A 238386-nucleotide genomic window follows, 5' to 3' on the forward strand; every position below is an offset into this window, starting at 1 on the left:
TAGTAAGGAGTCCACTCCAGCCCCAGGGGCCCCTCCTCTGGAGATGGGAAACCTTGGAAACTGCAGCCTCACTTGCCCCAGTTTAGGGCCAACACCAAGCGGGAATCACTGAAGCTTCAGGAAGAATGAGGCAGGACTTCAAACAAGCTGAAAAAGAGGAATTCGGTGCTGAGAGGCCCAGGACGGAGTCTCCCAACCCCACTGCCCAAGGCTGTCCTCCCCCTGTGCTGGCAGATGAACCTGGACCCTGTGCATGTCTTCCTGTCTATGGAACATCCCTTTCCAGAAGCCCCAGGGATGTTTGCTGCAGCAACTGGTTTTCCTGGACAAGGAACAAGGTGGGAGGGGTGGGGTGCGGGGGGCTGGAAGAGCCCACGGATGGCAGCTCCCTACCCTGCCCCCTCCCAAGTTGGACGGTTCAGGCTGCGGGGTGGCTGGCATAGCCATTCAGGGCCCTCACCCTGGCCCGGAAGTAGGTGTACACAGCCAGCAGGCCCATGAAGGACACGGAGGAGAGCCCCACACAGAGGCTGATGTCCAGGTGGGAGAAGTTCCCTTCCAGCACCTGCAGCCACTGGCTCCGGCCCTGCCTGGCCCTGGCCTCTGGCTCCCCGTCAGGGACACTGGCCAGCTGCTTGGAGCTGCGGCCCACTCGCCTCAGCTCTGAAGGGCCTCTGGGGAGGTTCTACCCAGCCAGGAATTCAGCCAACAACACGGCTCCTGTGCCTCGCCTGCTCAAGCGTTGCCGCCCTTTTGGCTGCTCCAACTTATCCCTCTGAAGCTCCGCTATGTGCTCAGGAGCTTCCTGGTCTGGCTCATCTCTGGCCATGCTGAGGCCAGCCTGCATCTCCTGGGGGTGACTTGCCCCAGGTCCCTCTGCTGGAACATCTGCGATGGTGGTTCCAGGGGACATTGTCCCTGGGCCCATCATGATCTTAGCCTTCTCAGGGCCCAGAGTAAAACTTCCAGTCGCCAGCTCCAGCTCCACCTACACTGGGGGGACAGCCATCCTCTATTCACTCCTCCGCGGGCCCGGGCCAGCTGAAGGAAGGTCTAGGATGATGTTGCTCGGAGAGAAGTGGGTCTTCAAGAAGTTGAGGGTGTTGCCCAGGTCCCACACCGGCGCACCCTGGAGTTCAGTGTGGCAGGCGGAACAGAGCTCACGGGGTGGCCACTGTACCTTGGGGAACTTGGGGTCCTCGCTGGGGGCACCTGGGGAGGGAAGCACACACAGGCTGCCAGTGACACACTGGCCACCCAGAAACCCAGACCGCATTCTTCCATTCAGAAGGCCAGCTCCCTCATCTGCAAAAAGGGGGCACTGCTGCCCTGGGAAAGGATGGGCATAAGAGAGGGCAGATGAAAGACCTAGCACAGGGCCTGGCCCACCGCAGAGCCCAACACTGGTGCCTCTCTGGGAGAGGACGTTCCTACCCTCCCCTGCCCCCAGAACTCCACAGCTTCCCTTCCAGTCACTTCCCCGTGTTAACCCACTGTCTCTGTCAACTTCACTGCTGGTTTGTACCCCTGGACCAGACACGAGAAAGGGCAAGAAGACTCAGAACGATCTGTCTTGCAGACTTTGGATGGTCCACTAGTACGTATCTTCTTTGCATTTTTCTAAAATTTCCCAGGTTTTATGCAAGTGAAGATACATTCTTTTTGTAATCAAAGGGAAAATGTTTTTAAAGCAAGAGTTCAAGGCACATGGTAGTTACGAGGCATGCTCCTTTACCCCCTGCGGCCCTCTGGGGTAGGTAGGAGTTAGTGGAATTTCTTCCTCACGTGGGCCCCAAGGGGTGGGGTGTGGGGAGGCCTGGGGGCCTGGATGGGGAAAAGGACACTCAGGAGAGAGTCAAGAAGTTGCCCTTCCCACCAGGCTCCTGGGACCCCAAGAAGGGCTGGCACTGTGGGCAGAGCCCCAGGCTGAGCCCCAGAGGGCCTGCCACCGGCCCCTCTTCCAGTGTCACCTGGGGAATGGCAATCAGCCCATCTCTCTTGGAGGAGGCACCTCCCCTAAAGGGTTTAACAGGAAAAAAAAGTTGCTGGCCAGAATGAAGCAGCAGCAGCAGTAAGTGATGTAAAAATCCGAATGATTATTTTGGGGAGGGAGCAGCATGTAGATTCCAAGGGTCCAGTGAGAAGTAATAGTGATCAGGCCTTGCAAAAGTGAGCACTCCATTTGCACCTGCTCATTATCGTTACTAGTTGATCTGAAAGGACCCCTCTAGAGAGAGTAGGACACTGCCTTCCTTTCGGCCTTCCCTTCAGGGAGAGGCATGGGCTCCTGGCCCTCCAGCAGCAGCTGGGCCCCCAGAGAAGCCAGGAGCCTGCAGGTCCTGAGGCTGGAGGGTCAGATGAGCATCTGGTGGCAGGGGCGGGACAGGGGCAGGGAGAGAAGGGGTGGGAGGAGAGACAGCACGTGTCTTCTTTTGAAGTCCACCAGGAGGCCCCAAGAGATGCAGACCAAGTGCAGCCACCTGCACAGCCACCTGCTCCAAGGGCTTCTTTGACCTTGGCCCTGCCCCAGGCCTCATCCCACACCTCCCGCCCCTGGGAGGTCTGTCCCAGCCAAACACACTTCCTCTCTCCCCACAGACAAGCCCAGGCTCCGTCCACAGGTGGCTCCCTCCCCACCCACCAGCTTCTGGTCACCCCTGGAGTTTAATGCTTTTGCCTGTTGGACCCATCTGACTCCTGTGCACGGGGAATAGAAAACACTGTAAATGAGGTATATTCAGAAGACAAGGCCTCCCCCGTGAGAATCGGTCCCTGGTTTGTCTAGGAAGGACCAGGATTTTCTCTTTCAAGTACATTTTATCATTATACCCCTCCCAGGGCGGGGAGAGGCCCAGCTCTCTCCTCTCTGTTGGTTTGAGTAAGGGGCCAACAGCCAGAAAGCAGGACATGCGAGGCAGGAAAGGGACCCCAACAGGCCAGAGGGAGGGGCCCTGCTGTGGGCGAGAGAGTGAGCAATGGCATCGGAAGACCAGGGTCTCACGGTGCCAAAGCCCGAGCTTCCTCATCTAGAAAATAGGTCTAATGATACTGACATACATCAGCAGGGCTGGTAGAGCACGTGAAAGGGCTCTGGGTGCTGAGAAGCACCGTGAAACATGGGGTGTAACCTAGAGGACAAAGAAGGTCCTGACTCCTGCCTCTGGTCCCAGACTCCAAAGCTCCCCCGCCTCATCCTCCCTCTGCAGGTGACTCCAGCCTTGGAGGCAGGCCCTTCCTTACCTGCGAGGCGAGCGTTGACCTTGTTGTGGCTAGACCAGAACCAGAGGATGGAGCTGGTCAGATTCCCCACCTTGTGCGCGGAGTCAGTGGCCATCTGCTCAAAGTGGCCAGCGCAGGCTCGGCAGCCAAAGAAGAAGCGAACGTAGCCCCGGATGGCCTGGAAGACCTCCTGGGCCTTGGCTACAGGGGAGAGGAGACTCCAGTCACAGGGGCCCTTCCTGCTGCCTGCCCCTGCTGGCTCCACCACCGTTCCCATCACAGGCCCACCGTGGTCGCCTCTGCACGGGGAACACACACCCCAGCCCACCTGGTGAGGGGCCCAGGTCTCCCTGTCTACTTCACCTCCCAGGGGTCATGTTCGAGTTGACCCCATCTCCTCCCAAACTCGTAAACCTCAGTTTCCCTTGTCTGCCTCTTATCCAGGCCCTCACCACTTACGGACACTCGGGATAAAGTCCAAACGCATTGTCAGGACACTCAGGCTCTTAGAGACGTGGCTGGAGAGGAAGGCAGGGGCCAGAGTGCCCATCACCCATCCCGTGGGCCCCTACTCTACCCCTCCTGCTTTAGGCTTCCTGTTCCAACGCGCTCCCCATCCTGCCGTGCTGCATCCAGAGCCCATCCCCATCTGTCCCCGAACGCTCCCTCATTTCTCTCCATTTCTCCCCGGCCCCCTCACTTCCTCCCACTGGGCTCTCTGGCCTGGCAACAGCACAGGCTCTGAATACCCCCCCTCTTCTTGCTCTGACACAGGCTCCTCCCTGAAGATACCACGGCTCCCCCAAACCCGCCCCCCTTAAACCCCTCTGTCTTCCACACTCAGGGCTGGAGGTGGCGGAAGTACCCTCCCTGCTGTCGGTTGCTTCCAAACTCTCTCTCCTTCCTGCTGCAAACCCCCCAGCCCTTTAAAGGCTCCATCTCCGAGTCTGACCCCTCCACCCACTGGGACTTCAGCAAGCTGCTCTCTGTCCCACTCACCACCACTGCCCGTGCCCTCGGTTCTGGCGACGTCAGTGCCCACGCCAAGCTGTGCCTTGCCTCTCCCCTCCTCAGCCCCCTCAGCTCCTGCTTCCGCCCCCGCCACCCACTCACCACCTGCCCTGCAGCTATCCTCGCCTCCTCCACCCAGCTCACGCTCTGGACCTCACCCCTCTCGTCCCTTCCAAGATTTCACTCCTGCAAATATTTTCTTGTGTTATGGCATCATCAATGTCTCCCTTGTATGGGCTCCTTCCGACAAGGAAAAATAACTACAACAAAGAAACCCCTTCTCTGACCCCAGTCACACCCCAATCACTCCCCCATTGCCTCCAATTTCTTCCCGGCTCCTCTCCAGCCCAACCCAACCAGGCCTTTCTCTCCACCAGTCCACTGAAGCGGCTCTCGCCAGCGAGGTCCTCGCCTCACGCCGCCTCCCCACTCGGCTGACTATGTCCTCGCTCTTGAAACTCTTTATGTTGGGGGACCTCTTGAAATTGCAATGGCCACTCCTTCTTAGTCACCTTTGTTGGCCCCTGCTCCCCTAGCAGAGGTCTGGATGCTGAATGCGCCAGAGCTCAGGCCTCAGCACTCTTCTCTGCCCACCCACTAATGGGCTCCTCCAGTCCCGAGGCCTTAACTACCGTCTATAGGCTAATGACCACAAGATTTGTATCTCTATCCTGGACCTCCCCCCAGAACTGCAGACTCAACTGCCTACATGTCCATTGAGATCCAATAGGCACAGACCACCAAGTGTACCCTCCCCCATCTACTCCCTCCCCGCCCTGAGCCTTCCCATTCCCCGGCTCATAGGACCATCAACTACCTGAGTTCAGGCCCAACAAGTCCAAGGTCCGACCAGAGTCCCTGATCCTGCATAGTCTTTATCCAATCCGTCACTGAGTCCTATCAGCTCTACCTTTAAAATATTCCCAAACCTGCCCACTTCTTCCACGTGCACACCTACACCTCTAGTCCAGGCCACCACCACCGCTCCTGGACAAGTTCCACAACTTCCTAATTGGCTGCTCTGCCTTCCCCTTGCCCTGCTGTCGCCCACCCTCCACCCAGTAATCACTCTAAAGCACCGATCGTGTGCATCACTCCCCTGCTTAAGGTCACTAGTAGATTCTCATAATACAGAGACTGAAATCTCCCTCCCTCCCTCCCTAGGACCTCCAAGCCCACCTCCTCTCCTGCTTCCCGCACTCCCAGGCTCTGCCACACTGGCCGCCTTTTGGTGCTGCACACACACACTTGTTCCCTGCACTTACTAGTCCTTGACCTGTGTTACGGGCTGACCTGTGTCCTCTGAAATTCTTAGGTTGAAGTCCTAGCCCTGAGTCCTTCAGAATGTGACTGTATGTGGACACAGCGTCTTTAAAGAGGTGATTAAGTGAGAATGACGTCACTGGGGTACATCCTAATCCAATATGACTGGTGTCCTCGTAAGAAGAGGAAATTGGACGCATCCAGGAACACCCCCACTGAGGACCATGGGAAGACCCAGGGAGACGATGGCCATCTACAAAACCAAGGAGAGGCCTCAGCAGAACCAACCCTGCCAACGTCTTCATCATGGGCTTCCAACCTCCAGAACTGTAAGAAGACACGTTTCTGTTGTTTAAGCCACCCAGTGTGTAGCACCTTGTTATGGCAGCCTGAGCAGACAGCCCGGGAGGCTCTCATCCCAGATGTCCCACTGCTGCTTCCCTCTCACCAATCAGGTCTCAGCACAGGGGCGCCTCCTCCGAGAAGCCTCCCCCAGCCAGACACCCTGTCTAAACACAGCATCCCCTCCCCAGGCCCCCTCCCCCACCGCTTGGCTCCGTCTTCTTCACCGACTCACCATCACACCTGAAATGATCTGTGTGTTTACTGTCTGTCTCCTGCCACTGGACTATTGTCCCCTTGAGGCAGGGACGTCTCGCTGCATGCACTGCTGTACCCCACCCCTAGAGCAGGGGCCCAGTTCTTTGGAGACGCTCCGTAAATCCGGGCTGACAGACTGCCTGGCTGTCCGCACACCCGGCAGCTCCCCCTGTTCCCTCTGCTTCTGTGTAGGCCGTCTCCTCTGTCAGGGACTCCTGTCCATCATTCCCCCTCACTTACCTCCTCCCGCCCTTCCCGATGGCGTGGGGCGTTCCCTCTCTTCCACCCGCACATCCTGCTTCCCCCTGGGTCCTGGCAGGCTGCATGGCGGCCCCGTGCCCACCTGTCTCACAGTCCACTGGGAGCATGGACTGCCTCTTCCTCCTTTGTGTCCTCCAGGCTGGGCCAGGGCCTGGCGTCAGCCTGGTCCCTCCGTGAGCTAGATGCCCACCCGTTCAGTCGCTGTGTGCGGCTGTGGGGCAGTGTGGGTCGTGGAGGGCAGCTGCATGGTTTGGGGATGAAACCGGGCAAAGGGGGAAAAGTACTTCCCCAGGTTCCCCTAGAAAATGATTTTTCAGTGGGAAGTGCAGTAAAATTGTTCAGAGTCTACGGTATCAGCCGCATACATTGTGAAATAGACATAGTTCTTTTCTTTATGGGAGTATAAAAAATAGAACCAGAACTCTCTTGTGAAGACTAAAAATAAATCAGGCTTATGGCTACAAGAAAGCCAGGGAGCAGCCTCACGCCCGTTTGTGGGGCACCACCTCGGGGCATAGGGCAGGACCGAGTGGCTACTCCAGGCCCTCCCCACTCTGGTTCCCCGCTGCTTGTATGTGGCCAGCTGCAAAGGCGGACTCCCCTAAATTCAGGCCTGCAGCAGGGAGCCAGCGAAGGGTAGGACGGGGCCAGCTGAGGCACAAGGGGTGCACAGGCCCAGACTCACCTGTGTCTCGTGAGTGGTCTACATTTTGCCGAGCTGCCTCCACGGTCAGGAGGTGGAAGACGACCCACAGGGAGCAGGGAAAGCCGCGGAAATGCGGCTGACTCCCTTGGCAGCCTACCCAGTTCACCTTGTCGGCAATCACAGCGCCCTAAGGGACACATACGAGAATGAATGCATATGTGGAGAAGAAAAAGGAGCTGGCGTGGGAAGTGGGGAGGGCAACTTGCAGAAGACTCCAGGTCAGCACAGAGCCCCAGAACAAATGGTCCCTTTCTCAGTTTATCACCTTGAAGGTGGCATTTCCCTTCCACTGGCGACACCCGTCAAAGGAGCAGAAGGTCTGAGAACCTGTGACACAGACCGGGTCACATTGTTACTCTAGCCTCAGCCTCCCCTCTGTAGAACGAGGGGGGTCATCTCTAAGGTCCCGTCAAGCTTTGACACCCCGCACGTCTGTGAGGTTCTGCACCTCTCCTGGCTGACGTGCCCACCTTTGCAAACAGTGGTGACAGCAGGAGCCCAGAAAGCTGCCCCTGGACAGAAGCGCTGCTGAGGAGCACAGCATGCCGGGGAGCAACAGAGGGCTGGAATTAAACGCTCTCTCACCACCGGGGTCTCACAACTGGTTCTAACTCCCAGCCCAACCACTTACTGGCTGTATGATCTTAGACAACTTACTTGACCTCTGTTTCTTCATCTGCTAAATGGGGATACTAACTGCCTTCCACTCATGCTGCGGGGATTAAATGAGGTCTGTACAAAGAGAGCTCAATAAACAGCAGTTTACTCGCTCCTAATGGGAGGACCCGACCACGATCACTGCCTCCCTCCTGAGTGCAGGTCGGTGACAGAGGTCAGAGGTGACAGGGTGAAGCCCTTCCACTCCCATAGATATCTGAGCATGAGGTGGAGATCCGCCTTAGCCCTCCCACACTCACCTCCTTCCTGCTGCCCAGGGCAGTTTTAAAGAAACCGTAGGGAATTTTCTTTCTCTGCTGCTTCTTGAGCCAGTCATTCATGGAATGCAGGAAGCCCTGGACCGAGGGCTGGCCAGGGAAGTACTATGGGAGCGATAAGGGGAGAGTGAGAAATAATTCCCCGAGAGTTCCGCAGTCCTGGGGAAGGCCAGGGGCCAGGCTGAAGTGGGCCGGGCAGTGTTTTAGAATGTTCCAAGACCACCGGGAAAACATCCTGCCTAACACCCACATGTGGGTTCCTCACTACCTTTGCTCTGGGGCACCTGCGAAGGCGAGGGGGAGGGGTGGGCAGAGGCGCTCAGTGGGACCAGGCCCTCAAGGCCGTCCCCTCTCCAGGCCGCAGGCTCCGGTTCTGACCCGACCACACGCTCACTGGGAGGAAGGCTGAGCACCTTCCCGTGTTGCCGCCCAGGGCTGCTGGGACCCCTGGGCCACACGGGCCTCTGTTCAGCTCATCTTCTGATAGAGCAGCTGACTCGCTAACTGACCAGCTGGGCGAGGCTGGCAAATGGCCTTTCATTTGTATTCCACGGGCTGCCAGTGGGGACAAGGCAGTGCAGGGGCTTGAGCCGAGATCCAAATCTTGATGGGAACTCCCAACAGTCTCTGAGGAGCATGAAAAGCCACTCTGACAATAAGTCAACTCAAATCGGATTAGTATCAGCACTTTAAAACCACAAGGACTCCAGGGACGAGGATGGATGCCTGTGTGCGGGCACGCACAAACACACCCAGGGTCGGGGGAGGAGGGAGAGAGAGGGCTGCAGTAGCAGAGCAGGTCAGATAAACCACGAAGAGGCAGGTCGAGAGGGCAACACAGGAGGAAAAACAGCAAAGAAAAACATTTGTGAGAAGAAGGGTGCTGGAGACAGGAATGATCCCTAAACAGAAAAACCTGCCAAGGGACCCAGTCCTCTGAGAAAGTCATGGCGTATTCTTATCTCCAAGCTGGACACTGTCCCCCATCAGGAGAAGTGGCCAGAAAGAATCCTGTGCTTTGACACGCTCCCTCTCGGTCAGCTCACACGGGCCTCTGGGCTCTCAACACAAATTTACAGCTTCAAGTCAGCGTTTCTCACTGACCTTCACCCATCACCCTGATTTGGAAGAATGACGCCCTCTAAGGCCACGGCGTCAGGAGGAAGGATGAATTAAGGGGCTCTGGACTACAGGGAGTCACCCTGCGCCGGGAGCAGGGAAACCCTGGTGACCACACGCCACCCAGTGGCCGGTCCTGCCAGCCGCTTCCGTGAGGAAGCAGGGAGATCCCAGGCTGGGCCGCAGGGCAGTGCCTCCCGACTGGCCATACTCACAGTTGACAGGTCCCTAAGGCTGAGCAGGCAGAGTGAGCTCTACTCACTCAGCCTTTCAGTGCTCCACGCACGTAGTGCATAAGGGTGTGGGTTAGATGAGACGTAGGCGCAAATCTCAGCTCAGCCACTCACTGGCTGGAGGACCTTGGACAAGGTGCTTTACCCCTCTGGGGCTCCATTCCTCTCTCTGTGATGGGATAATGCTAGTACCCACCCCGTGGAGTCTGTTCTGAGAAATGCAGATAAGCTAAAACACAAAGGAGTACCTTGCAGAGTCTGACACCTTGTCAGAGCTCAAGAAACGGTAGCTGCTACTATTTTTTTTTTTTTTTTTTTTTTTTTGCGGTACGCGGGCCTCTCACTGTTGCGGCCTCTCCCGTTGTGGAGCACAGGCTCCGGACGCGCAGGCTCAGCGGCCATGGCTCACGGGCCCAGCCGCTCCACGGCACGTGGGATCTTCCCGGACCGGGGCACAAACCCACGTCCCCTGCATCGGCAGGCGGACTCTCAACCACTGCGCCACCAGGGAAGCCCACTGCTACTATTATTGCTACTCAGGATAAAGCTACCCAGGCAAGGGTGGTAGGGCCAGAATACTCCGCAGTCTCCAGGGGCTATGCTGCACAGCAGATGCCCCTGAGCCCGTGTCCCCCAGCCCTCCACTTTCCTCTCTGAGGGCCCTGGCTTCTGGCAGGGAGGACTCCTTCACCCCAAACTCAGTTGCAGCATTGCTGAGGGCAGAAGCTCGGCGGGCACCACTGAGAGGGTGCTGCTTAAGCCTCTGCCCCGCTCAGGCATTTCCTGGGTCTCATTCTTTTCCCTCACACTGGCTGCAACAGTCCCACTGGGAGCCAAACCCAAACCAGCTTTGAGTCCAGCTGAGAGATGCAAGCAGCACACAATAAACAATTCCCCTGGGATGAGTTCTTCAGAGTGGATTGGACTGGGGCGGTAAGGGGACCCCCTCTCTGCTTCCTGGGGCCCCGCCTCATGTGTCAGGTAGGAAGACAGCACACAGAACCACTCGAGGACTTTTCCCCTCTGATCCTCTGGGTCAGCCACCCTGGGCCTCAGCAACTTGAGGACCAAGCGGCTCACAAGGCCTCTGAGGAAAGGCTCTATTATCAGACTGGGCTGAAGTCTGCGTGGAACATCTGAGAGGGCCTGAAAGCTGTCTTGCCTTAGACTGGAACAGCACTGTGACAAGCACTTGCCACCTCACAGGGTCCTCAGTGTAACCACAGATGTCCGTCACTAAGCCAAGTGGACCAGAAGGCCAGGACTGGTGAGGAGGGAAGAGGGACTAGGCTGGCGGCAGTTCCCGAGGGAGAGGCGCAGACCACCCCCAGAGGTAGTCCCAGCTGCCCGCAGACCTGCGCCAGAAAGAGGGGCTCAGACCTGGCTCCCCGGGGGCCAAGGTGGCTGAGTCAGCAGCCAGCCTCTGAGGGGGACCAGAGCCCGCATCTGACTCAGCAAGTCCTCGGCAGCCAGAGCCTCGGGATTTAAGTAGGGCAGCACTGGCAGTGGACCTGCAGCCGCAGAGAAGGATGCAGGGAGGGAGGTGGCCGCAGGTGCAGAGGGAAGAGGCAGCCCACATCTCACCTTGAGAGACGAGCAAGGAGCGTGGCAGAGAAGGGGCACAGGCTCTAAAGCTGGGACCCCAGTTCAAATCCTGGCCACGACACCACCAAACAGGAGGCCTAAGGCACATCACTTGAGCGACCTGTACTTCTTAAATGGGGGTAGCACTTGCCACCCTGCGGCGAGATTAAGAGGATTAAATGCCTGACACACATCAGGTCCTCAGTAAGGAGAAGCTACACTTGGAGGAGTAGCCATGCCAGCAGGAAACTACGAAGGAATAAGGAAGGCACGGCTAAGGCCAGGGAGCTGCGTCAGACTTTGGCCAGAGTCTGGGAGGAAAAAGAGGAGATTCAGAAAAGCCTTCTTTCCTTCACTGGGGTCCACGGGTCCTGCTTTCCCAGTGACCACGGCAGGGAGTGAGAGGCCACACTCCAGGCTCGGCCTGAGGTGGAGGACTCAGGCAGGCAGAGCCAGCTGGGAATATCCCCAGGGCCATGAGGCCCTGGGTCCCACCCACCCCCCTGCACAGTGCGGGGTCGGGGAAGGGGGTTGTCCCTGGTGGTACGGGGCTGACGGGAGGAGGGCGCAGACCACAGGGTAGCAGCCCATGGTAGACTGGGACAGCCGCGGGTCCAGGTGTCCAGCCCGACCACGAGCTCCCGAGGGAGGGGCTGGCCCAGCGCCTGCTTCAGGGATGCGCACTGATCCCGTGTGGTGTGGAGCTGCCGGACAAGGGAGGGCAGGGCCCTGCTCACCTGGGTCAGCACCGCCATGAACTTTTTCAGAGCCGCCAGGCGCTGCCCCTCCAGGACAGAGAACTTGGCCACTTCTACCCAGAAGATGTAGTGCAGTGCAGATTCCAGGTCAGCCATGTAGATCTTGGAGCTGAGGACCCAGAGGGAGCCAGAGAGAGAAAAGGGTATTAACCATGGGGCAGGGGCTGGGGAGGAGCACCCAGGGCCAAAGGGAGAGAAGAGGAGGCTCTACTGATGGTCACAGAGTCCTGTGAGTTAGCATTCGGGGTTGGGGAGGGAAGGATTGGGAGTTTGGGGTTAAAAGATGCAAACTATTATACATAGGATGGATAAACAACAAGAGAGAGAACTATATTCAACATCCTGTGATAGACCATAATGCAAAAGAATGTCTGTCTGTGTATAACTGAGTCACTCTGCTGTACAGCAGAGATCGGCACAGCACTGTAAATCAACTATACTTCAGTAAAAATAAAATAAAATAAAATAAATAAGTTAGCATTTGGCTCTGCCAGTAACTACCTGTGTGATCTTGGGCAAATTACTTAACTTCTCTGAGCCTCAATTCCTTATCTGTAAGATGGGGATAGTAATAACTTGCTCACAGGTAGGTTGCTGAGAGGATTAAACAAAAGCACAAATGTAAAACTCTCAGCAGCTCCTGGCACACAGCAGGGTTCCCCCTCTGCAGGTCCAGGGCCAGCCTCTCCCATCACTCACTAAAGGTGTTTTTATCAGGCCACTAGTAGAAGGTTGAGCTTCATTCTCTGTTCTGAACAAAGATCCCTAGGGACAGACAAGTAGACCAACAGGGGCGCACCCACACAACATGGCTCGAGAAGCTGGGTGCTCTTTGAAAGACCAAGGGTTTGGCTGCCCGCCAAGGCTGAGAATGGGGTTGGGGAGAAGGGGAAGTGGGGTTTACATTTATTTTGGCTGACGTCCTTGCAGCTGCCAGATCCTGGGCATCAGGGCTTCACCTTGCACCTCTCGGGCTGACCCCAGCCCTGGGGGAAGGGTTGCAGGCTCCAAGCTGGCTGCTCCACCCCGTGCCCATCATGCTCTTGTGGGATCTGGGCTCAGGGTCCTGAGGGAAGGGCTGCTTCTCTACCCCTGCCTCCTGACCCCTAGATGCTTGCCTCCTTCTATGGTGACCTAGCTCTGGGAGCTTGGGCAACTCAACCCGCCTCTCCGGCCTCAGTGATCTCACCTGTAAAATGGACTCCTGCCCCGCCTGCCTCCTGAGGTGGTGGGAAGCCAACAAGGTCAGCTGACAGGGTGAGCACTGTGGCCACCTGCGCTTTACCCTCGTGCCAAAGTCCCCTCCCTCTGCTCCACTTCCGTGTCCTGGGGCCTCAGTTTACCTCTCCGTTCCTGTGTTCTGCCTCAAGGAGTGGCCCCCTGACTAAAGGAGATAATGGACGGAAGTGCCCAGCAGAGCCTGGCACATAAGACTATAAGTGTCAGCCATAATAGCAATTTGAATGATCTGAATAATCATAATTGAATGATTATAATGAGCATGCCCACCTCTTACTTTCTCTTTCCTTCCCACCTGATTTACTACAAACCTCTCCACTAGCACTTTCCACCCTTAGAGTCTCTCATGTTGGGATGCAAAATCCTTCCCGAAATCCAGTGACCCTGCCCCCAGTTCTCTCGTGCAGCCCCCTTGTGGAAGCCGCCCTCTGGACTCAGCTCTGAGCTTCCTGGTCAGCCATTTCCATGTGGTACCATGCTGGGGGCCAGAGCAAGAGGTCTACGGCCCCATCTCCCTGCCCAACAAGCAGAAATTCTACCACCAGGCAGAGCCAAGGAGCCTCAGAGAGAACAGTTACCTTGTGCTTACAACTGTGCACGATGACACTGGCTATCTTGAAAAGTAGTGAGCTCCCTGACACCAGAGGCATTCAAGTGAGGTCGGGTGCCTTCCTAGAAGGGATGCTGCGAAGGGACTGTAAACTCTGGGCAGGGCTTGCATCTGCCCTGCACAGTCGGTATTTATGGTGCCTAGCACATAGCAGGTACTCAAAAATCTGTGCTGAAGAAATAACTGCTTGGGTGGGAAGTTGTTTTGGAGGCTGCAGATTATCCTTCCAAGCTGATTCTACTTGGTCTTGAATAGAATTAAGCTTAAGGAACGTGGGCGTCGGAAAGTATGCGTTCCATCATGAAGGATACAGTCAGCGGACGCTGCCGCCTCCGCACATTTAAGACTCTCCTGTGTGTGGCCAGCGGCCAGGGGCCTCCATAGGCCAAGGCCAGCCCTTGGGGGGTCTGGGTTCAGGATGACACGTGCCAAGCTTGTGACAAGGAACAGAGTGTGGAAGGAAAGGGGGGTGTCTGTGATTAGAAGAGAGGGTGGGGAAGGGAAGGGATGAGGAGGACCGGGCGTGGCCTTACGGATCTGCAACTTTCCACATGGTAGGGGCTGTGGTGCTAGAGGTGTTGGGCGCAGGCACCATGGTGTGGACAGTCTCGCTGGTGTCCCTGGAGAACCTCTGCAGGTACATGGTGTAGAAGAACCTGGATTCCATAAGCCTGTGAGGGAAGGGAACCGTGGGGGAGAGGCAGTGAGCGCGGAGGAACAAAACCCCAGAGCTAACTCGCGCCAGGAGAGGAGGCGGGTGGCTCACCTGACAGGAATGTTTATTCAGACATATTTGAACCTCGTTCGGTCTTATCCTCAGTGAGGTAAAAATGGGGGCAGCCCTGCCTCACGTTAGCCTTTCTATTCACTGCTCATGCTGTGGAAAGCCTCTCTGACACCAGTCTGAAGTCAAAATCCCACCTGGAAAAGCGGCTGGGCCCATGAATTCCTGCCTCGGAGAGGTGGGGAGACAGGGCACCTTCGTGGGCAGGAGGGCCCTCTGGGGACAGCGCTCCTTCTGGCCACGGACCGGATGGTGGGTTTGACGACCCTCCCCAGAGACCAAAGCTACAAAGTGGCACGTGGCCTCAAGGAAGCTCACAAGCTTGCTCCAAGGTACCAGAGGTGACATGACTCCCCAGGGAGGTCAAGGGAGTTTGATACATGATTTTTAAAAAATAGCAGCCACGACTCCAAACCACGAAAATTCTGACAATCCTTTTGATTTCTCTCTCTCGTCTCATAAAGAGGAGTCCTCGAGGGCAGGCGGCGCCTCCTGGTCAAGGGCCCTGGAGGGAGGGATGTGAAGACCAGCAGCGTGACGGGACGCCCCAGGGGACCTGGCACCGGGGAGCACTGCTTTCCACTCCACTGTCCCGGCCCAATGTTTACGGACGAGCAGGTGGCTCAGAAGCAGCGTCATCACAAACAATTTTCCCCTCCGCCAGCTCCAAAGGAGGAAACAATGCCTCCGCGCCCCACCAGGACTGGCACTTCCTGCCCCTCCCTGTCCCCGCGGCCATCGTGCTGCCGCCCCCGCCCCCCGCCAGCGCTCTCTGACGAGGCCTGGCCCAGTGCTGCCAGGTGACAGGGGCCGGGTGAGGGCGAGTGGCCGCGCTGCCCAGCCCTGGTGCGGGAGGGCACTAATGGCCCTGAGGAGTGGCTCACTGGACATCTCAGGCCAGCCTTGGTCTCCCTGGCCCTCGCACTCCTGCCTGCAGGGCTGGGTGGACATCAATCATCTGCCCAGGGAGGGCACTGAGGCACCATCTGGCGCCATTCAGCAGCCGGAGCCTGACAGAGGGGCTACGGCTGGCCTGATTGTTCTCTCTTGGCATTTCGGAACTGGCTATTGTCTGGCTCCTAATGAACTTTTCTGCAATTAGAAAACCAAAGGGAGGGAGGGTCAGGCGTATCTGAGTGCTTGCCAGGCACTTGCAGCCTGCCAGCGAGTCTGTCTGTGAAGAGAGGAGGATGGGGAATAGGGCCAGGGCCTATTCCCAGGGCGAAGCGCCAACGCTCGGTGCTGAGTGCGCCGGGGACCTGAGGCTGAACTACTGAGCTGGGGGCAGCGTTCTGGGCCCGGACTCCTGGCTGTAGCATGGCCACCATCCCACCCACCATAGGCAGATATCTGCTTCTCCTGCAGAGGGTGCCCATGGACTCCTCGGAAGACTCACAGGAGAAAGAACCCGTCAGCCCCTGCGAAAGGCTGGCGGCCTCTCGAGGCAGGAAGAAAGGAGGAGCGCAAGGAGAGGGGAGGGAGGGGGCAGAGAGACACGCACACGGGGATCCGGATGTCAGAGCCATTCCGAAACAGCAGGTAGCAAGATGGGAAGTTGGTGACACCAAACTCGTTCACCACGTCATGCTGTGTGTTCAGGACCCTGCGCACCACTATGCCCCGGCGCTGGGACAGGTCCAGAGTCACCTGCAGAGACAATGAGACACTTGCAGGGGTAGGCCAAGCCACTGGACAGAGGGAAGGCCTGGGCAAGTGCCTGGGTGGCAGCTGTGCTCTAGCCAGACTTGAAACCTTTCCAAGAGTAGACTATCGTGACGAGTGAGAGTCTCCTGCCGCCAACCACACCTGCCCCGCTGTAAGGAGTGCAAACGCTGCCTGCTCAGAATGGTGCGGACCACACATCTTGAATCCTTGAGGACAGTCCCAATTTGATGTAATTTTCTTTCCAATGAGAACAATTTGTAAAAGGCATAAAAAGATGTGGTTTCCAAAATTCAAAAACACACATGCACCCCAATGTTCACTGCGGCACTATTTACAATAGCCAGGTCATGGAAGCAACCTAAATGCCCATCGACAGAGGAATGGATAAAGAAGATGTGGTACATATACACAATGGAATATTACTCAGCCAGAAAAAGGAACGAAATTGGGTTATTTGTAGAGACGTGGATGGACCTAGAGACTGTCATACAGAGTGAAGTAAGTCAGAAAGAGAAAAACAAATATCGTATATTAACGCATATATGTGGAATCTAGAAAAATGGTGCAGATGAACCTGTTTGCAGGGCAGGAATAGAGACACAGATGTAGAGAATAAACATATGGACACCAAGGGGGAAAAGGGGAGGGTGGGCTGGACTGGGAGATTGGGATTGACATGTAGACACTACTATGTATAACACATAACTAATGAGAACCTGCTGTATAGCCAGGGAACTCTACTCAATGCTCTGTGGTGACCTAAATGGGAAGGAAATCCCAAAAAGAGGGGATATATGTATACATATAGCTGATTCACTTCGCTGTACAGCGGAAACTAACACAACATTGTAAAGCAACTATACCCCAATAAAGAAAATAATTTTTAAAAATGTATGTATCTGATATTTGGAAGGAAAAAAAAGTGGTTTCAGTTTTGTTCTGATATTTGTAAGACTTTCTGTCTATATTCCAAATTGGAAAAATATACTTAGACGTGACAATCTTATTTTTAGAAAGAATTAAGAAGGAGAAATATACTGTTAGGTAATATTTATTGAATAGGTATTATGTTCTGTATATAGATTGCTTCATTTAATCTTCAAAATAATACTCACTATGAAAGAGGAACAATTACTAGGAGACCAAGCCAGGTGGTGCAGTATACCATGGCTGCGTGGGTTTAAATCCTGCCCCCCCAGACTAAACCTCTCCCAGACTCAACTTCCTTACTTGCAAAATTGTAATAACAATACCCACCTCCAAGGGCTGTTAAGAAGACTGAATGGGTTAATTTTATAAAAGTGCTTCTAACATCGATTAGTAAATAGTTATGTATGTAAGTATTTCTTTAAAAAATGAAACTCCTATCATATAGTAGACGCAAAAACCGAAGCTCAGCAGTGAAATCATGTGATCAGGTCACACATGTAGCAAGCACCTGAGCTGGGCTGTGAATCCCAGGTCGATCTGCCTCCAGAGCTGGGGCTCTTGGCCACTGTGCCCTCCTGCCTCTCAAACTAACCATCCCTGGGCACCTCTGCATGGACAGGGGACCAGTGCCCTTGGTTACTAGGGGAATGGGGGAGCGTAGGAGGAAGAGCTGATTCCAATGAACATTTATCGATCACCTGTACAGGCTTGACCCCAGGCCTGGAATGGGACCAGAAGGATCAGGCACACCTTCAGCAAAGCTCCCTGCCCATCCCACCTCCATGCTTCCCCTCTCAGGGCTGAGAGGTCTGGAGACAGCTCGGAGCGCTCAACTGTGCTTTGGGAGTTTCAGGAGGAAAACCATTCAGAGTCAACAGTCATGTTTAATTTCATCCCCTCTCTCTCTATCTCCTTGCACTGCCTTGGAACTTCTCCCAGGCACCGACCCATCCCACCTCTGCATCTGGGAAAAGCCCAGTGGCCCGCGAAGTCCATGGGGCAGCGGTGGAACGGCAGACTCTCTGCATCAGGCCGGGGATGGATCTTTATAAAGTACGTACTCTGTGCCAGTTACTCATCCAGGCTTTTCCTCTAAACCGCCTCACTTGATGTTCCCAAACATACTCTGAAAAAAGGTAACTGTCACCACTTCAAAGGCAGGGAAACGAAGCTCAAGAAAGTTGAGTAACAGTGATCACAGACACAGCACATAAGTGATGGAGTGGAGATTCCAACCCGCCTGATTCTGTTACCTGCTTCACCTGGGAAGGGACCCCATTTCCTCAAGAGGGATTAGAGGCTCTCTGATGTTCCCTCCCCCCCAGATTTTTTACTCCAATTCTTTGCGAGCGGGGTAGTGTGGAAATAACACAAGCTTTGGAGGCAGACAGACCTGGTTTGAAGTTCTGCTCTACCAGTTCACTGGCTGTGTGATTTTCGACCTGTTACTTGACCATCTTCGTTAATTAGAAAGATGAGCAACTACGTGTGTCAGCAATCTAGTGCAATGCTCAATCAACAGCAGGTGTTATCATTCTCAGTTTCCACGAGGAAGATCCAAGCAGACATAAAGGCTTTAAACAGAAAGGTCCAGCTCCTACACTTCCCGTTTCCCCCAGCAGGGGTCAGGCCAGTGCTGGGCTAAGAAGTGTACAGGACCAGCCCTGCTCTTGGCTCTCTCCCAGCGGCTATGCAGTAGCAGTGGGACCCTGCAGGCAGCTCACCTCTCTACCCAGGTAGGAGCCTTCCCTTTCAAAGATCAGGGCCAGGTAATCTTCATCATTGCTTGCAAAGAATCCAGTAATCTCCTCCAGCCTGCAAGAGACAACGCTGGCAGTCACTCTCTCTGTGGTGGGAAGAAAGCAAAACTGCCGGCGACAGCAGACGTGTCTGACCCAGTACCGTTGAGTGCGGCCACACACACCTCCTCCTCTGTTTGCACACAAGACTTTGAGGAAGTCTCTCCATGCCAGCCCTCCAGTGGGAGTAAAATAACCCTGAGTCTCAAAAGACGCTCTCTGCCTATTACAGAAACCTGGTTCTTCACTTCACCCACCTATTTGGGTTGTTTTTTCAGAGTCAGGAGTGCGTAGGGCAGTCTGAGGAGGAGACCGGGGGAGGCACGCTTTGAGACCAGGTGTTTCTATGCTCTGGGTAAGGCCCAGGCTTAGAGGGCAGTTTTTATTGGTCCCCTAAGAAGCTGGTGTTTACTACCCATCAGACACAAGCCTTGATCTGTGCTAAGTCACTACCAACTGGGAGACGTGCTTTTTCCCCTCCTGGAGCAGGCATACAAAAGAAACTAAAGAATGAGAAAGTCCTGGGTACAGGAGATCTCAGAAGCTGTCTAATCTTATTTGAAGATTTTAACCTCCTTATTTTAAGATGAGGAAACTAGGGCCCCAGGATGAAGGTGGAAATTAATAAGAAGGCAAATCTTATTATTCCCCCCAAATCAAAGAATTAAGATACAAGCTGTTTTAAAAATGCAGAGTTTCAATAGAAAACAATTGCATGATACAAAAATGATTTGTTCCCTTATTTCAATTAAAAGCAGAACATCATCAAACATGTAACAGGAGACAACAGCGTCTACTTTTGTCCCCAACCTGATGACCTATTTCCCTCCTCCGGATCCAATGATGTGGCAGTGGTTACCTCCAAACAGAAGATGCAACATGGGGCCAGTGGAGCCCAGCCCAGCAACAGTACAAACGCCATGCCAGAGAGGTGGGGGCCAGAGTGTACCCCAGGGGGTGGATGGTCACTGACAGCCCCTGGGGTGGTAGCAGGTGGCCTCTCAGGCAACTTCCCCAGACCTCCCCAAGGCTGGCAGAAGAGCCCACAGGCAGCTGACCATGTAACTTGCCCCCATCCCGTCCATTCTCACTCACACTTCTGGACGAGGCAGCCCACCTTCCACCACAGGTCCCCGCCTCCTCCCTAAAGCTCTCTAGAAGGATCACTTTGAGAGAGGCTGGCAGGTTTACCTGGCTGGTTGCTTTTGAGATCTTCTGGGCTGAAAAGGCACCATGAGGGAGTGTGGGTGTAAGAAAGAGACAGAGGCAGAGACGTGATCATTGAGAAATGGAAGAAGGAGCGAGGTGTTTCCTGGAGAGAGGGGGTCTGGCTGTGGAACCCCAAACCAAGACCATATACTCAGTCCAGGGGCTCCATGAGGCCCTCTGGGAGGATGGAGAATTGGGAAAGATGATAAAAGAATCATTGTGAGTTGGATTCAACACCAGTTGACACTTGGAAACACAGTCCCTCAGCAGGGCCTCAGCTTTCCAGACACCAGCGGACTTAGGGTGGGCGCTGAAGCCCCAGTGTTTGCCTCCTGAGGCTTTCTCAGCATCCGGAACCTTCACGGTGTTCTGTGGCTGGGCTCCCTCTAGCAGCCCCAGCTGGTACTTGGATTTGCTCCTTCTTGGCCCCGTAAGGTGGGCTTTCTCCTATCCGGGGTTCTCGTCCAGAAGGGCAGGACCTCGTGTTTTCCATCTACCTGTCTCCCTCTGTGGGAGAGTTAGAGTGAGACACCGTGCACCTCATTATGCTGATTTCCTAGAATAGAGGCGCTCCTGGAAGGCTGCCTGGCAGGTAGATATAGGACACCAGCCACCTGACACTCTGCAGCCCAGGGAGCAGAGTCACCTCCCCATCCCCCGGTCACAGCTATGGCTCAGGAAATGAGCACCTTCATTTTACAGGGCTTTGTGCTTCTCAGTCCCCCATCCCCTTTCGTCTAAACGGCATCTGGTCTCCCTTTTTCTTCCCCACGCCCACCCTCTCAGGGACCCTCCCTGGGTTAGATCATGTGAAATCCAGCTGCATCCCTCCGATATTCCAGGTTCTGAGAAGCAGCAGCAGGTATTACCCAGAGAACCCCGCCCGTCTTTTCCTTCCCGTCGGGTGGGATGGGCCCTTGCATCCCCGTCAGCCCCAGGAGGTCAGGGCTCCTAGGGTAGGACCTCCAGCAATGGGAAGCCCTCCACCAGCTTCTCCAGGCAGCTCTGGGCTCCGGTCTACTGGAGTGTCCACCGCTCAGGCAACAGGAAGAACCAGCCCGGTCCCCGGCCCTGCTGCCCCCACGGTCCTCTCACTGCCAGGCCTGCCATCCTGCCACACTGCCATGGGCCTGCCCCAGCCCCAAATACCTGGCAGGCTTCAGTGGGGGACAGGCGGAGGGCCACGTGTCACTATGGGACTCCAGGGCGTCAATGAGACTCTCCCGCAGCATCTGCACGTCAGCACCAGCCACTGTAAATGAAGATGGACATAGGCAAGGGGCGTGAAGAGAGGAGAATGAATCCCAGTGCCCTTGTCAGCCTGCCTCATGGAAGCAAGGGGCCCAGGGCATGAGCTGAGCAAAACAGAGCACATCTCAGTCCTCCTCTGTACGAGGGACGGGGGGCATCCCACCCCTGTGGTCCTAAGCATGGCAGGGGGACCCATCCCCCAGGGCAGGACAGAGTCCCTCACACCTGGGCCCTGAGGGCCCTCCCCACGCTATCTGGCTGCCCCTCTGGATGTCAACCCCACTTTGACACGAAGGGCTATTCTGGGAACATGTGACCTTCCCCACTTCCCAGATGGGCCCAAACGGAAGGGCTTCTTCAGCCTTGTTTTCCCAAAGGCATCTTCCAGGCTGGCTGGGAATGACATTTCCAGGAAAACAAATTCGGCTTTCACTGGGGACCTCCTCACCCTGCAGACCTTGCTGGGCTCTCTTCACCCCAGCAGAAGCCCAGGCGAAAGAGGGGGAGAAAGATGCTGACGGCGCCAATGAGACCCCACGAGCTGGGACACCCACCTGACAGTGTATCTCCTGAGCCGGTCTTGGAAGAGGCCTTAAAGAACTGGAAGCAAACACACAGAAAAGAGTCAGTGGAGCTAAGAGCACAACACCCACGCCAGTTGGGTCTGTGTTTTTGTTTTTTGGGGTTTTTTTTTGTTTTTTTTTGTTTGTTTTTTTTCAGTACGCGGGCCTCTCACTGTTGTGGCCTCTCCCATTGCGGAGCACAGGCTCCGGACGCGCAGGATCAGCGGCCATGGCTCACGGGCCCAGCCGCTCCGCGGCATGTGGGATCTTCCCGGACCGGGTCACGAACCTGCGTCCCCTGCAACGGCAGGTGGACTCTCAACCACTGCGCCACCAGGGAAGCCCTGGGTCTGTGTTTGAGACCCAGCTGCTTACTAAATGGGGTGACTTCGGGGAAATGACTTAACTTTTGTGAGCCTCAGTTTCTTCATCTGTAAAATGAGAGCAAGAGGTCTCTGCTCGTGGAGCGGGACCCTGGTTCCTCTCCCTGGTGTCCTGCACCTGATCCCCACCCTCACAGCTCTGGAGCACCCCGGGAAGCTGCGGCTCGGACACTTGGCTGAGGGGTGTCTGTTTCTATGAAGCGCCGGGACCCGGCACATAGGGACTAGAAAATAGTTGCTCTATAAATAAGTGATGCAGACCCATCCGATAAAATAAAGTGAAGTCACTTCATACCCCCCACGCACACCCTGGACAATGTTAGCTGCTCTCTGAGGCGATCTGTCCTGGTTCCTTATCTTGGAAAAGGGGCAGCGAGGCTCATGTCTCTGGCCACGGAGGACTCCCAGCCTGGCTCCACCGAGGACTCCCAGCCTGGCTCCACCGAGGACTCCCAGCCTGGCTCAGCAGACACTCCAGAAGGGAGGGGTGTCCAGTTTGGTTCTACTGAGGGGTGGGCTTGAGCCCCTGAAGAAACAAGCCTTATTACAGATGGGCCAGTTTAACTCTCTCCCCATGTACATGACACCCAGGCCCAGTCTGTTGCCTCCTTGGGAGAGAGGACAGAGAGAACAGAGGGCAACTCCTTAGAATGAGCTCCTGTCTTAAGCGGTGGGAGAGCTGCCAGAACTCCGGCTTGTGCTCTCCTGGGATCAGGAGGTAACAGAGTTCAGTTGTCCTGACAGATGGCCACTTAACTGCCTGGGGAAGAGCCTGCAATCTGGGAAGAGGCCTCCTCTTGAGGTCCCTAACCTTGAGGCTACTTGTAGCCACCTTGGGCCTCTGCCGAGTAGCACGGCTGCTCGGCCTTATCCCAAGCTGGTGGCTGAATGCAGGCCCTCAGGTCTACCAGACCTGGGTTCAAGGCCTGGCTCTGCTATGCTCTTGCTGTGTGACCTTGGGCACTCTATTAACCTCTCTGAACCTTCTCATCTTTAAGATGAGGACGACACCATCTACCTTGGAGAACTGCTGCGAGGATTCAATGACAATACATCCGAAGTGCTTAGCACTGTACCTGGTGCACACAGTAAGAAATCAACAAATGTTAACATTATCACTATTATATCATCATCAGCCCCTTCCCTTGTTCCGTTGAAACACCAGGAAACACTGATCAGCTAGATCTGTCGGTTCTAGCCATTTGTAGGCAGAAAACTGAAATGTGGAGGCCACCTGCCTCCCTCTCCCACATGAACAACAAAGATGCAGAGAAGCCGCCCATCTCTCCCCACCTGCAACCTTCTCCTGCTACTGCTGACCTCACCTGGACCCTGTTTTATTCTCTCCTACTTAGAGCATTAATATAAACTTTTATTCTGGGTGAAAACCAGCCACTGACACATGCCACATATATTCATAATAGTGTTCTTTGCAGTCACTGAATACATTTTGAATTAATAAAAGTATATGCTATCCTTACGCTTGTAAAAACGAGCACAGTTTTCTAGGGCTGTGTCATGAAATCAAGTAGATAAAGCATGTTAAGGCATTTATGGGCTGACACTGTTTCTCAGGAACAAAATAAAAGACACACCTATTTGGGGTTTGGTTTGCTCACAGAGGATGACCTTTACAGCTGCAGTTATTCACAGTGACGGTGCCTTTGTACAGACAGAATAGACTTCAACTTGCTTCCATAGGCATAAAAACATGACTAACATCTTGACGCCTTAAGCCATGTGGCTCTTCATGGCTACAGTTGTTACTGTCAGCTACTGTAAAGTAGTGTGGTTGACTTTTCTTCAACCATCAGGTCTCCAAGATCTGAGCAGGTGCCTTATGAAAAGGGGCTGACATTACTTCCATCAGAGGGCGGCCTCCCCAGACCCCAGCTGAGCCTTCTGAAGGCCCCAGCCATGGGCAGTGGGGAGTCAGACAGGAGCCTGCAATAGGGGAGTGCAGGAATTCCAAGAGCTCCCCTTCTGCATGAGGTGCAGGGCTACAGGGAAGGCCCCCTCCTCTCTCCAGTTACTTCAGTCACGCAGCCTTCCCTTCTGTCCCCAGAAGCTTCCCAGCCACCTTCCAGAACAATGTCACCACGTGAGGGCTGGTTCCCATACCTCACACTCTAGAGGAACTTTTTCCTATGAACTAATCTCTCCTTCATCTTTCCCCTTGTCTACCAGCTCCTTCCCTATGCCTGCAAACAGGTTCAGATCCTCCGAATCTAAAGTTAAAAAAAAAAAAAAAAAAAAGGACACGAAGGGATGGAGGATGGGAACAGAGGCTTCTCCAGTTGCTGCACGTCCCATTTCCCGGTGCCACCAAATGTCTCAAAACAGTGTCTGCCCTCAGTCCTCTTCCTTCCCGCGAAGCTGGCTGCGGCTCATGCCCCCACCACTCAGCTGGGACCACTCCAGGAAAGCTCGGCTGACCTTCTCTTTGGCTGGTCCAATGACCTTCCAGCCCTTCCTGCTCTCTCTGCAGTATCTGTTGCTATCACTGCCCGTTTCTCCCCCCTCGGCCAGGGTTTTTTTTTGTGCCACATCTTCCCGCCACTCTCCTTCTTTGCCTTCATGTCACCACCCTCCCTTGGTTGTCCTGACACTGCCCAGGCCTTCATGGCCACCTTCACAGCCTTCCCCTCGCTCTTGTCCCAGCCTTGCTCTGGACTCCTCTCCTGTGCCATCTCCTGCCCCCAGTTTCTCCTCCAGCCACACATCGGATCACGGCACTCTTCTGTTTAAAAAGCCCTGGGAGGCACTGTCACAAACGAGGGGCTCAAGCTATGCTTTTGAATGAATGAGTGAATAAACAGGTGAATGGACAAACCAACCCGTTGTTTGTCTCCCTTGCTGATGTCATCTACCTTGTCCAAAAGGTTTGTGACCTGAACCCTGTCTCAGGTCCTCACCTGTCTTAACTTGTTTCTTCCAGGTGTCAGGGTAGCCCTCCCCCAATACACACACACTGTCCAAGACTGAGTCACCCCTCCCACAACCTGTTTCTCCACCCATGTTCCTTCTCTCACCCAGTGATTGTCCTCCTCCCCATCACCCAGACCAGCATCTCCCTCTCCCACAACGCCTGTGGTCTGTGAACTTGACCTTTGTGATATCTATTCTACAGTCCTTGAGACCAGTTGCCTTTTCTAGACCAGGGCCTACCACCTACTTCCTGGCCCACTACAACTGTCTCTACCTGTCCCCGCCTCACACCCTCAGAAATGGTCACATGCTCCATCTTTTCAAATGATGGAGCCACCACCCTCACTGTCACTTTGTTTGGGTTTCTAAGGGACAATTCTGGTCTGATCATGTCCCTCCTCCTCAAAGCCCTTCCATGACTCCCTACTGCCGAGGAATAGTGTCCAAACTCAGAGCGTTTGAGGCCTTCCAGGATCTGCCTCCACCCACACTTATCTCCCACTGCCCCGCCCCCATTCCCTACATTTCAGCTACGATGGACTTGAACCCGAACTTCCCACCCATCCATCCACCTCCCACCTGGGAGGGCAGGACTATAGCTTATTCACCTCTGCAAGCCCCACAGTGCCTGGCACAGTGTCTAGGACATGGAAACACTCAAAGGACACCTGTTCAGTTGAACAGAGAATCTCTACCCTTTGATCAGCTTGGAAGCTCATGCAAAAATCACATTAAAATCGAGTCAGGGCACGCTTCTGCCCTCTTATTAATCTGCATCCTTATTAAGTCAGCTGTTGGAGGCGTGTGCCCTACCCAAGGGAAAGGGCCGCCACTCCCTGGAAACAGGCAATTAAGACTCCAGCAGGGAGTTTCCTTTCCTCCAGGAGCGGTCAGCACCCAGTCCCTTTCCTCTCAACACTTGACCCAGGAGCTTCTGCCCTCCCCAACCGTGGAGCCCCTGGAATCCTCCCTGTCTCCCCAAAGGCAGGTGACCAGATGGCACTGGGCAGGTCTTTACCAACCTATCCAGGAGCAACTGCCTTCCTGGGGGCCAAATAAGGCTAAACAAAAAGCATGCTTTGCAGTGGCAACCATCAATGGCACTGAATCCAAGCTTTCTAAACAAGTTTTAAGGAAGGTGACCTCCAAATACCTTACAGTGAGCCTGCGAGGATGCACAAGCTTAACCGTTCCTACCCTGTGGACCGTCAGTGGAGGCGAGACCTGGCAGAGGGCAGGTGACTGCTGAGAGGGGGGCCTATCTCCTTTTTCCAGAGAGAGGCAGGAGATGTCTTTCTGAGTCCTGTCCCCGCTCCCTGACAACTCACAAGAGCCACAAAAAGTAACAGCCCAGACGGTACTCCCCAGTCCCAGCCTTGAATTCAAGGACTTGTCATCCCTGGGCTCCCTCCTTCCGGGGTCCTGCCTCCGCCCCGCACAAGAGCCTCAGCTCCAGCCAGACCAGCCTTCTCAACTCCCCACACGGTTCCACCCACATCCTCTGCTCTCACATCCTGCCCGCCATACCTCCTCTCTCCCAGCCAAACTCCACCCACTTGGATGTCCCCCTCCTCCGGGAACTCCTCCTCCCCAGGAAATCCTCTCTGATGTGGGAAGGAAAGAACTCAGTGACCCCAGGCAAACTCCCCCAGCGTTCACCATGTACACCTCACTCCCGGCCTGTCAACTAGCTGGGAGCTCTGAGTGCCCTTGTGCGCAGCGCCTTCCTGTCTGGCCGGCCTCGCTTATGTTTCTGGCCATGGCCTACAGGTCTGGCTTCTCCATGATGATGAGCACAGTGCTGTGCCCCGAGCAAACATTCACTCAACAGCTGTTGATGGATGGACTGCCTCAAATGGGGTATCACAGAGGGGCTACCACGAGCCCATAGGGCAACAGGAAGGAAGACAACTAACATTTATGGAACTTTGGCTAATACCACAGTGTCCTGGCACTCTCACACGTAAGACCTCATTTCATAGTTGGCAACAATCCTATTAGGTAGATATTATCATCCCATTTTTCAGACAAAGAAACTGAGGCCAGTGGCTAGGGCATTAAGTGACTCCCCGAGTCACAGTAAGCAGGGGAGCCAGGATTTGAACTCGTGTCAATTATCTCCTCAGAATCTTGCAAAGGGAAGACTTCTGTCCTCTCCCACCCAATGCTGCTGCCTCCTGTAATCTTGATCCCAGCCAGGCCTTTGGCTACAAAGGGTCCTACTCCATTACCCACTGAGGGGCACTCCTGCAGCCCACTGGCAAAGCCTCTACCCCTGAAGTTCCAGCCTCTAGGTCCTCAAGCTCCAGCCAAAACCAGCTTTAAGCTACCTTTCCCTCCCTCCCCTCTGTTCTCTTCCAGATGGGCACCGGCTCCAGTTTGATAGGGCCCTGACACAGCTGGCTTGCCTTGCAGGGCCGGTTGTTTGCTAAACAGGCTGGGCTGGCAGAAGCTCACTGTTTGCTCACGGTGACAAGGTGCAGGAGGCAGAGGAAAGGGACAATGACACATGTTACTGGGAGTGGCCATACTCTTGTACGGGCCTGTCCCTGTCATACCAGCGACACTCTCTCCCCCTGTTCAACACATGTCCTCATCTTAGAGCTCTCAGCCTTGATGGGTGGGAGCGAGGACCGGCTCCAGTCCCCACGGGATGGCAGACAGAGGTACAGGGCCATCTCTCTGGCCTGCTGGCAGCCAGGCCCACCTCTAGGGTGTACTGCTTCCCAGGGAGTCCAGCCACGCAGCCCACACGCACACCGGGCTCTCAATGGGCCAGAATCTCTGGAGATCTGGAATCTGAGTCGTGTTTTCCAAACACTAGAAATAATCTAGTGGTAAGTTGTAAAATCAAGTTAGTGAATCACAGCCAGTACTTTTTAAAAAATACACAGAACAGAAAATAGCGTCTACTGCACTTACGAAGAATAGTGTTTTATGAAACAATTGTTTTAGGGATAACAGATACAAACCAACTTCTGGATCTCACTGTAAATGTTGTAGGTCACAGTAACAATGTTTGAAAGCCACTGCTTAGGGCCTTAGAACAGAGACCGATCAGAAGCTAGAACCACTTGCACCCTGGACCAGAGCCCTAAGGACTGGGCACCGAGCCCCTCTCCCTGCTGAAACTGAACTGCAGGCTCCTCAGGAGAGGTTGGGAGGGCTTGGCCGAGGGAGGTCACAACACTGGTCTCTGGAGCTCGTAAGAAATGCACAGGTCACTACTAGCCCAGCTCAGCCCAGCCCAGCCAGATGCCGCCAGTGTGAAGGCAGTCAAGGAGCCCAGCTCAGGGTCCTGCCAGCACCCCTCCCACAGCAGGATAGGCGGTTGAGGAGATGATTAGTCACTTGGGGCACTCAGGCTGTGTGTGCTGCATGACTCAGACAGGTGCTGAGAAGCTTCTGGATCTCCCGACATACCTGGGCCATCTCCTTCCAATCCCCCGAGCCCCAGCCTCTTCCAGACAGAAACAGAATGCCCCAGGCACCAGCCCCCACCGAACCCCCACAGGATGTCCCGACCTGGCCACGGGACCAATGCCAACCCCCTTCCCCTGTGCAGGGACTCCTGCTGCCACACTCATCTTCCCCCAGCTTCCCACGCGGGGCTGCTTGCCCTGCCTCAGCAGAAGGAACAGAAGGCTCCGTCCTCCCCTTGGAGAGTAATTTTGAATATTTTAAGTTACACATCTTGGGGCCAAGGATAGGACAATGGCCCTGTCATGGAAGCCTTTTACTTAAAAGAGACAGTTGACAAACAATGGCTCCGCTGCCACCTCTAAATGATACGGCAGTAGCCGTTGGCTCAGGACACTTCCCCAGGCCAGCTGAATGGGGGCTTGGGCCCTGACCCTAAGTGGTAACAGGAGCATGGGAGGGAGCTCTCCGGGGCTGTGGAAACCCTGAACCCAGCAGGAGTTCACTGGCCGTGAGAACAGAAAGGTCACATGGAGTTAGAACTGGATGTTGCTGGAGGAGCCTGGGGCCTTGCTCTCCAGATGAATTCTCCTGGCGTCATCAGTCTCAGATATGGTTCATGGTTCTGCCTGGCAACTGAAGTCCCTGAACTCAGAGATATCTTGTTCCAGGGACAATGTTTGGCTTTTCAGTCTTCAAAGGCATTTCCTGATTCTTCTTCTTTTTTTTTTTTTTTTTAAAAAAGACACATTTATTCAGCATCATGATCAGACTATTACATTTAGCAATCAACAGCATGGGTGCAAAAAAAAAAATCTATATTAAAACCCTTTGTTGGAATGCTTTACACTTTCCACAGAACAGAAACTAAAATAACCTGTTATACAATTAGTCACAAATACAGTCCTCGAGTTTTTTTGCCCATACACATGAGTATTGTCTAAAATATGTCTTCTTTGTAGCAGCTAGGCCCTGCCACCACTGTGCTTGGCCGAGTTCACAAATCTGTTGTAACCTGTAGCTTCCCTGTCACTTCTCTGGCTCTCCTCTCCTGCGAAGCTTTGTTTCCTGGCAGTAATCAAAACCTTCTGCCACTGCCATAGCTACTGCTGCTGCTGGAACCACCATAGCCACCTTGGTTTCAGGGCTTGGCAAAGTACTGGCCTCCAACACCATAGGGGCCAGAACTTCTGCCTCCAAAGTTTCCTCCTTTCATGGGTCCAAAATTTGAAGATTGATTGTTGTAACTGCCAAAATCATTGTAGCTTCCACCACCTCCATAATTGCTTTCATCATTACCAAATCCATTATAGCCGTCCCCACTGCCACCACAGCCACCACCACCGCGGATGCCACCAAAGCCAGCTCGACCACTGAAGTTTCCTCCACGACCAAAGCTGTCATTCCCACCAAAACCCCCTCCAAGACCACCATCAAAGTTTCCAGAACCATTTCAACCTCTTTGGCTGGATGAGGCACTAGCCATCTCTTGCCGAGATAGGGCTTTCCTTACTTCACAGTTGTGGCCATTCACAGTGTGGTATTTCTGAATGACAATCTTGTCTACAGAGTCATGGTCATCACAGGTTACGAAAGCAAAGCCTCTCTTTTTTGCCACTGCCTCTACCAGTCATGATTTCAATCACTTCAGTTTTCCCATACTGTTGGAAATAATCTCTTAGGTGATGTTCTTCAGTGTCTTCTTTAATGCCACCAACAAAAATCTTTTTCACCTGGTTAAGTGGGCGCCAGGTCTTTGAGAATCTTCTCTTGAGACGGCCCTCTTTGGTTCCCCAACTCTTCCATCCACCTCGTGTGGCCTTGCCTTCATGGCCGCATCCACCTCCTCCACAGTGGCATACGTGACAACCCCAAAGCCTCTGGAGCGCCTGGTGCTTGGATCCCTCGTTACCACACAGTCTGTGAGCGCTCCCCGCTGCTCACAATGGCTCCTCAGACTGTCATCGGTTGTTTCAAAGCTCAAACCTCCGATGAAGAGCTTCTGCAGCTGTTCGGGCTCTTTGGGTGACTCTGACTTAGACACGACAGCAGTGGAGGCGGGGGAGATGCTTACTCAACGATGTTTACTCGGCGGTGTCCACGGGCAGAAAGGAGTAATCTACCAAACGTATCTCCTGATTATTCTTAGTGGCCACAGAGGAAATTGCTTTTCTAGATGCCATACTGGTGGGAGCAGGCTAATTATTTATAGGTGGAGAGAGAGATTTTGATTTGGATTCTTTAATTTGGAAGAGAACTAACTGGATTACAGCCGGGCCTGAGCTCTGGGGAGGGTGCTAAGTATAATGGCACAGCCTTGCTGCTCTGGGCTTCCCAGGGCCTCTGATGTGAGAGCCTTGGAAGTTGTCCAGGTGTTAATTAAGTGGTTGATGCCCCGCGGTGGGCAGGCTGGCAGGCAAAGCCTCCTCAGAGAGCTCGTGCTACTTGCAGCCACAGCCGGGGTGACAGGGCCCTCGTGTGTTTGGTATGATGTCTCCCGTGATGGAGATCCCTGCTGCCTGAGGCATTGGGCTAAGGCTCTCCTGCCAGGTCACTTCTGAGCCTCTTGGGTTCAAGGCACTTGCCTGATGAGGATGAGGTTGGCCAGTTGTCTCAAGGGACCTTTTCTGGGGGACCATGAGACCCCCTGAGTCTGATCCTGCCTACAGGTGGGTCAGAGCCTAAACTCTGGTTTTACAGGGTTTAGATCAGCCCTCCAAGGCTGGGAGGTCAGGCAGGAGAGGAATTGATTGAAAAGAGGCCCCTGGGAGCTGGGAGTTCTCACCAGCTCAGGTGATGCTCACTTCTCACAGCTACAATCTGCCCATCCCAACGCCACCACACACAGCCCCTTTTCCTTATAAAGGGGAGAATGTGCCAGACGAAGTGAGCCTCTTTCTTTTCTGCCTCCCAGTTCACATCCCTTTCTGCCTCTAAAATAGGCACATGCTCCAGGGGCTGTGATTTAAGCAGGTCAAGCCCAGAAGCCTGGGAGGACACCACAGAGCCCAGCAGTCAGGCAGACACCAGGGAAGCATGGAGCAGCTGGCAACGTGCTCCGACAGCACTGCCCCCGAGCCCGCTCACCCCTCCTGGTCACACACCCTCACAGTCGGGAAGCCAGAGATGTTGAAGTCTCTGCACACTGCGGTGTTGGTCTCCTGAGCACAGTCCAGGGCGGCGAGATTCAGGGCCGGCCTCCAAGCTGAAAGGACAAAAAATAAAAAAAAAAAGAAACAAAAAAAACCTGAGGTAAGTAAGAGGGGCTGGCACCTCTGCCTGCTGACCTCGCCCATGCAACACCCCACCGCCACCAGTGCCCACGGCACCTGCCTCCGAAGCTCTTAGGAGAAAGGTCACTCCTTCCTCAAAACATGGCCTCTGAGATAGTTGGGTTATTCTGCATTTAGCCTGTGCTTAGGACACAGTTAAATAGCACCGGTAACCCACTCGGAACAGCAAGCTGTGTCCCCCGTTGTTCTGCAGTGAGGGAGGGGCACAGGGGCTGGAGGAGCTGAAGAGAGATATGAGATGAGCCTGGCCCTCTTGGGGAAAAGCCCCTGGGATACTGCCTCTGTCTCTGCTGCCCTCTAGAGAGGATCAGTTCCAGAAGGGTGAAAAGCATGCCTCAGGAGTGCTGAGTTCCCCCATGGACCCTCGGTGAAGGCCTCTGAGGCCAGAGGTAGTGGCCATCAGCCCAGCTTGGGTGGGTGGGACACAGGGTGGTAGGGACCAGCCCCCCGGCCAGAGGTGGAGGCAGAAGTCCAGGGGAGGAAGGCGAAGACACCTGGGATCTAGAAGCCACAGGGAAAGAAGCCCTGAGGCCAGACTCTGGAAGATAACAGCTCCCCAGGCCGGCTGCCTGGGCACCCTGCTCCTTCATCAGGCCCCGGGCCACAAGGCCTCCCTCCGCTGGAACTTACGGGCAGAGAGAACAATGGCTCCGTTCTGGGCCACGGCCCCGGATCCGGGAACCGGAAAACAAACTCATCTACCAGGCGGGCCTCCTGAGCCTGCTCCCGGGAGAAACAGGCACGCCTCCCTTGACCGTCTCGACCCCCTCAGGAGAGCCACTCACGGGACACACCACCGCGGCGGGGACCCGAGGATCACGCTGGGAAAAGGGAACGACACCACCGCTCGGCCTCGGGCACCTGAGGGACGACCCGGAGCGCTCCAGGGGCACCACAGAGGACCAAGCAAGGCACGCTCACGCGCCGGCAGGGGCGCGCAGCGCAGCGGCGGGACGGCCCCCCACCAACGCGGGGAGGACCGCTCGCGAGGCACACGCCAAGGAGGCGAAGCAAGAGTGTCTGCTGCGTCCGAGGACCACGGCCCCGCCCACGCCGTGAGGCAGCGGGCGGGAGACCGAGGGTCAGGGCCGGAGACCACCACCCCCGCCTTCCACACACCCCTCGACAGGTCGGGAGGCCGTGACAAGAGAGGCGAGGGGCACGCGGACAGAACGAGAAGAGCGGTCCCGTTCGCCAAGAACGTCCGTCCCTCGTCTGGCGCGACTTAGGCCCGGCCCAGGAGAGCGCGACATCACTACATCGATCAGTCAGGTGCCCTGGGAGCAGGGTCAGGTGCCCCGGGAGCACCTACCAAAGTGCCACACTACAGTGAGGCTGCTCCCGCCGGGATGGAGGATGTGCACGTGAAGCTGCACAGACAGTGAGCTGGTGATGCACTGGTGCCACGCCGTACGGCACGGGGCTCTGAAGGAACGTGGCCGCAGGGGAGACCAGCCCTGGGCACCAAGCAGGGGCCTGGCAGGAAAGGCGAGAACCGAGTGGAGCCTTGACCATCAGACCAGGTGACAGGCAACCGGGGCACGGGGTGAGCAGACGAGGAGGGGAGAGTGGACAGGGCAGGCTGTGCGGGCTGCAGAGGCAATGCCGCGGGAAGGCAGGCAGGGGCCAGCGTGGGCGCGCCGGCCTGGGGCTCAGGGTTGGCTCCCCAGCACCCTCCCCAACGCGGGCATCTCCAGGCCGATGAAGGAAGGAGCGAGCCTGCCTGAGGAGTGGGGGAGGGCACACATGCTCCCCACAGGGCCCTACCCCTCCCACCTGGAGCACAGGATGGGGTGGGGGGACTCACACAGGCAGCCCACGCAGAACTCGCTAATGACAGAAGACTAATATCCAAATAACATCCCTGAGACCTGTGGCTTTGCCGGGACCTCTTACCTCGCCCCAGAACCTGTCCCTTACAACATCTGAAAAACCACTATTTCCAAAGGCATCAGAGCTCCCAGAACCTTTTATGCCCAGGGGAGGAGTGTCACCCTCACTTCCACGACAGATGTATGGAAGAGCCAGGATGCCTCCCAGACACCCCTGATCCATCCCTCAAAGGAAAGGCTCCGAAGGTTCAGAGCAACTAAGCTGGTCCTTCTTGGGGTGACACGAGGCAGGGGGTCTGGCACTGTGAGGCAGGCCAGAGGCAACGCCCGCTCCCTCCCCAGCCCCCTCCCCCTTCTCCTTTCTTGCTGGCAACCTACTCTTGGCACTGAATCCTGGCGGGAGGGAGGGAGTGGGGGTGGGGGAGTGGGGTGTGCATTTAAGTGTTCAGCAGAGACAGGTGAGCCACACCATAAGATGCCATTTCCCCAACATCCCCCGTTACCCCATCTCACCAGACCCCTTCTGGGGAGCTCTCGGCTCCCCTAGCACAGGAGGGCAACAGTTTGAGCTGCAAATACACGCCAACCCGAATGGCCTGCATCCTTCAGCTTTACATCTAGCTGGAAGGGCAGCCTGCTGTGGTCAGGGACCGGGGTCTGCTCCACGCTGGGCTTGGCACAGCATCCCTCCCACCCTCCCTGACACTCTGCTCTCCCCTGACCCCCCCACCACTGTCGGCACCACGTAGGAGGGACAGAGTCAGGCAGTCCAGCCACGCGGAACCAATAATCCCAACCAGCTTCCCGTCCTGTCCACCCTCCCTCCCGAGTCTCTTCCTGCCCTCCCCCGTGTCTCCTCTCCCCACCCCCGGGTTCTTTACCTCTCACGTCACCTCTAACCCACCCTCCTAGTGAGCTAGTGCAGGGTTTCTTGTCCAGATGAAATGTCTCATTTCCCTCCTGGCCAAGGTTCTAGTATGCTCCATCACCAGCCTACCCAGCCACCAGTGTTCTTTTCTATCTGCAGATCTATGTCACTCTCTACTCAATATTCTTTGGTGGCTCCCACTGCCTCTAGAAGAAAACTCAACAGGCATCAGGCCATTCTTAATCTGGTCCCTCCCCACCCAGTTTCCTCTTACCATTTCCCCAAATTATGCTCCAGGAATGCTGAAAGTTTTCTCCTTCCTTGAAAGCACAATGCTCATCTAGGCTATTCCCACAGCCACCTCTACCCTCCCAACCAACTCCCAGTTGTCAGGTACAACTCAGTTTGAACGGGACTTTTCCCCCCAGGAAGAGCTGCCTTCCAAGCCCAAGGCTCAGGACCCTGTTCTCGTTTCCAGCACGCAGTTACAAGCCTGTCCATCCCTAAATGTCTCTTCATCCTTGCATCCTCCTTGCCTAGCTTCCCCATTATCCTGCACACAATAGGTGCTCAGTGACTATCGACTGAATTACACAGCTGACCCAGTCCCGGGGGCCGCTACAGGGCTGGAACATCTTCTCTCAGCCTTACTCTATCCTCAGGTCCAGGCAGGGGGTGAGGTGAACGCCCATCACCTGTGAATGCAAGAGAAGCGAGCTGCCCAGGGATGGGGTTCTACCCTGGATCACAGGCAGAGCACCCCAGGCCTCCTTTCTATGGCTCCTCTCCTGCCCAAGGGAGGCCCAGCAGAGGGTGGGAAGCACAGGTCACCCTGTAGGGTCATCTGGCACATTTCAGGCTTGGCTCCGGCTCTGCAGCTAGGGCTTTTTTCAGGGAGACCCTCAGGAGAGGCCCGGCTGTTCTCAAAAAGAATCAGCAAGTCAATTAGACCTAAGGGCGGAAGAGTGGCACTTTTGTGTCCTTCCACCAGTGAGGGCCCCTGGCAGGGGGTCTCACAAGGCCACTTGGCAGGGACCAAGGACAGCAGGCCTCAACCGCTCCACTCCTCTCCTCTCCAAGAGTGCAGGCCGCCATCCCTCGGGCCAGAGTTGTTGCTTGTTGCCCGCAGGGGCATGAGGCTCTGCAGGCACAGGGAGAGGACAGGACAGAAGGCTAGTGTTCAGCGAGCGTCCACAGCACGCTCCAGATCTTCCCACCCCACTACCGCCACTGGAGGCGGGCACCATTTTACCCGCTTTACAAATGAGGACAGAGACCAAGAGACCTCCAAGTGCTCCAAGGGCTACCAGACCCCAAACCCCACTTTTGTCCCTCTGCCTCACCAGGGTCAGGAGGCTACCTTTATACTTCTGCTGGCTGCTCCAGTCACAACCTTCCCCATGAGAGAGAAAATGGTTAAAACAGTTTCGTCTTCTAGCTACATACCATTCTCTGTAACGCCCAAGAGTTGGTCAATATCATAGACTCAGCCTTTACTTAGAGGATAGAGATATCAGGCTTATAGAGAGTTTATCATGTACCCAATGTATGTAGTTTAAGGTGTGCAGCTACACTATGAAGAAAGTAAGGAGGTATTTATTCATCTCTAGACCTGCTTTCCTAGACTGTAAAATAGAGATCGGATAACTGTGCCCGAGGCACACAACTAATCGGTGGTCAATGTGGGATCTGAACCCAGGATCTGAGCCTCGCCGGTGGTCTCAGGAGGGCCCAGGACACAACAGAGAGCTTCTCTGTTCCCAGCCAGGAAACTCAGAGGGAACAGGGTGGGGTGGGTGTTAGTAATGGGGGTGGAGGCGGGAGGTGATGCCTGAGAGTTCTCAGCTCCCAGCTCCTGGAAGGTCTGTGACTCCTTCTCTTTACGCCTTGATTCCCTGTACCTCCACCGGTGCCTCTTCTTACCAGCCCCAGCCCGAGGGGGAGGAGGAGGGGGAGCCTGGGGCCAGTCAGGTGCTGGCAGAGTCCGGGCTGAGAAATGTTTCCCAGGAATATCAACGTCAATACCTTAATGAGCCATAATGACCTATAAAGCTCTGTTTTGGCCCTAATCACTGCGGGCCTGACTATTCGTCATTCTAGTAACAGTACCAGGAATAGAGAGGACCCTTATCTGGATGCTCCCCTGGTAAAGCAAAGCTGCATTTACAGGAAGTGCACTGCTGTCAAAGAGGTACAGAGCTGGGTGAGAGAGGCTTTTTAAAGTATCAGGTGACTTAATACCACAACCTGCAGGCCTAACACCAAAAGGATTAGCAGTCTCAGTCCAGCCCTACTCTTAGGGAGAAAAAAAAACTTTCCTGGTGCAATTACTGCCTTGGCAAAGTAATCTCCCCACTGACAGAGTAAATGAGCAAATGGAGCGGACGGGAGGGGAGGTAAGTGTAGGCAGCACAGCTGTGGACCCTGGGTGGCGGGCGAGTGGATGGTTTCTGGTGAGGGGGATGGGCTCCTTCTGGAGTCACAGGCGGCATACCCACCCCACTCACAAGGCCAGGAAGGGGCAGTGGACTCAGAGTCACAGGGGTTGCAGACAGCTGCAACTGGTCGAAGCACCATGAGCTCCACACGTCTCCTCTCTGGGTCTCTGTTTCCTCACTGGTCACACGAGGGCCAAGATGAAGGTGTCTCAAGTCCTTTCCAGCTCTGACAACCACGTGGGTGCTGGATGGTAAAACACTCTCGCCAAGAAGCATGGCCGTGAGGCCTCTGAGTGCTAAGCGGTCTGGGTCTCTATTAAGGCAGGGGCCAGACCCACCCAAACAACAAGAGCCAGTCAGGTCAAAAGGTCAGAACGAGACCCCCGCCTGAGTCTCTGGGCGTCCTCCTGACACAGGGAGTTGGCCAAGCCTATGCCATCACCACGACATCCCTTCCTCCTTGTTGCCGGCTTCTGGGCAGTGAGGTCATGATATGGACAAAACGCCTTCCACGCCCCTCACACCTGGATGATACCCCAGGTCTGAGTCAAGAGGAGCCACGGCAGCCCCAGAAGGCCTGGTCACTCACAGCCTCATCTGGAATCCCGTGAGGCTTGTGCCATCGGTCTGCATGAGTGTTCAGGGAGCTGTTACCCTGCGCCAGGCTCTGCACTAGTAGCGCAGAGGTACAAGCAGGAGAGGACGGCCATGCCCTGGGGGAGAAAGGGAGGAAACCAACACTGCCTGCTGTCACTCAACACCCACGCCTTACAAATCTCATCTCCACACTCTGCACAGGTCGTTTTCCCACCTGGAGTACACTTCCTCCTTCTCCCCCCTCTCCACCTGCCCAGGCTCTGGAGAGTCAGGAAGAGCTGGGTTCAAGAACCTCCTCCAGGGACTTCCCTGGTGGCGCAGTGGTTAAGAATCCACCTGCCAATGCAGGGGATACAGGTTCAAGCCTTGGTCCGGGAAGATCCCACATGCCGCGGAGCAACTGAGCCCGTGAGCCACAACCACTGAGCCCACGAGCCACAGCTACTGAGCCAGTGCACCACAACTACTGAAGCCCGCGTGCCTAGAGCCCATGCTCTGCAACAAGAGAAGCCACTGCAAAGAGAAGCCTGCACACCACAACCAAGAGTAGCCCCCACTCGCTGCAACAAGAGAAAGCTTGCACACAGCAACAAAGACCCAACGCAGCCAAAAATAAATAGATAAATAAATAAATTTATTAAAAAAAAAAAAAAGAACCTCCTTCAGGGACTTCCCTGGTGGTGCAGTGGTTAAGACACTGTGCTTCCACTGCAGGGGGTGTGGGTTTGATCCCTGGTCTGGGAACTGAGATCCCACATGCTGCATGGCAGGGCCAAAAGTAGAAAAAAAATAAAATAAAAATAAAAAAAGAACCCCCTCCAGCATCTGTGTAATCTTGGGCAAGTTACTTATCAGTTAAAAAAAAAAAAAAAAGGCTATCTGTTGCTCAGATATTTTCTCATAAAGATTATATACAACAGTGGCCTATAAAGGCCCTTAGCACAGTGCCTGGCATAAGGCAAGTGTATAATAAATAACTGCTTAGATAAAGGACTTTGGTGACCAGGCCTCTGTGACTTTCCCCTTCCCTGAATTCCCAAAACAAGAAATGGCTGAGTAACGCTCTTTCGACCCTTTTCAAATACAGCTTCTTACTGGTGCCAATTTCCCTGCTGTGTGATTTACCCAATAGCAATGTAAACAGTGCTTTGCACACAGAGGTCACTCAACAAGTATTTGCTGATTGATTAGCCAGTGATGAGGACTGAAGGTCTAAAATGAACACAATCAATTTCCCAAACACATGGTGAGGCAGTAAGAGCTGCTCTGGAATAGAAAGAGGTGAGCCAGATCCTTAGAAACAAGTGGTCTGCCCCAGGGTAACAACTGCCCCAGAGAACCTAGCCTACAATTTACTGAAGAAATGAGCCCTGGCCAGTCAGATTAAATGCCTGAGGCCAGGTGGGCAGGGTTGCAAAATTCTTCTCTCCCCTCATGACCTTTCACAGTCTCACTGCTCCTACCCAAGGAATTCATACCAGTGGCAGAGGGCAGGGGCCACAGGCCCATGGGCCCAGGGTGGTGCGGGAGCAACCCTCTGCCGGCCCACAACCAAACTTTCTCAAGGAACCTCAGAATACAGAGATGTTAAAGGGCCTCACCAGGAAACACCTCCTTGGATTGGAGTGGAAGCATTCTTTATCATTGCAGGCCAACACCAGGTTCGGCCAATGCTCCCCCCGACATGATCTTGCTTAGGGGGCTGACACCTCCATGGTTCATGGGAGACTTCCAGTTCTCACCTGAATCTCCCATCTCCCATGGACTGTGGTTCATCTCTACAGACACCATTTTCCTTCCTGAGGTTAAGTTTTGATTTGCTTTTTTTAGGGAAACTCTCACTCCATGCACTGGGGAGAAGACCCCTTTGGGAAGTGGCAACCCTCATCCAGGAGCAGGCTGGGTCAGTATCTGGATGTGCAATTCATTGGAAAACTCTGGGTTGCCAGAGGCCAAACCCATGAGTCAGCTGGAAGCTAATCTTTCTGTCCAGCACTCTCAAGATGTAAGAATCTTCTAGATTGAGTCCACCTGCGGCCATTAAGGAACTTTTATGGCCTCAAAGTGTAAACTGATGTAGGAATTTTTATGATGTTCAGGCCCACAGTGTCCCCGGAACACCTAGTGCCCCTCAGGTGTTCCAGCTCCACGTTCAACACTCTTCCTGCCTCCTGCCCTGACCAGATGTGCTGACATCACTGAAATGATGCAGTGTGAAGAGCTGCTGAGAAATGGCACATTCAAGTGATGGGACCAGAGAGGCATGCAGACAAGTGTCTGCATGTAAATTGGAGGGAAAACGGTTTATCGGTTTTGTTTTAAAATAACTTTCCGGGCTTCCCTGGTGGCGCAGTGGTTGAGAGTCTGCCTGCCGATGCAGGCGACACGGGTTCGTGCCCCGGTCTGGGAAGATCCCACATGCCGCGGAGCGGCTGGGCCCATGAGCCATGGCCGCTGAGCCTGCGCGTCCGGAGCCTGTGCTCCGCAACGGGAGAGGCCACAACAGTGAGAGGCCCGCGTACCGCAAAAAAAAAAAAAAAAAAAAAAAAAAAACTTTCCAAGACCATATGGCTAACAGATGATACATCTTTCCAACTAACCACTTCAGGAACCACCGTGCAAGCTGCTCAAGGGAAGAGGTGGCCTGAGTTTGAAAACCAACATCTACAAATGCACTACTCTACCGCAAAGAGTTTATCAAGAAAACGGCACAGAAGGTGAAGAACAGTTCCAGTTCTTCCCTCTCCAGGAAGACGCCTACGCCCTAAGACGCCCATAGTCCTCATTCAGTGACCACTGAAGGTCAGCAGCCCTGCTAGGACCCTAGCACCACCTAGTTATCAGGAAATAACTCCATTCAGAGGCAGCAAATCAGAAGCAAACCACTACCATCATGCCACGCCAGCCCCCCAAATACCCACTACCTGGTCTAGGCAGATGGATGACACCACAGGGATCTTTACCTGTGCAAAGGAAACTCTGAGATAATACACATCAAGTACTCACTCAGGAAGGTGTCTGACATACAATACAATGAGCACTCAATAAATATTCATTGCTATTGTTGCCATATTTACTCAGCTCCAATCTTAAGTTTTTAAAAACATTAACCTTTCTGTAATGGAGTACACCTTTAAATCTCTATACATCTATTAGCTGTCGTCTTATCCCTCTACCCCTCAGGCTGTTAGTAAATGAATGGTGGGTCTCACAATTGACAGTCTCTTAGGATGAAGGAAATATGGTATTAGTGGTCAGGCCAATGAAGGGGAAAATGGAGCAAGGGCCAAACCCACACCAAGAGGCTGCCCTCAGTCGGGTCTCTGGGCTCACAGGTTGAAGCAGAAGGAGAAGGTGCAGAAGGAGGGGAAGAGAGAAGGATGTGGCCCAGAAGCTAAGGAGCTGGAGGCAGCAGGTCAGGAGCGGCCGGGAAACAGGTAACAGGGAAACTCTGCCTCAAAGATACAGCTTAGAAAGGAAGTCTACGTACCAGCAGGGTCTACTAGCCAAGGGGTGGGGAAAGGAAGGAGGTAGTGGGAATAGGGGTGGCGGCAGAATGAATATCAGTTCTTTTTCTCCCCAACACTGATCCCACCGCAGCTGGGGAACTTGGTAGGAAGGGGTCTGCCACAAGGCTGAACTACAGGAACCCTTAAGGTGTCAGGGAGGAGGAACAAAGGAGACCGCGTCGCAGGTATGGGGGCCATAAGCCGGCAGAAGACTGACAAGGAAAGCAGAGCAGGTCTGGGGACCCAGACCGCGGGGAGGGGGAGAAAACTCGGGACACCGGCCCAGGGGAAAAAGAAAGGGAGGGGCGGGAGCTAAAGATGGAGCTGAGGGCTGAGAAACTGGGGGGAACTGGGAGGGGCAGAGAGGAAGATGAGCGGAGGTGACAGGCAGGAGGAAGGGGGCAGCGTTGAAGGGCCTCCGTGAGGCAGGTGGCGGGGATCTGCCCGGGTGGGGCGAGGGGAGCGAGCCTCCCCCCGCACCCAGTTTCTCACCTTTGACGTCTTTGGCCAGCGCCTTCCACGTCGGGGCGAAGGCGATGCAGTGGCCGCACCAGGAGGCGAAGAACTCCACCGCCCAGGCGCTGTGGGAGCCCAGCACGGAGTCGCGCAGGGTGCCAGCCTGCAGCAGCGTCAGCGGGTCGGAGGGCGAGTAGAGCGTCGAGCGCGGGGCTGCGCCAGCGCCGGGCACCACCAGCAGCAGCGACAGCAGCAGCGACAGCGACAGCAGCAGCAGCAGCAGCAGCGACGGCTGCGGCCCGGAGCCGCGTCCACAGCACTCCATCCTCTGCAGCTGCGCGGAGTCCACCACTGCGCACAAGTTTCGGACGACTTGGTGCTGGGCGCCTCCGCCTCACCTCTTGTCTCCGTCGCGGGGAGGAGCCACGTGACCCCGCCCACCGTGGCCTGGTCCCGCCCCTTTCCCCGCCCCGTCCGCCGGCCAGTGGGCAGGAAAGCCGACGAGGGACGAAAACCGGAACCGGGAGTTGGAGTCCGGGCCCGGCTGCGAGCGCCCTCTTCGCAGTCCGCCGAGGCCTCAGAGCTTGTCGGGTTCCCGCCTCGGCCCCAGGAGGCGGGGAGCGCAGCCCAGGCCCCGGAGCCCCCGCCACCCCCGCCAAATGATAGGTGTGGGATATCCGCGGGGCAGAGTCCCGGGCCCGCGTTCGTGTCGCTTTTGGGGACTCCGGGAAGTCATTTGGCTTCTCACAGGCCCTGTATCCAACGGGAAAAGAGTCCGTTGGAATAGATTGGACCGATTTATGCTGTTCCCAGAAAGTTCTGGGGATCCCACCAAGCGATAAGAAGTTGTGAATTAGAAGCACGTGGGAGAGAAGGACGGGTGGTAGGACAGTCTCTGAGTCTGTGACCACCATGACGCCACGAGGATCAGATGTGCCCACACCCCACACTCCCCAAGGCCTGTGACCATCTAAGGAAAATATTATTTGACGGCTTCCTAATTATGAATTAGAGGCCCCCTTCCATTTTAGGCTGGGCTGGATTGGCGTGGTCCATTGGGTGGAATCAGAGTTTCCTCAGCACGCAGGTCTGGCCACCTAAGGTTGTTAGGACGATTCCTCCAACTGGGGCTCCCAGCAGCCCAGGTACCCCACATCTAACTCTCCAGCCTACACACAGATCTCCATATTCACTTACATATCCCTCTCACTAGTAACCTGATAACTCATCTTGTGTTCATGTGTACTAAAGTGTTGATGATTAACTTTCTGTGGTCTACCTTTTGTAGCTCCAGTACTGAGTTATCTTATCAGGAGCAGGCGTGCCTCAGAGTGTTGTCACGTGATCTTTTCCCTTTGGGTCTGCTGGGTTAGGCCACCTCACCTGTAAGCCATCTGAGACTAGATTTGTTATTCATTCAACATTTACTGAGTGGTTTCTTTGTGCCAGGCACTGCTCTAGGTACTAAGGCTGAGTCAGTAAATAAAACCAAGACTCTACCGTCATGGAACTTACATTCTAGTGTGGATAGGGATAGAGAGATGTAAATGTAGATCCTATGTTGACAAAGGCTATGAAGACATGTACAATAGGGTAAGAATAAAGTGACAGAGGAAGTGGTATTTTATTTTAGACAGGGAGGTCAGTGATGGGCCCATCCCTGATATTTGCAGGGCCAGGGTAAATAGTGCAAATGGAGGCACACATATCATATGTCTACATAATTTAAAATTATAAACCAATTTAAACTGTTATGTAAAATTCCTGTCCTTTCATGTTGACAAGTATACCTTCATAATAATCTGGAAGGCCAAACTTAAGTTTAGAAATCTCAGACTTCCCCCAAGATGTGCACTGGAATGGGGCTGCTTAGGTGGTAACTGGCCCTGGCCCTAGCCCTCAACCTTCCTCCTACTCTTTGCACCCCAGCTCTATCCCATACTTCAAGGGAACTTGTGCCCACACCTATAGCATCCCTGTCTGCACATCTGAGCTCCATCCATACCTCTATCAAATAGCTGCTCTTTGGTTCCTTAAGAGAACAGACCTTGAGAAAAGGCTGATGCAGTCCTAGAAGCTGGCCTGGTGCTACTGGGGTGGGGAGTTCTAGGGTCTCATGTACTCGCAGTATGATCTAAGAAGGGGTGAGGCACAGGAACTTTGGGTGGACTCATCCCCTTGGCCCATTGTCTTCTAGCTCTGTGGAAAGAGGCGTGGCTGGAAGGGGGCCAGAGAGCTCAGAAGACAAGGTAGGGGCTCCTCTTGCCCCAGTCTTAAGGCAGTTCTAACAAGGTAACATTTGAGACAAAGACCCAAATGAAGAATGGGAAGGAAACTTGTGGCAGTGTGGGATAAGAGCACTCCAGGCAGAGATCTGGAGGTTGGAGCTTTTGCTCCCTTCATGAATTCGTATTCTCTGTGCCTGAACAGAGAATAGACTTTGAACATATTCTCAAGTTCAAAGTCTTGAACTGCATAGATAGTCCCCTAGCAACCTTGGATTCCAAGGGGTGGACGTACTCCAGTGGCTAAATCAGGGGCCAGGAAAAGTCAAGTGCCTTCACATGTCTCCATTGTTAAAAAATGTTATAGCTATCTTCCCCAGGGAATTCCCTGGGAATTAAGGGGACAGTTTTGGCTAAACAGGAAGAGCACCTGGGAAGCACAGCTCTCATAAGTACACAAAGATTTGCTTGTTCACATGTCTATTTCAGAACATCAGAAATGGAAAAGAATACAAATGATTTGAATGGAATAGATAAAGTTTCTTGGCAATGGGGCCAAAGAAATTAGCATTGAGAGTTGTAAAATCTGGGGCTTCAATATCTCAGAACAGCAATACAGGGATTTTCAACTTTAAGTCTTGGAAGTCTGTTCAAACAGAATCTTAAAAGGAGTCTCCAATAAAAGCAAGCTGCCCATAAACAGAGGGATGGATAAAGAAGATGTTGTACAGAGATACGTTCGGTAGATTACTCCTTTCTGCCCGTGGACACCGCCGAGTAAACATAGTTGAGTAAGCATCTCCCCCGCCTCCACTGCCGTCGTGTCTAAGTCGGAGTCACCCAAAGAGCCCGAACAGCTGCGGAAGCTCTTCATCGGAGGTTTGAGCTTTGAAACAACCGATGACAGTCTGAGGAGCCATTGTGAGCAGTGGGGAGCGCTCACAGACTGTGTGATAACAAGGGATCCAAGCATCAGACGCTCCAGAGGCTTCGAGGTGGTCACATATGCCACTGTGGAGGAGGTGAATGCGGCCATGAAGGCAAGGCCACACGAGGTGGATGGAAGAGTTGGGAAACCAAAGAGGGCTGTCTCAAGAGAAGATTCTCAAAGACCTGGTGCCCATTTAACTGTGAAAAAGATTTTTGTTGGTGGCATTAAAGGAGACACTGAAGAACATCATCTAAGAGATTATTTCCAACAGTATGGGAAAACTGAAGTGACTGAAATCATGACTGATCGAGGCAGTGGCAAAAAAGAGAGGCTTTGCTTTTGTAACCTGTGATGACCATGACTCTGTAGACAAGATTGTCATTCAGAAATACCACACTGTGAATGGCCACAACTGTGAAGTAAGGAAAGCCCTATCTCGGCAAGAGATGGCTAGTGCCTCATCCAGCCAAAGAGGTTGAAGTGGTTCTGGAAACTTTGGTGATGGTCTTGGAGGTGGGTTTTGGTGGGAATGACAGCTTTGGTCATGGAGGAAACTTCAGTGGTCGAGCTGGCTTTGGTGGCAGCCACGGTGGTGGTGGATGTGGTGGCAGTGGGGACGGCTATAATGGATTTGGTAATGATGAAAGCAATTATGGAGGTGGTGGAAGCTACAATGATTTTGGCAGTTACAACAATCAATCTTCAAATTTTGGACCCATGAAAGGAGGAAACTTTGGAGGCAGAAGTTCTGGCCCCTATGGTTGTGGAGGCCAGTACTTTGCCAAACCCTGAAACCAAGGTGGCTATGGTGGTTCCAGCAGCAGCAGTAGCTATGGCAGTGGCAGAAGGTTTTGATTACTGCCAGGATACAAAGCTTCGCAGGAGAGGAGAGCCAGAGAAGTGACAGGGAAGCTACAGGTTACAAGAGATTTGTGAACTCAGCCAAGCACAGTGGTGGCAGGGCCTAGCTGCTACAAAGAAGACATGTTTTAGACAATACTCATGTGTATGGGCAAAAAAACTCGAGGACTGTATTTGTGACTAATTGTATAACAGGTTATTTTAGTTTCTGTTCTGTGGAAAGTGTAAAGCATTCCAACAAAGGGTTTTAATATAGATTTTTTTTGCGCCCATGCTGTTGATTGCTAAATGTAATAGTCTGATCATGACGCTGAATAAATGTGTCTTCAAAAAAAAAAAAAAAAGAAGATGTGGTACATATATACAGTGGATATTACTCAGCAATTAAAAAGAACAAAATATGCCATTTGCAGCAACATGGATGAACCTAGAGATTGTCATACTGAGTGAAGTAAGTCAGCCATAGAAAGACAAATATCATATGATATCACTTATATGTGGAATCTAAAAACAAGGGAGTACAAATGAACTTACTTACAAAACAGAAGTAAAGTCAAAGATGTAGAAAACAAACTTATGGTTACCAGGGAATAAGCTGGGGGGAGGGAAAATTGGGAGATTGGGACTGACATATACACAGTACTATATATAAAATAGATTACTAATAATAACCTGCTGTATAGCACAGGGAACTCTACTCAATACTCTGGAATGGCCTACATGGGAAAAGAACCTTAAAAAACAAAGAGTGGATATATGTATATGTATAACTGATTCACTTTCCTGTATACCTGAAACTAACACAACATTGTAAATCAACTATACTCCAAAAAGAGTTTTTTTAATAAAAAATAAAATTTAAAAAAAGCAAGATGAACGTTGTGACCTACGGCAATAACCACTTTCTGTGGTCCATGGGGCTTCTTGGGAACCCCAGGTCTCCACAGGCCACCATTGGAAAACCACTGGTCTAGAATTGAAAGCAGAAAACATAAGTATCACAACTTCCCTGCTTGCCCTTCCAGGAGCTTCCTATGATGAAAGGGTGGCAGAGAAGGAAATCTACTCAGGAATGGGGTGTGGAGGGGAAACGTGTGCTGAGGAAAACATTGAAAGCTAGCCAACTTCCCTGTTCCCCTTCCTGCATAGAGGCTATAGGAAAGTGAGGCAAGATAAATCAGATGAGAGGATAATAACAGTATTGGCTAATAGTTTACATCTGCTCTTCTGAGCACTTACAGATGTTACTCATTTAATCCTCATGCCAACCCTATGAGGGTGAGAGTATTATTATCCCATTTTTACAGATGAGAAGACTGAGGTCGAAGGAGCCCTGCTGACTTGCCCACTTGTGAATCATTCATGTGTTATGCATAAATAAAAGAGAAGGAAATTGGGAGTCTGTCCACCAAAAATGAGATAGATGGTAAGAGGAAAGCAGTTTATACACCAATGCAGATAATGATGGTGAGCAACAGAATAGGGTTAGGTAAAATATGTCATCTGATAGCAGAGCATTAGATGACTTTCCACTTACTCATTAGCACTAAGGATCAGAGACGGTGTGAGCAGCTGGAAGGCAGGTGCCCAGAATCTTTGCTTTGTCTCTTCAGAACTTGCCTCTTGGGCTTCCCTGGTGGCGCAGTTGTTGAGAGTTCACCTGCCGATGCAGGGGACACGGGTTCATGCCCTGGTCCGGGAGGATCCCACATGCCACGGAGCTGCTGGGCCCGTGAGCCATGGCCGCTGAGCCTGCGCGTCCGGAGCCTGTGCTCCGCAACGGGAGAGGCCGCAACAGTGAGGGGCCCACATACCACAAAAAAAAAAACAAAAACTTGCCTCTTGGTCTTCCAGATGAACCTTTCCATAGCTGGGGTTGGTTAGAATACCAGTTGTGAGAGCCAAAAGAGAGGTAGTCAGAGTCTGTATCACTTAGATACGGCAGAAAAAAGAAGGCACATTCAAAAGTTTTGCTGAGTGGGGTGTTAATGGATGGACTGGTTCCGGGGGTGCGTGTGGGTAGAGGGAACCGACAAGAGATGTGAGGCCCTTGGCGGCTGACAACAGGATGAAGTCCTCTGAGCACTCCTCCATGGGAGGAGACAAGGGGAGGGAACCCTGTGAGGAAGACCAGTGGGTGCTGGAGTCCAAGAAGAGAGGCCACCCAACAGGAGTGGTGACCCCAAAATGCCGCCACCTCCAGGGACACGGAACCAGGAGGAGAGCAGGGAGGCATCGGGAAAGTCTCGCTTCCCCTCTTTCTCCCCCGGTCCTCTGCTGTCTCGCCATTGCCTCCCACTGGCCAAAGAGAGTCAAAGCCAGAGGTGAGGATGCCCTGATTACAGCCCATAGCGGTGGGCTCCCAGGACAAAAGGCAGGTTACAGGAGGGTGGAGAATGCAGAATACTGTACCTAAACTTGGGCTCTTCGAGAAATGAGAATGGAAAACACAAAACTCCCTGACCATCCTTCTGTGAGTCTCCTGGGTGTGAGCGGGGAACTGGAGATCTACCCATCCACCAGACAGAGAGCCAGCACACGAGGGCAGCTGAGCAATTCCTTCCCAGCTCCTCGTTCTTTCCTGTTCACACTTAGTCCAACGGTCTTATTCTTTATCTGTCAAGGAGACTGAGGCCCAGAAAGGTGAAGGCACTTGCTCAAGGCCACATAGCAAGGTAATGGAAGAGTCCATTCTTGTCAGGCTTTCCAACATAGCTATCAAAGTATTGAGATGGGGACCGCTGTGAAAGGGATATTTGGGGCAGAATCCCATGTTCAGGTAAAGCTTCCCTGGTCCTAAGTCACTTGTTGGCAATTCAAAGGGAATAGGCAGCCCACATACACACATTTATAGCCCCCCTGCATGCTCCTACCCATCCCCCACCCCTCGCCCTCTGCCTCCAAGGACAAGCTGATTATTTAAAGTGGAATGAAGATATAAGGCTGTACACTTGAGGCCTTGTTGTTCGGGCTCTCTGGCCAATATCAGGCGTGAAGCCTTTAAGGAACCTGCAAGTCATCAAATAAGGCCTGAAGTCAAAAGCAAGAAGGCCACATTGCTGAGTCACTGGGTTAGAGGGTGCTCAGTCTTCCCCATAGGAGGCTTCTGGGGACCTTGCCAAATTTGTGATACTTGTGAGACTGATTCGAGGGAAATTTAGGCTTCCAGAATAGATGTCCAAGCACTTATTGAGCGCTTACTAGGGGCCGAGCACTGTGCTAAGTAAAGGGGCTTGGGGTGGGAGTATGGGGGGCGGTGTCAGTGAATAATACCCCTGTGTCCCCTCTCAAGTAAGAAACAAGCACAAGACACAGATGGAAACTAAAACTCCTCCACTTTCTTACAGACAAAGCTGATTGGAGAATGTGGCTCAGATGCGCTTCCACAAAGTGCTCCTCATTAAACATGACCCCCAACTCCAGGCCTTCTCTGCAGGGGCTGAGCCTGTCCGATAAGCTGGCTGAATGGAGGAGAAGACATGAGATGGCACCTGCCCACACATAGGCTGCCAGGTTCCAGAGAAGGAGACTCTGGAGGGACTGAGCCACACGGTGGAGTTCCTTTCTCCAAACTTAGCAGTTAAGTCACCCGTCTTCACTCTCGGTGAGGCAAGGGAGGACCAGAAAAAAGGTGGATGCTTCCTCCTATAGTTTTCTCTCTTCCGGGGTTGGGGTATAGTGGAAATTTCACTTACCAACCCTGAACATTTTGCATGTTTTATCTCACTTAATCCTCAGACTTATCCTATAATATTGTGATCTCCGTCTTAACAGACATGGCCACGGAGGCATAGAGAGCTAAATAACTTGCCCAAGGTCACACAGCTATACGAGGGAGGAGTTGCATTTCAACATCAGATCTCTGCATCTAAAAATCAATTTTGGTTTGCTACATTTTAATTTTTAAATTTAACTAATTTTTTAAACAATGCTGTCTATGTGGAGCCAGACGCATAGCTAGGAAGCAAGGAATCCAGGCTGAACTGCTAAAACCTTTTGCCACATCTTCAGGATTAGAATGAAGCAATTTCAAGATAGCTCAGGCAGTAATATAGGTCTGCAAGCCCTGAAGTAAGCTTGTGGAAGACTTCCGTAATCTGTAATAAATGTCTGTACCTTTATTACCTCATATTATTTGTTTGCTTGCTGTCAGCCCTCAGAATTTTAGTCAAGTCTTTGAAAATTCCAGCCTATCTTTGCAGTGCTGAGATAAAATTTTTTAAATTAATTAATTAATTTACATTTATTTTTGGCTGTGTTGGGTCTTCGTTGCTGAACGCAGGCTTTTCTCTAGTTGTGGTGAGCTGGGGCCACTCTTCGTCGCGGTGCTGGGGCTTCTCATTGCGGTGGCTTCTCGTGTTGCAGAGCATGGGTTCTAGGTGCATGGGCTTCAGTAGTTGTGGCACGCGGGCTTAGTTGCTCCGCAGCATGTGAGATCTTCTCAGACCAGGGCTCGAACCCGTGTGCCCTGCATTGGCAGGCGAATTCTCAATCACTGCATCACCAGGGAATCCCTAAGATAAATATTTAGTCTCGAATTATGAGCTGGAACCAGTGTACTGTGGGTAGCTACAGAGGAAACAAGATAACTTCAAAGGGATGTCGAAACTCAGAGGAACAGTATCTGAGCCTCCTGGTCAGCTGAAGGGGCTGCCTGAGATTCTCAGATTTGTCTGAATAAGTGAGCACCTTAGGAGGACTCTTGGTTGTACTTAAGAAAACCTTAACTGAATCAGCTGAAGCAGGGAAGGGGAATCGATTGCCTCAAAGAACCAAATCAAGGGTAGGGCAAAGCCATACCTGGTCTCAGAGACACCATGACACCATCTTGCTCTGCATTTCTAGTCTCTGTACATTGGCTTTATTCTCTTAGCCGGGCTGCTCCTGAAAGTCCAGAATTCTGGCCTTAGCTTTCAATTTGAGATCAGAGGGAAAAAAAGTCAGAACTTCTCTCCTGACCCTAGTTTGAAAAATACTGGGGAAAACTCTGGACAGGCTTGGATTATTTGTTTATTTCTAGGTTAGTCACTATGATCAGGGAGGTCATATCACCACGGGGGTGAGCACCATAATTGGCAGCCCCGACCATAATTACATGTTTGGAGTAAAAAAGGATCAACTTTCAAAGAAAAAGGAGCACCGTTATCAGGGGAAGAGGGTGAATGAGGCAGCGCAGACCAGAGCAGATGAAGTCCGGCACCAGCCGAGGTGTAAGAATCAAATGGGAGAATGTGAAAGTGGGGGAAGGGTAAGCTGGGACGGGTCGAGAGAGTGGCATGGACATGTATACACTACCAAATGCAGAATAGATAGCTAGTGGGGAGCAGCCGCATAGCACAGGGAGATCAGCTCGGTGCTTTGTGACTGACTGGAGGGGTGGGATAGGGAGGGTGGGAGGGAGGGAGATGCAAGAGGGAAGAGATATGGGAACATATGTATATGTATAACTGATTCACTTTGTTGTAGGGCAGAAACTGACACACCATTGTGAAGCAATTATACTCCAATAATGATGTAAAAAAAAAAAGTTTTGGTTATAGATGGTGGTGATGGTTACACTACACTGTGACTGTATTTAATGCCACTGAACTGCATATTTATAAATGGTTAAAATAAATATGATTTATCTATATTTTACCACAATAAAAAAAAGAGGAATAACTGAAAAAAAAAAAAAAGAGTCTAGCACACTGTCCAGGACAGCAGGGCTCAACTAATACTTGTTTTTTTAAATAGTAGGAAAGGCTAAGGTCTGAGTACACCTGGAGGTCACAATACCTATGTCCAGATGTGTCACGAATGCACCAGAGATTTTCAGGTGTCCGGATAAACTTGACTCAAGCCATTTTAGTTGCAAAAGGGGGGAGAAGCCTATATAGAGAAGAAAGGGTATCTTGCAACAATTTGCCTAGCCCACAGTAGGTACTCAATTAATGCTTTTTGCATGAACCGCCCAAATGAAATACTGAGTGTTTTCATGTTCCCAGATGACTACATCAGCATCCAGATGTTGCATTCTTATTTTATGACGGCCTTGCATATCAGCAGACACCCTGAAGGACTTCACAAGCCTCCACCTCTCCTTCCTTATGGAACCCACTCACTCCAAGGTCCGTGGTTCAGCCACACCCCTTCAGCCCTGGTTTTCACTTTTCTGCCCAGCCCCTGGAGGGGATGCTTCTGTTGGACAGATGGCCTTTCTAGATTTGCTGTGCCCAGACATTGCCATCATATCTCCCGAGGTGCCAAGCTCTGCTGTTTGGTGGTTGGCCCTGCCTCATCTGCAGCTACGCACTGTACCCTCCGGTCCAGAAGGGGAGTTGGGATACAGTGTCTGCTACTGTACTTTCATAAAAACATGAAATGCCCTGACAGCCATTTGGTGAGCCTCAATTTTCCTGTTGACCTTCATGGTCTCCTCTTCCCAACGTTGCCTTACCATCTAAAATAAAAGTTCCCTATCTTCCTGTCCTTTCTGGAAACTTGTTTATGTTATGAATCGTCTTGAAAGTAATCACACGTGTGATGGTCTCCCTTACCCATTCACTGACTGTGGGATGTGAGATCTCTCTTCTTTTGTCTTTGCACGTCCTGGTCGATGCTCAGATGTTGGTAAGAAAAAAGATAATCATTATCCTTATGGCAGCTATGAATCGTTGCTGTTGTTGTTTTTCTGAAAGAGTACCAGCACTTTCTACCGTATATCCCTCTGTGAATATAAAATTTAAAAGTATTATCAGCACATTCCTCTCTTCCTATTTATTTACTAAAATTCTAACATAAAACTTTATGCCAGAGAAAAGTGCTGAGGTCAACATTCTGTTCCTCCCAGCTCCTTTTGGGAACCTTGGCCTTGAGCAGTGTAACAAGTCCATAGAACTGCCACATAACTGGCTTATGTCATCTAGAAATATAGCAAGTGAATAAACAACAGAAATGGAGATTTTTTGGTAATACATATTGGAGGGGTTCTCTCCTTATTTCTCTTTATAACCCTTGTCCAGTTATTATATATCTTTCTCCTCCACCGTTTGAATGTTAGTGAGATTTGAAGACATTCTATTCCATCGTCATTCTCCTGATAATTTCCTTTTGTCTCCTTGCTTTCCATTTTGGAGAAAAAAATGGAATCCTTTTCATGGCAATAGGGGACTGGGAGGAGGAGTAGAGAGGTGCTTGCAGAAGAGATCGTGGTGCCCTGGTGTTACTTCCCTGGTCCTCTTCCTTCAGTGACCAGGACCAAATGTTGAGCGCAGCCTGGCTTCCACGGCAGAGCATGCCCGCCTCCTACAGATCTCGGATCGCCAGCACTTAATCACAAAACAGCCTCTGTCCCTGTTATACTGATGGCTCTCAGCCTCCCAGGGGTGCACCTTCTCCCCTCTCCTCCTGCAAAGAGAGCCAGAACAGAAGCATGACCCCTAGCATGCAAGCACTCTGTAAATGCTGGTGCCTTCCCTCCCCTTCCCTCTCCTGGAAAGCAGGCAAGTTTGTTGGATCCCAGAAGGCAGTGTTACATGGTGGGGGAAAAGAAACATGAGCTTGAAGTCAAAAAGACCTGATTTGGACCCTCAGGTCCTCAGCTGAACTGTGTCTGACCCTGGCTGGTCAAGGTCCTCTTGCTTTTCGGATTCCAGTGTTCCACTGGGAGAACCCTCCCTTTCTTTGGTCACAGTGAGGTTTATTTATCTCATTTTTGTAAGGTAGCCCTTTTCCAAACAACCTACACAACACAGCCTAATCCACCAGACAGCTTTTGCAGGGAACCTGAGTTGGAAACCTTACTGCCCTTCTGGTGCCCCCGCTGCCCCCCACCCTGGGAAGCAGACATTCAGCAAGGGGCAGGGCAGGACCAGCCAGGTGACGGCTGCAGACAGTATGGCTGGAGAAACGCCCCAAGGAGAGGGACCCCGACACAGATTTTTACTCCCTTTGCTCCAGGTACCAGGAAGGCAAACTCAAGCTGGAGTTTCTCAAGCCTCCTGGGACTGGGGTGGAGGTGGAAGGAATATGGCTCATCTACAGAAGGGAGTGATCTCAGGATGCAGAGGCTGCTGCTAAATGGACACCCTCCCGGACACTCATCTCCAGCCTTGGGGGGATCTCCCTGTTCCGGGGCCAGGAATCATAAGATGGACCTCAGGCTTCCCTGCTGGCGCAGTGGTTGAGAGTCCGCCTACCGATGCAGGGGACACGGGTTCGTGCCCCGGTCCGGGAAGATCCCACATGCCGCGGAGCAACTGGGCCCGTGAGCCATGGCCGCTGAGCCTGCGCGTCCGGAGCCTGTGCTCCGCAACGGGAGAGGCCGCAACAGTGAGAGGCCCGCGTACCGCAAAAAAAATAAATAAATAAATAAGATGGACCTCGCCCATCATGAAAGAGCACATCTCACACTCAGACAGGGCTGGACAGTCCGCGAAGCACTTTGCCACGTATAGTCTCCTTTACTGGAAATAGGTGGGGCAAGCCTGACGACAATGATGACGCAGAACTGAGGCCCAGGCAGGCAAAGAAAGTTGCTCCGGGACATCTGTCTAGGACGTAACATACTGGGGAGCCCAGCCTTGACCCGACAGACCACTCACAGCCCCAGGGCCAGGGGGAGAAGAAAGAGATAGCAAAGGCCACTTCCTCCCTGAAGCAATGCTACTTCACTTCCATAATCAGGTGGCTTCCTGTGTTCCAAGATAAACCATTTTCTTTTTGCCTCTCCTCAAACCTCCAATACGCCTCTCTCCCCGTACCCTCACGTGAGACCTCATTTCGGTCATTTAGGTGACAAAACAGAAGCCATCAGACAGGAACTCCGTTTCCTCCCACAATCAGATGCAACCCCCTTACACCTGTGCTCATTCTCTTAGTCTCCCTTCCAGCTCCTTCGTCCCATCAATGCCAACCCCTTCACTTGTGCTCCGGGTCAGCCCCACGCGTGGCTCAATAACTTTGCTCTTGAACCCCTCCACCCACCCCTGCAAACCTAACTTTCTCGGTACTAGATCAATTCCGTCAGCAAACAAGCATGCTCTCCGCCTCTCACTAAAACCAACAAAACAAAACTCTTGGATGAACATACACCCTCCCCCAGATACGGTCCCATTTCCTTCCTTCTCTTCACAACCAAACTTTACAACAGAATTGTCTGTGTTCACTGCTTCCACTTCCTCACCCCGCCCATTACTCCTCAACCCATTCTGGTCTGGTTTCCGGCCTCACCACGTGGCTGAAACTACCCATCAGGGTTAACTGCAAGCTCCGCATCACCTGGTCCAGGGCTTGCACCTCTTTTGACACAGCAGTTGACCCCCTCTTTCTTCTTTTTGCTTTTAGTTTAAACCACATGAATCCCTTTTCTATTGCTGCAGTTACAAATTATCACAAACTTAGTGGTTTAAAACAATGCCAACTGGTCATCTTACAGTTCCGTAGGTCAGAAGTCCAACACTGGTCTCACTGGCTAACATCAAGGTGCTGGCACCGCTGTGTTCCCTCCTGGAGGCTCTAAGGGAGAGTCTGTTTTCTTGCTCATTCAGGTTGTTGGCAGAATTCATTCCTTGCAGTTGTAGGACTGAGGTCCTATGTCTTTGCTGTCAGCTGAGGGCTATTCCCAGCTTCTGGAAGCCACCACGTCCTTTGGCTTCTCCATCTTAAAAGCCTGCAACGGTGGGACAAGTCCCTCTCGTGTTTCAAATCTCTTCTGCCTCTTCCATCATCATACCTCTTGGACCTCCCTTTCTTCCTTCCGTTTTCATTTGTAAAGACTCCAGTGGTAAGATTGGACCCACCCAGAAAATCCAAGATAAGCTCTCCATCTCAGGGTCTTTACCCTTAATTGCATCTGCAAAGTCCCTTTTGCCACGTCAGGTAATGTATTCACAGGTTCCATGGATTAGGTGTGCACATCTTTGGGGTCCACTCTTAGGTTGTCCTTGTTCTCCTCTTACCTCACCAGTGCCAGAGACCCACAGCCTCAGCCCTCAGCTTTCCTCCTTATCTCCTACACTTTTTCCACAGGCAAGCCCATTACTCGTGTGCCTTTAAAACATCATCTGCAAAGCAATGCTCCTAAATTTTTATTTTCAGCCTTAAGCTCACTCTTAAGTTCACGATTCAGTTATCTGACTCACATTTCCACTTGAATATGTGACTGTCATCCCTAACCTAGCATATCCAAACTGAAACTCTGGGTTTTCTTTACAAACTCTGTTTCCCCCTTAGCCTTGGCCACGTCACTAAAGGCGTCATCACCCCAGCTTCTTGCTCAGGGCCCAACCATGCTCAGGCATGCTTCATGTCTGTTTTTAACTCACCCTCTTCATCCGATCAGTTAGCCAGGCTCGGTGACTTGCTCTCCACCCACTCCCTCAGTACCCACAAGGCCTCCACCACTTTTCACCTGGACCCCTGCAGTCCCCTCCCAGCTGGTACCCAGCCTTCTCTCTTACCCCTAATCCGTTCTCCACACTGCAACCAGAGCGAGGTTTACAAACACAGCCAGACCGAGTCACGTTGCTACTTAAGATCGTTTGAAGTCTTCTGAATATAGTTGAAGTGAAATCTGTTGCTGAGAGCCTTGTTGCTCAAAGAGTGGTCCACTGGCCAGTGGCACTGGCCTAACCTGGGAGCGTATCAGGACTGCAGAATCTCAGGCCGTACCTCGGACCTTCTGAATCTGAATCTGAACTTTGACAAGATCACCAGATGGTGTGTAGGCATATTACATTTTGAGAAGGGCATGATCCGGTCCCTCTTTACCTTTCTGACTTCTGTCTCCTATCACTTTTCCTTTTGCAAACTACTTTTAAGCCACATAGGTCTTCTCTCTGTTTCTTATATTGTGTCAAGCACATTACAACCTCAGGGCCCTTGCACTAGCCAGGTTCCTTCTCTTGGAACACCCTTTCCTGACTGTTTACATGGCCAGTCCCTCCTCATTGTGCAGGTCTCTGTTTAACCTCGCCTCCTCAGAGAGGCCTTCTATAAGCACCCTTTAGAGAGTAGTTCTCCCCGTCCCCTCACTCCCCCCACCCAGTCATTCACTCTCTATTCACCCTATTTGATTGCTTTCACTCCCCTTATCTCTACTGGTGATGGTCATGTTTATTTCTTTGCTTTCTTGTTACATAGCTTCCTTGTCTCCCTCTCCCCTGCCTCAAGAAGGTAAGACTAATGAAGGCACAGACCCTTGTCTGTCTTGTGCACTCTGGTTACCTGGGGCCTGGAAAGTGCCCGCCTAAGACATACTTTTTGAATGAACTAGCAGCCAGTGCTCCCCCCTTCGCTCTATGCCACTTCCTTCTGTTCCTGCCTTTCCAAACTTTCTGCTCTATTGTATGCTCTGGCCTGAGGGCAGACCAGGCTTCCGGAGTACCTAGCTCTTAGAATTCTGCCGGTCTCCAGAAGTGCCCTGGCCCATCACCAGTCAAGAAATGAGTTTTTTGGGCAGCACTCAACCTGTTAACAACTTCGAGGATGCCTAAGTCCAAACAATAATTACACTTAACTGATGGCACTTACATAACCCTTGCTATTTGCCAAGCACTGTTTTAAGCACTTTACCCATATACTGAATAAGCTCATTTCTTCCTGTTATTCCTTATTGCAATGATCTTCTTTTTTACAAATGTGAGAAACAAGGAACAGAGAGATTAATTAATGTGCTCAGAGTTTCTCAATGAGGAAGTGGCAACAACAACCGCCTTAGACCCAAGCTGAGGTGCCTCCGTCCTGGGCCTCATGGGTTAGAAGGCCCTGCTCTGGAGGTGTCCCTCCCCTCAGGGCAGAGAGTCCACGGAGCCAAGGGGAAAGCCCCACCCACCTTCTAAAGCACACTTGGGCAACTGAGACTGTGGAATTCCCAACACAAATGACCATGAGTCTGCTTTCCAGGGCCTCTCCCCTGGGTTCCTCTTCCTGAGGGTGGACAGTGCTCTTGAGTGGGCCCAAATAGTGGCCAAGTGGCAGCTTTTTGCAAAAGCCACGGGCAGAGCTTGAATATGCAGGCCCAGTGTTCACACATGTAAGGGAAGGTCCCTCAAGAGGTAGGACAGAGCGGGCCCGAGAAGAGGAAGGGCGGGCTTCAGGCTGGGGCCCACTTTCCCCACACCTGCTAAGTCAGACGCAGAGCTCTGCCAAGTCCAAGAATTCTATATCCAAACCTGGCCTCCCAGGTCATTGTGGAGGCTTATGTGTCAAAGTAGGAGGAGAGAACATGTTTTACTTAACAGCTTGCTTGATAACTTTAAAATATTTCAAATATGTAGAGATGTGGTCTGTGGCCTCCATCGGTCCTCCTGCCCCAGGGTGGGTCTAACTGGACCCAGGCCGCCTGGCTTGGGGCGGACTTCCCTGCTGTAACGAGGTCATGCTCTGGCCATGTCTTTGTGGTCTGGGTCGTGTACCTGCCCAGGGCCAGGGCCCCCTGCTCCTGGGGAGGCTCTGCACAGTGGCTATCTAGTCCTGTCCTCCAGCTGTTCCTCCCCTGGTCAAACAGTGGTCATTTCCACTGTACCCAGCTGACCCTGTGATGCTCTGTTGCTGGTGCCCCACGAGGCTGAGGGCTTGGGGAGGCCTGCTCTGGCTTATGTCCTGACGCCACATGTGCCTTGGGTTCAAACCCCAGCTCCACCACTCGGGCAAATTACATCAGCTCTGTGTTCTGTCTTCAAGGATTACGTGGGAGAATCTACGTCACTCAGTGATGTTGCTCCAAGGCCCAGGGACAATACAGCTTGGTTCAGCTGCCTCTCAAGGTAGCTGCCCAAGGCTGACCTCATAGCCCAGAGGCTGCGGGAACCAAAGTAAAGAGCGGTGTGACCCCTCATGGCAAGTCCTGGGGCCAGGGCTCAGCTGAGCGGGGTGGGATTTGCCCCTGCGGTGCTCCCAGCGGGACTCTCTGGGCTGTCGGGAGTCATGCAGTCCTGGAACAGGGCCAATCTGGCCTCTGCCTTCAGAATTCCCTACTTCCCTTTAAGATTCTTCCACCTGTGAACTGTGCCGGTCTGCGGCTTCCCCTTTGCTGAGAACGATTGCAGCACACACTCAGACCCACACACAGACGCAGCCATGTACGTTGTCTCACGTTAGGTAATTTTTAGTGGCTAAACATAGACCTACATTTGACGAGAGTTTAATGCTCTTATTGAGAAATAAAGGCTGCCTTTCACCTCACTATGAAGCCCAGCTCAAGCAAGATGTTCCTGAGGGTGGGGATGAGGAGAGCACCAGGGATTTCTAAAGAACAGGAGGCTGGAGCTGACATTCCTTCGTCTTGTTTGTGCAGATGTGGGGTCTGAGTGCACAGATAGGAATTGAATCTCTGTGGTCCTAACCCGGGACCTAAAGGGCCTGGTCAAAGTGCTGGCTATGGACCCAAATGGTTTTCTGTCTTCTCTGCATGACCATGGAAGTCAGGCTTCGGTAGCCTCCTTTCAGAAGAAAACAAGCATCCACATTCAGGACCTGAGCCCTAACACTAGAAGGCGTCTGTGGACAGATGCAATATATGGTTTTTATTCGGATTCAAATCCAGCTCCACCACTTGCTAGCTGCTATGCTAGCTGAATGATATCGGGCAAGTTAATTACCTTCCAATGCCCCAACCATCTTATCTATTAAATGGGTCTGCTAATAGTACCCGTTTCATAGGGCAATTTGCAGATTAAGTGGACTCGTGTACATTAATACATGTAAAAACTTAGATGCAAAACACTTAGAAGGGCTCCTGAATACTTCATTGTGTTGCTTATCATTATTACTAACCATTCAAGGGGACCAGGCAGAGGCTTGGGAAATTGTGCCACTGCATTGCATTTTTGATAACTCCCCAGGGATCCTGAGGCTGACCTGAGGGTAGGTATGTGATGAGGTCATGAGCCCATGCTGAGGGGTTTCTACTCTTTGGGGGCTTTGCAGCCTATGCTGAGGGGGTTGTTTCTATTCTGAACAAATAGAAAGGTATTTAAAGATTTCAACTCTGCTGTGGACCATTCTTGAGGTCTTATCTAGGATGTGGTGACCTGGAGCCTGAGGTTGCCCTCCCAGAGTTACATGAGAGAAGATGGAACCCATTCTGAGTCCTGAGAGAGATGTTCCAATAGAAGGGACAAGGACCAAAAGTACACATAGGATAAAGGCTTGGCTTTGGGAGCCAGACAGACCCAGGTGAGTCCAGGTTACGTCACTCACAGGTTCTGGGCCAAAGGCCCTCTTTCCATTAACACCCCATTCAGTCAGCAGCAGTCCAGAGCCTCTCCTTAGGAAGGCACTCCCTCTCTCTCCCAATCTCCCTTTACAGCTCACTCTCCAGTCCACAGCACGGTCATCTCCTGCAACAGCTTCTTCATTCATTGTTGAGCTTCACCATTTGCCCTGTTAAAATTAAGGAAAAAAAATGTCATGAAGAACCTAGGGGTAAAATAGGAATAAAGACACAGACCTACTAGAGAATGGACTTGAGGATATGGGGAGGGGGAAGGGTAAGCTGTGACAAAGCGAGAGAGAGGCATGGACATATATACACTACCAAACGTAAGGTAGATAGCTAGTGGGAAGCAGCCGCATAGCACAGGGAGATCAGCTCGGTGCTTTGTGACCACCTAGAGGGGTGGGATAGGGAGGGTGGGAGGGAGGGAGACGCAAGAGGGAAGAGATATGGGAACAGATGTATATGTATAACTGATTCACTTTGTTATAAAGCAGAAACTAATACACCATTGTGAAGCAATTATACTCCAATAAAGTTGTAAAAAAAAAAAATCCATTCTGCACCCAGCAGCCAGAGGGAGCTTTTTTTTTTTTTTTTTAACGTTAACAGCTTTTAAAAGTACAGACTTGATTGTGTCACTCCCCTGGTTACAACTCTCCCAGGTGACATACTGTACCTGAATAAATCCCAACCCCACACCGTGGCCTGCGAGGCCTCTGCTCAGCGTCTACCACACTCCCTTTCTCACGGGGCTGCAGCCACACTGTCTATTCTCTATCCCTCATTCCCACCTGAGAGCCTTTGTGCTGGCTGTTCCCTCTTCCCAGAATGCTCTTCCCTCAGACCTTCTCACAAGTGGCTCCTTTTCATCATCCAGGCCTCAGCTCAAATGTTAGCTTCTCAGAAGGGCCTTCCCTGACCTTCCTGTATAAAGGAGCTCATGTGCCCACGCTCTGTCTTACTTCACCTGTTCTTCAGTCTTCACAGATCTGACCACTCCCCTCATTATGCATGGCTTGTTCTATTGTCTCTCTCCTCCTGCTAGAACGTAAGCAATTAGAACAGAGACCTCAGTTTCTTGTTTTCTGTTGGGATCCACAGTGCATAGAACAGTGCCAGAAAATAGTGGACACATGGAATGAATGAATGGACGGATGAATGTATCCCTGGATGGCTGTTACCTAATGGTTTCCTTTACTTATTAACACGTGTATGTTTTGTCTCTACACCCTGATCATAAATCATGTAAGGGAAATTTGGACACCTTCTGGCTAATGAGTCAAGAATAATGGCTTTGGGGCTTCCCTGGTGGCTCAGTGGTTAAGAATCTGCCTGCCAATGCAAGGGACACGGGTTTGAGCCCTGGTCCTGCAAGATCCCACATGCCTCAGAGCAACTAAGCCTGTGTGCCACAACTACTGAGCCTGCACTCTAGAGCCCGCGAGCCACAACTACTGAGACCGCCTGCCACAACTATTGAAGCCTGCGTGCCTAGAGCCCATGCTCCACAACAAGAGAAGCCACCACAATGAGAAGCCCACGCACCACAACAAAGAGTAGCCCCCGCTCGCTGCAACTAGAGAAAGCCCGCACACAGCAACGAAGACCCAACGCAGCCAAAAAAAAAAAAAAAGAATAATGGCTTCTTCTCTAGTTCATTTAAAGCTGGGGAAGTTGCTCCGTTTTGGGGCTGTTTGGCATGTGGTTGTACCCAGGGCTGAAGGGATGGAGAAGATGAGTTCTGAAGGCCCTTCTGGTCATAATAGAGCACACGGAAGGGTGTTGGCGTGATGACACAACAGGTCAGTAAGTGCTACTCAGTTACACCTTTATTTAGTCACAAACTCATAACTTTGCCAAGAAAGTCAGAAACTTGGGATATATACATTCACAGACACTGCTGGTTGTGAAATAAACAGTCATATCCCCATTCTTCTTCCTTACCTGTGGGACTTCCCCTCAGAAACTGAAAATTCTGGATACTTGCTTTCTGAGTCTCACTTACTCAGGAGGACATTGTGGCCAGTGACACATAATGGGAATTTTGCTGGGACTTATTGGAATAATTGAAAATATTTTTTAAGTTAAAATTTTTTTTTTTTTTTTTTTTTTTGCAGTACACAGGCCTCTCACTGTTGTGGCCTCTCCCGTTGCGGAGCACAGGCTCCGGACGCGCAGGCTCAGCGGCCATGGCTCACGGGCCCAGCCGCTCCGCGGCATGTGGGATCTTCCCAGACCGGGGCACGAACCCGCGTCCCCTGCATCGGCAGGTGGACTCTCAACCACTGCGCCACCAGGGAAGCCCCTATAAAATGTATTTTTTTTTTTTTTTTTTTTTTGGTGGTACGCGGGCCTCTCACTGCTGTGGCCTCTCCCGTTGCGGAGCACAGGCTCCGGACACGCAGGCTCAGCAGCCATGGCTCACGGGCCCAGCCACTCCGCGGCATATGGGATCCTCCCAGACCGGGGCACGAACCCGTATCCCCTGCATCGGCAGGCGGACTTCTCAACCACTGCGCCACCAGGGAGGCCCTATAAAATGTATTTTTAAATGATATTCTTGTTTAAAACAAAAGCACAGGGCTTCCCTGGTGGCGCAGTGGTTGAGAGTCCACCTGCCGATGCAGGGGACACGGGTTCGTGCCCCGGTCCGGGAAGATCCCACATGCCGCGGAGCGGCTGGGCCCGTGAGCCATGGCCATTGGGCCTGCGCGTCCGGAGCCTGTGCTCCGCAACGGGAGAGGCCACAACAGTGAGAGGCCCACATACCGCAAAAAATAAAATAAAATAAAATAAAACAGAAGCACAAAAAATTTGATATCTACTTGCAGAAGATGCCCGTATCATGAAAACAAAATAAATTTTAAGAGGTAATAGTGTTATAGAGCCAAGGGAAACTTTGGCCTCCTGAGTGGAGTTCTATGCAAGTTGACACATTGAGGCTACTAGTTAATGACACAACAAGACAATTCATTTCCCTACAATTGAATGCACATCTTTCATCTTTTGTTAATATGCAAAAGTACTAAAATATTTTTAATTGTGTTAAATGCACCATTTAAATTACACATCAACAGTTTTAATTACCTTGAGTCTAATTCTTAGTTGAAATGAAAAAATATTTAAGTTGAAAAACTGTGACCTAAATTTAACTTCTGCAGAAAATAGCACTGGAATAGTGTTGAAGTTATAAGAGGAAAGGGAGTATAATTCTATCTAAATGCGCTCTGTGCACATTTAGAGAAATAAATGAAGAGAGGCTGAATATGCCCTTTTTCGTGTTGCTTTATTTTTTGGCAGGGGGAATATTAATTTTTATTATCAAGGTGATACTTGTGCATAGCAAAAAAAGACTTTTAATTAAACACACACACACACACACACACACACACACACACACAGAGGTGTCTTCAGTCTCATTCCTCTCCTCCCCATCATCCAGAGGTACCCACTGTTCATCATTTCATTTCAGATCTTTGCTCCGGTCTTTACCTTAGTGTTCTTATACTTTAGCTACTGAATTCCTATATTCCTCAGGGTTCTCCAGAGAAACAGAACCAATGGAATGTGTGTGGAAAGAGAGAGACAGACAGACAGACAGAGATTAATGAATTGGCTTGTGTGATTGTAGGGGTTGGCAAGTATTAATACAACATCTGCAAAGCAGGACAGCAGGCTGGAGACCCAGGGAAGAGCTGATGTTGCAGCTGGAGTCCAAAAGCAATCTGGGGGCAGAATTCACTCTTCCTTGTGGGACTGCAATCTTTTTTTCCCTCTTAAGTCCTTCACGTGATTGGATGAGGCCCACCACATTATGAAGGATAGTCAGCTTTATTCAAAACCTACTGATTTCATTGTTAATCTTATCTAAAAAATACCTTCATAGAGACATATAGATTGGCATTTGATCAAATATCAGAGGACTGTGGCCTAGCCGAGATGACACATAAAATTAACCCTCAGACTTGCTAATATGGTAGGTGTATATTTAGCTCTCTGATACCACCCTTCCCCTCCCCCATCCTCTCAATATAGTGATATCACAATATTCAATATTTACATTATTGTAACTATAAATATTGTTCATAGTGAGCCAAGAAGCGTATCGTGATTGTTCTCTATTTGTACAAAACTGTTTTTGTTTTTTCATTACTCATTCTTCTTTGAACCTATTACTAAGTCTTTTCTCACCTCCCAGCAGCCTACCAATTAAAAGTTTCACATCAGTAAAACATCAGGTTATTTACTCCTCTCTTTTCTGCCCTCCCTCCCACCTGGAGAACTTCCTTCTCGAGTTCTCTGTCCCCCTGCTTTAATCTGGACTGACAGCTCTCTAGGTGTGCAAGACAGCAGTCATCTTGGGAACTTCCCTCACAGTCTTCCTGGAATAGATCCCTTGTTTCTGGATCCCAAGTCTTTACCTGTCATGGTTTATGAGAAAGAATGCTTGAGAAGTAAGGACTTAGCATTTCTGAAAGTGTCCATATTCTGCCTTAACACTTGATTCGTTGTTTGGCCGAGTGTAGACTTTTTGATGAAAATAATCTCCATTCAGTTTTTGAAAATTCTGCTGTATTTTCTTAAGGCCTCCAATGTTTCTGTTCAGGAGAGTGATGACATTTTTATTCCTAATCCTTTGTATGCAATATTTTATTTTTCTCTGCAGAAACTTTTAGAATAGTTTCTTTACACACAGAGTTCTGATAGTTCACAATGACGTGTGTCACTGGGGTTTATTTATTGTGCTGGGCACCCATTGGACCATTTCCAACTGGAAACTCATGTATTTAAGCTCCAGAACTTTTTCTGGTATAATTTCCTCTTGTTTTCTCTGTTCTTGTTAGGTGTCCAATTAATTAGGAGTTGGATTTCCTGGATTAGTTCTCTGATTTTCTCTGTTTCTCTCCTATTTTTATCAACCTTTTTGTTTTACTTTCTAGGAAGACTTCCTCAACTTTATCTTCTAATTTTCTATTAAGTTTAAAATTATGGCTACTCTACTTTTAATTTTCAAGAGATGTTATCTTGTTGTCTGACTCTTTACTCTTTTACACCATGTCATTCCTATTTTATGGAGGCAGTATTGCTTCTGGTATCTTAGAACTTAAATTTTAATTACAGTTTTTGTTCCTTGGAATGTTTTCTTCAGTGCCATGCACTGTTGTCTCACCAGAATTTCTTTTTGTTTTGTTTTCTTTTTGGTTTGGTCTGTTTCACATAGGAGGTTTCCCTCAAATCTGGGGATGGGTGGCGATTTGTTCACACATGGGCGATGTGCTAAAGATGTGATGAGTAACTCAGTATGCATGGGTGGGGCTTTCGACTAGTCAGCTTTACTGGAAGGAGATCAGGTGGCAATCCAACTTTTTCTCTGGAGGAATCTCCAAATGTCAGTAACTACAGGTCTTTCCTCCAAGGCTGTTCTGTTTTTCCAGAGGAGGGTCCTCCAGTCTTCTTCCTGGGACAGGGAGTTCTGAATAAGCTTGACTGGATCTCTCCATTCAGTCCACAGACTTTAACTTAATCCTTATTTTTGGCCTGTTGCCTCATTTTTGTGCTCTGTTGTACCTGGTGTCCTTGAATTCAGGGCCTCTCTGGTTCAATTTCTCCAGACAATAAATTATCTCCTGAGGGCGTTGGAGAGGGGATCATCAGTGACCTGGATCCTCTAGGTGGGGATGGGTGCCAGGGGAGTCTACTTGATCCCTTCAGACTTCAATCAACTTCTCTGTTTTCATCCCCGTTGGGAAACACAGTCACACACAGCTTCTCCCCTCCTGCATGGTCACCTAAGAATGGGCCTGGGCCTGGACCACTTCCTTACCAAGAGACAGAGTCCTCACAGCCTGTGCCAGGCTCATCACCTTTCCCTGCTTCAGACTCAACATGTACTCCTTGCTCTGCTTCAGCACAGGTGTCAGTGGCCCTCTGGCATGGTCCCAGCTTTCTGTATTTCAGACCCCATAGGAGGGGTTGGGGTCCTTCCACTGCAGCACCAAGTAGGGTGCATACCGGCTTCAGAGTGGACCCACTGGCCATGGGGGGCCAGTGCATTGCAAGGGACTGGATCTTGTGCACTTTCTCTCCTCCTCCTCTCTTGCTATAAGGAAACGCAGTACCACGTGAGCCTGGGTTGCTGTTGTCTGTTCTCAGCAACCTCCTTGATTTCTTCCCTGGGTGACATCATCATCAAATGAAAATTGCAGACAATAGCTTGTGACTGAAAAAAAAACAAACAAAAAACCTACTCATCACTCATACTAATGCTTATAACAAAGAACCAATGGGAAAAAAAACACACACAAATGGAACTCATGAGCTAAACTAACACACACTTAGCAAATCACCATGACTGCCCATTGGGCCCATCACAGAATGGAACATAAATGTCCACCTCAGATATAAAAATGGACCAACTCACAATGACTTGCCCCCAAAAATGAAAGCCAAAGATAGAACAGTCATGTGACTCCTGTCAGCGAGGGCAGGCCGTGTGACATGGCAAACTGGGCCACATGAAGCAGGCTTAGGCCCAACACAAATGTGGCAAATTGACCACATCAAACCACAAGTCCCCAGTCATGGATCCCAGTGACTCACGCCTGGACACATATTTGTGTGCCATGTAGACTCAGAGACCACTGTTGTAACTTAAAGAAACAACTTTGCCACATGTTCAGATGTCCAAAGAAATTCCCATCTGGTCCAGACACCACATTCACAGCCCCCAAAACACAGTGCTACTGTGTCATCACTAGAGCTTTCATGCTCCCCATCCCCCCAGACAGATGGGCCCAAAAAACACTGGAGTGGCTCAAACATCTACAACAAAGCCATCAAAACCCCAACTTAATGGTACCCCCGCTTAGGAAGTCATATGAACATTAAGCACTACACTCCAACACACAGTGGGTGACACTGAACTTGGAGTGGGTGGAGGACCAGGCAGTTGTCTGATTAGTCTTCACCAGCCAAATCCCAATCCTGGGACACCCAACTGTTCTTTTTCTCCTGCTGGAACACACTTCCTGAGGGTGACTTGTGACACCACAGTGGTGTCACACCAGTAGGGGCTCTCAGTTCAAATGTGGAGGCAATGCTACAGTCAGGTGCCTCCCTCCTGGGGGACCCTATGGGAACACAGAAGGGATGCAGAACATGGGGCACTAGGATTCCCCTGGTTGTGCTGGAACCTCTGACCCAAGTGGGTGATGTTATAGAGTATGTCGAGTTCGTTCAGGGTGTGAATTCCCTCCCCCGGTTGGATGATTGGGCTGAAAGTTTTGTCAAGCAACAAGGGATCCCACAGTAGTAGGTGAGAACATCTTCAGCTTCGGGAGTTTCCTGGAGTGGGAGCGAGGTAGGAACTTTAACTTGTCTTCTTCTCACTTCTAAGAAGCCTCTGTGGTGCTTGTACGACACTCTGGTAAGAATCAGCACAGCCAGAGGGAAAGGAGGCAAACTCAAACAATGCTGGGCTTCTCATCCTAGAACATGGCCCCTCTTGTTCCACACTCCCGTTCTAATGGCTTGGCCAGTACACAGTGACTTGGACTTTCCTCTAGATCAACAAGAATCACGACACGATAGCCAAGGTAGTGATGGACACCTGAATGGCCCTCAATTACCTGCTGGCAGAATGGGGTGGTGTTTGTGTGATTGCCAACGCCTCTTGCTGTGGGTATATCATGAGGAAGCAGAATCGCCTTGCTCAGGCTGGATGGTTATCATCTGTGCACACGCAGTCCCTACTCAGACCTCTTCAGTTGGCTTAGTCCAGGCACTGGTTGTTTCTGGTTGAGGATCATCCTCCAGGGAGGCCTGATCATCATCCTGGGTCTGGTTTTCCTAGTGACTCTGGTAAAGTGCTGTCTCAAAGTGACAGGGAGTCCCTGTAAGCAAGCTGTATTCATGTGGGCGTTTCAAGGGCCCATCGACCCAGCTCCGCCTACAGACTTGGGGCAAATGATGGTCCTACCGGATTTGGTATGCCTTTATCTGCTCTGTCAGTGGCTGGGCAGGGTGGACTGTTGGGAAAGGCAGTCATGTGCAACTTCTCCCCTCCTGCACGGTCACCTAAGAATGGGCCTGGGCCTGGAACGCTTCCAGGCCTCGATGGACCCGCTGGCCATGGGGGACCGAAGCGTTGCAAGGGACTGGATGTTGTGTGCTTTCTCTCTCTTTCTGTAAGTAAACTCAGTACCTTGAGCTTGGGGTGCTGCTGTTGGTTCTCAGTGACCTCGGATTTATGCACTGATCTCTCCCCTGGGTAGCATTTACCTGCCTTTTAATCTTGGCTCCACAGCCTGGCCACCCAATGAAACAATGCCACATTTCACAGCTTTCTCTGTGGTAGTCGCTGCCTCCAATTTCTGAGCTTTTCTGGGATTTTATAGAGCACTGGCTTGCTTCTCCAGCACTCACCTCTGTAAGTCTCACCAGAGTTGGTCTCACCATTCCTGGCTCTGCTGTGTCAACCACCATCCTCCCATCTATCAATACTATTTTCATATATTTTGATTCAAGGAAACAGGTACTTGTTTTTTTTCCAAGGTTCAAGCTGCCATTACTATTGTGACTTACCAACAAACAGTATCTGGCACATTGTGGGCAAATATCTGTTTTATAAGAGTCAGAAGAACTTGGAACTTGCTGCAATATGGGATCTTTTCCTGAGAATTTCTTTAATGTACATGGTTGTGTAGGAGTTAAAGCTGTAAGAGGGACAGCCATCAGGAGGCTACCAGAGGGATTCAGGTGAGATGATGGTGGTTACGTCTAACTTGCTGGACCAGAGATGATTCATAATCCTGAATGGCAACCGTTTCCACCTTGGCAATTCTTTTATTCTTTTCTACCTTCCAGCTCTAATCTTCTCCAAGCTTGTATTTCCAGAAATAAATTATAGCCACACCTTCTTATCAGATGGGTGTTCTTCCTTGTCACCCGCTTAATTGTGTGACATTTCCACGTGTTAGTTTGTAAGCGTGATCAGAATTCAAGTCATTTCGGAGAAAAGACATTTGCCTTGAATTACAGGGGAGAAGTCCATCCATATAGAACACAAAGTTATAATTCATCAGGCAACTCTCCTCTGACTCACTTCCCTACTCTTGTTGGGTCCTTGTATTAAATATATATTCTCAAACCAGCATATGCTTCCTTTGCAGGACTTGCTGCAATTTTGCATATTGTTTTTGAAGTTATTTTTTGATGACTCTCTTTCATTAGACTTTAAGCTCCCCAAGGTCAGGGATCATGTCTGTCGTCTGCTCTCTCCACTGCACTGGGCACAGTGCTCAGAACACGCAGGTGGCCGCAACGACTGTTGAAGGAGTGAGTTATGAATGTCAAAGCCCAGGCTGCTCAGACGGACGTGGGGATGGCATTTATGTAAACAGGTCCTGCGCGCAGCTCGTCTTTACTCTTTTGCTCGATCACAAGTGCTCTGCCACCGAATAACAGATCAGAAGTGAATTTTATGGAGACTAGCTTTCTAAACTTGGCTCAAAAGGTGAAAAAATGAACACCTGACATAAAATTAATTTACAAATCAGTTTATTTACACATTTTATCTTTTCTTAAAGTACATTTCAGTTAACAAATCTATTTACACAGGTGTACATGGGAACTCATCCCAGTTATTTTACAGATCATACTTACAAACCACACCCTAAGTCTTCTGTGCAAAGTTGCACTGGATGTGACTATTGACTGAAAAAGGCCTGATGGCCAGGCTATTTACACATACACAGTAAACGGGTTTGTTTTTCATGTCTGCACAATACAGTACACACAGGGAGGCGGGGCCTCCCAGGGAATGCTTTGCAATGTGTTTACCGAGAAGGCTTTGCAAAGTTCTGAAGGAAAAGCTATTAAATATAGGTTAATTAAAATGACAGTACCTCCTTTACATCAGTTTACATTTTTTCTTCACATTTTTATAATACAAAGATAGTTTATTGAATTGCTGCACAACCAGTTTAAGATGATTTGTAAACATGTAAATTTCTACAATTTGCATTAAACATCATTGTAGTTTCTATCATTTGCTCTTTGAATTAATGTTTTATTCACTAGTATTCTTAAGGTAGTAAAAGAAGATGTAAGTTTGAACTTCTTGCAGAAAAGTTATGAGTCTCTAACGCTGTGCGAGTACACACTTTATTCAAGTATTGCAAAAAGCTAAGGCCACTTTTTTTCAAGACAAGAAAGTGAACAAAATTGTTTCTATCAATAGGCCACAACACTCTTATGAGCGATGAAATCTCTTTTGAAAGGTAATTTCTCAGAGACCTGTAGTCACAGAAGGAATTTTCCTTTCTTTTACATAAAAGAAAAACAAATTACCTTCCTTATTAACTACTTTTGAGTTCTTCCCACTTTTCCCTAGAGTAAAAATTCCTGTTTAGACCTGAAGAGGGAATCTATACCCTGTACTTATTTAACCCAGAGTGAAGTACCCTGGATAGCACAAATTATTTTGGACTCAGAAATAAATCTGAAGCCTATATGTTGGTTTACTGCTAAATTCTGATAGTGCTATTATTCTAAAAGATATTACTGCTGATGCAAAGATCTTTTTCTTAGAGGAATTATGAAGAAAGAGTAAAAGAGGATGGGAATGTGGGGAGAAGGAACAAAGATTACAAAGAAGGAATATTTAGATTCTTGGTTAAGAGGCAGAGCTTGATTAAAAAGATCCCAATATGGAACGAGTGGCTGGGTATCCATGTTTATCATTCCTAATGTTAACAATTAACCCCTTTTCAATTATACCCAAATAGTTAAAGCAATAAGAAATCTGCTAATTATAGATTCCTTTGTTTTCTGCTACCAAACTATGGATAATCATTTCTAGCAAAGAGTAAGACTGATCCATTCCTGCCTCTTTTATCTGGAACCCAGGATTCTCAAGATAGTAAAGACAGCTGGAGTATGTTAGGACTGCTACTGCCACATTCTTGGCAGCATTCTTACCAGGGAACTTTAAGTCCAGGTTGCTGATTCCATGGACTTATATCATTTTTTTCCTTTTCTGGAATCACAATGTCATAAAGAGTAAAGATAAACATTATTAAAAATTTATTTAGGTCCAAATAATGAGTATGTAGAAAAACAACCTATATTCCTATTATATTATTTTCATATTCATTTATAAAAAATTTACAGCAGCTGTAAAGTTTCAGTATCATAAGGACTATGTAATCCTACAAACAGCCAAAGGATGTAGACAAGATGTTCTTCCGTCTTCCAAATAACACAAACTGAAAAGAAAAGGCTTCGCTTTTCCTTGGCCACATGAAAATAATATCTCCACACTACTGGTTAATAACCCCAAGAAACCCTAGCTTCTCTTAGTCAATTTGCTCATTATGGCTACAAGACTAGAGCTCAACATCAAAAGCCTAGAAGAAATGATGGCAACATCAATCTGAGCATTTCCCGAGACCCAATCACAACATTTCAGTGCTTTCCTTATTTGTCAAGAGCTATCATACCAGTCATTGTGCAAAATGCAAGTATTCCAATGATTATTTCAATAAGTTTCTCATAATGACAAGATGGAACCGAAGAGGAATGGAAGTGTGCATAGTGAAACACTGGAGACGCAAAGGCAAGTTTGGAGGAAAGATGCAGAAATGAATGAACATGCACACTTAAAGATTATACCATCTTTGGGGTTTTCCTAACATATTTTGAAGTTATAACATTCCAGGATATTTGTAAGTATGAATCCAGTGGATGTCTTATATCATGCTTCTAATCAGGACCTTCAATATTAAGGCATTTACATTCACGCCTAAGATTATCCACATTCTTCTAGCTTACTTGAAGAAGGATAGGACTGATTCAGAGAAACCAGTCAAGAAGGCAGGGTACTGAGGTCCCAGGAGAGCATCACACATGCTCTAACATAGCAGCTGGAGTCTATATATTTTTTTCAGATACAGGTAATAGTTGTGAGAAGCAATGCTGCAAGAGAGGCAGAATTAAATTTTACAGTGTCTTTAAATTATTTTACCCCATTCCTGCTACTGCAGGTGATCTTAGAAGAGCTCATCTTCTTTTTACTGAATTAAACTGCCTTCTTCAATATGTGTATGGGTTTGTTAAAACCGTAAGTTTCCTGTGCAAAGACTATGAACCATAGAAGCTTCAAGACAGAAGTTTAACTATTACAAGAAGAATCTTTCACTTCTGAATAGGGACATACATTTTCAACTTAATAATTTATCTTAAAATAAATTAAAAAAATGTTCTATAGCGTAAAACAAGCACACAAACAATAGACAATATCTTTTTGTCTTTGGTGCACACACTCTTTTCCTAAATCATTCAAGTAACAGCGTCTCTGACTTCTTGGGGAGATATGGGAGCTTAAAGTTTGAAGGCCAAAATGAATTATTTCCACTTCTGCCATGCCTCGATGCCTGAGATGGTCCTGAGGATCTGTGATTCTGGGAGCAGCTGGCAGAGGTTCAGAAGAAGTAAGAAAAGTGCAGGGGTAGACAAGGGGTGGAAGAACCAGCCCTGCACCAGTCCTGTGAGCCCAGTCTTCAGTTGGGGCACTTCTTTGTTTTCATGCTCACAGAGAAAAAACTAAGAATAATGCAAAAGTTTAAAATTCTTTAGATGGTGCTCAGGAAGCAAGGCTACCACTGATGTCTGTTAACTTGAGAGTCCACTTGGTGCTGCTCAATTGCAATAATGGAAGAAAATGGTCTTCAAAACTAAATGAAATGAACTCCACAATGGGAAATAGGCACACATTACTAAACTTGCCTATCTGAAAGTAGTTCAGGGTTTAATACTGTTTAGAGACTATAATGTCCATTTATGACTTTCATGGTACAAACCAAGATTACATTTCAAAAATGGTATGATGCACATCTATATACCTCTCTTGCTTGACTTCAGACTCAAGGAAGTGATACCCTAGTCTAAGCTAAGAGGTAAGTCTGGTGTTTTCAGCCCTCATCTGAGGCCCAGTAGGGATGCTAACAAGAGGTGTAGGATTATACTGTGTGTCAACATCAGACCCTGCCCACCGAAAACAACCAATTATTCCAGTGGACAGTCTCTAAAGGCAAAGGCTGTAATACCAGATATACCTCATTGTCCCATGAACTCCAAACCAGTAGTCTTTAAGAACAGGTACAAGGTCCAGAAGCACTCTTGCTATGACGGAGATGGGGTGTGTATCAGGATGCAGAAAGGCCCAGGACTCATATTAGCACTCAGTGTTCGATTTATTTGCAAGATGTCACACAAGTAGCATTCTCCCCTGTTTTTCACTGATCTGATTCAGAACATCAACAGTATCTCTGATCAAGGTCTCAAAGATCCCATCAGCTAGCTGCATCTTCACACACAACTCATCCTCATCATAGTTTACCCACTGTGCCTCCTCCTCGTGGAGCTCCTGTACCTAGAATTTAGAAAACAGAAAGGTTAGAATAATCACTGTCACACAAAAGCTAGGAATCAATGATATTCACTAACTTTGCAACCCCATGCGTCGGACTACAACCCAAGAAAATAAGTCAGAGAAAAAAAGTTAATTTATATGATGATATCAATGCCCTTTTAAAGCTGCAAGAAGTTTGAAAAAACTCAACTGTCGAATAAAAACTGGCTTCAAATCTGTCAACCTTGACAATATTCCAGTATTTTATAGATATTAAGGATTACAAGTATGTTGTCTCTGTCAACATAGAAGAATGCGTAGAAGAATGCAAATGTTCAGACATATGGATTTACAATTATAAAATGCATACATCCAAAGACAATAGTAGATATGATTCTGGGGTATGTATATAAATGAGTAAAATTTCATATTCGTTGGAGTTTTTAGTTTTTTTGGCCACACTGCGCAGCTTGTGGGATCTTAGTTCCTTGGGCAGGGACTGAACCCAGGCCTCAGCAGTGAAAGTGCCAAATCCTAACCACTGGACTGCCAGGGAATTCCCCCCCACCCCCCATTTTTTTTGGCATTGGAGTATTCTTTAAATGTACTATTGCTTAAGTTTATTTTAAAAGTCACTGTTATATTACATTTTATATAAAATGCTCTTTTTGCATTTTCAGATTTGGGGATTCTTAAGGTAAACCAAAGGAATCAAATTAGAATGAACTGCCCAAGATGTTTTGCTTGTTTACAATAAATTAAAAACTACTTATAAGAGAAACATGTTAGACTTATTGTATGTAATGATATTGTGAGTGAGATGGGAGACCAGGTGGAGATAGTAGATTGTAAACCCTGCTTTAGTCACAAATTCAGCAAAGTTAATTGCTGTGTCAAGGGTCTCTAACCAAAAGTCTAACTTGGCAAAAAGCCATGTGACAACAAGCTCCTAACTTGCACTTATCACAAGTTCCTCTTGAAAAAGGCAGCGGAAGTGAAGAGGGGAACCTGTGCTCTGATTTCTGGCACGAGGAAACGAGAAGACTCTTGGATGAGAGGCCACACCATTCTGGAGTGTGGGAGAGCAGTGCTGCCAGACATGCACCCTTGGTTAGGGTTGACAGGTATGTGGCAAGGCGGCTGCCACATTCTTTCTCCTTGGTGAGGCTGCTTGAAGCCTATATAAAATATCCCTTTCTTTGTTCCCTAATGCGTGCTCCCTGGACAGAAATACCACCAAAAAGGGTGATATGGTCAAATAAGTTTTAGAAATCTCCCTCTGGGAGTTTCACAATGTATATCAGTCTATTCTAAACAGAAGTCCACCAGTAGAGGAACTTGATTAATTCAGAGCTTCCTGTATGTATCTGGTCAAAGAATCAAATTGTGTGGCTATATAAGAAATATTATTAAGATACAAAGGAACTGGTGTTCTTCTCTTATGAACAATACCATAGGCAACAGCCTAATGCAACACTTCTCAACCTGGTGCTGAGGGAGAATCACATTCTGGAAAAGCTAATAATAAGTGTGTCCCCTATAAAAGATCTCTTATCTCCCATGAATTTGTTTATCTGTTCAAATAAAGTTGCACAGCTTTCCTTTTTCTAAGTTCTCTCAGCCTTATTATTAAATTTGTTCCTTGAACAATTTCCTACGCAATAATAAAATTTAGGAAACACTGTCCTAATGTAATCATTTTTGCCCTTACAGCAGGAACATATGCTCAGGACATTATCCATTATATCTCTCAGTGAAGCCGTGATGAGTCCGCACTGTGCCTCATCAGTATAGCAAAAGCTTTGCTCCTCTGTAAGAACAGGAATTATTTCCCTCCCAGCCAGTAAGAACATCGTGTTTTCCTTTTTTCTTTGGCCATCAGAAAGCACAAAGCCCAGTTTGCAACCTCAACTGTGGCAACTGAGAGATCTCACAACCTGCAAATATGCCTCCATTTTCTTCTGGTTTTGGGAATCTATTCTATTCAATCACACACTTCCCTTGCTGCTGCTCCTTAATATGTATGTGTGTATGTATGTAAATTAATATGTATTATATATAAATAATTAAATTAAAAAGTCAGTCTAACTTTTTTTTTTTTTTGGACAGGGTATTAGGCTGGTAGAAAAGAGAAAAGTGGTAAATAGAATGTGGCCAGATTTCAGCAAGCATATGTCCTTTCACCATACCCCTGTGAACAAGATGGTGAAGTAGAGACAGGTCAGTTAGGTGGATGTGCACTTTTTTGGACTGAAGGACAAGACAACTATCAACCTGGAAGGAAGTTTCTGCCTGGAAGACTCAAGAGCTTTTTCCTCTGTGCTCCCAATCTATCTTGTTCATATTCCATCGTAGTAATTATCCTACAGAATTTTGTATTCTGTGCATCTGTTCTCCCGCTAGGCTGTGGGATTTCTTTTTATTTATAATTTCCCAGTGGCCAGGACAGTGCAAATAGAAGGTGTTAAATAAATATCTGGCATATCGTTTTTTAGTGAGTGTTTTATGGCTGTCTTTGGCTCTGCTGAGTTCATCATTTTTAGCAATGACCTAGATGAAGGCAGGTACCTCAATTTTAGAGCTGACGTGAAAGCTGGGAAACACAATAGCTATGTTAAAAGAAAGAACCTAAAAATGTGTTGTCCTGCGCGTCCGGAGCCTGTGCTCCGCAACGGGAGAGGCCACAGCAGTGAGAAGCCCGCGTACCGCAAAAAAAAAAAAAAAATGTGTTGATAAGCTTGGAATGATGGGCCAAATTTAACAAAAAGAAGGAATAAAATAAGGTCCTGTACTTGGATCAAAAAAATAACCACAAAAGCACAGGTTGAGATTTGGGTCTTAGAATTTTTCCAAGCTTTTGTGAGTCCCATGAGAATGGTATAGCTAAAAATAAAACGAACGTGATTATAAACTGCATTCATCAAAGGATAGTATCTAGAAAAAAGAAGGTTATGTGACTGTACTAATTAAGCAATAACACAAGATATTACAGGCATACCTCAGAGATATTGTGGGTTCACTTCCAGACCAGTGCAATAAAGCAAATATCGCAATATAGCTAGTCACACAAATTTTTTGGTTTCTCAGTGCACGTGAAAGTTACGTTTACACAATACTGTAGCCTATTAAGTGTGCAACAGCATTATGTGTAAAAATCAATGTACATACCTTAATTAAAAAACACTTTATTGTTAAAAAATCTAACCGTTATCTGACAATGCAGGATTGCTACAAACCTTCAATTTGTTAAAACAAACAAAAAAAACCCTGCAGTAGCTAGGAAGCACAATAAAGCAAAGTGCAATAAAATGAGGTATGCCTGTATATTGTCAATTCTGAGCAGTGTATTTAAGGAGGGACACTGACAAAGAGCTAAAGCTGATGAGGTTGAAAGGGGCTCAAAAAAATGCTATCAGACAACAGGAGAGAATATCAATGTTTAATAGGGAGAAAAAGACTGATGAAACATTACAGCCGCTTCAAAGGCATGTAGGAAGAATTAAAATTGTTATGTAAAGCCTTAAAGCCGTAAAAGCAAATTATAATTCATTACGTGAAAACCAATTTAGGCTTAATATGAGAAAGAACTTATCAACAGTAAGTAAAAACTCAGGAGCTGTTGAGTACCTTATCAGATCTTAATCTGTAAAGGAGATTCAATCATTAGCTAGGTAGTTTCACTGCAGGATTTGTCATTTTAAATGCAATTCTACCTACAGTAGGGAGATTTCCCAAGGCTACTGTATACAAAGGATATACAAAGATTGGTCTAATTACTTCTACTCATTCCACATCATATATACTTTGAGAATACATCGCTAAAAATAGCCCATATTCTTAGCCAACTTAACATGTAAATTAACCAATATCTTTGTGAAGTGGTAAGGGGATAGTAAAGGAGAACTAGAGCCAAAAGAAGATTTCTCTTCTTTTTTGGCCAACAGAGGCCTTTAACACCTAAAAAACACATTCTTTGTATTTTACTCACCTCAAATAATGCCTAAAGACACACAGACTGATTAGGGACTTTCCTAGTCCAAGCAACAACAGCTAAATTATACATTTCTTAATCTGGAAAAAGCAACTGTTTATTATGAAATATTAAATATAATAGGTTATCATGTTAGAATTGTTTTAGAAGGGCAATTGATATTCAGTTTGAGGCCAACCCCTCCACTTGCATGGATTCCATCTGTGTCTATTCAGGAACACTGCTCCAGCAGTTCTCCTTTCTTCTCTGTATCATCACAATTTTTTCCTATCGGCGTATCTCTTTCAAGCTAAAAGAGCCCTTCTCTTGTTACCATTTCCCTCCATTTTTCTCTTCACAAAAAAACTCGTTTTAAGTGTCCAATTTTGCTCTCCTTAATTTGTCTTTCATTCTCTCTTGAAACCTACTCAAATCAAGCTTTTACCTTATCCATGCCACAAAAACTACCTGTATTGATGTTAAGATCAACAAAGACCTCCACATTGCTAAATCCAATGGTAAATTCTCAGTCGTTATCTTACTTGACCAATGAGCAGCACTTGACACAGGTAATTCATTTTTCCTCCTTGAAACACTTTCACCTGGCTTCCAGGACCTCACACTCTCCTGGTTCTACCCCATCGGCTGCTCCTTAGTCTCTGTTGGTTCCTCCTCACCTTCTTAACTCTCGAAACATTGGAATTTGTCAAGAAGCAGTCCTTGGACCTCCTCTCTATTGGTCTACACTCTCCTTCATGGCTTTGACTACCATCTATATGTTCACCACTCCTGAATTCACATCTCCAGCCTACCTCTCTTGCCTGAGCTCCAGGCTCATATATCTAATAGCCTACTCAGTATCTCCATTTGGATGTTTATTAGACATTTCAAATTTAATACATTCAAAACAGAACTCTTGATGTTCCTTCCAAACCTGCTTCTCTCAGTCTTCCTCAAATCAGCAAAAGGCAATTCCCTTCCTCAGCGACTCACACCAACCCGATGGGGTTATTCTTAATACCTCTCTCTCTTATATTCCACATTCGATTTATCAGCAGTTCTGTTGTTCTATTTTGAAAACTGTTCTCACCATCTCCAATACCACCAAACTGGTCTTAGCCACTACTATCACTTGCCTGGATTATGACAATATACTCCTGGCCTCCTTACTCCCACCTTTGCTTCAGTCTATCCTCAACGCAGCAGCCAGAGGGGTCCTGTTAAAATGTAAGTCAAATCACCCCAGTATTCCCTTATTCCCTCTCTCTGTATCTACTTTTCTTACTTATCTGTCTCCTTAACTAGAGCAAAAGCTCCTTGAGTTTTGTCTGTTTTGTTACATAATTCTACAATGACTGCTATATTTCCACAAAAAATAAAATGGAATAAATTTATTAAAAAATGATATAAAATAAAGGAACATTTAAAAACAAGGAAAAACATCCACGTTTAATTAAGCAAAAACAATCAGAATACAAAAGAGACTATGATCCCAAATGATTAAAAAAAAATTCTCAGTATAAAAAGAAACTCTAAGTCTATATATCAAAATAATTAAGAGTTATCTAGGTGGTAAGGTTGTCATGATTATTTTCTTTTGACTAATCAGTATTTTAAATTTTCTAAAATGAGAATGATTATTTTAAAATAAATGATTTTTAAAACGCATTTGAAATTTCTATTTTTGAGACCCTTTTCTTTTGTATTAGTGGCAAAATTTTTGTTTTATGTGTCATGAAAATTGTTGTTTTAAATCTCAATCTCTCTAAAATGTACAAGCATTAGAATATCCAAATGCCAGAGGTGGCTAAATCTAATAGTAGGAAGGGTGACCAGTTTATTTAGCATTTCTTGTTAATAATTAACTCAAGTTGCTAACAGTATCATTTCACTAAACATTAAGAAGAGTGAACTCATGAAAAAAGTTACATAGGCCCAGGTATTTCAACTCACTCTCCAGCCACAATGACATTTCATTTCCATGCTCCTTCCCATTTCAGGTCTTCGCACGTGTAGTCTCCTCTCCCTGAATTGCTCTTCTCTCTATCACGGAACTCAGTTAATGCTTATTCATCTTTAAGATCTCAGCTCAGCTGTCACTTCCTCAGGGAAGCCTTTCCTGACCATCCTCATCAGATCAGTTTCCTCCATATGCTTTTACAACAGCTCCCTATTCTTCTATTTTTATCATTTAATTTATCATTACACACTTGTATAAATTATATATTAATGGCTAGCTTCTGCCAGCAAACTGTAAATCCATGAAGGCAGGGTCTATGTCTATTTTGCTTACTATTGTAACATCAGTCCTTAATTAGCACAATTCTTGACTAAATGCATGCACAGAGATGATTTATAGGGATTATGATCAATTCAACTGATAGTAGGGTAAATGAATGTCTCTTGATGTGCTTTTTTCTTTAATTCCTTAAAAAGTGGAAGAAGTAACATCTTGGTAATTAATAATAACTCAAACTCTAAGCTATTGTAGAAATATGAGAGCAAGTCCACCTTGAGAGGCCAAGATCTATGAAGAACTAATTGGTTAAAGTCCTGGCTCTTACTTGCTGGGCAAGTCACTTAATATCTTTGAATCTAAACTTCCTCATTTGTAAAACAGTAACATTAGTCCATCCTACCTCATACAATTATTGTGAGGATCAAATAAGACATGAGAAAGAATGTTTAACAAATGTTTATCTAGTAAAGTTATTACTGAGTAAATGAAGCACTAGAAAGGTACATACTTGGGGAAAACTGATAAATTTAAGCATTGCAGTTTTTTTCATGATATGAATATAAATATAGGTAAGATATAAAGTCCAGAGAGAAAATATCTGGAAATAAACCTGAATCAATTAACATCTGAGTTTCCTAAGGTCTGCTACTACTTAACATCTTAACATTCTTTTAGGGAAGAAAGAATAAAAGACCTTTTTTCCCCCTTCCTTTTTTCTTTTTTTTGGTGTTGTTGTTTGATAGGCATTTTTCTAATGCTAGAAAATATATTGCAAATTAGAATAAATCCTATTCAGATAAAGTTCTGGATAATAATGATGATGAAATAACAGCTAATATGCAGGGCACTATTCTATACACATATATAAATACTCATTTAATTCTCTTAATAATTTTATCAGGTAGGTACTATTTTTTTTTTTTTTTTGCGGTACACGGGCCTCTCACTGTTGTGGCCTCTCCCAGTTGCGGAGAACAGGCTCCGGACATGCAGGCTCAGCGGCCACGGCTCACGGGCCTAGCCGCTTCGCAGCACGTGGGATCTTCCCGGACCGGGGCACGAACCCGTGTCCCCTGCATCGGCAGGCGGACTCTCAACCACTGCGCCACCAGGGAAGCCCCAGGTAGGTACTATTATATCATCTTCATTTTGCAGATAGGAAAATGCGGCACAAAGAGGTTAATCTGTCCAAGATTACACACCAAGTAAAGTGCCAGAACAGGGATTTAAACTCAGGTAGTCTGGCCCTAGTCTACACTGGTCTCTTCAATTCAGAACCTTAAGTTTGCTTCCACTCAACTTTTTATTTCTCAAGTTCTCCACACCCACAAAAATACTGTTAAGTTAAATATTCATCTACTGAATTTAAAAGAAAGCAATTTCCAAAACTAAGGGGCAGAAAGAAATGCAGCAAACAAGGGCTTTAAGAATTTACTGTCATAGACTTAAGATCAATTATATTCCCTTTCCTTTAAAAATCTAACTACATTCTGATTTTGGAAAAGATGGTCAAAATAAAAATAGTTCAGTTTTATACACTGACCAGGATATGATCCACTCGGTCTCTTTTCTTTCTTCCAAATTTTATCATTTTCTGCCAATCTGTTTTGTGGTTTGGCTCCTTTTTAAGACTGAACAGCTTGAGTACTTCGGTTGCTATGAAGTTCTGTGAAAATAAGTGAAATGAATGAAACACAAACAACAAAGTTCTTGAGATTTAGTGCTTATAATGCAGTAAACAGATTTTTGTTAAGAATACAATATTTATAAAAAAATCATACAAACTTCTTCCACTTACAATTCCACTTAGCAATTTGAAGAGAAAAGTGTTCCCAAATGCTCAGACTTTATTCACTTAAAGAATTTTTGTTTCTACACAACATAAAAAAAAAAAAGTAAAACCCATTGATGAATCTGCAAAGAAAAATCACTTTAGAATACCCTCTACCCAAAAACCACCATTAGCTAACTTCAAGCTGGCAAAACTACAAAAGAAAGTATAAAAGAAATCTCTGAACCTGAAACATGAGCAAAGTACAAGGCTTGGGCTGGGATAGCTTATTTTGAAGCACCAAGTTTCGAATATGTTATATTAAAAAATTATTAATCAACACTTCAGTATGAGAAGCATGGTAATTTCACTGCTAACAATATTTGAACTATCGCCCCTAAAAGAAACTTTACAAAATGCTATAGCAATATTAAAATTGGAAGGCAGCATCATTGTGTGTTATAATGATGTATGCATTCTGATGAATGCTGGTATATATTATGTACCTTGTCTTATTTCAGTGTATTTGTTCTTTGTTATTAATAAAATAATGGGTTATTACTTTTTATGGTTCTTCTATTAAAAAAAGTCTTAATAGGGGAAACAACACATTTATGAATTAGAATCATTTGAGAGATTCTCAAACTACCAATGTCCTCCAAACCACACCACTCCCCACCTACACACACACACACACACACACACACACACACACACACACGCATTCAAGGATGTATGAACTGCTGAGGGCTGAAAGGAATGAAGTGCACCAGTGTTTTGAAAAAGCTCCTTAGGTGGTTCTGATGCTCCATTCCTCAAAGTTGAAAATCATTTTAAAAGTTGTTTTTTTAAAATTTATCAAGTCAATCTTTGAAAACTTTTTTTTTCCTGCTGACTTTACTCTAAGCAAGGGTCAGCAAACTTTTTCTGTGAAGGACCACACTGTAACTATTTCAGGCTTTGTGGGCCATATGGTCTCTGTTGCAACTACTCAACTCTGTTGGTGTAGTAGGAAAGTAGCCATGGACAATATATAAGTAACTAGGTGTGGCTATGGTCCAATACAACTTTATTTTTAAAAACATGTGGTGGGCTGGATTTGGCCTGTGGGCTCTAGTTTGCCTACCCTCGATGTAAGCATACATTATATCTCATAAATGTCTGCTGGCATTCTGTCAGTACAAAATACTTCTAAAAGCTTTCTATAGTTAAGACTGTATTATATATTTCAAAGTTGCTAACAGAGGAGATCTTAAAAGCTCCCACCACAAGAAAAAAAAACAACTGTAACTATCGTATGTGTGGTGATGGATGTTAACCAGATTTACTGTGATGCTCTTTTCACAATATATACAAAGATCGAATCCTGAAACTAATGTTACATGTCAATTATATCTCAAGAAAAAAAAGATTAAATTGCTTAGACAATGCCTCCCCTCACATTATATACCAGAATAATGTATATGTTCCTTTAATGTATTTTGAAAGTCCACATATACTACTGGATGATGTAAGAAAATATATCAGTAAGATAAGTAATTGGAGGTATATTCTCTGGGGGGAAAAAAAGCTTCTTATGATCAAATGAGTTTGAGAATCATAACTCTAGAGTCTTGCTACTCAAAATGATCCTAGGATCAGCAACATCAGCATCACTTGGAAGCTTGTTAGAAATGCAGAATTTTCAGTCCTACTCCAGATCTACTCAGTAAGGAATCTGCATTTTACCAAAATCCCCAGATGACTCAGATGCACATTAAAGTTTGAGAGGCACTGCAATGAAAATATAACCTTTGCTATATTTTAAAAATAGCTGAGGGCCTCCCTGGTGGCGCAGTGGTTGAGAGTCCGCCTGCCGATGCAGGGGATACGGGTTCGTGCCCCGGTCTGGGAGGATCCCATATGCCGCGGAGCGGCTGGGCCCGTGAGCCATGGCTGCTGAGCCTGCGCGTCCGGAGCCTGTGCTCCGCAACGGGAGAGGCCACAACAGTGAGAGGCCCGCATACCACAAAAAAAAAAAAAAAAAAAAAAAAATAGCTGAATAGGCAGAGAGATTTCCACCAATGTGACTTTTTTTTTTTTACATCTTTACTGGAGTATAATTGCTTTACAATGGTGTGTTAGTTTCTGCGTTACAACAAAGTGAATCAGTTATACACATACATATGTTCCAATATCTCTTCCCTCTTGCGTCTCCCTCCCACCCTCCCTATCCCACCCCTCTAGGTGGTCACAAAGCACCGAGCTGATCTCCCTGTGCTATGCGGCTGCTTCCCACTAGCTATCTATTTTATGTTTGGTAGTGTATATATGTCCATGCCACTCTCTCACTTTGTCACAGTTTACCCTTGCCCCTCCCCATATCCTCAAGTCCATTCTCTAGTACGTCTGTGTCTTTATTCCTGTCTTACCCCTAGGTTCTTCATGACATTTTTTTGTTCTTAAATTCCACATATATGTGTTAGCATATGGTATTTGTCTTTCTCTTTCTGACTTACTTCACTCTGTATGACAGACCTAGGTCCATCCACCTCATTACAAATAGCTCAATTTTGTTTCTTTTTATGGCTGAGTAATATTCCATTGTATATATGTGTCACATCTTCTTTATCCATTCATCCGATGATGGACACTTAGGTTGTTTCCATCTCCTGGCTATTGTAAATAGAGCTGCAATGAACATTTTGGTACATGACTCTTTTTGAATTATGGTCTTCTCAGGGTATATGCCCAGTAGTGGGATTGCTGGGTCATATGGTAGTTCTATTTGTAGTTTTTTTAAGGAACCTCCATACTGTTCTCCATAGTGGCTGTACCAATTCACATTCCCACCAGCAGTGCAACAGTGTTCCCTTTTCTCCACACCCTCTCCAGCATTTATTGTTTCTAGATTTTTTGATGATGGCCAATCTGACTGGTGTGAGATGATATCTCATTGTAGTTTTGATTTGCATTTCTCTAATGATTAATGATGTTGAGCATTCTTTCATGTGTTTGTTGGCAGTCTGTATATCTTCTTTGGAGAAATGTCTATTTAGGTCTTCTGCCCATTTTTGGATTGGGTTGTTTGTTTTTTTGTTATTGAGCTGCATGAGCTGCTTGTAAATTTTGGAGATTAATCCTTTGTCAGTTGCTTCATTTGCAAATATTTTCTCCCATTCTGAGGGTTGTCTTTTGGTCTTGTTTATGGTTTCCTTTGCTGTGCAAAAGCTTTGAAGTTTCATTAGGTCCCATTTGTTTATTTTTGTTTTGTATTTCCATTTCTCTAGGAGGTGGGTCAAAAAGGATCTTGCTGTGATTTATGTCATAGAGTGTTCAGCCTATGTTTTCCTCTAAGAGTTTGATAGTTTCTGGCCTTACATTTAGGTCTTTAATCCATTTTGAGCTTATTTTTGTGTATGGTGTTAGGGAGTGATCTAATCTCATACTTTTACATGTACCTGTCCCGTTTTCCCAGCACCACTTACTGAAGAGGCTGTCTTTTCTCCATTGTATACTCTTGCCTCCTTTATCAAAGATAAAGTGACCATATGTGCTTGTATTTATCTCTGGGCTTTCTATCCTGTTCCATTGATCTATATTTCTGTTTTTGTGCCAGTACCATACTGTCTTGATTACTGTAGCTTTGTAGTATAGTCTGAAGTCAGGGAGCCCGATTCCTTCAGCTCAGTTTTTTGTTCTCAAGATTGTTTTGGCTATTCGGGGTCTTTTGTGTTTCCATACAAATTGTGAAATTTTTGTTCTAGTTCTGTGAAAAATGCCAGTGGTAGTTTGATAGGGATTGCATTCAATCTGTAGATTGCTTTGGGTCGTAGAGTCAGTTTCACAATGTTGATTCTTCCAATCCAAGAATATGGTATATCTCTCCATCTATTTGTATCATCCTTAATTTCTTTCATCAGTTTCTTATAATTTTCTGCATACAGGTCTTTTGTCTCCTTAGGTAGGTTTATTCCTAGCTATTTTATTCTTTTTGTTGCAGTGGTAAATGGGAGTGTTTTCCTGATTTCACTTTCAGATTTTTCATCATTAGTTATAGGAATGCCAGAGATTTCTGTGCACTAATTTTGTATCCTGCTACTTTACCAAATTCATTGATTAGCTCTAGTAGTTTTCTGGTAGCATCTTTAGGATTCTCTATGTATAGTATCATGTCATCTGCAAACAGTGACAGCTTTACTTCTTTTCCGATTTGGATTCCTTTTATTTCCTTTTCTTCTCTGATTGCTGTGGCTAAAACTTCCAAAACTATGTTGAATAAGAGAGGTGAGAGTGGGCAACCTTGTCTTGTTCCTGATCTTAGTGGAAATGCTTTCAGTTTTTCACCATTGAGGATGATGTTGGCTGTGGGTTTGTCATATATGGCCTTTATTATGTTGAGGAAAGTTCCCTCTATGCCTACTTTCTGGAGGGTTTTTATCATAAATCGGTGTTGAATTTTGTCGAAAGCTTTCTCTGCATCTACTGAGATGACCATATGGTTTTTTTCCTTCAATTTGTTAATATGGTGTATCACATTGATTGATTTGCGTATATTGAAGAATCCTTGCGTTCTTGGAATAAACCCCACTTGATCATAGTGTATGATCCTTTTAATGTGCTGTTGGATTCTGTTTGCTAGTATTTTGTTGAGGATTTTTGCATCTATGTTCATCAGTGATATTGGCCTGTAGTTTTCTTTCTTTGTGACATCCTTGTCTGGTTTTGGTATCAGGGTGATGGTGGCCTCATAGAATGGGTTTGGGAGTGTTCCTCCCTCTGTTATATTTTGGAAGAGTTTGAGAAGGGTAGGTGTTAGCTCTAAATGTTTGATAGAATTCGCCTGTGAAGCCATCTGGTCCTGGGCTTTTGTTTGTTAGAAGATTTTTAATCACAGTTTCAGTTTCAGTGCTTGTGAAGGGTCTGTTTGTATTTTCTATTTCTTCCTGATTCAGTCTTGGCAGGTTGTGCATTTCTAAGAATTTGTCCATTTCTTCCAGGTTGTCCATTTTATTGGCATAGAGTTGCCTGTAGTAATCTCTCAAGATCTTTTGTATTTCTGCAGTGTCAGTTGTTACTTCTCCTTTTTCATTTCTAATTCTATTGATTTGAGTCTTCTCCCTTTTTTTCTTGATGGGTCTGGCTAATGGTTTATCAATTTTGTTTATCTTCTCAAAGAACCAGCTTTTAGTTTTATTGATCTTTGCTATCATTTCCTTCATTTCTTTTTCATTTATTTCTGATCTGATCTTTATGATTTCTTTCCTTCTGCTAAATTTGGGGGTTTTTTGTTCTTCTTCCTCTAATTGCTTTAGGTGCAACGTTAGGTTGTTTATTCGAGATGTTTCCTGTTCCTTTTTTTTTTTTTTTGTGGTACACAGGCCTCTCACTGCTGTGGCCTCTCCTGTTGCGGAGCACAGGCTCCAGACACGCAGGCTCAGCGGCCATGGCTCACAGGCCCAGCCACTCCGCAGCATGTGTGATCCTCCCGGATCGGGGCACAAACCCGTGTCCCCTGCATCAGCAGGCAGACTCTCAACCACTGCGCCACCAGGGAAGCCCTCCTGTTAAGGTGGGATTGTATTGCTATAAACTTCCCTCTTAGAACTGCTTTTGCTGCATCCCATAGGTTTTGGGTCGTCGTGTCTCCATTATCATTTGTTTCTAGGTATTTTTTGATTTCCTCTTTGATTTCTTCAGTGATCACTTCGTTGTTAAGTAGTGTATTGTTTAGCCTCCATGTGTTTGTATTTTTTACAGATCTTTTCCTGTAATTGATATCTAGTCTCATAGCACTGTGGTTGGAAAAGATACTTGATACAATTTCAATTTTCTTAAATTTACCAAGGCTTGATTTGTGACCCAAGATATGATCTATCCTGGACAATGTTCCAGGAGCACTTGAGAAAAATGTATATTCTGTTGTTTTTGGATGGAATGTCCTATAAATATCAAGTAAGTCCATCTTGTTTAATGTATCATTTAAAGCTTGTGTTTCCTTATTTATTTTCATTTTGGATGATCTGTCCATTGGTGAAAGTGGGGTGTTAAAGTCCCCTACTATGAATGTGTTACTGTGGATTTCCCCTTTTATGGCTGTTAGTATTTGCCTTATGTATTGAGGTGCTCCTATGTTGGGTGCATAAATATTTACAACTGTTATATTCTTTTCTTGGATTGATCCCTTGATCATTATTTAGTGTCCTTCTTTGTCTCCTGTAATACTCTTTATTTTAAAGTCTATTTTGTCTGATATGAGAATTGCTACTCCAGCTTTCTTTTGGTTTCCATTTGCATGGAATATCTTTTTCCATCCCCTCACTTTCAGTCTGTATGTGTCCCTAGGTCTGAAGTGGGTCTCTTGTAGACAGCATATATATGGGTCTTGTTTTTGTATCCATTCAGCCAGTCTGTGTCTTTTGGTGGGAGCATTTAATCCATTTACATTTAAGGTAATTATCGATATGTATGTTCCTATTCCCATTTTCTTAATTGTTTTGGGTTTTTTATTATAGGCCTTTTCCTTCTCTTGTGTTTCTTGCCTAGAGAAGATCCTTTAGCATTTGTTGTAGAGCCGGTTTCGTGGTGCTGAACTCTCTCAGCTTTTGCTTGTCTGTAAACGTTTTAATTTCTCCATCAAATCTGAATGAGATCCTTGCTGGGTAATCTTGGTTGTAGGTTTTTCTCCTTCATCACTTTAAATATGTCCTGCCAGTCCCTTCTGGCTTGCAGGGTTTCTGCTGAAAGATCAGCTGTTAACCTTATGGGGATTCCCTTGTGTGTTATTTGTTGTTTTTCCCTTGCTGCTTTTAATATGTTTTCTTTGTATTTAATTTTTGACAGTTTGATTAATATGTGTCTTGGTGTGTTTCTCCTTGGATTTATCCTGTATGGGACTCTCTGTGCCTCCTGGACTTGATTAACTATTTCCTTTCCCATATTAGGGAAGTTTTCAACTATAATCTCTTCAAATATTTTCTCAGTCCCTTTCTTTTTCTCTTCTTCTTCTGGAACCCCTATAATTCGAATGTTGGTGCGTTTAATGTTGTCCCAGAGATCTCTGAGACTGTCCTCAGTTCTTTTCATTCTTTTTTCTTTATTCTGCTCTGCAGTAGTTATTTCCACTATTTTATCTTGCAGGTCACTTATCTGTTCTTCTGCCTCAGTTATTCTGCTATTGAGCCCATCTAGAGTATTTTTAATTTCATTTATTGTGTTGTTCCATCGTTGCTTGTTTCATCTTTAGTTCTTCTAGGTCCTTGTTAAATGTTTCTTGCATTTTCTCTATTCTATTTCCAAGATTTTGGATCATCTTTACTATCATTATTCTGAATTCTTTTTCAGGTAGACTGCCTATTACCTCTTCATTTGTTAGGTCTGATGGGTTTTTATCTTGCTCCTTCATCTGCTGTGTGTTTTTCTGTCTTCTCATTTTGCTTATCTTACTGTGTTTGGGGTCTCCTTTTTGCAGGCTGCAGGTTCATAGTTCCCGTTGTTTTTGTTGTCTGTCCCCAGTGGCTAAGGTTGGTTCAGGGGGTTGTGTAGGCTTCCTGGTGGAGGGGACTAGTGCCTGTGTTCTGGTGGATGAGGCTGGATCTTGTCTTTCTGGTGGGCAGGTCCACGTCTGGTGGTGTGCTTTGGGGTGTCTGTGGCCTTATTATGATTTTAGGCAGTTGCTCTGCTAATGGGTGGGGTTGTGTTCCTGTCTTGCTAGTTGTTTGGCATAGGGTGTCCAGCACTGTAGTTTGCTGGTCATTGAGTGAAGCTGGGTGTTGGTGTTGAGATGGAGATCTCTGGGAGATTTTCGCCATTTGATATTATGTGGAGCTGGGAGGTCTCTTGTGGACCAGTGTCCTGAAGTTGGCTCTCCCACCTCAGAGGCACAGCACTGACTCCTGGCTGCAGCACGAAGAGCGCTTCATCCACACGGCTCAGAATAAAAGGGAGAAAAAGAGAAAAGAAAGAAAGAAAGGAAGGAAGGAAAGAAAGAAAGGAAGAAAGAGAGAAAGAGAAAAAGACAGAAGAGAGAGAGAGTGAGAGAGGGAGAAAGAGAGAAAGAGAAAGAGAGAAGGAGAGAAGGAGAGAAAGGGAGAAAGGGAGGAAGGGAGGATAAAAGAAAATAAAGTAAGGTAAAATAAAGTTATTAAAATAAAAAAATAATTATTAAGAAAAAAAAAATTTTTTTAAAGGGGAAAAAAAAAGGACGGATAGAAGCCTAGGACAAATGGTGAAAGCAAAGCTATACAGACAAAATCTCACACAGAAGCATACACACACACTCACAAAAAGAGGAAAAGGGGAAAAAATAATAAATCTTGCTCTCAAAGTCCACCTCCTTAATTTGGGATGATTCGTTGTCTATTCAGGTATTCCACAGATGCAGGGTACATCAAGTTGATTGTGGAGATTTAATCCGCTGCTCCAGAGGCTGCTAGGAGAGATTTCCCTTTCTCTTCTTTGTTCGCACAGCTCCCGGGGTTCAGCTTTGGATTTGGCCCCGCCTCTGCGTGTAGGTCGCTGGAGGGCATCTGTTCTTCGCTCAGACAGGACGGGGTTAAAGGAGCCGCTGATTCGGGGGCTCTGGCTCACTCAGCCCGGGGGGAGGGAGGGGTATGGAGTGCGGGGCGAGCCTGCGGCGGCAGAGGCCAACGTGATGTTGCACCAGCCTGAGGCACGCTGTGCCTTCTCCCGGGGAAGTTGTCCCTGGATCCCGGGGCCCTGGCAGTGGCAGGCTGCACAGGCTCCCCAGAAGGGAGGTATGGAGAGTGACCTGTGCTCGCACACAGGCTTCTTGGTGGCAGCAGCAGCAGCCTTAGCGTCTCATGCCCGTCTCTGGGGTCTGCGCTGTTAGCCACGGCTCACGCCCATCTCTGGAGCTCCTTTAAGCAGCGCTCTTAATCCCCTCTCCTCGCGCATCAGGAAACAAAGAGGGAAGAAAAAGTCTCTTGCCTCTTCAGCAGGTCCAGACTTTTTCACGGACTCCCTCCTGGCTAGCCGTGGTGCACTAACCCCTTCAGGCTGTGTTCACACTGCCAGTCCTCTCCCTGCGCTCTGACCAAAGCCCAAGCCTCAGCTCCCAGCCCCGCCCGCCCCGGTGGGTGAGCAGACAAGCCTCTCAGGCTGGTTAGTGCTGGTTGGCACTGATCCTCTGTGTGGGAATCTCTCCGCTTTGTCCTCCGCATCCCTGTGGCTGCACTCTCCTCCGCGGTTCCGAAGCTTCCCCCCTCCGCCACCTGCAGTCTCCGCCCACGAAGGGGCTTCTAGTGTGTGGAAACCTTTCCTCCTTCACAGCTCCCTCCCACTGGTGCAGGTCCCATCCCTACTCTTTTGTCTCTGTTTATTCTTTTTTCTTTTGCCCTACCCAGGTACGTGGGAGTTTCTTGCCTTTTGGGAGGTCTGAGGTCTTCTGCCAGCGTTCAGTAGGTGTTCTGTAGGAGTTGTTCCACGTGTAGATGTATTTCTGATGTATCTGTGGGGAGGAAGGTGATCTCCGCGTCTTACTCTTCCACCATCTTCCCCCTCTCTCCACCAATGTGATTTTAAAGTTGGTTTGTTGAGAGTCCTTGTAGCTTCAGGGCACTTAATCTTTTCAGGGGCTTCTTAGACAACAAGCAATACTTTTTGTATATCACATTACTCTCCCACATATTTCAAAACTACATAACCAATTTGAAACCTCCAAAATCAAAGATGGAAAGTTAGCATCTACGTGTCTAGGGTTGGCATGTTTGATATATGACATGTTTTCATGTACTTTTAGAATATTATATCTATCTCTAAGTCATTAAAAACTCACCTAAAACTCATATGAATTGCAATAATTTATCTCCCTGAATATCTGATTTTTTTTCTTAAATATTATAATATATATATATATTTGTTCTGCAAAAAATTGAGGATTTGGGATTCCCTCTCACCCTCATCCCTCTACTGCTCATGGACTGAACGAATCAACAAATATTTACTGAATACCTACTATGGGACAGGCCTTGAGGACAGAATGGTGAATAATATAGAAGATAATAATAATAATACTTGCTTTTATGACATTTACAGATCTGTACAAATGAACAGCAAATCAAAAAAGGAGATACTCTACAGTTTGCAGTTTACCTTGATTTCATCAAGGTTATTTGGATTTTTCACTCGTCGGAAATAACTAGAGTTGATTCTACATGGCTTCATCCAGACAGGTTGATTCAAGTTGGGATCCTCGGCAAATATTTCCTCAAAAATCTCTTTTGTTAAATCAAAAACGGCCTTGATAGAGAAAAATAAACAAATTAAAATGGTTTTCAGACAACAGAGAGAAGTTTAAAAATTAGAATTATCCTTCCATGTTACATACCTGTTTGTACACCCTTTTACTAGTGCTTTCTATATCTAGACCCTTACTGGCACAGCCAAGCAGTTTTGTAGGAATACTGATGCTGTGAAGATCATGACCTAATTCTTTCCAGTTCCAAAGTTCTTCTGCTGCATTATGTACAAGAATTTCTACTTCCTCTGCAGTATGTGGGACTGCCAATAATGTTTCACATGGCTTTTGTGGAGCTCCCTTAGGTTCTGCCATTAGAGGTACAATTGTTTCTTCTGCCTTATTCTTTTGTATCTTGTGAGAAGAGCTCAAACCGAAGTCTTCATCAAACCAGTCTTGATCATCTCCTAACACACTCAGGAACTCCCGGCTAATCTCAAGTTCAGCAAGTCTCTTAGCAAGCTCTTCCTGCCCACTGGCACCAAATACTGGACTCTCCTACAGAAATGGAACCATTCAAACAGAGCACCATTTAGTAACCTCAGATCACTTAACAAGTTTGGGTTTTTTTTTTTAAAGACAAAGCAAATATATTATTTGTATATTTACTATTTCTCTATAAGCAAGACAGAAACAATATGGTGGCTACTAATGAACAATTTAAGAAAAAACTATCCTGTTTCCTGTAATTCTGCTCACATAAGCCTTACAACTGATTTTAATAAAATGTTTATTGATCAGTTTTTCCTTTCTGTTTCATCATTATTCTGTTTCTGAAGAACTGTTCTGCTTCTGAGATATGGAAATGAGATATAAAATTCTCACCTTTGGTGATTATCTAGCTCAAGTTACTCAAAATCATTACTGCTGTTCAATTGTCCATGGGCAACCTAAATAAGTTGATGGTCTGAGTATATGTCATAATGGATACATTTCAGTTTTACCAGAATCAACATCACAACTGGTAATTTCTGCAAGGCAACTATGACTGAGTAGATACGTGAACAAATAATTTCATAGCCAAAAAAGAACTGGGTTGAGAACCAATGGAGATCTCCACGGAATAAATTTATTCAGTGAATCCAGAAGGGAATCTAATCTGTGGACAGTATACAGGGGTTTCAACCCAGCATAAACCTGCCAGTGTTTGTGACAACTCTACAGTGACCACTCATAACATAATAGAGGACAATTATACTTCAGACAGAAAAACAGCTACATGGCCTTTACAAACTAGTGAAGTAATCTTTATTTAACAAACAACACATCACCAAAAAACCTATCAGGAGCTACAGAATTAAAATGTACTATAAAGGCAAGGTTAATTGACATTTTTTCTAGACAAAATACTTACAGGTCTAGGACACATATCTGGTGAGGAAATCTCTTCTTTCTCATCTTCCAATTCAGACCTTAAGAAGCAACCTGGAACACTTGGTGACTGTTCCTCAAGATTCTGGGATAGGCCTTGGGGTGGTACTTTCTTTTGATCATCAACAAGAAGCTCTTGATTGCTAAGCTGGATTTTCTCATTCCTAGCTTTTTTGATTTGTTGTAGTTGATTGACTGTGTCCTTCACAAAGACTTTTAGTAAACGGTCTGTCAGTAAGCTGACTGTTTCTAGTTGTTCCTTTGACTTTTTTTCCTCACTTGGTGATGACCTCAGCTGGGCTTCCAATTGGTTCTTTTCTCTTGCTAAAAGGTCCAGAAGTGGGGTAGAAAGCTTTTCTGAAACTTCGGGATATAGGTTCTCTTCCTTTTCGGTAAACTGCTGTTGCTCCCTTAATTCTTCAGAAAAGGTATTATCTAAAGTATCATCTTCTACAGCAGTGGAAACCTTTTCTGTGGCACCAGAAACAAGGTCTTTGTTTTCCTTTGAAGAAATCAGTGAATCCACTGAATTCTGCTGGTGAATATGGGCTTCAAGTACTCCAGAAATGTCCTGTATATTGTCTGTTTCTATTTTAAGGCTTCTATCAACTGAGGCTTCTGTGTCATGCATACTAGGTTGAGATTCCTTATAAAAACACTCAATTGCTTCCTTTTCTCTGTCAAACTTGGGACCCTCTGTATCTTTTTGTTCTTGATTATAGTATTGATATTGTTCATCTGAATAAGAGTCTTCATCTTCATTTATGTCTACATAGTCATCAAAGTTTTCTGAAATGTGAGATATTTTTTGAGGAGGAGCAAAAATCCCATGCTTCTCTTTGCACACAAAGTATACAATGCCATCATATGTTCCACTGTTATTTCCTTCAGGTTTATCCAACTCCACTCCAGCCCAAAATCCTTTAGCAAAACTAGTCACACCTTTGAATCGAAGAGTTCCTGGCTGAACATTGCCAATCAACACCCTATCACCGATGTGGAAATCAAGTAACTCATCTGCAAGAGAAGCTGAAGCTAAGGAAGGGGATTCAGTAAGTATCTGTTCATGCTCTACATCACTGCGCTCCTTACTTTTCATAAGCTCAGTGGGGGACTTGAGTTCTAACAGCTTTTCAGAATGGACATTACTATGAATAGAAAGGCTTTTCTCACTGAGGCACTCACTGATTTCATCATCACTACCAAAGCTAGTGGCTCTACTTCTAGAGATCCTTGTTGCCTGCGACTTCTCTCTGCAAGACTGAGAGTCTTTCCTGAGTGACAACAAAGATGTCACCTCAAAGTCATCTTTGTACAATTCAGCTGAAATGTCTTTCTTGAAAGAAGATACCTCAAAATCTTCAGAGTATGATATCTCTTTATGTGCCAAAAGATGTTCTGACCAAGATGAGTCTCTGCCCTTTATATTCTTTTGTATGTGAGTGTCTTTTTCTGATTGGATGTTTGCACTATGACCCATATCTTGATCTGACTGTCTCTCTTTTGACTCTTTTTTATGAAGATTTTCAATGGCTAACCTAACTAAGTCTTTCTGAACATTTATGGAATCTAAAGAAAGATCTTTCCTTGAAAGAATTTCAGATGAATCTCCCTGTTCCAGGTCTAGTTTCAGGAAGACATCAGGCTTCCTAGATTGTTTAGAATAGGTATCTTCAATTGCACTCTCCTCCAATTTTGCATATTCTACTTTGTGTATTTCTGATTTTTGACTAGATTCTTCTTCAACCTTGCCATCTGACACATCAAGAATTCTATTAGAGGCAGTTAATTCTTTGAGAAGAGGTAATGAAGGGACATTTTCTAGAGAATCTCCAGATTCTGCTCTGGTTCTCCTTGATGATCTGAGAATTGGAGAAGAAGTCTGAAAGTGCTCTTCTGTTCGACTGTCCAATTCAATCATTCTCTTTCCATATGCAGATAAAGACCTTTCTGACACTGATCTCTCAGAACCTGCCAATGCAGCATCTTAAAGGGGAAAAAAAGATCACATCAAAATTATCTAATCACAAATTTCAATTTCTGGAACCAAAGTTTAAATAAAAGCTAAATATTGGTGAGAAGAAGCTCTGGTCAATAAATAGGACCTGTTTTACAGGTTACTGTATAAGGTAAGTTTTTCCTTTAAGAGAATATACTGTACCAACAATAAACAGAACATTTAAAAAATGACTGAAAATTTAAAGTTTGGTATAATTTTTTAAGTGTTGTCAACTTACAAAGTAAAGAAAAATGGATCAAAGTTTATGGAAATGTTAATCCTCAAATCATGCAAAAACAGAATTGTATGGTGGATATTACATATATTCTTCGAAAACGAAAGCAATGAAGGAAGCACAAATGCAGGGACTTCAACTAACCTCTTGAATGTAAAAAAAAGGAAAAAAAATCAATTGTTTCTGCAAATATAGCACTTTACGAGCTAAAACTGCAAAATAAGAAGAAAATAAGATTTGATGAACTAACAAACCAAGAATTAAAAGTTTTAAATTCAAATCTGTTTTGTCATTGTTACTAGGTAGGCTTTTTCATGTCTCAGTTTTATTTCCTCATTGAATTACACTTTATTTTCAATAGTTCTTATCTTTCTTTGGATTAAATTGAAAAAAAATGTATGTAACTACTTACACTGAGAAACAGCATAGGCTGAAAATATATATAATCAGATACAAAATCTGATTAAGGGAGAATTTAGATACTGATGATACACTCACAGCCATTTTGGATTAATGTCTTTATGCCTCAGTTTTCATCAGTTATTGGGACAATAAAGACTGATTGACATAACTTAGGCATAACCAACAAATCACTTTAAAATATAAAAGTAACTTAAAATATTAAATAATCTATTATCTTTAAGAAATTCACTTTTTAACCAAAAAGCTGTAGAGGTGGAATTTTGTAGGCACTTGTATAATCTTTAGTCTATGTAGATACTATGTGATTATTTTTTCTAGTTACATACCAACATGTTCAGCAATAGACTCCAGGGATCCTCTGGAACGTTCTGACTCTGTCAGTGATTTCCAATTCTTTGCTGTTTCAGATCTAAAGTAGAAAAATTAATAAACAGAAATAAATGTATTGCTGATACTGTAATAACTGGTAACAAAAAGCAGTCAATTCTTAGACAACTGCTTCTTTTTTCTTCTTCGCAGGAAGTATTCCAACCTTTGCCACTTTCACCAAGTCTATTTGTGGCCTTCATCACACTCAGTAGATGATCTTGCCTCTTTTTTTTTTTTTTTTTTTTTGTGGTACGCGGGCCTCTCACTGTTGTGGCCTCTCCCGTTGCGGAGCACAGGCTCCGGATGCGCAGGCTCAGCAGCCATGGCTCACGGGCCCAGCCGCTCCGCGGCATATGGGATCCTCCCAGACCGGGGCACGAACCCGTATCCCCTGCATCGGCAGGCGGACTCTCAACCACTGCGCCACCAGGGAGGCCCTCTTGCCTCTTTTAATGAGAGAAACAGAGGCCATCAGCATGACCCTTCTTATCTTCAACCTTTTTACCTACAAATTTATCTATATTCACAGCCATCCCAACTGCCTTTCCTCCTGTCTGCAAGGAATAAAAAGGTGTATCTCTCACACTTGTTCAAACTTCTTTCTGCCCCAAATCCCATACATTTCCACAGCCTCACTGATGGTACTCCTCAATTGTCCATTCTTTTTCCTACAATCTTTAGTCCTTCAATCTGGTGATTTTTTTCCCCTCAGCTTATATGTATGCCTCAAGCCTCAAAAAAATCCCACCCCCCTGATCTTTTTTTTCCCTTGTTTTTAAAATTTTTTATTTTATATTGGACTGTAGTTGACTTACAATGTTGTGTTAGTTTCAGGTATACAGCAAAGTGATTCAGTTATACATATATCTATTCTTTTTAAAATTCTTTTCCCATTTAGGTTGTTACAGAATACTGAGCAGACTTTTCCCCCTCAATTCTTTATTCCTCCACCTGGTGCTACTGTCCTCTTTCATGCTTTAAGTTGACATTCACCATCTTCATTTTCTTGCTTTCTTTTTATTTGCCAGGTCATAATATTTGGCTTCTACTCCTACTTCTTTATAACCCCCTTAAAATGTTGCTATTTTATCATATTTAGTACTTGGCTCCCTTTTATCCTCTCTGAATTTGCATACCTTTTTCACCCAAATGTTCACCCAAATGTTGTTATATTTATAGCTTCAACCACCATCTATATGCTGATCACCCCAAATTAAAAAGCTAACATCTTTCCTGGATAATTCCACTTAGATGAACTACAGGTACCTCAAAATTAACATTTTAAAACCAAAATCATAAGACTCCCACCGAAGAAAACCTGATTTTCCATTTAGGTTAGTGGAACTTTGACCCAACAAACTACTATTTAAGAGAAACACGGGAGTCATCCAGCTTTTCCCTGCTTCCCTATCTAGCACTTTAATTTGTTAAGTATACTTCTTAAAAATTCCTAAAATCTATCTCCTATTCTCTATTCTTATTACAGTGGATTATCTGAGGGCTGGCTTAGACTACCATTATCCCTGCTTCTAAACTTACCCCTTTCTATCTTTCCTTCATATTGTAGTCAGAAAGATTTCTCTAAACAGAAATCTGATTCTACCATTCTCTGGTTAATAAAACTATAAAACCATTCAATGGATTGTAGAAATTAAAATAAAACTTATGTATAATGTAATATAAAGGAAAAATGTATAAGTAACAAAATTGCACACAAAATCTAAGCATAAAAAATCCTAGATGGAAATGTATCTAATTGTCGACATTTGTTGTTTTGGGATAGTTAGGTATGATACGATTTAAACTTTTTTCTTTTTACCACTTCCCTCAATATTCTAGTAGCAATAATAATAACAACTAATAATTGTGTGCTAGGCCCTGTTCTAAGTTAAGTCTTTTAACTCTCATAACAAGTTTATTACTCAGGTGTTGTATAGGGATCTAAATCCCTATTACAAAATTGAAGCACAGACAGGTTAAATAACTTGCCCCGAATTAAAAAGCTAGCTGGTACTGGAGTCAGGATTCAAACCCAGGTAATGCTAAATTAATTGTAATGAGCCTCTATAACATTTTTAAAAAACATTTCTAAAATATTTCTAAAATATTTCTTAAAAATATCTTAAAATATGCTTTTTAAAAAAATTTAACAGCGTCACATCTTCTAAAAAACTAAATTAGAAACTAACTACTAAGAATGCGTGAGTACAAGGTTATCACAATTTGTTTTTTATTTTTCCAGTCTCTTCTCCTAACTCCAGCTACATCCTATGATGTTCAGCTTCCATGATATGCCAAGCTCTCTGTTGCTTCTGGTCACTCATGAGTGCCCTTCTCTCTGAAATATCCCCTATTTCTCAGTCCCACTTACCTATATAACCTCTATTCACTCAAAATTTAGTTTAAATATTACTACCTGACTTTCTTATATACCATATTATATATTCTAATAGTGCTACTTTGTATCTTCTGTATTTGTATTCATTGATTGCATAATATTCTATCCCTGGAAAGAACCATCATTTACTGGGCTATTCACCAGTTCTGGACATAAAGGCTGCTTCCAGTGTTTATGTTATAAACATAATATAAAAGATGTTATGATAAACATATTCATGCAAATAGATATTTTTGATAGTCCATATTTTCTCAAGCTAGATTTTCAGAAGTGGAATTACTGAGTCAAAAGTTACAGATTGTTTTTGACTTTTGAAACATTGCCAAATTGTTTTCCAAAACAACTATACCAACTTACGATGCTATAATAGCAATGCTGGAGAGTACTATTTTTACAGCTCCCATCAGATTTCAGGATTCAAAATATATTTTAAAATCTGTATCTTATTATAAATTTTATGTGTGATTATATCATAAATAACAAGTTTACTTTAGTGAAACTGAAAATATAAACCAATATTTTCACTTCTACAATTTCAGTTACTTAAAAGATAGCTTCTACTCAAAACCTTTCCTTATTCCTTTCTCAAACAAGGCAGAATATAGGTTAGTTATCAAAAATTTCTACCTGTGTAGTGGAAGGGGCTTGATCTTGGGTTTTTCAGAAGCTGAGGAGAGCGTTTTAATCTGAGGCTTGGCTGTTGGTGATGTTTCCAAATCTCGGCTAAGCTCGGCTTCAGTTTTCTTAATGAATTCATCATATGACTAAGTTTAGAAAAATCAAAGGAGTCACTACACAGAATTTTTTAAACTATCTTAAATTATAAAATAGTATATTTTATGGTAAAATATTCAAACCGTAAAAAAGATATAAAGTTCTTTCTCCCTGCATCAGTATTATTTCCCAGTTCTAAAATCAGTTACTTGTATAGCCTTCTTGAAAGTCTATGTATAAGCAAGCTGTATAATTGTAATACTAATAACAATTAGGAAATGACAGTCTCAGTCTACAGAAGTGTAATACTTTTGAAGCAATAGTTCAGACCCTGCCACATTAAAAAAATTTCTTTAGCTAATTATATAATTATTCTTTAAAGGATGTCTTAATACTTTCCTGGTATTTTTAAGAAGTTTAGCCTTTACACTAAATTTCAATGGCAGTAGGGGTGAGCACTTCAGGAATACAAATCTCAAGGAGAGAGAAGGAAGTGGTTGGGAGTATGATAGTATAGAATTGCAAAAATATTTCTTAGTCATTAGCCATTCTGTAAACAAAACTTCATTAATTTATAATTCTAACTTGAATGAAATCTAAGGGAAGCCCTCCTTCTATTAGAAAAACCTCCTCAGTTTTCTAGGCTAAAATTAATCCCGACTTTTATATCTCTCACATTTAAGACTACAGCTGTTTTGCTCAACACGATATGTCCAGTACCTACTCACAGTGCCTGGCTCAAAGGAGGCTGAGTGAATGAGCAGATGGATGTTTGTCAACTGCTACAGTTCCCTAAAACTTAGGCTAAAATCACTATTTTTATAACTATCACCGTCTATGTTACCTTCCTCTGAATTCAATGTTACCTTCCTCTGAATTGTCAATGTTTTGATAAACATTGGTATTAAACATATACTACAGTTAGATGATTTGGCTAGCTAGGTATACAAAAGGAAAATGATTTCTCAGATCTGAAAGCTACACTTATGAGTGTAGTTCACTTATTAAACATGTGATCAAATAAAATCCAAAAGGTTTTTTTCATACGAACTGCTATGTACTATATATGTCTCTATCATATACTATAATTGTAAAATCTAAATACAAAACTTTCTTTTGCCTTTATTTAAACCGTTTAATAGAATGTTGAATGAGATGGATCTTTTGTATCCTTGTCTAGATATCTTTCCGGGTGACATACCTATTAATGAACTTTTTGGGCAATGCCATTCAATCTAACAGCATTTCATTTAGCTTTCAATGGCTCCGCATGACCTATAGCAGTACTTTTAAATCCTGGGCCCCACCCTAGACCAATTAAATAAAAATCTCTGGAGTGAGCCTGGATATTTGTATTTTTCAAAAAATCTCCTCAGTTAATTCTAAAGTATAGTCAGGTTGAACACTACAGACCTATATAGGATGAAGTCCAAACTTATCAGTCTGGTTTCTAAGGCCCTGAACATGATCTTTATTTTTAAATTTTGTTTCTCACTACTTTCTAACATGAACTTCTCAGCATGGCCACTGAATCTTAGCCACTTTTTCTTACTTCTAAACATATGTGCAAGTTACAATTCCCGTTCCCATCTCTGTATTGTGTGCCTGTGTAAACGTCTATCTTCTCCAGATCTGTTAGCAGGTCTATTTTCTATGTGGAAGATAATGTAGTGTAACAGCAGGGGCACAGAATTTGGAATTCGAGCTAGATTAAAATCCTAGTTTTAACACATGTGAGCTGTGTGTCTCTGGATATCATTAATCTCACTAAAACTTAGCTTCCTCATCTGTAAAAGAGGGATAGTAATATCCACACCTTGTTACTTTGAGGATAAAATGAAAAATGTGTAAAGTAATTAGCTGAGTTTCCAGCACATAAATATGCACCTCATTAAATTAATTAATGTAGGAGGACACATGTTTGGTGTTACCACACAAGGATGATTAAAAGAACAGAAATTCTGGCTAAGCATAACAAAGAGCTTTCTAACACTTAGAGCACCTCGAGTCCAACCGATGAAACCAACTGCCTTGAAAATCTGAAATTTGCTATTACTGGAAGTGTCTGGATAGAAGCTGAATGATCTTCTCAGGTCAGGCCATGAGAAGGGATTCTTATGATGAGCAGGAAGTTCAGACCGGTTCTATAATGAATGTGGTGTTTAGGAACACTAGGCTGGCAGAATGCATGTAAGCTATAGGGAAGCCACCAGAGGCAGGGACATTTAAGAGGCTATGTAGACAACAGAGGCAAGAGGACATAAGGGCCCCAAATAGCTTGATGGCAGTAGGAATGGAAAGGGACAAGCAAGAAGATTTATGAAAAAAGTATCAATGGGATCTGTTGACTGAATGGATGGGAGAAAACAGAATGAGGAAGACATAAAAACTAGGTTTCCAGACTGGGGTAGAATCAGGGAAGGTTGCTAGAGTTAAGGAAAGTCAAGTTTAGAGTAATTATTTAGGAGCCATTCAAACAGTACAAAGAGTCATACTAATAAGTCGTGTGGCATGAAACACCACTCCGCTTTAAAAAGAAAAAAAAAAAAAAAAAAAGGCAGTAACAGTTCCAATAGCTAGGATTATTTATCTAATGGTTCTTTGCTTTAGAGGACACGGATTTTTCTTTTATAGGACTAATCTTTCTTCTTCAGAAAAAAACTTATTTTAATACTTTTACTATTTACTTTAATACCTGATATTATAATATTTAACATTTTAATTTAATATTTAATTTAATCTTTCAAGCAAGAGTTTGTTCAGATTTTTTTTTAAAGTTAGGTTAAAATGTGGTACAAAATTAATATTGAAAAATTCTATTTCATTACTTTATTAACAACACTAAAAACATTTCAGGGTTCACATTTACATTAGCCTTGAAATTAAACCCCTTTCTTCTTTATGTCTAACCTCCAATTGTTTGATTAGACTGGCTTCTTGGGCTTTCAGTCTTTCCTTTTGCCTTTTTTTCTGTTCCTTCTTCAGTTGGTCCACAACTGATTTTCTTTTCCGTAGCTCATCCTTCAGGGCTCTGATCCTACCTTCAATGTCACTCTGGTCAGATGTAGTTTCTAAAAGAGATACAGAATCTTTTTATTTAACTTAAAAATAAAGTTAACTCAGTAACTTTTAATAAAAAGCACCAATGTAAAGTCAATCTAACATTTAAAATTTGAGCTTCAGAAAAAAATTATTAGTGATTTGCATCCTTTCTTTTCCCCTAAATCTCTATGGGGGGGGGTGTCTTCCTATTTGTTTTCACTTTCTAATTGCACTATTTGAAACTGCAAATAAATCTCAAGGTACCCTGTTCTTGATAAGATAAGCATCTGGAAGTTGAAAAACTTTTGGTTAGTGAACTTTGGACATTCTGCAAGGATTTAGTTCCTGGTGACAAGATAGCCATATTTAACTGTACTTCCTCTTGGTTATTAATAGTAGTTTGATAGTTTTTAAGTCATATTAAAATCAAAGTGGAATTTTAACATTTTAAATTGATTGTGAGTCATCAGCTGATGTCTTAACATCACATAAAAGGATAGAGAAAAATTATAAAGAAATATACTCTGCGGTAACCTTTCTTTGGAAGTTCTTAAAATATTTAAAATAACTGAAATGAAACTAGTTAAATCTTATTTTCTTCCCAACAATTCAGACACATATATACACACATACAAAGTAGATGTCCAGTCATAGCAAAATCATGAAAATGACATTTCATTGTGTCATGCGTATCTTATAAAAATAAGTATCATTTAAAAACACTGTTTATTTCACTACACATGGAAATTACATAGGAAAAAAAAAAGACTGTTCCTCACACCTCCTCCCTGAATCACACAATGGTGTCATTTAATGAGTGCGACATTTAATAGTCTTATAAGAGAAATACTATTGTATACAAATCTGAAGACTCAGATGTACATTACAACATTACATCATAAACAATCAAGTTTTTTCAAGCACTTCAGATTAAACTGCATCGAACTAGTCACAGAATTTATTTTAAAAAGATAATAGTCTTTTTTTGCAATGTGATCTAAATATCTGGATTACAAATAATGACATCTAAGTTCCTGTCACTTTTATGTCCTGACTTAAGGTATACTAGGAAGTTATATCCATCTTATACCAGTAGTGGCATCAGACTGAGCCCTTAGCATGGGCAAAGTTTACTACTTAGTGATCAACACTCATAAAATGAAGTAACAATAAAGGCCATTTTCAACTCAGGATCTATTACTAGTAATCGGTAAGGTGTTTGACACTTAACGATTTCTAGAATTGATGTGAAAATTAAATAAGGTATATAAAGCATGTAGCACAGTACCTGGACTACTATTACAGCTCAGTAAATGGTGGTAGTATTAGCACACATAAAACAAACATTTTTATGTAGCCGTATTTTATGTAATATATATTTTTGGTTTAAAACTAAAAAAGGTGGTAGAGATGAGATTAGCAACTGAATATCCTGCTCATGCTTTCTTTTAATTTCTGAAGAAAATAATCAATTGGTTTCAGGGTTAAAAGACTCTGAACCTTAGTGGTAAGCTTTACAGTGATTTAACTGATGATTCTAGTACAATAAATGGGGGTAGGACTGTAGGCTGGGCAAAAAATTATAATCTTTCTAAAATGAAGTATAAAACCATATCTTTGCATCTTCTAAAGCTGTGTATTCTTTTAACTGTGTATTCTTTATGTGCTTCCAAAACGTGAGATGTTACTTTGATAAAATTTTATAGACTACTACACTCCCACAGACTTAGTTTCAACTCTGCCCCCAAAATGTTATTTTAAATGAATATATTTTAAAAATTGGATACGTCAACAGTGATTTTTTAAAATAAAAATATCTTTATTATCTATGATTGTGAAGATTTAATAGCAGATGATGAGAAACTTCAAGTTTTAGATGGAAGACCTTGGGAAATATTTTTAAGTACTAAAGAAACCAAAATCCTACAAATGAAAGGTAGAGATTAAGTAAAAGTCTATGAGAGTGAATGGGAATACATTTTATATATGCCCAAATCTAGTATTACAACAGTGTTTATCATCAGTAACATCTAAGAGAATCTCTATAATTTTTTTTTAATCCAAGCAACTTCCTAGATGAATGTATTGGCTTTATGAATTTCTCTCCTACAGGGTTTTTTGGAAGGTGAGGGGACAGTGGCAGGTAAATGATACTTCAGTTTGTTGAAACACATCAAGACAGAATAAGCAGATGGACAGAATAACTCAATCAAAAATTAAGTTCGGGGGCTTCCCTGGTGGCGTAGTGGTTGAGAGTCCGCCTGCCGATGCAGGGGACACGGGTTCGTGCCCCGGTCCAGGAGGACCCCACATGCTGCGGAGCGGCTAGGCCCGTGAGCCATGGCCGCTGAGCCTGTGCGTCCGGAGCCTGTGCTCCACAACGGGAGAGGCCACAACAGTGAGAGAAAAAAAAAAAAAAAGTTTGATTATCTGACACATGCTGACTGTATTAATTTGGTTGATAACAAACTCTCCATCACTTAAGTGAGAAAGGTATTATATAACTCCACTACATTAAAATTTACCACTTCCATAAATACTGCATATAAATGATGTCATCATGAATAGGTAGACGTCATTATAGTTGAAAAATCTCAGAGCTGTTTTTCTAAAGCTGTTCTTGCTTAAATATGTTTTACCAATAAAACAGTACCTTATAAATATTATCGTTAATCTTTGTCGCATAACTCATGCAAGGATGGTTAAGATATTACTCCATTGCTACAGATAGAAAAGATTATCTAATATGGGAAGGAAACTTAAAGAGAGTCAGTCACCAGTATGTAATAGAGCCATGATGAGAATCCATATTTCCAAGTATCAAGTTTATGTCCACTGACATATTATTCTACTGGCAGTAACTTTTCACCAGAGTACGTGAAAGCAAATATATAAAAATGCTAATCACTTGCAACAGATAAATATGACAGACAGGGACTTCCCTGGTGGTCCAGTGGTAAAGAATCTGCTTTGCAATGCAGGGGACGTGGGTTCGTTCCCTGGTCAGGGAACTAAGATCCCACATGCCGTGGGGCAACTAAGCTTGCGTGCCACACTACTGAGCTCACGTGCCTCAACTAGAGCCTGCATGCCGCCAACTACAGAGCCTACACGCTCTGGAACCCGTGCGTCACAACTAGAGAAGAGAAAACCTGCATGCCACAACTAGAGAGAAAGCTGCACACCACAACTAGAGAGAAGCCCACGCACCACAATGAAGATCCCCCATGCCTCAACAAAGATCCCGCGTGCCGCAACTAAGACCTGACACAGCCAAAAATAAATACAATAAACAATAAATAAATCTTAAAAAAAAACAATTTAAGTATGACAGACAACATTCTTCAACTTTAATTACTGGCTTGATCCAGTTATTCCATTTCTAAGAATTTATTCCTACTGAAATATTCAACAGGGATCTATATAAATGAAGATGTTCATTACAGCATTATTTGAAATATTGAAAAATTTGAGAAAACCTACACGACTATCACTAGGGAAATGGTTAAATAAATTATGGTATACCTACCCTTTGAAATATTATGCTGTTATTCAAAGAATAAAGGAGATCTATAAATATGGGCATGGGGGGGAAACTCATGATTTATTACTGTTTAAAACATTGAAAACAAAAGGGGTACAGAATAGAATCAAAGATCAAAAAATGAATAGTATTTTTCACTTTTCTTTTACTAAATGTCTACTCTCAAAAGAAAACTGAAAATGAACTCAAAAGGCATACACTCAATATGGTATTAATCTTCCTCAGAATCCTACATAAACCAAGTATTGTCTGTCTAGATATGCCTCCCATGATCAACGCCTTGAATCAAGTCTTCTAGAGTAAAGGCTGTTTATTCTTTCGTAATCTATATGCCACAGAGATTTACAGTATGATAGAGGTTATGGGAAAATAGATAATGCTCCCCACTGCCATGTGCAGTCTCTTCTCTACTTCTCCTCCCTTGAGTCTTATGCTACCCTGCTCTACCACCTCCTATTTCTCCTCACTGTCATCATTAAATCATTCAAGAAACATTTAATGAATACCTACTATGTGCAATGCAAAGTACCTGCTAGGGCCTGGTGCTACAACTGTTAAAACATAGGACTCTCCTTTATAGAAGTCTATATTCTAGCAGGGGAAACCTGCTGTGTAAAGTCTGATTACAATTTATGTGTTGCCTGGTATAACAAGTTGAAGAGCAGAGCGCTATGGGAACACATAAGCAGTGCCTGACACACACCAAAAATTCAAAGAATGTGCGATGAATAAATGACTATTAACATCCAAGAATATAACAATTTATCATATTGGTGTAATTAGGGATATAATTATCAATGAAAAGCAAAGAATTATGCGATTTAGTCTTGGCAAGAAAAAAGTCTTTACAAATGAAACAAAGAATCACATTTTACCAGCCATATAGTTAGACAAAGCTTATTAAAGAGAAATTCAAATATAGTGCAAAGAAAACTAACTCCTCCTTGTTAGTCTTACCTGACTGTGTCATAGATAATGACTCATCTGACCAACTATAACAGTGTTGATGGGACTTGACGGGTAGACGACATTGTCCTCCAGTTCTATGACTTCCTTTGCTAGACTCCTGCTTTGACACAGATGTGCAGCTTTTAGGAGGTGACTGTTCAAACAGAAAATCAAATGGGAACTGTTTTGTGATACAGTTGTAATATTCTATTTAAAATTCAAGATACGAACCAGTTGAAGATAATATTTACAAAACGTTTTAAATAACTTTATGAAATAAAAAGTGAAAAAAGTTTGCAAAATATACTAAGGATAAGATTTTGACTTTTTTAAAGGTAGAAAAAAAAGTTATAAAAAAAGTATGCTTTTAAAAAATGTTTATAATAAACTATGAGTGGCTACTGAATCAGTGATATTTACCCCCTTATTCGTTTTAACTTTAAAAATACTCAATATGGGGATGCAGATATCTCTTCAACACAGTAATTTCACTTCCTTCGGATATATATCCAGAACTGAATTTGCTGGATCATACGGTAGGTCTTCATCAACAGATGAATGGATAAAGAAAATATGACACACACAAACACACACACATGCACACATACAAATACTATTCAGCCATTAAAAAACCCAAACAAACCAGAAATCCTGTCATTTGAGACAACATGGGTGGATCTTGAGGGCATTGTACTAAGTGAAATAAGTCAGAGAGAGAAAGACAAATACTATATGATCTCACTTATATGTGGAATCTAAAAAAACCCAAACTCATAGAAAAAGAGATCAGACTTGTGGTCACCAGAGGTGGGGGTGGAGAGGTGGGGGAACTGGGTGAAGCTGGTCGAAAAGTATAAGCTTCCAGTTATAAGACATATAGGTACTGGGGATGTAATGTACAACATGATGACTATAGTTAACACTGCTATACCGTATATTTGAAAGGTGCTAAAAGAGTAGATCCTAAAAGTTCTCATCACAAGGAAAAAAACTTTTTGTAACTATATGAGGTGATGGATATTAACTAAACTTACTGTGGTAATCATTTCACAATATATACATGTCAAGTTATTATGCTGTACACCTTTAACTCACACAGTGCTGTGTGTCAATTATATGTCAATAAAACTGAAAAAAAATTAAATATACTAATGTACTATTTTATGGAAGGAAAGAAGAAGAAATGGAAGCAGGGAGGGAAGAAAAAGAGCATAAGAAGACTGCCCAAATGAGATTATTTATTACAAAGGGTGTAATTTCTACCTTGATATCAAGTGGAAGTGAGAATGTCTGATTTGATTCCTAGCTATCACCACTTCCTATCCCTGTGACTATGGGCAAGTTTCTTAGCCTGCTAAGCTTCAGAGTGGGGCTTAAAATCTAAAGAATTGTTGTGAGGATAATCTACATAAGGCATTCAGCATACTACCTGGCACTTGGTAAGTAAACACTCAATAAATATTACTTTTTATTATAGAAGTGACTTTAAGACACATTGAATTTAGGTGGATTCTTTTTTTTAAACACAAAGAGGCTTTAACAATGTTTGTGTTCACTTCTAATATTTAATATTGTTATGCTATAAAAAGAAACAAAATTGAACTATTTGTATTGAGGTGGATGGACCTAGAGTCTGTCATACAGAGTGAAGTAAGTCAGAAAGAGAAAGACAAATACTGTATGCTGACACATATATATGGAATTTAAGAAAAAAAAATGTCATGAAGAACATAGGGGTAAGACAGGAATAAAGACACAGACCTACTAGAGAATGGACTTGAAGATATGGGGAGGGGGAAGGGTAAGCTGGGGTAAGTGAGAGAGAGGCCTGGACATATATACACTACCGAATGTAAAATAGATAGCTAGTGGGAAGCAGCTGCATAGCACAGGGAGATCAGCTCGGTGCTTTGTGACCGCCTGGATGGGTGGGATAGGGAGGGTGGGAGGGAGATGCAAGCAGGAGGGGATATGGGGATATATGTATACATATAGCTGATTTACTTTGTTATACAGCAGAAACTAACACAACACTGTAAAGCAATTATACTCCAATAAAGATGTTTAAAAAAAGGCATAAAAAATAAAAATAAAAAAGTGAAAAATAAACACAAATTCCCATAAAAAAATACTGTTATGCTAATCCCCTCGTACACTTTATAAAATCAAGTTTTAAAAGACAATCAGTTAAGTTTCTTTCTTAAGTTTTTACCAGATAGTTTTTTTTATTGAAGTACAGAATTAAGGGCAATGTGGAAAACCTTTTTATTCTAAAGTGAACATTATTCTAATTTAGAATATATATCCATTTCAGATCTGCCTTAAAGAGATGAAACCACTACCTTTATTCTGATTAAGAGTTATAGAGTGGTCATTAATTAAATTATAGAAAAGGCACACTGGTGTGGTTTAAGGTCTTATTGTTTCTATTATATGACAAAACAGACTTTAATAAGAACTTGTACTGTCTCACATATTATCTTTATTAAAAACCTTAGAAGTTCCTATCCCCTAAATATTAAAAACTTCACAGCATATAATTTTATAACTGCCCCTAAAGCTAAAATTCATATATTTATAAATCTTTAGGAGTCAAGGAAAAGCTTTATTTCTACTCAAATGTCATACACTATATGTTACAGGTATGGGTGATAGTCAATGCTATCCTTAATAGCAAGAATATAACTGTTAATAATATACCTTTCAAGCAGGTTTTTTTCTAAAGAAGCTTTAAGATATAAATATATATTAACTTACATGTTTACTAGGCGAGGTAGAAGATTCCAGTTCTTGTGAAAAAACCATTTCTTCAGTAAGCATACTGTGATCTGGACTCCCAGGCTGCTCCTGAACTATAGATTCAGATGGTATATATTCAACAGCAGGGCTGCCCAATTCTTCTGGAATAGAGCTTTCACTGTGTAGATGAGAGTAGGAAGGTATTGGAGATTCTGTTTCACTCACTATTTCTAGAAGAGAGGGTGAAAACAAGAAAAAGTACACAATCTTGGTCAAGGACATGTTCATCTGTTAAACTTCACATTTGTTTTTAGCATAATTTCACTAGTTGCATTTAGATGTAATTTTTAATCCCACCACTTAGTGAATCACATTTACTATAATATCCATTAGTCTAAGAATTTTGGCTGATGCAAACTGAGAGAAGATATCTGTAACATAAAATCAGCAATGATAATGACTGACAACCTGAATGTAAAGATGCACAGCAATTACAACTCATATATTCATTTAGAAATGGAATCGGTCCAACCACTTTGGAAAGAAATTTGGGAGTATTTGGCAAAGATGAAAACACTCTCTGATCTAGCGGTTCCACTTCTAGGTATAAATCCTAGATAAATCTTGTATACATGCAGCAGGAAACATGTACATGGTTACTAGTAGTATTGTTGTAATAGTCAAAAACTAAGTAAAATAAGTAAATTGTGGTACATTTATAAACTGAAATGCTACACAGCAATAAAAATGAATGAACTGCAAGCACTGATGGAGATATATTATGAATTTTACTCAGCACTTTCAGAATTTGTAGCACTGCCTTGCCTCTGGAATTTCCTGTCCATTGTGGCCTCTCCTCTAAGAAAACAAATACTTTTGACACTTAACATAAAATTCTTGACATTATACTTGTCTAACCTTAAGAATGTACACTGCTTTCCTTCTTTATCACTATGGATATAATGTCCCACAAAGATTAGGTTATATTATCACACTTTGGGTCAATACTGATAACATTTGATATACTCAATTCCAAAAATATCACTGAAGACTTTGGGCCTGAAATCCATAAAATAAGTTTATTTAGCAAAAGAAATACCTATATCTCAAAGAATGTTTTACTTCAATAAACAAGGATGACCTAACATCTAAAAGCATTTCAGTTAAAAATTTAAAAAAATATATTTTTGGAGGGCAATTGCCCCACCCACTTGGGCAAAGGGAGCCTGTTGAGCTCCCAGGCCGGTCCCCTGTCCTCCAAAGTCCCCCTCCAGGCCACGTAGGTCCTTGGGGGCATAGGAGGGAAGGCAGGGAGATCAGGAAAGTCAGTGGGGAGGGGCCCTCCCAGACTGGAGGAGGAGAGGACAGGACGGTGTGTGCCCCATGCACTTGAGCCCCGGAAGCCTGCTGTGCTCCCAGTGAGGTACCCTGTCCTCTGAGACCAGGGGTGGGGGGCACGCCTGGGTCCCTTCTGTTCCTTGAGCCTAAGCCCCAACCACCACAGCCCCCAGGGCCCTTTCCAGCCCTGTGGGTCCTGAGCATTGGCCCCACCCACCACCAAAACCTCGTCTTTGCTTAGGCCCCGCCCTCCACAGCCAAGGCCTTCCTCCCCCACCGGCCCTTTTTTCTTTTCCCTCCTCTTTTTTACTATTGTGGTACTGATATACCTTCCAGGTGTTGATTCATCTATCTATCTATCTATCTATCTATAGATATAGATTTTTTTTTTTTTGCGGTACGGGGGCCTCTCACTGTTGTGGCCTCTCCCGTTGCGGAGCACAGGCTCCGGATGCACAGGCTCAGCGGCCATGGCTCACGGGCCCAGCCACTCCGCGGCATGTGGGATCCTCCCAGACCGGGGCACGAACCCGTGTCTCCTGCATCGGCAGGCAGACTCTCAACCACTGCGCCACCAGGGAAGCCCGATTCATCTATATTTTTATTTTAATATTCTTCCTAACGTATCTGTTAGTTTCCTAGTCTAACTTTATTTTTTACTTTGTTACTGTTCTTTTTTTTTTTTTTTTTTTTTTGCTGCCCCAGGCAGCTTGTGGGATCTTGGTTCATGAGCCCAGGGTTGGGCCTAAGCTCTTGCGGTGGGAGATTTGAGTCCAAACCACTGAACTAACAGAGAATCTCAGACCCTAGGGAATATTCACCAGCGTGAGGTCTCACAGAGTTCCTCATCTCAGCACCAAGACCCAGCTCTACCCAACAGCCTACAAACTCCAGTGTTGGAAGCCTCAGGCCAAACAACCATTAAGACAGGAACACAATCCCACTCATTAAAAAAAAAAACGGAGACGGGAAGAAAATATGTCACAGATGAAGGAGCAAGGTAAAAATCTACAAAACCAAATAAATGAAGAGGAAATAGGCAATCTACCTGAAAAAGAATTCAGAGTAACGACAGTAAAGATGATCCAGAATAACGACAGTAAGGATGATCCAGAATCTCAGAAACAGAATGGAGGCACGGATTGAGAAAATACAAGAAACGTTTAACAAAGATCTAGAAGAACTAAAGAACAAACAGAGATGAACAATACAATAACTGAAATGAAAAATACACTAGAAGGAATCAATAACAGAATAACTGAGGCAGAAGAACAAATAAGTGAGCTGGAAGAAAAAATGGTGGAAATAACTGCCAGGGAGCAGAATAAAGAAAAAAGAATGAAAAGAATTGAAGACAACCTCAGAGACTTCTGGGACAATACTAAATGCACCAACATTCGAATTATAGGGTTCCCAGAAGAAGAAGAGAAAAAGAAAGGGTCTGAGAAAATATTTGAAGAGATTATAGTTGAAAACTTCCCTAACATGGGAAAGGAAATAGTCACTCAAGTCCAGGAAGCACAGAGAGTACCATTCAGGATAAACCCTAGGAAAAACACACCGAGACACATATTAATCTAACTAACAAAAATTAAATTCAAAGAAAAAATATTAAAAGCAGTGAGGGAAAAACAAAAAATAACATACAAAGGAATCTCCATAAGGTTATCAGCTGATTTTTCAGTGGAAACTCTGCAGGCCAGAAGGGAGTGGCAGGATATACTTAAAGTGATGAAAGAAAAACCTACAACCAAGATTACTCTACCCAGCAAGGATCTCATTCAGATTCAATGGAGAAGTCAAAAGCTTTTCAGACAAGCAAAAGCTAAAAGAATGCAGCACCACCAAACCAGCTTTACAACATATGCTAAAGAAATCTCTCTAAGTGGGAAACACAAGAGAAGAAAAAGACCCACAAAAGCAAACCCAAAAACAATTAAGAAAATGGTAATAGGAACATACATATCGATAATAACCTTGAATGTAAATGGATTAAATGCCCCAACTAAAAGACACAGACTGGCTGAATGGATACAAAACAATAAGAGCCATATATATGCTGTCTACAAGAGACCCACTTCAGACCTATGGACACATACAGACTGAAAGTGAAGGGATGGAAAAAGATATTCCATGCAAATGGAAATCAAAAGAAAGCTGGAGTAGCATTACTTGTATCAGATAAAATAGACTTTAAAATAAAGACTGCTACAAGAGATAAGGAGAGACACTACATAATGATCAAAGGATCAATCCAAGAAGAAGATATAATAATTATAAATGTTTATGTACCCAACATAGGAGCACCTCAATAAATAAGGCAAATGCTAACAACCATGAAAGGAGAAATCGACAGTAACACAATAATAGTAAGGGACTTTAACACCCTGCTTACACCAGTGGACAGATCATCCAAATAGAAAATAGATAAGGAAACACACCCTTTAAATGACACAACAGACGAGATAGATCTAACGAGATAGATATTTATAGAACATTCCACCCCAAAGTGGCAGAATACACTTTCTTCTCAAGTGCACATGGAACATTCTCCAGGACAGATCACATCTTGGGTCACAAATCAAGCCTCGGAAAATTTAAGAAAATTGAAATCGTATCAAGCATCTTTTCTGACCACAATGCTATGAGATTGGAAATCAATTACAGGAAAAATACTGTAAAAAACACAAATACATGGAGGCTAAACAGTGTGCTACTAAATAACCAAGAGATCACTGAAGAAATCAAAGAAGAAATTAAAAAATACATAGAAACAAATGACAATGAAAACATGATGACCCAAAACCTATGGGACACAGCAAAAGCAGTTCTAAGAGGGAAGTTTATAGCAATACAATCTCACCTCAAGAAACAAAAATCTCAAATAAACAATCTAACCCTACACTTAAAACAACCAGAGAAAGAAAAACAAAGAAAACCCAAAGTCAGTTGAAGGAAAGAGATTCATAAAGATCAGAGCAGAAATAAATGAAACACAAACGAAGAAAACAAGAGCAAAGATCAATAAAACTAAAAGTTGGTTCTTTGAGAAGATAAACAAAATTGATAAACCCTTAGCCAGCCTCATCAAGAAAAAAAGGGAGAGGATGTAAATCAATAAAATTAGAAATGAAAAAGGAGAAATCACAACTGACACTGCAGAAATACAAAGGATTATAAGAGACTACTCCAAACAACTAGCTATATGCCAATGAAATGGACAACCATGAAGAAATGGACAAATTCTTGGAAAGGTACAATTTTCCTAGACTGAACCAGGAAGAATTAGAAAATATAAACAGACCTATCACAAGTAATGAAATTGAAACCATAATTAAATGTCTTCCAGCAAATAAAAGTCCAGGACCAGATGGCTTCACAGGCGAATTTTATCAAACATTTAGAGAACAGCTAACACTGATCCTTCTCAAACTCTTCCAAAACATTGCAGAGGGAGAAACACTCCCAAATTCATTCTACGAAGCCACAACCACCCTGATACCAAAACCAGAAAAAGGTATCACAATAAAAGAAAATTATAGACCAATATCACTGATGAACATAGATGCAAAAATCCTGAACAAAATACTAGCAAACAGAATCCAACAGCACATTAAAAGAATCATACACCATGATCAAGTGGGATTTACCCCAGGGATGCAAGGATTCTTCAATATACACAAATCAATCAATATGATACACCACATTACCAAATTAAGGAATAAAAACCATATGATCATCTCAATAGATGCAGAAAAAGCTTGTGACAAAATTCAACACTCATTTATGATAAAAACTCTCCAGAAAATGGGCATAGAAGGAAACTACCTCAACATAATAAAGGCCGTATATGACAAACCCACAGCAAACATCATACTCAATGGTGAAAAACTGAAAGCATTTCCACTAAGATCAGGAACAAGACAAGGATGATCATGCTCGCCACTCTTATTCAACATAGTTTTGGAAGTCCTACCCACAGCAATCAGAGAAGAAAAAGAAATACTAATTGGAAAAGAAGAAGTAAAACTGTCACTGTTTGACGATGACATGATACTATATGTAGAAAATCCTAAAGATGCCACCAGAAAACTACTAGAACTAATCAATGAACTTGGTAATGTTGTAGGACACAAAATTAATGCACAGAAATATCTGGCATTCTTATCACCAACAGCGAAAAATCAGAAAGAGAAATTAAGGAAACACTCCCATTTGCCACTGCAACAAAAAGAATAAAATACCTAGGAATAAACCTGCCTAAGGAGGCAAAAGACTTGTACTCAGAAAACTATAAAATACTGATGAAAGAAATCAAAGATGATATAAACAGATGGAGAAATATACCATGTTCTTGTATTGGAAGAATCAATAATGTGAAAATGACTATACTACCCAAAGCAATCTACAGATTCAGTGCAATCTCTATCAAACTACCAATGGCATTCTTCACAGAATTAGAACAAAAAAATTTTACAATTCGCATGGAAATACAAAAGACCCTGAATAGCCAAAGCAATCTTGAGAAAGAAAAATGGAGCTGGAGGCATAAGGCTCCCCAACTTCAAACTATACCGCAAAGCTACAGTAATCAAGACAGTATGGTACTGGCACAAAAACAGAAATAATCAATGGTACAGGATAGAATGCCCAGAGATAAACCCACACACATATGGGCACCTAATTTACGACAAAGGAGGCAAGAACATACAATGGAGAAAAGACAGTCTCTTCAGTAAGTGGTGCTGGGAGAACTGGACAGCTACAGGTAAAAGAATGAAATGAAAACACTACCTAACACCATGCACAAAAATAAGCTCCAAATGGATTAAAGACTTAAATATAATACCAGACACTATAAAACTCTTAAAGAAAAACACTCTGACATAAACCACAGCAAGATCTTTTTTGACCCACCTCCTAGAGTAATGGAAATAAAAACAAAAATAAACAAATGGCACTTAATTAAAGTTAAAAGCTTTTGCACAGCAAAGGAAACCATAAACAAGACAAAAAGACAACCCTCAGAATGGGAGAAAATATTTGCAAATGAAACAGACAAAGGATTAATCTCCAAATATACAAACAGCTCATGGAGCTCAATATCAAAAAAACAAACAATCCAGTTAAAAAATGGGCAGAAGGGGCGTCCCTGGTGGCACAGGGGTTGAGAATCTGCCTGCCAATGCAGGGGACACGGGTTCGAGCCCTGGTCTGGGAAGATTCCACATGCCGCGGAGCAACTGGGCCCGTGAGCCACAACTACTGAGCCTGCGCATCTGGAGCCTGTGCTCCGCAACAAGAGAGGCCATGATAGTGAGAGGCCCGCACACCGCGATGAAGAGTGGCCCCACTCGCCACAACCAGAGAAAGCCCTCGCACAGAAACGAAGACCCAACACAGTTAAAAATGAATAAATAAATAAATAAATTTATTAAAAAAAAAAAAAGTCTGAAAATTAATGAAACATTCATTTCTTAAAAAAAAAAGGGCAGAAGACCTAAATAGACATTTCACCAAGGAAGACATACAGATGGCCAAGAGGTACATGAAAAGATGCTCAACATCACTAATTATTAGAGAAATGCAAATCAAAACTACAATGAGGTATCACCTCACACCGGTCAGAATGGCCATTATCAAAAAATCTAGAAACAATAAATTTTGGAAAGGGTGTGGTGAAAAGGGAACCCTCCTGCACTGTCTGTGGGAATGTAAATCGATATGGCTACTATGGAGAACAGTATGGAGGTTCCTTAAAAAACTAAAAATAGAACTACCATATGACCCAGCAATCCCACTACTGGGCATATACCCTGAGAAAACCATAATTCAAAAAGACACATGCACCCCAATGTTCATTGCAGCTCTATTTACAATAGCCAGGACATGGAAGCAACCTAGGTGTCCATCGACAGACGAATGGATAAAGAAGATGTGGCACGTATATACCTTGGACTATTTCTCAGCCATAAAAAAAAAATGAAATTGAGTTATTTGCAGTGAGGTGGATAGACCTAGAGTCTGTCATACAAAATGAAGTAAGTCAGAAAGAGAAAAACAAATACTGTATGCTAACACATATATATGGAATCTAAAAGAAAAACAAAACAAGGTACTAATGAACCTAGTTGCAGGGCAGGAATAAAGAGGCAGAGGTAGAAAATTGACTTGAGGACATGGGGTGGGAGGCAAAACTGGGGCAAAGTGAAAGTAGCACTGACATACATACACTACCGAATGTAAAATAGTTGGCTGGTAGGAAGTAGCCACATAGCACAGGGAGATCGGCTTGGTGCTTTGTGATGACCTAGGGGGTGGGATAGGGAAGCGGGGAGGGAAGCTCAAGAGGGAAGGGTCATGTGTATGCATATGGCTGATTTGCTTTGTTGTGCAACAGAAACTAACACAGTATTGTGAAGCAATTATACTCCAATAAAGATCTATTTAAAAAAGATACATTTTTACATTGTGAATGAGTAGTATAATCAGAATGGTTGAATAAATAAGGAAGGAATTTTTAAAATCCTCAAGGATATTCATCTACTCCAAGATAGAATGTGGGTAAAATTTCAAATGGCTTAAAAAATGATTTTAGGTAGTAGGGAAGAGAAGAATCCTCTACATTCCTGCTTTATACCCCTTAACATATTTTATTTTTATTCGATAAGTAACATATACTGATTTTAAAAGTTCAGACAGTATAAAAGTTGTATACAGAAGAAAATGAATGTACCACCACCTCCTGAGAGAAAACCACTGAAGAAGCTTCTCCAATCTGATGTCTTTGCAGAAGAATTCATTTTGGAAACCTTCCTTTTTGGTCCTTGCCCTTATTTTTGAAATTATAAAAGTAGTACATGAATGTAGTTGGAAAAAAAACAACAAAACAAAACTTCAAATAGTATAGAAGGACGTAAAGTGATTATTTCCCATGATCCTCTCCAACCACTTTCAGCTGCCCAATTTCCACACCTCAAAGTAAACCACTGGCAGTCAGGTATGATTGGTGTGTGTCTTTCCAGACCTCTTCCTATATACTTCCTGACTTTTAAAAAATTTATTCTTTTAAAATTGTGGTTAAAGAAAAAAAAAAAAGGGATTTCCCTGGTGGTCCAATGGTTAGGACTTGGTGCTTTCACTGCTGTGGGCCCAGGTTCAATCCCTGGTTGGGGAACTAAGATCCTACAAACCACACAGCCAAAAAAAAAATTTTTTTTGGTAAAATACATATATATAAAATTGACCATCTGGATCCCTTTTTTTGAGGGGGGCTGCATTGAACCTTCATTGCTGTGCACAGGCTTTCTCTAGTTGCGGCACATGGGCTTCTCATTGTGGTCGTTTCTCTTGTTGCAGAGCACGGGCTCTAGATGCACAGGCTTCAGTAGTTGCAGCATGTGGGTTCAGTAGTTGCGGCACACAGGCCCTAGCATGCGCGCGGCCTTCAGTAGTTGTGGTGCGCGGGCTCTAGAGCACAGGCTCAGTAGTTGTGGCGCACGGGCTTAGTTGCCCCACGGCATGTGGGATCTTCCAGGACCAGGGATCGAACTCATGTCCCCTGAATTGGCAGGTGGATTCTTAACCACTCTGCCCCCAGGGAAGTCCCTGGATCACTTTTAAGTATACAGTTCAGTGGCATTAAGTACATTCACACTGTTGTGTGACCATCATTTCCGTCCATCTCCAGAAATTTTTCACCTTCCCAAACTGAAACTCTGTACTCATTAAATATTAACTCCCCATTCTCTTCTCTCCTTAACCCCAGCGACAACCATTCTACTTTCTGTCTCCATGAATTTGTACTCAGGTACCTCCTATAAGTGGAATCATACAATATTTGCCCTTTTATGATTGGCTTACTTCACTTAACATGTCTTCAAGGTTCATCCATGTTAGTACATGTTTCAGAATTTCCTCCCTTTTTAAGGCTAAATAATATTCTACTGTATGTATATACCATGTTTTGTTTATCCATTCATCTGTTCCTAGAAACTTGGGTTTTCATCGTTAGGCTACTGTGAATAATACTGCTATAAACATGGGTGTACAAATATCTCTTTGAGAACTTGTTTTCAATTCTTTTTGGTATATACCCAGAAGTGGAAATTCTACATCATATAGTAATTCTATTCTTAATTTTTTGAAGCACTGTTTTACTATTTCCATAGCAGTTACAACTATTTTACATTCCCACCAGCACTGCACAAGGGTTCCAATTTCTCCAAATCCTCATCAACATTTTTTTCTTCTGTCTTTTTTTTTTTTTTTTTTTTTTTTTTTGCGGTACGCAGGCCCCTCACTGCTGTGGCCTCTCCCATTGCGGCACACAGGCTCCGGACGCACAGGCTCAGCGGCCATGGCCCACGGGCCCAGCCGCTCCGCGGCATGTGGGATCCTCCCAGACCGGGGCACGAACCCCCGCCCCCTGCATTGGCAGGCGGACTCCCAACCGCTGCGCCACCAGAGAAGCCCCTCTTCTGTCTTTTTTGATAATAGCCATCCTAAGAGATGTGAGGTAATATTTCACTGTATCCCTGACTTCTGAAGACAGAGTTACATGTCAGTAGGAGTCTAGCAACATTTGTACGCTTTTTAAAAAATATGGACTATAGCAGTCAATCTTCAGCATTTCTTTTAAAATATATCCTATATAATGTGACATAAAACAAAATGGAAGAAACACCAAAACTTTTTAAAATGTATAATCTGCAGGTGTTGTCCAATATGGTAGCCATCAGCCTCATGTTGCTACTTAAATATTAAAATTAAAATTAAATAAATTCAGTTGCTTAGTTCTACTAGACAAATTTCAAGTGTTTGGTAGTCATTTAAAAAAATCAGACTTTGGAAAAATGTCTCGGAGTTCTTTCCTGAACAATATTTTATAATGCTTTATGAAAGAAAGGTATATGGCTTAAATAAACTCCTTAACAATGGACATGTCATGTTTCTTGGAGCCCAAGCTTATTTTTAATCCCTCACTGATATTTGATAAACTTCCTGCCACATGAGTTCTTGTCACCCAAGACAGAACCCAGAAAATGAAATTTCCAGCCTTCCTTGCTGGGCACTGGAACTTTAGGCATTGAAATCTGGTGTCTCCAATCTGATGTCCCTGTAGAAGACTTCATTTTAAAATTGAGTATCCTGAAGAAGGCGGCTCCATGTGGACTCTAATTTAGGTGGCTTTTGGTAGTGACAGTGGATTTCTCAGTGGTTGCAAAATTGAGTCCCTGGTGCAGAAGTGGCATGAGTGGGGAAATGATACAAAATAGCAGTTTTCTTTTTTTTTTTTGGAGGAAAAAGAAAGGGTGGCTTTATTCTTTGCCAGGCAAAGAGGGAACACCAAAACAGCAGTTTTCTTCAGGGCTCTGCTGAGTAGCTGCTAGAGCAGTTTTCTCACCAGGCCAGTTCTGTGGTGTGCTTTTAGCACTGCTCCTAGAAGCTCAGTGTGGAGCTGGCTCTCCAGTCATCTCAAAAATTTTATGAACCATAAAATACATAGCCTTTAGTAAGTTACTTTTCTGCTTGATCTTAGTCAGCTTCAGCTATTGCAACAATGTGCCCTGAGGGGTACACTGTCATTTCATTATAATGTATTTTCTTCTTTTTCTTAATTTTTCTTTTATTTATGTCATTTTAGCTCATTAAATACACTATTCCTAAGCTATATTTGATGAGATTAAAATTGCCTTCGTTTTATCACATTTACCCAGTAATACTTTCTATGATTACACAGGCCAACAGTTCCTGACAAATGGAGGCTTGAACAACAACAACTAGTCTTAATTTGCCTTCCAGGCATAGTCAGAAATGTTTTCTACTTCTGTTACAGCCCATGATGAAACCTGAGACACTGAATCTCTTTTCTCGGTCCTGTTAAATTTCCTTTCAAGATGGAGAAGTCTGCAGCAGAATTTGACACTACAGAATGAGGATGTGGAAGTTGATACAGAAGTAAGCCTCTGCTGAATAAAATGAAGAAAAAAGGAACACTACAGATGAACTATATTTAATGCATCATTGGTTTTCTTTATGTACCACTTGGTATGTATAGCTAAATAATATATCACTTAGTTTTGTTTGCTTTGAATTTTCTATAAAAGAAATCAAACTGCTTGTAGTCCTCTGTGATTTGTTTTAAGATTCTTGTATGTTGATTTGTTTAGCTGTAATTTTTTCTTCTTTACTGAGCATGATATAATATGTAAATATACCACAATTTATTTATCCATTCTCCTACTGATGTGGGTGGTTTCCTTTTTTTCCCTGCTATTTCAAATACTGCTGCTATGAACAATGTCATATATCTCCTAGTATAGATAAATATGTATACATCTCTCTAAATATATACTTATATATATATAAGTACAGATAGATATATTTATATCAATCTATTATCTATCTATGTAAAAGTTCTCTACAGCCGTGGCTTTCAGACTTTTTACCTTAATCATAATATATTTAACCTATGTGTGACATAATGATATTTTCTATTTTATTTCAACTTTAAACAATGCTGACTGCAATCCACTAAATGGATTTCATACATCGCAAATGGGACAACCCACAACTTGAAAAACATTGCTGTAAGACAGCAGTTCTCAAACATTTTGGCCTCAGTGTACACTTTACACACTGAAAAAGTACTGAAGACCCCAAAAAGCTTTAGTTTATGTGGTTATAGATACAGTTATATCTATCAATATTTACTGTAATAGAAATTAAAATGGAAAAAATAAAAATATTTATTATTTTAAAGTAACAGTAAAAAACCTCTCTGTGTTAACAAACGACATTTTCTAAAATTCGAAATAGCTACATTTTAAAAAAAAGTTTAGTTGAAAGGAGAGAAACTATTTTACATTAAATTAAAAACTTTAATGGCTAGCTTAACAGAAGACAGTTCTCATATCTGCTTCTGTATGCAATCTGTGGCTATATGTTGATTTGGCTGAAGTATATGCAGAAAATCTGGCCTCACACAAATGATACATAATTAGAAAAGGGAAGAGTATTTTAACAGTATTTACAGGTAATTGTGGATATCCTTTTTTAATGCCACACCAGAAGTGGACAATTGGTAGTTTCTTAAATGTTGGCTGCAATGTGGAATCTGAAACCGTATCTGTGAACTTTTCATAATCTGTTCCATTAAAATCCATTGGCCTGTCTTGCAATTTATTTTTTTTTAACATCTTTATTGGAGTAAAATTGCTTTACAGTGGTGTGTTAGTTTCTGCTTTATAACAAAGTGAATCAGCTATACATATATATATATATATATATATATATATATATATATATATATATATCCCCATATCTCCTCCCTCTTGTGTCTCCCTCCCACCCCTATCTTGCACTTTAAATGGATATTTTATCCATACTTGATTTTCTAATCATCACGGGTCATTTGGAAAATATTGATTCACTGAGTTAGGAAGATCTTTTCAAATATTGGCACATTTTATCACACAATATGAAAAGATGATTTTGATATCATTACTCATACCAGGAAAGTCTTTAAAGTATTGGAAAGCTGACAAGCTCACAGTAAGGAGAACAGCATTTCTAAAAGCCTTAAATCTTCACTTGAGAGTTTAAATTTTATTACCAACGTAAACGCTATCAGTTGTTTTTCTTAAAGAGTCAGAGCTGCTTCATTTGTTTCTGAAACATTGTTTGCAAATACTCAAGTCTGAATAACCATATTTTGTTAGTCATTTAAGTAAAAATGGTACTACATGAAAAAATTGCTAGTTCAGCTTGCAAACCAAACAACTGTAGTAAGTGCTTTTCTTCAGGATAACCATAATGCTTTGGCAAACACAAGTGGTTTATGAATATTTCCTATTTGTCACATAGAATATTAAAAAGATATGTACTCAAAATTGAGATTCAATAAATTAATATTTAAATTAATTATGTAAATATTTAAATTAAAATTACATAAAATGTAAGAATGGCATGTTTTTATGGTGAGTACAGGTTGGTGAAGAATTCAATGACTATTATATGATTTGGTGCCACTGTCTTGATTCATATTAAGGCATCAGCAATTTACCCACCATTATTTTTATACTATCAGTGTAATGCTGACACAGTGAAAAAGGCAAATATGTCAGTATTATTCAGACCTTCTGAAAGGATCTCAGAGACCATGGACCATACTTTAAGAACCATTGCTCTAGGATTTATACTTGGCAATGGAATTGCTGAACTGTAGGACATGTGTACCTGGCTTTATTATTTTTATCATTTTATTGAATATTTTTAATGCCTCGCCTTTCAACCTGTTTTTCAAACTAGGTTTAACAATTAACACTTACATCAGCAGTTCTTTGTTCTACCTACATACCAACAGGTTTGATGGATGTTTTAAATGGGGTGAATGATGGCTCCCCAAAAGATGTGTCCATGTCTCAACCCCCAAAACCTGTGAATATAATCTTATTTGGAAAAAAGGTCTGCAGATGTAATTAAGTTAAGGATCTCATGATGAGATCATCCTGGATTATCTGGGTAGGCCCTAAATTCAATGACAGGTTTCCTTGTGAGACAAAAGAGGAGGACAGACATGTAAGAGAAGACCGTGTGAGACTTAGTTAAGCAGACACGAGGAATGCCTATAGCATACCACCAGAAGCTGGAGGAAGGAAGGAAAGAACTGTCTCCTTGACCCTTCAGAGGGAGCACACAGTCCTGCCAAAGCCTTGATTTTGTAATTCTGGCCTCCAGAAGTGAGAGAATAAAAAAAAGTTTTAAGCCACCAAATTTGTGGTAATTTGTTATGGCAGCCCTAGGAAATGAACATAGGCATGCAATGGTATGTCTTTATGGTTTTTATGCTCTGATTACTAATGAAGTGGAACACCTTTTCATATGTTTACTGACCGTTTGGAGTTTCTTATTTGTGAACCATTTGCTCTTTTGCCTGTTTTTTTTAATATGGTTGTCATTTTATTATTGAATCATAGGAGTTGCTCATATATTCTTGATACTATTCCTTTGTCAGTCATATGTATTGCAAATATCTTATTTTGTTATTTTACTTTCTTTATATGTATTTTTTTTTTTTTTTTTTTTTTTTTTTTTTTTTTTGTGGTACGCGGGCCTCTCACTGCTGTGGCCTCTCCCGTTGCGGAGCACAGGCTCCGGACGCGCAGGCCCAATGGCCATGGCTCACGGGCCCAGCCACTCCGCGGCATGTGGGATCTTCCCGGACTGGGGCACGAACCCGTGTCCCCTGCATCAGCAGGCGGACTCCCAACCACTGCGCCACCAGGGAAGCCCTCTTTATATGTATTAATGAACAGAAATTCTTAATTTATTAAAATGAAATTTATCAATCTTTCCCTTTATGATTTTTGTCTTGTATAACATTAAAGAAATCTTTCCCTCCCCCTGATGTCATAAAGATATTCTCTTATATTGTCTCTAAAAGTTTTATAGTTTAAATATCACATTTACACCTTTCTCCCTCCTTGAGATCGATCTTTTTACACTGTCATGTAGGGACCCAACTTTATTTTTACCTCGCACAAAATTTACTGGAGAGTCCCTCCTTTCTTCACTAGTCTCCTAAGTTACCTGTGTCAGAAGTGAACTTTCCATATATGCACAGGTCTTTTTTGAGCTATTTGTTTCATAATCTATTTGTCTATCTCTGATAACAAATATCATATTGTCTTAATTACTATACTCTTAGAGGTGTTGAAACTGGTAAGTTCCTGCATTTTGTGGTTCTTCTTTAGGAATGGCTCTGCTTTTTGGTCCTTTGCTCTTTCATATAAATTTTATTTTATTTTTATTTATTTTAATAAATTTACTTATTTATTTATTTTTGGCTGCGTTGAGTCTTCGTTTCTGTGCACGGCCTTTCTCTAGTTGCAGTGAGTGGGTGCTACTCTTGGTTGCGTGGGCTTCAGGAGTTGTGGCTCATGGGCTTAGCTGATCCAGGCATGTGGGATCTTCCCAGACCAGGGCTCAAACTCGTATTCCCTGCATTGGCAGGCAGATTCTCAACCACTGTACCACCAGGGAAGCCTCATATAAATTTTAAAATGAGCTTGTCAAACCCTACAAAGAAATCTTGCCAGGTTTCTGATTTAAATTGTCTTGAACCTACGAATAAGTTCAGAGAGAATTAACATCTTTATGACACTTAAACTATCTGTGAATATGGTAAAGTTCTATTTATTTTGGTCTTCTCTAATGTCTCCTAATAAAATTATAAATTTTCCTCCATAAAGATCTTCAATACTTATTGTTAAATTTATAAATGGCATCTTTTAATAATTAGATTTTTCTAACCAATTTCTGCTTATCTACAGACATGCAATTGAATTTTGTTTATGGATTTTATATCCACAACCTTGCTAAACTCACTAATTCTAATAACTGACATGTAAATGCTGGATTTTCTATGTGCATAGCTTTCTCATCTGCTCTTCTCAATAAGATAATGAGAGTTTTGCTTCTTCCTTTCACTCCGTAAGTGAAAATAAGCATCTTTTTGTCTGATTTCCAAATTCAAAGGGAAAACTTTCTATGTTTTATTACTGGGGAAAACTTTCTATGTTTTATTATTAAGTATGAAGTCTGCTGCAGGTTTGGTTTTTGTTTTCATTAATAGATATCCTATAGTGGGTAAAGAAAGTCCCCTTCTATTGCTAATTTGATCTGAGATTTATTTGTTTTATTACAAAGGCTTTTTTGGATTTTATCAAGTGATTTTCCTGAATCCATTGCGATATCATGTAATTTTTCTCCTTTAATCTGTTTAAGTAATTCACCACATTATCAATTTTTAGTATATGTTAAACCCCATGTGGTCCTAGAACAACCCAATTCCATTTCATAGAATTTACCCATTTCTTCTAAGTTTTCAAGTATATTTCACAGTATTCTATCTTTTCTTTCTTTTTTTTTTTTTTTTTTGCGGTACGCGGGCCTCTCACTGTTGTGGCCTCTCCCGTTGCAGAGCACAGGCTCCGGATGCACAGGCTCAGCGGCCATGGCTCATGGGCCCAGCCGCTCCGCAGCATGTGAGATCTTCCCCGACCGGGGCACGAACCCGTGTCCCCTGCATCGGCAGGTGGACTCTCAACCACTGCGCCACCAGGGAAGCCCTATTCTATCTTTTCAATATCTGTAGCATTCATAGTTGTATCACCTTCTTCACTCTTAATCATTCATCATTTTTAAAAATAATTAAGTAAATCTTTCAGTTACGTTAGGCTTTTAGTATGTAGTCTGAATAGTTAGTTTTTATTACCTTTCTGTTCTGCTCTCTGGTCCTCCAGTTCTTTCTTAGGAGTTTTAGGTTTTATCAATTCTTTGTCCCAGGCAGCCAAAGCTTGTTTTTCCATTTGACGAATTTCTGCTTCCTCTGCATCTAAACGTCTCTTCCACTCTAGTAGCTCCTCCGCATGTTGGCGCCGTTGCATTAGTTTTTGCTCTCGCTTTGTCAGAAACCTATGGTCACACCATGAAAAACAGTGAGAGAACAAATCTATAGGCAGAAGTCACTTTGAGAGCTTTATTACTCATTACGTTATCAACAAGCTGTATAAAACAGGACATTCATAGTATTCCTCTGATAAAAGTTTGAGATAATAGGTGCTTTGGTAAGTGATCTTATTCAGCAAATAAGAGAATTTTTTTATTTTACTTGTAATTAATTATTTGGAAAATTAGCAAAGGAAAAACTGTGGGGTAATTTCAGGAAAAAAAAATCTTCAGAATATTTGGCTAACCATGACTGATAGTACTTAATGTATTCATTCTTCACAGGTGATTCTTTTTCACAACAGAAGATACAAGGAATTTATTCTGAAGGCTCAGACCAGAAAACACACAAACTCAAAACAACGAAGACCAAAACAACAACAAAAAAACAACCCCCAAAATCCCAAACAAGCAAGCAAACAAAAAACCTGTTCATGTCCCTTTTTGATTTTTATATTCAAATTCAGTCTGGTTTTGCTTCAGGTATAGTGAGTTTGGTTCCCATTACCTGGGAAATGCAATGTCAGGTGATAGTCTATCTGTTTTTCATGGAGAGAACGCTGAGAACCACAGTCAGATGCCTTATGCATAAAACATGACTATTTATTTACTTGAGTAAAAGGATGCACCAAATGCCTCAAACTTCTCAATTTAACCCAATCTCTGGAATTAAATAGCCTAGTATATCTTAGCTCCAAAGGGTTAGGGGACATAACTGATTTAGGAAGTTATTTGAGTAGTTAAAAATCTACTATTTGCTCTCCTCAAATGTAGACGCCACAGCTAAATGAAAGGTGGGCTGCTCATATTATAAGTGTTAGATCTGTAGTGGTAGCTAATCAACAAAAATACATTCACATATCCAACAAACACTTAATAAAAAGCACAAGAACTATCACTCCACTTCTTAAAACAATCAGCATGTCAAATTAATGTGGAAACAAAAAGGTAAAATCTATGGGACATTTGACAAGAGGCCCCTAGGCTGTTAGAAAAAGAAAGAAAGAAAAAAAAAGCAATAAAAACAAACAAAAAGAAAAGAGCATGCTCTATCAAAGAGTGCACTGAAAAAGGTGCAAAGTTACCTGACCAACTGGTTGTAGATATACAGCTGGAATTTGGGATGAAGGTTGGGAAAACAGACACTGAGAGAGGCCCAGTGATGAGACGTAAAGACAGAGAAGAAGTAGTGAACAGGAGAGCAGTGTCTACAAAATAAGGAGGAAGATTTTAAAACCAAGAGATCAAGAGGCAGAAAGAATGAGAAAGGGAAAGCATAAGAGCTGAGTGCAGAACTTTTTAATATGCTTCCTGAATAACATTATAAGCTACTCAGTTAAAGCAAGTGTTATACTTTGTGTGACATATAAAACATATACTTTTATAGATCTTACCAAAGATTTCTGAATATACGTGCCTTTCTTCTCAGCTCCTGCTTAACCATCATGTATACTTTCAGGTAAATTTATTTGTTTGTGAGTAAGGTAATGAGAAGTGGAGTGTGAAGCTAAATAAGTTTTCTCATAAGCTTTAACAGAGAGTACAACAATTATGGGCATGAACCTAGCATATCAGCAATTGTATATACATATGTAATTCTGAACGAGTAGTTTTTATATCTGTACCTTGTCATGTATCTTAAGCTTGAATTTAAATTTAAAAAGCAGTACATTTGCCTTACTTAACCTTACCATTATAATCTAAGCTTGACAATATTATATAGTTTGGAAAGTCAATTTATAGTAAAAATACCTTGTTCACATCTACAACATAAAACTTACTGTCAACAGGACCTACTGGAGGTATCTTGCTTTATATTTAACAAAGGCCCACTTAAATAATAATACTGAAATACAATACCCATTCTATAAAAAGCCAGGATGCATAATTAATAAATTAAGCTAGTTCCAATAAATACTACCACTAGTTAAAAAAAAAAAAATCATGCTGTGGACAATTCAATCAATCATAAGGTTAAAAGTAAGAAGAAATTCCATATGTTAAACTTATAAAAGTAGGAAAAAACCAATTGTTTCTCTTTTTTTAATAGTAAATAGACCATTGTATATATGAAAGGATAAATAAGTCTAATAATAGGTTTGGAAAGGTTAATTCTCTTTGACAGAGCATGCTCCTGTTAACATGCACACAACAATAACTTGTAGATCAAGGCAACATTTATTGCCTTGGAAGGGCAAGGAATAACACCAGTAAGTCAAAGAAGTGAGAAAATCTAGGTATGAATCCAGTCACTCATTTGAATTTTAAAAAGTATGTAGAATCTTGACTACATGTATACCTTTAGATAACAGATGATTTCAGTGTCTGTTTCTCCACATACAACTTAATTTTTCACCTTCCCTCTGTTCAGTTACATACTCGCTCTATCTCTTTCTTTCCCTCTCTCCCTCCCTCCCTCTCTCTCTCTCTCTATCATAACTGGATTGCCTTGATTTTCTGCACTGAAGTTTTTGTGCAATTTTGCCAAGTTTCAATAAGACACTGCAATCTTCCTTGCCATTCTTTATGAATGTATAATAAACCTATTTTGATGCCAATTACGCAAAAACAAATGTACTTGGAAAAGGTCCAAAAAAATCTATTCATAACATTCAAATATCACCCACCCTCTTAAGTATATAACCGCTAAATGCATGCATGACCTAGCACAAAAAGTAGAACATTGGAAGATGTGAAACTTACTGTAAAAAAAAAATACATATTAAATTTTTTTGTCCAACCCAATATAGAGGATAATAATTTTCTCTATTAGAACAAATACTAATCATTTACTTTTCATTTACAAAGATTAAGCATATTCAAAAGCTCTAGGTTAGAAATGAACAACAAAAGAAATGGCTAAAAAAAAAAAAAAGAAAAGAAAATGGTTTAAGAGATAGTGTAAGAAAAGTTTAACTTAAAGTTGGAACTTTATCCCAGAAACACACGTTCCTTATTTAATATACATACATTCTAGAATTCAAGAGTGTCTCTTAAAAGTTGTATAAAATTGAGATAAAAGAAGCAGTAGCACTTCACACTAGAGTTAACAATCCTTCAAGATGCTGCACAAGTAAGAAATAAACAAAATTTGTGAATGATGGAAACATAAATGACTATTAATAGAAAATGCTACTAATACACTTTATGGCTATTATCAAGGCATTCCCCAACAAGGCCTCTGACGGTTACAGAACACTGGACTAGGATGAGACATATGATAGATTTAATCTAGTATGGAAATAATTATGTTCCTATAATGTTTAAGTTTTAGAAATTCAAAAGTAAGTAATACACTTTTAAAGTCAAAATTTTACACTCTAAACTTTAGCTATGCAGCTATTCAACCGTAGTAATCAGGCACTGAGCACCTTGCCAGTTTCAACAAATACTATTTTGAAGGGTCAGTTTCTACTGAGATACCTTTAAGTCATCAATGCAGTTATTTAAAAAAACTACAAGGTTGGAAGCAGATGTGCTAACTCAGTTTTCACTTTAGCTGGCTTAAGTCCAGAGAGTAAGGTTCTAGTTCTAGCTCTGCCATTATGCTACCTGACCTGGGACAAGGCACTTAATCTCTGCAGGCCTCAATTTCTTCCTGTAGAACCAAGGGACTATACTAGATGACCTCCCTAAGGACCGACTAGTTCCAACATTTTATGATTCCTTCTTCATTTAAGTACTTCCTCACACTTTTAAAAATACATACCTCAACACATTGCTAGACCATGTGACATAAATGAGAAGCTTTTTTCCTCAATGAGCTAATATAATTGTAGACTGTGTTCCAATAGATTCTAAAAGCATGCTACAATTTGAAAGAGCAAAATTATGATCTAAATTTTAAATAGAACTTCCAGTTCTAAAATCATTTGATTCTGAAAGATGAAAGAAAAACTTAATACCTTAAATTATTTTAAAGTTCTTTCTGGATCTAAACAATTCTTTAACTCTATACTGTTACAAGTAAAAATGAAAACTAGTGCTTTTAATTATAAAATGGATCAATTCTTTTAAGTACTTAAGCATTTTTAATGATATTCAAAAAGGAAGATAAATGAGCATATGGATAGTACTGACCTAAAAGAAAATAGTCTATTTTTCCTACAGCAAAATCTATTCTATTAAATTGTTTAATAATCTGCATATACTTAAATAAATAAAATAATACAGGTACATCATCCTTAATCTAGGAAGAAAAAAAAAAAGCACATTATCAGACTATCAGGATTTATTCATTCACTACACTTAGTCTAGAACCTTCTCTAAGAAAACTATATTTCTAATTTAAGGCAATGATATTTAATACATTGTTTAAAATTTTAATAAAAATATCTTAATGGAATAGCAAAAGGCTTCACTTGCAAATGCAAAGTATTTAACTCTGAACACTCATCAAGAAAATTTCCTTGATATATATACTCTTTTCAGTAAAAATTTCTTCCTCTTCTGAGCTTCCTTAGCAATACATTTTTATATACTTCACTAAAGGAACCTGATATTTATTCTTTTTTCCACCTATACTATAAGCTTTTCAAGGGCAGGGTTTATGTTTGATTCATCTTCATATCCCTCAGAACCTACTATATTCACACATTTCCCAAAAAATAACTGCTGAGGGAATAAGTATATAATTAATAAATAATACAGAAGAACAAGCTGCTATTAACAAATGAAAGAAAAAATGCACTGTATCCTATTTTAACACTTAAAGAAAAAGATAAACACCAGTCTTTCAGTGTTTCATTTGCTCAGTAAATAATTTTCCTAAAACAGAATTGACAAATTAACAGGAAGAGTCAACTGTATGTTGTTTTCCCCTGAATATGTTTCACAACTTTATACTGTAAATAATGCCCCTCACAGTAGTAAACAAAACTCAGATTTCATTTACCAATAATTATCAAAAAACTGAGGGCTAGACAGTCTGTGGCTTTTGCAAACATATTTTCATTATTACTAACCTCTTTCATAGTTTAAATTTCTTTTGCTCTTCACTAAACTATAGAAATGGAAATTATTTCTAAAATGTCAACTCAGTACAGAGGTCAAGAAAAGCCATAGGGCTTCCCTGGTGGCGCAGTGGTTGAGAGTCCACCTGCTGATGCAGGGGACACAGGTTCGTGCCCCGGTCTGGGAAGATCCCACATGCCGCGGAGCGGCTGGGCCCGTGAGCCATGGCCGCTGAGCCTGCGCATCCGGAGCCTGTGCTCCACAATGGGAGAGGCCACAACGGTGAGAGGCCCGCGTACTGCAAAAAAAAAAAAAAGAAAAGAAAAGAAAAGCCATAGAGGGGCTTCCCTGGTGGCGCAGTGGTTAAGAATCCGCCTGCCAATGCAGGGGACATGGGTTCGAGCCCTGGTCCGGGAAGATCCCACATGCCAAGGAGCAACTAAGCCCATGTGCCACAACTACTGAGCCTGTGCTCTAGAGCCCGCGAGACACAACTACTGAAGCCCACACACCTAGAGCCCGTGCGCCGCAACAAGAGAAGCCTCTGCAATGAGAAGCCCGTGCACTGCAACAAAGAGTAGCCCCCGCTCGTCGCAACTAGAGAAAGCCCACGCACAGCGACAAAGACCCAACTCAGCCAAAAATAAATAAATAAATAAATTTATTTTTAAAAAAAGAAAAGCCATAGGTTAGAAATACAAACTTTAACAAAGGCATTGTTGTCTCAGTGAAACATTAAAGAAGAAAATCTTTCACTGGAGCCAAGAATAGTTTGACCACTTCAGAAAAATATTTATCACAGAATCAAAGTTCAGAGAGTTAACAATAAGCAGTAATATATATGAAAAAGTTCCTCCCAAAGTTAGCTAAACTTATTGAGAAGGGTGACTATTTTCTGACAAGTGTTTTATATTAGTAAAATAGTAATCTCTTAGAAGATGGCCTTTTCTAATATACAAAACAAATAATAGTGTCTAGTAGCAAAGGCTCAAATAATTTTATTAGTTATCTACTGTAGCAAATGACTACAAAATTAACTCACTCTATTGAGCTGACATTCCAACATTGTTGAAGGAGATCTAACTCTGAAGCTTTGGTAATCTGAATGGTATTCAAAAATTAGTTTTCACATTACAGAGGATTCCTGAACAGTGAGTGGGTTTGAAATGCATAGGTCCACTTACATGTGAATATTTTTCAGTAGCAAATACTGCAGTACTGCATGATTTGTGGTTGGCCAAATCCACAGATATAGAACTACAGATACAGAAGAACCATATACACAGAGGGACCACGATTATGGAGGGCCGACTACGCAAGTTTTAGGCAGATTTTCATCTATGCGGAAGGGCAGCATTGCTAACACAACCCCCAGGCTGCTCAAGGCCCAACTGTGCTTTGTTCTGGAGATCAAAAAAAAATCACATAACAGTAATCTCCCTTTTCAATGCACTGCTAATTTTGGAAAATACTCCACTTCTTCCTCAAATTTCAGCATCATCTTATAAACATTAAAACTAATTTCTCTGCAACTACTGTCCTTACCACAGGCCCTACCACAAACACAACTGCATTGCTTCAAACAACAAATCAAGTCACTGAATGCTTCAAGGCCTTTTCTCAAAAGTTTACTGCAGTAGTTGACAAAGGAAGGTAGAGCAATGATAAAAAAAATTCTAGGCCTTTAGTATTTTGGGCTCTGAGAAAATAATTAACAAAACTTAAACAAAGTCAATAAATTCAACCTTTAACTTGTTATTTAGGGTTTTTAAAGTTTTAACCAAATCTCAAATAAACACCATATAAACTGACTAATCTCACAAACAGAATAGGATTAGCAGTTCCTTCCATGGATGTGATTAAAATTATTAGAATATTATTCATAGAGACCAGCAATGAAGATTTTACTGGTATAGACAAGCAAGGAATCAATGAAGAAATTTCCCTTGAAGCTGTCCTTCCTCCAACATTTATGATCCAAAGGCATTTAGAGGCAGATATAAAATGCCAAATCAGTTATAAAAATTTATGAGATAGATTATTCTGAATTCAAAGATCCCTGGAGCAATCCAGTATGTCCCATACAGGCTACTGGAAATTTTTATCAGGAAGGAAAAAAGAATTCCTATTTGAATAAGTCTTAATTGGTCTATCCCATGGAAATCATACAAAAGGTACACTTACACATTTGTAAATATTCAGTTTTCACCCCCTTCTATTTTTTATTTTTAAAATTTCTATTTATTATTTAAAATTATCTTCATAATCAATTTAGGTATTTTTAAGTTATCAAATGCCAATTTTAAGTTACTGAAGTGCAATTTCAATTAAGCAATGAAGTGCCAGTGTACAACACTGTACCTATAGTAAGTAAGGTTTGACTTACAACTGCTTGACTGTTCAGAAAATAACTAAATCATAGGTTGATGTCACATATAAACATAGAGCATTATTAAATTTGGTGATGGGCAGTATACTGACAAAGGATATCAAGATACAACTTAAGTTTAATCTGTGGTTCAAATTGCTAACTTAAAAGAGCAGTCAACAAAAATTTTAATGGACCTCTCTTCTATATTTAAAGGTAGAAAACAGTCCACAAGCAGCTACTTTATAAGTGTATTTAATCAAATGTACACGCAAAGGAGTAATCTCTCATGTAAATGTCACTTGGTACGGTCAAAGCTGACACATAACTGACCTATATCTAAGTAGGAGTAGCTTTCTTTAAAAGAGTCTTTAAAAAATAATACTTAGAAATGTTTTAGAAGAATGGTAGACTGCCAAATCGTTCAACATCCCAGGAGAATTTCAGACTTTCTGGTTTTAATTGAGCAATTCAGACCCACTCACAAGGTTAAAATTTCACTCTTCTACTTGAGTAAGCCTGACAGTTGTCAGAGTCACAGGATGAGATCTCAAGATATACCATTAAATTGCTCCCTCAAGTCAGTGGACATGTCTTCAGATTTCAGAAAAGGTAAAAATTTCACACTTACTCATAACTTTTAATAAAAGAAAGGAGAAAACGTTGTCATGGGTATATGTGTAAATACTACTTTGGTTTTTAAAATAAGAAACCTGTCTGTATCTAAGATGGAGAAAATTTGTTTTATAAATAAGGTCTACAGTTAACTGACTTCTAGGATGACTTAATAACTGCTAAAATGCAACTGAATCCATAAAATATTATGTTGTATCAATCTAATCTAATGAAATACATTAAAAATATTATTTGTTGCTACTACTTTTCAGTGTAAATAGGAGATATTTTTTAAAATGAGTTACTTTTCATCCATGCGGCTTCTCATTTTCTTCAGTTTTTGCATAATGCTGCTAGTTTCACTGCTGGAGATTGAAATGGGGGAAGGACTGCGGGTCTCCAAGTCAGTTGGAGCAGGACTGGTTGCCTTATTATCCTTTGTATCATCATCACTATGAGAGTCCTGCAAACAATAGGGGGTAGTAAAGTATTATAATCATACTGGAATTTAAGAGCTCAAACTGATTTAAACACTGTCATTTCAAAATTAATTTATCTTCAAAACAGTATTTGTAAAATAGCTGAAATTAAGGTATTACTTAAAGGACAAAATTATATCACACAAGTAAAATGTATATACATGTACTTATATAGTCCCTAGATTTGTTGCTTAGGAGCAACAAAACCTGAATAGCAGTGAGCATGCTTAGCACCAGATCTTGATTTCTAAATAACTATCCTCCTTGGAGAAACAGCTGATTCCAAGGCTGAGGCAGGGAAAGTAAAAGATGACCCTGAAACATCTTGTTCCAGAAAACATGAAAGTGCTCAAAGACTGATGGGTACATGTCAAAAGGACACAGAAACCTGCTCGAAGAGGCTCCTAACGGCCCAATTTGAGAAAAAGTGAGCATCAAAACAAATAATGATAGTAACAGGTTATAATGCTGAGTAAAACACAAATCTGTGAGTCCATACTGATATAAATAAAAGAATAAATTTAACTTTGATGAAGAACAGGAATGTATGTAGCCTCAAAATACCTTCATGCAATGCACTTATTAATTACAAAGAGAAAGAGAGTAACTATACAGTGAAGTATGGTAGATGCCACCTTAATCAAGTGTTCGAGTTAACATCATCAGTAATGAGATAAATCAAAATCAGGTGCCACCTGATTGAATGCAGAGAACAACACAGCATCACTTCTGTGATATTCCTGCCAAAGATGCACAACCTGAATCTAATTATGAGGAAAGATCAGACAAACCCAACTTGAGGACCATTCTACAAAATATCTGGCATGTAATCTTCCAAAGTGTGAAGGTCATGAGAGTCAAGGAACTTTTCCAGACTGAAAGAGATTAAAGAGATATGAAAACTAATGTGTCAATATTAATTTGTTGGCAACGTAACTCTCGACTGAGAAAATCAAAGCTCTTTGTACTGTGTTTGAAATTTTCTATAAATCTGAGATTGTTTCAAAATTTAAAGTGTATTTTAAAAATCAAAGCAGTGAATATTAAGAGATTTATTTAACTGTATTGCTACATAGGTTGAGTTTTCCAACACTATATTGACACTTTACAGTATTTCAGAATAGGTCCAAATTTTGTTTTTGTCTGAAAATCTCCTTTGAACCTTGTATCATTATATTAGACATTAGACAGCTGACAAAAGTATTATGTAAAGAGCAAAAATAATTAATTCCTCCCATTAATTCTGAGGAATATATTTGGATTGAATATATTCCCATTAATTCTGAGCAATATATATTGATATTGATATTTGGATTGATAAGCAAAAACAAGGCTCTCTGTCCCAACTGAATTTATAAATGGAAAACATTTTTAAACTAATATATGACCTACATGTCCCTTTCAAAACTTGAATATCCCATGAGAAGAAAAAAAAGACTCTCACTTTACATAAAGGCACATACATAGAACTTTATCCTGGTGCATTACTGTATCATAGTGCTAGAAAGAACACACCCACCATATTAGAAGATGAGGTAGAGTTAGGTATTAGCAAGCAACATGAGGCAGAAAACAAATTAATAATAATTTCATGTAATTTACCAATTTATTCTCCCCTGCAGACTTCAACTTCTCTTGCAGTTTTATGGTGGTCTGTCTGATCCTTTCTATCTCCTCCTGCTGTTTAAGAATCAGTTGTCTTTCCTTCCGAGCTGCCTTATTGGCTTCCTGAAGACGTTTAATTTCTGCCTAAAGTTTAAAGAGTTAGGCGAGGGATTGAAATTTGGAGGAGACAAGTCCAAAATAATATTTTAAAAAGAAAATCCAATCATCACATATATCAAAAATAAATACATACAGCATTTCAAGATAAAAATAATAATACTGAAAAATTTTTAAGCAGTGGAGGAGGAAAAAAAGTCACATAACTCCATCACTCTAAAATAATTTAACATGATTCCTTAATTCAAGTAATTATAATTACAACAGACTGATAATTTCATATCCCTTTTTAAAACTTAACATACCCCTTCATATTTTTCCATAGTGCCATTTAGTCTTTACACTTATTTGTTTAATAATTGCATATCAAGTAAACTAATTAATGTAACCATTATTCTATTGCTAAACTCCATTCCGAATAGTGCTTTAATGCCTATAAGTTGTTTCATACTATGGATTAGTTCTTTAGGAGAGAGTCCAAAAAGTAGGACAAACAAGTCAAAGAGAATGAATGATTTTATGGCCCTTAGAACAGTTTCTAAAATTGCTTTCAGAAAAGAATTTTCTCCACATAAAATGCCACCAGAAACATTTAAGACTACATTGCACCAAACTCTCTCCACACAGGATATTACTGTTTTCTTTTGCTAATAGCGGGCAAAAAATAATACACTTCACTGTTAATAATAAAATTTAACAGACTGTCCATTTTTTCATAAATTTGTTGTAATCTGTTTTCTTGTCAATAAAGTAAGCATAATAAAGATATTAATAACTTGTTACAATTTATTTAAATTTTAAAGAGATTTTTTAAAACTATCTGAAAATGCAAAAAAGTGCACAATAAACATTTAATTCCAAAATCCCAAATTAACAATTGTTAATACTCTGTCATATTTTCTCTTAGTCTTTAATTTCATAAAGAAATAAAAGATTACAGATAACACCAGTCTACAATTCCCTCCTCCAGCTCCCTAGAGGTAACCACTATCATGGTATATATCCTTCCATGGTATACATCCTTTTAAAATTCTTCTACAAATATTTGTACTTACCTGCAAAAAAATATATACTGTTTGGTTTGTATGTTTTAAAATATTTTATAAGTTATATCGTACATATATATTTTCAATCTTGCTTTATTTACTAAACATTGCTTTTATATGTCTCCATGTTGATTTGCCCCTAAATGTTGCATAAATTTACACTGGAGGTATACAGATTTCATGTATCTATTACCTCTATGGTTAGGTAAGGTTGTTGTCTATTATTACAAACAATACTATAATCAATAGCTTTATACTTTTTGTCTCCTTGGGCACGTGTATGAATTCCTCTCAAGCACCAGTTCTCGAAGTATGGTCCAAGGACCCTTGAAGCTTCCTAAGATCCCTTCTGGAGACTCTAAGGGTCAAATTATCTTCATAATACTAAGACATTATTTGCCTTTTCACTCCCATTCTCTCATGAGTGTACAATGGCATTTATTCACATTTTGAAGAAAATAACTATATTTTCCAAAACAAACAAAATTAGTGAAAATAGTATGTAGATGTTTGCACATCTCTTTACTGTCTGGCTTGGTTTTTTTTTTTTTTTTGGTTTGGGTTTGTTTGTTTTTTTTAATTGAAGCATAGTTGATTTATAATACTGTGTTAGTCTCAAGTGTAGAGCAAAGTGATTCAGTTATACACTAATTTTTTTTCAGATTATTTTCCATTACAGGTTATTACAAGATACTGAATATAGTTCCCTATGCTATACAGTAAATCCTTGCTGCTTATCTATTTTATGTATAGTAGTTTGTATCTGTCGATCCCATACTACTCATTTATTCCTCCCCATCTCCGTGGCTTGATTTTTTTTAAACACCATGCATTGCTCATTTGGACAATGTTTAGTTCACTCAGTTATGCAGATCTTCCAAATGTTCACATATTTCATTATACAATCCCCCAAATCACATTTATTAATATCACTGTGATCTCGAAAAATATTCTTTAGTATTAGGTGGTAGACAGAAATTTTTCAAAATTCTGACATTTGCTTGAAAGTTTGAACCTTATCATTGGCAACAAACACTGTCAACTGCCTTCTTTGAAGTGACAAGCACACTTTGTTCATTTTTGAGAAAATGACTGTCAAATACCCTAATCTGAGCAAACATAGTTTGTCTCTGAATAACTCTTTCAAGTAAAAATGGTATTCCATGAAAAAAACCTGGCTAGCTCAGCTTGCAATTCAAACTACACAAATGCTTTCCCATGAGTTAATCACCGTCCTCTGGTATCTAGGAAAAGTGCTTAATTGTGGGCTTCCCATTCCTGTCACGGAGAATATGAAAACAACAAGTACTCAGAGGTCAACACAATAAAATTAATAATTTTTACTACTTAATCAGGACATTCTTTAGTAGAACTAGATTTTTTTTTTTTTTTTTTTTTTGCGATACGTGGGCCTCTCACTGTTGTGGCCTCTCCCGTTGTGGAGCACAGGCTCCGGACGCGCAGGCTCAGCAGCCATGGCTCACGGGCCCAGCCGCTCCGCGGCATGTGGGATCTTCCCGGACTGGGGCACGAACCCGTGTCCCCTAAATCGGCAGGCGGACTCTCAACCACTGCGCCACCAGGGAAACTAGATTCTTTTCGCTGCAAGTATGTGGCAGTGGAAGATATAATGACTACTAGTAGTTTGGTGCCCCTGCCCTGATCTGTGCTAAGGCACCAGCAGTTTTACCACCATTGTTTTTGCACCATTTAGTGCAAATGTCAACACATAAAAAGGGCAAATTCACATCTCACTATCCTTATGAAAATAGTTTTGATCTCCCTGACCCATGAAAGGGTCTCAGGGATCCCCAGAGCTCTACAGAACACCTTTTGAAAACTGCTACTAGCTTAGGCCTGAGTTTCTAAACCAATTAATGTATAATTTCACCCAATCCAAGCCTAGAAGAAAGAAAAGGATTTTTCAAGGGGTTCTAAGGGGAAAGTGTTTGCATCTCTCTTAAGAATAAGCCATAAGGTTGTGCAAGTAAACTGTTCACTTTAAAATGGTTAATGGTGGAATTTCTCTGGTGGTTCAGTGGGTATGACTCCACGCTCCCAATGCAGGGGGCCCGGAATCAATCCCTGGTCAGGGAACTAGATCCCACATGCATGCTACAACTAAGAACCTGCATGCCGCAATTAAGAAGCCCACATGCTGCAACCAAGACCCAGCACAGCCTAAATAAATATATATTTTAAAAATAAATAAATAAAATGGTTAATGGTATATTCATTTTTAAATGGTTATTTTATGTTATGTGAATTTCACCTCAAAAAAAAAAGAATAAGGAAAATATGTTCCTGTTGGATACAGCTGTGCAAAGATATGTGGCCAAATTCCTCACAGCCATCTCACTACATGTCAAAATAGTCCCTACTGATACAACTGCAGTAAGTATCTCAGTACATATATCCTCACACTCTGGTGCTTTTACTCCTACAGGGCAACTTTCTAGGGATAGCTGTGAGACAGGCCTGGGACCTGGGAACCTTTGCTACAATGCTGCAAAGCTTGCACCTGGACACCTCTCCTTAAGCTATAAATACAAAGAAACTATATGGGACTAAAAATAACTGCTTGCATGCTAGGGCAAATTCTGGACCCAAAAGATACAAAGAGACCAAAAAAACCAACTGCCACTTTTGAAGAGCCTGGAGCAAAAGCAGGGTGCTGCGCATTCCCCCTGCACACAGCACCCCCTAAGGGGTGGGCAAACCACCTAAGCCACCCCTCCCGCCCAACCCCTGGACACACCCCTACCCTCACCCCACATAAGGAACCAGCTCGCTGGTCCCCAGAAAGTGAGCAAGCAAGCAAGGGAACCTATTGTTTGTTCTCACTGCCCCCTGCTACAGCAGGGGCCCCAATAAAGCCTTGCCTGAATTTCTTGTCTGGCCTCTGATCAATTTCTATTGATTAAGGAGGCCAAGAACCCTGGTCTGTAACAGCTAGTTGGATCAAAGAGTACTTCTTTGCACATTTACTTAAAAAGGATTCTGGCCTACTATAAACATAGTATGCAGAAAAATTAGTCACTCAAACCCCCACCACTGGGATTGAACCGTTTGCCACATTTGTTTCAAATCTGTTTCAAAATTAATTCATTAGAGAGAAAACTAAACTCTACCCCAATCTCTTTTTCTGTTTTCCTCTCCAGAAGTATATCATCCCTACATGTGCTGGGTACTTTTGATGCATGAAGTGATTCCATGGAACATATATTACTAATTGGTGACTTCTAAAAATTTACAAGAATGGTATCATATTGTACATATTATTTTGCATCTTGTTTTTCTGTAATAACTAATATTATGATTAAAAAAAAACTTTTGGCCTCACTGCATGGCATGAGGGATTCTTAGTTCCTCAACCAGGGATCTAACCTGTGCCCCCTGCAGTGGAAGCACGGAGTCTTAACCACTGGACTGCCAGGATAGTCCCAATATTATGATCTTTGATAAGACCTACTGCTGTCCTGTTCAATACAGTAGTCAATAGCTACATGTAGCTATTTAAGTTGAGATTAATTTTAAGTGAAATTAAAATTTCAGTTTCTTGGTTGCACTAGCCACATTTTAAGTACTCAAAAGCTACATGTAGGGACTTGCCTAGTGGTCCAGTGGGTAAGGCTCCACGCTCCCAATGCAGGGGGCCGAGTTCCATCTCTGGTCAGGGAACAAGATCCCGCATGCATGCCGCTGCTAAGAGTTCGCATGCCACAACTAAAAAGATCCCGCGTGCCACAACTAAGACCCAGCACAGCCAAAATAAATAAATATATTTTTTTAAAAAGCTACATGTGGCTAGTAGCTACTGTACTGGATAGCAGAGATACAGAACATTACCATTATTAAACAGTTCTTATATTTAATGCATTCTTTTTTCCTGCAGTGTTATATTTTCTTGCAGAAATATGACCTGGTTCATCTATTCTCTTACTGAAGAAATAGTTCCCACTTTTCCCTATATACTGTAAAAGCTTCTCTAGGATATTGACCAACACATAGAAATGCTGAGTCATAAATTATGTCTTCCATTTACCTAGTTATAGTCAAACTGCTCTGAAAGTCGTTACACCAGTTAACACTCCCACCAGCTACAGAGAACTTCAGTGACAAAAACTGAAGACCTAAGACAGTTAAGTCTTAAACTTAAGTCTTAAGACTTAAGCCTTCAAACTTAGTCTTCACCTCAAAACATCCACCAATTCTAAAGCAGCATAGGCAAAAAGGCTAAGGAATTAAGCCAGAAACCTCTCAACAGCAGAGCAGAAATCCCCAACAGTCTCTTGTGCTGGTAAAAAAAGGTTAACCTGGTTTTCAACTGAAATCCCTGTGGCGTCACAACCGAGCGTTAATGCAAAGCAGAAGTAGACTGAGGCTTACCAAGTCGGCAACCCAATGCCAACCCAGCTCAGCCCCTGAGTGGAATAAAGTGAACAGCTGACCACTCTAACTGCATAGAAGAGGAAAGGATAAATCCTCTCTAAGGGAAGATAACATCATCTGAAGCCTTTGCAGTTATTTATACACAGTGTCCAGCATTCAATAAAAAAAATTACTAGGCATCTTAAGAAAAAGGGTCATATGATAATAAAAAATAAAAACAGACAATAGTAGCGGACACAAAGATGTCCAAATGATAGAGTTAGCAGATAAGGAAGTTAAAATAACTATGAATAATGTGTTCAAAAAATAACAAAAAAGGTCAAAAAACAGATGAAAAGGCAGAGAATTTCAACAAGAATTAAAATCTATAAAAAAGAACAAAACAGGTATTATAGAACTAAAAAAGAAATCAAATTAAGACCTCACTGGATAGATTTAACAGTACACATCACGGTGCAGAAGCTATAACTAACGAATTCAAAGACAGGTCAATAAAAACTTTCCAAACAGAAGCACAGTGGTTTTTTGTTGTAGTTGATGATGTTGCCGTGGTTGTTTTACTGTTTTAAATAATGACATTAAAACAAAACAGAGCAGAACAGAGACGTGGTAAATTGTCCAAACGTCTAATGTTTGTCTACTTGGAGCTTCTGAAGGAAAGGAATGAGAGAATAGGACAAAAGCAACACCTGAAGAGATAATTTTCAAAAACTGATGAAATACTACAAACAACAGATTCAAGAAGCTCTGCAAACTCTAAATAGTATCAGTGCAAAAGAAACCACACCTAGGCAAATCATAGTATATCTACTGAAAAATCAAAGACAAACTTCTGTTTTTTTATTTTTTATTTTTATTTTTCGGCCACACCACACAGCTTGTGGGATCTTAGTTCCCCAACCAGGGATTGAACCCGGGCCCCCGGCACTGAAAGAACCGAGGCCTAACCACTGGACTGCCAGGGAGTTCCTCTTAGGGCAAAGTTTTTTAAAAAAACTATTAAGTAATATTCCAATATATAACTCAAATGATTAAGTTCACAGATCATCCAACACAGTAGCTAGTACCTGAAAACAGGTCAATAAAGGAAAAGAAAACTAGAATCTATTAAGTACTTACCAGGCAACATGAAACAGATTTTACATATGTTACCTCATTTAATCCTCACAACCACCATATGAAATAAAATCTCACTCCAACAGATAAGGAAACTAAGTCTCAGAGAGTTACTTAAACTTGACCATGAATACGCATTTGCAACGAACGAAGCTGGAATTCAAATAACAACTAACATTTATTGAGCACTTACCTTTGTGCCAAGGTTTGTTCTAAGTTATTCTATGTATTAACTCATTTATTCCTCTTAACAACCCTACAAAGTATGTTATCATTATTATGCTCGGTTTATAAATAAGGAAACTGAGGAAAATAGAAGTTAAGTAACTTTCCAAGATTATAAAACTAATAATTGGAAGGTTTGGGATTTTAATCTAGGCAATCTGACTCTAGAGCCTGAATTCTTAACCACTACACCATGCTGCCTCTCCAGGATACAAATGCTAGGTCTTTCTGAGTCCATTAAGCCAAAATACTTGTGAATTTGTAATTCATATGTCTTGAAAATCTATTTGGGGAAACAGTAACTAAAAAATTAATCCAATTAGACTCACAAACATCTTAATTTTAAAAATATGCATATCAAAGCACAACTTTATTTTACATAGTAAATGAAGGCAGAAGGTCTTACTCTATATTGTATTCAGTTAGCAGTGAAACACAACCTTAATTTAGGAGAAATATGATAGGCCACTAAGCAACTCCTGTAATTATAGTAGTAGGCATCAACAGTGGTAAATATCAACTAAATCTCCTTTAATGTGATAGTAAGAAAAAGAGATTAGGCAAAATAATAGATTCCACAATCTAACTTGTCACCTGACTTTCTCTTAAAGGAGTGTTTTTCCTAACATACCTTTTCTTGCTGCAACCTTAAGAGCAAACCACGTTGTTTCTTTCGGAGTGGGGGCATTTTATCATCTTCTCCTTTATCTCGTAGATGTCTGCAATTATTCCCATTGAGACAAAGATTAGATTAAATTTCTATTCTAATGTCAAGAATTCTCAACCACTAACAAATCTCTAACCCATTTAACATTTTCAAATGTGGATAACAGTTGCTGCATGCAGCAACTCCTAACCCAACAAATATTTTATTGGATATATGATATATGCAAACCCTAGACTATGTCCTTTAAAGATAAAATAGCTTTGAGAAATTTATAACATAGTAAAGGAATTAAGTATAAAATAACAATATAAGAGTCAGTTAAGTGATAAAAGAGAAATGCAAAGAAAATGTTATATGTTTAGGATGTCTTGAAAGCAACATGATTCAAGGATGACTGCTGTATTTCTAGCTTGAGAAACTGGGTTGATCAAATTAAACTAGATGAGGAAACAAAAACATCTTTAAAAACAAAGCATTTCCTTTTCATGAAAGGAAAAATCGAACAGTCAAAACTATGTTCACTGAAAGAACTTACTTTTTCTGATGCTCTAGCCAGGCTAATTCAGCTTTAGTTTTCTCCTTCAAGGCCTTTTCACGGAGACGCAGGAGTGAAGACTGGTGAGCTGCTCTCATTTCCTCTTCTTTCATATACTGTCTAACCATCTCCATAGTAAATTTAGAAAAGCTGTCTTGTCCTCCTGAGAATGGCATGCTCAGCTCCTGAGTTAGAGAGTTTATGTCATGTTTATCACCATCTAAACCTTTTGGAACTTAATTAACTTTATTAAAAGAGGTATGCACTTATAAAAATAAATTATGTATATAAAAAGGCTGCCAACCACGTAAAAGAACATTCTTCCAAAAAAAAAAAAAAAAAGGCATGTGAAAGCCAGTAACATTCATCTGCTAATTTATTCACCCAATAAAATTTTAACAAACAACTACTGTAAGCCAGGTACTGTCTCAGGGGTGTAAAGCTGGGTAAGAATTTGCCCCTGTTATTCAAAAGGCTTACAATTTAATGAGAAGAAAGATATAAATGAACATTTTTAAATGGAATACAGTGTTGTAAGGGCGAAGTAAGTGAAAAAGCTCAAGACATAACTTTGGCTCAGATCCTCAAAAGCCTTACATATCATTCCAAGGAATAAGTTTGTAAGCTACTTTATAAGGAAAGCAAAGCCAGATTCTATACCAAAAATATAAAACTGATATCTCAGGAAAATCATTCTGGTAGCTGACAATTGAGTTCAAGTACAAAATAATTCCTCATACCTTTGAGATAACACATCCACAACTATTTATGAAGTATCTCCACAGGTAAACTGAAACACACCTTGGCAGAGGACAGCGTAGTCTTTTCTGGGGAAGTTTCTTCATCAGAGTCATCATGATGGCCTCTTTTCTTTTCCATGTTAAATCTGCGATGACTCTCAGAAGGTAGTAAAGATCGAAATGATCTTTCTTCTATTTCATCTTCTGTCATGGATTCATCAAATTTCAGGGAATATTCTGTTGCAACAGAAGTTGAATCTATAATAAAAGAATATGGAGCAAGTAGATTTTATCATTATAACAGTTTTCAGGAGATATTCAATTAGTAGCCCTGAATAGCTTCCAATTTGTTAGCAATTATGAATAATAATGCCACAAATATTAGCATACAGATTTTTGTGTGGACATAAGTTTTCAGATCACTTGGGCAAATACCTAGGCATGTGATTGCTGGGTCATTATAAAATGCTGTGTAAATGTCTTCCAGCGGCGCTGTGCCATTTTGCATTCTCATCAGTGATAAATTCAAGCTCCTGTTGCTCAGCATCCTTGCCACCAATTTGTTGTTATTTTGGATTTTAGCTATTCCAATAGGCAAGTTATAGTATCTCACTGAGTTTTTTTTTTTTTTTTTTGTGGTACGTGGGCCTCTCGCTGTTGTGGTCTCTCCTGTTGCGGAGCACAGGCTCCGGAAACGCAGGCTCAGCGGCCATGGCTCATGGGCCTAGCCGCTCCGTCGCATGTGGGATCTTCCTGGACCAGGACACGAACTGGCGTCCCCTGCATCGGCAGGTGGACTCTCAACCACTGCACAACCAGGGAAGCCCTCTCATTGAGATTTTAATTTTCACTTCCCTATAAATATATGATATTGAAGACCTTTCCCATGTCTATCTGCCATTTGTATATTTTCTTCAACGAAGTGTGTCTGTTCAGCTCTTTTGCGTATTTTTTAATTGGGTTGCTGATTTTCCTGATGAGTTTTAAGAGTCCTTTATACATTCTGGATATAAGTCTTTTATCCAACGTGATTTACAAATATTTTCTAACAGTCTGTGGCTTTTCATTCTCTTAATAATGTCTCTTACAGAGCAGAAGTTTTTAATTTTTAACAAAGTGTACCTTATCAATTTTTTCCTTCATGGATTGTACTTTTGGTGTTGTACCTAAGAAATCATTGCCAAACCAAAGTGACCTAGATTTTCCCCCGTTTTCTTCTTCATACTAGTTTTTCAATGTTTTAATTTCTTTGGATTTTGGTTGCCCCATGAATTCTAGCCACCTTAGCTTTCTTGAAAGATAGGCATGTTCACAGCTGGATAGCTCTATTGTCCCATCCCACAGAATCCCAGAAGTCTGAAAGCTTTCCTATATTTCATCCTGTCTCTTGTCCTTTAGTCCAAACTGGCTATGTCTCTGCTAGTATAACCCCACCTCTGTGCCTGGCTTCTGCTGAACATGCTGAGATGGCTGATTAAATCCATGGGTAATGTCTTTAGGAAGTAACTATCCAGTCACACCCTTGGTGTTCTCTCCAGAACTCACTTTCTCATTTTTTACAATATAGATAGGCTGAGAATTTTCCAAATCTTCAAATTCTGGTTTCTTTTTGCTTAGTAATTCCTTCAGTTTATTTCTTCTCTCACACTTTACTATAAGCAGTAAGAAGAAACTAGGCTATGCCTTCAACATTTTACTTAGAAATCTCCTCAGCTAAATATCCAAGGTCATCACTTTTAATGTCCGCTTTCCACAAAACACTAGAACAAGTTCAGTCAAGTTCTTTGCCACTTCATAACAAGGACTGCCTATCTTCCAGTTTCCAATAACATGTTCCTAATTTCCACCTTTATTGGACTTCATCGGAATCACCTTTAATGACCATATTCCTACCAACAATCTCTGCAAGGCAGTATAGGCTTTTTCTTGCATGAACCTCAAAACTCTTCTATCCTTTACTCGTCATCCAGTTCCAAAGCCACTGCTACACTTTTAGTATTTGTTATAGCATCACCCCAACTTCTAGGTACCAACATCTGTATTAATCAGCTAGGGCTGCCATAACTATAGACTACTATATCCCTATATTATATTCACTATAAAATTTACAGAAAAAATTTTTAAAGGATGAAAAAATTTTTAATTTAAATATTTTCTTCTTACACTCCAAAGACTGTCTTGCCTATCCTGCTTTGAAGACTACAGTTCTAGACTATCAATCAAAAGCACTACTTAATGACCAGTTATTTAAAAAATAAATCTAGAATGGAGGCCATTAATTTACCAACTTAATGTCTTAAAGGTGCCATTTGTTGCTAGATTCTGTTTTCTCTGCTATATTATTTACTACCCATGATTTGATAGGAGTACAGCTTTAATTTATGATCCAGGAAAAGTAATGAATTTTAATCTATTTAATATATCTGATGTTATCATCATTTATAATAAATTGTACATTATTTAAAATTTAAAGTTCTAATAATGTATTCTCCTTTTTATGATCGTGTTACACATCTACAGTAGGATAAAAGTAATTTTTTTCAGTACTGAGTATATATTCCATTCACATGCATGGTCACCTAGATTTAGTCTTGCCTCCCCTCAGAATCATGACACACAACTGTGTAAAATATTAGCAAGGTTACTACTGGCATGGTGTATGGCCTTCAAACAGTTTCACCTGAATACATTTAATATCAGACATAAAACCTTGTCTAATTATATTAATTAGTTCAGTCACAAATATCTCAAAGGGTTCTGGAAGCCTCCCCAAACGATAATTATACATGCATGTGCAAAGAAAGTTACCTTTCTCATCGGGAAGAGATGGTACACTATCACTTCGTAGAGAATCATCCACAGCAGTCTGGACCTGTTCATCAATAGAACTCTCCGTCTTTTCACCATGAAGTTTCTTCTCATTTTCCTTACAAGATGGAACTGAAGGACTTTCTTGACGGCTGCTACCACTACTACTCCTGTTTAAGGATATTATGGAAACAGACCAGAAAAAAAATAAAGGTAACAAAATAAGGATCATAACTTCAAAGTAAACTTATTTGGCCAAGGAAATGTGCCTTATGATCAAGATACGAAATGACGAAAGATATAATATAAAAGATAAAAATGCTACGTAGACATAAGTCTGAGAAGAAACTTTCAGGAAAGATGAGTAGAAGAAAGGAAGATTTCACTTTTAAATAGTCATAATGGAGAACCACTATTCTCAGGCTATCACTCCCTTTTTTCCTTTCATTTTAAAATCAATCTACTGGGAAAAGAGGCTTCTATCTGCTGTTAAATTATAAACCTCATAATTTATCGCAGTCTGCTTCAATTCCCAACTATTCTACTGGAACGGTTCTTGTAAACTCCACCTAAACTCTGTCAAATCCAATAGATAATTTCTTTTTCTACAATATCAGAGGTATGAACCTCTTATCTCCTGTTTTAAAAGTTCACTAAAGCAAATGTAGTAAAGTGTTAACACTAGGGTAACCTGGATGAAAGACATTTGGGAACTTTATATTATTCTTGCAAAGTTGTTGTAAGCTTGAAATTATATCAAAATTAAATGATAAATAAAAGTGTTCTCCGTTCTTATATTCCCTGACTCTACTCCCACCTGCTTCTCTTCCTACCTCCCTAGCAAGTTTTCCTGTGTTTCTTTCGCTTCCTTTTAATTTTTCTATCTTTTCTTAAAATGACTGTACTTCCTAGGGTTTTGGTTTTGGTTCCTTTCTCCTTTATGCTATATACTCTCCTTGGACAATCTTATGCATCTCTATAATTTCAACTGCTATCATTTGGAATGAGCCTCAAATCTGTATCACTAGCTCCACCCTTCCCCTGACTTTAAGCCTCAAGTTTCCAAATGCTTAGTGAACTTGTTTTCAAGTTCAGTGTTTTCCTTCCTCCCTCTTTGCTTTCCTTAATTTATCCATTCACTGAAGATAAATATATAGCCAATCATAAGCCAGGTTTTGAGATCCTCTGAATAAGCTATTTCCTCTTGTGACATGCCCTTCCTTCCCTCTCTGCCTAATGAATTCAAGACTCAGTTGAAGTATCATTTCTGCAAATTGTTTGTGGACCCCTTCTCCACTCCCAAGGAAGGTCTGTCTCTGTGTTTAGTGTTTTTTTGTGCATATTTCTACGATAGTATTTATTAGAATATTACGCAATTATCTGTCTGGCTTAATAAATGTTTTCGAAAGGATAAACTATAATAAAGCTATAAGGTAAAAGGCAGAATGCAAGAGCCTGCAAGTGCTTTGGAGTCAGTAGGATATGGGGTTAATCTCAATTCTTCCACTTAGCAGTTACACACCAATCATTCACTCAATAAACATGTAGTAGATTGCCTACTATGTGCTAGGCATTTTGTTAAGCTCTGGGGATACAAGAATGACACAGTCTTCATTAGTCTACCAACAAGTGTGGGTAAAGATGTGGAAAATTTTTATATTCCTGGTGAAAATGTAAAATGGAACAGCTGTTTTGGAAAACAGTTTGGCATATCTTCAAGATGTTAAACAGTTACTATTATGACCCAGCAATCCTTTTCCTAAGTATATACCCAAGAGAAACAAAAACACATGACCACACAAAAACTTGTACACGAATGTACACAGTGGCACCATTCATAAGAGCCAAAAAGTGGAAACAATCCTAATGTCCATCAACTGATGGATAATTGTGGGATATCCATGCAGTAGACTATTTGGCTATATAAAGGAATAAAGTACTGATACATGATAGACAAACTTTGAAAACATTATGGTAAGTCAAAGAAGCCAGTAGCAAAGAACCACACATTGTATGATGCTATTTATATGAAATGTCCAAAACAGATAAAAATCCATATAAAATAGAAATAGAGAATAGATTAGTTGTCACCAGAGGCTGGGAAAGGACATAAGAAGTGACTGTTAATGGGTACAGGGCTTCTTTTGGGGATGATGAAAATGAAGCCCTCAAAGAACTCCAAGTCTAGTCTACAAGTGGTAAGTAAAGGAGTGAGAATATAGAAGGTGGTAAAGGCTGTAATAGTTATATGGAGTGCTGTGGAAGAACACAGAAGGGATCTCTAAAGCAGATAAGGGGTAATACTGATTCTTAAAGGGCAAGTAAAAGTAAACTAAATGAAATGGAGCAGGGAGGGTCCAGAAAGAAGGTACATCATATGTAATGGCACAGGAGACAAAGAGAGCATGGCTCTTTAGAGAAATGCAAGTAGTTAGAACCAGTAGAATACGGTAAGAGGGGAAATGCCAAGTGACAGGGCTGGAGATGGACTAAAGACTCAATAATAAAGGGACTTTCACACTATACTAAGTGGCTCTGAGGAAACACTGAAGGTTTCAAACAGGTAAATAACCAACTGGCTGAAAATTTTAGAAAAATCACTCTGGTTGCCATGTGGTTAATGTATGAAGTGGGGAAAGGTTACAGGACAGGGAAACCTATTAGGAGTCCACTGCAGTAACTCAGATGATGGCCTAAATTAAGTGTCAGTGAAGGTTAAATGAAAGTCATATAGTTCCAGACACAAAGTACTTAATAACTGTTGGTACTTACCCCACATTAATCTTCATGTTTTTTAGTCTCATGATTTAATTTTTAAATTGAGGTTTTAGTATACTTTGACAATATAGGTATCCTACCTCTAAGAATGCTGGAAAGAGGCCTCTAAAACCTTTTAATCCAAGGACAGAACCACAATTGAAAATTATAGATGTTAATACTTGTGCCAAGTACAAAGACAAAGTATTCAATCTTCTTTCATAATGATAAAAATTAGTACATACAGAAATGTCAAAAAATATGGATGTCAGCAAAGCAATGTGCTTTGGAGCCAGACAAACCATGGTTCAATTCCTTGGTGTGCCACTAGCTATGTGACTGTGGGTGAGTTTCTAAACATCTCCATGAGCCTCAGTTCCCTTATCTATAAAAAGAGGATAATATCTGTCTTGGAAGATTGTTGTGAAGATTAAATGCAGGAAGAACAACTTATACAGTACTTGTACAATGTAGACTGTCAAGGAATGGTAGCTATATTATTACATGGAACAACTATTTTGTAAATCAGCTAATTAAATGGGGGAAGCCAGAACAGAAGGGAAGACACTATTTCATTTAAAGAAACAAGATTAAGGAATCAAAAAAAAGCAATGTCTAAGCCATTTATCAGACTTTACTAAATCAAAGTCTCTTTACCTTCTCTCGCGATTCTTGTACCTTGAAGACTCAGAATAACTATCATATGAAGGGGAAAACCTCTGATGCTTGGAGTCAAGGGTCCCTTCTTTACTCTGAGAGAGTGGACCAGATTGACTTTTCCTACAAAGAAAATAAAAACTGATTAAAACATTTAAAGTCTCAAACAAGAGAAAGATTTTTAAGTACTGCTTAATATTAACATGAGATAAAATCTTGAATTAATAGAAATTATGAAATAACTGTTGCAAAGTATTTGAGAAAGAAAGGCATTTGCTCACAGAAAAGCGTACAACACATTAAAGAATATCTTCTATTTATTACGAGAAATAAACACAAATCACCCCAAGTATCAATGAATGTGAATAGAGACTTAAAATCTATGAATTAGAGACAGTCAAAATGTGATGTAAAAAAATACACATACGGGACTTCCCTGGTGGTGCAGTGGTTAGGAATCCGCCTGCCAGTGCAGGGGACACGGGTTCAAGCCCTGATCTGGGAAGATCCCACATGCTGCGGAGCAGCTAAGCCCGTGCACCACAACTACTGAGCCTGCACTCTAGAGCCCCGAGTCATAACTACTGAGCCCACGTGCCACAGCTACTGAAGCCCGTGCTCCTAGAGCCCGTGCTCCGCAACAAGAGAAGCCACCGCAATGAGAAGCCCGCGCACCTCAACGAACAGTAGCCCCCACTCGCCGCAAGTAGAAAAAAGCCAGCGTGCAGCAACAAAGACCCAACGCAAACAAAAATAAATAAATAAATTTATTTTAAAAAATTACACATAAACATGATGACATCACCCAGTCCTGCCTAAAAAACTCTCCAATGACTTTACATTGCTCCTAGAATAAACTCCAAAATCCATAAGATCTGCAAAGTTCTACCATAATCTGATCCCTGCATCATCTCCTACCATTCTCCTCTTTGCCCTTTGCCCCCAGTCACTTTGGTCTTCCTTCATCTTCTCCTCCACCTTTGCATGTATTGACCTGCCTATTCCTTACCTCCTTTACATCACTGACTCCCTTTCATCCACTAGATCTCACCATAAGCTCTACTTCCTCAGGAAAACCTTCTCTGACCACCTTGCTATTCAAACTCCTTTGTTGTGTATCTCAAAGTCACATGTTCCTTTCTTTCATAATGCTTAATTTGTAAGTGTTCATTCACTTAAAGGATATTTGATTAACGTCTCTCTTCCCCACCAGACTGTATGCCCATAACTGTATTTCCAGTACCCACAACAGTGCCTGGGACATAATAGATACTCATGACATATCTGCTGAATGACTGGATATTAACCTATCTGTTTCAGCTCTTGTCCTTAGTTGTTTCACGAAGTCTGGAGCATACTGCCGCTGGTGGTCATAGAGCGTTGCTAGGGGAGCTCCTGAAGCAGTGATGGCATCTGAGATATGAGTTCGAGTCAACTCTGCCATCTAAATATGAACACAACAAGGCAAAGTAGATATAAAAAGGTAACATCACAGAAGGACTGAGAGTGAGCAGAGTGTCTTAGAAAGATCACTGGACTGAGAGCAAGCAAATTCTGCCATATTAGGTAAAATATTTTGGGCATGTCATTTAGACTCTTTAAGTTTCAACAACTTCCTTATAAAAATAGAGCTAGACCACATGATTTCTAAGGTTTCACCCAGCTATAACAATCTATGAATTATTAGACAGAAAACCTTCAAGTCCAAAATAAGCCATAGTAAACCAAAAATTAAATCTTCCTTCAAGAATCAATTCAATTAGAACTTCCTATCTAAGTCTTTTCTGACCAACAATGTGAAGTACATCTTCCCTACGCTTAGCCATTATTGCCATGTATTATTCATTTGGTATTTATCTAATCGCTGCTTTGACGAATTGAAGTGTTTTTGAAATCTTTGTTAATTGTAATCTAAAATTTTCTTGAGAAAAGAGACTCTATACTTATTTGCACAACCCCATGGTACCCATCATATAGTAGGTTCATGGCTTTTTAATAACAGAATCATTTCACAAACAGTCCTAAATAGTAACTGCTAAAATAAACTGTAACTTTATAGATTATGATATCCTATATAGAGACAGCAGTAAAACTATTTCTGGCTTTATCTTTGGTATAATTTTAAAAAAAGGACACTAATATCACTCTGGGTAACAATGAAACATCTTCATACAAAACAGATCCATGGCTCCGTGGGACTAAGATTGGTGACTGACTGCAAAGGGCATGAAAGAATATTTCCAATACTCTTAAAAGTTTTATTTCTTGATTATGGTGGTGTTCAGAGGAATAGATAGATACGATAAAGAAATATATATAGATACCTATATCTATCTGTCAAAACTCATAAAACTGTGCACTTAAAATGGACATATTTTATTGTTTGTAAATTACACATCAATAAAATTGCTATTTTTTTAAAAAGCTTACTCAGGGGCCAAAATATAGAGTTCTTCTGCATCTTTTTCTGTCCCCTATATCGTTCACATGGACAACACACTACAATAAATGATGCCTCATTTCAATAGGGTATGGCCCTCATTGAAAGTCACTTATCAAAAGTATGCATTCGCTAGATGTTAGAAACCCATGACTGCTAAGACCAAAGGTAATCAGACTGACTAAAAAGAACTAAAAGGAAAAGGGTTCTCAGTGGCTCTCACCTCACAGATTTGGCGTGCTGCATCTGTGGTCAGGCGAGCAGTCTCTGTTTGCTGAGCAGCTATTTTACAAGTTGCTTCCTGCAGGACTTCAGTTACATCCCGTTGTGATTTAGCCACCTGCTGCAATGATTCCGCATGGACCTGTTAATAAAAGAGGGTGAAAAGAGAACTTACTTTATGTCTCAGTCTCATCCCACCCACATTAGTTTTAACTTGTAAATTTGTTTCATGGATCAAATGCCTTGAGGAAAAAAACAAAAACAAAAACCTTTGACTACTATCTTGATTTCATGTCTTAAAATTTAGAGTTTAAAATCTGGAATCTTAAAATCACTGCTGAAGTTTAAGTCTTAACTCCACTGTTCACAAGTTGATGTGTCTGTAGACAAGTAACTACTGTGTACCTCAGTTTCCATTTCTCTAAACTGGGGATAGGCCTTGACTACTTAATTTCACAGGGTTGCTACAAGAATCAAATGACATGAAATGAACTCATATGGTATAATGTACTAAAACATTATTATTTACATCTTTCCTTTTTACTCCTATATAACTAAAAGAATACTAAAGTGATTTCAAGGATAGAGATTTGCAAAAGAAGCTACCTGAGCTGCTTTGCTTCGGGTTTCTTCTAATTGTCTCTGACACTCCAGAGCCTCTTGTTCAGCCTTCAATTTCAAAAGGGCCAAGTCTCTTTCATGGCGTTGCTGCTGTGCCTTCAAAATAAAGAAATGATCAACTATTAATTCTAAGATACTAAACTATTTCAAAGCAGAAACTAAATTAAATAGAACGCTGTTTTCCTAACACAGATCTTTTGAAGCAACTAATCAGAGCCTAAAGGAAAGACAGGAAATAGCGTAGACATCAACCATTTATCATTTATCTAAATATTTAGTGACCACCTACTGTGTATCAAATAATATAGTAATATAAAAAATTTCCAAGACATGCAGGACTAAGAACTCATATCAAAAAGCTAGTTTAAAAGAAAAGCTATGGTACCTAACTCTTTGGAGGAGATTAAAACATCCTAAATATAAGAATAAAGATAATGCTTCACACCTCACAATTTTATGATTCCTTTATTTTGACTTTGAAGGAGCAGCTTCATAAAAATGTTGCCCTCCAAAACGTCTCCTTCTTAACAGGACTGTTTCTTTCAATTATTCCATACGATATTATCTATAAATTTATATGTTTTCATTTCTTCTGGAATAGTGCTAAATAATATAGGTTCTCTAAAGGTGGTAAGGCTGTATATAAAGTCATACAATGCCCTGTCCGTATTTGGAAACCCAGAGATATAATGTATCCTTAAAATGGTAGATAACGTCAGCGGTTTTTCAGATTTCAAGGAAAGGATGACAACTGCAATAGGGCCATTTCCTCAATCCAGTGATTTTTTTAACAAAGTTGGTATCAGCCCCTCTCCACTGTCCACCAGTGAGCATTTGGAAATGTCTGGAGAGCTTTTACTGTCACAATGAATGGACAGCACTACTGTTATTTATTGGGAGGAATGAAGGAAGGCTGAACAGTTCCATACAAAAGAACTATCTATAGGTATTTTAAGAGTAACAACTAGAAAATGAAATTGAAAAAAAAATCATTTATTATCAAAAGACATAAAATATTTAAGAATAATTTTTAAAATGTGTAAGACCACTACACTGAAAATTACACTGCTGAGAGAAATATTTAAAAACCTGAACAAACAGAAAAAAATACTATGTTCATGAATTAGAAGATGCAATATTGTTAAGATGTGAATTCTCCCCATACTGATCTATAGATTCAATGTCATTCAAATCAAAATGCCACCAGGCTTCTAAAATTTTTTGTAGAAACTGACAAACTGATTCTAAAAGTTATGCAGAAATGCAAAAACGTAGAATAGCCAAAACTATCTTGAGAAAGAACAAAGTTGGAGTAATTACAGCCTGATTTCAAGATTCACTATGGGGGAGTGGGGGAGGGATATATTGGGAGACTGGGATTGACATATTCACATTACTATATATAAAATAGAGGACCTGCTATAAGGACCTACTGTATAGCACAGGGGACTCGACTCAGTACTTTGTTATGGCCTAAATGGGAAAAAAAAACTAAAAAAGAGTGGATATATGTGTATGCATAACTAATTCACTTGGCTGTACACCTGAAACTAACACAATATTGTAAGTCAGCTATACTCCAATAAAAAAAAATTTTAATTGAAAAAAAGAGAAAAAAATAGTATGGTACTAATAAAGCTATAGTAAAATAGTATGGTACTAGAAAAACAGTACGGTACTACACAAATAAGTCAATGGAAAAGAACAGAGTGCAGAAACAGACCAACACGTAAATGATTACTTAAATGTTGATAAAGCTACCAAGGTAACTGAAGAAAATGGTGCTAGAACAACCAAACATCCATATGGGAGGAAAGAATTTAACTTTGACCCCTTCCTCACAACCTGTAATTAACTTGAAATGGTTCACACACTTAAATATAAAAGCCAAAACTATAAAGCTTTGGGGAAAAAATAAAAGAATATCTTTGTTAGAGTACCTTAATATCTTAGGGTAGGCAAAGTTTTCTTAGAATACAAAAAGCACTACCCATAAAAGAAAAAGATTAAAAACTAGATTTCATCAAAATTAAAATCTTCTGCTCTTCAAAAGACAGTTTAAAAAAATGAAAAGGCAAATCAAGGATGAAAAGCAATATTTGAGATATATCTGAAAAAGACTTGTTTCTAGAATATACAAAGAACTCCTACAACTCAATAAGTAAGACATCCCGATCATGAAGTACGCAAAAGATTTGAACATATTCACAAAAGAAGACATAAGTTTGATCAATAAATATACTAAAAGATCAATCTCATCAATCATAAAGGAAATGCAAATTAAAACCACAATGAGATACCACTTCACCCTCACTACAATACACAATGATAGCAAAGATATAATAAAACTAGAACTCTCATATATTGCTGTCAGAGTATAAGATGTTACAACTATTTTGGAAAACAGAATGGCAGTTTCTTATAAAGTTAAACATACACTTAACCCAAGCAATTACACTCCTAGGTATTTAGGCAAGAAAAATAAAAATATGTGTTGTATACAGAGCATTGCAAAAAAGTATTCAGAGCAGGAATACTTATGGTAGCCAAAAACTGGAAATAATACAAATGTACATCAACAGGAGAATGGATAAATGAATTGTGATATATTCATCAATGGAATGTTACTCAGCAAAAAAACTAAAAGCAACATCATGGATGCAATAACATGGATTAATCTTAAAAACGTTATGTTGCATAAAATAAGCTAAACAGGGGCTTCCCTGGTGGTGCAGTGGTTGAGAGTCCGCCTGCCGATGCACGGGACACGGGTTCGTGCCCCAGTCCGGGAGGATCCCACATGCCGCGGAGCGGCCCGTGAGCCATGGCTGCTGAGCCTGCGCGTCCGGAGCCTGTGCTCCGCAACGGGAGAGGCCACAACAGTGAGAGGCCCACGAACACACACACACACACACACACAAAAAAAAAGCTAAACACAACAGAGTACAAAGTATACTTCCATTTTATGAAGTTCTAGAACTGGCAAAAATAAACTATGGTGATATGAATCAGAATACTAATTGCCTCTAGGAGGGAAGATTAACTGAAAAGGGGCCTGGGTGAAACTTCTGGGTGACTGAAGTGTTCTATATTTTGATTAGGGTGGTTGTTACATGTTCAAAATTCATCAAATTATACACTTAAATTCTGTGTATTTTACTATATTTAAATACTACCTCAGTTTTAAAAAAAAAAAAAATATATATATATATACCAATAGCATTCCCACCGAGGAACACTGGATTTTTGTTAGCTAATGGAAAGTCCTATTATCCTGGCATTACCAAATACTTAGATCTCAGAAACTTTTCTTTTTAGTACAAATAACGTATTAAAAAACAAAACAAAGAAACAAAAACTCAACCATTTCTGACCTGTCACAAAAAAGAGAAAATATTGAAAATGTTTGATAAGCTGATTTTCACACTGTCACGAAAAATGTAGAGAACGTGGAAAATGAAGTATTTGAAAGAGAATGATTGTATTATTGTTCTGCTGCCAAATACTGCATGTTTAATTATCTTTTTAGCATATGATAGTTCTTCTCAGGGTTATTTATAGCTACTGTATGACAGACTGTTTTTTTCTACTTGGCAAGTTAAAGTTGTTTTTTTAACTCATTAAAACTATTTGAAATAGCAAAGAAAAGAGAAAAAAAATGCAGAAAACTAAAGAAAACTCCACAAATACCTTTATGATCTGAGCCAGAGACACACTCTCCTGCTGAGCAAGTGAAATGCCTCTAACTCTTTCTACATCTGATAGTTGGCGCACTGACTCCTCAATGGCACTCAAGTAACTGAGTTCTGCTGCCATACGATGCTGGAGGCCAGCAGGAGAAAAGCGCTTAGAACCTGGAAGGCATATAATTGTCAAATATCAAAGTTCACATGAAATTACATCTCAGATTTCTAAAATTCATTTCTCATTTTAAGGTCCAAAAACAAGTCTGCTTTCCTCTTTAGGAAAGAGAGTGACTTATTAGTACAATGTTTCTTAATAGTCACTTCTCTTATGTGTGTATGAGCACACATACATGCATGTGTACATAATACATATATACCTATGAACACTTAGGAGTACATATATGGGATACATTTTTCAACTGTCTTTTGAATAATGCTGGCAAAATGGGAAACGTCACCACTATTGAATCTCTCGCGCTTTTCAATATTTATTTTCGGGCACAATTTTTGTTTTCAAAAAGTAATTGCATTCACTTGAAACAACATTTCTCTATGGTTTAATTGAAAGAAAAGACATTTTCGGAAAAAAATTAATATCTTATTTTTTAAATTACAGCTGCATGGATCTACTTGCCTGGTGTTGAAGCCATCTCTGTCGTTGTTCTGCTGGCAGCCAGGTTCGTATCAGCAAAAGTTGCATTAGGCTTAAATCCTGTTATAGTTGGAGTCACTACTATTGAGGATTTAGATCTTTCTAATGAAGTTCCTGGAAGGTCAAACTGCAACAATTTCTGGGAACTTGGAGATAGGGGAGAAGTTGGAGTTTTCTGTGATCTTCCCTTGTCTGATGAGACACTAGAAGTTTTGTTTCATAAAGACATTAGAGAAAGGAAAACTACTTCAAGAACCATCTAAACAATTAATAAGAACAACATGCATAACTTTATTAACATTTGCTTTAGAAAGATGTGATTCAGGCATTTATTCATTTAACAGAGTCGCTATGCTGAGTGAATGACTATGAACACTCCTCTTATTGCTAGATTTACAGTGGGGAACAAGCTAGGGACAAACCCTGCCCAAAATAATATGGAAAAGGGGTCTCTTGATTAAATTGGCACTTAACTCTTTCCTCTACAATGTACATTTATCGTGAATCACTTATTGTAGTATCAGGCAAAATCCTCTAGAATACCTGGAGCTTATATAGTATCAGGCAAAATCCTCTAGAATACCTGTAATAAAATTACAACCATACAAAAAGGCAAGGTCAAGCCTATTTTATAAAAAAAATCTTAAAATATGTCTCTGAAAGAGAGTATCATTTTGTGTTAAAAATTTTTAAATGACAAAAATTACTCGTTATTCCTCTTAACCAAAAAGTCACAGCAAAAATTTTTCATACTAACCATCTCTAAATACTTTATATATGTCCATTTGTTTCTGTCCACTTTTTAATGCTATAGCTCTTTCCTGAACTTTCTAAGAAGTAACCTCTCATAGCAGTTTGATTAAAACAACTCAAGGACACAAGGCACATGTCTAGCCCCTCTTTGAGAAATTATGCTCATTAAAGGTATTGTTTCTCATAACAAGAAGCATGCTGCCTTGCACTAACCATTTATTTACTGACTAAATTACTCAAATACCCTATAAGGCATGTTAGCAGTTAGCATATTTCAACATCTAAAGCAAGCTTACTTTTAGCTTTAATAAAACTATGAAATGGTTTTCAAAGGTAAACATTTCTCTTATACCAGCATTTAAATATTTGAATAAAAGTAGTCTTGAGAGGCACTCACTTGTTTCCAGTGACCTTTAATTTTCTACTGACGGTTTAGAGAAATACATTTTTAACAGTCTGACAATTTCATTTATGGAACATAAAAAGAATTATCATTGGGCTTCCCTGGTGGCGCAGTGGTTGAGAGTCTGCCTGCCGATGCAGGGGACACGGGTTCTTGCCCCGGTCCGGGAAGATCCCACATGCCGTGGAGCGGCTGGGCCCGTGAGCCATGGCCGCTGAGCCTGCGCGTCCGGAGCCTGTGCTCCGCAACGGGAGAGGCCACAACAGTGAGAGGCCCGCGTACCACAAAAAAAAAAAAAAAAAAAAAAAAAAAAGAATTATCATTACTTCTGTCTCCTAATAGATCTCCATGAAAGAATTCCAACACAACATCAAAACAAACTACTCTGTCTGAATCTCACCTTATGGTTTTACAAGATGAATTTATATTTGTTCTGCAGAGACTTCCCCAGATTAGCGTTTCCAATGATGTTAGTTAAGTTTCCCAAAAAATAAAAAGGAAACAAAGGGAAAGAGTGTGGAGACAGACAATGTCTACAGCCATGTAAGTTAAGAAAAAAATAGGTTAAATAATTTTTAAAAAATCTGGATTCCTTTGCATCAAAACCTCAAATTGTTTTATCCACTGTGAATCTCCACAGGTGGAAAAGTGGGGGTCTAGACTATAGTATGGGGCATTTATCAACTTATTTGGCTATGGATTCTGTTTCAGAAATGTTTAACTTTGTAGATTTTGCCAATTAAATCATCAGAGTATCTCTCAAGGAAAGGTAAAGTTTTCTGAATTCCAAAATCATTGACAAAGAAATTAAAATTCAACTTTAAACATAGCAATGATGGTATTAATGATACAGCATTATCTGCAACATGAAAGCATTAAAAATGATTATCTGTGACACTGTACTAGAAAAAGCACATAGTTTTAAAATAAAAAAGAAATATTCATGTCTTCTCAGAGCTTAAATTTCCAGAAGGACAAAACCAGTGCAGCAGATAAAAAGTCACGGAGACAGAGTAGGAACTGTACCTAAAGCAATAGTTATGTGTAAGCAATAGGCCAAGTGCATAATATATTATGATATTAAAAAGAAGGAAAAAACCAGAGTGTACAAGTTCCATAATCAATGTAAGAGTGAGATTTCAAAATCTGCTTGAGTCATCTAATAAGTTGAGCAGAAGAGAAAAGTTCAGAGGTACAAATAAACAATGATACCAAAAGAACACTAAGCGGTTATGTTTAAAGAGTGGAAGAATACAGTTGAGAAGAAAACTGTATAAACGAAGGAAATAAGACAGTCTTTGGTAGCCTAGTGATAACACTTCAAATGAAGTTAAGCTCTTAATGTTGATCTCTGGGGTAACTGTGAGCTCCCAGAGTACCCTAAGGAGAGTAGTTGCTTGGTCAAAGGATTGAGTCAAGAAAACAACTGTCGCAATGGCATTTAGAATACAAAGGTAGGTTGTGCTAGAGGCAGAGAATTCCTGTGGGAGTGGTTGTAATTGTTTAGGTGAGAGATGACTATATTCTAAAATATAGATAAAGACTAGAGCTATGAACAAAACCACAAAAAAACATAAATTTATTAAGTGAATTCTCTGAACATAAATGATATTGTAACTTTAATTAAATATGAATTACAGTAAAAAATATGCATTACTTTACCTCAAAGAATGCCCAGAAAGATCCTCCAAAGTGCTATCAGTGTCAGGAGTCTGCTCATAATCTTTAACAGAAAGTTTGCTACTGGTCCCAGATTTCTTTCCTTGATGAGAGCCACGTTCTGAACTAGAGTGTACTTTTTCTTCATCAAGAAGTGAGTTCTGAATATTTCCAGTGAGTGAATCTAGCCCTGTAAAGTAAATTTCTTATAAAATTGATTCCCAATATTAGAAGCTACTGAGAGATAATTGATACCTAGATTTCAATAAAATAACAAAAAGTACAAACCAGAATACCTTAAAATGGACTTTAAAAAATTTGTTTTTCATATGTAAGATAAAGCAGTTCTTCATTCTTTGCTTCCATTTAAGGAAAGTGAAATTTCTTCCATTAATATCTCCCACTTGCTATTAAAAAATAAATTGTTCTTAGATCAAATGTTTAAAAACAAAGACAAAAACATTAAACAAGAATGAAGTACTACTCTATCCCTATAAAAAAGTAACCAAAAGGAAATTTTTTAAGGATAAAACCCAGAGGTAAGCGAAAAATGGTATCAACTGCCAACTGAACTACATAATCCTTTCAAAAAACTCTATGGCAAGAACTAAGTAGCCAGATTCATAAAACTGTTCATATTCTCTGACTAAGAATAATCTTACTTACAGGGGTATCTTAAGGAGATTATTGAAACAAACGAAACACAGATTGTGCATGACATTCAATGCATAACTTTAAAATTAAAAAAATTTCAGGACTTCCCTGGTGGCGCAGTGGTTAAGAATCCGCCTGCCAATGCAGGGGACATGGGTTCGAGCCCTGGTCTGGGAAGATCCCACATGCCATGGAGCAACTAAGCCCATGCGCCACAACTACTGAGCCTGCGCTCTAGAGCCCTCGAGCCACAACTACTGAGCCCACGTGCCTAGAGCCCATGTTCTGCAACAAAGACAAGCCACCGCAATGAGAAGCCCGAGCACTGCAACGAAGAGTAGCCCCCGCTCACCGCAACTAGAGAAAGCCCGTGCGCAGCAATGAAGAACCGACACAGCCAAAAATAAGTTAATTAAAAAAAAAGTTCAACCTACATTTCCAACAATAGAATTGTCTATATTACATAGATAATGGTAACTTGAATATTTAAATAGCACTCTGTAATTTAAAATGCACTGCATATATATTACCTTATTGCTCTTAAACACCTTATGAAGTGGGTACCATATAATTAATTTGCTGATGAGGTAACTAGAGATCTATGAGGCTAAATAACTTAAGGATACACAGTCGATAGCAGAAATGGGACATAAACCCAGGCCTCATGACTCTAAGTCTAAGGCATTGTTCACCTTGATGATATGTTTCAACAGCAGCACGGAAAAATATTTGCTAGGTTAAAAAAAAAAGCAGAAAAAAGAATCATGTGCACATTATAATGACAGTTGAAATATTTTTTAATGTAGATATATGGTTAAAGATCAAAAGAAAATGGAAAAGTAAAGAAAAAAACAATTATGCTGCACACCCATGTTCATAGCAGCATTAATCACAATAGCCAAAAGACAGAAGTAACTCAAGTGTCCTTCAACATTGACTGCAATAACAAAACATGGTATATACAGACATACAATGAAACATTAGTCAGCCTTAAAAAGGAAGGACATTTTGACACATGCTACAACATGGATGAACTTTGACAACATTATGCTAAGTAAAATAAGCCATCCAGTCACAAAAGAACGAATATTGTATGATTATACACCCATATGAGGTCCTAGAGTAGGCAAATTCATAGAGATGCACAAAGTAGAACAGCTGTTACCAGGGGCTAAAGGGAGGAGAAAATGAGAGTTATTATTTAGTGGGTATAGAGTTTCAGTCTGGGATAACGAAACAGTTGTGGAGATGGATAAAATGGTGATAGTTGCACAAAAGCGTGAATGAACTTAATGCCACTGAACTGGACACTTAACAATGGTTAAATTTCCTAGTCAAATTCATAGAGGCAGAAAGCAGAACGGTGGCTGCCAGGGGCTGGAGAAGGAGGAATAGGGAGTCACTGTTTAATAGGTACAGAGTTTCAGTACAGGATGATGAAGACGTTCTGGAGACCTATGGTAGTGAAACTTCGTTGCAAACAGTGTGAATAAATTTAACGCCACTGAATGGTACGCTTAAAAATGGTTAAAATAGCAAATTTTATGTTAGCTATTTTTACCAATAAACAATAGGTAAATTTAAAAATTATGCTATATTATGCTGTAGTGATAGTAATGAGGTAACAATTTTTCATTAAAATTTGGTTTAAAAAAGGAAAAATGAGAACAGTCTTACCGTATGAGAAATATCAAACCCAACTATCAATCAAAGAAATGCAAATCACTTCAATGAGATGCCATTTTTCATTATTAGATTAGCAAATATTTTTAAAGTAATGAAACCTTGAGGGTCATTCAGTACACACAGGAAATAATACTCGTACACCATTTTCATGGGAGTGCAAACTCATATATCCTTTCTTGAGGACAACTCAAAAAATATATAAAAATCATTTTCCAGCCAAGCCCTTGACTCAGAAATTCCACCTGACTCATAGTAATTCATCCTAGGAAGCTATGTAAAGATATATACAATGAATCAAATATGCTGACTGCATTATCATAATGGGGAGAAAAACACACAAATAATCTAGACGATTATTAATCAATGAGAAAGGATTCTATAATCTAAAATCTATTCATGATCCCTAGGCTAGAAGTAAGCTATTAATACTGTTTATCTCTAAATTTTCCATAATACAGACGTACTCTTATAATAAAAATACTTCATTCATTTAATATATTTTTTCAAAAATACACAATTGAAAAATTGTTCTTGATTTCAAAAAACTAGAAATTGTAGACAATACAATGGTCTAAGCAAGAAAGATCTAAACTCCAAACAAGGGACCTATATACAAAGAAAACGTTTGCCCACAGTTTAAAAGACTGCCAAAGGAAAGTATATTTATATGTTTTAAAGTTAAATTAAGATAAATAATTTTTTCTTATGATTACCACTTTAATCTACCAACTATTTTCAACTACATTGGGAAGGAGCTGAGTGAGCATGCAGACAATCTTTTTCACCACCAGATGGAGCATATACAACAAAATTTATACATCTTAGAACTTTGGGATAAAGTACTAAGTTTAAGTTGATGCTGTGGAAAGTAAAATATATGTTTTTTTTTTTTAAGGCATTGTGAGAGGGATCAGGGAAAGTGAAAGCCAAAGACAGTACCTGTATTTCACCTAACCAAGTTTTAGATTATAATTTTTAAAACCTATACTGAATCATATTGTCTATATACTCATATATTTAATATATCATGGTATCTTAACTTGTACAATATATTGCAGTAGAAGGTACACTTGATTTAGGAGTTAGAAGCCAGAATCTAGGCTTCGCCAGTAACTAGTTAGTAACCTTAGGTGAGTCACTAACATAACAAAGATCGGCATTTTTGAGCAAGATCAGCATTTCCCAAAATGTATTCTGCTCAATTCTAATGTAATATGCTGATTGAAGAACAGATTCTGTGGTCAAATAAATTTGAAAAATACTTCATACTATAGCCTCATCCTCATCCTAAAATAAATAATCCATATTAGCACATTAAAAGTGTTGATGAACACCAAAAGCACAAGCACCAAAAGCAAAAATAAATATGTGAGACTATATCAAACTAAAAAACTTCCACATTTTGTCTTCATCAACAAAATAAAGACAACCTATGGTAAAATACTTACAAATCATATACCTGATAAGGGCTTAATATCCAAAATACATAAAGAATTCACACAACTCAATAGCAAACAATCCAGTTAAAACATGGGCAAAGGAACTGAATAGACAGTTTTCTAAAGGGAAAACAGTATGGAGGTTCTTCAAAAAACTAAAGTAGAACTACCATATGATCCAGCAATTCCACTTCTGGGATTTTATCCAAAGAATATGAAAACACTAATTTGAAAATATATATGCACTCTGATGTTCACTGCAGCATTATTCACAACAGCCAAAATATGGAAACAACCATCCATCAATGGATGAAGGGATAAAGGGGTGGTACATATACAATGGAATATTATTCGACCATGAGAAAGAAGGACATCCTGCCATTTGTGACAACATGGATGGACCTTGAGGGCACTGTGCTAAGTGAAATAAGTCAGACAGAGGAAGACAAATACTGTATAATATCACTTATATGTGGAATCTAAAAAATCCAAACTCGTAAAAGGACAGAGTAGAAAAGTAGTTGTCAGGGGTAGAGGAAATAGGGAGATATTGGTAAAAGGTTACCAACTTTCAGCTGTAAGATAAATAAGGTCCAAGGATCTAATGTATAACATGGTTACTGTAGTTGATAACACCGTATCGTATAACTGAAATTTGCTAAGACAGTAGAACTTAAATGTTCTCACCAATATATATATATAGTGATGGATGTGTTAGTTAACGGACTAGATGGAAGGAATTCTTTCACAATATATATGTATATCAAATCATCACGATGTACACTTTAATTACCTTACAATTTTATTTATCAATTATCCCTTAATACAGCTGAAAAAAATTAAAAGAAAAAAAATAAAAGTGTTGATAAATCCTGCAAGAAAGAAGCCTGTTTCACTCTAAAAGCTTTTCCCAAGTTTATGGAACCATGGAGCTCTTTTATCCTCAGAATACTTATGAAACAGCCTATTGCACTGAATCAGTATTTCACAAGAAAAGACAGGCTTTGGGAAGTGTTGATAAAATGATGTCTAATGTTCCTGCCAAAGACTTTCAGAACACTTCCAATCTGCAAGAGAATTATACTAGATTAATGATTAAAAAAGAATCTATTCCTAGCACTCTCACATTGGAAGTATAAAGTGGCACTAGCTTTCTGAAGAGCTATTTGGCAAAATGTATCCAGATTTTAAGCACGGCATACTCAGTGTCCCATTATCTCCCTTCTAGGATTTTCTCTTAAAGGAAAGAACCAGATCAAATGCATAAAGATGCATTTGTAAGGCTATTCAATGCAGCAGTGTTTATAATAGGGGAAAAAAAAAAGAACCTAAATGTCTAGCAATGGGGAATTGGCTAAATAAATTACAATATATTCAAATAACAGAACACTAGGTACTCACTACAAAGGGTTATCCATATTTACTAACACAGAAAGGTATCTGTAACCCATTAACAGAAAAAAAAATCACATAAAATGTGATCTTGTACATGTAACGTTTTCTATTTACATACGCCTACTGATTGTCTGTAAGGATTCTTACTAAAAATGTTAATATTTCACATCCATTAGAATGTCTGTTCTTCAAAAAAAAAAAAAAAAAACCCAGAAAACAACAAGGGTTATTTTAGTATGTATGTGGAGCAACTGGAACCCTTGTGCACTACTGGTGAGAATGTAAAAGGTTGTAGCTGCTATGGAAAACTGTATGGCAGCTCCTCAAAAAAATAAATATAGACATGCCTTTTGATCCAGCAAGTCTACAACTGGGTATACACACAAAAGAACTGAAAGTAGGGATTCAAACAGTATTTGTACATCAGTGTTCACGTCCACATTATTCCCAATAGCCGAAAGGTTGAAACAACCAAGATATCCATCAACAGATGAAAGAATACACAAAACGTGGTAAATACATATAATGGGATATTATTCAGCCTTAAAAAGGAAGGATATTCTGACACATGCTACAACACGGATGAAATTTGAAGATGTTATGTGAAATGAAATAAGCCAGACACACAAAGACGAATATTGCATGATGCCACTTATATGAAGTACCTAGAGTAGTCAATTTCATAGAGACAGAAAGTAGAACAGTGGTTAACAGGGGCTCAGGGAAGGCAGGAAAGGGAAATTACTGTTTAATGGGTTCAGAGTTTCAGCATGGGATGATGAAAAAGTTCTGGAATTAGGTAATGACGATGGTTGTACAACACTGTGAATGTGCTTAACAGCACTGTATTGTACACTTGAAAATGGTTAAAATGATGAAGTTTACATTATGTATATTTTACCACAATAAACTAAAATAAAATCTAAAAAAAGGTTAACATTGGTTATCTCTAGGTAGAGGGAATACAGGTGATTTTTAATTTTTAAATATTTTCTATATTTACAGATTTCTCCTTCCCCTTTTTTTTTTTTTTTTTAACTCAATGAGCAATTTTTTACTATCAGAAAAAAGAATTTTGGAGGCAAAATCATTCCCTAGGGACCATCCGGTGAGCTTAAGAAGCCTTTGCCTAATTACTGTTATCTTCTCACCTCTAGGCTTACAGAGCAAATGAGATGTACACATTATACATGTAAGCTTCGAAATTACCATATAAAGCATCTATTATCATCTTCATTTTATAGATAAGGAAACTTGAGTATTATATTTATTTAATAACACTCAGAAATGTACATGATATAAAGTTTTTTAAAAAGCACTTGCAAGACAATATGATTTCACTTGTTTTTTAAATAAAAATGTATGTGGGAGTATGCCTGATTTTATGTATATACTGGAAAAATAGGCACCAAAAACATTAATAGTAGTTACCTCTGAGCAGAAGAATCAATAGGGATTTATGTTTCTTGCATGATTATTTATCTACAATCCTTAATTTTTTATCATTGTTAATGTATTCCTTTTGTACTAAGTGTAAGATTTATAATGTCATATATCAAAAGGTATTTGTAATGATAAATATGAAAGCCAATTATATTATCATAAAGAAATTCATCTAACTTATGAAATGAAATCAGAACTTTAGATCACTATCACAAAGTCACTGGTAAGAGAAAAAAATTACCATGTAAAATTCCACTTACATTCTATCTTTTCCTTTTTTCCTTTCTTTCCTTTAGAAGAAGATGAATGAGACGACGCAGCAGACTGGGCCCCTGATGAGTGCTGGGAGGCAACATCCACAGAGGAAAGATCATAGGCTGACTTTCTGCTAGAATGATCCTCCTGAATGCCTAAACTGTTACTACCAGTACTGTCAAAGAATAAGTAATAGTGGTTAAAGCAAGAAATAAAAAGTTTCAAATCACAGCTCAAACTATAAATATTTTAAAATCTATTTAGTCACAAGGAGAATATAACTATAATCAAACATGCTTTCCACTTTTCTTGGTTTCTTACTACCAGAAACCTGGATTATTCCCTATGGCTCAATTTATTACTGAGAAAAGTCTCAGGCAGTTTTTTACTGAAGTGAAACCAATAAAAATGGGTAATTCAGACACATAAAAGAAAAAAAATATAATGTTGGATACTGAAAAATGTGGCCTCAATTTCTATTCAAATTTATAATTTATTAACTTCCTTCTGATAATCTTATAGGGAACAATAATTTAATATGCTCTACTTCAAGTGAGAAATAAAATGCAATAAATCATATTGACTGGTGATATTAAATGTCAACACAATTAAATCCTTGCAAGTCTTGATTTAAAAATTAGTCTTTTCTTTAAAGTTCAAAATTTAAAATTATATTTCTCCTGCTATAATCTTAATAATACTTATTTTCATTAATCCAGCTAGATATAACTAATTTTTAAAAGATCATCCAATAATTTTATGTGCATTACAACTTGTAATTTGTGAAGAAAGTTATACTGCATGTGAGTAATTATAGATTATTTTATATGGTAACAAAATTTAGGGAGGAAATTCTCTGGCAAAATCTGATTCACTTACTATATGATGCTGTACAAGTAACAACCTTAGTGCTTCAGTTTCCTCTCTCAAGTAGGAATAATAACAAAAATACTTATATCAGGCTATTGTAAGAATGAGTTAATACAGGTAAAGCCCACTCAGTCCTCTCAGTGCCTTGTACATTAAGTGCTCAATAAATATTAATGTTATAATATTGTTATTTTTCAAAGATTTGCAAAATTTTAGATGTTATCCCAATTATAAAAAAATTTACTGATTACTTAGGATCATGAAGTCAAGGGTCTATCTAGTCATCTTCAATTCTATCACAGAAAACCATTTCTTAATCATCTCACATTAATATACCATGGGATAGTTTTCCCAATACTAACCTCTACTGGGGATTCACAGATTGATTTAACAACCTGTATTTTGCTTATTATGTGCCAGGCCCTGTTCTACATACTTTGTATTTCACTGAATATTCATAACACTTTAACAGAGAAGAAAACTGAGGCACAGGGAAATTAAGCAATATGCCCAAAGACAAAGAACTAATAATTAGGAGAGCCAGTATTTAAACCCACACAGTCTGGATCCAGAGCCCACTCTCTTAATAACCACTATGCTATCTTTAAACAAGGAAAATTTGACAAATATTCAGACCATAGTTCTCATTTGTACATTTTTCTCACTCTTCAGATTTTGCTCCATATTGTCAACATATTCTTCTTACTTGGGTTCAAGAGCTGACTTTTTTTCTGTCAAAGTCCCACTCCCTGCAGAGGAGACAAAATCATCTTCATATGAAATGCTGCTTAGAGGGGTTGTGATGGCATTCAAAGGCCGTGATGCTGATGTTCCTCTTTCCAACCTGTCTTCAAATCCTGTCAAAAGTAATAATTGAAATGTGTTTTAAAACAAAAATTTAAAAAACTATAAGCAACGCATTCCATAACCTGGAGATTAACAACACGGATTTAGGGACATTTTAGTTTGCTTTCATTAGGGCTTTCATTAGGGCTTTTTCATTCTTTCATTAGGGCTTTCATTAGGGCTTCTTTTCAAGTTATCTTTAGACCTAACAATACATTTTTAACTTTTTATTAGGGAAATTTTCAAACATACATGACAGTAGGGAGAATCATATAATGAAACCAGTGCATCCATCACCCACCTTTAACAATTATCAATACATGACTGATCTAGTTTCAATTAAACTTCCTATTCCCTCCATCTGTAACTCTCCCCAAATATTACTTTGAAACAAATCCCAAATAACAGATCATTTCAACTCTAAACATTTCAGTATAATATCTTAATGAAAATCTAACAGAAGGATTTAAGAAAAAATCCAACTTTCTTGCGAAAAAAAATGGAGGGTGTTGATTTAAAAGCACTTTGCTATAACCAAAAGAACTTTAATATCCACAGAACTTTAAAATTATCACCTATAGAAATAAGTGTTAAACAAAAGAGATCAATAGCACATATAGGTCTGCACAAGATCATACCGAAGTGGCTAAATATAAATTCTAGGAAAATGCAATGGGATACCCAATTAAGCATAAGCTGAACAGACGAAATCAATTCATTTGTCAGATAAGTTGCTCACTATGTAGAATGGAAATGAAAAACCACAGTATCCACGGCTGACTTAGGGCTCAGCCTCACTCTCTAACCTGGGAATTCTAAGGTTATACTAGCATAAGATGTGTAGAATCCACCTACAGAAGAAGAACAGAGAAAGGGACTTGAAGGAATTGAGGCCACCACAGAAAAGGAAAAGTTGTGTTGCAGGATTTCAGGGATAAGAAGGGAACTTTAAAAGTTATTGTTTCAGGACCCAAATATATAGCTACACTACTCTCAAAGTCTGTTTTTAAAAATTAGTTTTGACAAACAGTAATAGATCTGTTTCCACATTAGAAATGTTACTGCAGTTGCCCCTCTCAATTCTTGACCACTATATTCCCAGTGATTCACACACAAATCACTGTTTTAAGAAATATACTTATTTTCTATCTAAATATATAACTCTGGTCACAGTAAACCTAGTATACACTTGATACATACCAATCCTGAACATCACCTATGAATTTCTTTAAATTAGACCAAAATTTCTATAACCACCAACCATTGTTTTATGACAATAACAGCTAAAAACTAAAATTTTAAAGATTAAATTAGAATACTCTAGTTGAAGCTTGCGGATAACTCAGATTAATTTGGACAATAATAAATCTCTACAATCCTTGTAATGAATGATGAAAATTTATAGTTAAGTATTATCTTGTACAGAATTATGAAATAATTTATCTTAAGATAACATACAAATATTACAAGGGTTACTTATTTTTCTCACCTTTTCCATATAATTTATATGATTTTGTAAAAATATTAATGACACTATGTGGACTTCCCTTTGCCAATTCTTCCCATGGTCCTTTGCTTTGTGTACCACCTATGGGCCCAAAGAGTGGCAAAAATTTTTCAGCTTCCTTCTGAAACTCTTTGATGGGTTCATAAGCATTTCTTTCTCCAGCACAAAATTCCTTTTCTTTTAAGATTTCTGCTAACTTCAAAGGGGACCGTCCATCTTGACCTCCCTCTTCTTCAGAGAGACTACCCTCACTAAGAAGAGGCCCTTCACTCACTGAATCTGTGCTGGAACCAAGAGACATTTTGGCTTTGTCTTGAGAACAAGCTTGCATATCAGAGCTAGAACAGTCAGTCTGCCTCTTACACAATTGTGCCAGCAGCCCTTCTGGTTTGGGACCAGGGGATCTCATTCTGAAGCTTGATATGGCACTATGAGGTCTTATCATCTCAGGAAGCTTTTTAAATTCACTAAGGTTGCCTACACCAGGAAGATCATCATCAAAAGTTGCATGAGACACACAGGTTCCCAGCATCTTTTGAATTCGAGCAGAGAAAACATCTTCTGCATCTTCTTTCACAGGTGGACTTATAGCCTTGGTCCAATGTCCATCTTCTTGGGGTGTTCGCTGCACATCATACTCAGTGTTCCATACTGACCCATAGTTAATGTTAGCCCCAGCTAATTTCTTAGCTTCACTTTCAATCCTGCTGGACAAAGAAGCAGCTGTTGCTTTCAAGGCTTCAATACGATCCAGTTTACTCTTATATTGGCTAGCACTAGGTTTTAACAAGGCATCTGGATGAGCAGCTGGTGAGGTCAGATATGGTTGAGGTGTAAAAGTTAATGGCCCTGAAGCCATATTATGATTCTTCCTAGTTGGTAAAATGGATTCAAAATCCTTATGCAAAATTCCTACATGCTCTAGACTCAAGAGATGGGAAAGTAAATTTCCAGCTGTTCCAACAAGAGGCTGTGGTTGAGAATGGTGGACTCGTGGACTCAGTCTGTCAGGCTGCATCCATGTAGGATCCATCAAATCCCTTCTGGAAATGAAAGTTACAATATGTTAGTTAACACAGGACCTCATAACTAAGCCCTTTTTTTTAAGTGTTGTTTTTTCTGATTATAAGAGTAATGCATAGCCACTGCAAAAAAAAAAAAAAGATGTCCATTGCAGCTCTATTCACAATAGCCCGGAGCTGGAAACAACCTAAATGTCCATCATCGGATGAATGGATAAAGAAGATGTGGCACATATATACAATGGAATATTACTCAGCCATAAAAAGAAACGAAACTGAGCTATTTGTAATGAGGTGGATAGACCTAGAGTCTGTCATACAGAGTGAAGTAAGTCAGAAAGAGAAAGACAAATACCGTATGCTAACACATATATATGGAATTAAAAAAAAAATGTCATGAAGAACCTAGGGGTAAAACGGGAATAAAGACACGGACCTAGTTGAGAATGGACTTGAGGATATGGGGAGGGGGAAGTGTAAGCTGTGACAAAGCGAAAGCGAGGCATGGACATGTATACACTACCAAACGTGAGGTAGATAGATAGTGGGAAGCAGCCACAGAGCACGGGGAGATCAGCTCGGTGCTTTGTGACCGCCTGGAGGGGTGGGATGGGGAGGGTGGGAGGGAGGGAGATGCATGAGGGAAGGGATGTGGGAACGGATGTATATGTATGACTGATTCACCTTGTTATAAAGCAGAAACTAATAAAAAAAAATTAAAAAAAAAAACCACACACACACACACACAAAAAAAGACAGACAGACAAAGGATAAAAAAGATAAAGATCACTCATAGCTAACCAATGAGAAAGAGGCACTATCACTATTTCATTATATCTTTCTAGGACTTCCCTGGTGGCACAGTGGTTAAGAATCCGCCTGCTAATGCAGGGAACATGGGTTTGAGCCCTGGTCCAGGACGATTCCACATGCTGAAGAGCAACTAAGCCCGTGTGCCACAACTACTGAGCCTGCGTGCCACAACTACTGAAGCCCACGTGCCTAGAGCCCGTGCTCTGCAACGAGAAGCCACCGCAATGAGAAGCCCGTGCACTGCAATGAAGAGCAGCCCCTGCTCGACCCAACTAGAGAAAAGCCTGCACACAGCAATGAAGACCCAATGCAGCCATAAGTAAATAAATAAATAAATATTTTAAAAAAGAATTATATCTTTCTAAACGTTTTTCTACGTGTATGTTTCATGTTATTTTCATGAAAATGAAATCTTATCATACATACTGTTTTGTAAACAGCTTTCTTCAACTAAGACACATTTTTTAAACTATTGAGGAGAAGGCATTATAACCCTTAAAACTCTGTGGACAAAATTTTTTACAATATTGGCTCTACCTTTCTCTTTAAAAATAATGTTACATAAAAGAGAAATGCTTAAGATTGTAGGCATGATATTACTCTAATCAACACATATTTAATAAACACCAAACAGTTATGTTTAACATTGTACATACTAAAGAAATGAGATTATTACAATCTAGTTCTAAGAAAAATTGATAGGGCGTCCTTAAAGGCTAGAAACAGAATAAAGATGCCCTAGATGACATTATATAATTCACTTATATTTCCAGATTATAGACAACCTCCCTGTATATTAAGGAATACTATACAAAGGTTAAAGACTGGTGTTAACTATTAAGAAGATCCTTAGAAAAAAATAACATGAGGTGTTGTCCTTGGTCTTGTCCATTATTTTTGGATGATGACATGAAGACATGCTTATCAAATTTGTAGATGACAGAAAGTTAGGAGGCATGCCTAACCCAAATTATCGAATTATGATTCAAAGTTATTTAGACAGGCTGCAACCTTAGACCAAACTAGTATGAATAAATATGAAGTCCTACCAATTAAGTTAAAAAAAAATCATCTGGAGGAGGGTAACCAGGGTGATAAGGGAAATGAAAGGCATGTAGTACAAGGTTTGGTTGAAGGTTATGTGGTAGCAGTCTTGTATATTGAATGACTGCTATGAAAGCAGAATAAAGGAAGACTAGTGAATAGATTCTATATCACAGAATATAGACTATCACAAACGCAAGGTATGAGGTTATTAGTGCCCAAATTAAACTGGTAGAAACAAATACAAAGGAAGTTATAAATAAAGAGGTACTGCTGAGTAAAAGCCCAAGATCTTTAAATTCAAGTATTTAGAATGACAATTTTGTGGCAGGCTCTGTGTTGATGGTAGAGGAATAGCAGTACACAAAAATGGAAAGATTTAATCCAGTTATGACCTAATCCTTACTCTTCAGTTTCAGAAGATCTAGCAGGGATGAGAGACTAATAAACAGCTAAACACGATGTCATTAAGTACTAATATAAAGATATATAAAGTTGAATAGGGTATAGATAGGGAACAATGAACTCTGATAGCCAAGGAAATTGATTTTTGAGCTAGATCTTCAAGGTCTTCAAGGTCAGATAGGTAATTTGGAGTTTTCCAGGTAGCTAATGCAGAATGATGGAACATGAAGGGCAAGGAAAAGAAATGCTGTGCTTTTAAGCATAAACTAACTGAGAGAACTCAAAGAACTACAAGGATTACATAAAATGATATAGGCAAAGTACTTAGATCAGAGCCTGAAACGTAACAAACAATAAATGTTAGCTATTTTTATCAATATTATTATTCTCTTGGGAGGTGAAGGGGGCGAGAGGATCATATGTATTAACCCAAAACTGGTTAAGTGACTTGATTTTTATTCCCAAAACGGTTATTTCAAAGTATAACTTATAACCATGTAATCTGAAAATCATCTTAACTTTCATGGACAAATAGGCTTTTTTTGTTATTTTTTTCTTTTTACTTTACTGCACACTTTACAGCAAAAAAATTTTTTTTTCTTAATTTAAGGTAAAATAGCCCTCATTCACCAATCTGAATTCAAATCAAATCCCTTTTTAGTCCTTGTCCGTGTGTTCATATGCATATCCAAATATAGTTTTTGAGAGGTAAGATATGTTGATACAAGAGTCATATGAAGAAATTTTGAATAGTTACGGATACAGAAATGCCTTTTGAAAAATATTCAACACAAATACTTAAAAATATTAATTTCACTGTGATTCATTTATCTGACAAACATTTATCTGTGTTTACGTCAGAGAAGGCAAGAGTGCTTCCAACTGCAGGTGATCCCCAGGAGGAACTGATATTTACACCAGATATTAAAGAACAGGCAAGAGTTGAACAACAGAATAGAGCATGCAGTAAGTATAGATGTATACCATGCTTAAGTATCCATCAGAAGATATTAACCAATTTCTAAATAAACCTCTTCTTCACAAGAAGGCCAATCAATAAAATTCACTGAGCATAGACCACTATACTAATATCGTGGAAAGAAGAACCTTAATCATCTTTCATTCTCCCCTTTTTACCTTGCAAGAGGCTGTGGAGGTTCTGACAGAGACATGTCACTACTGGAAGATGCACTTGGGGGACGTTCCTGCACTTTGTTCTCTTTGTCAGATTCTCCAGATGGCTGATACCCTGGTCTGGTCTAAGAAAAAAGGACATCAAAGTTATCTGACTCCCATCATAAAGATATATTCAAGGAGCACATAAGATAAATATTAAGTTGCTTCAACTTTACAAAGATCACAAAATGCAGGAGCTTTTTTCTCTCAAATAAAACCAATTCAAATTTAGTTTGTCTTAAAAGCAGCCATTACAGTTAACAGCAAAATTACACTTGAAATCCAACAAAGGCACCTAACACTGCATAATTCGGAGGAAATAATACTCTTTCTAAACCTCAGTTTTTTCACCTAATAAGTGGAAATACTAGTAGTACCTACCCTTCTCAGGGTTGTGAGAATTTACTGAAACTTAAGCCTGTAAAACATTTAAAACAGTATATGGTATACGGTACAAACTCAAATGTTATTCTTATCCTTAAAAACAACAGCAATAGTCATAAAATCAGCACACTAAAGTAGGATATTCTCTAATTTCAACACAGATAACAAAACTGGGCTTTTCATTATTAATACAGTCTAACTTTGCTCAGTAATACAGTAAAAACTAGGCAAGGATATAACTAACAGCAGTGATGAGACAGATCAGTAACAATCACTCTAGGAAACTAACTGAGCACTTATTTTCAATCGGATTTATCTAGAATAAACTTCATGAAAGGCCATCATTATTATAAATACTGTCTGAGCATATGTCTGAATATTAGGAATGGTGAGTAATTATTAAAAAGTATAGCAAGTAAGTTTTTCCTAACCGTGAATTACTTCCCTTTGTATTTCTGTCACTACTATTACCTGTGTTTCCTGCATATGTTGATGAGTTGGCTCTTCAAGCAATGACTTTTCTAGAAGTAATTTGGAGTAAGTTTCCTGCAGTCGCCTATTTGCTGATGGCTCAGAAGGAGGCACATTTTTCACTTTCGTAAAGGCTTCTTTTTGTTTCCGGTAGAGCTCCTGTAATCGTTTGTTCTTCTGTTCCGTGGCCTCCTTTTGAGCCTTCTTCTCCTCATTTTGCTTCCTCTTCCTTTCCTCCTGCTGTCTAACAATGTACTGTCGTACCTCATCTGTATCATAGTGACGCTTTTTGGAAATAACAGGGGGATCTTCATTAGCTGTTATTTTGTCAGGTTTTCTTTTTATTGGGCTATGACTCCTAGGAGCTTGTATTGATGCTGATGGCTTCTGATTCTGTAACTCTTCTGTCTCTTGCCTTGCAGCCTGAGCTGCTGAATCCAGCTGTAGGTCATCAAGAATTCCACGAATTTCAACAGGTAAAAAGTCCTTATTTAAGGCAGCATTTTCCTCCTGTTTATTATCTGGAAGAGATGGAACTACTTTCTTTACATTATTTTCTGACCGAGCTCTACTTCTTGAACGTTCTGAGTTTCGTGGAAGATGTCTATGTGAAACATCCAACCTGGGATCCGATTCTGCTCTTCCAATATGACCCCCTACAAAGTATGAACTGTTAGTGATGTATTAAAATTCTATATTCATTCCTAAGATTTATCACACTAAGGAGAAAATTAGGAATTTCGCTTTATCTTAAACTCTAATTCAAATATCCTATAAAGTCTCCTAAGTAATATTTTAGAAGGAAAGAAAAACAGTAAGAGAAGAATTTCCATACTCTTAGAAACTATACTTCCTTGGCATTTTTAAAAAGTGCATCTTTTAATATTTCTGAAATAAGGACATATCTTGCTGTTGATATGGATATTTAACTATTAATATGAATAGAGAATTACTATTTCTCTCTCATATGCATATTTATTGTTACTATTTCTCTCCCTCACCAAACCCTCAAATAGTTGTTAAAAAACTGACAATGTGGGCTTCCCTGGTGGTGCAGTGGTTGAGAGTCCGCCTGCCGATGCAGAGGACACGCATTCATGCCCCGGTCCGGGAAGATCCCACATGCCGTGGAGCGGCTGGGCCCATGAGCCATGGCCACTGAGCCTGCGCGTCCGGAGCCTGTGCTCCGCGACGGGAGAGGCCACAACAGTGAGAGGCCCGCGTACCGTAAAAAAACAAAAACAAAAAAAAAGACTGACAATGTTATAGGCTGCCACAACTCTCCAATGAATAACAGAAAAAATTAAATATATAGAAAAACAATCATTTTATCATCTAAATGTTTGTTGATGTGGCTTAAATTTAGGCTAAGGACGGTGTGAGTTTATTTATAAGCTAGATGAAAGCAAAGAGGAACAAACACAAAATATATATTGACTTCTATATACCAAATTGCATCTCTTACTGAATCCATTCCAGAAGCTCAAATTCAGGCCAATTTTTGCCATTGAAAAGGAAAGCGGGCTTGTAGGTATTTATATTTCATTTCCCAAAATTACTGCTCATTAGTGAAAAAGTAACTAGTTATTTCAAATGGCACTCAAGATGGTTCAAAAAGAAAACAGCAAAGGACTTGAGGGTCAAACTAAAGACCTGTGGATCTAGATCAGATTTTGTCACCCACTGACTGTATATACCCTTGAGAAAACTCACTTCTCTCTCAGGGCCTGTTTCCTAATCTGTCAAACAACAAAAAAAAATCCAACCTTGTGAATGTCTACCTGTGTTTATGTCTGTGGAGATAAGACAGATTGGATTTGATTCTCTAAAGGTCTAATAAGATTTGATTACATGATGCTTTGCTATTTATTCATAATGACAGCTAAATGTAATTAATATAACACAAACAGAATTCTTAATAAAGATCATCATAACATCTATATATGGAAATTATCCACAGACAAGCCCAATTTCCTCTTTTTTGAGCTACATTCACAATTATAATGCAAAGTCTTAAGAGCATTCTTAAAAGAGTATTTTCACCTCTCAAAGTACTTACACAAGCAATTTTTAATTGTTTTGCTCAACAATTTTAATGGTTGAGTAATTTAATTTACTAATTTAATTACTCACCAGATTTAGTAGTTCTTTCTCTTCCACTTCTGTCACTTGATGCTATTCTTCGCTCTTTTTGCTCTATTCTAGGTGCAGGTCCCAGAATTTTCTTTACTAATTTTTGTCCATTTCGCCAAGAAGATGTACTTATCAGATGACTGCTACCTAAAAAAAAAGAAAGAAAGAAATATATATATATATATATTGGATTGAATATGCAACTTAAATTTTAGCTCTCAGAAGTACATCTTAAAAAATCTCCAAACAATAAATGCTGGAGAGGGTGTGGAGAAAAGGGAACCCTCTTGTACTGTTGGTGGGAATGTAAATTGATACAGCCACTGTGGAGAACAGTATGGAGGTTCCTTAAAAAACTAAAAATAGGGCTTCCCTGGTGGCGCAGTGGTTGAGAGTCCACCTGCCGATGCAGGGGACACAGGTTCGTGCCCCAGTCTGGGAAGATCCCACATGCTGCGGAGCGGCTGGGCCCGTGAGCCATGACTGCTGAGCCTGCATGTCCGGAGCCTGTGCCCCGCAATGGGAGAGGCCACAACAGTGAGAGGCCCGCATACCGCAAAAAAAAAAAAAAAAAAAAAACTAAAAATAGAGCTATCATACAACACAGCAATCCCACTAATGGGCATATATCCTGAGAAAACCGTAATTCAACAAGAGACATGTACCACAATGTTCACTGCAGCTCTATTTACAACAGCCAGGACATGGAAGCAACCTAAGTGTCCATCGACAGATGAATAGATAAAGAAGATGTGGCACATATATACAATGGAATATTACTGAGCCATAAAAAGAAGTGAAATGGAATTATTTATAGTGAGGTAGATGGACCTAAAGTCTGTTACACAGAGTGAAGTAAGTCAGAAAGAGAAAAACAAATACCATACGCTAACACATATATATGGAATCTAAAAAAAAAAAAGGTTCTGATGAACCTAGGGGCAGGACGGAAATAAAGACACAGACGTAGTGAATGGACTTGAGGATATGGGGCCGGGGGGGAAGCTGGGACGAAATGAGAGAGTAGCACTGACATATATACACTACCAAATGTAAAACAGATAGCTAGTGGGAAGCAGCTGTATAGCACAAGGAGATCAGCTCGGTGCTTTGTGACCACCTAGAGGGGTGGGATAGGGGAGGCTCAAGAGGGAGGTGATATGGGGATATATGTATACATATAGCTGATTCACTTTGTTATATAGCAGAAACTAACACAGCACTGTAAAGCAATTATACTCCAATAAAGATGTAAAAAAAAAAAAGTACATCTTACTCAACCATACGCATATTTGTAATTAATCTTTTGCTTATCTTACACCAAAGTCAAAAGGTTTACAATCTAATTTTATTTTTAAACTTAAGTCCTCAAAATTAATGAACAGTTCGTTTAAATCTTGACTTACCCACACACCTCAAATATAAGTGTAAAATGCTTTGAAAGTTAAGTACTAAATACTAATGATTTCTGAAACCTCAAGAACCAGGGCACTGAATCTAACAATTTGGCACAGAACAAAAATATGTCTTAACTATAATAAGTGTTTGGTTTACCAAAACTAGCACAGTACCTGACACATAGTAAAATGTGTCTGCTAAATGTCTGCTGAATGAACAAATGACTTAAGCTAAGCATAGAAAAAAAATTTAAAGAAACGTATAACAAATAGTTAACAGTGATTACCTTTGAAGGGGATGGTATTACAGGGAATTTCACATTATATTTTACAGATATATAACAAAACTACACACTACTTTTTAATGCATAAAACAATGACATTCAAAAAGCAAATATCATCAACACTTTAAATTGCCCTCATTATAAAACTTCATAAAAATAAAAGTATATTTCAATAAATACAGCTGTTTACCACGAGAAAAAATTTTCATTTATTAGCTTCAGATTGTAAAAAAATTAACATTAGACCATTGTTTCAAAACAGATGGTAACATAAAAAACAAAAAATGACGTGAAAGACCATTTACAAAATAGAAACCATTTTAAAAAACTGAAATAAATATGTAAAAGTGTTTAAATGCAAAGCAATATAAGAAATGTAATGGAAATGAAAATAATGAAGTAGCACTTTAAACCTAATTAAATTAGAAGAAAATACTTTTATATTCATAGCCAAAGCTGGTAAAATTACAATAAAAATCACTCTTATAAAAATCATACTTATACCATGCTTGTTGAAATAACAATGGATATAGTTTCTCTAAAAAAAAGAAAAAATAGTATTATATGTCAAAGTGCTCATTTTCCTTGATCAAATAATCCAAGTAATAGAAATGTATCCAACAGAAAGAAAAAAAATAAATGAAAATGTTCACTGTATAATTTTTTATAATATCAGAAGTAGCCTAAATATTGAATGGTAGATAGTTAAACTATGTTTCTATTAGAAGGAGTACTGTGTGGCCATTTCAAATTACAATTTCTATAAGAAAATAACAGAAATGTTCTTGTCGTAAGATGCTAAGAGAAAAAGATAAAATTTTACGGATACAATGGCAACAATCACCTACTACTGATCTTTAAATTACTGTAAGGAAATACACAAAATAATACTAGTACTTTGTTTATGTAAGGGCAGTGGTTTTTAATCTGTCTTCTTCTATGTTCCAAGCTTTCTGTGATACTATTTTATTGATTTATAATTTTAAAAAAATACCATTTAGAGTTTCATTTGAAAGTTTAAATGGAAGTATACATTTAATGAAAACATCTATTATTAAAAAACATGAATTATAAATGTGTGCTATTTACTTTAGAAATGTTTTTGTACCTTGTTATTAACCTTAATCGGTCTATCTAAAACATTTAAAAGGTTTTAAGTCTATTGCTCAATCTATTTATACAGAAACTTTATGTGAAAGGACTTTCCCTCACAGCACTTAAGAAAACACAAAACCACCCCCCGCCCGCCCCTGAGCAGAAATGCTGGGAGGGTAGGACGCCTGACAAAGTGTAGCCTTTTATCTTGTTTCGGGATGCATATTTATTACAAGTGCTCTGGTTAAATATTGAAAAGTTACATGCTGTAGTTTAGCATTTTGCCTTTGTAATTTACAGAAAGTATTGCAGAAAATAAACTTTTGTTTCATTTTGTAAAAAAAAAAAAAAGAAACTTTATGTTCTTAAGCAAAATGAGAGAGCAGACTTCTCTTCAATTTCAGCTTAATTTTCTGAATCAAGAGCAAGCAACCACAAATATACTGGGTAGTTATTTATAAATGTTGGCTTCCAAATATGCTGGGTGGTTATTTCTGAATTCTGGCTTTCTGGAATAGTCTCATGCAGTCATTGGTAGAAAAAGAGGACTTTCACTATAGATAAACTCTTAATACAGCTTTAATACAGTTTAATGACTCTCTGTCTTGGTCACTGCCACAGTACACACATGGGAATTAGCCCACCACAAAACTGGATAAATACAATCCAAGATCAGTATTTGTAAGTTATAGTGGTCCCAGTGCTTCATTTCAAACTATGCCCTTGACAACTAATATCACATGAAAAATACTTTGTTATATTTTTTAATGTAAGAATTAGTGTTTACATTCAGATAATTCATGTTCCTATAAGTTTTTATTTTTTTATTTGTATACAGCCAGCATCATTCTTGTATGACATCTACAGTTAACAATGGGTGCCACAAAGTAAGTTATTTGCCACTCTTCTGATTAGTCTATGACCAGAAAAACAAGCACCTGGTCAGAAACCAGTGCCCCGTCACTCCTATTCCATGTTCCCATGAGACTTCGTAAGTTCCCTATCTTACATTCATTACTCTTTACTGTAACTACATATCTACTCTTTTCCTGACAAGATTATAAGTTCCAAGAGGGCAGGGGCTATGTGCATCCTCCTTACCACTGTATTGCCTAAGCTTAGAATACCCCAGTGCCTCACATATAGCAAGTGCTCAAAAATATTTGCATAATGAATGAATGTTTGAATGTCTCCAAACTGAAAGTGACAAGTTCCCAACTTTCTCCACTTTCTCTTGACCCAAATTACTCATTGACTTAAATATGACATACTAAATAGCCATTTTCAATATAGCTAGAAATAATAATAATCAGTAGTAGTGGAATTACACCTAACAATTGAGTGCTTACCATGTGTCAGGTACTATATTGAGTACTTTTGGTATTAACTATTTTAGTTCTCACAACAACCTACGGGAGAAGTAACTAAAGCTTTTCCATTTACATATGGGGAAACCAAAGGACATCAAAATTAACTTATTTACCAAAGGAACAAAGCTAGACATGACAGAGCCAGGTTATAAATCCCAGGCAATCTGGATCAAGCCTGAAATGTTAATCACTATGGAACTAGGGAATTCTCTTTTTCCCTCTTCTTGATTTATTCAGAGTCCAGCCTGATCATACTAGCATGGACTGCCAGACTTTTCTTGTGCAACATTTATTCTCTTATGAGAATGAATGAAGGAACTTAGCTGCAGTCATAAGTTCACTACATAAAAATCATTACCTTTAATCTGGTTAATTTCTATTAAAAATAATGATAGAAGAAAATTGGAGGGGGGCATTGTTCACTATCATGGTGAATATATGGTTTGATGAGTATACACAAACATGAAGATTTATCAAACTATACATTCTTAATATGTATAACTTACTCTATGTCAACTATACCTCAATCAAACACACATATACAAAATAATGATACATAAAATATACTGAATTTTTGCATGTGTCGAATAATGAGAACATTCATTTCCGTGTAGATGCCATTTCACTGATATGTAACTTTAGGATGGGCCTGATATTGAGAAAACCAACCTGTTTTGCATTCTGGACTTGATAACTGTGCTACCTTTTGGACTTTTCGTACTGGCTTGACCATTTTCTTCTCTTTACTTTTTTCAGCAGGTTTTTCTTTCATGGAGCTATCATCTGAAAAGCAGAAACATATATAGCAAATATTTTAATGATTGCTACCTATCCACTCATCCTCCCTCCCAGTATGAAAAATCTGTATAAAGTATATGATTCAGGCAGAGAGAGAGAAACCTTCACTGATGCTATTTCTTTGACCCAAAGGCTACAATGCCAAGTCCTCTTACAGCAAAGTCTAGAGATCACCATTACTCCACTGTTAGGTTCCACTTCTTTGTTATTTTTTTCAGGAAACCTTTGAGAAATTCACCTTGCTTTCACAAACTAGAAGATGCTGCAACAGTAATGCTTTCCAAGCTAGATCACAGCATTTATAGAATCTCAGAGGTGAGCACTTTCACAGACTCCTTTTCATTTAAAAATTCCTATTTAACTGAGACATTCATGACCTTCTAGAGTAAAACCTTATAAAATACTCAATATTCCAAAATTAAGCCCTTTTATGATTATGCTAGTGAAATATGTCAAGGTATTTCACACACACACACACATAAGTTACTACTCACTAATTTTTAAATTCCAATCTGGGGAAATAAACTGAACATATAAATTTGAAAATTAATCTCAATCACAGATCTGGATAAACGTACTTTAAAATACATATAGAGCTCTGCCTTCTGGGCAAAGAAGAAGTAAATGTGAGTCAAAGGCCCTGAGGCAGGAGCATACTTAGTGTCTAAGAAACAGCAAGGAAGCCAGTGTGAATGAAGTGAACAAAGAGAAGAGTAGTAAGAGCTAGGGTCAAGAGACATAACCGAGGGCAAGATCATGTAGGGCTTTATAGCTCATTGTAAGGACTTCAGGTTTTACTCAAGAATAAGATAAGAAATTTTTGAGCAAAGGAGTGATATGACTTAAATTAAATTTTAACAAGGTTACTCTCACAGCTGCGATGAAAGCAGACCCATTAGAAGAAGGGCAGAAGCAGGGTAACCAGTTAGAAAGCTACTGCAGTAATCCAACCAAGAGACTAATGGTGGAGGGCTTAGACCTAGGTGGTAGGGGAAAGTGGTTACATTTCAGACAATGTCAGATATAAGGTGTGAGAGAAATAGAGTGATCAAGGATGACTCAAGATCTGGGACCTGAACAATTAGAAAGATAAGATTAACTAAAATGGAGAGACTACCACAGGAATAAGTTTAAGGGGTGTACCATGACCCCGTTTAGTTAGTTAGCAAGCTCCATTTTTGGATATATCAAGCTTAAGAAATCTATTATGCATCCAGGGGAAGGTGCAGAGTTAGCAGCTGGATATCAATCTGAGCTCAGAGACGTCTGGCCAGAGACATAAACTTGGGAATCATCAGCAACAGAGACTATTTAAAGTCCTGAGACTACATGAGCTTGCCGAGTGTGTATATAGATAAACAAAAATTTTAAAAACAAAAAAGGAAAAAGAAAGGGGTGGAGGAGTAAAGAAGAGAAAAGAAAAAGAAAAATAAAGAAAAGAGAAGCACAGATCCAAGCACTGAGACCAGGACATGCTGATGTTCAGAGGTCACAGAGTCGATTAGGAAAAAAACAACTGAAAAGGAGCAACTAGACTTAGGAGGAAAACTAAAAACACTTACGGTATCCTAGACAGATGCCAAGTGAAGAATTTCAAGGAAGAAGTGATCAGTGATGTCCAATGATGCTGAGAGATTATGTAGGATGACAAATGTGAATTAAACATTGGATTTAGCAGTGTGGAAGTGTGGAAGTCATTGATGACCTTGAGAACAGCAGTCCACAGACATGTAGGAGCAAAACCCTAACAGAAAGGTTTCAAGAGTAAAACAGAGGGGAAAAATTGGAGACAATGAAGATAAGGCAACTTTCTGAAGTTTTGCTGTAAGTAAAAGAAGAGAAACCAAGTATTTGCTAAAAAGAATAGGGCCAAAAGAGGGGTTCTTTTATGATGGTTGAGATAACAGCATGTTATCAAACAGTATGTTGATGTGTATGACCTCATAGAGAGGGAGAACTTGATGATGCAAAGAAAACAAGGCTGAAGTAATGTCCTTCAATACACAAGAGCAAATGGAATATAAAACACAAGTAGATGGGTTTGTTTGTTTAAGGTAGGAGCCCAGGCAGAGTTCACCCACCATATCAAAAGAGAAGGCAGATTATAATACACAGACCTCTTTGAGAGTTTTTTGACATACATCATTCCACTAGTCTATAATGATACTTTTCTATGAAGTATATAGTTATTATTCCTATTTTACAGATGAGAAAACCAAGGAAGAGAGGTTAGGTAACATAGATAGTATAAATAGCTAATATGTGGCAGAGCCAGAATTTGAACCCTTGTAAACTGATTCCAAAATCTTTGCTCTTAACTATTATATTTCCTCTCCACATGGGAAAAAATTTCTGAAAATAGTGTTCCAACAGTAACAGTAGGAAAATTGGACTGGACAGCTAATGACACAGTATTTATTAGCAAAATCTCCACTGGGGCTTACTAGAAAATTCTCAGGCTTTAGAGTCAGACAGAATTGGTTTTGAACCTCGGCTTCAATTCTTAACTTTATGCAACCTCAGGAAAATTACTCTTTGGGCCTACATTTCCTCAACCGTAAAACATTCAGAAGATTAAGTACCCAGTAGCGTCTTGCCCAGAATCATACAAGGTGTTCAATAGTAGTAACATTATGAGTATGACCTTACTATTTCCCTCTTCCAATCTTCCGTAAGTTCCTCCTTCCAATCCTCTAACACTATTCCCTTCCTATAATGTTCATTTCTCTTCCTGCATTTTGCCTTCATGTTAGTTACCTTATCTGCTGCCTGCCAAATTACTGACCATTTCAAAGATCTCAGAGGTCTAGTAGAAGTAAACTACAACTAAACTCTACTATGTTTTCTTCACATCAGACAAGTCCAGCTCAGAAAGACCCTTAGTTTAAAAATAGCCTAGTTCCTGCCTCATCAGCTATGTATGCTAATTTTAACCCTGGAGCAGAGCCCAGAGGCTAAAAGAGCCTTACAACTGATACCATCACTACGTTAGTACATCATGCAGTTACAAAAGGGAAATATCTTTAGTTTGGTGACAACTTGATGTTTAAGTATTGCACGTTAGACAGTATGCATGATAAAACACTCAAAACCTAGGAACACTCTACACTCACCTGCAAAGTGAAGTGCTATGTCACGATACAGTTCTCTACTCATGTTTTGAAACTCAGCCTCCTGCCACACTTTCCCATCAGGTGTTCGAATCTTGGTCTCTGAAGGATTGAAGCCTAATATATAACCAACAATACAGAACATTCTTATTAAAGTTGCATTAAAAGTTTTGTTTGTGGGCTTCCCTGGTGGCGCAGTGGTTGAGAGTCTGCCTGCCGATGCAGGGGACATGGGTTCGTGCCCTGGTCCGGGAGGATCCCACATGCTGCGGAGCGGCTGGGCCCGTGAGCCATGGCCGCTGAGCCTGCGCGTCCGGAGCCTGTGCTCCACAACGGGGAGAGGCCACAAAGGTGAGAGGCCCACGTACCGCAAATAAATAAATAAATAAATAAATAAAAATGCTTTAAAAAAAAAAAAAAGTTTTGTTTGTTATATTCTTTTATAAGTGAGATAAAATTAATAAACTGTAAAATTCACTCTTTTAAAGTGTACAGCTCCCTGGTTTTTAGGATATTCAGAAAGTTATACAACTATCACCACTATCTAATTCCAGAGCATTTCATCACCCTGCAAAGTAACCCTGTGCCCATTAGCAGTCACTCCCCACACCATTCCCTCTATTCCCTGGCAACTACTAATCTATTTTCTATCTTTATGGATTTGCTTGTTCTGGACATTTCATAAAAATAGAATCACACAATATGTGGTCTTTTGTGTCTGGTTTCTTTCACTTAGCATTTTGTTTTCAAAGCTCATCCACCTTATAACACATACAGAAGCTTTATTTCTTTTATTGTTGAATGATATTCCATTGTACAGATATACCAACATTTGCTTATCCATTCATCAGCTGATGAACATTTGGGTTGTTTCTACTTTTCAGCTATTATGAATAATGTTGCTATAAACATTCATGCACGTGTGTGTGTGTGTGTGTATGTATATGTTTTCAATTCCCTTGGGTATTATACCTAGGACTGGAATTTCTGGGTCATATGGTAACTATGTTGAACTTTTTGAGGAACTGCCAAACTGCTTTCTAAAGCAGCTGCACCATTTTACATTCTCACTAGCAATGTATGAGGGTTCCAATTTCTCCATATCCTCACCAACACGTGTTATTGTCTGTCTTTTTTATTAGAGCCACCCTAGTAGGTGTGAAATGGTATCTCACCGTGGTTTTGATTTATGTATCCCTACTAACTAATGATGTTGAAATGGTTTATAAGCTTTCAAAAGAGGAATGCATCATTAGCTACCACATAATATGTTAACAAATACTGTTTGGAAGAAGTAAGCTTCAGTGAGACAAAGCAATATACATTTGTTCAAAAAGACTAGAAATGGAGATGCACTAAATTAAATGATAAAAGAATGGCAATCATAAATTATGGATATCAGAGCTACAAACTACCCTTCTCAAGACTAAAAGAGAGACAATGCTACTCATTCTCCTTTTCTTTGAATACAGGCATTAATTGCTATCATCTGTCTGATTTTGCCTATGGCTGAACAAATGGACAAGCTGCTGTCTACACAGGCAAAATGCAGCCAAAGTGTGGAAAACAGTTCTTTAAAACATACCTGTTCAATTTCTCAACAAACATTACACATGTGCTATTTCCTATAAATCATTCTAATTTCCTACTTCAAATTTATCACTACTCTTTTAAGAAATATACAGAACTTAGAATGTTATTTTGCAAAAAAAAAATAATAAAGTATCAAATATGGATAACCAGAGTAGTAAAAAGATTTATATTTTCAAATGGGCTCCACTTACCAAAGAATCACCATTAAATATTTTGTAAAATTAAATCAATATAAAGAATGGAGTCAAAATTGGTAAAAGTACTTTAGAAGTGTTACATAAAATGTACTGGTAAATTAATTACATGTCTAATAAAAAATAATCTATTCAGCTCTTAGGAACAACAGCATAAGCTTTATTTTACCTGACATTTGTAGCATGGGGCACACACAATTATGCCTATAGCTATATAAGGAAAATGTTTATAAACATAGTGTTCAGTCTATTGCAAACCACAGTTTGTAACAAGAAAGTGTGGAAATTCCTTGTAAAGCTACCTTCCTCCAACATTTCTCACCCTCATTCCATCTCTCTACATTCAACCTTATCATTTTTTCTTCTCTCCTCTTTAGGAAACATTTATTTCTATGGGAGCCTTTCTTTATATTTGATCTTTACTAACAAGTTAACTTTAAGAAGCTTTCAATATCTATACATCAGTTTCTCTTTCTGTTTCCCAGTTTTTATTTCCATTCTCTTTGTGCACATTTTTTCTTACTAGTTGAATTTACTGAATAGAATAAAAATTATACTGTGCATTTACTTGTGTCCAAGACACTGTACTAAGCTCTAAATAAAATACAGATGATCAAAATAGGCTCTTAACCTTCTTGGGCATTTAAACCAGAAAGAAAAAGATATGCAAACCACTAAGTATAAGGAAGAATCACATAAACACCACTGTGTTCACTACTTCAAACTTTAAACATACACACACAAAAATGTAAAAATAAAGTTTAGAAGGGGTTTCATATGCTAACAACTGTATAAAAAGAGAAAGAGGGGCTTCTCTGGTGGCGCAGTGGTTGAGAGTCCGCCTGACGCTCGGGTTCGTGCCCCGGTCCGGGAGGATCCCACATGCCATGGAGCGGCTGGGCCCGTGAGCCATGGCCACTGAGCCTGCGCGTCCGGAGCCTGTGCTCCGCAATGGGAGAGGCCACAACAGTGAGAGAGCCGTGTACCGCAAAAAAAAAAAAAAAAAAAGAGAGAGAAAGAAAACACACACACACACCCTCTCTCTCTCATTTGTATATGAGAAAATTATCTCTGGAATGATACACAAATTGTTAACACAAGTACCCTCCAGAAAGGGGACCAGGAGGTTGGAGCACCAGAGTGATAGAGCTTTTCAATATACATCCTTTTCATCTTTCGAATTGTGAACCAAGTGAATTTATTATGTATTTGAACAAGTGAAATTAAAATGTCACTTTAGAATACAGTATATTGAGGGTTTTAATTTACACTGACAAAAAGTTGGCAGAAAACCAGTTCTTCACCGTTGGAAAAAATAAATCCATTGCTCAGGACACTGGAAACCATATTCTGTTACGATTTCTGAAATGTATACTACTTGTCATTAGTTAGCCTCCCAAAAGTTGTATTCATAATATATTTTAATATGAAAATTAACATGTTAAAAATTAGTAAGTAAAAGGAATACACGAAATCCAGTCACAACTCAAAGGAAGTTACACTTAAGGTTTTCACTCTGGTTATTTAAGGTTGTCCTCTTTTTTAACTTTTAGATTTTTATAAATTATTAAATAAAATATAGATTCAAATCAACCATCTTGACTTTGCCTTAGTGGAATAACTTTTGGAATTTCAGAACTTTGACTTCTAGAATGAACAAACCTTAAAGGTACAATCTGTATTTAATGGGTCTAATATAAGTATAGTCAAAGTTTTGGATAATCACTATCTCAGAACCAACAAGAACATTCTGACCCCACCATTTGCTATCTGCTCTGTCAACAGTGTGGACAATTATTACTACATGGCACACAAACTACTAGAAGGATAAGAAAGAATTTTACTAAGGGAACTACCCACAATTTTATCACAAATTATGTAGAATAAAATGCTAGTTATCTTTTATCTAATTCACAATGAATAGCACTAGCAAAACGTAATAAACAACACAAAAAACTGGTAATTGCTCAAACTTTAGATAGTTAAATTTGTTCTGTTAAAATTAACAGAAGAAACAAATCTTGGCTGTATTTTGATCTTCATACATTTATCCAAACTAAAAACTGAACTTGAAAAAATATCCACAAAAGAAAGACCAGAATGGCAGGAATTTTAAGACAAAAGTCTAACACTGAGTAACCTCACCAATGAATCAACTCTTTATTAAAAATTTTATATGGGTGACCCTGTGAAAATAGTTTCAGGAACAAAAAAATGCAAACTCCTAAAAACCACCATATATAAAAACTTGAGTTGGGCCAAAAACAGATATTCTCTCTGAAAAGCATCTTCTCAGTGGAAATCTGATTTAAATATTGTTTTCTTAAACATGGAGAAAACCCCTGTCAAAATTCGAAGGTTAAGGTAACAACAGGGTCCAAATGTCAGTGCCAAAATATTCTATAACCAAGTATTAACTGGCACTGACTGAATTATCTTTCAAACATTACTTTTGAAAGAATTCCTAATAACAATCCAAATACAATGGAAGGATAAGAGCAATATTCTTTCAGTTCTCTGAAAGTTGTACTAATTTTTATTTTCTCTTTTGTTCAACTTATTAAATGTTCATATAGTGGTTCTCAAACTATAAGAACCTCGAGGGACTTGTTAAAAATTCCAATTCTGGACCCTATCTCCAGAAATTCTGATTTAGATCCAGTGTAGGATCCAGGAATCTGCCTTTTTAGCATGCATCCTGAATTAATTTTTTAAGGCATTAGATTTGAGAAGCACACCCTGTTCTAAAGATGGTCCTCTCTACTCAAATACATCCAAGGGAGAAAGGGAGACAAGGAGGCAGGAAGACAGAAAAAGACATAAAGACTGATTACAAACCTTTATACGTCGGAGCAGGTGGTGCTGTTGCCACTTTCCTGACCTTTGCTGTCACTGAGCTATCAACATTAACAACCATTACTGGATGGTCAATATGACCCAGATTCTGGCCCTGGTCATTTGTTTCTTCTGAGTGTTCCCACTGTTTCCTAATCCGCTCCTTGAGTTTTTCCAATTTAACATCATGTTGTCGCCGCTTTAGGATATCTAATCTTTGGGAATTACAGGTACTAGTAGAAGACGGAGAAGAATCAGTTAACCGTAACACTTTTGAATCAACATCACGGCCCATGTTACACACAGAAGCCTTCAAAGTGTTCTCATTTCCTTTTGCTCTATTAGGCTTTTCTTCATCACTTCTCATAGGAGCTGCCATCTTAATCAAACATTCAGAATTTTGCAATGCATCAATTGTTGGTCGATCATTTAAAAATCTAACAACTGTATCATTGACGACAGATGATTGGGAGCTCTCAAAATCACAGCAATGTATATTCCGATCTTCCTGATTGCATATCATCCGGTTCCCACTCTCAGGCTTCTCTTCATTAACATCCACACAATATATATGCTTTGACTCTAAATGGCTGGGACTTATGTTGGACGGTGTACCATGGACTTCCCTGTTATTAAAAAATAATTAGCTTTGAATGAAGAGTACAAAAACCAGTCATACAAACTGAATAGAGAACTCTAAGCTAACATTAGAGACCCGAAAAACCTAGAAGTTCCAGTAAGTTAAAAAAACCAAAATAACCATTACTACTATTAAAATTCAGGGCTTCCCTGGTGGCGCAGTGGTTGAGAGTCCGCCTGACGATGCAGGGGACATGGGTTTGTGCCCCGGTCCGGGAAGATCCCACATGCCACGGAGCGGCTGGGCCCGTGAGTCATGGCCACTGAGCCTGCGCGTCCAGAGCCTGTGCTCCGCAATGGGAGAGGCCACAACAGTGAGAGGCCCGCGTACCGCAAAAAAAAAAAAAAAAAAAAAAAAATTCAATGCTCAGTGCCTCCTGTGTATCAAAGTTTAGATTATGGCAAATAATCTAAATCATAATCTGCATGTTATAAAATAAGAAATATGCAAAAGATGCATAGAGAGATTTCCTTAAGAACCCCAGAAAACAGGATTACAATCTGACTTTGCATATTCACTGGACACTATTACCAAAATGTACATTTTACTTCTCCATGAAATCTTAAGAATTAGGAAAAAAAAGTTCTCAAATTCTGACATTTCATATGTATAACTTCTAAATAATGTACCAAATTAGCAAATAGATTGGGAGTAGAAATAAAGTGGAAGTACAGTAAATATTTTCCTCCAAATGAATGTGGTTAGTAAAGTTTAACCTCTCTGAAACACAGACAACTTTTCTGGCAGCTTCAAATTATGTAAAGCATATCTAGAAACACCACAATAAGCAAAGAAGACTGGACACAGCCAAAGTACATATCACAAAGTCCATGTTCTCTATTCATAAAAACACTAGCAAAAGTATTCCTTAACAACTATTTTTATTTTACATATCATTCTAATAAGTTATATTTTAGGAACAGAGCAGTTAATTAAAAGGGAGGTTAATGAAGACAAGCCTCAGCAGAAGGAAGAATACATGAAAAACTACCCAACAGGGACTTCCCTGGTGGCGCAGTGGTTAAGAATCTGTCTGCCAATGCAGGGGACACGGGTTCGATCCATGGTCTGGGAAGATCCCACATGCCACGGAGCAACTAAGCCCATGCACCACAGCTACTGAGCCTATGCTCTAGAGCCCGTGAGCCACAACTACTGAGTCTGCATGCCACAACTACTGAAGCCCACAAGCCCTAGAGCCCGCACACTGCAACTACTGGGCCCGCGCACAACTACTGAGCCCATGCTTCGCAACTACTGAAGCCCACACCCTCTAGGGCCTGGATGCTGCAACTACTGAGACCTGCGCGCCTAGAGCCTGTGCTCCACAACAAGAGAAGACACCGCAATGAGAAGCCTGAGCACCTCAATGAAGAGTAGTCCCCGCTAGCGGCAACTAGAGAAAGCCCGTGCAAAGCAACGAAGACCCAACACAGCCAAAAAATAAATAAATAAAATTTTTTAAAAAAGAAAAGAAAAAGAAAAACTACCCAACAAAGTTATAAAAGCAGATAAACAACCATCTGAACCTGCAAGGTCTGAAAGAGTAGCATTTACCACATGTGGCAACTGAGCAATTGAATGTGGTTAGTCCAAACTGAGATGTGCTATAATGTAAATTACATACCAGATTTTAAAGATTTAAAACAAAAAAGAATGTAAAACATCTTTGTGTGTGTGTATGTGACTATTAAAAATCTTTAAATTACATATGTGTGGTTCACATTAATGGTTCCATTGTAAGTGATCTAAATGTTTCATGTATAGGCATAAAATTCTAAATGCCACAAAAATTCTTAGAGTCATGACTCTATTACAGCATAATATGGTAATTTTGTATCTATTGTGAGTGCACGAGTGTGTGCGTTTTTCTAAGGAGATAGTCCACAGTTTTCATCAGATTCTCACTGGGGTCCATGACCCAAAAAATATTAGACCCTGTTCTGAATGGCTGACTATTAAACAAGTTGGGGGCTGAGAACTGAGTTCTGTAGCTTCTCTCTGTAGAGATCAAGACTAAATTCAATTATTTTCACTACCTTGACCAGACTGCAACAATTCACAGGTCTAAAATTAGCACATGTAGAGAATAAAATAAAGCATAAAATGGTAGGTTATCTACCATGCTTCTATCTTAAAAAGGGAAGAACTCACCAAAAAAAAAAAAATGTAATTTCACAGTCTTTCAATCACTCACTAATTAAATATTCACTATACAGTTCTTTCAACTTTTCTATGAATATGAAAATTTTCATAATAAAATGTTGGAAAAAATATCTAGAATACTTAGTAAACAACAGGCATTAAGATAATGCTTTGAGAATAAGACAGATTTACAGTCTTAGATAAACTAATGTAATGGGTAGTTATGGAATCAAAATATAATGCAACATGAAAGTGCTCTAAGAGAGGAAGCACAGAAGAAGGGTTAAATAAGCTGGAGAATGAACTGGGGTAGAAACAGATCTGGCAATGTTTCATACAGAAGGTGATAAAAGAAACTGAATAATTCATTTGTAGGAAACATATTTATTACAGTGGCAGTGGTCTGGAGCAAATATTACTACTTCTTCTCCCCAAATATTCCATCTGTAAAAGAACAGAAAGTCAGCATTTCATAATATAAAAGATTTTGCTTTACCTTTTTGGAAAATGAAAAAGGTAATAATACTAGATCCAGAGTGCTATGAAAAACTGAGAAAATAAACTATACTCTTACTATAAATACTACAGAGTAACTATTTGATAATTTTAAAAAACAAAACAAACAAAAAAACACTAACCTGTAAGAAACCAAAGGTTCACGAAATTCCACACGATTAATTTTCTTTACGTTACTCTCCAGGGTGGTAGCTCTGAGAGGACTACGAGATTTCTCTTTTCGTGATTTAGAAGATTTGGAGGTTGGAGCATTAACCCAAGAATCATCCAGGTATCTACCATCTGAAGAAAAAGGAAATCTATGAGAACATATGATATAAAATACGACTGTCTCTGAATGTGGCTAGTATTTAAGAAAATAACTTAGGTATCTATTATTTCTGAAATCCCTGGTTGGATATTATATAAGTAGATGGGAAAAATTCAGGTTAAATTATTACAGTAACTCAACTTATACAGAAAGACTATATTCTGAGCAAACAATGCAAAATAAAACTCTACATAAAAAATTCCTTTTTGTCAAAAGTTCTGACTCAAAAAAAGAAGTATCAGATAAAACCCAAGACTCACAGATTAATAAAAAAGAATCACAGTATCGGTGGAAAGTACTAACCTGCAGGTTTATCCCACTAATTATGCAACCACAGAATTAAATATATGAAAGGTAACCAAAGAAAATATTTACACTGTGTCAATTTATGATAGTATCTCTAAGACAGATATTCCAATTTTGATTTTAAACCCCAACAAAAAAATATAAATCTTAAGTCAACTAAATTTCAAAGTGATATACCTGTGAATTAAAAAAAAAAAAAAGACATTATAACCCTAAAGGCTCAAAATCAAATTCTCATTAACAACAAATGAAAACTCGCTATCAAAGGTGATGCAGTGGTGCTAAGTCCCTGATCAAAAGATGGTGAAAATGTCATCTACAGTCACTGAATACAAGGCTGCTTCGTAACTACTCAGTACCAAAGAAAAAAAAACTAAATGCTGATGAGGTATATAGTCTCTGACAAAAGAACAAGGAAATACATGGGACTATAAGAAGAAATTAAGTTGAAATAAAACATCAAAATTCATATTTAATATATTTATATCTTTGGAATTAACCTCATACATACCTTTTCTACTTATTTTTCTGGTAGCACTTGCAGAAGATTTCTTGGTATCCATGACAGAATCAAACACAGCTGTACTCGTAGGGGTTACTTCCAATTTGTTTTCAATGTGTCTCAGCTAAAGTTTAAACACCATCAAAACAAACAGTTAATCCTGTAAATTAACCAGCTACCACCAATTTAATTAGTTATTTAAAACTATACTGTCCAACACCTTTCTCCAAAGTAGAAAAAACTTAGGAATGCTTTATTTTAATTAAAAAAAATAGCTTTCCCATTATTTACTACTTAAGCTCTACTAACAACTGGCTCAATGCTGCCCAAATCTGGACAAGAAAATCAGAGTCTGTAGAACATCAAGGAGTTTCTATTTGTCCTGTTGACCTATTTTTTTAATCACTGAGTTTTTTAAAAGCAGTAAATTTTCTGACATTGTATGTTGCGTATCATTAAGCTACGTATTTGTGCATTTCTATATATTTTATGCATTTTACATGCAAAAATGAGGAAAAACAATTCAGCTAGACTAAAATTTAGGACTATTCAAAGAGCCACGACTTTTTTGTTTTGTTTTGTTTTTGGCTGCATTGGTTCTTCACTGCTGCGCACGGGCTTTCTCTAGTTGCAGCGAGCAGGGGCCACTCTTCGTTGTGGTGTGTGGGCTTCTCACTGCAGTGGCTTCTCTTGTTGCAGAGCACGGGCTCTAGGCTCACGGGCTTCAGTAGTTGTGGCTTGCAGGCTCTAGAGCGCAGGCTCAGTAGTTGTGGTGCACAGGCTTAGTTGCTCCACAGCATGTGGGATCTTCCCAGACTAGGGCTCGAACCCACGCCCCCTTCATTGGCAGGTGGATTCTTAACCACTGCACCACCAGGGAAGCCTGCCACAATGTTTTATAGTTTTATATCTACAGAATAAGTTTCACAATAAGGACAAAGTTCACAAGATAGAATTCAGGTTTCCATACGCTTTACAATTTAAGTCGACTTTTGATATTACCACCAATGATTTTAAAAAGCATTTTCCCCACACATGCTTACAAGAGAAAACTTGAAAAAAACAGAAAACAGAAAAAAATAAAATTAAAATCATCAAAATTCCACCACACAGAGATAGAAACTTTGTGTAAAATGCTGATTTATCTTCTTTCAGATTTTTGCAGTGCAATGTACTCACAAGATTGGAATAATCCTTTATATATCAATAGTTTTGTATCAGACGTTTTCCCCCATTTATATTATGAACCACTTATCCCTAAAAATTCTTTTTAAAAGCCCAATAATTTTTTTGGAAAACAACTATTAACAGTTCAGCTCTAAATTAGTTTAGCTCTAAATTAAACTGGGGATAGAAACTATTCCTATGTTGTAGATGTACAATACTCATGTAGAAGAGAGAGAATATATACTGATTGCTGTATTCACGGGGCCAAAATTTTGACTCTGCATTATGACCAAACCTAGGTTATAGTACCTTTTCCGGATTGATTTTCAAACCAAAAGATTAGGGGACAGAAAACACCATGTTCAGACAGTAAACAAATAGATAATTCGAACTCAGGTAGAATACAAAAGGAAACAAACAAAATATATATTAGAAGAGTAATTTGCCTGAAAAAGAAAAAAGGAAAAGGTCTCTCTTTGAAGAAGCTATGTATCACTTGCCAAATTTGGATTTCTAAACTCCAGACAAGATTGGACAGAACATAAATGAGAACATTTGCCCATAATCATGCTTCTTCAGCAGTGCTAAGAAAAAACAGATTGCTATTGCCACAAAAAATGAGGAGGTAACTCACAGTCCACTCAAGGAAAAGCTGTTCCTTTCATTTCCTGACTGAGCCTTTTACATAGACACAGCCCCACCTTCTCAAATACATTCTATGCTTTAAATCTTCATCTCAACACACCAATTGAGCAAATTTATTAAAGCAGAATAAACAGTACAAATTATCTTAATCTTTTATATGCCATAGTGTTAATGTTTCTGATACTTAGTGTCTTAATTATTGCTTTACTGTCTAATAGTTGTCATTAATGTTCATTTTGTAACATATAGTATATAACTTCTTACAGAAATGTTTAACCTTATTTTCTTATCAAAAAAGCACTACAGAAAAAAATTGTAATCTATTCAATCATAACAGGCAATCAATTTTAGACAAGAAAGAAATAAATGGAACCTGTAATTACTTACAGCAGCCTTGGTCTGAGAAAGTGCATCCCATGGTGTGGTTATATCTGCTGGGCAATATTGATATTTACTGAATTAGAATCTCTGAAGTGTACCTTGGAATCTGCATTTTAATAGGTCCCAAATGCACTCAAAAGTTTGAGAATCACTTTATTAGGCAGAACTATTCCCCAGCAAGTGCTTTATTATATTAAGCCAAAACACGATTCCTCTCCTATCCTCTAAAGCCGAGCTTCCCAATATAAGGTTTAGTTGTATTAGACACTGATCCCACTAGTCCTTAGGACAACTGGACTAACACCCCCCCGCCACCTACACTCCATCAGACATCTCTAACAATAAGCATCCTCAGTTTAAAAGTATCCTCAGTTTATCCCAATGAGCTGAACAAATACAAAATATAGTATTGCACTGCATTTCATATTATGATATGAAAAGACTGGAAAACTACTCCAGACTTCAATCTACTAGTAGAAACAAGGTAACATCTATTTAGTCTTTCAGATAACAGCCCTTCAAAGAGTTTAAGTCTATATATTTCCCTTGAGTCATCCTTCTCTAGGATAACTATTTTCATCTCCTCCAAATGCCCCTCATGTGACGTGATATCCAGATCCCTCACAAACCCAATAATCTTGCTCCAGATATACTCCAGTTTGTCAACGTCCCTCAAAAAATATCATGCCTTAAATTAAAGTTACCCCCAATGCATCACTTAAAAAAAAAAAAAAAGAGTTCAATGAGACTATTGTTTTTGTTATCTGTGCACTACAGGTCTCTAACTATATTGGGAGCTGTATGATATTTATTAACATTAAGTCAGAATTTGTAAGATATTGTATATAACTAATTTTACATATACTGATTCATTTTTAAAAAGGATGTTTTCCCTTACAAAACAGTTTACTATTGGGTGCCTTTGAATATAAGGTATCTTGTATATTTAAAACAAAACTGAATTTTAAAAATTATTTATCCACTTGTTATAAATCAAAGCATATGGATAATTTTCATTTACTGAATAGCCCAGAATTTTAGGCACATGACCTAAACAAACCATTAAGTTCAGTTTCAAAAAAAACCAAATCATACCTTGAACAGTATCCGTGCTTTGAGAGTTCCTTGGATTTGGTAAAGGCACCTCTTTTGATTTGCTGCTCCTCATCCTGCCAATTTACCTGCAATCACATCATCAGCATTCACTGAAAATCAGTATTATAATATTAGTAAAGAAAATGCCCTATCTTGCCTTTCATGAAAGTCAGAAAAGAATTTTGTCATCTCTAAAAGTTATATCTGTATTTTCTTAAGAGTTCCTGATAATCTAATAACTTTATTTTTGCTTGGAAAACTAAACCATTAAAAATTGTATCATGTGGGCTTCCCTGGTGGCACAGTGGTTGAGAGTCCGCTTGCCGATGCAGGGGATGCAGGTTCGTGCCCCGGTCCGGGAAGATCCCACATGCCGCGGAGCGGCTGTGCCCGTGAGCCATGGCTGCTGAGCCTGCGCGTCCGGAGCCTGTGCTCTGCAACGGGAGAGGCCCCAACAGTGAGAGGCCCGCGAACCAAAAAAAAAAAAAAAAAAAAAAAATGTATCATGGGCTTCCCTGGTGACCCAGTGGTTAAGGATCTGCCTGCCAATGCAGGGGACATGGATTCGGGCCCTGGTCCGGGAAGATCTCACACGGCGCAGAGCAACTTAGCCCATGTGCCACAACTACTGAGCCTGCGCTCTAGAGGCCTCAAGCCACAACTACTGAGGCTGCGTACCACAACTACTGAAGCCTGCGTGCCTAGCCTGTGCTCCTCAACAAGAGAAGCTACCACAACAAGAAGCCCGCGCACCACAACGGAGAGTAGCCCCCTGCTCACCGCAACTAGAGAAAGCCTGCACACAATAATGAAGACCCAACACAGCCAAAAATAAATAAATATTTTTTAAAAATTAAAAAAAGAAAGAATCCACCTGCCAATGGAGGGGACATGGGTTTGAGCCCTGGTCCAGGAAGATCCCACATGCCGTGGAGCAACTAAGCCCGTGCGCCACAACTACTGAAACCTGCGCACCTAGAGCCTGTACTCCACAACAAGAGAAGCCACTGCAATGAGAAGCCTGCACACTGCAACAAAGACTAGCCCTCACTCGCTGCAACTGCAACTGGAGAAAGACTGTGCGTAGCAACGAAGAACCAATGCAGCCAAAAATAGATAAATAAATAAAATATAAATAAATTTTTTAAAAAAAGAAGAGGAGCTTAATTTTCCTCTCGTTGAATGTAGGCTGGACTTAGTGGTTCACTTTTAACAAATCAAATGTGGTAGAAGTGACAGTGTGACTTTCAAGCCTAAGTCATCAAAGGCATTGCTTGTTCTCTCTCCCTCTCTCTTAAGGATCCAGCTGCCATGTCATGAGGACAGTCAAGCAGCCCTATGAAGAGGTCCATGTGGCAAAAAAAAACTGAGGCTTCCTGCCTACAGCCATATGAGTGAACTATCCTGGAAGTGGAGTTAGCCAGCAAGAGATTATCAATACAGTATTATGTCTCAATTTCTCTATTATAAATAACACTGAAATGAACATATTTGTGTACATTAATGCTCATTTGGATCAGTTATCTACAACAGGATCTACAAAGTGTGCTAAAACTGAACTAACGAATGTACAGAACATGCTACTCTAGAGATCCAATGTTGAACTGTTTTCCAATTTACAATAACATGAACCCAACAGTTTCATTAATATATTTTAATATTAACTATGCTTTTTACTTTTGCTGATTACTAAGGAATATTAATTATATTCCTATTAGGGAAGAATATGGTTGCTTTAATTTGAATTTACTAGATTGCTAGCAGGACTAAACATTCCGCCATAGAACTTAATCTATGTGAATTATCTTTTCTTGTCCTTTGCCCACTTACCTACCAGGATATTCAAGTTTTTCTTATTGATTTGCTGAGTTCTTACATTATAAATATATTAAACCTTTGTCATATTTGATAAAAATAATTTTCTTCAATGTCTGTAAAGGCAGTTCAATATGGTGAATATTAAAGACCCTAATTTAATTTAAGAAAAGGAAAAGCCTACCTACTAAGTCCAAACATGTAAAACTAAAGGTATAATTAATTTTAAGGGAGTTATTTTCACCTATAGTAAACAATCCTGGTTTATAAATTTCTCAGAAAAAAATTTCAAAAATGTTCTAAAAATACAAATTTTCATAGATAATACAATACGACTCTAAGAAAAGTCAATCTAGGTTTTTAAAAACAGACAGGGGTAGTAGAAAATCTAAAATCAACAAATATGCCAATAGTTAAAAAATTTTCTAATCATATTGTAGAGAACAAATGTACAGACACCAAGGGGGGAAAGCAGGGGTGGGGGTGGGGGTGGAATGAATTGGGAGATTGGGATTGACATATATACACTAATATGTATTAAATAGATAATTAATAAGAACCTGCTACATAAAAATTAAATAAAATTCCAAAAAAAATAAAACAAAAATTAATGACAAAGAGCTATTCTTCCAAAGATTAAGTGAAGATTTTATTTAAGTCCAACTCAGCAAAGAAAATTGGGTTCTTAATTATTATTTGGTATCTGTCATATAGATTCTTAATGACTGCATTTTGTTATCTGGTAGCGAAATTTTACTGAAAGTAATTTTCTGATTGACTTGTATTCTATGACATATGAATTATTAAAAATAAAGGTTAATTAATCAGACTTTATTGTATGTAACCAACACTGTGCATATTCCAATCTCTAGCGGCAATGCATATGTGAAAAGATGGTTCCTGTAGACTGCTTCGAACAGGGTACCTGGATTCAACTTGTGTTTTATATGTATGAGAAGTACACTACTTCATAAAACATAAAGTTTTTTTGTAATGAGAAAAAAATTTTCTAACCATAAAAGCTTTAATCAGCTACCAACACAGTTAAAAAAATTAACTCACTTTACTCTCCTTCTCACAAAGATACTTTGGTCTAGCCAAGTGTCAAGTGATAACTAAACGAACATGAGTTATTCTACATTACTAAATAATCTGTCAGTGATATGACAAAAGTTTTCTTTGGGCAAACTTCACTTTAAAACTAAAATAAATGCAGGCTTCCGTGGTAGTGCAGTGGTTAAGAATCTGCCTGCCAATGCAGGGGACACGGGTTTGAGCCCTGGTCCGGGAAGATTCCCACATGCCACAGAGCAACTAAGCCTGTGCACCACAACTACTGAGCCTGCACTCTAGAGCCCAAGCGCCACAACTACTGAAGCCTGTGCGCCTACAGCCCTTGTTCTGCAACAAGAGAAGCCACCGCAATGAGAAGCCCACGTACTGCAATGAAGAGTAGCCCCCTCTCACCGCAACTAGAGAAAGCCCGTGCGCAGCAACAAAGACTCAAAGCAGCCAAAAAAAAAAAAAAAAAAAAAGACAACAATCATTTTAAACCAGAAGCCAAAATTACAGACCTCTTAACACTCTTGGGCATGACCATGAGGGCAGTTAATAGGTAATAATCATAGCTAATATTTTCCGTGTTTCTTCTATGTGAGCCAAGGGCTATACTGTTTTCCAGACACTATTTCCAATCTCATGAGGCAACTATCCCTATATTCATTGTACTGATGAAGAAAGTATCAGACAGACTATGGAACTAGTCCAAGGTCATTCAGGTAATAAGAGTCAGAACTGGAAATTAAACCTAGATCTCTCTCTCTCTCAAACCTCTGAAAGCCTCTAATGGTCATTCATATAATGGCAGTCATTGGCATATAGATGGTACAGATGGTAGCCTTGGGCATAGGTGAGGTTACCCAGGGAGAAAGTATAGTTTTCGAGAAGAAAAGAGCCCAAGGTCAAACTCTCTTGCACCTCAAGATTTAAAAGAGAAGGACTAGCTAGCAAAGGAAATTGAGAAAGAGAAGTAGAGAGGAAGTGGAAATCAGAGTGTAGTGTATGGAAGCCAAGGGAAAAGAGTATTTCAAGAGAGTGGTCAAACATGCTGCCAAAAGGCCAAGCAGGTTGAGGGCTTGTTATTTGAAAATGCCCATTAGGTTTAGAGATAAAGAGGTCTTTGGTGATTTTAGTGAGAGCTAAGTGTGGAGAAATGGGGGTGGCAACCACACTGTGATTGTTTGAAGAATGACTGAAAAGTATCTTCTAAGTGGAAACTGAATGTATTCAACCAATTTTTTTGAGAAGTTTGTGAAGGAAAAAGAGAGCAGTAATGGAGGAGGGTGTTGGATTGAGGTTTTTTTGTGTTTGTTTTAAGTAAGAAGGCTTAATCGATTAAGTATAAATGCTGATAGGAAGAATCTCAGGGAGGGGAGGAGGCTAGAGATACACGAGAGAAAATATAATTGATGGTTGAAGTTTCTTGAGAGAACCTGGAGGCGAGGAAATCTTGAAACAGGCAAAGTATTCTTATAGTTCCTTTCCTCTAAAAGTTACTTTTTCTGTTCTTTTTCCATTCTCCCTATTTATGAACTCTTAGCCTACATAATAAGAGGGCAATTTCTCAGCTCTGGTTAGTTTTCTCTGAGCCTTTGTACTTCTCTTATGAGGTGAATATTTTGGTGATTCATGAAGTGTGGACTCCTTGTTGGCTTTATGTTTGCTAGCAAATAAACAGTTTTATGAAGTTGCATCTTTACTTGATTTACAGGTGTTCCTGCTTTTTATTTATATCACTTTTAACTGGATTCTTTTTATATCATTTATCATAGCTTTAGTGAAACTGTGTTTCCATTCTCTGTGGCAAATTAGAGTCATCCTTAGCTAACTTAGAAGTTAGCTGTCTGTCCCTCCCGCACCACCACTCCCCACTGCTTTTGCAGCCCTCTCCTTCCCATACGCACACATAAGCCATTTTTATATTCTGAGCCATTGTCTGGAGCTTTTATTTATATTTTACATGATGCAAATAGAACTCGGTTAAATATAGGTTCTTTTTTAGTTCTTGTGATATCCGACTTTAGTCTGAACAAAGCAGTATTGTTCATTTATGCTTTGACTTTTACATGAAACAACTTGTTTCTCTACAAGATGCCAGTTAAACTCACTGTAAAATGGTCACTAAAATAAAACTCTTGAGTCACATAAATAAGAAAAGTATTCTTAGGCTTTCTGAAAATTAAGTTCGCAGTATAGTAAGTAGGCAAAGTGCAAGACAGTGATATAGATCCTGTGTTACTGGTTTCTGAAACTATGGTCAGATCTTATCTCTGATAACCCAACCCACATAATCAACTGCTTATTCAGAAATCTCAAAGACACATCAAACTCATCATCTCCAAAAGCCAAGTCATGATTATTCCCAAAAAACAAACTTGAGGTATTCCCTATCACACTCCAGTTGCACAAGCAAGAAATATCCACAAGAGGTGATTGATTATACTATATGACCTCTAAGATCCTTTTCCCCTTTGAATTTAATAATCTATACCACCAATTCTCAGAGCGTGGTCCAGGCATCCTTGAGGGTCTATGAGACCCTTTCAAGAATGTCTTTAAAATCAAAACTATTTCCATGATAATATTAAGACAGTATTTGTCTTTTTCACTCTCATTCTCTTGGGAGTGTGTATAGTGGAGTTTCCCAAAGGCTCCATGACATATGGTATCACAACAGATTGAATACAGAAGCAGATATGAGAATCCAGATGTCTTCTATTAAGCCAGGCATTATAAAGATTTGAAAAATGTCAAACAATGCCATTCTCTCACTAAATTTTTTTTTGTTTTGGAAAATATAGTTATTTTTTATTTTAAAAATTGTGTATTAATATGATACAGTTTATGGTTATTTTAAATAAACTAATAAATATGTTTAAAGTTTCTAATACAACAAATATCAACAGATACAGTCCACATAAAAGCTCTTTGAGTTTTCAATAACTCAAGAGTATATAAAGTGTCTCCTTGACACCAAGAAGTCTGACAAACTCTGATCTATACCTATCATATGTATATACAAATAAGATATGACATTTTGAAATAGCCAATTCTCAAGTATCTTCTAGCAGCAAATTTTCCTTTCACATTTATTGACAGCGCTCTCATTCAGTCACATAGACTTATTCAGCTCAATTATTTATTGGGCTCCTACTATGTGCAGGTACTGGAGATAAAAAATGAAAGAAACGACTTCGTTCTGGCTCTCCCAGAGTTATTTTCCGTAACTTTGCTTCTGTTCTCTCATCTTTATCAGACCCGATGTAACAACCATCTATGCCTGAAAGGTTGAAAAGAAACAACCCTGCAACAGTCATACTATCTAGTCTCAATATAAAATGGACAAATTTAGTAGGGACCAGGCTAGGAAAAGTGGAAAACATTCCAGCTCTAAAACAGACCTACTACACTGTTCTATGTGAATTCTCAGAATAACCAATACTCCCATAATATGGGATACAAAAACAAATGACCTGAGAATTAGCCTCACCTCTTTTTACGTATAAAATACAAACCTCAACAACTACTTTTAACAATTAAGAATGACCTCCTATAATCCAGGAAACCCAGAAGAAACTATAACATCTGGCACCAGCTTGACCTCCGGTGTATAGGAAACTGGATAGGGATCACAAAGAACACAATGTCCCCCACTGATATGAAATGAAGAGCTAAACTAGAGCCTGATTAAAGGTACCTCTAGTCTTTTACTTAAAAAAACCTAAAAATAGGAGCCTATACTTTGTTTACCCTCTATCTAGTTATCCTGAATATTTACTCTTCTAAATTAATTTCAAGGAATATATCCTTATAAATGTGTCTTATAGTGCAAGTCAGGATTATTTTTTGTCCCAAAAATTTTCACTACAAAAGCTTCCCTGATACAGAAGAAACCGTTAACACTGGTTAACTCTGCGGACAGGGACTGAGGATCTAAGAAAGGAAGCAGATTTTCCAGTGGATATGTTTTCGAATTTTTTTAAAGCAGATACATTTATCACGTTTTGAGGAAAAAAACAAGGAAAAGTAATTTTGAGAAGTTTCCTTCAACATTCAATAACTTAGCTAATTTAGAGGCTGTTAAGGAAACAAATATAACAACTTTTTCTTTCACTTGAAGCTGCTGTATAGTTGCTCCCACTTTATCTTTCCTCTTACCTCCCCACCTCCATACTATTTATTTACATATCTGTCTCTTACATGTCACTGTGGGAATGATGTTTTATTCCTCTTTATATCCCTAGTCCATGCACAGTACACAGCACCCACTAGGTGCTCCAGACCTGTCTGCTGAATGACTGTCCCATTGATAAATCTCAGAATCCAATTCTCAAATGCAAACAGGGCAAAAAAACCCCACAGGTATTTCATATAATATGAAGAGGTTAACCACTGGTAAGCAAAAAATTTCTTTCATGGTAACATGTAAAAAAACAATAAGCAAAATAATAGTTATACGTGTACATATGCATGTTATGTTTTAAAATAAGCCCAAAACTAAAAAGAAATTCTTTAAAAAAATACTCTTATTTTATAGATTTAGACATGAAAATCATGAATGAAATGAAGCCAGTTAAATGAAGCCAGTGCTATTACTCATGAATGATTTTTAAATCTAGTTTTTAGGGACTTCCCTGGTGGCGCAGTGGTTAAGAATCCACCTGCCAATGCAGGGGACATGGGTTCGAGCCCCGGTCCAGGAAGATCCCACATGCCGCGGAGCAACTAAGCCCGCGCGCCACAACTACTGGGCCTGCGCTCTAGAGCCCGCGAGCCACAACTACTGAGCCTGCACTCTAGAGCCCACAAGCCACAACTACTGAGACCACATGCCACAACTACTGAAGCCAGGGAGCCTAGAGCCCATGCTCCACAATAGAAGCCACCGCAATGAGAAGCCCGCGCACCACAACTAGAAAAAGCCTGCATGCAGCAACAAAGACCCAACACAGCCAAAAGTAAATAAGCAAGCAAACATGGTTGCTTAAGGAAAGTAGGATGTAGGTTTTAAAAAAATCAATCAATCTAGTTTTTAAAAGGGAGAGACGCCATGATTCCAAAGGAGCTTTTACAAGTCCACTTACAACAACAACAAAAACTTTAAGTGGTTAACTTTTTAAAAAATCACCTAACCTCAAATTTATCAAAGATAAATCCGATTCTTCTGGTTGCAAAAATATCCTTCCATCTATAAAAAGATCTCCTTTACACCATTATTTCTCTATAGAATTTTAAATGATTCATCATACAAGAAAGCGTAGCATCTACACAACTTTTCAGAGATGCATCTATATTGTTTAAGTGTAGTCCAACTTCATTTATAACTAATCAGAGAACAAAGCATATTAGAGCTGGAAGTTAGGGGTCATCTAGTCTCATGTTTTTCAAATACGTAGTAATGGTACCATGTAGTAGATCAAAAAGAATCAATCTGGTACGTTAGAGCTTGCATTTTTTAATGAAACCAAATAAAACTGAATTGAAAATATCAGGGTGTATTGAAAGCAGCAAGGGTATTTTTTAAGTGAAACTTTCATTTCATTTTATATATAGATATATACATATCTATGTATATTATGTTCCCATGGAAAATCTATTTTTTACTGTAGGTGTCCTAGTCAAAGAGTTCAAGAGGTTAAGCTTTCTCAGTTCGCAGAACTCTTAGTGTCTCAGTAATTTTTTCATAGTGCCCACAGGCCAAAAAAATACCTAACAGTTCCATTAATAGGTAGTTAGGTCCATATAGCCTAGTAAGTATTTATGTCCTAACAACTTAGTAGCAGCTTGAAAAATACATATGAATTAAAAGAAATCTTTTAATTATTAAATAACCACAATTACTTACTAATGGGATGTGTGCACCTAAAAGACATTACATAATTTCTCAGACCTTGAAATCACTTTGGACACGGCCACTTTCATTTACTGTTTCACACTGATTTCTGCACAGAACTTTCTTTTCATCACAGCAATCCCCAAAACCTAGCTTTTTGAAGACATAACTGTCATTGAAAGGAATGTGGCACAATCTCATGCACAGTACCTCAAACTAATAGTTTAAGCAGTGGTCTCACAGACGTCAAATATCCCACAGATAACCCACAGTTGTCAAATATTACAGTTTCCCTCAAAAATTTAAAAATATTCAACAGTGCCCATGTGAGTTTACTATGGTGCTCCCAGGTACCTCATGGCACCGTCTGGGGATGCTGGGTTTACAAAACACTGATCTAGCCTATGTGCTTACTTTGTAAATTAAGAAATAAGACGTAAGGTCACAAAGCTAGAATAAAAATAAATACATTCATCAGGAACTTTCATAGATTAATTTTAACCTTCCATCAACAAAAGTTTTGAAACAGAATCTAATCATGTGATACTCTGTAGCTCTCTGAAAAACTATATTCAAAACTACATTATGTGACTGTATAATAGTAGAAAAATTCTGCCTCGATATTTTCTTTTTCAGAAAAAAGTTTCAAAAATGATAATGCCACTTACAATAAACAACACAAAAGTGCCTAAAGTAAAGAAAAAAGGAAAGTCCTCCACTCTCCCAGTGATAAACACAGCTAATAGTTTAATGTCTATCCTTACAGAGCCCTTCCTATGCACATACAAAATCAAAACAAAATCAAACTACATTTCTTTGCCTATGTGTTTAACACTGAATCATATTGCACAGTGTAGTGCAACTTATTTTTTTCACTCAATATTATATCATGAACATTCTTCCTTGTCAGAACATAATAATAATTACAAACACCTATGTGGTACTTACTTAGGGCTTAAATATTAACTCATTTAATTCTCACAACAGCCCTGTCAGGTGAGAACTATAATTATATCCACTTTATAGATGAGTTTAAGTAACCTGCTAATGGTCAGAGCTAATAAATGGTTAGGATTTGAACCCAGAAAGTTGGCTGCATGGTCCCTGTGCTCAAAGAAACACTCAGCTACTTCTCATCAAGTAAATATATCTATCCCTCAATCTATTAACAAGTGCATTGTATGTCACAGCATAAATATACTGTAATTTTAACTATTCCCCTACCAACAAACATTTAGGATTTTTTTGTTACTTATAAATGTTGTAGACATTTATTTGTAATAATGCTAAAATGAACATCCTTATAGATTTGTTCTAGTGCTCTTGTGTTAAAATTTCTGTAAGGTAAACTCCTAAAAATGAAATGATTCTATCAAAGAATATGAGCACTTTTAATTTTGATAGGTGATGCCAAATTTCCTTCCAGAAACAGTTGTACCAATTTATAGTCCCAATGACAGAGGAGAAGTTTGAGATTCATATTTAGGTTAAAAAATATTTCGGGGGGCTTCCCTGGTGGCGCAGCGGTTAAGAACCCACCTGTCACTGCAGGGGACACGGGTTTAGCCCTGGTCCGGGAAGATCCCACATGCCACGGAGCAACTAAGCCCGTGTGCCATAACTACTGAGTCTGCACTCTAGAGCCCAGAAGCCACAACTACTGAGCCCACGTGCCACAACTACTGAAGCCCATGCGCCTGGAGCCCATGCTCCGCAACAAGAGAAGCCACCGCAATGAGAAGCCCGCGCATCACAACGAAGAGTAGCCCCCGCTCACTGCCAACCAGAGAAGGCCCGCGCGCAGCAACGAAGATCCAACACAGCCAAAAATAAATAAATACATATTTGATTCATGAAAAGTGAGGCCTGTTTTTCTGAGTTTTTAGTTAACACTTACATAGAAGAGATTGCCGGTTGTTCACAATTAGCCTCTGATTTGATAATTATCTTCATATTAAACAAATGTAGACTTCACAGCTGTATAGTAGAGTCTTCATCCAGTTATGAAATCAACTATGGGTGAGATATTTCCTCCATATGAACTCTGTTTACTTACATATAAAACGTGGGAATTGGACTAGCTAGCCTTTAAGATTTAAAACTCCCAATGCTGTAATTAAAGGAGACTTAAAATTATTACAAACCTATAATTATAGTACTAGTATAACAGGTCAGGGTCTTAAAGCTTCCATTTTCTTTAAATTACAATAACTATTGCCAGAACATCTAAGCAAATCATTAAAATAGTCAATAAAGCTTTCAGGATCTACCTGTGGCTTATTCTCAGTAGCTTTTTAATCCCAGACTGTCATTCCCCTGCTACCTAGCAAACTTGACTTTATCTATGGACTATATTCCTAAGAAGAATTGATGTGTGCCTAGGAACCATGAACTAGTGTTTTGTTTTGTTTAAATACTATGCCAAGACCACTCTCTAGTCAATTTATTCAGCCAATATTTATTGACTATTTTACTATGTGCTAGGCACTGGGTGCACAACAGTTAGCAGACAATCTCTGCCATCATGGAACTTACACACTAGATGAGAAAGGCAAAGAATAACCCAAAGTAACCACCAGCAAATGTGAAGTTATACTTGTGATAACGAACAAAAATATTAATGCAAAAAAACCTATGCAATCTTTTGATTATTCAGGTTTTTGGAGTGATTTGTGACACTAGAAATTGACTTTGTAAAAAGAAGTCAATAAAGAAAATTACTTCACGACTTGCCCCACAAGGCAAAAATAGCAATCACAAGTATAGATGGCAAGTTAACTTTTTAAATCATCAATTCTATAATAAAATCACCAAGATGTCCCTACTTTTCAGTTATGCTGCTGACCATGTGGCTTGAATATTTGTTTTAGTTAACCAAGAATATAAACAATTTGAAGTACTAAAGATGACAGAACTCTGAGTATCCAAACAAAATGAGAGACGACAAATTAACTACAACTTCTGAAGAACACTGTTCAAGCAAAAAGTACATATAGAAGTAGAGCAATTCACTACAATAATTCATGGCTTGTTACTAATTAACATAATGCTATGAAAATACTAATGTTTTTAAAGTACCGACAGTTATCCACGTAAGGAACTAGTGGCTTGTCACAATCTTTTAGATTTTAAAAAACCAAATGCCAGAAGTATCTATATTAATATTCAATTTTAAATAAAACTAATTCTATGACGTTAACTAGACGTGATCACTTCGCAATAAATACAAAGATCGAATAACTCTACACGCCTGAAACCAGTATGTCAATTATACCTCAATAAAAATAAAGACAAAATTTTAAAGTCTTAGATCATCTGTGGAAATAAGACCATCATTCACATAAATAAATGAACTTCCTTGTTCATTTATTTATTCCTTGTCGATTTCCACAACTGCAAAATAAGGACATTTGTCAAATCTACCTCACAAAATTGCTATGAGGACTAAATAATTTATGTAGAGGCACACCAAAAAATGATGTAAGTTATTTTAGACAGTAGTTTCTTTTTGCTCCCACTATAACTTACAGCTGTTTAACAAACAACAAAATTCGTTAGATAGGGACTTCATCTCCTTTCTTCTGTCCATGATATGGTAAAAGTGTTATAAAATGGGCAAAAGACTAGCAATCAGACCATTAGAAAAAAATTCTAAACTTCATAACTCATAAATTGATTACCCCACAGGAGGCTGGCTGTTCAAGTATTAATGCTCTTACATAACACTACGCACCAATATATCTCAGAGAATCAGAGAAATTCTTCCACATATGTATCAAATTGTTTACATATTATAACTCACCATTATTACAAACACAAGCCGTGCTACTCACTATGAAAAGTTGAGATACATATGTATTTATCCACACATACAATGTATTCTAGCTTGATGTTTATCTAACTGATTAAAGTATCTTAAATGCAATGCAATGACGGTTCAATGGTTCAGATTTATTTTATTACACTGAATGGAGTTTGTAAATTTAGCACACCAAAACTAATTATTACATACCCATGGGCTTAAAGCAACTTCTACCATAGGTCTAACAACCAATCCCCCAAAGTCACAATCTCATGTTATTAGCAGCACATTGCCTTGTTTAAACACAATATTTTAAACTAAGAAATTTTTTAAATGGAGAGTATTTTAATTGCTCCACAAACCTTTTCAAGTTCTTACTAGGTCTGCCTAAAATAGCCGTCCTTTAAAAACCCTTAAAATACAGGGCTGGAGGAGGTATCGTTAACATGGCAACATAACCATTAACGACTTTTCCAAATTCAAAACGAGGATCACCATCAAAACAAAACAATCAGGTGAAGTACAGACGTGGATACTGATCACTATTCCTGACAACGTGTTTTTTCCTTTATGGAAGATTTGCTGCTACACAAAAACCACATCAAAATCTATACCTATGTGCAACTTCCTATCCGAAAAGCCAGCCAAATTCCAACCCATATTTGTGACATTAGCTAAATATCATTTAGCATGTTAGGCTACACTTCAAAGAGGGCAGGGGAAAATACTGACAACTTTCAAAGCGTACAAGCTTTTTAAATCTCCCCCTACATCACTTGTGAATAAATGGACAGACTACATTCAGCAGCTGCCAGAGAAGATCAAAGTTTTCCCTATGCTTGAAAATGTTTATCCCCACCAAAAAGGAACAGAAACTAGTCATCCTTGCCACTGGAGCCAGTTCCCCGGAATTTCCCAAAATATGCCTGATATCCAAATGAAGAAGGGACACTTCTCCGGAGAGCAAGGGCGAGAGGTATCTCACACCTTTTGCAGAAGAGAGGAGGGGCGAGGGAGGGGGGACAAGCGCTGGCAGGTAAGGAAGGAAATCCCGTCTACCGCAGGCACCGGTGGGACCTGAAACCTAGGTCTCAGAATGGCCCTCCTAGCAAAGCCTAGGACCCAGGGAGGCTCCTCGAGGGGGAGGCCAGACTGGGCCAGGGCTCCCGGCGCCCCGCCCCGCCTCCCCCGCCGCCGCCGCGGACCCGGGACCGCGGACAGAGGCAGCGAAGGCTAAGCGAGCATCCGCGGTCCCAGCCAGGTCCTCCCGCAGCTCACCTGAGAGTGTCGCCTCCGCCCTCGGCCCCCACGGTGCATCCCGCGGGGCCTGGCGGAGGGTGCAGTGACGCCGCCCCGACCGGCCCCAGGGCTGCCCGGCCTGGCCTCCCCGCTCCGGGGACGCACCGGGTGCCCGCCTCGCACCGGCTCCCGGGATCCGCCGGTCTGCAGAGAAGGAAGGAGAGGCGGATAAGGCTGCCTCCCCTCCCCCACAGCAAGCTACCCGCTGAGCTGCGGCTCTCTGCAGTTCCCTCTGGCGTAGGTCTGGCCCGGCTCCCCCGCCCGGGAGTCACTTCGGCAGCGGCGGCCCAGTCGCCATTACAGCCCAACAACTGACACGGAGGAGGAGCGGCGCCAGCGGCAGTGGCGGTGGCGGCGGCGCGAAGCAGGGCGGGAGCAGTGGGGGGGCCGGGGGTGGTGGTGTCCAGGCAAAACTCGCGAGAATTGTCCCGAGTCGGTTCCAGAGGAATGCAACCTTCGGTTAGGGCCATGCTAAGTGTGGCCAAAAGGCGAGTGTGAGATAAAATGAGGAGAGGAAGCTCGAGGGCGCCATGTTTGGTGTGGCGAAGGTTGAGCCTTGCAGGTCTTGGGAGGAGCCAAAGTAGATCCGCAGCGGAGACCTTCCCTTCACCTCCCCGCCCCCCGCCCTCTTTCATCTAACTGGGCCTTCTGGCTACGCGTTTCACCCCCGGCCGAAAAAAAACAAGCTGGGGTTATGACAAGGATGAGCTTGAAGTCTGAAAATTGCAGCTTCTCAGTGTTTATGATGTTTCACCAGTTGTCCAAATAAATCTTCTGTACCCCAGTCAGTTTCAGAGTAATTGCAGCTCTGCAGCTGCGGCAGTTACCCACTGCTGGCACTGTGGCCGTTTCATTCGCGAGGGTTACCATTCTGTTCAACGTGCACTCTGTCTAGTGGCTTAAGACTCCAGAGCAAGTAAAACGGAGTTTCCTCCCCTTAGGTGTTGGCATTGATATAACTGTGCTTTAAGAGATTCTATGATCACCATATCTTCTACCATCCTTATCCACTTTCCCCAATCTCTGCATGGTGAATTCTATGATCTGTCAAGGCTTAGCTTAAATGACATCTCTTTTGCAAATAATGCCACCTTCTGCTAGGCGCTCACTGCACACAAGCCCTCCACCCGTCACTTTCCTCCACCTTCTGAACTCATATAGCTATTTATCCAGAGACTGTTTCTCATCTTGAGGACTCTTTTTTCTCTTCTCTTTATACACCAACAGGGCCTAGCATAGTAACTGGAATATTGTAGGTGCTCAATAAACGCTTGTCGAGTGGACCTTAATAAAAGCTGGAGGCAGTAACTGCCCCCTCTCTTAGGGCCTATAGCTGTGCCTGAATAGGAGGTAAATGGATGTACAAAAATCCTGCACATATGTAAAATGTGTACTGTGTCGCCAGCAAGCTGTGCTGGGGGAAAAAACAGGAAATGTGGGTATCCCAGTGGTGCAAGTGGTAGCAAGAAAAACAACATAAGGAAAGAGTTAATTAAGTTTTCCCCAACCTTTCTATGTAAAGCAGTGGGATAGATGCTTTTCATGTTATTTTACTGAATTTATTCAACCAACTTATTAAGTATTATACTCATTTTTTTTAAATGCTGAAAAGCTAAGTAATTTGCCCAATATTACACCATCAATAAAAAGCAGATGAAAAGGGCTTCCCGGGTGGTGCAGTGGTTGGGAGTCCGCCTGCCATTGCAGGGGACACGGGTTCATGCCCTGGTCAGGGAAGATCCCACATGCCGCGGAGCGGCTGGGCCCGTGAGCCATGGCCGCTGAGCCTGCGCGTCGGAGCCTGTGCTCCGCAATGGGAGAGGCCACAACAGTGAGAGGCCCGCATACCGCAAAAAAAAAAAAAAAAAAGCAGATGTAAAATTTGAGGTCTCCCTTACTCCAAAGGCTATATTTTTTTCACCCCCATACTGCCCCCTGGGCAACAGAGAAAACACCAAAATTCCTGTCACTGTGTGGGGAGCAATGCTATCCCCATATCAGCCTATGCACGATTTCCACCTGTTATACCTTGTACTGATCTTTGGCCTCTCCCTCACTTTGAAAATAACTTCAACACATCAACCCCTCTCCTTTTCAACATCCCATAACTCCTGTTGTTTATACCCTACAGGTTGGCTCCTGAGTATATTGTTTTGTACTGTTTGCTCTTTCATGAGTGTAATTAATCTCTTGAACAAGATTGGAAGCTTAATGAGGAAAGGTTTGTTACCCTGCCAGTAGTGCTAGGCACATAATAGGTATTTAATGTAGCTCCCTTTTTTTTTTTTTTTTTTAAAGAAGATGTTGGGGGTAGGAGTTTATTAATTAATTAATTTATTTTTGCTGTGTTGCATCTTCGTTTCTGTGCGAGGGCTTTCTCTAGTTGTGGCAAGCGGGGGCCACTCTTCATCGCGGTGCGCGGGCCTCTCACTATCGCGGCCTCTCTTGTTGCGGAGCACAGGCTCCAGACGCGCAGGCTCAGTAGTTGTGGCTCATGGGCCTAGTTGCTCTGCGGCATGTGGGATCTTCCCAGACCAGGGCTCGAACCCGTGTCCCCTGCATTAGCAGGCAGATTCTCAACGACTATGCCACCAGGGAAGCCCCTAGCTCCCTTTTTTTCCTACTTCTTAGCAGACACCAAGATCAGAGTTTTCTGAACTTTATATTCTTTGTTGAGTACTGTAGCTTTGACTCTCAACTTCCTTGGAGAACTTGATCTTAGCCCCAAACTTCAGACTGAATCTCCAACTGTCTTACCCATCTCCACATAGATACAGAAGTCATCGGTACCTCCAACTCCCAAATTAAGTTTATTGTTTTCCCACTCCTCAGTCCCACAAAGCCAGCTCCTCTTCCTGTCCTGTATTTCTGTTAATGGCCATTGCAAACACACTTCTGAGAACTAAGAGAATCAAAAGTTTTAAAATACTATATATTCTTCTCTATGCCTTGCTCCTACCCAATCAGCTATTGTTTCTAAATACCAATAATACATATTTCTTATATCCACTTCCCTGTTGTTCAGGTACACCACTGCTCTTCTAATTCAGGCTCTCATTTCTCCTGCCCAAATGATTTCAGCAGTCTTCCTAGAGTTCAGCTTGAGTTTTGTCTCTGGTCTGCCTGTGCCTGCCAAGATAAGTAAAAATTCCTCACCTCAGTCGTTAAGCCTTTTCTCAATATGACACCAGCCAAGCTTTCTATCTTCCTAAAGTAAGGCAGCACAAAAAAAAAATAGAAAGGGCAAGGATGTGGTGTCAGGAAGATTCCAATTCAAATTTTGACTCCATCACTTGCCCATGACCTCAAAAACCTCCATTTTATTGTCCATAAATCATGACTAATTATACCTACCATAGAGGGTTATCTTAAAGATTAGAAATAACATCTGTCAAGAGCCTAGCACATAAAAGAGAGAAATAAAGACTGGCTATTATTATTTCCCTAACTGGATGTAATGTTCAAGCCAATTTCGATCTCAGACATGGCCCGTTCATTCCTACTTCAGACCTTTGTTCCATAACCTGGATCACATATCACCCTGGTTTGCAATTTCTGCCACATTCCTTAAGTACGAGCTCAAAAGCTACCTACTGCAGGAAAAATTCCATGACTGCTCATCCTTTGCAGGTACAGAGTGCACCCCTGAACTCCACAATGTTGTGTACTTCCTTAGGATTGTACCTACTATAGATAGTTCTGCATTTATATGACACACCTTTGTCACACTAGACTATAAAGCTCTTTGTCTCCTTCACAGTGGTTTAAGAGCATAAACTTTGGAGTCACGTAGACCTGGATCAAATCAAATAACTTTGGTCAAGTTACTTAACCTCTTTGTGCCTCAGTTTCCACATCTGTCTAGCAGAGACTACAATCGTACCTACTACTCCATAAGGTTTTGTGAGGGTTAAAAGAAACAACACATGTAAAGGACATAGCATGGTACTGTGTGCACAGAAGGTGCTCAAAAATGTTGGTTATTTTTACTATTTTTTATCAACTGAATATGTGCCTTGCATATACTAGGCACTCAATATTTGTTTAATTTAATTGAATGTTTGTTGGATTTAATTAAATTTGGGGTGAATAGCTACATGTTTTCTCTCCTGAGAATGTAATATTTGACATTGATCTCTAGACATAACAAATCGAGAAATAGAGAGATACAGCTATGGTGGTGTCATTCGCTATTTGAGGTTAATTGAATGAAATCATGTGTCAGGATTGGCTAAAGACATTTCTATTGAAATGTCAAGCCTAGATGTCAAATCTGATCTGTAATCTTGTCCACCACCTTTTCAATAATAAATTCAACCGTTCAGACTGCAAATTTCCCTTCAATTCTAACAAACTATGCAGACACCAAATTTAGGGATGGGTTTTCTGGTTGCTTTCTTTTTCTAGATTCAGTCTTTTGACTTAGTTTTGAATTTTCTAGGGCATTTGGTGTTCTGATGTGCAGAACTATAAAAAAACTAAAATTTATCAGTAAGAACTTTCTTTGACAAGAAAACAGAGACATAGTCGTTTATCTTCATATATATAAATATTTGTGCATGTGTGAGTGTGTATGCCTGAGCACACAAGCCAGGGTAATATTGGTCAGAGAAGTCATTTGACAGCAAATCCAGAGAGTGAAAGGAGAATAGGGATATCTATAAAGGCAGCATTTAACCATATTTGACTGTTATTAACAAGAATATAAACTTGCAATTTTTAATTTCATCATTCCTTTTTCAATTGATATATAATTGACATACAACTTTATATTGGTTTCAGGTGTACAACATAATGATTTGATATTTGTATATATTGCAGAATGATATCACAATAAATCTAGTTAACATCCATCACTACACATAGTACCAGATTTTTTTTCTTGTGATGAGAACTTTTAAGATTTAGTCTCTCAGCAACTTTCAAATATGAAATACAGTATCACTGACTGTAGTCACCGTGCTGTACATTACAACTCCATGACTTATTTATTTTATAACTGGAAGCTTGTACCTTTTGATTTCCTTCACCCATTTCTTCTGCCCCCACTTCCCCACCTCTGGCATCCACCAATATGTTCTCTGTATCTATGAGTTTGGTTTTTCTTTTCTTTTTGTTTTTGCTTTTAGATTCCACACGTGAGATTGTACGGTATTTGTCTTTCTCGGTCTGAGTTATTTCACTTAACACAATGCCTTCATAGTCCATCCATGTTGTCACAAATAGCAAGATTTCATTTTTTTTATGGCTGAATAATAGAATATTGTGACATATATATTATATATATATATATATCTCACCTTTTCTTTAGCCATTCATCTGTTGATAAGCACTTAGTTTGTTTCCGTATCTTGACTATTATAAATAATGCTGCGATGAACATGGGGGTGAATATATCTTTACAAGTTAAGTATTTTCATTTTATTCAAATGAATACCCAGAAGTGGAATTGCTGGATCATATGGCGATTCTATTTTTAACTTTTTGAGGAACTTCCATACTGTTTTCCGAAGTAGTGGCTGCACTAAATTTACATATTCACCAACAATGTACAAGGGTTCCCTTTGCTCCATGTCCTCATCAGCACTTGTTATTTCTTGTCGCTTTGATAATAACCATTATAACAAGTGTGAGGTGACATCTCCCTGTGGTTTTGATTTGCATTTCCCTGCTGATTAGCCATATAGAGCATCTTTTCATGTACCTGTTGTTCATCTGCATGTCTTCTTTGGAAAAATGTTAAATTACAGTTTTTGAGTGAAGCCCTAAGGCAAACTGATAGCAGCAACTAGAGTAAGTTATGTGACGGGACTCCAAGAAGCAGATTTTCAAAGGAGTAATACGAGACCAGTTATGTGATTCTTCACATAACTTCACCAAAGATCCTTCAACCTGGTCACTGATATGAAAGAATTGAGAGATTGTAGTTTCAAAGGATTTGAGGGGAAGACTTTTGAGGAGAGAACAGGCAGTGGGAATGCAGAGGTAGTTTCTTCCTTACCTCAAGCTAGTGAGAGAGGGGCTTTGAGGAGAGCTACATATGTGCTTCAGAATTTGGACACCGGAGTAGTCTGAGACTGGAATTGGGCCTGGAAAAAGTACAGCAGCTTCTGTTCTGAGTATCTGACGGGACTCGTGAAATTAAGTATTCCTTGCTCTAAAAGGGGAGCCAAAGATTAGTGAATCCCAGGAACTAGCTGTGGGACCCATGTCAATATTATTCTACTCTTCGACTTAAGGTGGGAAGATATATAATATTTGCTTATACATACATAAAATATCTCTACAGAGGTACAGAACAGACTGTTAACACTGGCTGTCAATATGGAAGGAAACTAATGACAGGGAGTAAGAGGGAGACTTATCAGTTGTAGTCTCTTATACTTTTAAAAATTTCGAACATTTTTTTAAAGAAAATATTCGTGGTTTTATTGTATCATGAGGCATTGAAACGTCTGAACAAATCAATATCTGGGTGGTGAGGCAGCTGCTTTCTCCTTCACTTCTTTGGGTTACTAGAGCAACTTGTCAGTAAAAAATGTGACTATACGAACCATTCAAAAAAATATATTTTTTAAAATAAAGAATAGGTATTTCCCTTTTTAAAAAAAGAAATTAAAATGGAAGGAATCCTCCTAAGAGGGTGGCCTGAAGGAATGAGTGAAATCCAAAGAAAGAAGAGTATTTGGCTGGGAACCAAAGATGAGGGGACCTTGGGAGTGGCCAGCTGAAGGGGAGGCAAGACGCACATCCAGGGAGTTGCAGCTATGGCAGCCAGGCAGGAGATCCTTTAAAGAAGCCAGGGAAATACCCCAAGAGAAAGAGTTGTCTTTAAACATCTACCTTACAACAGTAGCAGTCAGGTGAGAATGTTCTCATAAGCCTCACAGCTCCTCCCTTCCTCCCCAACTTCCTGCCTTCCACGCTGGGTAGGGCAGCAAACCTGAGGAAATGGAGATAGTCCAAACAGAAAAAGAAAAGCACCTTGCTCCCTCCTGGAAGGAGACAGCAAAAATGCAGGAAGCCCTAGATAGGAGAGGGTAGAAGTCACACCTTTGGGTAAAGATAGAAATGTTGATTTGTATATTGCGCTGGACATTTTATTACTGAATTAACACTGTTTGTCAGCTAACATGAGTTCAGACTTTTTATTAACTAAAATTGATCAGAAAAGTCATGGGAACTTCTTGAGTTTTATCCAGGAGTAAGAGAAGGATTTCCCTCACAGAATGGATATAGAAGGACAGCAGAAGAACAAAGTAAAGTTGTTTTTATTATCACACCCCTGAGTCTTGCTTATTCAGCATGCAGTTACATGACCTTTACCACAAGTAGAGATAGATCCTGAGAGAACTTGAGCCAGCAAAGAGTGACAGTGGAGTTAGAAAAGCAGAAAATCAGTCATAGGTGCATTAGTAACATTCCACAGGCAAGAATGGAATGATCAACAGTGGGGAAAGAAAGAGAAGAGGGAGAAGAAGCAAGAAGACATAACAGAAGAAGCAATAGCAGACGTAATCCGCCTTTGGAAAAAGGAGTTAAAGAAAAAATTAAAGATTAGTAGCAACAGTCTAGAAAAGTTCAGTGACTTAAAAAAAAACCTAAAAACCAATTTTTAAAAGAGGCAACCATTTGCAACAAACTTGAGGGCATTATGCTAAGTGAAATAAGTCAAACAGAGGAAGACAAATACTGTATGTTCACAAGAGATACATGTATCAAATAATTATATTGTACACCTAAAACGAATACAACGTTATATGTCAATTATATCTCAATAAAAAATAATTTAAAATTTTTTCTAAATGGCAAGATGCTCTACATCACCAGCAATCAGGGAAAGACAAAATAAAACCATAATAAGAACTGTCTCACACCCACCAGATTGGCAAAAAATTTAAAAGTCTGATAATAACACATGTTGGCAAAGACATGAAGCAATGGGAATTTTTTTTCACTTCTGATAGCTATGTAAATTGGTTCAATGATTTGGGAGAACGCTTTGGAAATAGGCAGTAAAGTTGAAGATGTGCCTATGACCCAACAAGTTCACTGAAAGTGGTCCACATTCTCAAACTCGTTGTTATTGAACCACAGTAAGATAAAGAGCTTGTGCAAGGATGTAAATCAATTACATCAGTAAGCACACTGCCTAGGTGAGCTGACTTTTTTTTTTTTTTTTTGAGATAAAACTTTCTTGATGAAAGAAATGGTACAATGGGACTTCCCTGGTGGCGCAGTGGATAAGATTCCGCACTCTCAATGCAGGGGGCCTGGGTTCGACCCCTGATCAGGGAACTGGATCCCACATGCATGCCGCAACAAAGACCTGGTGCAACCAAATAAGTAAATAAATAAATAAAAAGAAATGACACGTTGATTTATATTCTGATACAAGCTCCTTATCTCACCTCAGACTTGTATTAAATAGTTAACTTCTATAAGAAACCCAAGTACAAAAGATTTTATGAAAGCATTGCTTATAATCTCAAAAATAGGAAATAATAGGTCCATCAGCAGGAGAATGGGTAAGTAAGCTGGGGAATATTCATACAATAAAATACTAAGCAACAATGAAAATAAATTAAAGGATAAATCTCACAAACGTAGTTTTTAAAAAGCAAATTGCAAAAGGATATATACATAATACCACTTCCATGAAGCTTAAAAACATGTGCAATATTGGTATAGCTTACTCAGGAATACACACAAATGTAGCAAAATATTTTTAAGTATCAAGGAATAAAAAAAACTGAATTTGGAAATGCGATTACCTCTGAAGGAGCAGAAAGGGAATCCATACGTGGTAGGGGTGACCACAAGAAGCTTCAATTTCCTGTGATGATAATGTTTTTATTTCTCAAGCTGGGTGTGGATATACAGATGTTTGTATTATTATTTTTCATAGCGTTTTTATATCCAAAATATTAAATAATATATGTTAAACAAAAAAACAAACAATTTAAAAATCTATGTGGGGAATGGGAGGAAGAACAGCAAGATGGAAGAGTAAAAGAGCACAAGAATGTAATTTCACCCAGTAGAAATGATATCCTACAAAGCTGGGGCTCAAGAAACTTTTCAACTTTACAACACTGGACAGATAGGTACAGTCATTCTTTTCATCAGAGTTTAAGCCAAGAACAAGCAGTAGTAACTTCCTTGGGCGTAAATTAGCTGCAGTTCAAGTAAGGAGCAACCGTCACCTAGGGGATGCTAGTGTAGAATCAACTTGAATGGTCTCCTGATTCAAAGCTGCTGTCCCATAGCAGCAAAGAGAGGTCATCCTATCACCTCAGCCCAGCCCCTCCTCTACCTACATTCCTATGAGAGGAAGATGTGTCAGTGAAAAAGCAGTACAGCTGGTTCTAACTGCAAAGAATCTCAAAGATAATGTTAATATTGTCCACATTTTGATTAGCTCAAGACAAAAATTAAATTGTCTTCTCTGGCATTTATTAATTGCACTCTTATTACATCTTTGGGTTTTTTTTTTTGGTCAAAAATTTCCTAGGCCTAAATGTCACATGAAAAGTCTTTAGTTTCGCTTTAGACTTACTTCATGTGACTTAAAAAAAATCAAGATACTAAAACTGGAAAAACTAGAAATTTGATTTTTAAGTATACATTTCTCTAATAATAAAATACCTATTTTAAGTAAAAAAAAAAAAAAAGAATGGTCAAAAAGTGGACCTATTTGAAAAGTAGAGAATCAAGTATTAGTGACTTTAAATAAATAGAAAATATACTTCAGAAGCTTAAAAACGTTAATATTGCAGATAGTATTTTCCAAAGATGGCTGTACCAATATATTTCATCCTACATGCTTTTCTTAAAATGGGATGTTGACATTCCTCTCTTGAGAGGTGGGGTCTGTGTACCCTCTTCTTGAGCTTAGATGGACTTTTGTAACTGCCTCTACCAACAGAATACAGCAGAAGTGATGCAATGTGATTTCAGACGTTAGGTCATAAAAAGCAATATCACTTCTGCTTGGTGCTCTGTCTCTAGGGACATGTGCCTTGGGAATCCTTGTCTGACATGCAAAAAAAGTCCACTTGAAGCTGCCATGCTGGAAGACCACATAGAGATAGAGATGCCCAAGGAGCCCCAGGTATTCCTGCTCCCAATTGTTTAATAGTCTTTCCAGCATTAACCACCAGACACATGAAAAAGTGATGGTTCCAGATGATTCCAGTCCTGATCTGTATTAATCAGGGTCTAATAGAACTAATGGGATGTGTAAATATGTATATATAATAAAAATAAAATAGTTAACAAAATGTTATCTATAAATGTATGTGTATTTTCTGTATATGTTACACACACACAGAGATATATATGTGTGTATATATATATATATATATATATAGAGAGAGAGAGAGAGAGAGAGAGAGAGAGAGAGAGAGAGAGAGAGATTTATTTTAAGGAACTAGCTCACACAGCTTTGGAGCCTGGCAAGTCCAATGTCTGAGAGTAGGCCAGCAGGCTGGAGACCCAGGGAAGAATTGAAGTTGCAGCTTCAGCTCAGAGGTAGTCTGCTGGCAGAATTCCCTCTTCTTGGTGGGACCTCAGTCTGTTTTCTCTTAAGATCTGCAACTGATTGGATGAGGCTCATCCACATCATGGAGGGTGATCTGCTTTACTCAAAATCTATTGATTTGATGTTAATCTTATCTAAGGAATACCTTCATAGCAATATCTAGACTGGCGTTTGATGAAATATCTGGGTACTGTGGCCAAACCAAGTTGGCACATAAAATTAACCATCACACCAGGCTTTAAGCCACCCCGGCTAACATCACTGGAGCAGAGACAAGTCCTGCCCAAACTGTACAATTGTGAGTAAAATATTGTTATTTAAGCTACTAAATTTCAAGGATAATTTGTTGTGCAGCATTAATAATGGGACATTAAATTTGTAAAATGTAGTTAGTCTACTTGTATATATGCATTTGTTACATCATTCACTTTTATTTTCACATTTGTTTTTAGGCAAAAGTGATACTAAAACTTTATAATGTCCAGTAAGGTTTGGAGCCGATCCGAATGGAGCAGGATCAGAGGCTCTCCTTTGGGGCTGGGGATAAACTCCTTAGTTGTTAGGTCTTGGGAATCAGTTTGCTGAGGGACAGCAGTTATTCAGCAGCTAGTGTAGAACTATTTTAATATTTAAACAACTAAACCAGTACAGACTAGTTAGACATCAGCTAAGAATTACGCACAATTATTGCAGTGTTTGCAATGGGATTTAGCCCATTTGTTTAATCATCCCAATAGCCCTAGGAGAAATACATGGCAAGAATTTGCCTTTGGTAAGAATACACTGGACCACCTCAGCAGAATCTATTTTTCACTGGACAAACCTGTAGGTATAACTCTAAGTATTATGTTTCTCATGATGGATGCCACTCAGTCCTGAGACCATGACTCAGCTCAGAGGAATTGTGCTGGGATTTTGAGATTCTGTGAGGACACACGATGAGGCTCACTGCTGATCAGAAATACATAATTAAGAATACACTTTAAAGTTCTCTGAAAATTCAGCCATTCAAGTCACAGATAGAATCCACCAATAAGGCAGCAGTGTTTGTCTACCTCAGTGAAAAGAGGACTTAGGATTTGAGCTCACCCATGGCTCAGAATCTCACTCTTCTTTTTTTTTTTAATAAATTTATTTATTTTATTTTGGGCTGCGTTGGGTCTGCATTGCTGCGTACGGGCTTTCTTTCATTGTGGCTCGCGGGGGCTACTCTTCGCTGCAGTGTGCGGGCTTCTCATTGTGGTGGCTTCTCTTGTTGCAGAACACGGGTTCTAGGCACACGGGCTTCAGTAGTTGTGGCACGCGGGCTCAGTAGTTGTGGCTCCTGGGCTCTAGAGGGCAGGCTCGGTAGTTGTGGCGCATGGACTTAGTTATTCCATGGCATGTGGGATCTTCCCGGACCAGGGATCGAACCCGTGTCCCCTGCAATGGCAGGCAGATTCTTAACTGCTGTGCCACCAGGGAAGTTCCTCTCACTCTCCTTAAATGTGAAAAGTTACTGGACCATTGCAGAAAGCCATAGCTTGGAAGAAAAGAAATCCTCATTAAACAGGGTCTAGGAAAATGAAAACAGAGAACTTCACTTCACTCAATTTACTTACAACCTCTTGTTAAGTAAATATTAAAACATTATTTTTGCCTTATTGCTAGGTAAAAGATTTAACCCTGTCAGAGAAGGTGAGACATCACTCTTAAGAAAGCGATCAGAGAGGTTTTCAATGTATGTTGCAGCTAAATGAATTTAGCAGCAAACAACCCAAATAGGCACAAACTTACTTTTGGATGGTCTGGAAATTTATTTTCTAACTTTAAAAAGGATCTTAATGGGAATTCCCTGGCAGTCCAGTGGACAGGACTCAGCGTTTTCACTGCAGGGACCTGGGTTCCATCCCTGGTTGGGGAACTAAGAGCCCACAAGCCTCGTAGCACAGCCGAGAAAAAAAAAAAGATCTTAACATCCCCACTCCAAATAATCTATAGATACAATTAACATTGAGTTTGCACAAACCAGTTGCTGAGAATGAAATTCTTGTGATAAAATACCTCAGGATTCATAAGGACTTGAAACTGTCATATTCGAATAGCAGGGTATTGTTGGTTCAAATCATATCTGATTCCAAACTCTCTACTCACACCCACTTGCCCTATGATTCTTAAACAAGGAATTTAACCTGGATGGACCTAGTGTTAGCAGGGATTCTGGTTTTAGGGTGTTTTTCTATTTTTGTGGTATGGGATATGACTCAAAGATGTGATGGAACTGTAGGGCAAACAGTTAAAATCAGTGGTAGGACCTACACTTTCTCCCATCCTGTTTTTGAGTTATTGGTTCATAGTGGTTGGTAAAGGTAGCTAGGAGTTAGGAAGCTGTAATGTGTAAAGTTGACATGAAAAGGACAAACGTGCCCTTCACAAAGGGCATGCCCTTCTTTGCAATCACAAGAAAATGTGGACCTGTTTAACATAGTGCTATGCATTTAGCTCTAACAATTAATAAAAACTCATTGAATGGATGGATGGATGAATTCATTCCATCAGTGAAGCAGACTAGGAGAACTAGCTGGAAGTCTAAGGAAGAACAAAATCCATTTCTTAAATATCTGGTTGTTCAGATCAAAGGAGCTTTGGGGAAATTGAATTATCTGGAAAATTGCTTCAAATCCACATTTGATTAAGTTCTCTTGGAATAGAGCCAGGCAATGACGTTAGATAGTTTCTTCCTTCCTCTATTTCTGGTAAGGTCAAAAGCAAACCAGGATTTAGCACAAACCTGAGGCTGACATTTTTTTTTTTAAACATAGAGGATTAGAATCATAGATTCATTCATTGTAGCAATTGTGAGACATTAGAAACAATGGGTACATCTCAAAAACATTGTTTAATAAAAACATTGTTGGGTGTGAAAAAGCAACTTGCTTAAACAGATGTCTACACTCTGACATTTATGTAAATTAAAAAAAATGATTCTATACTTATTCTGTGGGTACATGTATATATACAAGTATACAACAATACATAAAAATGATAAACTCTGGTGTTGGGGAGCAGATCTGGATCAGGGTGAGGCTGACTTTTGATCATTTTATCTCTATGATTTACTTCTATCTTCCTAGTTTTCCTCAACAAGATTTATGAATGAGACAACCAATATATTTAAATCTAAGTACTAACCCTTTCCCATTTTCCCCAAATTAAGTTTTATACTTGTTAAGAACAAAAGTACTTCTGAAATGTGTGATTTTGAAAAGTTTCTAAGCTTTAAACATTATATTTTCCTGTATTTAATCTCCAAGAATCTTCAAAGATTAGTCTCTTTTAATGTTGAGTACCTTCTTTTTGGTATTTTACCTACTGGCATTGCTTGTAAATAGCTTAGCTAACAGACATGGTAATCCCTTTACTGTACAAAGGCAAGCCCTGTTTCTTAGAACACTCTTAAAGAGAAAAACATCACTCTTTAGAGCATCTCTCGGTTTCAGTGCTGATTTATGGACTAATTATACAAATGAAATGTGTGATGAAATATCTTACAGCAAGACAGGTGCAATTTTTAAAAAACCTGAAGAATATAAGTCAGAATGAGGTTATATGTAACCAAACCAGGTTATGTTTTGCAAGGGGTAAACCATCCTATGTACAGGCAGTGGAAAATTTTAAACTCTTGACAGGACATTTTCTGTGGCCATTCCAAAAATAGAAAAAGGCAGCTGGGAAGAAGACCCACAGGTTTTAATGAGGCTTATCAGCCACTACAAACACTCCTGGAATCCCAGGATTGAGTGCTCCCCACCTGTTGAACAAGGAATGAGAACATGTGAGCATTTGGTTACAAATCCTAGTGCATGAACAGAAGGTCCACATAATATTATAAGGGGGCAAAAGCAGCTGGAACTGTGCGACAGAAAAACTGACAGGAAGAAATGAGAATGATGGTGAAGAGGTAGCTGGTTTTGGAAATATAAGTGATTGCATATATCAAGCATGAATTGAAAAATTTGTGCAAAGCAAACACATAAACTGATGTAATATATGTCGACAATTATTTTACATGTATAAGTGGTTCTGGTATAACTATTACATATGTATTTTATATAACTAATATATGTATTTATATAGTGTACACTATATAAATAGCTCTTGTATAAACTCTAATAACCTCTGTTATTCACAGACATTGTCTTGTTTAATTCTCAGGAAAACCTGAGCTGTATTAGCATCATAGGGATGAGGAAAGGTGAAGTGGCTTGCTCTCAGTCACAGGTTGGAGGGTGGTAGAGCTGGCACTGGAAACTCCACCTTCTGAATCCAGAACATATTCCTCTTCTACTACACAGTGTGGTTGCTCAAAGCAGTTAGATGTGGGAATTCCCTGGAGGTCCAGTGGTTAGGACTCAGCACTTCCACTGCAGGGGGTACAGGTTCGATCCCTGGTGGGGGAACTAAGATCTGTGGTGCAGTCAGAAAAAAAAAAAAAAAAGCAGTTAGACGCTCTTTAGAAAGAACACTGGGATGTGGATTTCTGAATAAAAAGGATATGAGTGACTAAGTGAGAAATAGTTGGATTTTGCTGAATTTAGGATCCCTCTCTTCCCCCAAGCTCTCTAGTCACCTTTTTTTTTTTTTTTTTTAACTGAAGTATAGTTCTAGTCACCTTTTAACCTGCACACACCGGTGATAAAGGAAGTGTATATCTCTGGATGTTCATATGCAGCTCTCTGCCCTTAACCTCTGGTCAATAACTTTAACCCCGAGTTCAGGCCAAAATGAAGGAGCAATTTATTAGTTCTCTATTTTGAAATGTAGTTAGAGTTTACATGCAGTTAATATTATAAAACTTTGCATTTGTCCTGTGAACAGTTTACTTTTAGCACAAATATTTGCTATTAGTCAAATATAAACAATTTATATTTGTGATTCTTGTCAGAAGTAGTAATATCAATTATGCACTGAAAATTTTGTGTTCGTGAGGCAGACTATAAAAGATTTATAGGCGCTTGGATATTAGGACAAAGGGGAAAAGTGAGGAACATTCTTGAGAAGGGACAAAAACCAAAAACCACCCCCGTCTCCCATAATATGTTCCCATAGAGGTTACAGAATTTTCAGGGACAATTCTGAGTTGAGTGGGAATAGAAAGCATAGAATAATTCCTAGACCTCTCCTGTTCAGCCTCACCCTATTAAAAATAATGTATGACACACACACGCACACGAAATAACCATTAGGACATTGGATATTAACTGACATAATTTCATGATGGTTCTGTATTAGATACCAAAAATGGGTTTTACTAAATAACCTTAACCTAATGTGGATACTCTTGGAGAATTTATTTTTAAATCACCTCTTAAATTCCTCCCACAAAAAGCAACCATGACCTTCAACAAAAGCATTTTCATTGAATTGTTTACAGAAGATAATATAAGTTTTAAAAATACATTTAATACAAACTGACACCCATAAATGTCTTTTGGTATCTGGAAAGCTAGTGATATTAACAGAAATGTAGATTAGATTCCTGAAATAAATTTCTGGTTAAGTCAGCAACTCCTTGTGCATGCTTAAGCAAGTTATTTAATCTCTTAGTATCTTAGTTTCTCCACCTATAAAATGGGGATAATAATATTTGCTATTAGATAATGTCAACAAAGCACTTGGAGAAGTCAGATGAAAGGTGCCAGAAGTATTTTGTTGTCTGAGGCATGACCTCATACTGTCTGAAAAAATGGACTTTACCAGGGTTGCTGATTATTCCAGCACCTTATTTCCAAACTTTTCTTGTTCAATTGCCTTTTGGCTTTATTCATTTCTATTTATAGTCTTTATGTATTTTAACTTCATTGTTCTGTTTGTGTTGTTTTGAGGAGAGTTGGTGCTTTGAGGAAACCATGATTTAATTTGTCTTATGTTTGGTTTGTTCATTTATTTAAACTCATATGCTTATGTCTAAGATTTGAAACAAATGAAAAGTCACTTAAACAACCTTCTAATTATAGGAGACAGCTATAGCTATGAGAGTGATATTAGCCTTATGTATCCATCTCTCTTATTTGCATTATTTATATTTTATTTCATTATAAAAGTTAATTTTTAGCATGCACAGATGCATATTCCTCCCTGCACACTCTGTGAAAGATTTAAGGCAGATGTTGAGACTGCTGTAAATTTTGATGTTTGTGTCCCTTTTCTAGAGGAATGAGATAACATGCTATAAGGCAAAAGATTAGTTACTTAGAACTAAATCTGAGTTAAATCTACAGTCCAATCAGCTTACACACACTGATCTCAAGACAAATGTTAAGGGTAGAAGGGCTACTTCAGTGATAATCCACATGGCTCAAAGAGCAGAGCTGCTGATTCAATAACAGTAAAAACTTAGAGGTGAAGTCAGAAGTAGGAGGTTGGCTACATTTCCTGAACATGAAAGTACTTCATTCCCTGTGTCTGTCAACCTGCTTATCCAAGGCTAATAAAAATATTTCAGAGAAGCAAACCTTTGGTCTTTGGAACCTACCAGTTAACAACAGAAAATTTAATCCTTTGGGACTATTTCCAAAGGGAAAGATTTTACTGGAATTTGCTCACTAAGATGTTGTATTTCAAGTGGCAAGTATTACATCACTCAAACCCAGCTTGAGTCATCCGTTGAACAATGGACAGATTATTGGCTACAAGAGATAAAGACTCTTTCAGAGGCAACATCAAACAAATACTTTGGGCTGTACAGTATTTTCAGGTATTATAACCTTTGTCAATTTTATAGAGTCAGCATTGACAGAGATTTAATTCAACCTACATCTAGTTCAACCTACATTCAAATTTTGGAAATCAGAACCACAGTAGGCCTTTGTTGTTAGAAAGATATTCTTCCTAATAGAGTTTCAAATGTTTTTACCAGGTTTTATCTCTATAGAGAAGCATAAATTTCATCAGATAATGAAGTGATCTTATAGGTCGTGCACTATGTTTCCTTAACTTACATCCATCATATGTTATGGTTTATAAGATATGGTTTAATAACATTTTCACTTCTTAAGAAGTAGATATTATTATAGGATAGAATACAGCATGATGGTTAAAAATGTAGGCTCTGGATCAGACGATCTGTGTTCAAATTCTATCTCCACCGGTTACTAACAGTATAGCTTCGTATCTTTGTTTCCTTATCTATAACAGTCAGATAGTAGCAGTATTTACTTCAAAGGATTACGAAAATTAAATGAGATACTACTATATGTACGGTGCCTATCATAAGTATGTGCTTGGCACATACTTAGTACTCAATAAACATTAACTATTATTCATTCCATTTACAGACTACACTAAGCTTAGAGTGTGACACAGGTGGGGGTCTCTGAGAAGCAGACTACGAAACAAAGTTTAGTGTGCTGGATGTTTACTAGGGAATGTGCTGGGTATGAGCACCTGTGGAAGGGAGGAAAAGGAAGCAGGATGTCACTCTATGATACAGGTGCTACAGCCTTAGCCAACCTCATGCGGAAGCTCTGGAGTGCAAATGGCCTGTTCAAATTGCATTGTGTTGGGCTGAGAAGGTTGAGCCTCTATATTCCGTCAATCAGCCATTGGATGTACACCCCCTCCCCCCGTGGCATGACGTTGGGTAAAGTGACTCTCTGCAGCTGAAGCAATCCATGAAGTGGCTGATGGTGAAGGGTGTCCATTAACCGTATTCCCGGCAGCTGGCACAACAAATTCTTCCTCTAAGAGGGTCTAAGTGGCACATCTCTGTGTTTAACACAAGGTGGTCTGTGCAGCACTTGGAAAATAATCTCAACAAATTACAGTTGCTTGAATAAAAATGAGGTCTTTAAGGCTGAGTGTAGGACAGTGAAGCTACGTAAGAATAAACCATGGAACTATGAAATAGCTATCCACATGTGATGGAAATCTTTCTTGTTCTTTATAATTTCCCAGATTTTTGGAAAGGGTGGATTCTGGTAACTGGAAGCCCTTTGTTTAATGAACATTGTGATGGATTGGGGTTTGTGATGGAGGTGTAAACTGGGAGAAAGCCCAGGTACTCTGTAGAATAAGGGTCACTTAGGAGGTAGAAATATAAGCCAGCCACAGTTGATGTCACACAGATGGGGAGAGGAGAATCCTTGGTAAGAATTTAGATGAACAAAAGTGGCTAACATTGTACCCTTTGATGTGCTCAGCACTTTTTAAGTGCTTTGTATGTATAACTGACTTAATCATCATAACACCACTAAGGTAGTAGTTATTTCCCCCATTTTAGAAATGAGGAAATTGAGGCGTAGAGAAGTAATTTGCCAATGTCACTCAGTGAGAAAAGTGTTGGAGCTGGGATTGTAGGGTCTGTGCTCTTATCATCCTTTCCCAACTGTTTATGTGAAATTACCAATGCTTTTGAGGCAACTGGACTCTTCCTTGGGAATTCCAAGAAGTGCTGTTTTGCATCAAGGCTGAGGGCAGGCAAAACAAAGGCTCCATGGTATACAGGGACAGCTAACACCTAGGCTATGTGTAGGTATTTCATAAAAGATAAACTGTGAGTCAACACTGCAGGCCTCCAGTTACAAAAGCATGATGTCACTGTATGCAAATATGAGTCAACAGGTGTGTGTCTCACTCTACTCAAAATTCTTTAGACCCTGGGTGTGTGCAGTATTGAATTCCACAAAGCTGAGCAAGAAGGAAAGAAAGAAAATGGCTTAAAGGAAAATCACAAATAAGAATCTACAAAGTTGGCATACAACTCAGTATCAAAAAACCAACCCAATCAAAATATCAGAAGACCTAAATAGACATTTCTCCAGAGAAGACATACAGATGGCAACAGGCACATGAAAAGTTGCTCAACATCACTAATTATTAGAGAAATGCAAATCAAAACTAAAATGAGGGCCTCCCTGGTGGCGCAGTGGTTGAGAGTCCGCCTGCCGATGCAGGGGATACGGGTTCGTGCCCCGGTCTGGGAGGATCCCATGTGCCGCGGAGCGGCTGGGCCCGTGAGCCATGGCTGCTGAGCCTGCGCATCCGGAGCCTGTGCTCCGCAGCGGGAGAGGCCACAACAGTGAGAGGCCCGCGTACCACAAAAAAAAAAAAAAAAAAAAAAAAAAAACTAAAATGAGGTATCACCTCACACCAGTCAGAATGGCCATCATCAAAAATCTACAAATAATAAATGCTGGAGAGGGTGTGGAGGAAAGGAAACCCTCCTACACTGTTGGTGAGAATGTAAATTGGTGCAGCCACTATGAAGAACAGTATGGAGGTTCCTTAAAAAACTAAAAATAGAGCTACAGTATGATCCAGCAATCCCACCACTCCTGGGCATATATCCGGAAAAGACAAAAACTCTAATCTGAAAAGATACATACACCTCAATGTTCATAGCAGCACTATTTACAATAGCTAAGACATGGAAACAACCCAAACATCCATCAACAGATGAATGGATAAAAAAGATGTGGTATATATACACATATACTATATATATATATATATATATATATCCTATATATAAGTATATATATATCCTATATATATAATATATAATATTTATATAATGTAAATATTATATATACTATAATATACTATATATAATATAGTAATATAATATACTATATATAATATATATAGTATAAGGTATATATATATATATCCTATATATAATAATAGGATATTAGCCATAAAAAAGTATGAAATATCCTTTCATGCAACATGCATGGACCTAGAGATTATCATACTAAGTGAAGTAAGTCAGACAGAAAAAGACAAATATCATGTGATATCACTTATATGTGGAATCTAAAAAATAATCCAAAACCTTATTTACAAAACAGAAACAGATTCACAGACAGAGAAAACAAACTTAGTGTTACCAAGGGGGAAAGGAGGGGAGGAGGGATAACTTAGGAGTATGGGATCTACACCATTATATATGAAAGAGACAAAGAACAAGGAACAAAAAACTGTAAAGCATAGGGAACCATATTCAATATCTTGTAATAACTTATAGTGGAAAAGAACCTGAAAAAGAATATATATATACCTATACATCTATGTGTATCTGAATCACTTCACTGTACACCTGAAACAAACACAATATTGTAAATCAACTATAGTTCAATTGAAAAAAAAATTCTACAATGTTAGAAAAATACTCCAGCCTGCATAGAGCCTGAATAGATTGGGGAGAAACATCATATATGGGGTTCTAGAGACTCTCTACATAGTGGTAAGAATAGATGTTTTAAACACAGACAGCCTGGGTTCAAATCTCTGCTTTACCACTTTTTACTTGGGTATTTTTGGGTGTCATTTTATCTTGCTGTGCTTCAGTTTCCTGTCTATAAGGTTGGGATAATATTACCACCTCACAGGATTATTGTGAGAATTAAATCAGTTAATACATGTAAAGAAGTTGAAACAGTGTTTGGGGCATTAAGAAGCACTCAATAAATAGTAACAAAAACTAGAAAATGGTGAGGGACAACTTAATACAGATTCAAAGGTCTGGAAATAGATCTTTTCCACCTTCATGGTATACAAAGTAGGAGAAAGTCCATTTAAACTACGAAACTGAGAGTAGATTAAAAAAAATTGCTCATCAAGAAATGCACATAACTACTATGAGTAAATATTCCCTTATGGGCTATATAGAACAGAGCAGTTTCTCTTCTTGAGTTTAGCTTAAGAATGGTGCTCTCTAAAAGTGGGAAGAAAGAGATTTCCCTGGTGGTCCAGTGGTTAGGACTTCGCCTTCCAAAGCAGGAGGTGCGGGTTCTATCCCTGGCTAGGGAGCTAGGATCCCACATGCCTTGTGGCCAAAAATCCAGGACATAAAACAGGAGCAAGGGACTTCCCTGGTGGTGCAGTGGTTAAGAATCTGCCTGCCAATGCAGGGGACACGGGTTCGATCCGTGGTCCAGGAGGATCCCACATGCCACGGAGCAACTAAGCCCGTGTGCCACAACTACTGAGCCTGCGCTCTAGAGCCCGCGTGCCACAACTACTGAAGCCCACATGCCTAGAGCCCGTGCTCCGCAACAAGAGAAGCCACAGCAATGAGAAGCCCACGCACCGCAACAAAGAGTAGCCCCCGCTCGCCGCAACTAGAGAAAACCTGCTCGCAGCAATGAAGACCCAACGCAGCCAAAAAAAAAAAAGACACGAGGGGAAGTTGCTGAGGCATAGCAAGCCAGAAGTAGAAAGGCAGAGGGAATGGCTGTGAAGTCTCCGTCCAGAACAGTCCTCACAGTTCCCATATTTTCTTGTCTTGGAGTCTCAGATGTATATTCTTACAAAACCCACCTCACCCTTCCTCTCCTCTTCTGCTGATTAGACAGGGTTTTTATTTACAATCAAATAATTCCTGACTAAATATGTGAGTCTCTGCTTCAAACTGCTAAAAGTCAACAGAAAGACATTCAGAGATAAGAATTTAGTTTACCACTGTGTGCTTAGTATTTGGGGAGAGAAAATAGATGAGCTAAATAGATTGAGGAGGTATTTTTAGTAGTACAGCGCTTTGAAGAGTCCTCTATGAGGTATTTTCTCTATAACATTACATTCGATTACCAAACCTTGTCATTTCTACTTCTTGAATATTTTTCTTATCCATCTTCTCTCCACATCCATAGCCATCTCTTATCTGGACTATAATTACCCTCTTATGCAACATGAAAAGATGTAAGGAAACTTCCTAGCTCTTTTAAGAAAACTCAAATTCCTAATCTTACTGTGGAAGGACCTTAAGGCCTCCCAGTTTTCTTTCTTAACATTCACCTTCCCCTTGGGGACCTCTCACTAATGATCCTTGCTTCCACCAGAAAAGGGCCAGGTTTCCCTTCTGAGATTGGTCCCCTTCCTCTTTCCTGAAATTATTCATAGCCCTACTGAATCCAGGTTGAAATAGTTTATATAAAAAAGATTTACAAAAAAAAAGGCTCAGGAATAACAGAAAAAAAGCAAAACACTGAGAAAGATGCAACTTACCTATTTTTGCTAACCACACAGGGCTTGCAATTTTTATTTAACAAATATTTGAGCACTTTATGTGATTACCACTGTGCATAGATTGATCACACACTCCTGATCTCGAGGCATATGGTGATCCAGCAATCCCACTCCTGGGCATATACTCAGACAAAACTCTAATTCGAAAAGATACATGTACCCTTAAGTTCATAGTAGCACTATTTACAGTGGAATATTACTCAGCCATAAAAAAACAAAACAATGCCGTTTGTAGCAACATGGATGGACCTAGGATTATCATACTAAGTGAAGTAAGTCAGAAAGACAAATATCATATGATATCACTTATATGTGGAATCTAAAATGTGACACAAATGAACCTATCTATGAAACAGAAACATACAAAGAGAACAGACTTGTGGTTGCCAAGGTGGAGGGGGGGTGGGGGAGGGATGGAGTGGGAGTTTGGGATTAGCAGATGCAAACTATTTTATGTAGGATGGATAAACAACAAGGCCTTACTGTATAGCACAGGGAACTATATTTAATAGCTTGTAATAAACCAAAATGGAAAATAACATGAAAAAGTATATAACTGAATCACTTTGCTGTACAGCAGAAATTAACACAACACTGTAAATCAACTATACTAATAAAATTTTTTTTAAAGAGGCATATGGTTGTGGGAGTGTGCTAAGTGCTGTGACAGGGGTAATACAGGATGAACAAGTGTGTAAAGAAGAGGCACCTGCACCAGTATTTCAGGGTAGGGAATTAGGTTAGGTTCAGTAGAGTTCTGCCTGAAAAAAAATAAAGCATTCAGAACAAATAAGAATTAGCAGAGCGTGAGGCTGGGAAAAGGGAGAAGGGAAGATATGAAAAATATTCCAGAGGAGTCCAAGAGTGTGCAAAAGACAAGACTGTAATTTGTAAATTACAAGTGGTTTCTCCCTGTTCATGCTCAGGTGATGGGCTATATTTCTCCTACCATCCAGAAGAACCTGCAAGCCCACCAGGACTTCTCTGAATCCAGGCCAAAGATAGGTTTAAGGCAGGAGTTTCCTCTTTTTCCAAGTCAATGGCAGTCAATGAAGAGTTAGCTTGGTTTCCCAGACTCAGGACTCACACCTTCATCCCAGGTGGCTAATGCCAGTAGAATCTTCATACCATAAGATTTTACTCTGTGGCCTTGATAAGGACAATGTAGAAGAATAGTCCACTGTTTTTTTTGCAATCAATGAGAAATGCTTCCTCATATTGACAACACAAAGGCTGCTTTCAGAAGACCTAAGGTCACAGGCAAATTGGGCTTTATATCTTTAGTGTAGGTATTAACTATGCAAACTTTTTCTAAGTTTCACTTCTCTTCGTAGAATGAAAATCAGGTTTATTTCCTATCATTGAGGACTGGAGGTTTAGAAAACCTCCTTAAAAGTAATATAAGAAAGTCATTAAGAGAAGGGAAGCAAATTAAGTTTTTAGAAATTTGTAAGGTCAGCTTTGCACTGTGGTTTTCCCTGGGCCAATGTTGTCACCCAAAGTCACAATGTGCCTAATTTCTAGAGGCCCAAGTTCCTATTTTCAAGCCGATGATTTATTAAAATTTCCCCTCCAAACGGATTATGGTAACATGAACAAAACAAAATGTTTTAGGCATCAATGATCTAAAATACAGATGTTCTTGAGCATGCACTTTCAATGGGGGCAAAAAAAAATCTTATTCTTCAGGTGTATAAAGCATAAAAATATGCAGTCCATAAACAGACATAGAGTATATATGCAGTATTAAAATTTCATGGGGGTAGATGATTAGGAAAAAAAAAATCTAAAAAGGTTCTTTAGAGAGGTGAGAATGAAAAATTTGAGAAACATGGTGTGGATTCTTTTGCCAAGTGGGGAATACCTGAACTAATTCCATTTTAGTGATAATTCAAAATCCCTGGATGAAACAGAAAATCACAGTGATTTTATTTCCTACCAGTGTACTTGTGAGTGGCTCCAATTCTTTGTTTGGCCTTTGTTTCTCCTAGCAGAAGTCACGAAAATTGTTCAAGTATAAAGAAAACTCTAGGAATAATTTCTTTTAAAGGTATATGAATCATTAAGTTTATGACACACAAGAGTACAAACCAAGAAAGTAAATTTATTTAAATTACTAAAATAGCTTTTAAAGTCATTTACAGATCAGCTGCTACAATTATTTTTCCTGATATAAGTAATATTAATTACTTTAAAATTATTTTGGTCAGTGAAACATTAAAAAAACATGTTTCTCCATATAATATATATATGTATAAAATAAGTCTTTTCAAAAACTCTTGTTTTAGAATCCTCTATAAATCAGAATATTTGACTTCTGACAGTCAGGAACAAATTACAATAAGGGGTATAAATTTATGAATACTGGTAGTCCTAGTGGGAAGAAACGAGACTGTACTCTACCACCAGTCATGGGATCCTCAAAAGGTAAATGATGAAGCCATTGACAGGCTCTAGTATTCTAAAAACAGTATTTTCATTTAAAGGTTTGTAGACACTAAAAAAATAAAGTGGATCCAGAATGTTAAGCTTCTAAGAAAACCAAGGCAGTTGACGGATGAGAAAGCTGTTAGTGATGCAAAGTTAAAACTGAAATTCTATAGTAGTACAGTAATGTACAGTAGTACATTTTAACATTCTTCA

The 238386-nt window shown here is 40.9% G+C and overlaps 2 protein-coding genes and 2 pseudogenes across 5 annotated transcripts; 1 reads left to right on the top strand and 3 right to left on the bottom strand.

Annotated features, from left to right (window-relative positions):
* Positions 1 to 298: 298 nt before the first annotated feature.
* QSOX1 (quiescin sulfhydryl oxidase 1) lies at positions 299 to 41788 on the bottom strand (the record flags this gene model as incomplete). Its single annotated transcript, XM_079697431.1, is given in 15 exon segments — positions 299 to 685; positions 689 to 982; positions 984 to 988; positions 1021 to 1212; positions 3241 to 3420; positions 7040 to 7187; positions 7978 to 8100; positions 11669 to 11798; positions 14072 to 14209; positions 15824 to 15969; positions 18642 to 18732; positions 21075 to 21177; positions 21731 to 21776; positions 31575 to 31675; positions 41500 to 41788. Coding segments are annotated over 15 exon segments (2253 nt in total). The 3' UTR covers positions 299 to 418.
* LOC307048737 (heterogeneous nuclear ribonucleoprotein A1-like) lies at positions 28765 to 30653 on the bottom strand (annotated as a pseudogene). Its single transcript has 2 exons — positions 30594 to 30653; positions 28765 to 30505 (listed from the first exon to the last, which is right to left on the bottom strand). The product of its transcript is annotated as a heterogeneous nuclear ribonucleoprotein A1-like (transcript).
* Positions 41789 to 42375: 587 nt separating the features above from the next.
* LOC307066540 (heterogeneous nuclear ribonucleoprotein A1-like) lies at positions 42376 to 45411 on the top strand (annotated as a pseudogene). Its single transcript has 3 exons — positions 42376 to 42425; positions 43661 to 43712; positions 44519 to 45411. The product of its transcript is annotated as a heterogeneous nuclear ribonucleoprotein A1-like (transcript).
* Positions 45412 to 72926: 27515 nt separating this feature from the next.
* On the bottom strand, positions 72927 to 199459 carry CEP350 (centrosomal protein 350; the record flags this gene model as incomplete). Of its 2 annotated transcripts, none has more annotated exons than XM_079726989.1 (37): positions 72927 to 73109; positions 80841 to 80969; positions 91167 to 91313; positions 91402 to 91809; positions 92666 to 94668; positions 95666 to 95748; positions 98734 to 98870; positions 101731 to 101891; positions 106364 to 106508; positions 109112 to 109323; positions 125712 to 125911; positions 134186 to 134343; positions 135962 to 136108; positions 143492 to 143579; positions 144063 to 144247; positions 144864 to 145060; positions 147611 to 147777; positions 151025 to 151147; positions 152332 to 152468; positions 153688 to 153828; positions 154293 to 154403; positions 157998 to 158161; positions 158628 to 158848; positions 161464 to 161650; positions 168338 to 168507; positions 169909 to 170059; positions 171538 to 172598; positions 175977 to 176098; positions 176871 to 177526; positions 179004 to 179146; positions 183815 to 183932; positions 187061 to 187174; positions 191683 to 192305; positions 195103 to 195262; positions 196108 to 196222; positions 198298 to 198341; positions 199387 to 199459. In XM_079726989.1, 37 exons carry the CDS (start codon positions 199457 to 199459, stop codon positions 72951 to 72953), a joined length of 9360 nt encoding a protein of 3119 aa, XP_079583115.1. In that variant the 3' UTR covers positions 72927 to 72950. The 2 variants fall into 2 exon arrangements, with proteins under 2 accessions (XP_079583115.1, XP_079583116.1); XM_079726990.1 differs by having other exon boundaries at positions 147611 to 147780; positions 168338 to 168498; positions 198298 to 198344.
* Positions 199460 to 238386: the final 38927 nt, after the last annotated feature.

Source organism: Hyperoodon ampullatus (assembly GCF_949752795.1).
Source record: "Hyperoodon ampullatus genome assembly, chromosome: 2".
Classification (NCBI taxonomy): Eukaryota; Metazoa; Chordata; class Mammalia; order Artiodactyla; family Ziphiidae; genus Hyperoodon; species Hyperoodon ampullatus.